Source organism: Neolamprologus brichardi, chromosome 8 (genome assembly GCF_056152115.1).
Source record: "Neolamprologus brichardi isolate AB-2024 chromosome 8, ASM5615211v1, whole genome shotgun sequence".
NCBI lineage: Eukaryota > Metazoa > Chordata > Actinopteri > Cichliformes > Cichlidae > Neolamprologus > Neolamprologus brichardi.
Window position 1 is genome coordinate 16,599,533 of NC_142111.1, and position 286,659 is coordinate 16,886,191.

Here is a 286,659-nt window from a genome sequence, read left to right on the forward strand (position 1 = left end):
CACGAGAACCAGTAAATCTATATTTTTATATTGTAATGTTTTACAGTTCAGTTTATGCATTTCTACACTAAAATATATGCATCAGGCTTATTAGAACATTATTAAGCCATGGACATATATATATATATATATATATAAGTATACATCTTTTCACATTATCCACTGCTATTCAGTGCAACAGTCGTCCTTACAACAGAGATCAAATCTTTGTCTTTCAGGGTCACATTTCATGGCTCCAACTAAATGAACTGAAATTTCTTTAGATCCTCTCTGCTCCCTTGAGACCCACGTCCTCTCAAGTATCCTGCAATAGTAGGTCTTGCCAATTATTATAAAGGGCTTGCACTGAGAATCGCTTTTTGGTACTTGTCCTGATTTCTACTAAATTACTAAAGCATTTTTGAATTTCCCAGATGTGTCATAGAAAACAGATTGATATCTGGCTCTTTTTATTTAAAATTTCATCATCTTTGTGCTACTAAATATTATTGTGGGATTTGTTTTTGTGATGTTGAAATAACACAAAATCAGTTTGTGCAGCTTGTAGAAAAGCATTTATTGTTAACTCGAGTTTAAGCTGTCAGCACGCTATTTATTCTCCATAATAGAAGTCTTTTTCTCAATAAATAAAATATGACATCATGACTGCTGACAATTTAATCTTGTTATCTCTTTGTGATGGCACCTGTTAGTGTGTGGGATATCTTCAAAGTTTCTTAAAGGTCGATGTGTTAAAAGCAGGAAAAATGGGAAAGTGTAGGGATTTGAGCGAGTGTGACAAAGGCCAAACTGTGATGTTTAGGTGACTGAGTGAGCATTCGCAAAACTGCAGCTCTTGTGGGGTGTTCCCAGTCTTTGCCCTCCCAGGAGTGAAGGCTGGCCCATATGGTCTGATCCAACAGACAGAAGATTGCAAGATGATGAGGGGAAACCTCTGGTCCTGCCATACGTGTGGATGTTACTTTGACATGTGTAAGCATTGTTGCAGACAATGTACACCCTTTCGTGGAAATGGTATACCCTGATGGCTGTGGCCTCTTTCAGCAGGATAATGCAACCTGTCACAAAGCAAAAATGGTTCAGGAATGGTTTGAGGATCACAGCAGCAAGTTTGAGGTGTTAACTTGGCCTCCAAATTTTCCAACTTTCAATTCAGTTGAGCATCTGTGGGATGTGCTAGACAAATAAATGGAAACACAGAGGCTTCACCTCACAACTTACAGGACTTAAAGTATGTGTATTGCCAGATACCACTGCACATTTTCAGGGGTCTAGTAGAGTCCATGGCTCGATAGGTCAGGGCTGTTTTGGAAGCAAAAGGGGGACCAGCACAACATTAGGCAAGTGGTCATAAAGTTATGAAGCTTATGCCTAAGTTCAATAAGAAAGAGCAGTGTATATTATATATATGGTTAAACTGTTTTTACTGTTAAGTTATTTAGATTTTTTGTTTGTTTTAATAAAATAACTCACTAAGGCTACCTTTATTCACTTACAGGATGAACTGATTCTAAGAGTTGACTTCATTCTGAGTATTTTGAGGGATTTATTTTAATAATCTTTTTATTATCCAATTATCTGAAAGGTTATTAAAAATGCATCATGCATATATGCAATTTCAAGATGACTGAAAAAGAAGTTTAATAAACCATGAGTCCTATTTAAAATGCCTCATTTAAGCTTATTTTATTCTTATTTAGGCTTATGCATTTAACCAGTGTTCTCTAAATGTGACAGTTTTGATCATGCACTGCTTTTGTCATTGCAAATCTAAATAGGACTGCTTTCCAATTTCCAAAATCTAGCCTCAACATATTTAAGATTAAGTGTTGGATACATTAAATAACTGGGTTGTCCTGTGTGGGGTTTTTCTTTCAGAGAATTTCCTCTCTGTATCACACCCAAACCCTTGTCTTAGTTAACAGAAGTCTCAAATTCAATTTTCAATTCAATTCAATTCAATTTTATTTATATAGCGCCAAATCACAACAAATGTCGCCTCAAATGTGGCCTTCAGGACAGAATTCAGAACAGGTCCTATCTTCTTCTCTGGCCCTTATCTCACTGGAGTGTCCTTCGCAGACCATATAAAAATCAGAGACACACTCTCTTACTTTGTTGTCACTGCCAAAGACAGACATGCTGCCTGCTGTTGTAAAGCTCTGCTGTGGAATTTCCTACCCACATATAAGGAACATAGCAGGTAAACCTTCCACAACCTACAGAAGGACTTTCTCCTTTTTATTCCTATTCATGCAAACAATGCATTCTCAGTAAGTGTCCTAAGCTGTTTTATTTTTCATTCAATCATGCAGGACTTCAACGCACCGCCATGGCATGCATAGGTCAGGAGATCACGCACCTGCAGCAGTGGGGACAAATCCAGAACCACGGGAGACAGCAAACTGGTTTAAATCATAATGGTAAAACATAACTGTGTTATTTTCATTAAATGTTTTAGATTGCATTTGCCAAAATATTACAAACAGCTGTCTTTTGCAGAGGCCAAGCCAAAAGATATAAAACCTGTGCCAGCAAAAGAAGATCAGCTGTACGTACGACATGGACAAGAAGCAATGAGGAAGGCTCTCGGTATTTTGGAGGAGAAAGAAGGATGGAAGTTTGAGGTTGCTGAGGTAACATCTAATTGATAAAAATGCCATTAAAGCACTTTCATCAAAGTTCATCAAAGGTCACCGCTCTCTGGAAAAAAAAACAGTGGATCACAAACCTGTGTTTTTTTCCTCTTTAGAGTAATGGCGATGCGATCTGTAGCAAAGTGATGCCAGGGGGCAGGAAAGTCTTTAGGCTGGAGGCAGTGTTGGATGCCAGTGTGGATGAGCTCTATAACCTCCTGTTTGTCAGAGTTGAAGAAATGCACCAGTGGAACCCAAGCATACAGCAAATCAAAGTGAGCAACTCACCTTTCAACAACTTGGAAACTTGATCAACTGCAAAACTTTAAGCTATAAAAATACCAGAGTTTAAACATACACAAATACTATTTAAGGTATATTCAAAGTTTTCCAACATGTCCTGTCTGCAAATTAGTCTTTATAACCAACCTATAGTTGTCATGCTGCATATTCACATCAACAAATGCATTTTCCGACTGCTACAAAAAATCTATACACACAGGTTTTGCAAACGAAAAGCAAATGCTGTTGGTTTCGTGTGTTGTAGGTTCTAAAACGTATTGGTCTACAAACAGTTGTCATCCACGAAGTTTCAACTGGGACAGCAGGAAATGTGATTGGACAGAGGGATTTCCTGAGTGTCAGACACAGCTGCAAACAAAGGTCCAGCGTTTATCTTGGAGGAGCAGCAATTCAGCTGGAGTCATTCCCCCCTCAGGCAGGCTTAGTAAGGTACGTCTGCAGACGAGGCACTAATCATTCATTGTCATATCTAAAATGATACTCAACAGCTTGATTGAACTTTTTCTTATATAAAGAGTCTGAGTTAATCTTAGTCATCCATGAAGGGAGATAAATTGTCTTGTTGCGCTCTGACGTTTTAATTTTTCCATACAACCTCAGGTAATTTCAGTGGAGAAAAAAATATGAGGAGAGCTAAAGTTAATTTTCATAGCCAATTATATATTAAATGCTGCTGGGATGCGTTTTAGGGAAGCTATGTGGCAGTGATGCCAAACTAAATATTAATACAAGCATGATTACTTGTCTACAGTGATCAGTGATAGAGTGATGTTTAGTAGGTATCGTAACATGTTCCACAAAAATAATAGCTTGGGTTAACTGGGAAAGTCATTAGAGCTGACATCATATATTATGTATTAAGTAGTGAACAGAATTGAAAGTTTGCCTAATGATGGTGCTAATTATAAAATGTAGGAGTCACCAGTAGGTGAATTTCATTTGGAGGAGATCATGGCTATTTGTAGCAAGTTTTATTCCAATTGCTGAGATATTTTATTATGTAATCTTAAATGATCAACAGATGGGTCAAAGTTGGTGGGAAGAGCAAGGTAAATCTTAGTTTAATACATTAAAATACATTTCTGTCTGAGGTCAACCAACTCCTCCAAACCAAACTATGCACATAGATACATCTTAGGCCCCTGAAGGTTGTTATATATATCCAGTGTTGGGGAGTAACGGAATACATGTACCGCCGTTACGTATTTAAAATACAAAATATGAGTAACTGTATTCCGTTACAGTTACCGTTTAAAAAGGTGGTATTTAGAATACAGATACTTTGTTGAAATAAATGGATTACACGGCGGTACTTCCCTGTTTCATATTGTGGCGGGTCAGGACTGTTTGGGGTTTTTTTGACACCTACTTCTGTTGTTCCAGGCGGCAGCGTTACGGTTGCCATGGTTACAGGGTGACGCTCTCTCTGCGTGTTTCCTGGGTGAGAGAGGTCTTTTTGTTGTTGTTGTGCTAAGCTAATAGGCAGAATGCTACAGGTATAGCTCTAAAGAATGTAGCATCATAGGCAGTGTAGTCCGTGCTGCAGGGAGAATGGACTGCCATACCCGTTATGTGTCTGTGAGCGAGGGAGGGAGAAAAAGGAAAAGTAGCCTACGAGCTGTCATCGAGCAAAAACGGGAGCTGGAAGCATGTAAATATAATAATAACCACTGCAGCCAAGAAGAGTGCCTGACGAGCCCAGCTGTAAGTAAGCTATTAAGACTCGACTGTACACTGTGTTTGTGTTTTCCTCCAAAAACAATAAGTTCCGTTGGAGCAGCCTTTCAATGCCTCTCTCTGTCTCTCGCTAGCAAAGTTGACCCAGACAACAAAGTAAAGCTAGTTTTCGGCTACGAGCCCCACACAGAACCCACCGTATTAGTCAGAGGTCCCTTTACTACGGTTCGGAGCCGCGGACCTTCAGTAACAGTAATAAATCACAGCAATAGTACATTCATGTAGTTGTAAACAGCATGATAATATATTAAGTAATCCAAAGTATTCAGAATACGTTACTCTCATTGAGTAACGTAACGGAATACGTTACAGAATACATTTTAGGTCATGTATTCTGTATTCTGTAATGGAATACATTTTAAAAGTAACCTTCCCAACACTGTATATATCATATTTTATCATACTATTGCCAATCAAACCACCTAGCAACAGGCTAGCTAAAGGCTTTTTAGCATTTATGCACCTTTAATAGCTTTTAAAAGAAATTTGAATTCCCTGGCCAACAGCATGAAAAGGCCAAAGAACCACATGCACTGTATGATTACTGATAATTAAAATAAAGACAGGCGAGGCTAAAAGAAATTTGAAAACTAAAACGCATTTTTTTGTGTGAGTACAGAGCTGACAATGGACCAACCTGCATCGTCATACAGGCCCTGGATGAAGATTCAACGAAAAGTCGCTTCACGTGGCTTCTTAATATGGACGTAAAGGTAAATTAATTAATTAATAAATGTAAATCTGCACATGCAAAATAATGCAGGGTTCTATTATACAGTACACGTATACAAACTGCCCATTTCACATTGTATATGTTAAACAACTCATGAACAAAAACAATGTACACATTTCCTCTGTTTCTGTAAAAGTGAACTAAATGAGAAGATTTTTCTTATTGTATTTCTCAGGTTTTCCTTTTTAAATCCTGTCAGTAAATGTAATGCACTGTGTACAAGTCAAAATCTCAGTGTTTGCTTTATCAACTGCATCTCATGGTGTTTTAGAGCTGATCGAGAGTGCTCTTCCCTCATAGAGATGGTTGAGCTAAGAACAGCAAGAAAAGGCCATGAGATGTGGTTCAAAGCTTGGGAAAATAAGTGGACTCTGTGTTAATATTATTCAAAAGCGAACAATATCTACATATGAACAATGCATAATTATTGTACAGCAGCAGACCACCTACCTGCACCTCACTCTCTCTTTTTGTTGTTGACTGACAGTCAACAAATACCATTCAGGCGTCTAATAAATGTGACTTTATTCTCAGGGCTGGCTGCCAAAGTCTGTTGTCAATCAGGCTTTGCCTCGGGCGCAGCTGGATTTCACCAGACACCTCCGCAGACGTCTCAGCCTTGGCTGACTCAGTCACTCAGTCTGTGTGACACCCACACGACAGTACCACCTTGTCATTGCTCACAGAAGAAGATGGGTGGCACAGTGAATGCCTGGTTACTCGGCGAAATGCTACAGTTTTAAGGAGATAGGAAATGCAGCGTCTAATTTTTACACAGCAGAGCTGGCGGAGATCAGTGCCAGCATGGCAGAAGAAGACTGGCTTCTAATAGGAATTATTGTCACATTGTGCCACTCAAACCTCATTAAGATTTGATTAAGAGGCATCACTTGTCTCTTGATACACCCTGTATATGACTGGACGTAGTTAATAAAGTGCTTGAATGTGTTTCAGTGCCTGCGATTTATTTCTAAGAGTTAGATCAGACAGAGTGAATGTGTGAACTGGATGTTTTTGATTGAAACACACTTAGTCATGATGAATGCGCACCACTCAGGGGAGTAAAAAAGATCAAAGTAAAATATAACTGCAGTAAATGGATATGAGCAGAGGAAAGAGCAAAAGCAACATCTTTCAAATGTGTTTTACTTTGTTCACCATACCACTTAAAAATTCAATAAATATTAACATTAAAGCTTTCATTTAGGTACGTATATACAAGAATTATACAATAAAAATAATGACGTTATGAACCGCAATGCAGGACTGGTGTAACAGTACGCCCAACCACAGTGTGTAGACAGCATGGCCTGTATTTTGCAATTGCAACACAACTTTTCATAACTTGAAATTTACACTATATACATTATTATCTGAAAAACATCAGTTACAAAAAAAAAATATATCATAATGCGTTATATTCTGAAAAGCATTTTAAACCATTAATTGACTGACGTCCACAAAAACAGACAGCGGGCATGCTACAGTGGGGTTGGCTTGCAAACGGTCATGATTTTTCCTGTCAGTGAGGATAATCAGAGGTATGTCGGACACCAAAAAAGAGCACCAGGGATAGAGAAGCCACTGAGCTCCCTGCCAGGAGTGATGGCATGAGGTTTGGAGGGTACCTCCAGGATAACTGTAGAATTCAAGAGTGCTTGATTGTGATCAGTTAGAAAGGTAATACGATTATACCATTGTCTTGGATGTATATTTAATAAGCATATTCAATTTGTTAAAAAGCAAACAAACATCAAGCTAGGAGGAAAAACAGCTAGAAATGTAAGAACATCCGATAATCTGACAGTTGTTTAAATAATAATTTGGTGTAATGACTCTCTGAATTTAGCTTCTATCTTTAAATACTTGTTTTTAATCATTTAATTTGCTTTTAGATCATGTCAAGTATTTTAATTACAATTCACTCTTTACCTGAATTACCTGAATGCAGTTTTTACTAGACTGGTTGAGCAAAGATTAGCAGCTCATAACAGATCAAGGGTAAGCGACATGACCACATGGCTAATTAGCATATCTTATATATGCACATTTATCAAGCTATTGCTCTTTTGTTATTAATGAAGCTAAATTGACACTCATACTCTCTGTACCGACAGAAAATGAGTTTTTTAAAGTAAAAAAAAAAGTTCAGTAGATGCTTAGTTGTATTTCCCTGCAACGTTTGACTAGGCCTTTAGCTAGTAACTTAGTCACAACAGTAAAGCAATGAAGCAAAATCTATGCCATGCCTGTTAACTCAACCTCTTGATGTGTTTCTGCGCAGATATTATAAGTGAGAAACATAGCACGGAAAGAATCTTTACTAGAAATCAATGGCTAAATTACCTAAACACGCAGGCAGATGATTGATTTTGTAATTACATTGTTGGAACTGCGACAGCAGGTATTGGGCATTCGGGCAAAAAGAGGAGCTGAGGTGTCAACTGATCATCACCTAGTGGTGAGTTGGATCCTGTGGCAAGGGAGGATGCTTGACAGGCCCGGCATGCCAAGATGTTTAGTGAGGGTGCGCTCAGAATATCTGCTAGAGGCCCTAATATATGACATCTTCCTTTCCCACTCAAACTTTGACAACATTCAAAGGAGGCAGAGGACTTTAGTCCGAACAGACTGTTCCACATCTCCATTGCCAAGGTGGCTTTACAGAGCTGTGGCTGCAAGTCGGTTGGCACCTGTTGTGGCAACAATGGGGATAAAGGGAGCTGTCAATTTCAAGAAGGAGCCCTATCAGGATGGGTTATCATCTGGGACTTCAAATGAGCTCGAGTAGGGGGCCAGGGAGGTTTGTGATTAAACTACTTCTTCTGCAACCCGAACCCGAAGAGTGGAAGAATATGGATGGATACTGTATATATAAATGGAATTAGCATGGTATTTGATAGAATACGCCAGGTTAATACATAAGACTTTTTTTGCCAGGGCTTTTTGAGTTTAGACCAATAACTACAACATAACAGCTAACCTGCCAGTCCTGTAGCTACTTCTTGCATTTCATATGTGGGTAAAACTGTCATAAAATGGCAACTGGCAGAGACAATGACACTACACAGGGATAAGGATTTTTTTTGTCTTTAAAAAATGTAGCTCTATATTATAAATACAGTATAAGGTTTATAATTATTCTGGTGGCACACTCCAGACCCCATAGCTGGCACGTGCACCTCCAAAACCATAGTCTACGACCTCCTTATGTTCACGAGTTTAATAGTAGTTCTAATGCACTTGAAAAAACAACAGGCTTGCACAACTGTACACAGATAAAAACATGAATGTAGCAATGCAGTCATCACATTTTGAAGTCATTTTAGTTTACAGCACCTTTGTTTAAACTTTGTTTTTGTTTTTTTCCATTTCATATTTGAAGCACACACGGCCGAGCGACGCCGTGCGCCAGATCGCTCTGAAGTTTTGATGAGGTAACCACCACTGGGCTGGTCTAAGTTCACTATCATGGACAGAAAAATAATAATAATAATAATAAAAAAAAAAGAAAAACTTTGAGTAAATCACATACTGCAAAGGGTGTGCTGATGTTTGAGACCATTTCACCGAACAGCACATTCACAACATTGTTCACTGTTCATTTCTGAGCCGACAAGTTTCTGTGACTGGAGTCCCTCTCTGATCCTAAAGTGTCCCTTCTTGATCTTGCAGCAGCTGGGCCTAAAGTGCTGTTTGGGCTGTGCTCTTTAGAGGCACCACCACTTGAGTCTGCTGTAGGCCGTGGTGGCCCCGGAGGTAGAACTGGCCCAGCATCTGAATCTCTCTTTCCAGCAGTGAGAAAGGATTCGCTGGTGGGATGCTGGGGCGGAGCAGCATTTGTCTGTGGTGAAGTTTGAGAAGTGGCAGCTGTAGTTGGCACCGGGGTAGTGAAAAGATGCCGTCGAGTGATGGCTTTAGTGGTTTTTGCAGGGGTCTGTGTTGTGGTGACATGAGGTGGCTTGGAAGAGGCAGGATGAGAAAGAGCTGAGATGTCAGGTTCAGCTAAGGCTACTGGGGTGTGAAAGTCAGGAACATGGGTAGTGAGGCTTTCTTTCTTGTCACAAGACTCACAGCAAAGCTTATAATATCCAGGGATGGAACAATACCGGGCAAGGACCTCCATTTGGCAGAAAATCGATTTATCCCCCAGACATGGCTCATCTAGTAATAACAGGACAATGAACATCACTAAAAACTCAGGTGAAATGAACATTTCTACTTCTACTCTGTTTATATTGATTTCAGAAAAAAATTGCATTGTAACTTACTTGAAGAGATTTTTTGGACAGGGTTTTCTGGAACTCTTAGATAGACAGCTTCGTCTTTTATTGTAGAGTTTTCCATTGTTTGTTTGTCAAGAGAAGACCCTGGATGTCCTGAAGAGTGTAACGGCAAAAAAACAAACAAACAAACAAAAAAACTGGGGTTAAAAAGAAGCCATGACAGAAAAAGCTTCTGGGAATCTGTTTCTTTTACAGAAAAACAGAACTTTGTTGTTCACAGGACACGGAGCGCAAACTGGAATTCTTTGTGTGTTTTCAAAGCACATAATTTTCTACTTACTGCCAATGCAAGGAAAAAGAAAAGAACTGAAAGAACTGGAGGCACTCAACTCTTTGAAGAGGAAGCAAACGGAGAAAGGCTGAAGAAGGGCACTGGTGCAGAAATATTTCTGGTCTTAAAGAAGTGTCTTTGTGTGCACAGGATATTTAATACAAAGAGCATTAACAGAAAATGTATTCAGTCCTGAAAAAAAGTGTTTGCCTATGTGGGTCTCAAGGGTCTTATGCAGCAATCTTGTTAGCATTAGTGAGACAAAGTTGTTTTTGGAAGATTTCTGCTCATGTTCACGAGGCAAATCTTGTGTTACACTACACTTCTCTAAAATCTACTGCCAGGATTATGATAACATGTGCAAGACTCATAATGCATTTACTTGTCACAAGTCAGACGCAGAAGCAGTGTCCTTTTAATGGTGTATGTGAGACTAGTAGCAAGGTGGCCAAATCTCTCCTCTATTAGCACGTACATGCATGTGCATCTCACCTGAACATGGTCCCAATTTGCAAATGAGGATTGTTTCCGGTTTCTCGCCCTCGCATTCTCCAATGGTGTTGTCACTGGTCTTGCATACCACCTGCCTCTGCTGAATGCCTTCGCCACAGGTCACCGAGCACTGCGACACACCCAACGCACACAAACACACACACAAATATGTTTTATTTTCATCAGCTTTCACCGAGAACACTGAGAAGGAGAAGAAGAAGAAGAAGAAGAAGAAGAAGAATATCCTGTCTCACCTGAGACCATGCCCCTGTCCTCCACTGGGCAGGACATACAGTATGGTTGCAGGCTTTCCTTATCTCTGGACGTTCATCAGTGCAGTGTTTGCTGTGGACCACTTTGTTGGTACCATTGTGAAGTGCCTGCATGCACTGCACCACCCTGGTTTGGTACCCGAGTTTTCCACAGGTCTTACTGCAAGGACTCCACTCTTCTACCACCCACCTATCAAGAGAGCATTGTGTTTGAATAAAACTATCCCTCTCATTCCAAATTTAAATAACCTTTCTACACTAGTTTTTACATCCTCACTAAAATGGTAAAAGTCATGTCAGAGTGGACATACGGTATGAAAGCAATTTTAAAAGTGCTCATGCTGATAGAGCTGCAGTGCTGTAGTTTAAAGTCACTCACGTGGGCTGGCTGCAGTCTTGGGTGTTGCAGCGTTTTCGGATGGGTTTGGGCTTTTTGCTGGTTTCACAAAAGTTACGATGCACCAAACGGCTGTCACTCTTCCTCCTGCATCCATATTTGGTGTACTGTATGCCTAATGGATATAAAATTACATAAGGAATGTACCAGCAAGACTATAGTTCATATACTATGTGACCTCCATAACTTTGTAAACAATAATTTTATATAGAGTCCCAAATTTTCAGAGATTCAAAAGTAATTGGACAAAGAAATTCAACTTGTAAAAAATCTAATTTGACGTTCTTGTTCTTAAATGTGTAGCCAGTAGTTTGCAGCTTGTTGTAAACCGTCTGCATTGATTTCTTGATTGTAGTCTTTCACAATGATATGCATACCTCCTTAAGGTAGGTAAGGTGCTCTTAATTCTTCTCCTGCAGAGAAATAATTCTGCAATCATGCATTTTTGTTGTTTTCTACAGTCTTTCAAGCCTTTTGGTGATGCTGAGCTGGCTAGTGCATTCATTCTTGCAAACACTAGAGTCTCGATTTAGACAATCCCAAAGTTTTTGCTCTCTGTCTGACGGGTTCATTTTAGTTTTCCAATCTAATGATGACCTCCTTTACTTGCATCAATTTCTCTTTGGACCTCATATTAAGAGTTTCAGCAGCTACTGAAGTTCAACAAGTTCAACACTCAGAATCAACTCCAGATCCAGAACACGGAAACAGGCTTCATCTGGCCATGACGCTTCTTATCAGTCAGTTGTACAATTATCTTAGAGCCTGTGAAAATAGGGGACTGTGTATAAAACTGGTGGTAATAATAAACAGTTATTATTGAATTAAAGCTGAATATCTCCACTTCAATCACATCTTGATCGCTTGATTTAAAATTGCCTGTATGGATGCACAGAGGCAAAAACACAAATAAATAGTAGGGTCAAAATGTCTGAGACTACACAGAAAATCTGTCAAAGCTTAAAATAGTCAAACAATTGGAAGCAAAGTTGAATGATTCTGGACTCTTTGTTGGTAAATATATCATCCCATCAGTGCATTTAGATAACACTTAGGCGTGTTTGATCAGTGCATCAAAAGTAAACCCTCTAGTAGCAGTTTGCTTTTTTGAAATATCAAGTTTTGAGCTTAAAAACCTGGTTATTAAGAGACATTTTGGTGGGAGGAAACATGAAATCAGAGCTAAGTAAAAGCCTCAGAAACTAAAGTCTCAATCTAAGTAAGGTGGGGCTTTCTCACAGTGAAATCTAGGCTTGAAGCAAAGTTTTCTAAGAGAGCACTGCATGACAGTCTACGCCACTTTGAAGAAACTGGATCACTTTATCTAAAGCAAAGGTCAGTCAGACCAAAAGAGATCACAGCACGAAAAAATCAATGCATCCAGCTTTGTGCCCTAAGAAAGAAAAGCAGCTAAAGAAACGAAGACTTCAATCAACTTCAATCAAAGTAGTCTCAAAGGCCAAAGACTGAACTAATCATCTGGAGAGACAATAAATGCTTGGCCTTATATTTCTGTTATTTTTTCATGTCTCCCCCCAAAAATAGATATTCATAATTCATAATTAATTCATTCACAATTGTGTGTTTTAAGTTGGAACATCAGAAGTAAATTAAATGCAAAAATATAAGAAATAAAACTCCGGTGGAACGGGTTTATTATTGTTATATAATTATGGTATATAGTAAGCTATTAAAACCTTGAACTGTTGTAAGTCGTTTTATTTCTTTAACTCATTAATTTCTGTAGTTGCCCAGATTTATCTTTACTTTTGTTTGAGCCTACGCAAAAAACCTGCAGCTTCAGTACATTCACTGACCTCCCCCACAGGGTTTGGAGCACTGAGACCAGCTTTTCAGTGCCCACTCATATGTGTCCAATTCGGCGAGAAGAACATTATTGTTGGTAATAAGTGGTAGCAGGTCCTCATGTATGATGTACTTATATGTTAAGCTAACTTTTGCATCTTCTTCCTGAGGAATGATCTGCAGCAAAGTGAACAAACGTTATTAGAATAAACAGAAGTTTGGAAGGACAAACTGAAGCTCGGAAAATTTACTCGATACACTCACCAGGACTATGATCCCTTCATGCAGAGGGCCAGTTGTTTTCAATGTCTCCCTCTCACCCTCAATGAAATACTCCCACTGTAAACCGTTTTCAATGAAGGTCTTTGATTTGGCATCTTCACTTTTTTCATTCAGTATGAAGTTTCCAGTTACTTGATTCTTCACAGCTGTCAGTAATGAAGAAACAGATATTTTATGGAGGCACAGGGAAGCCCAAGGGAAGGGATGTACAAATTCAAAGTTGGGATCAACCCATTCCCACCACAGAAAGTTTGCTCTAAGCAGAGAATGTGTCAATATGCCATTGTGGCTTTCTGACACCAGTTCTTCCAACTTGTGTTTTGTTTTGTTAGAGGAGAGAAGAGTGGCCCAAAAAGGAAGATGGTTGGCTTGGCTGAAAGCTGTTTGTACCTGACTCATCAGTCACCCCAAGGCTCATACTAGGATGAAAAAATGATCACTCTGTTATTTTGTCTCCATAACTGAAGACATTTCAGAGTGTCCTCCTTTTTCACATACAGCTTCACACTGTAAACTGCACACAAGCAATTTGAAAGTCATTCGCTTTGAAGTAAGGCATAAAAAAACCATCTGCTGTTTTCACATCACTGGAGTTGTACGTACGATGTAACCTGCCAGCTGTGCTAATTGCACTTTATATTTCACTTTAAAAAATACACTTTTTCCTGCCAAAGTTTATCTATAATGTATTGTCTGTATATAATATAGACTTTGGCTTCTCTGGAAACAAGGTAATGATTACTTTCTTCGGACCTTAACAAAAATCCTTTAGCATTCACACATGCAAAAACCTAAGCGTGCTAATTCATTTTCTGCTTTGTTGCTTTCGGGGCGTGATAAAAATGTCATATCTGAAAGAGAACACTGATCCTCCTCTTAACATATATTAATGTCAGTAGAGCTGAGTCTCCTGCCATTCTCTTTAATGTCATATTTAATTTTAAAATTAATTAATTAAATTTCAAACATCAAATGGGCTTTTAAAACTCCAAATTTTGCTCTTCAAAGTTTGAAGTTTGCTCTTTCAAAAATGTGGAGTCAAGATCTTTAATCTCTAAGGCAGTCGATGTCAAAACATTGTTTATAAAAATGTAAAAAAAATAAAAATAAAAACTTTAAAGAGAAACATTTCAAACTCATCCTGAGGTTCACTAAACATAGTCCCTAAAAATGGATAAACATGCTATTTCATGTGGTAGGCTACAGAAGCAGAGGGCAAAACAGAAGCAGGATATTTACAAATGGGGAAACGACACTAAATCCAACTCCCTAACTATGCTCTCATTACGCTTGTGCCACCAAAACATATCTGAGTCACAAGATCACCAGCACATGAACTGTTGTGTCTGGTACCAGGTAGTTGGAAGCAGATGCTAGACAGAGAATCCAAAGAGTCTGAGGCTGGTACAGCATCACTGGCTTCTTATTGTGTTTTCTGAGCAGTTCCTGAGCAATTTGTGGTGGGGTGTGCATGCTATAGGAAGCTATATGAATTATTATTATAACATTTTGTAGTTCCTGATGCATAAGTGTTATTAAACTTGCACAAACAAAAATAAAGTCCTTCTTCTTTTAGGGGTCGCTACGCCAGATCATCTTCCTCCATCTCATCGTAGCATTCTCTTCTGACACATCAACACGTTGCATATCTTCTTTTATTGCATCCATGAATCTTCTTTGTGCTCTTTGCTCTTTTACTCCTGTGTGACAGCTCCATATATTCCCACCCTTCCTCTGCACATGTCCATACCATCTCAGCCTTGCCTCTTTAACTTCACCTCCAACCACTCAACCTGAGCTGTTCCTTTGGTGCACTTATTTCTAATCCCATCAAGTCACTCCCAGTGAAAATTCTCCTATTCTCACACATCACGCCTGACACTCATTTCTACCCAGTCCACCCACCCTACGCTCTTTTTTCCACCTCTCTTGTGTACTGTCCATTGCACTGTATGGTTAAACCCACGTATTTAAACTTATCCACCTTCACTACATCTTTTCCTTGCAGTTTCATTGTTACTCTTGTCCAGCACATACTTCCACCTCTCTAGGCTCATCCACCTGCACACCGCTCTCACTATAGATCGTGAAGTTGTCTGCAAAACCTAGAAAATCCCTATAAAGTTTCTATAAGATGCTATTAGGTCATATTATTGCTAATAATTACCCCCTTATTCACTTAATCACTATTCTGTAAATTTTACTTCCATCAAAGAAACCTCAAATACTTTCTGTGAGCTGACTCTGAAATCTCTTTCTTACTGAGAAAATATGTTGCAATCTGGTTTACAAACCTTGACTTCTAATTTCACAAACCAGCCCTATTATTTTCAGTCAAAAGCATCAGATGTTTCCACACATGACAAAAATGTGGGACGCACTCACCAATTATATGAGGGGAGGTCTCGTTCTCCTCAATGACTATGTGGCGGGCCCCTATTGGGATGTCAAACATTTTCAGCATTCCTAACAAGGCAAAAAGAAAGAGCACAGTTTAGCCCGGCGCTTTAAACAAGTTGTATTTTTGGGGGGCTCTAAAGAAGCCAATTATTTCTAAATCAAGATAATAAGACAGGGTTTTGATTAATGATAAAGGCTGGTACATAGGTAGACTGTGGCTAAAATATAGAAGAACTAGTCATTAAATTCGTTCTTAGCTAAGGGTTTAACATCCATTTCACCACTGTCCTGCCCCTGCAGCTGATAGTTACCGTTCTTTTTAGGGGTCTTGGTGAGTGTCAGCTTCACAGTGCGGCAGTGAGAGTTGTCTCCTTCACAAACTCCACATTTATCCTCTTGTTTGTAAGACCCAACTTCCTTGTCACAGCCTACATGCTGTAAGGAGAAAAGGCACAGCCAGTCAATCACATCAGTGGAACACTGTGACTGACTTTTACAGAGACGCAGATTGTTTTGCTGGGAGAATGATGCCATGGAAGGACAAAGCACGTGTCTGATTTGGGCGGTGCCTTGTAAAATATACTGCATACTGGAAACATGTCTAGACATAACAAAAGAGCAACCAAAACACTGATTGTCTTCTCTACATCGCTGCCACACTGGGCCTAAGGTGAAAATGGAGACAAAATAAAAACCATGTCAAGGGGCAAAAGGTGATGTATTCTATTCAATTCACTTACACTTCAGTAATTAAATATCTATATATAATTTTAAACAACATTGCCATCATTAAAATAGAATCTACTAAAGGTCACAGCAGTATGACCCCTGGTGTAAAGCAATGCATAGATAGTGCATTAATAAGACATGGGATTTATTTTGAGGTGTGAAAACAGAATAAAATTGCTCTTATATATAGCTTTTAATTTCTTTATTTTAAAATTGATAGTGTACTTTAGAAACTATTGTTAAAAAACAGTTATGAATTTCAAAACCTAAGACAAAATCTCTTCCATTTAATTTAAAATGTAAACAGCTTACTGCTTATCACAGTGCAAAATGATATAAATGCAAAGTCTGAAGACTTAAGGTCACTGACTTTTTTGTGTGTTGTAGTAAAAACCACAAGACGTGCCTGATTATCTCATTATGTCTTAAATATGTCAAAGTTTATGTTTTTGAGCAAACGCTTACCAGGCACTCTCCTCGAGCGCAAACACTGAATGGGTCTAAGTAGCTGCATCTTGTCCCATCATGCATCACCTGGTTCATAGATACCACCTCTCCCGTTTCCTTTGACTGACAGCTCAGCTCACATTTACGGGCCTCTGAAAGCACATGAAAACACATTCATACGCACCCTGATTATCAAATGTGATAAAGACATCCGCAAGCTCTGACAGTCTGATAACACCACCATGACTCTTAATGTTCCTGTGAAAAGCTGCTAATGCAAATACCATCTGTCCTCTTGCTGCTGTGCAGAAAACTTTCAAGCTCACCAATGAAGCAGGGAGCCAGCTCTTACCATCTGGGTGCTCATAAGGCAGCCAGGTGTGCTTGATGTTTTTATGGTATTTGTTGCTTCTCTGGACGCACTGCTGAGCACGGAAGTCCTCGTAAGGGCCTGCACACTCCTCTGTGTTGCACATCTGGTAGTCAAACGCAGACCCGGGGCAATCTCTACCACCGTAGGCAGGTCTGATCAAGGACAAAAACATGATGCTGTTGAGCAAACTTCCTTTATAATGTTCCCAAAGATCCAAACGTCATTTTTTGGGCTGTAATTGAACAAGACTAAAATTAGTCTGTAACTGAAGAAGCTTCTTATATGAGAGGTGAAACATCTTCGAGCAACTTAAAGAATTCCAGACGCTTTTCTTTCCAAGCTCCTTAGGCTAAAATCAGTTGTAAGTGTATTACTATTAAATATTTGAAACCTGATCCATCCTCCTAGCTTTAAAAAAGAATATGGATATTTAAAAAAGCCTAAAGAATATGTTTGAATTCTGTAATTTGAATTGTAATACACCAAAGCTGTATGCAAATTTTTGACCTAGAATAGACACTTTGCTTTTGTTTGGTTTTTTTTTCAAGTCAAACAATACAAATAAAATCACTTTAACCAAGAAACATTAAAAGAAACTTGTTGAAATCTTTAAAACACTTAAAAAAATTTTTTTAAATGTTCCAGGCACAAAAGTTTAGGAACCCAAAAGGTGGCTATTTAGCATAACATGCTCTGTCACTGATATCACAGCACACAACTACAGAATGTTATAATAATAATTCATATAGCTTCCTATAGCATGCACACCCCACCACAAATTGCTCAGGAACTGCTCAAAAAAACACAATAAGAAGCCAATGATGCTGTACCATGTTGTTCTGAACACACAACATGCTAAAAATCAATTTTCTGTTTGACTTTCTGGAAGGACTGCAGGAACCTTTCCAGTTTCCAGTGCAATTGGCTGTTGCACATCAGTGGGATTTACTTACAAATCCTCAGCCAGGTCCACAAAGTTAATTTATTTTCATTTCATCTAAACATAATAAGTAATAGTGCACTGACTTTTGATGAAAGACAGATTTTCATGATATAAGTTAACAAGATATTACTTTCTCAAGGGTATCCAGATGTTTGCATACAACTAACCATTAACACTTCAGTGCTATTTGTACAGTTATTGTCTTTTATTGTAAAAATTTAATTTGCCAGAGGTTCGAGTTACTGATGTCAGAACACCTGTAAGAACACCTCCAATTCATTCAATGAGCCCCAATGAGCCAGAACTATATCTAAGGGGTCAATGTCAGAAATCTCTAACTGAAACATCATGCTGTAAATAATGTCACGATTTACACCAGTGCATTTCCTGCAATGGAAAATCAAACTGTCTGCTGTGCTAATCAATCCCATATATCAGCAGACTACAGTATGGCCTACATACTATTTGTCACGGTGTGTTGTTGTGCAGTTCATGCAAGAAATCAATCTGCTTTACTGACAAGCTCTAATTAAAGCACTGAGTGACAACATTTCTACCAGCTGAGTATTAGAAAAAAAGAAAGTAAAATTTTTCAAAGTTGAAGCTGTCATCTGCAGTTTCCTTTAGTTTTTACCTTTTGCTTCTGTATCGTGCGAATCACATGTTGCACTCTCGAAAAAGGATCATCCATGTAAACGTTTTGAGTTTACATGGATGATTTAATTTACTCACAAACTCCAGATTTAAAATTCCAGACTAGTTCCTATGTAATTTACACAAAAGGCCAACACACAGTGCCTTATGCGTGAACAGGTCATCTGATTTTAGCCTTAAAGTTGGTTAGGAATGTGTCTTTATTACAGTTAATGAAAGAACATCAACAAAAGAATCTGCACACTTAAATCTTATGTTCCTAAAATTAGAACACATTGCAGATCAGATCAAATCTGTCCACTGAGAAAAATCCAGCTGGAAAAATCAGTGTTTCTATTGGGTAATGAGTAAATACATTATTTCTAATAACCAGCTGGGGGCAAAGAGCTCTGGCTGCAAAAAGAAATAAGGTGGCAGTGACTGCTACTGTATGTTAGATATACTCTATGGTCTCAGCAAACACTAGTTTGATTTACCGAAAGTTCGATTTTTTTAATATAACATGTTGCGTACAAGCTTTGTTCATTCTGTAAGTCATGATCCCATTTAAATAAAATATACAATAAAATAGGGCACGAGAGCCTGTTTTAGGGTTTGGCTGCCTTTTCTTTTACAAGCTGATACTGCATTAGCATTGAGTATGTGTAATTCCTTTATTTGTTTCTGATTAAAAACAAACAAACAAACAAAGAAAATCCTAAAACGGTAATGGCCAGAATGTAAAAGCTGAGAATTCCAAATTTAACTTCAACAAACAATGCGTAGTATTAGAGATGCAATCATAATTATTGTGACAAAGTTTTTTACTCTAGTTAAATTGACTCACATCCTCCTTAAAATCATTTTCATTATCTTTTGTGTCTCCTTTCCTGTAAAATGCACTACTTAACTTCTGTACTACTTAAAATTACTTACATTATAATTTTTTCTTCTTTCCTGTAAACAGCTGTTATAAGTTACACTGTTAAAATACAATGAAATCACATTTAATTCTATTACACCATCATAACACCTCACTTTGACCTTTCTCTTCATTAATAGTATAAACTCAGTATGAGGTTTTTATAGTTTTATAAATAAATTAATGAAACCAAATCTAAGTCAAGCTTAACAAACCCAGGACTGGATTAAAAAACGTCCCTGAAGCTCTTCATTCACACTTATATAGTACATTAACATCTTTTAGATGAATACTGATGATACCGTGAGATCAAATACTATTTTTTCACTATCTGTATAGCTTTGTTATTTTCTGTTTTTTTCTTAGTTTTGCGACATAGATTCAGCTTCCTTGTTGCTGTAGCACTCACGGAGGATTGTTGCACAGTCTGCTGCGGGAGCGAATTCCACCTCCACATGTTCTGGAGCAAGATCCAAACTTTGACCAGGAACTCCAACTTCCATCATGGCCCTGAGGCTCCTGGCTGGTTCGCCAGATGCAATGACCCTTGAAGCACCACTGAAAATCAGTGTCCATTAAAAATGAGAGACAGGGGGAAAGGAAGAAGAAAAGAAAGGTCAAAAAGTCCAAACTGATGACATTTGGCTTCTCTGAAAATATTGCTCAGAAACTCTATTTCCGCTTCCTATTTTTAGAGAGTTACACAGTTTTACATTGTAAAATTACAGATGATTCAGAGACATTTCCTACCTTTCCTGGTGCACACTCCGTTCCATCCACAGGAGGACCTTTTTTAGTTTTACAAAAGTACTGGTTGTCAGGGTGGCTGCACCACAGCTGCTTGCAGGGGTCATAGGTTCGAAACTAAATGAGCAATTAAAAAGCAAATCTGAGCACTCATTCTTTTTGGAAACATAGATAAGCAAACATAGTTTTTCCCTGCTAAAAACCAGAACTTACTCCTCTGCAGAATTAAAAAATACTGATTAAAAATTGTTGACTATTCTATTTATTTTAATTATGTGGTTATTATATGGTAGAATAAATAAATAATTCAAATGAATAAATATATATATCTTGGGGCCGCAAAGGTTACTTACAGCAGTGCACATTTTATAACCAACACCAAAATCAAAGCGGCACTGTTCATCCATTGAATAATTTATTCCAGGGAGCTCAGGAAGCTTGGGCCACTTATGTTCAAAGGGATCATCCAGCAAGCAGTCATAGGAGCTGAGGAAGACATAATAAGAATAATAAGGACATAAATGTTATGTGCAATGCGAGGTCAGGAGCAGACCACATATGAAAAGAGAAGGAACAAATTAATTTACACAACAGCTGTGCAAAGAGCAAACATACTGGATGTATCTGTTGAGCTCCTGCTTGCTGCAACGTGACCAGTGATAGCGGTGAAAAGCTGCTTGGACAAGTGGTGCCATGATGCTACCCATGCTGGTCTCATCAGCACAACGATTCCCTTGGCCATCATGCTCCATACCCAACCTGAAGGGCAAAAGCACAGAAGAGCATAGATTGTGATCACAGCAAGAGATAAAGTCACAGCAAACACTATATTCTGAATTCTTTCTGTTGTTATGCACTACGAATACAACAGGATTGCGTAGGAGTAAGCAGAGTTGTGTACTGCACCTCTGCACTTTCTGAACACTGATTGAAATTTGGAAACTGTCAGCTATCATAATTTTTTTTAGTTCTTTTCCAAAATTACAAGCTTGTTCGATTTTATCTAAGTCACAGCAGGTTCCCCAGCAACAGCTGTCGGTATAGATGAAGAACAAACACAGAAACATCAATTTCTAAAACATTAACGTCTACAAATTAAACCATTTAAAAAATAACTTCAAGTACTCTTTAATTATTCTTTTTATGGAATAAAATCTGAATTCACGTGTCTATATGCTAATTATGAAGGTACAGGTAGCAGACAGCCAACATAGATTTGCACGGAGAATGGCAAGAGCAACAGGCTCTTTTCCAAAGGGAGAAAAAAAAATCAGCCTACACACACATTACTGGGTCACTACTATCACACTAATGCTACAGCACTTATTAAACTGTTACATACTGTTTACATTTGATAGCATTAAAAACATCTTACTATTTTATCCTAAAAATTGATGGCTTTTCCTAAAAGGAAAATATTAAAAATGTCATAACATACAAGTTATACATGTTTTTGTGAATTGACAATATTATGGGTTAAATTTGACATGAACTGTATCCATTCAGATGGATTTTAGATCTATCACTGTGTGTCTGCTTAAGAACAATTGTGGTTTTAGGAAAAAAACTCCGTGTGGTTTTTTTTTTCTTTTTTTCCCTGTGATTTTTGATGTTTTATTTTGTTTGGTGGAATACTTCAAGGGGAACCTTGACACGGTCTGTATTCCCACAACTACTGCATAGGTCCCCATAGAGGTTATAGTTAGGTTTATTTTATGTTTTCATGTTTTGGGTAAAACAGGACATGATATTTTGTGATAGTAGATGTTTTCCCAACTAAAACAAATGCTGTAAAATCAAAAAAATATGCTCTCCCTGCTGTAAATGAATTCATTAATCATCTGTTTATTAATGTCAGATGGAATATTTATACGTCTAAATAGATTTGCAGTTCAAAATGTGGAACAAACACTTTTTATGAGAGAATTCTTGACCCAGCGCAAAGCTGACTGGGATAATACTGTGAAGAATTAAAATGTGAACAGTATGTAAGAGTTAAATCATACAAGTGTAAAAATGTCACTTTGCTATTTTATTGCACCAGAATCTGGAAACTATAAAACAGCCATATTGTTTATACGCTTTGATTATTGTATAAAGTTATGGAGATGGCTGCCAGTGGTAGATAAAAATTTATCATAAAAACAATCAAAATGTTGTCTTTTAACATAATGCAAAATAGAAAAACAATTTTCTAAAATGTTGAAATATTTCTTTGAGAGATAAGTTAGTGGCTTAACTGATAGAAACCGGACAGATAATGCTTTACAAAAACAGGCATGGTCAGAGCACAATCTTAGCAGGCTAAATGGTGGACAAGTGAGATTAGAGGAGAGTGCATGTGCAGGTGGTTATCAGCATCGGACTTATGATTCCCTTAGACATTTTTATGGAAGCTGTGCTTTTTAAATGTTAACATTTTTTTTTACTGTTGTTTATTTGATATAGAGTAATTGCAAGCCTCATTAAAGCTGCGCTCCAGGAACACCAACCTCCAGTAAGAAAGTACAGAAGCTCGATTAACAGGGGAGGTAAGCTCTAAATTGAACTATCAAGTTGGTTAAGCTTTGTGGACACTGTATTTGAATGCCAACAAAATAATTGCCTTCTTTTCTTCTTTTTCATGAGTTATTCAAACACTGAACTGAACCAAAATGTCATGTGACAATCTCATTGGTTCACGCAGTGATGATGTCATAAGGACACTTTTGGACATGGAGTGAGTGTCAAGAACCATCTGTGAAAGACAGTGGAGGCTCTGTCATGGTTTGGCATTTTAATCTGTGGTGTTGGGGAGTCTCTATCTAAAATTTATGGAATTATGAACACAGAAAAAAATGTATTCACTGTGTTCTTACAAGAGTTTGTCTAAAAGAGTCTGTTTTGAACAATAAAGGTGGTAATGCCAAATACTAATCTTAAAGCTCATTAAAGCTGTACTAACTTGCCATGAGTCTGTGCGTTTTTTCACGTGTTTCAATAAGCCAGTGCACCTATTTTCCATTTTTCCTCCAACATATTATGAGGGGTTACTAAAGACTTTTGTATAGCACTATAATCAGAATCAGAATACTTTATTAATCCCGAAGATTAGGGAACTGTTAATAAGCAGCTCCATACATTTATTGAATACACCAGCCTGTTGCTACAGTAACTTTTAGCCTCTTGCTACCTTAGCAACCATTGACCTTGACAGCAGGAGTAGATGTATTGATAGAATAATGGTTAAAGTATATAATGCTTAACCACAGGTTAGTTTAAGTACAATTAATTCTTCCCGTTCTCATGTTTTGTGTCTACACAAAAGGCACACAAAGCATAATGTTTAAAAAATACTGCTTTCATATCTATGTGTAAAACGCAGCTGGAGATCAGATTAAATGCTTTTTCACAACAACAGATCACTGTTTATGTTCACAAACTACAATCACACAAAAACTATTAACTTAAATGCACACAGAAAGATCTTGTTAGTGGCCCTGCTGGGCATTCATCATGATTCCATTACTCACACATGGCCGGTTTCATGAGCAACCACAAAGGCAGAGGAGAAGCCATCCTCATGGTTCAGAGTGCAGCTCCTCAGTGGGTGGCACATCCCCGTCACTGGGGCATACCCTGAGCGACACAAAAGACCACACAGCCCTGATAATCAAGAATGAAAGTGGTGACATTCTCATGCAGTGCAACGAAGTGGAAAAAGATTTCTAAATATGGAGTAATTGCATTCATTGTGAAGGTTTTAATCTGTTTTTGGTGAGCAGCTGGCTGTCACACTGGCTCTTGAGTGTGTGTGAGTTATAAAGAGAGTGATGGTGATTGCTCAGCTTCTTTCAATGAAAAAAAAGCCCCACATATCTGTGTGTTTACATTGTGATTTATCAGAGTAGGCTACATTCACACAGTGGCACTTTCATTCATTTAAGGTGAACGAACAGAGGTAAAATATTTCTAGCAAATCTCTCAATAGCAGCAGTAGCTGTACACAGCTTGCATATCAAACATAAAGAAACTCCCAAAGCAGTTTCAGAAGCCTGCCATCATTATTACCCAGCAGACACCTGGTTGGTACCACAACATTTCACACAGCCCACGAGGACGACAAACTTTTAAGCAAAGCACAGACATTAAACATAACTCGATCAAGAGGTGTGCAGCAATTCAGCTTAGTGCGAATCAGCTTGGATCAGAAGCACGCTCATTCTGGCCTTCTTTTTTTGCCACAGCTTCCAGATAATTTACATGCTTTCTGACCATCAGAAGACTGTTTTTTTTGGCATGCAGGTAAAAAAGCAGAAAATGCAGCAGGCAGACAGCTGGTGATAAAGCCATGTGTACATGTCAAGTTATTTGAATGTCTGCAGTGGGTTATTTCAGTCACAGCAGAGTGAGCTTTAGCTACAGCATGATGACGATGCCTTTATGAAGAGAATGACTAGAGGCTCTATTCATAAATGAAAACAAGATGGACACATTAACACTGAAAGTGAAGTTGCAAAACATGAAAGCAGATGTGGAGCATGACCCTTTATCTGAAAGGCAGATAAAAGGAATTCAGGAGAATGCTGATTACATTCCCATGAAAGGTCATTTGGAGCTATGCACACTGAAGCAAAAAAGGTGCAGCAATTACTACAGTAATAAAAAAAAAAGTGTTTCTCTATGGCTGATGTGAAGATTGAGGAGAGAGGTGGTGTCCGCCATCTGGTTGATAAACTCAAACACTGAACATCTTGGGAACATCATGTTAAATCTTTTGGTGCCAAGGAGACCAGATCAAAAACGCTTTCAGAGGATTTAATCGGTAACATTTTTAAAACGTGGCAAACTCAATATCACCTAATGACACCATTTAAGACAACTTTCTGCATCTCCTGTTGCTCCATTAACTTACTCTATTTACCCAACAGCCCATTACTTGCTTGGACACAAAATCTACCATCTCACTGCTAAACTTTCACAAGAATGTGTGAGGTCTGCTTGTGACCCTGAGATGCAGCACAGGGTTCAGCCCAACCTAGCTCAAGGTATCATAGAAACTAGGTTTGTTATGAACACAACACAACTGCAGCTATGGTAACACCTAGAGGTGTGACAAGCAAACCAGGTAGCCCCAGGCTGTCCGCGAAACATGACACGTGCTCTATAAAAGTTAAAAATATACACAGGTCAGTGCAAGATATTGAGTGAATGCAAGCACAGAGGTTTGTTCATTCGGGACCCAGTGTTTTCTGCGGGTTTGGCTGTTCACTTCAAATTTTGTTTTGAAGGACTGAAAAGAAGAAACAAATGGTGAGGCATAAAACTAGGAGAACAACATGTATAGCACAAATTTGCTGCAAAATGACTGCATACATGTACAGTAATATTTGGATTGACAATAATCTACTGAAAGCACAGAAAAGTTCAAACTGAACTTTCCAACAGTCACTGAGTAAAAAAAAGAACAATTAGTTTATATAACTGGTAAACTAACAAACATGTTCTGTTTTTTCTCTACATGCCAAAAACCTTCTTCAATATCTCAATTTGTCATTTTTCCAGGGTGGCATCAATGTCAAGTCAGCAAGGTTTTGGAAACAACTCAGCAGTTATTTTCTCATGAGGTTGCCATTTCCGGAATTGGGTTCAAGACCTCAGCTGCAGCCCCCACTTTTATATTTCCATCAACCTTACCTGGGCAAGACTTGAAGCCAACCCCTTTGTGAATGGAAGCAGATATCAGCACTCAGTCTGCACAGGCCTCGATCGAGAAAAATACAGTACCTTGCATACCTGCGGGACCAAAATCTTGCCTTGTGAGGAAGATGGCGTGATCATGGTACTCGGCATGGTCAGGGTCGCGGCGCTGCTGCGTGTTGGCCCATCGGCACACCTGCTCCAGGCTGCGAGATGGGTTGCCACGTTCGATCAGGCTTATAGACTGCAGAATGAACAGGACCAAGAAAAAAACGTTATCAGACTGTAAAAATAAATAGGAGGGTAACCCTGCCCTTCGCCTTAACAAGACTAATCACCCTTTTACCTTTACAACAGTGCAGTAGATGTACTGTCATTTGAAAAACTGTCAAAGAAAATAGCTGAAAATAAGTTATATTTTTTGTGCATTTGAGGACAAAAAGGGACATGTTGGTTAGAAAAACAGGGGAACCTTTAGGATTACAGGTATTAGTTTTACTTTTTGCTAAATTGCCAGTGATTATGAAACAATTAATAGGTTTGTAACTTGTAACGTTCACATGTCCAGCAGACATTTTAATGGTGTAGTATTATAATCTCTGAAGGTGACATTAAAGAGAAAACAACTAAACAGCTAGCTGTAGTGGCTAACAAACCTCTAGTTGATACACAACTTGAGACAGCACAAGCACACAGGCAGGTACACAGCCCGTCTGCTCACTAGCAGCTGAAGTAGCTGAGTCTGCAACACTGAACAACTTATGAGAAATTTCAAGAGATCAGTAGCTGAGAAAAGTCTACCAGCAACTAGACAGAAATAGTAGCAGGCTATACCACCAACTCTATTTGATAGGCTATGAAATATGTCACTAGAAACACAGCACTATTCAAGACAACCTAAATATTGTTGTGTTGCACTAACTATATACTTTTAAAAAGACCTATATACCTTTAAATGAACACATACTGATGTACAACTCTATAAACTGAAGATATGGATGATCATTTGACCAGCTCGCATTGACCAGTTTGCTTTTTTTTTTTTTGCTTGTTTATTCTGTGTTATTAATATGTTACATGAGTATTTACCACATGGTGCAAGAACATTTAAATCATTCATTACACTAAAGAAAGCCTGAGCAAAAGTGAAAGTGACTGAGCTTTTGTACAATATTCATTCGTCGCTTTCTTTCATCAATCATGTTAATATAATATGTACTCATTTATTTCCTCACTATTTATTACATATGTATGGTATGTGCCAGTACTGGGCTTTAATATGTTTTTGCATCAACTTTAGTGTTTTAATGGGGGCTTCTTAAGGTTACCTTTTCTTATAATCAGGCAATCAGTTCTGTATTGCCCAAAATAAATACAAAAAACATCTATTTTAACCAGACAACTGAGCTCAATTAAATGCTAATATCACACCGACTATTTTCGTACACGTTTTGTTAAACTCAGCATCTGAGAAACAGCCTTTCTTTCATCTCAGCCTGACCCCAATTTATTGATCTTAAACTGATATTTTTCTCTTTTTCTCACTGTACGTCTTTTTTTCCTAAGAAGTTGTTAGCTAGAAGAAACAAAAAAGCAGCTGTAAGCTCCAAAACAAAACCTTGCTTAGTTTATAAATTACTGCATATATAAATCTCAACTGTTTTTCATCTTCACTGCTCTTCCTGATTCTCCTGTCACTCAAATACTTGAGAAGATTGTTTTTCTAAAACTGGTTTCTTCTTTTCTCTCCAAAGGAAAGTTGAAGAGAAACAAGTAGGATTAAAAAAAAAATCTGATGAAAAGAACTTTCCTCCCGTGACCACATAAGGTATAATCAATTATTGAATTCTAAACTTCAAGTCGGTTTAGTGGAGCAGTAAAGCTATGAAGTCTCTCTTTTTATGTTAGTTTCATAATTTAACTTCACTTAAATTATGTACTTAATCAGAATTACCCATCATTATTGCTGGGAGAGATTCACGGTCGCTATAAATAAGTTAATAAGCACGTTAACAGGTACTAGAAGGTAGAAGAGCACTCAGAGCTTATTTCAACCATGGCCTTGCTCTATTTAACAGTTGTAAAGAAAACAATTTAAAATAATTTGGATCTGCATTGAAATGTAACAGGTTCTTCTTTTCCCCAAGCTTCATCTATCCACTAAGCTTTTAAAAATACAACCGGGTAGTTTCAAATGCATCATCTAAAACAGACAAAGAGAAATTTTTACAAGCTCTAGCTCTCTCCTTGGTTGAAGTATCAGCTTATTCAGAGAAATCAGATCATATGATACCAAACAGATCCTTTCTTTTAAACTGCAGCATAAAGGCACTGGCTTTGGGGAAGGATCCACTCGCTTAGTGCCATTCTAGTTTTAACCAGTTTATTGTTAGAATACTCTGCACTAAAAATCTGTTTTTTTGTAGTGTGCACAAAAAAAATTAAAAATTGGTGTAAAATAAGGAAGCTGTGCTACATGTAGTGGTGTTTTCTTTTATCCTCATAAATGATATCTTCTTGACAAACCTATACTTTACCCATCTCAATTTTTTTATTGTGTCGAATATGCAGTAATGGCCCAAAACAACTCTTTTTCCAAGTAGAAACCAAGCCACAAGGCATGAAACTCAGCTTTCCATATCATCTTAAAGTTAGCTTGTTACTTTGGTGCCTCTACTGTGAACGTACCACCTGGCTCAGATTTCAATTATTTGTTTGACATTATGGGAAAAATCCTTATTCACCTCACTGCTTGGACTTAGAAAGATAACACCACTCTCATATCTGTACAAAGGACTGATATTTTAGACATCAGTGGATTAACTTCTCTTAGCACCTGCTCTTCTACCTCCCAGTTTTGGGTACAAGGTCGAGTGCTACTGAATACGGTTTCAGGCCATAATGAATAAAAATTGTAAAAGGGTTTGCTGCCTTTCTCTCATTTTCTCTTGAGTCATGGTGGTGAGTTCAGCCCTTCTTGTTTTTATTCCAAATAAAATTGAACACAGTTAAAAATCTTGCTTCCTGTAGGCAGTATTACAAAGGCTGAAATCACAGGTGTATTCACAGACAGCTCAGACAATGAGAATATGCCTTTTACACCAGCCCTGTGGTATAAAAACCTTAAAAGCTCATTTGAAATGCTGCTTGCACAGACACAAATTGTGTGGCATGGCTCACCTGCCGGTACCCCACCATTATCATGCGGACAAGGACAATGTTGATGTTCGTCCCCAAAGATTCATCGTGGTAAATTTCATCAACCTGAAAGGAAATTAACAGCATGTGTCAGTGATCTGAATGACAAAGGGCATAGAGTGCTTTTGATGAAAGTGGCTTGTGATATCAAGTTGAACACCCAAAGGGCAATAATACAATCATGAACATGGTGGTTTTTAAGGCAGAACTTTAATACAAAAACAGTCTGCAGGAATAAAATTACACTCGACTCTAAAAGCTAAAAGTTGTGTGAAAAGGACCTTCGACTGACTGTTACAGAACGATAGCAGAGTTTTCGCTCTAGCTTCAGGAATTTCCAATGGAAACTTCATTGCTCTGCATTACTAATTACTTAATTGTGGCTGCTCTAAGTATGCAAATCAGAGTCTGTCAAGAAAGGAAGTGAAGTGACACTATTTAAATGCATAAACTGATGCTTTCCGCTGAGTTTAATTAAAGCCAGGTAAACAATATAACTTTGATAGAAACAGCCTCCACAACTGCTGCTGCTGCTCCTTTCCAGGCTGCTAAGAAAACACTTAGGAGAAGATTAATGTTTGCATCTAAAATCTTACAAACCAAGAAGAAAACAGTTGTTTTAAACCACTGAACTGCATTAAAACTCTTGATCCAACCAGTTCTCCTTTTTATGTCTGAGGTGCAGGGCGGAGCAGCGAGTCCTCAAACCATTTTTTAATCTCTTACGACAATCTTGGAATCATGATGAAATATGTTATTAAGACTGGCAACTATTTAGTGAAACTAGTGCTGTTATGCAATGGCAAAGGAGCCTGACCCAGAAATATGTGGACTGCTATTTGGCTTCGTAAGAATGCTGTGGTATGTAGATGCATAACCCAGGACCAAGCTAGGATCCCATTCAAACCCAAGTCCAATTTCCACTCGAGTGTGTTTTATTTTCATCAGATGGTCGCTACATGTCAGCACTCATTCCGGGCCTCATAAAGTCAACCATCTGCTTTGCTTTGTGGTGGATAAATTAAGTTTAGAGCAAAACAAGGGGTTGGATATTTATTTTTCCATACATGATTCATTTAAGTTTTGGATTGCAATAAAAAAAATAAGCAATTTGGCTTCTTATTTCTCCATGTGACTTCAGGGAAAAAGCAGTCTAAAACTGGATTTTTAAAGCATGTGGTTGACACAGGCTCATATTAAATTTTGTATTTTATGTTACAAGCTTGCATAACATAGCTTCACTTCCCTCACGTAAGATTTTCCTGAGAATGAGCACTTTCATACTCCTAAAACTTTGAACCGATTTGACCAAAATCACAAAATGCACGTCTATTTTCTAACAAGTCAATCATAACAAGTGCATTCAGTAATCACCATTAATACGAGTTATAATATTCTAAATTGCTACCTTATGAAACCTTTGAAGAAGAGTATCTAAGATATATTTTGGTTTCCTTCTCGAAGTAGGCTCTCTTCTTTGGGAGGTACAAACCTTTTCCTTCCAAGTATTGATACTAAATGTTTTATATGCGACTTCTCTGAGAAGGTCTGTGAGATTATTTGATGAACTGTATTGAAAAGATGAAACCGCATCAACTTCCCGTCTCCCTACACGACTTAATTGAACTTTTTTTTCATTCATCTGTCTCTAATCATCCTGCAACTGTTTTTATATGGTTTCCAGAGCAATTACCAGTTTATATCCTGTTGCTGTTGTTAAGTACCTCTTTGTTTAGCCCATGACAGCTCTACACGTGGTCTAGCTTTATTAATCAACAAGAGGTAGTTACAAAGCAAATATTCCAAAATAGTGAACAATATCTGACAAATTCTCATTTGTTTTTCTGTCAACAGTGCCACGCTTTAACTGCCTTACTTCAAGACACTAATAGTAATTATATGAGTGCAGTATGTGGTTGTCACACCACTGTAATAACACTGAGTCTAAGTATAGCCCCTGATGGTGTCATTTGCACTTGAGAATCAAGGCGCTGTGTGGGCTTGAATGAGACTATTTTCTCTTTTGTTTTTTTAGGTGCAGAAATTTAGGTTTAGGTTTAGCATGATCTCCAACAGCTAGGCATAAGATATAAGGCTTAAGAACCTAACAATACGTGTCTTCATTTTCATAGTTTTATAGCTGTTCCAGAATTACCACACCAGTGTACTAATAGATGAACAATGAAATAGCTTTTTCACTACTATAGAAATTTCAGATTTTCTGTAAATTAATAGAACTTTTTGTTTTATAATTACACAACTGAGTGGGCAGTGAGCTACTGAAACTTTTTCCTCATTTACACATGTAATTCTTATAATTTAAACCCAAAGAGTCTTCCTCTCAAATTTCTTTCACTTAATACAGCAGTATTTCTTGTAGAAAACTGAGACGTACTGTTAAAATTACACTTTTTCGAATATTAAGATATCTCAGGGATTAAATGTGTGATTAAACTTGTTCACACTGACAGAAAGGTGTCTGGACCACTTAAGGCCTAATTTATACTCCTAGGGTGAAACTTTGTAGCCTATGATTTACAGTAACCTACGTAAGAGGCTAATGTCTTTGGTTGTGTCTGGTGCATTATGTGTTAGCTACGGTGTGGTCGTGCTCTGATGTGAACCAGCGGTGTTAGCTATGATAGAAACAAATAAAATGCAGGGGCCACTCGTTATTGTGGTCAGTATTTTTAAAGGGCAAACATACATGATTGGTCTAGTGTTTCTTCTTCTTTGTACAATCTTTTACATCCTTTAATTAATTACAAAAAACTCCCTCCAGGAATTTGTGAGATCTTATATTGATGCTATAAATATTAAACCTTATACTGAGACAATGGTTGTATTTCTGTCATGATATCTCAAAAACTAAGATGAAAAGGATAAATTGGCATGTTGAACAGGCCAATCACAATAGTTGCGTGCTGCGCTCCCACAACATGTAGTGTCATGTCAGGTTACGCCATAAGTTATGTTGTAGGGTTTTAGAGGTTTGCGGTTAAAACATAGCTATGGCATAGAAATCCCACTGAAGCATAAATGTGGCCCATAATGCAAATTGAGTTTAACATCCCTGATCTAGAGCAACTAAATTAAATGGTAAAATGGTAAATAGCCTGTATTTGTATAGCGCTTTACTAGTCCCTAAGGACCCCAAAGCGCTTTACACGTCCAGTCATCCACCCATTCACACACCCATTCACACACACATTCACACACTGGTGATGGCAAGCTACATTGTAGCCACAGCCACCCTGGGGCGCACTGACAGAGGCAGTTAAATTAAAAAACATCTTATTTTTTTTAGAGAGTACCAAAACATCAATACAAAATAGTCTAATAGGTTTACTAAAAGTTAAAAGCCAATGAATACTAAAAGTATTCATTGGCTTGACCAGTGATTTACTCTGAGCCCTGTTTACTGTCCATGCTTCACTGTATCTCCCCATCCCCCCACCAGATGTCCTCAGACTTCCATTCTCTTCTGAGTCACTAGTCTGCCACACCCACCTCACCTGTCCCCCATATACCCACCTCTGCTGTAGTCCAATAAACCAAAAAAGTTACCTCCTAAAAACTTTTCCTAATCACTATTCCTTGACCTGAATAGAAAATGCGACAGGGTCAAGGAAAGGTGCAAAACAGAATTTATAAAGAAGTGTGGCACGCAGAGAATCCACTTACACCAGGTTCCGTAAAAATGTGATTGGATACGTTATTGATGTGGGTCTACTGTGTTGAAAAGACAGTGTCACAGAGATGGACAAGCTACTTCATCCAGCATGTTTTTAACTGTGTTGTTTAATGCAAGTCATGCAAAAAAGAGCCTGTGAAAACAGAAGCATGAAAAATACCAATTCATTACCAAGGCTGTCATTTTAAATTGGAAGAAATATAGTCTATACAGTAAAATGAAATGCTTGTGATAATGTCATCAGTTTGTCATCCTGCCTGCTCATATTAACCCAGTCTATCTTCTGCTTCTATATATGATAACTCTAAACCCTGGCAATACAGCAATGGGCATAGCAAGAGGTGGCAAAAGTACACAGATTCATTGGATAAGTAGAAGTACAGATTTGTACTTGTGTGTGTTGAAGTACTGATTAACCTTGTTTATTCAAGAAAAATTGAAAAGCAAATTGAACTTTATGTCATATTAATATCATAATGAAATAATATAAATACAAGGAAATGGAAACAATTTAACTAAAACTCAAATTGTAATTATCAGATTATCTTGAACACCTGTTATGTAGAATGCATAGAAACACACAAGAGAATTTTAAAAATATGTCTATATCTGCCAACGTAATAGTTGGGTAACAGCACAGATGAGCTCATCTGTACTGTTGCTCTTAGATTCAGCCAACTGAATTCAACCAGATGTAAGCAGATGTTACAATAAGCTATAATACATTAGCTGATTTCCAATACCTGGACAATATAAAAATAGTATAAAGGTGGAATTAAGTGACTGAATCTAATCCACATCATTGGCTCAAATTTAATTTGATGTCTGTTCCTGTAACATTGACCATGAACATCACAGCTGCTCCACCAGTCCAAAACAATGCACCACTGTAAACTTCACAGTACTGCAAACTAACCAGTGTTGCTTTCAGGTTGTTTATGCAACCTTTGCATAACTGAAAAAAATTCTATTTCAATTGGTTGTGCAGGATAATTCACAATATTTAAAAAACCTAACTTCATATACATGACGAATGAATGACGAGATTGCATGTAAGCTTTAAAATGTCCAGTTTATCAAATGACTGAGAAGTCCTTACCTTTAAAAATAATCTCTCTTCTTCTACTTGTGTCCTTCCTGACTTTTATACATTTTTCTCCGTCTCTGAGTTCTTTCCTCTCCCTTAGAAATACAGCAGCTGAACTGTTAGCTAACAAACACATTGTGTGACAAACTGCACAGAAACACTTTGTTATTTGCTGATATTTGTCAAGCTATTAGAAATGTTGCATTTGAGATTACCTGCCACTTCACTGCTTTTGTGCCTGCTGCTCTTCTGTTGCATTAACTATAGAAGCTAAAGTAGCGTGACCACAACTCATTAGCACCTGTACTTTTAAAGCTAAAAAATTAGTTTATTAAGAAAACATAAGAAGTAAAAAGTACATTTGTGTTAAATTTAGGAAGTAAAAATTTGTCAGAAAAGTAAAATAAAAGGTTAAAAGTAAAATAAAGTACAGATACCTGAAAAAAGTTTTTTTTTACTTCCATCTGTAAATAACTAATGCAAACTGAATTAACTGAGAGAGATTTATGTATACATTATGTTGTTGACTTCTTCCAATAACACAACTTCATGAGAAGCAGATTTCATCACCGCAGCATAATAATAATAGTTCAGCAGTGGATTTAACAGCCTGTCATTGAAGTTCCAAAATATATCAACAAGTTTTGGCATGAATAGTGCGTCACTGTGGATTATGAGGTGGCATTATTTGATTTACCTTTATAAAGGATGGGCCTGTGTATCGTAAAGAAGGTAATAAAGGAAGCATTGAAACGCCTTTCCTTTGTATTACCTCACATAGTCTGGAACAGTTCAACCCATGTACTTTTTTAGCTTATCCAGTTCAGGGTCATGGAGAGTCTAGAGCTATCCACCTCTTAAGTCTGACGTCATTAGGCATTTCTGGGTCCAGACTCCTCTTTGGTTCCCAAACTCAAACAAACACTGCGGCATCACTGAGAGTTAAAAACGGCTCAAATTCTTTCATCTCCAAGAAAATGTTCAGTGTGGCTGCTCTCTCAGGGGTTACAATAAAGTCTGACATTCAGGCATCTGTGAAAAAAGCGGATTTATGAAGTTTAGGAGAGTTAGAAGTTAGCAGGAAGTTAGCTTGTTAGTTTCTATTTAAAGCTGACTGAGGAATACCTAAAATAAGAATACTTACAGTTCTGAGGGTCAGAGAAATGCAATCATGTGGCAGAGAACAGTCTTTGAAAAAGGACCAAAATTCAGTCAAGAGATCACCTGATCCTATGCTAACCAATCCTATTCCTGACCCTATGGCCACTTTATATTAAATAACACCAGACACAATGCATTACAACACATTAAAAAGCCACAGCCTTAACTTGTTGTAATGCATTGTATCAGTTGGAGCTCGCACTGGGAAGCAGTGTTGATCCGTCATCACTTAACAAGCAGATTCCAGCTGACACGGAACAAAAGATTGGGACAGGCTGTCAGTCTATCATAGGGCTAACACATACAGACAAATACTCACATTCAGACCTATATCCAGTGTACATCCAATGTAGAATCAATTTAGAAACATTATGAGAGATTCTGGAGGAAGTACCCAGATAAATGAAAAAAACATGCAAACTTCACATGAACAAGTTCAAGAAACTTGTGATTGGTGGAATGGAGTCTTGCTCCATGGTGGACAAGGACCTAAAAAAGGCGTAATGCACTGTGGTACATCATACTTAGTAATCCAATCCACAATGTATTGAAGATACTGTAAGATATCGTTAAGCATTTCATTTCTTTTCTTTGTTAACCCAAGATAACAACAAGCTGTAGCTTAACATTTCCAGGAAGAAAGTCTTTTTATTCCAAGTGAAATATTTGTAGCTTCACATTGACCACCACAACTCATTTAATTTATCTTCAAAAGCACATGTGAGCCTTTGGCAGAAGTATAAGGACAGATTTTACTCTCTAAAAATGAATTTCAGCTTTTTCCATTGCCCACATCACCATACAGTAACATTTTATCAGTTCAGTGGGTTTGTTTCTGGATGCTTTTCTTTAAATATGCCTAAAATTGTGCAATCAGTGTAGTAGCTAAAATACATTGAAACCCAAGATTTTAAAGATATTGTCAAATTAAAGGTGACTAACAAATGAATGAGAATTGTATTAATTCTTTATTTTCTTAATTAGAAAAGTGTCATATAATTTGCAGTTCATTTGCCATTTTACTAACAATGCCTTACCCTGTTCCTACCTCCTAATGTCATACAGCACTAATCTACAAAAGGTCATCAATGATTGGTTTCACTGGACACTGAAGCTTGCAAGAGCCCTGAGGTGAAGTCCAACGATTTAACTGATGCAAAAGCAGCAACCCTCTAAAATAGAACAGTATATGAGCATAGAAAGCTACAAGAACCAGCTACCCAACACAGGATGAACAGGAAACATAGGAAGCAATTAGATGAAAAAGAACTGATAAAAGCTTTCACTGCCAAAGCATCAGCTTTTTTTTTTGCGTTCTTTTGTTTGTTTGTGTTTTTTATGGAGAAGTTTCCTTTCTACATTCAGCTTTAGAGTGTCTTAATTACCATGAGCACTGATGTCCACACTACAAGTAGAACTTTCCACTTTACGGATACTGCAAACAGAACAACAGAGTGCCACTCCTTTGCTAAGAAAAAAAACCCCAACAAGTATGTGTCAGTAAGCTTTGAGCAGGTAAAAATTATGACCATGCACAACAAAAGCTCCGTCAACACAGAAAGGATATCCTCCAAGTCCAAATTTGTTCAGGGACACAGGGTTACACCCAAGAATTTAAGCAAATATTCTATTCACAGAAGTGCATACAGGTCAATAAATGCAGTAAAGAACCCCTGAATGACCCCAAATTCTCTTGGATTCATTACAACAGAACTGAGACTGGTCTGTACTGACCTATATATTGTACTGTATATGTGTTTATAGTAGATCAAACTGAGGACTTATTAAAGTACTGGCACGAAGTTATGACATTTGTGAACACCAAAGCTGGTTTTCATTTATTTATATCTTTTTACTCATATCTATGCAAAAGGGTTTTTTTTCTGCCACAGGGATAATTACAAAGCCATGAGGAGCACAAAGAGGACTGAAACAAGACTCTTATGGCCAAAAATGAGAGTAGCAGCTGTTGGTTAAATGCACTAGGTGTCCCTGGCTTGTGTATAGCATCACATCAACATGGACAAAACCTGGTTCATGGTTAAACAACCCGGCCATTGTGTAGCAGGCACCTCAGCAGTCAAACTTGGCTTTGTGCAGACAGGATGTCCAGTAATCAATCCCTTAGGGAGAGTTTCTCCAGGTGGTACTACACATTCTGCAGCCATGGACCAGGGATTCAGAGGGATTTTAGTGAGCTCTTTCAGACACAGCAAGCTTGTGGCTTACCATTGGAACCAAAGAGTTTTGACCTTCGTTTGTTTAAACTGCTGTTTTCTTGCACATTTCTCTCATCAAATTTTACTCAGTGGGAGATGGAGTATATGGATACTGCATTTAAGACCTTGACTTGATTTCAGTTTAAGGTTCAGTCAATTTTAGCTTTAAGGACTTCCTCAATTTCACTACTCCTGTCTGTGATGTGAAATACCCTTAAGTGCTAATCAGAGAGTACTAGACACCAAGGACTGATAATTACAGAGGGAATTACAGAGTGCATTTGCAGCCACTTCACAGTATAATCACCTAAGGTCATTAAAAGTCAAACATTTCTTTCTGAAGAAGACATTTGGGAACAGAATGTGAATATAATATCCTAATTAAATAAACACATCATTCCATGTAAGCAGAGCTTGGCAGTATGAGTGGACGTCTGGCGCTGGTTTCCATGACTGCCCTGTACAGCTCCCAGTCAACTTTCTAATTGGTCTAGCGCAGCTAATCAGACCACCATGCAGGGTCCAAATGGTAACTGTTACAGAGTGAAACCAGCACCCTGTGAAAATCTGACTTGAGGGATTTGGGCCCAATAAGTAGATTATGGTGGTAGGAGCTGGTGGAACCCATAATGAATGAGCTGAGAGTTTCTCCCTCCCTCCTCTTTTCTTATTAGTAATCCATGAACAGCAAGAGAGTGGGGGTGATGGGGAACAGTGTGGCGAGTTCTGATATCAAAGAGGACATGGGGAAATTATTGCAGACTTAGCATAATTTAATCTCAAGAAATTTGATATTTCTATTGTCATGCTTTTAACAACTATGCCTCTTTTTATGGCTATTTGGCATTTATTTAAAAAAATCTGTTTTGGAATCATTTTTGAACAAAAATGGCAAAATTATAATTTATTTTAAGGTTCTTAATGTTATTTTTTTGTTTATATTGTCTGCTGAGTGACTGCACTAGACCTAGCCAACAACAGTATCCTTACAAATTAGTTACAAATGACCTAATACATAGACACTCTGTGTTCCAGCGCAGGCCAAGAAGTCAAGCTTAAACCCAGTCTCGGTATATCAGCTCAGAACATCTGTGTTTCTGCCCCAGCAAGCTGCTTTGGAACCTACCTCCAAGCCAGTTCCACTTTTTCATGCTGTCTTATTTAATCATTCTCTTTACTAGTCAGTATTCTTGATTTATTTGTCCTCTGTATTTGGGATCCTGCTGCTACTCTTCCCATGCTACGCTTTCCATGCATGCACATGGTTCCCAAACATCTACGCTATGAAATATGAATGACTACAGATTTAAAATAACAATCTGCCAAATTTCTTACTATAGCACAGTATAGTGTTTGTTTTACAACTGTAACTGTAAATTTTATTACAATTTCTGTCTCAGTTTAAAGTGTAAAATTAAACTATACTTTTCACAAATTATTGATATGTATTTTGATTCATAAATATGTATCTGAATTGAATTATGGAATTCTCAGTCCAAATGTTATGCATATTAGTCAATGCTGCATACAATAACACTTACTATGTTCATGAGTGTGAGAACGTAATTTTGGACATGCTCCTTGCCGTGGAAACGGACCACCGAGTCATCAACAGCCAGCAGCACCTCAATGTTGTAGTCATCTTTCTTCGCATGCCTCCTCTTGCGCTCAGACTCAGAAAGTTTATGTTCAACAAGATCCAGAGCTTTGGGGAGGTCTGCAATCCCAATGTCTGCCACTGCAAAATATGACAAGGATGAGCAGTTAATGAAAGCCAATGAACAGATGGTGTCAAAGTGACATAAAGCAAATGCTTTTCTTTGACTCTACGCCAGTGGTTCTTAACCTGGGTTCGATCGAACCCTAGGGGTTCGGTGAGACGGTCTCAGGGGTTCGGCAGAGCCTCCGCCGTGACATGCATGGTTCATTTTGTGCACCAGTAAAAAACATATCTATGTCTTGAATTTGAAAAAAAAAATCATATTTTATTTTTCACTAAAGAGGGGTTCAGTGAATGCGCATATGAAACTGGTGGGGTTCGGTACCTCCAACAAGGTTAAGAACCACTGCTCTAAGCGATGATCAGATGGAGTCCTTTGGGGTTATTGACAGGGGTAAGGGCTCTACATTTTTATGGCACATCTGTAGTTAAACTGGTGATGTCTCAAGCTTTTCAGGTGCAAATGCAGACATTGCATATAATTTAACATAGCAGGAAAGGTATTCATAGGAGAACAATGCATATGACAAACAATCAGTATGCTGCTCTGCAAAGCCTATTTTAACAACTGTCTCCAGGCAAATCTCTTGGAGACACAATTTATTCTAAATTTAAGATAAAGAATTAAATAAATTAACAATAGATGCATCAAGCATGATAATTCATTTCCACCAGATGTAGCTGATTAACTTGAATTAAAATAATTGAATTAAATTGAAAGGCAGACGGCAATAAGATAGGATTTAACAGACCTTTTATTTTTTTGCACTTCAATTTACTACTGCTAGGAGTTGGTTACACCTATATACACCTATTGGCTAGTTGTAAAACCTAGTGTGTTTTGATTGGTTTCACTAAGAAATTCATTCTGCTACCAGGCAGGAAATGATCAGAAATAAGACTCCATTTTGAAACTAAAATAGGAATCTCATAGAGCCTTTTTCCCCATGACAGCTATTGATAGCCTTGAACAGGAAGCTAAATCAGGAGGCAGAGTAATGATGGGAATTTCTCTAAAAATTGTACCTGAGAGAGGTAAAAAGAGCCCCCCTGTCAGAAGTAAAAAAAAAAAAAAAAAAAGTACTTTTAGTGTGAGCTTAGAGAGACCTTTTTATGTCATGATCATGTCTGTGTGTGCGTGTGTGTATAAATACTGCTGTCTTTCCTTTGTCACAGTGTCCACTTATCCTCCCATTGTTTTCCAGTGTTATGCCTGTGTGTGGGTTTAATGCATATATATATATATATATATATATATATATATATATATATATATATATATATATATATGAATAGATAGATAGAGCGAAAGAAGTGGATTTGGACCAGAACCTCTGTTGCCTTTTTTACATGCACTGTAAAAAAAAAGATCCTAAAAAAACAGTGATATTCCGGCAGCTGGGGCGCCAAAATAATACCGGAAAATAACAGAAAATAAAGTTCTCAAAAAAATATGGTTATTTTCAGTAATGACAATACAGTTTGTTGCCCTAATTTTACATGGGATTTTGCCTTTTTCAACTGCTTTTAAACATTAAATTAGGAACATTTTAATGTGATCAAACAATGAAATTACCTATAAACAAGGTCAATGAATGCGGCAATATGAATAATAATACTTAAATGTACAGAAATATACAATTAACAGTTGGTTTAAATAATAATAATAACAATAATAATAATAATAATAATAATAATGGATTGCATTTATATAGCGCTTTTTGAGACTCTCAAAGCGCTTTACAATTCCACTATTCATTCACCCTCACATTCACACACTGGTGGAGGCAAGCTACAGTTGTAGTACAGCTGCCCTGGGGCAGACTGACAGAAGCGAGGCTGCGATATTGCGCCATCGGCCCCTCTGGCCATCACCAGTAGGCGGTACGTGAAGTGTCTTGCCCAAGGACACAACAACCGAGACTGTCCGAGCCGGGGCTCGAACCGGCAACCTTCTGATTACAAGACGAACTGCCAACTCTTGAGCCACGATCGCCCCAAAATGACATTATTTGATGTAAAAAAAAAAAAGTTTATAAGAATCATTGTATATTTTTCAATAGTATTACATTTGAATTTAACAGTTCAATCTTTCAAATAACGGACAAATAATTGTGAAATTATGATACATTTGTGAATGTATTTTAACAATCTAAATATGCATATGTACAGACAAATATATTATTAAATTAAAGTATGTTTTATTACATTTACAGTGATTTTACGTTAATTTACATTTGAAATGTAAAATCACAGTCTATTTATGTAAATTTAATGATATTCTAGAAAAACAGTACAAAACTGTAAAATACACAGTAAAATACTTTTATATTACAATTTTTTTTACAGTGTGTGTTAAAGTACAGATTACAGAATGAATACAGACATCAAATAAAAAAGCATATATTTTAATTTTGGTTTAAGTTAACTTTGACTCTGATCATATGATTATTTTATGTATGTGATAGTATGAAAGGCGTACACATCAGGTGAGGTTAAAGATTATGCTTCTCTCCTCAGGAAATCAACATCAATGACAGATATGCTACTTTATATGAGAATGCATCTACAGTGAAATTCACAATGGCATTTAAAAAAGAGAGGATTGGGACTGTAAATTTGTGACTTGACTACAGTTGTTACAAAGAACATATGCACTAGAGCAGCGGTCCCTAACCCCCGGTCCTCGGACCGGTACCGGTCCGTGAGTCATTTGGTACTGGGCTGCGAGAGTAGAGGCTCAGGTGTGAAATGTATGGTTTTCAGGGTTTTTATCGGTTTTCAGCGTTATTTTGTTATCGTTTTTATCATTAACTCTGTTTTCCTGGGTCTTTTCACGTGTGTTATGAATAAATCTTCTTTTTTTCGGTACCGGTACTAGTTTTATTTTGTTGTATTTATCTGCGACACCTTAAAGGCCGGTCCGTGAAAATATTGTCGGGCATAAACCGGTCCGTGGCGCAAAAAAGGTTGGGGACCGCTGCACTAGAGAGCAACAGATTAAAAGTAAACCATAGAGGCTTATAGCTACAGAAAATTTGTGAGGTTAGTAAGAGTCTCCCACCAGATGCTGAAGCTATTTTTCAGGAAGAAAGGAATAGAGAAGGAATTCATGATGAAATTGAATCATTTGGCTGCAAAGGAAAGGTCACTTCCCACTCTAGCTCTCTTAAATTCCCCAGTCCCCAATAATACCACCAAACCCCAGCTTTCCTCATTTTACCAGCTGGTGTATGGAGCACTGCCTCTGCTGATAGGTCTGTATGGAGGCGCAAGACAAAGTGAAGCAGTTTATGTGAATTTCACTGTGTTGACAGCAACAAATTAGTGATTTTCACAATTCATCACCATTTATCACCAAATTACCACAGAGTGAATCTAATTGAAAGAAAAACTTAAAAAGTTACATACCATTACTACACTGTAGCACACTAAGAAAATCAAATTTAGTTTCAGTCAGTGGACAATAACGTTAATAATGTTCACGTAACAGGAAATAACAGTCAGTGAGTTTCATAATATATTACTACACAGATACAATAGATACAATAATGAATAGAAACTAAAATGATTAAAAGTTCATGTAATAAATAGGTCAAATATGTTGTTTTTTTTGCTCTTTATAATTATAATTATGTATGACGTAGGTACTTTCATTATCCTCTGTTATTCTGTCCATTCTGTGACTAATGCGCCAACCTTCAGGACATCAATTTTGCCGCTCCTGGTATACAGTGATGTATTCAGTTCTGCACTTACTCATATGTCCTTACTTGGCCGGAGCACACAGTTGTTGCACTCAAACCTACATATAGGTTTGGGGTTTTTTTTTTGTTTCCACTTACGTCACACTCCCTCTCCTTGCCTACCTTCATTGTGGAGGTCTTCCCTTCGCTGGCCTGTCTCCTGCTTTATGGCTGATCTGCGGTAGACCACATGGACACGCCCCTTCACTTCCACATCCTGTTGGCCTTTCTCAAGGGGTTCAATGAAAAACTCCCCATTATCAGTCCGGATCAGGCCTGCCTGGAAAAAGAGAGCTCAAAATGAATGTACCACTCCTCCTTGAAAGTACAATTCTTCCACTGGAGCCAGTAATTATGGTGTGCCTGATCAATTGGAAGATTTAGTAAAGTGTTCAATAAGCGGAATGACGCAGGTAGACATAATTTGGGGCCCTTTAAGATTCATTGAATGTCAGTCTTCTTCCACCCTGTGTTAAATGATGAGTGGTGATGTCTCGGTTCAGTGTTATATTTCCATCTGCTTTAAGTTTTTCATAGAGTTTATAGAAATCCTTTCAGCTGGATACTCTTACAAGCGTTGATGCCAGTCTGGGATGCTCACAGAATTCGAAGCCTGTGGTAAAGTTTACAGTTTGCTTTGTGATATACTCGACTGCCTCAACCTGGATTTATAGGTGGAAAATACCAATATTCAATCATCAGCTACCCACGGAGAGGAACTCTGACCTTGCTGTTTACATTCAAAGGTAAGTATAGACCAACAAGAATAGTAGAGCAGTAACTTTGTCCACACCAGCATGGAAATATTGACTTATCATCCTCTTTAATCAACAGTCACCATTTATTTTAGCAGCACTGAATTATAGGTTTGGAAAAACAGTCGTGTTTGTCTCTTCGAAAGTGGATTTCTCCTTGGAGCAATGCTGAACGTCAGTGAAAAAAAAAAAGATCTGATTCAGTGGGTAAGCAAACCTGATATTTATTTGTATAACTAGAGTAGGTCTGTTGCTGTACTGGAAATATTATGTTTAAAACAAACAAAAAACATAGCAATTCTCTCTATTAGCATAATAGTATCTGGATGTGACTCTGAGAAGGGAATAAAGGAGCTTAATTTGCAAGTAGACAACAAGGAATCCAAGACAGGTTTTTGTTTCCACTTTTGTTTGTTTGTTGTATACCTATTGCAACTCAATACATATGCAGATTGAATGCATCACTTCTGTCAGTCATGATAAAAGTAAGAAAACAGAATCAAAGGTGTCTTTTAACTATAGTTTGTGTTTCCATACTGGCTATCTTGTTAAGGTGCATTTCTTAGGAATATTGGCTGGTTCATTATAACAAAATACCATCTGATAGGTTTTTAAACCTTTATTTAATAATGTTTCTGTAATTGATTTCATTTTATGATTTCATGAGCAGTAGCAAACTTTCAATAGTGTATACTGTCACTTCCCAAAAGACAAGTGTTGAGAACAGAGGCTTTTTCTAGGGAAACCTTTAATGAAACCCGCAAAAACTATGCTTTGGCCAAGAACAACCGACACATAAACAGAATGAAACTAGACAGCGCAAATTCTAAAACCAAACCGGAACGAAAAACACTCAGGCACTATGTAATTCTGAAAAATTACATAGTGGCAATCAATGTATTTGTGACTACCAATATGTGGTACTGTCCTAGGCTTTCATTTGTCTCTTTAGTTGCTAAATGGTCGGCTACATTCAAAGCTCAAATGCAAATTCTGAGCTTTTAGCACAGTTTAGCACAGTTTAAACACACCTGCCTGCTGGAGAGGAATGAATCGAAACAGTAAAAGACCTGAAAATCAGAGGAAAGTAGTGTTTGTAGATTTGTATAGATGCAGTCGTGGGGGAAAGAATGAGTTTTCACACAATTCCATACAATGTGCAAAACGACTGTCATCCTGACAGCTAGTATGAGGTATTTGCTGTGCACTGTGGCCAAATATCTCCACTCATCTGTCCTTTATTTGGTTCTAGAAGTCTCGTGGTGTGTTCAGACGCATCATTGTTGCCATGTTGTTTAACAGAGGAGTCTTTCTCCTGGCAACCCTTCCAAATAAGCCATACTTGTTCTGTCTTTTCCTATTGTTATGAAATTTGAAATTTAACATGCTTGGCCTGTTGAGTCTGAGACGTACACCGGCAGTCAAATATTTTAATATCACTAGCAATTTTTTTTTTCCCCAAAGAAAAACAAAATGCAATTCACAAAGAATTTTATCCATTTTACAAACAATTAAAATTAATCAGGTGATTTTTTTTAGAGTGATCTGCCTTTTTGTATATTATCAACAACTGTGATACTTCCATATCAATCTCCTGATATGGATCCATCCATCCATCTGTTCTTTTCCGAGAGGGGGGGGGCTATCCCAGCTGTCTTAGGACGAGAGGGGTATGGGTCCTAATCCAAGTTAATTATTTAACAAGGCTCATTGATTAATAGAAAACAATTTTGCAATTGTTGAAATTGTTAAAGTAATAAGGGAGCAAAAAAAAAGGAAGTATTGCTTTCTTTACGGTTAGATTAGTGTTGGAAGGATAAGCCGTTGTTTGCTTGTTTACAGGCAAAACAAAAGAGTAATTGGCCCTAATACACAACTGTGTAAGAAGACAAACATCTGAGTGTGTCGTTTAAGACCAAGATGCCTCACAGCTGCAACTTCAGGATGCTGGACATCATGGTAGAAATGTCAAGAAAAAGCCAAATCTCAGATGAGCAAAGGAGCGCAGACATTGGACAGTGGCAGAGTGGAAGAAGGTGTTGTGCACGATTGAGTTCAAGTTCTTCGTAACGTCTTCGTATCAAAGAGAAGAACAAATGAATGATGTAACATGTAAGAAGTACTTAACACTATCAGTCAAGCATGGTGGAGGCAGCTAAGCGTGCTGTGGAGATGGTAAAGTTATTGCGCGAGCGGCTTGACCATATATTACAGAAGAAGACTCCATCAAGCCAATCCATTTTGTGGAAGATTATCCAGGAAGCATTGGGTGAAAGATTTGCCAGGCTGGGCAAGGTTTGAAGAACACATTCGTCATTTCCATTAAAATTATTATTTCTAACTCTGACAATGTCTGCATGTCCTATTCGTTTGCTAATTTCTTATTCAGACTAATTTCATGTGTTACTTCTCAGACTATTGAACAATCTGGCCTTGAGGTGAAATTTCTAGAGCATCCAGTCCTGGAACGATTGTGGCACTGTGTAAACACACCCCTTGATGCTCCAGACTAGCAGACTACCAAAACTTTGGCTTTTAAAGAGACTGTCACACTTACTGATCATCAGTTAATGAAATGCATTTGATTAGCAGCTCTTGGTGGCTACTTACCTGCCTAACATTGTACTGAAGTTTTCACAGGACTGCATAAAAACTTTTTTCACACCACTGTAAAATGAATAGCAGAAAAGTGACAGTTCTCAGATGCTGTTATTCAACATCAAAACAGAGGAGAAGTTCATCAGTGTAGTAGGTAATCAAGACCATACTATAGGTATAAGCAATCACCAAACATTCGCATTCTGCATGCATTCACATCTTGTTACTTACAGATGTGCATAGATCACGTCACCCAAGATCCTTGGTCTATACTGAGTGTGCAATCACTTTGGCAATGGTCAGGACCTAACACATATTTGCTTGTTTTACAGCACACATCACAGGCTTTGATTTTAACTGAGACAGTTTATTTGACTGAGTCAGACACTAATGGGACACGCTACTAAATAAAAGCAACTGGAACGCCTCCTTTGTAGAATTGCTGTAATACTTTTCCTTTAAGAGGTGAGTTTAGCTCCATTTTCTCTCCTACCCATTTATTTGTAAATGTACCCCCCATTCTGAACCAGATTCATCTGGCCTGGGGCAGACTGACAGAAGCGAGGCTGCCATGTCGTGCCATCGGCCCCTCTGGCCAACACCAGTAGGCACACACAACGACCAGGAAAGAGAGCCCGGGGCTCGAACCAGCAACCTTCCGGTTACAAATGCGCTTCCCAACCCCCTGACCCACGGTCGCCTTGCTGTGTAAGGTTGCTGTGTCTTTTGGTAGCAAAGAAAAGCAAATATGAAGTTGACACTTTGCTTCTGTCTGATGTCTTGTTTTTATTAAGCCTGTACTCTGTCTGTGTGTGTGTGTGTGTGTGTGTGTGTGTGTGTGTGTGTGTGCACGCTGTATTTTTCATAATTCTGCCCTTAACGAAGAGAATAAAGCTACCCAGCCTATCATTATCCTTCTGAAGAAGGCACACCAACAAGACTTTGGCAAGAATGTGTGTATTTACAGCTGTAAAAAGAAATCTAAATACAGAGCTGTAAATAGAGCAGTGTGCCTACAAAAAAACAGAAAGAAAAGAAGTCACTTAAGACAGATGATACAAAAGTCATGACTCTAAGGGTGGACATGTGACAGTTAAGCCAAAGAGGAGTGAAAGAATCTCTCCAGCCCCTGACCAGGAAATGCCAAGTAAGACATGCTCCAGTACTTCCTCTGTGGTCTCTTATTTCAACAGCGGGTAAAAAGGGAAGTCAGGTCTGTTCGGAAAGAGAGAAGCAGCATCTGGACCTGCCTACAGAGACACACCAGACATAAACATTTGTAAAATCTATGGTCAAGGCTGGTCTAGGCAATGACATAAGTTTTGTTACAACATCTATGAGCTACAGTTGTCATTTAAAGAGCAGTTTTTCAACTGTTCCCGTTGCTTAAATTAAAATATTTGCCGCTAATACTTTTTCATTTATTTCTAAAAAATTATTTTCTCATGACTTGAATGAAGAAGTACACTTAGCAGCGACACTACTAAACAAAACACAAACACAGCTTTTCTATGTCAAGTGATACAGTGGTTTAAAAGCCTGTTCCACATGAATAAGTGTGCATTGACCTCAGTGTGCGGTTTGGCTTGCTATGCCTGCCTAAGTAATGAAAAACACTCTGAACTTGAGACATGCAGCCATGTCACAGAGACCACACAAAACAGGTAAATATTGCTGACCCTTAAGCTCACCAGTGCTCTAAATTCCACACATTGGTTAGAGCAAATTTGAAGATGGATATTTACTGTATGTAATTTCTTAGTAACTGTTCTTGGTGAGTCACTTGCTCAGAATAGCACAGATACCCATGGGAGCAGAAATAATGTTAGTACAAGTGAAAAATCTCCACTCCTGGAAGATGGTCTTGTTTAACAGCAAATGTGTGATTCTACAGCTAATTTGATTGGTTTAAAAACTGTGAGTGCACACAGTGAAGTAAAAAAGTTCAATATTATTAACAACCACAAGCAAACTCCCAAAAACTTGATTTTAACATGACAACTTTGCCTGTGTGCCTGTTTGGTATTTGTTGTTTTCACATGCATCTCTGATATAAAGACACATGTGTTTTACTGAGTGATGGTCAATCTATATCAGTAGAGTCCAGGAACCAATCTTTGAAGCTAAAAATAAGCATAACAATCGTCCTTTCAAAATAAAAAGAAACTTTTTATCCGTGGGACATTTCTACAGCTATCAACAGTATCAGCAGATACTGCAATAATTTCAGTCTGTCTTCAACAACAAGCAGTCAAAGTAAAAAATGACTTTTTGCTGCAGAGTTGCAGAGAAACCCTCATTGAAAATCTCGTTGACTACACTAATAACTAAATGCATAGCACTGGAAAAGATACTTTGGCTACACAACTCATATATGTTTCTGTCTTAATGAGTTACAGCTGTGTATTAATAAATAATCTAATATATTTAATGCTAATTATCTGCCGTCTTATTGAACTTTGGTTCCAACCACTGAAAGAGAGATAAGCAAAAACAAGATCCCGGTCCAGCGAGTGAGACGTGTCCCCTACAATCCTCAGAGAAAATTGGGCCTCACTTAGAGAAATTACAGCCCGGGCTGTTTTTCAGTCAGTGCATTACATATGAATAGAGACATGCATGCTGCACACAAAGGCAGTGTCACAACATGCTTCTGAGATCATTCACAGCGATCTTATCTACTGAGATAATCTGATGGAGGCATCACTTATAGTCCATGAAAGGAAAACGCAATCTAAAAATGGAGCAAGTGCCAAGGGCTGCCGATGCTTGCGCTGCAACGTGTAAGGAAATCAAAATCCAGCTATCATTCCTGTAGCTTAACCTGTAATTAGAGAATGTTTATATAATTTTGGTTTTAGAATCCTTGCCCCCAGTCTCTGAGGGCAAGTTAAGTCCTCTTTTTATCATGAGGTCAGGCGGTTCATTTCATGAACAGGCCAAAGCGAGATGCGTAACCTCAGCATTGTTGATGGATAGAAGAAATGGGACTTCTGACTCAATATTCATAATATACTGGCAGCAACAGCCATGTCAGTTACGCTGGATAAAAGCTTTTGTGGCAAAACCGGGATGATCAGTAAGCCAGCAACTAAATCGTGGCTCAGCAATGCTGGACTCAGCAGAGTCGAGGGTTTGAGATAATCGTATAAGACAGGTTGTGGGAGCTGGGGATTACTACATCATTCCTTTTTATCAACTTTCACATCTCACTGTGCTGAGCCAGAAAGGGCACGCATACCATGTGATCAAGAAGATAACTATGAAGAAAATTAGGGGTATAATCGCCATAAGCCTACATGCTCTATATTTACATGCATGCACAATAATGTAGGAATTAAATAGAAAAATTAAGGAAAAACAGGCTTTTAGAAGCAAACTCATTTGAATCTCCTTAACAATTTACATAATCTATTAATATACTTCTTTTATTAGTATTTTAAATATTCTTAATGGGAGTAGAAGGAGAGGTGAGTAGTAATAACAGCCTTCTTCAAGAATTAGAAGAATAAACTTTGTAGAAGGAACAGTTGTAGAAATAAGCATCAAGGTACAATTGGTACACAAAGAAGTAGCAGCAGCGGTAAACGTAACTGTGTGTGTCCTGGATCCCAGTGTGTGTTTGAATGAGCACCTGTTTATGCAGACATAACACAGCTGCTACAAATAAGGATTATAGTGAGTGGAAATAAATCACGTTATTGGCTGAGATGTTGGGCTTCCACTGATGGAGCTCTTAATTTAGTGACTTTACCTCAGTGCCAGCAAAGTACTGGAACGCCAGAGAATCCTGGAATACTGGAGTGGGAAAAGCTCAGAACAGAGTCCCTGCAAAGATTCATGAATAGAACAATTTATGCAAGCATTTTTCCATTCTCAGTGGATGGAAAACACCCGAACCCCACCACCACCACACCTACCATCCCCAACCCACCACACAAACATACACACACACACAAGTAAGCCAACTCCCAACTCACTGACTGTTGCCGGGTGGCTCACCCTCTTTTTAACTGATGGACACAGAAATAGCGCTTTTCCTCCCGCGGTTATCTGGCACTCGTGTCACTATCACACATGTAATACAATCAGCCCATCATCTTTGTTAATTCCCAACACATGAGCAGGACACAGTATCATCATAGCCACCACTCATCGCTTCGCAACAATAGCTCATGCTCTTCTGGAGCGCACAGCTGTTGCCATCTAGCAGGAGCCACATTCAGAGGATGACATCACAGATTCTGGCAGTCACTAGATGCAAAGCACCTTCAAATGAAACTGAAAGTGTGGATCTGTTTTTGTCAAATACTTATGAAGTTATGTTGAACTTTCTATCTTTGCAAGTTCAGCTAAAAATCTGCAAGACCAAATATATTCAAGATTAACAAGCAGCTTTACTTTGCATATTGTAATGAGATTCAAATGCCATAAATCTTGCACATTTTAACACAGGGTAGGATAGTTGAATCTGTTTGTAGGAGTCATCTTTCTGGGAGCAGCCTCACTGCAGAGGAAAAACTAGAGAGGCTTATCATTGAAATGCAGCTGTAGTAAAGAGAATGAAACCGCTGAAAAATTGTAAGACAAGAATTATGATGACTACTGATGAGTTCCTCACCTTTTAGCACTTTGTTGTTATGAAAATTAAAAAACACACACACACTCTAAAACTGTGCTATCCACTTCCCATAATTCAGGCTACACCCGCATTACTGCAATCTCCATCCAGATAATTATTTAGCACAGTGTGTGTGAGTCACTGCAATTAGGCTGTAGTCAACTACGGGTAAAATACAAAGTGAAATTACAAAATTTTTGGTCTCTATTGAAGTCCATCAAAAAGCTTTTGAAGATTGAGTGCTGGTGGTACATTAAGACTTAGAGTGCATCTTAAAGATTTGGCCCGCATTTAACAATCTAAGCATATGACTCGCATTCTTATCCTTTTCAGACTGGGTCCTTTCATCATACTTGATCTTCATTCTACATAAAGCAGACACATCAGACTAAATAATTTGCCTCCAAGCTGTTTGTGCAACTTCAAAAATGCAGCTTGAAAATCCCTGCATGCACGAACAAGTCCATGTTTATGTTGGCTCTGATGCAAGGAAACACATGTACTATATTGTTAACAGTCTGACAGCAGCCTTTTTAAAGGATAAGTTCACCTAAACGACAAACAAAGCATAGTTTCCCACATGTACTTAGTGGTCTTTAGTGATGCAGATAGTTTTGGTTTCCTTGCTGAGTTTAAGACTTCTGCCAACATGACCGACGATAAAGTGCAATATTGTTCGTGGAGATCTAATCTCGGAGATTAGCAGCAGCATGTTTTTGTTTTGTTTTTGTTTTTTTTCCTGACACAAAGTGACAAAAAAACCCTTTAAATCACATGCAGATTTCAGTCTTAGGATTTTTATTTACTGCGTGATTTGATCACATCAGTCTGTCAAAATGTAAATTTCTACCTCATAACAATTTGCCTTTGAAACAATGAATCAGACATTTGCTTCAGAGTAAGAGCATGCTCAAATCTTACCTAAAAATATATACAAAATGATGTTAATTTGATGTTATCTTTTATTCATATATCATATAGCCTCATATATCATACTGCTTTCCCAATGGTTTATGTTGTGAAGGACACTCCTGTAACAAAATTTTCTTATCTGCTTTTATTATTTTGGGGCAACCTCCAGTTGCTAGGGAATAATGTGTATTTCCTGACCAGTTGGTGAGCGGTTGCAGGAGGTTGCTGACCCCTCATGATTGCTTCAATTGCTAGCAGATTTTTAAGACTTACACTGATATTTGGTGATTTAAATATCCAATCTATTAGTCAATTTTTTTTTCTGTCAGACATAAACAAACTTAAATAGATTTCCCCAACATTTGTTATGTGTAGTTTTTTTTTCAGTAAACCTACATGAGATATTATGAAATATTGTCATAAGTTACTTATTTACCTCCTACCTTACTTGGCTCAGATGAGCTTATTGTGGTGTTCTAAACACTTTTAACCATGTTGTATAGTGCCCTCTGGTGGACAAACTGTCCCTCATCAACACTTGTAAAATGTTTGAAGGGTGTTTCTAATATAGTTTCTACTTTTGGAAAAATTTGTAAAAAAAAACAAAAACAAAAAAACAAACAAAAAAAATGGTTTTAAATTATAAATAGCTGCCTGTAGTTTGCATGGAGGTTGTCAACTTATTTGAAAAGACTCTCCATTTACTCTCTGACCTGTAGAGAAATAATAGATCGCCTTTGACAATTCAAGTAAAATGCAAAAAGTGTGACACAAAACAGAAATGGAGAATATCAACACATTTTCAACACATTTCAAAAGGTTCAACTTTTACTCTGAATGCAAATGGTCTTTTCAAATTGCATTTTTACCAGTTTCACTCTTGCCTGGCGAGGAGCTTGCATGAGTCTGCAGACAAGTTGGCATCTTCTAATAAAACTACCTCTAATAAAACAACCTGTTAGTGAGCAAAGTAACGAAAAGAAGATTTTTGGGTGGTGCACAGCATATCTCTTTGCGACTAGTTTCACCCTAGTGACTGCCAGCAACCTCCATCAACTATTCCCCAACCAGTTGCAAAATACACACATTTATCTAGTAACCAGTGGTTACCAGGGGCCTCTTGCATCCATAGGCCTATGTGAATGCAGTTTTAGCGATTGATTTCACAGCAACTGCCAGCAACCACCAGGAAGCACTCAGGAAATACACATTTTCACCTTGATTTCACTCGGTTGCCAGGTCTCTAGGCCTTTGTGACTGAGGCCTAATATCCGTATAACAAAATATAGCAGGTCTAATGCCTGTAGAACAACTTTAGCTAAAAACTGGTTGGTAGTTCCTCTCTTTCTACTACATACTGTAATCAAGATGGGGACTTTTAAAGCTCACAAATGCAGTGCATTCCTCACTTAACTTGTTTTGTTATTATAAATAGACCATCCAAGGAGCTTCCAGTTTTAAATGTAAGATTTAAGACACAGCAATAGTATCCCATTAACCTTGCGGACCAAGTCAGTTGACTAGCCTTAGGTGACAAGTTAGTGAATTTAATCACTTCTGGCTTACAAAAGCAAAGATGAACACAGCCCAAATGCCAAACTGGAGGCTTCAAAATGAACCACATAAACCATATGCTTGTGTCTACTAGTTTTAAACCCAGGGTACAAAGAGGAGCTTGGAAAACAGAAAACAACAAAAACGTTTCTACCAGAATGGAGTTAGTTCAAGAAAGCTAGTAGAACAAAATTTAACTGAAAAAGCACAACAGAAGCTTTCCGAACACAAAATTAGAAAATAGCTAAGAAAACATGGTTTAAACTAGAAAAAACCACCAGGATTGCTCTCTCTTATACTGTGCTTTATAACAAATCAGACATTTCTACCATGTTTCTAGGTGAATAGGACAGTGTTCTGCATAGGGCCAGTGTGTCACTTGTTGCCACTGAAGGGTACACAGTTGGCTTTCAGAAATAACTTGTGATTTCTATGTGAACACTGCATTTCATTGTCTGTATACCGCTCACTATTATTACATTCAAAAAGAAGAGAGAAGTGTTTCTATCTACTTTTTTCTTAGTTTCAGCACATTTTCCTGTGTTAATAATAACAAATACGTGATGGCGTAGTGATGGCAACCAGTTAAATACATTAGGACCCCTCTATTGTTTCTTCGACTTGTGCGAGACAAAAAGCTCCGCTGTTTTGACAAACAAGTCTGGAAGCAGAGTTGAAATATGGCTTAGAGTCAAAACAGGGTTAATTGCTGTCACCTGCAGACTTGAATCAGTATATAAAGGGTTTGTTTTTGTTTTTTTCAATTGATGCATCTCTTTTTTTTCGTCTTTGCTATTGTAATTAACAGATGATCACTGAAAGGAGAACTGCCCCTCAATGATCTTTCAACTCAAGGTTGGATGAACTATTTAATCAGTGTTTCACAATGTGTAGTCATTTACAAAAGGAATCATAAATTAAACATTACACGCATCTGTCTCCTGTGAAGGATTTCAAAAGCTTCCCGGTGACTTGATCTTCACTCTACTTCCACGCATGCTGTTTTTGTCAAAACATTTCAGGAGCTGCTTCGGTAAAGCTCAAAGGTAGCCTCAATGTGGTCAGCCTGCCATTTCAAATGTCACATGCTTGTTTGGAAATTCACTCTAATTTTCTCAACTGCAAACATCCATTAGTGTCTCACCTCCCATCACTCTGCTCTGTCAGTATAACACAGCTTTATACTGGTGATACCAAGAGACTGTTAGTACAAAATGAGGCACATAATATTGGTAATGGTGGAGTACAATGCTGCGGAAGACAGACAGGCCTCTTGGGAATGTGGTCTTTCATTATGAACTAAGCCAAACCTAAGAATGTTTTAAGCCAGTTTCATTGTTCAACTTTTTTGGTGATGGGGTCCAGTAGCTGTTTCCTTTTAGGACCTGACTTTTAGGATCTGGCAAAGTGGTCAAAAAAGCTCAACCAAGCCTTACTTAAACACTTTTAATTTATATTCCCAAATTTCTTTATTAGCAAAGTACAAAAATATTCAAACTGCATGTTTCAAATATTAAGCCACCATTAATTGTCACCTGTATAAGTTGCAGCTAATTAGCTCTCACTCACAAAAGCTAAGCCACAATTTCATACTGTTAATGAACTAAACAACTACAGCAATGTAAAGCATGGATGCCCACTGAGAATTACCGCCTAAATGTAGTTATCTCGAGCTCTAAGAGGCATTAATACACTTTGGAGATATGTAATATTGGGCAACACTTCACTAAAATAGGTGTGCACAAGACTGAGATGAAAGAGACATTCTGAATATTTATGACTGTTTTCAGTAAGTGTAATTCTTTCAAGTATATAAGCTGAATTTTTTCGTTCTAATTGGATGGCCTATACCATCTCACCTGGCTCCTACGCCTACATATTAAAAGGAGTCGTTGGAACACAGGAGACTTAATTGCTAAGTTAAAAATTAGCTTTATTATCTCAAAATGTCACATGTGGCTGGTTTATAATTAAGTCAAAGCATTAAACAAAACAAGAGATTTCCCACATGTCCTATGCCCTATAAACGTATACTGCATGAGTAAAAGCATGTTAAGTCACAAATATTAAAGTTAAATTAAAGTATATTTAACTAAATATACAGTATATGTTGGAATATTGAGGGGAAAATGCACTTTTACTTGCTTGAAAAATAAATTCTGGCCATTTTTAATCTGGATTCTACAGCGTAGTCATTTACAGATCGAATGGCACAATAAGACCAGTGGGGAAAAGATCCCCAGTTTAATCCTGGAAGGAGATCAATCAATTTTTTCATTGTTTTACACAGTAAATAACCGGTAAACCATTAGTAGAATGCTAACATTTTATGAGCAAGAACCCTACCCTATAAAAAAAGCGGCACCGCTACATATGCAAAAACAAGAATAACATTTTTATTTGTTTGTTTTTGTTTTATCTAGAAGCAGGAGTAAATAATGCTGTATTCTGTACAGATCAATTCACTGCTAATGGAGCATCACCTCAACTCTTCAAGTTAATTACAGTCATTTGTGCTACAATGACTGTTAATAGGGTGTACCAGTGACAGCTGGGAAAAGCTCTAGTACCCCATTAACCTGTACTGGATATTAACAAAATGGATAGCTAGATGGATTAGTGGCTTTAATAGGAAGTAAACAGACCCCTTGTTCTTTAGTTCTCTCTTGATTCAAATTTGTCTTTACAGCTTCCTCTGAACTAGCTTCCTGTACACTTGAATGAATGCTTTATTGGCCATATGCAGGTTGCCCCGCAGAGGAATAGGACTTTACTCTCATAAAGTCCAACTGTGCTGTGTAACGACTACCTATAACTTTTTTTTTTCAACCATTTTACAGAAAATGTAATTACATTTCACCAAACATGTTGGCTTTAGGTATTTGCAATGTTAAAACTACACTACCACTAAATAAAAAATACAATACGAGTCTTAAGAACTGCCTAACAACTTTACCAACTTACCAAAGGTTTAAAACACTCACACTTTTTCCACTACACTATGGAAAAGTTTGACCAAGGCATCATTATAATGTCCTGTGGTTGGTTCAGCTGTTCAGTTATCAGACCTTCTATGTTATGCTTATGAGAGGTTATGTTGTCATGTCAACTCTGCATAAAAACAACATTCAAAAATAAGAAGACATCCCTGAAGCTCTCTGATTTTGACATTTTGAAAGGCTAGGCTAAAGCCTGCTACATGAAGTTACGTCTATGTTATCAACACTCAGATGGTCATCAGCAGAAAGAAATGCAATCAGGCTCATCCTTTATCAATTTTTGAGCACTTGCTCAACCTTTGAGATGTTTGTTCTGTAATTTTCCAAATTGATCTGATCTAGCCTGGCAAAATGAGTCTAATAACAACAACAACAACAACAACAAAAAAAAAACAGCATTCAAACTAGCCCACACAGAGCCTAGTGGGTGGGATGTTTTGGAAAATATATACAGATGGGCAGCATTGTAAAGATGTTGTGAGAGACATTTTGTAAATAACGCTGACATTTCTTTAATACAATGCAAACATGTTATTAAGTATCCATGCTGGCATAATGGCAGCAGCCTTTTAACATCATCAAAGGATTTCAGATGATGTAACACTTTTTATCTAATGTGATGATGTTATGTGGAATCACTAAGTGCCCCGGAAGACTTTCTGGATATGAAAAAATACATGTCAAAGCATATTCTGCCTGACACAGTGTCAAAGAAGTGAAAGCATCATACTACTGTTTCATGCCTGCAGTAGTGGCACTTACCAGTCCATCACAATTGCTGATAGCCACAGAAGCATCTGGCATGTCAGTCACATCTCCACTGAAAACACAGTCTCCTTGGATTCGTTCCTTGGCCTTTTCCTTAAAGTCCTCTTGCCATTCCACAAAAGCCCCTGGGGCCACCAGCCTCCTGTTGGCCCTCAAGCGGAGGTGCAGTTCTTTCCCAAACACAGTAACATTGAAAAATAAGTGCTGAGCCGACGCTGAGGTGACTGAGGGCATCTCAGGGGCACTGCGGGCCACCCTTCTTCTGCTGCCAAAGCCTGAGACAGCATCAACAACAGGAGCAGCAGCACCTTTACTTCCAATTCCAGCTGAGACCACATGAGAAATGTACCGGCCATGGGAGTCTGTGCTGAATGGCACGATAAGACCATATTCACTTAACTTTCCAGAGATTTTTTCTGATGAGACAGACAGTGTCAAGTGAGAATGACAGTAGTGACCTATGCAAAGCACGTTCCAAAGGAAATGACAACTAAGCAGTTTAAACAGAAACTACACATGCACGATTGAGTAAAAAAGTATAGACAAATAATATTTATTATGACATAATGAATTATCTTAGCATTAATACTGTCTTTATGAAACAACTATATATAGCTGACAGTGGATAGTCACAGTGGAAATACAGCAACACCCTACATTGATTGAACAGTAAGGCTGTCAGGTTTAATTATGTATGACCCATCAATAGATGCAGGGCTTCATTTTTATCATTATTCCCCCCCACTTTATAAACTTTACAGTGCATCTCTCTGCACCGTAAAAACATGTGTAAAAAAATAAAGGGAAACGGAATGGATAACTCACCATGCGCTTTTGCTGCGAAAATACACTCCAAAAATACTTGACTGAGTGAAAAGCACATCAATAAATACATACAATCCATAGCGAGGACTATAATGTGAGAGCTGCCACTTCAGCGCTAAGTTTTCCTTCTTGCTGCAAACTGAGAGCAGAGTTCTCCCTCCTGGAAAAGCACAAATGCAGGAGAAAAGTCCTCAGAGTTGAGCTCCAGCGAAGCAGCCGGGCATTTCTGAGCGTTTCCCTCTAGACGCCAAACTGACGGATACTCACAAGTTGTTTCCAATCTTTTGGCCTGCAATGAGCTGCATAGACCAAGACTGCCCTATCCATTCAGGGAGCAAAGGGGGGGACATCTGGGGTACTGATAACGACAACTCCCCGGTAAAAAACCGGGACGGTTTGAAGAGGTTGTCCACTTTTTTCCCCCCCTTCTTCTTTCTCTCTTTCTTCTTAGGTAACTTTTAAATCGCAAGGAGACCAAGTTAACACACGCCTACGCTAAGAAGAAAAAAAAACTCAGAAGGGTTCAGATAATGTGTGCAGAGACAGAGTGTCCCGGTGGTGAAACATCTGCAGTCCAGTCGTGCACCATTACGCACCAATGGCTCGGCTGCGTGAGTCTCAACTGCTCGACTTGAAGCCACAACCAGCCAATAGTGGGAGCGCCATCTCTGCCCTAGACGACCGCATATTTAGCCTTGCGACTTTTAAACTTCTAAAAGTTCTCATTCTGAAGACAAACGCAACCAGAAGCTTTGTCATAACTCCTAAGTGTTTACACACGAGTCCGCAAAAAAAAACAAAAAAAAAAAACGCGTTAGGATAACGACCATGAATGAAGAGGGGCGCTTTAACTGTCGAAACATGGCATGAAAAATTAATTTAAATCTAAAAAACGACGATAAAAGAAAATCAACGCATAAAAGAGTAAAGGTTTGAAAGATGGACGCTCACGTTTTTCACATTTTTGACGGCTACAGTCGTTTCTTGTTTATTTCAAGCAAAAGCTATAAAATGCAACCAAAGCTCTGAAGCTTCAGTTTTTGCCAAGGCAAATAACGTTAATTACCTTATGTGCCCTTTTTACTAACATAAAGAAAACACTGGACATTAAAACTGCTTTTACCATATGTAACATTCTACCTTCGTTTTTTATCTGCCTTCAAAGATCCTTTAAATGTAGAGTCAAAGTACATGTTGGGGTAACGTGCAGGTGTGCCTTTTGAAAACTCAGGCCTATCATTGGCTAGAGGGATAATAAGCGATTTGATATAACTGCACGTTTTCCATGTTCTGGTATCAACAAAATACACACTGCATGATCCGATTTAATGACCTCAAGTGGTTTGCGTTTAAAGTTAAATAATCATGGCGAATCCTGCAGATGTCACTGCGAGCATATTGTTCCATTTTGGAGAAAAGGAACAAATCCAAAGCCATCATTTGAGGCTTAGGATGTGTGAAAACTGTGCAGCAGATTCCATCGGTGGAATGACAGCCTATTAAAATGCTGGATCTGCTCGGGCAACCAGGATTTTGTTGGCCACAGCTCAGTCTGCTGGAGTCCAGACTTAGTCAGACATGACAACCAGCCTGAGACTGAAGCAACAACTCTGCAATCCTTCTCAAAGGAAGAGAAGGGGGCTGGGCTAACATGAGACTGACTTTCAGGTACTTTTTGAGAAAGGGGGGAAAGTGTCTAGACAGAACCTTCTTTTTCCTCCCCAGTTCCTCGACTGCGTCTGGGCCTCAGATAAGAGTACTCTGCCCTTAATTTTGGGCTAATTAAGCTCCCAGGATGGTCAATGCAGAGCAGGTGTGGGTTTAGAGCAGTCATTCCCCCAGGGCAGCAATGAGAGGATTTTGGATGGTGATCCAGACTTGTGCATTAATAAGCAATGGAAACTAACCGCAGCATTAAGAGATGGAAACCATTAACTGCCTTGTGAGAAGATTTTATGCAGTTTTTCCATCCATACTGTTGGAGGATTTTTTTCATGTGTTTCCAAAAGCCAAAATGACATTCCACAATATAACATAGTATTCAATTAGAAGTCTTGTTTTTCCCCTCTAAAATGAATAGCTCCACTTACAGTCTGTGGTTAAGTCCACACACCAGAACAATTTTCTACTACAGAACACTCTGTCCTTTACAACAGGAGTGTAAGATCAAAACTTCGGTATAGGTTTGTCTCCAAATCCGGTTTTCAAGTTCAATTAGACATGTAAGAGTCAGTTTTCCTGAAAAAAAAGGAGAGAAAAAAGATATTAGCTGACAGATTTCCCTCTCATATTTCACATAGATGGGCTTCAAAGCCTAAACCATGCCTAAAATCTGGCGCGTATAATTTCTTTACAGTGCCTGGTTTAATTTTGTCAGGTGGAGCTGCAAAGAATCAAACGTCTTCTCCCACACTGTGTTTTCAGCAGAGGGGAAAAGTTGCAGTATAGAGTGTGGAATTGTGGATGCCTCAATGTGTGCTGTAATGTGGTCTAGCCATGCCAGCGTGCTGAGAAAATATGTGACTTTTCATCTCTGAGATGCAGAGAGATGCAAAGCAGCTGCTAGTCTGCCCGGCAGCTTGCGGGAAGAGGAGCGTCTGAAGTGTTCGGATGGTTAAAAATGAGCACACAAGTTTCACTTCACCTTATTTTAAAAAGATGTGATTAATCTGGGAGTCCTGTGCAGCTCTAACAGAACTAAATTAACCCTCTTTGTTTCTTTATATTTCAAAAACTATTGTTTTTCATTCAGTTTTGTGGAAAATGAATGCAAAAATTACACTACACTTCCTCTTTCTAGCTGTGGGTCCAGGTTAGGTATTAGGGCTTCTTTTAAATGGCAAGTAGGCAGTTGCAAATTCCAGTTCTATAGAAGTGTGCGAGAAAACTGCCCTTCTGCTGATTTGAATTCTAAACACTTTTCTGATTTTCTAGGGTCTGAGGTGTTTGTTTTAAGTCTTATTTATTTTGCTCATTTATTACAATCCCAATTATGCTAAAATAGATGATAAAGAAGGGAATGCTTGTGGCAACTGACCATTCCCTATTGTATAAGTGTGCAACGTTCTTGGCTTCTCACTCCCCCATCAGCTCTCCACTCTTACTGTTTTAAAAAACTAAAAATGAGTGACGCCGTGGGATCTTCATCCTTTTTTTAATACATAATTTATAAGTCTAAAAAACACACTTAAGAATCTGCTACAATGATAAACTACTCCTTCTACCCTTAGATTACCAAAAACATATCTACCTCTACCTTTCAATTACTGTTCATTTACGTCTACATCTTGGGTCTCCGAAGAACATGTTTCAAACTCCATCTATCCATCTCTTTAACTCCTTATGAATCTTAGTGTCACAGGGGTGCTGGAGTCAGTCTCAGCTGCCAGGTGCCGAGAAGCCTTCTGTGCATTTCAGATAGTCTTGCATGTATAATGAGACTCACTGACACTGACAGTGGCAGTAATGTGACATTGCTGTGGCCTGTTCATGTCTGAAACAGAGTTATCTTTTCAACAAAGTCCAAGTTTGTCAGAGCAAGTCTTAAATCTCAAGTTCATGAGGGAAAGCTTAAGTTAAGTCATGAGTCTGTAGATAAGACTGTTATCCAATAAAGCAAAAAGCAACAAAAGAATGTTGCTGATCTGACACCAAGGGTTGGTTTCATGAAAAGTATTTGTGACTATAGAAAGATTGAATGAAATTCTGTGATTGAATGTAAAGTTCACTGTGTTGAATCACTAGCTTTTAAAATATTAAAAGGTTGCCAAACATTTGAGTTATGCTCCAACATACAGAACATATCACTAAACTGAAGCCAGCTTGGAAGAATAGCTGCTAAATCTGGTGCTATGTGAACTTCTATTTGTTCACCCGAAGTGCCAACATAGTTTTAACTCACTGACTTAACAGCTTAAGCTTATTTGACTGATGTTGCACAGCTGAGCCTAAAACAGAGGACAAAAATACAATGACACATGGGATGAGTTATGACTTCTGCCTGTGTTTTACACAGCGCTGCAGTTTTGTGTTCCTTGGCCTCACAACAAATAGAGCATTCTGTTTCAGCTTTGAATCAGCTAATCAAGCTTTGTGTAATTTTAAATACACATTGTTAAGTTAACATTCAGGTATTGTTTGAAATAAAGGTCTAACTTTGCAATGTAGTTTGACTGATTACTATGCAGTATAAATACACTTGCCACCCACTTTGTTAGGTACATTTTGCTAGTATCGATTGGATTCCCTTTTGCTTTCAGTCCTCATTTAAGTCTTCGTAGATTCAACAGTTTAGTGGAAATATTCCTCTACACAGTTCCTGCAGATTTGCCAGGTGTACATTGATAATGCAAATCTGCCATAGTACCACATCCCAAAGGTGCTCTATTAGATTCAGTGGTGTGTGGTGTTGTGGTGTCATGCATGTAGAATGAATAAAGATGGCTAAAAATGCAGATCTGTGGTCCCGCCGTGCCTTATTCACACCACAGTGTCCCATACAGTGGCTTGCAAAAGTATTCGGCCCCCTTGAACTTTTCCACATTTTGTCACATTACAGTCACAAACATGAATCAATTTTATTGGAATTCCACGTGAAAGACCAATACAAAGTGGTGTACACGTGAGAAGTGGAATGAAAATCATACATGATTCCAAACATTTTCTACAAATAAATAACTGCAAAGTGGGGTGTGCGTAATTATTCAACCCCCTGAGTCAATACTTTGTAGAACCACCTTTTGCTGCAATTACAGCTGTCAGTCTTTTAGGGTCTGTCTCTACCAGCTTTGCACATCTACAGACTGAAATCCTTGCCCATTCTTCTTTGCAAAACAGCTCCAGCTCAGTCAGATTAGATGGACAGCGTTTGTGAACAGCAGTTTTCAGATCTTGCCACAGATTCTCAATTGGATTTAGATCTGAACTTTGACTGGGCCATTCTAACACATGCATATGTTTTGTTTTAAATCATTCCATTGTTGCCCTGGCTTTATGTTTAGGGTGGTTGTCCTGCTGGAAGGTGAACCTCCGCCCCAGTCTCAAGTTTTCTTCCAGGATTGCCCTGTATTTGGCTCCATCCATCTTCCCATCAACTTTGACCAGCTTCCCTGTCCCTGCTGAAGAGAAGCACCCCAGAGCATGTTGCTGCCACCACCATATTTGACAGTGGGGATGGTGTGTTCAAAGTGATGTGCAGTGTTAGTTTTCCACCACACATAGCGTTTTGCATTTTGGCCAAAAAGTTCCATTTTGGTCTCATCTGACCAGAGCACCTTCTTCCACATGTTTGCCGTGTCTCCCACATGGCTTGTGGCAAACTGCAAACGGGACTTCTTATGGTTTTCTGTTAACAATGGCTTTCTTCTTGCCACTCTTCCATAAAGGCCAACTTTGTTTAGTGCACGACTAATAGTTGTCCTATGGACAGATTCCCCCACCTGAGCTGTAGATCTCTGCGGCTCGTCCAGAGTCATCATGGGCCTCTTGGCTGCATTTCTGATCAGCGCTCTCCTTATTCAGTGGCCTGTGAGTTTAGGTTCTCAATAACTTTATCCCTGACCTGTGTGGCGTGTTCTTTGGACTTCATGGTGTTGTTGCTCCCAATATTCTCTTAGACAACCTCTGAGGCCGTCACAGAGCTGCTGTATTTGTACTGACATTAGATTACACACAGGTGCACTCTATTTAGTCATTAGCACTCATCAGGCAATGTCTATGGGCAACTGACTGCACTCAGACCAAAGGGGGCTGAATAATTACGCACACCCCCCTTTTCAGTTATTTATTTGTAGAAAATGTTTGGAATCATGTATGATTTCTCACATGTACCCCACTTTGTATTGGTCTTTTCACGTGGAATTCCAATAAAATTGATTCATGTTTGCGGCTGTAATGTGACAAAATGTGGAAAAGTTCAAGGGAGCCAAATACTTTTGCACTGTAAAATATCCCCACACAGCATCGCACTGCTAGCAGTAGCCTCAACTATTGATTCAAGGCAGGATGGATCCAAACGTTCATGTTATTAACGCTATATTCTGAGTCTACCATCTGGATTTTACAGCAGAAACGGAGGCTCATCCAACCTGGCAAAACTTTCGAAACATCTATTGTCCACTTTTGGAGAGCTGGTGCAAATTGTAGCCTTAACGTAGTTTCCTGTTCCTAGCTGACAGAAGTAGTACCGAGTATGGTCTTCTGCTCTTGTAGCCCATCTACTATAGGGTTCAACATGCATTCAGAGACGATCTTCTACATGCCTCATTCAGGGGTACTTGTTGTCTTACTATTAGCTAGAAGCAGTTTGACCATTCCCCTCTGATCTCTAGCATCAATAAAGCATTTTCACCCCAAAAAACCGATGCTCATTTGATATTTTCTCCTTTTCAGACAATTCTCTGTAAACGCTGGCTGTGTGGGAAATCCCAGTAGATTCAGACAAGCCTGTCTGACACCAATAACCATACCATGCTCAAAGTCACTTAAATAACCTTTCTTCCCTTTTCTGATGCTCAGTTTGAACTTCAGCAGGTCGTCTTGGTTACGTCTGAATGCCCTGCAACCTAATGGAGACTTTTACAATAACGAGTGTTACCAGTGGCTCCACTACATTACTTTTATTTCCATGTAGTCTGCTTAAACTCATTCAACAATTCAACAAATCACCCATGCTTTGAACCCCTGCCTCTAAATAAGAAAGCCTTAGTCATGGGGATGTATGTAGCTCACTATCAATCCAATCAGTATTTTTTATCATGCCAGTTGATACTTTACCTGGATCAGTAGTGTGTGTAATAACCTAAGAGGGATTGTGTATTATTGCTCACGGTAAATGAAGGCCCAGCCACGTATTTGCCAGAGAAGATTTAAGAGCAAGGTCTTAACAATCTTATTAATATTGATCAAATCCCTGAGAGGTTTGAGACTTGAGTTCCCGAGGTGTTTTTTAAGGCGGCCTTTATACACACAAGAACAATCAAAGAGGATGGCAATGCACCCATGAACCCCTTACACCGGCATGATGCCTCCTGTCCTCAGCAGCTCTCTCATCTGCAGGGGGAAGCTTTTCACATGAAGTTCATTACATCCCCTCTTTCTGCTCACCTCTGAATGCCACTCTTTGTCTGCTGCAATTTCTGGATCCTTCAGAACCACTAGCTTGAGTTTCACATTGGGGAGTATCTCAATGAGTTTGGAAAGAATTTCAAAGGCGAGGGGCCGCTATATCATCCAAGCATGGTCCTCATGTCCTGGGCTTATCTTGAGCTGGAGTCCAGTTGGCCACATGCTGCAACTGAATAGACCTTCTCCATATCTGCCAATTTTTCTCCATTGGTAAAGAGTAACAGTGTACAATAAGTGTTATGGTGAATTTATCTGTGCGTCAGGGCCTGCCAACCCTCTCACAAAGAGGGATGAATTAGCTCATAAAGTCTCAAACTCTACAGGAAGCCTTTCAATCTGGCTCACTTTGTTTCCATTTACAATAATCCAGGATAGGCTGTGGTGTGATAAAGTCCTAACAACTTCCGTAGTCCCGAAGATAAGCCTGCTATGCACTTACAAGACGGGAAGTGATCTGGGATATCAGACTTTCAAAGCAGGCCAGCGAAGCCAAGTGTGCTTCACTGATGTGCCGGCCGGTGGCTTTTAATCCTCACACAGGCCTCCATTGTTGAAAGACTGACCATATTTTTTTAATTAAGACCTTACCTGTCCACATCAAAACGCAACTCAGATTAGTCTTTTGATCTGCCTAAGCTCTTTATTACTGTGTATGGAATATGTTAAGATTTCAGCCCAACAATGAATCATCTGTTTTGGGTAAATGTACGCTGCTCGATGCTCATAACCTGTCCTGCTCTCCGAGGTTGGCACCGACACAAAACAAAGAGGCCTCGCGGATATACGAGAGGGTTCTCAGCGGTGCGTATCTGCAGCAAAAGATGATGCTGAGATAAGGAGGAAAAAAGAAAGGAAACCGAGGAGGGAAGACAATCATTTGGCTCCATCGCAGGAGACTTCAGAAGCTTCAATAAAACAAGGCACAGAGGACAGTAGTGTGCAAAATAAAATCATAAAACCCTCCTACACACAAAAATCCGAATCCTTGGTGCAGATGGATAAGTTTTAGTTTTCTCCACGTAAAAAAAAAAGATATCAAAAGCAGAAACTCTGTTAGATCTATGTGAAATATTTATTTTAGCTTCCAAACAAGAAAATAATTGGTACATACAGCAAATAAAAGACATTTACTCTGTGAAGAGCGCCTGTTAAAAAAGAAAAAAAAACAATTAAATTAAAAGCCTAGCTAAGATATCAGGATCTCTTAGTATACAACCTGCACATTTGTGCGTTTAATCAAGAATCACAAAGATGGGTATTGGATGTTCCAACACAAACTGTGTATTTTAAATTTCTTCCCATTTTCAATCACCGCAATGTTTTTGATAACTTGAAGTGTGCACTTTCATTATGCAATGCCACAATGAAACAAACAAGAATGACAGGTATCTGGAGGAACGATTGATCATTTTTGATCCTTTGATTTTTGCTTATCTTTCTGGTTTTAAGGCAGGATTCATAATATAGCGGTAACATGCTCAAACAAAGAACATGTCAAGACTTTAAAGAAATCCTGCAGGGTTAAAGCCACTATACAGATCTGGTGTTGTCATGCAAGAGAAAACAATGATGTAAATGTTTGAAAGACAATGCAACTTTAAACTCTTGTTCCAAACAGTGAATCATGCAGCTGTTTCCCTCCACTGAAGAAATGAACATCAGCTGCAGTTATGGAACGGTATATTTATCCACATCAATAAACACTAAGTGTATTTTTAAAAAAAAATCCAAGTCACACCAAATATCTGCAGATGCTGTTTCCATCCATAAATTTTGCAGATGAATAATTTGAATCTGGGATGATGTGAAAGCTCCCCAAGCCATGGTGGTATAAAAGTAACGCCTCCAAATGTACACATCAAAGGTGCTTTAAAGCTTTGCGGACTTCTATTGCATCAAGCTGCAGGTGAGTAGCTTGAGGCTGTGTAGGAAGGCGAATTTGCATTATTGGTAATATGTATGTGGACCATGTTTTGACAAGAAGGAAGAATGGGCAGAATGCAGAATCACATCACATGACAGAAGTAATTTTACAGCTTTAAACAAAGTTTAAAAACAAAAAAACACAGAGCGCTTCAAAGTCAAATGTAACACATAAAAATGTTAGTACCTGTATCATGACAGATATAATCAAATGTAAAAAAAACAACCCAAAAACAAAAATCAGGTACAACAAAAGAACATATAAGTGCTGTCATATTTTAGCATCTTTGCAACGCTCAAAATCCTCTTATCAAATAACTCAACAGCACAGTTATTTAAATACTGACAGCTTCCATATGTACATAGGGACTCTTCTGAAAAAGTGGAACAGATGCACACTGACATAAATTGTTGGAATTTTCTGATCTCCTCCTCCATAACAACATTTAACTCTAGTTCCGGCTGAAGTTTCAAAGAGCTGTCACAAGTGAGCATAATTTTACTGTGATTTAAAGAAAAGAAAAGAATAACCTAAACATGTACAAATTAGTACATTAATAAATTCACTGATGTAAAGGCACAACTTCCAATACAGAAGCAGAATCTTGCTGAGATTTAAAGCTAAAAACTGTTAACATCACAAGTGAGAAAAAAAGGAAAAAAGCAGTAACATTAAACAACAGGTGTTGTGAAGATATACAGAAAATAAGGGTAAATACAGAAGGCATAACTATGTTATTGTAAATGTCTTTTATTCTGAAAAGCACAGTACTGTTTTGGCGTATTCACAGTGATCCCCTCTCAGATGAACTCCCCGCGGAAAGGAAGTGACAGAATGTTTTGCTGTTGCCAGCGGCAGCGCAGCCTGGCCAGTGGCGTGTCCCTCGGGTTTTCAAACTCAGAGAAGCCCAGCTGGTTGAGGATGTCATAAACTCCGGCTCTGGCAGCCACCTACCACAGAAACGCACAAAATATTAATGAACAGGCGATATGGCGTGCCAAGATTTTTTTCTCTTCTTGTCCTTTGTGACCACACAAACACATGGACTTCCACTTTTTCAGCATGGTTTCTGATGGCTGCTAGATGCGCAGCTGCTATAATGAAAGACCAGGGCTCAACTCCAGGTTTGGAGAAGTGGCTGAAAAAGAATTTGGTTGTGTCACTTGGGTAAAAATATTAAGACCGTACTTATTTTCAGCCAAAATCAGAGCAATAAAAAAAATCCTCATTGTCCTCATTGGTTTTGGAGGGAGCTTTAAAAAAATCCTGATGACATTACGATGACATCAAGGTCATCAAGGACTTTTACTAGAAAATAAAGCGTTTAATGAAATTATTGAGAATTACTAACTTTGGATTGTGGGAAATGTAGGAACAAGCATTTTTCCCAGAACATAGCAGGCTCTGCTCCTTTAATTCCAGCATTCTTTTACAGTTACAATACTACTGTAAGTAACGAAAGTAGCCTTTTAGAGAAGCAGAATTGACTTTTTAAGAGTTATATTATAACATATCATCCATCCTCTTCAGTCTCAAATACTCAGATCAATCTCATTTGGCAACCCCATGCAAGTAAGTGAGCAGCCAAAACAAGCTTCCAGATGTTTAAAATGTAAATTATTTTAATTACTTTAAGCTTTACTCTAAAAAAATGTAAATATATACAAAATTTCATGTGGCACTGAGTACAACTAGTTATTCATTTAAGAGTCTTCCTCAGATATAGTTAATTAGCCACACATTTATTGCATTAAACTTCAAATAGTTTGTACAAAAAAAAAAAAAATGAATTGCTATTGAAAGTCGAAATGACTTCAGAGACGAACTGAAAGGTGAATCATCCCCTATCGGGAAGTCATTATAAATAGCTTGTATTTATTTAATTTTAATAAGTGCAAATAGCATTTGTACCTGTAGACTTGAGTATGCCCACGCATGTTCTAGTAATGCTGAAGCAGTGACGGTGGCTCAAAGAATAGAGTGATTTGTCAAATCATCATAACAACAGTGAGTCACCCCTTATGCTTCCTGTCCACATCAGTCATCTCAAAGTTTCCACAATCATAAAAATCAAAAACTTTACCTCTTTCAAGGCCATTTTTAGATAATATGAACACTTGTGGTCTCATTTCCTTTGCAAAAGCGTGACCCCACTGCCAATTTGAGAGCCCAATCTGGGCAGTAAAGGTGATGGCATAAAAAGATTGTCTAGATGTCACAAAAAAACCCTCCTGCCTCCTCGCTCCGCTGAAGCACAATGGCACAAAGGCGCACACCACATTTCGCCGTGGTTTTTAAAGGACACTCTCCCTCAGGGAATTACAGTTAACATCGCGGTAAGAATCTGACTTTGAGTGACAAATTCACAGAATCTCAGCCCTATCCAAAAAAAAAGAAAGAAAGAAAGAAAATGATGTTCTTACTCCACGCTTGAAGTGCTATGTATTACATGTTTCGTTTGTAACTCATTACAAAATGAGTCATGAAATGAAGCTCTGGTAAGTTTGACACAATGTCAATATTTTCTTCCTGAACTCATGAAATTGCACAGTTCACATGCAAGTGGTCAGAACAAGGCTTCCAGGTAGGGCTCTATAAATAGCAGCCATGCTTAAAACTCACAGAAATAATGGAAGTTGTATATAATGTTGTAAATAATGGAGTGTTTTTTCAGGGTCCATTAGCAGGAGATTTTCTTGAAATTTTTAAAGCCAATAACTCGCATGTTAGGTCACCACCAACAGTGTTTGAGTGAATGAAGTCAACAGCAAGAGCAGTCCAATATTTATGTGAGTCTAATTGAGTGCAATGCTTTACTTAATTTACACCAATTACCTCACTTATAAGTACCCAAATCCCTGCTGTAATGGAACAGCCTTGGAACAGCACCACGGGAAGAGTATACGCTCAGTGGACTTTGTCTAAATCTTTCCTGAATGAATGAGAACATATCTGCCTCCTGAGAGTTCGGTGTTAAGCAGTAGGTCATACTGACTCACGGTCTGCTACGACTGATGGGAAACACCACAGACAATCGGAAACCTCTGGCCATAAAGGTAAGCAACATAAACAAATAAAAACAAAACCCAGTCAAAGCCGACTTCCCTGCAAAAGCCTTTAACTGCCCTATGACGAGTGCCCCAGTTTGCCCACTTTACTTTGAAGGAGAAGCCTCAGTGCAATGCACTGGACTGTGAAGTTCAATTCCCACATGTAAAAAAAATATATAGTAAGAAAGAAAAATTGTGCTGGATTCCTTGAAAGGCACAAAGGCATTCAGAGTCATCTCTTCCATTATGCAGGCTGAGACTGAAATCGATACAGGACTCAGCTGAACCTAAATCTGGTCTATATAACCCTAACAGGCATCCAGGGAATGACTCAGTGGAAGTAACGTGGCCTAAAACGCATTGCCAATTTAACCTCTCCCTTTTTCTCCTGAGGCAGTCAAGGAAGCTGCAAATTTTGAAGTAGAGAGAGAGAGAAACTTTTTGAACATCAGGGTAAATAAGGACAGTGTTTGAGGGAGCAAATTTGCATACTAAACAAAAACGAGCAATATAATTGTGGTCATATTCTCGGGGCTACGAGGGAATCCTGTACGTACGTGCTGCTGGAAACCCTTTTAAAAGTAGGCTGTCAGGTAAATGCTGAAGAAGACATATGGGAACAATGAAGAGGAATAATAGCATCAAGATATCCCTTTCACTAACAGTGATTACAGCTTAGCCGGCCAGCTTTGTGCAGAAATAAACACGTGCACCACAAAGTGTGGTCTGGATTATCTACTTGCTTACAATGCAAAATTCAAACCTTAAATACATATCACATAACTTCTGCTTTTGTGCAGTCGGCACTGGCTTGGTTCTTTAAGTTGGAAATGAGTGATCACGTAGCCTCTATTGTCCCGTCTTAATACAGCTTTTTAATAACTAGCTCATGCAGTCATGTACCTCTAATGTTTGTGTGCTATGAGTTCGTGGACAGCTAACAGTTCAAAAGCTGCACGAGTATTTTGATAGGAGAAACTGACTTAGTGCAACGGAACCATTAGTCAGTCGATTTGACGCCCACATGAATCTCTGGATTTGTGCTGTTAACATGCATAGCCTGACTCATCCACCCCAGAGCCTGCCTGTCTAAATAAGTAATGTATGAAACATCAGAAAATGCAAAACGTCAACTTAGGGAGGCCCAAAAGAGCATATTAGGGGGATGACAGTGACTGCATACGGTCTTTGTGGAGTCAAAGCTGTTGGTGTTGATCCAGTTTTCTTCATTATTCTCTTGTTTTACAAAAAAAAGATAAATCCAGTAAAGCTTGTGACTTCACAGTGGATGCCAGCTGCAGTCAGACTAGTTCAGCTGTTGCAGCAGAAGGAATTTCAATGTGACAAACAAAAAAGAATCCACTTACAAAACTCTTACAGCAAAATCCATCTGTCTGTTTTCTTCTGCTTATCCAGTTCAGGGTTGTGGGGGAGGGCGAGGCTTATCCCAGCTGTCATGGGGCAAGAGGAAGGGTACACCCTGGACAGGCTTTAAACTCTTTCACAGTACTCACACATAAAGACAGACAACTATTCACACCTACAGTAGAATCACCAATTAACCAAACGCCATGTGTGTTGCTAAGAATGTGGGAGAAAGCCAGAGTACCAGGAAAGAACCCCCAGACATGTGGAACACAGACATGGAACCTAAACCCAAAAAGACCCCAGACTATACTTGAGCCCAGGGCCCTCTTGCTGTGAGGAAACAGTGCTAAGCACCGTCCGATTCTGACACACTCAGTACTTTTAAAACTGACTTTCTAATCTGAAGGTGTTAACACATAACCACGTTCCTATCATCATCTATAGCCACAAGATGTGGGTAGTGACTGAAAAAGTAAGTCAAGGTAGAAGTGGAAAAAGTGAGTTTCCTGAAGGGTGTGCTTATCATTTGAGATAGGGTAAGGAGCTTGTTGATTTGGGATTGAGGTCAGAGTATGGGTAGTGCAAAGAAAGAGGTTAAAGTGTTGTGGTAATGCATTACATGCCTCCATGTGTTAAGCAAATCCAACCAGGAGAAGACTGCAGGGCAGACCCCAATACCCTGAAGAAACTATGTATTTTGGCTAAGGAGTTAAGCAAGTGTAGGGATGCTTAGTTTACCATCTCCAAAAAACAGTCAGGCTCATTAATATTACAATATACAAATATTACAAACAATTTTGTTAATTATGCGGATGGACGGCAGATTGAATGAATGAAGCTCTTGATGTACGATCACTGGAGAACAAGGGAAAGGGGGAAATCAAGGCTGTGTTGCTGGACTTTTGCTTCCTTTTGCACTGCTCACACCATTCCCTGCCCACACCACCAACATTAAGCAATGCAGAGGGCTGGAGGTCACTGAAAGCTGAGGTCATATAACAGTGTCCGTGTCATAGGAATTAAAGAAATAGATGCAAGTGTGAAACAATAGCAATCCCCTTCTGCAATAAGTAATTCCAGATATTCCAGATGTAATATTTATCTTCTTCAATCTCAGAAAACATTGCACACTGACACTGTGACGGTTTTCTTTTCATCACATCCTTTTCAGTCTCTGTACACCTGGACACAAAAGTGCTTGAAAACAAGTTGTGATACCCTGACAACTTGCTACCACACAAAAATCATTTTGAGCATTACAGTAACTCTTCTTATTTTTGGTGACTATTTTATAACTATAAATAAAATGAACAACTTTAACGTTCTCATGGATTCTTGGGACATTACTGTAACAAAACTAAATTAAGTTCCCCTCCACACTGTACAAAAACAAAACAAAAAATTTAACAATTTAAAATCAGATTTGTTATTTGAGGCTAAACTGTAGCATCATGCCTCCCTCTGGTGCTCTCTGTTTGTAAAGTGGCCTTGAAGTTGTTGGCGTGTGGCGACAAGCTTCCTGGGTAACAGCAAGCAGAGCTGCTGGTGAGATATCTTTCGTGTTTCATTGAAGAGCTCACAAATGGTGCTGTGGAGCGGTGGGGGGCAGGGCAGCGAGGAGGTCTTTCCCACAATCGGCTATCTCAAAGGCTGCACATACCAGCCCGGTGCAGGGGGGGGACAGGGAGGCCTCTGTGCCACACATCAAAACAGCTGGAGTGACTGATAGGGTACTACTTCTGCAGGCATCTGCGGTATGCACTGTACACAAGTCGAGCTATTGTGTAAAGGCCCGCACTTTTGATTAGCAAACATAGATTTCAATTTCAAAATCTAATCTGAAGTTTTCACTCACATCTCAATACGCTGCCATGGCCATTGCCCAATGAAGTACAGTATTTGTCCCAATGTGCCAATTTAACCTCTGGCTCTTCTCCAGTGAGCAACATCTATTTAAAAACTTTGACAAATATGCACGTTTATGTTTTTTATCCGTCACACAATGCATAAATGTCACGGAGGCATCAGATTGCTCCAAAATTTCTTTAGCAGCATCACAATAAACCCAAAAATCCTGACACAGAGAGTCACAAAGAACTATCTTTAGCTAGAAGAAGAACATGGAGTCCTGCACCAAATGTTACGCCTATATCTCAATATCATTGAGCCGGTCTGGATTAACATGAAGTCACAGAAAACTCTGAGATAGTCTAGCTCAGAATAAATTCTCTGCCAAGTACCTTGAAAAACCTGCCTACAAGTGTAACTGTGGAAATAGTGGCTAGTTGTAATATTATATTGTGAAAGCATCCTCATCTTCAGAACATATAGTTATGACAAAAGCAAAAGGGCAAAATATATTAAATATATAAAAGGCAAAGGATGCTACCCTGCATTACTGGGGACACTGTGCTCTTGCTTTTAGTGGCTGTAGAGATCAAATTAGTCCACACACATATCCACGTACATACAGCCAATGTAGGATGCAGGACAGAATGTACCACTCTGAGCTGACAGGTTGTGTAACCATGGCTTCAAACGCGTGACCAGCGATAGCGATGACCCCCCGACTGCTGCCTGTGGCACTGCAGTTTGTCATTAATGGTCCTGCCACGGTCACTGGTGATAGGCTAACGATTATGCCCCGAGGTTGGTTGGGGCCGATTGGCTGGGCTACTGCCAGATTGTGCTCCAAGTAGGCTAGTAAACACATCACAATACTGATGGTGGTGACAGAAATACTGATGTTTTGAGATAATTCTTTAAAAAGAGGATAAAGGAAAAAACTGAGATATTTGGATGTTTGAATGTCTTTGTCACTACTGTCACAGCTGTAGCTGACATCACTGCAATACCTTCAAGCCTTCAAGTCCTTCAACATATCTTTAAGATGACATCTAATTCCCACCTTAATGCCAAATGCTGCTCAGGCCCGAGTCTGACACGTTCAAATCAATATCTGCCTTTTGTATGTATGGGGTGATAAAGGGAGATGCCTGCAAGGAGTGACATCATTTATTTTAATGATATACTTGCACTTCCCAGATATCATCTGTCACTCAAACTATGTCTGGTGCCGCGACAATCATTGTCAAATGTTATCCCACATCTGCATATTATAATACTTTCTCACAGCTTCTGTAAATATACATATAAAATGTAAGTAGGAGAATGAGAAAGGCTAGGAAAAAAAATGCAAAAAAAGTTTGTCAGTGCTGAAAATGCAGAGAAATCATCCACCGTTTGGTGTAATTTGTTAACATGAAGCAAAGGTACTGTCACATTGATTATGCTGTCAGTTCTGGTCATCAGGGAAATTAGATTTATGTGAAGTAGCAGCTCCCAAAAGCGCAGCAGCAAAGAGAACTTTCTTTAAGATGAGTTTCAGTGTGGAGTGATCCGCATATTAACACTGAACTCTGCCCTCTGATGGAAATGTGATAATTTGAAGTACCAATGTATGTAGCACTGATATGAGTTAGCAACAAACAAATTATCAGCTAATTATCAATAACGTGCCACAAGTCTGTAGCTTTTCACTTGTGATCTCCATATCCCCAGTGTGTATGCCTCTATTTTCTCATGGCATAACTGGGCCATTAGAGTCACCCTGATGCACCACATATATTTGCTATTCATAACAGGAAGAATATGCCCCGATTGACCGCGCATATTTCTGTGACAATTGTTTTCACAACGATTGTTCCAGTCTATTTTGGAATTCTCCGTTTTTCCTTTGAGTCTAATCCACCCCAAGAAGGACAAAGAAGGAAGAGATTTTCATTCAGCAATTTTTAAACATTCCAGGGCCCACCTCCAGACTGTCTCCTCATGAAGAAGAATGGGAAATAGCCTTTGAGCTCAATGTTGAACATATCGTGTCCAAACATGACCAAGGCTTGTTTGATTGCTTTTGATCACAAGTTTTAGCGACTTCATTCTTTCACGGTGATTCTAGACATTAAACTTTCATGATTTACCCGGAGGACACAACATATTATGACGTTGACAATGATGCCTGCTCCGTGGAAGGAGGCTGCAGGTTTTTGAAGAGCTTAGTGAAAAGGCGGGCTAAAAACAAAACATCTAACATCTTTAATTAAAACCGAATGCAGGAAAATTATAAATTAAACACAATGTTCCTTTATATTTGAAATCCTCCACCCGTGGGCTGATCACAGTAAAATTGCTTAGTCAGTTTGTGCTTTTCCTGTTATGTGATTTTAACATATTGCAAAATAAATTTTAATTGCTGTGTGTGTGTGTTTTGTGTAACACTTACAGACTACTCATTTGCTTGGAATGCACATAAATTCTCGACTTTTACTGTAGAGGCACAGCTGGCTAAACGATTAATGTGACAACAAAAACGCAGAGCTGAGACAATATGAAGTTGAGTGTGTCAAGAATCAGGCCTCAAAGGAATCAGAACCAGCTTGTAAATTCCTGGAGGAAAACTATTATGAATCTGTGGTAACAAGCTTACAATGTGCAAAAACGGAGCATGCAGAAAAAAACATCTGTTACTGATTTCCTGTTTCCTGCTTTTTCTATATTAGGCTAATGATAAATGTCATTTGCATGTTACTGCGTTATATACCGACAATGCTAAGGTGCATATTAGACTTGAAAACCTGCATGTTTGAAGGCACTGCCAGACTAATACAGTAATGGCTCATTTATACTAGACTAAGAACAGAATGGCAATCTCCTTGTGACTAGGAAAAATTAGTGGTTGCCTGGTCATCAAATTGACTTTTTTTTTGCATTCAGTAATTGATTTCAGGTACTTGCAGGGAAAGCTGGTTGCCAAGAGGGGTACGCATGCAGCATCCATAGCCTCTGAGTGACCACTTTCAATCATTAGGCGATTTCACAAGTCACTTGGTAGGAGCCAATTACGCTCACAAAGATTGGAGAAGTCTTCCAAATGACTGCCATTTATTTATAAACGTAGACATATTGCCAACAAAATGCAGTCAATCTGAGTCAGTTTGCACCTATATTATCACAAATAGATTGCATGCAATTTCTAACTTGACCCCATTCAATCTCAAACTGATCGCAGACTGATAGCAGACTGATTGCTATCAGTCTGCTATGGTTTTATCCCCATCTTGACACACATAATTTGCTGGGAAGACAACAACTGACTGACTGTAAGTGGTCTCTGTCTTCAAAGCAATAATGACAAAAATGACAAGATTGCAAGGTCACTGGTTCTCTGTTAGAACAATATTAATCATGCTCTAACCACTGTTTTTCTTAGTGGGACATTAGCATTAGAAGATCCAGCATTCACAGACTCATGCTTCTGATATTCTGACTGTTTTTAAATGCAGTTGATAGTTGAATGAAGGAAACTATGAAACAAACAAATCTTTTTTTTCCTTGCATCTCACTCACCAAACCTTTTAATCCATTGATGGACCTAAAACGAATCCAATCTCATGTATATAAAATGCTTATGTATAGACGAGGAGACAGTAAAAGCAGGGCAGAAATCTTGTACCTGTTCCATCCAAAGTGTGAAAGAGCGCTGCCACGAGTCCTTCTTCTCTAGATGCAGGTATGTGTTGAAGAGGATGAGGTAAATGTAGCGCTCCAGGTACTGCAGGCTTTTCAGGAGAAGCCGCTGACACTCCTTCTCTGTCTTACCACTTTTGATCTAAAGAAAAAAAAAAAGAGAGTAAACAAAAGCATATTAGGGTAAGTGAGCAAAGGACATGACATTTTACCAATGTGGAAGAAACTGTTGTAAACAGCATCCATTTTTAGATTGGTACTCTGTGTAGTATCAAAAGCTATGCAGGCATATAGACTCTTTCTGTGTGTGTGTGTGTGTACTGTAGCTAGTTCTATGTCTCCAGCAGCCTCCTGCATGTGTCGCTTTGCATAATATTGAGCATTCTTGCCATCAAATCTGCCTTGATAGAGGCACAGTGTTCAAATCACTGAAGGAACATCTTTAATGGAAATATTTACAAAATTTTACCGAACTACAGAAGACAATGACAGAAAACATGATAAGAACAGCAGAGTGATTTCTTGCGTAACTTTTTCAGCTTCATTATCATCCCTGCTCACAAACTTCAGTTCTGCATGACACACCATTGTTTAGTCATAGACTCCATCAAGTTATCACTTTAGAGTTTATATATCCTCTAAACTGCATCGACAGCAGCATAACATTTGTGAAGATTAGTTATCAACAGTTTTCTAATCTTGTTGCAACAGGCACAACATCACTACACAGTAATTTAGTCCAATTTGAACTTTTGCAGTTTTACATTTTAAAAATAAAATAGGTCTCAATTAGTGTCATGCCTAAAATAGCAGATACATTTTGCTAGAAAACTGTCCAAAGGTTTTAAATGCCAGACATTTAATATCTTCAATTCTTTGTGGGTTTCATATCATTTGTTCTGAAAAGTGGCAAGCTGTCATATCACAGTGTTCAGCTTCCCTAATTTAATCACAAATGGAATTAAATGTCAGGTTTCAGCCTGCGGATCACAGGGAAGAGTGGTCTTTCCTCACTCCCACAATTATCAAATCTCAAATGAAGGATTTGTGAGAAAAATACATGCACAAAATGTAATAGAGGTAAGTGGGTGCAGATTAAGGGTGACATTAATATGAAGGCAAAGCAAAAGCAGATTATCATAATAGATAAGGGGTTCATATCAGTATTCCAAAGGGTAATTTTTAACTTCTAAAATTAAATAAGTAAATTTTAAGCCTTTAGTTAAAGTAACTCTAGTCCTAGAAGTCCAGCTTTGGTGAAGTGTTGACAAATAATACGTCATATATGGCCAAGGCCTGCCTATTCATGGTTAGGTATTTGCGGATTTGCCTATTCAATTTTTTCTGTGGAACGTAACTCCAAATTATTCACAGAAAATTTGCCTAATCGCCCATTTTTACATCGTCTTCAAGAAGCCATGAAAATTATACCAGCAGTTTTCAACAGCGATGTACAGGAAGTATATTTCTAAGGCTTTCTGCCAAAGAAGAAGAAACAGGACCACAGTCAACTCCTAAAGGTTTTCAGGTTAGCTTCCACCATTCTAGGAGTGTTCGTGCATAGCTGTGAGATGTATATTTTTAAGGGTAATGTTGTAAGATGACTTTGAAATTATATTTAAGTGTTTAGAATGATAGTTTAACATATATTTGGTTTTGAACTGTTAGAATAGGCATTTATAAGCGTTTTCAGAGGGGGTGTCAAGTATTCGCGGATTTCAGCTATCTGCTTGGTAAACAAAGAACCAGCTGTCAAAAATTATAATAGTCGTGTTGAACGATGCACATTTAACCCTCTCCTGCGGTATAAAAAACTTCAGTGGGATACAAATGTCAGGACACAGTACAGATTAACTAACTAGGGTTTGCACTATTAGTTGTGGAGGGGGTTGTTTTCTTCAGCCATTCTTCTAGAGAATTGCTGCTGCGCTTGGGATCACTGTCCTGTTGTATGACTCAGTTACATCCAAGCTCCCATCGGACAAATGGCCTCACAGTTGACTCAAGAATATTTTGGTATACAGAAGAGTACTCAATGACTGCAAGCTGCCCGAATCTTGTGGCTACAAAACAAGCCCAAAATCAACCCTCCATCACTACGCTTGACGTTTGGTATGAGCTAATTGTGCTGTTATGCTGCGTTTGGTTTTCACCAAACATGGTGCTGAGCTAAACACCTCCACTTTGGTCTCATCTGTTCAAAGGACATTTTTGCAGAAATCTTGTGGTTTGTTTCAATACAAACCGAAGACGTGCTGTGCTGGGTTCTGCTTCCTCCAGTGCATTTGATTAGCAAGCACCTGGCTGCTACTGTCTTAATTCCTATGGAAGCAGTAATAGTGTTTTTAGTTTTTCACAGGACTGTGTTAAATTAAAACACCTACTCTCTGTTTACTTCTGGTTTGGGTCATTCACTTTGTCTGTTTGCCAGTAAGATTTTAATGGCAGCAGATTCAAGCTAAGAAGGCTAAAAGCAGCGCCAAAAACACTGAGGTGAGTTGACTCATTTGATTTTGTGTTAACATGCAGTATTGTAATTATTGTAAGTATTGTAACATCATATACAATGAAACAGACCAAACACCCAAAAATTCAATCTTAAATAGCCTTCAAATACCTTGCAATTAAACAATTTGGGTGACACATAAATTACTTGTGCCTAGACAGCTTCAGGCTGTGTGTGATATACTTTCTCAACAGATACAATACCCAGGGATGTTTTTCCATTTTTTCTTCCCTTTTATCTGCTGAAGAAACTCATTATCAGTTGGCAGTTGATAAGTCATCAGGCGAAACTGCTTAGAACATGCAATTATCAACAGGTACAACCTAATTTTCACAATAGCTGTTTACCCCTGTGTTTTACCCAACTCTTCACCTCCACTCTTTTTAAATAACTACAATAGTTACATGGCTATTCTTGTGATAATTACTTTCATAGCCAAAACATATGGTCTGTACACTAGAGTACTTAGCAATCATCTAAAGTATATGATGCTCCCCTGTTGTTATTCAAGAGACAAGGAAACAGTATTTTCACAAATCCAATTCACTGTCTCGAGGAGGGAAAGCCAAGCAAACGTTTGACATAAAATGTAAAAAACTGAATGTATTAATTAAATTCTTCTTTTGAAAAAAATTATTTGGATTATTATGTTTCTGACTAATCCTCTAAAAGCCCTGCAGTAATTATTGAACAAATTAAAATACAAAATATTGGAGTTAAAGACAAAAACAAAGACACCAAACAAAGGCAGACCTCTGTAGCAGATTTTGAGCTATTACATGTTTTGAGTTGTTTTTTCAATTATAGGCTGGGTGAATGCTGACAGGCTTTCATAAGAGTGCCGAGACAGTGTTAAGGTGCTTTCCCTTTTTGGCTTCTTCCTTCTGATTACTTCAGCCTTTAGCACTGCCAGGAAACAAAGTGACAAGGTCTGCCATCCAGGCACATACTGGATTGAATACCATGTCAGTGGGGGTTAAGAGAAAGTAAGTGCTTGGAGAAGTGCAGTATGGTTTAATGATGCTTTTTCGCAGTGGTCTTTGTTTTTGATGAATGAAGCTGAATTAAAAGGTTATCTGCTCCCGGTGTGCAGCAAAGGCATTTAGGGAGCTGTACAGAGAATATGAGTAGGTGGGCTAAAACTTTGGGTAATTTGAAATGTGCACAGCACACCATAATGCAATCATTCCAGAGCTGAATGACGCAGCAGACAGAAAGGGGGGTGAAAGGGGTTTCCTGTCCATTCCCAAACAGCTGTGGTTGGATCCCGGTTTTCCAAGCATCTGCAGCAGAGTGGTGGAGAAACCAGACCTAGGCAAACAATGGATGTGCTGTCTGTTTATCAACTCCCCCAAACGAAGGGGAAGAAAGACAAAGAATATGCACACCTCATTTTTTTTTCAATATTCCTAAGTTAACACTGACTACAACCAGAGGGCAGGTGAACGTATGTGAACCTGATTACCCTGTGCACCCTGCACCCCCATGGGGCTTTCAGCATGTCCTTTCTTAGCCTGAAAAACTACAATGCCAAAGCCTGGCACCTACCACTGCAACTGACTCTCTCTCTCTCTCTGTCTCTCTCCCTCACTCACACATGCAAACACACACACTTACACACACAAGCTCAGTTTGCAAGGATTACATAATTCACACCTCAACAATCTCCTGAGCTCTAATTTGCTGGCTGCCATCTGTCTGTCCGCATCAACAGTGCCATGTGTGCGGTTCAACGGCATCTTGAGCACAATCAGAAATTCCATCAGAAGACAATGTTGGAAAGGTTGTGGTAAAGAAAGAGAGCTTTTTTGTGGAAACAAGTCAGTCTTGAAGGTTTTAGATTTGCGTATATAACATTTTTAGCTTCTGGGACAATTCTTTACTCTTTGCTCGGCATTTTTCTTTTTTTAAACTAAGAACTACTTCTTGCTCACTTTGTTGAGAAGAAGGTAGTCAGGTTTCTTAAAATTCTCCAGCTATTGCACGTTAAGTAGAAAAATTTCTCCTGAGTTGATGGCATTAGAAAAAAGGGGCGTAACTGAGAATTACATCATTATCTCTGGATTTTAAGAACAAAGGGGGTGACTGGTCAGCCCATTTGGACTATCAGAGGTTAAAGCTATAATTCAACCAGCTGCTGAGGTGCAATAATGAATGTCCTGAGTGCTCCTCAGCCCTGAATGAGAAGGGAGACTGGCCAAACACATACCATTGTTGAGAGAGTCCAGGAATGCTGGTTGGCTCAGCAGACTTCTGAGCGAGGACAATGTGAAAGTGGGAAAGTGTTTAAAAAATGTTATCACTGCACAAACACTCACAAGGGAGACACACAGTTAACTGCATGACTGGAAGTGCCTTATCTAGGTCTTTTCAGCGCTAGTATCCCAGATAATAAGAATTTATTGGGTTATGTCATGTTAGATGGATGTACAGCATGTAAAACACACTATATGCATACCCAAATCCACTGTCACCAAAACATACCTGAAAAAAACAACAACAAAAAACGCATAACACTATGAACCACATAACTTTTATTTCCATGTGTGTTTGCACATATTTCAGTAAATCACTGCACCCGGCTCCTATTGCTCTAGCAAAATGTAAAGAAATGAGGGCTGCAGTTTTGTGTTACTCTGCAGAAAGTTTAAGTATATCAAAGAAAAGTGTAATAAAATAGGAAATGTCCTCAACACTTTTAATAATTGTAATAGCACCCAAAACGTAAACTCTATACCAGAGGACAAAAAATGTCAAATAATAATTACCAACACCATAAGAAAAAATCATAAGACCTGTAATTAAAATCCAAAAGAGAAGCAGATGGTACATTAAAAATGACTCAAACATAGCCACAATATTTATCAAAACATCTACTGCAAACCACTATTCAGTAAGTCATTCACCCTGGATGGGTCAGCAGTCTATCACAGGGTTAACAGGGCTACTACAGCGAGACAGACAACCTCACACTCTCACATCCACTCCTACAAGCAATTCAGAATCACCAGTTTACCTAACCAGTGTGTCTTTGAACTGTGGGAAGAAACCTGGACTCAAGAAGCGAGCATACGCCATAAAAGAACCTTCTCACTGTGAGGCCACTCCACCACTGTGCACGCACAAAGTCTCAGCAAAACAACTCCAAACTTCTCAGGTAATCTGACTGCTGAACAGCGCACACTCTGCTTCTTAAACATTTGAAGTGGATACAAATGCACTGTAACCACACCTGCTTAACATTTTTGAGTCAGATGTCTTACATTTCTTCTTTAAGTGGCACATCAATCAATTTAACAATGTGTTGAATTTTAAAGGAGCATTAAGCAGTTCATAAAAGGAATCCCTGTGTTTTACAGCATTTGTGATTTCAGCGTTTTATTCTTTGTCTCTCTTATTAGCTTTATACTTTAGAAAGATGGTGCCTGCTGTAGGCAGCTTCAGCTCTATGCAGCAATTTCTTTTTGCATTGTCTGAAGTGAAACGTGCACTGATATGTGATTGTGAGTGATTTAATACAACAGCAGACACGTTTTTTCTGTCTCTGTTTTTAATTCTAACACATCAGACGAGGCTCAGACAAAGGTTCACAATAATCCCTGTTTAAGCGTCATAGCCTGCAGCTGTAGTTACGCCACCAACATGTGAAATATGCTGCGGGACCTGTGCCTATGTGTTGTGTAAATAGAAATACTGTGCCTCATAAGGTTTGGTATAAAAGTGTTCCAGATGTTGAGCAATCCCAGGTTCCTGACGAAGGGTCAAATTGTCAATCTGAAAATCTAAACACAACACGAGGCAGCAATGATTGGATCTGTGCTTGCTTAAAGACTAAAATCACAGTGATAATGTGCACCTCCAGTCACACCTACACACAAACACAGGCTGACAGGCAAGTCAATTACTGTGTAGCTAGTGCTATTCATTTATCAAACCACTAACATTTTGCCCGCCAGGGTTTTTCAGGGTGATAGCAATTTCTGTCCATCTCTTGCCGTGAATCTCTCAGGCAAAAACGCACTGACAGTACTGACACCTCACAGGCCAGCGTGCCATACAGTCTCTTAACCCTGACAAAAACATCAAGCAGTTTGAAAATGATTTTTCCCTTTTACTAGAGGATTAGAAAAGCAATTATTGGATATGTCGTCCTGATAGTTGTCTTCCAACGTCCATTTACTGGCCTGAACACACCAAAACGACTGAGTCATCGGCCTCTGTGGGACTGTAGCTAGGATGCTTCATCATCCATGGTTCTTGAAGCGTGACCAACTAATCTAGTCTACTGGCGGCCATTCTACCAGCGGAGCATGTTAAAGGCAAATGATGTCACACATTGAAGTTGTTCAATATCATACAAACAGTAATAAAAACACCTAATATATTTTAGGGGTTTTGTTTCTAGGTTACAGCTGCTTACAAGTCACGATGGTAAGGCTGGTTTGTGAAGAGTGAAACGTTTAAATTTGTGGGTTTTGACCATTTTCAGCAGAAAACAAGCAAAACAAAATATGTAGACTGGTATTTTTTAACTTTTAATGAAGCATGACTTATCTAGTTTGGGAGTCCAGTGCTGAAGGTTGACCTGTCTCTTGACTCATATGGGTAAGGACCAAGCTGAGAAGTGCATATTATGGAGAGGTCTGCCTGTCTGACATATGGTGCCAATTACCAGCTGATGGGGTTGCAGGGGTAAAAAGGCCAATCCATATTGGCCCTCACCACACAAGTTTGCACAAACAGCCATTCATCGGATTCTACAAGAACACCTCCCACTCAAATCCTAAGCCAAACTCCAACTTGTCCAAAGTGGACAGGCAGCCTACACACGGCTTCTCAACTCAATGCACAGACATCTCAAAGTCAAGCAGGCTGCACATGCTGATTTTAAACCAGAGGCGGACAGCAATTTAACAAAACTGCTTTCCATCCAGGTGAATGTTTTAAAAGATAACTTGAAAGTTGTTGGCACAGCTTACTGAAAATGTACGTTAACAGAAATTAAGACAAATTAGTCTTATGTTCTTTTTTTATAGTAGAAGTAGAGCCAGGAAATACATAGGAAACAATATGAGGACACGCAACAAAGCTCCAGCTTTCCAGGATTTACACAATGTTGTGTAACCATGTCCTCTAACAATCAGGGCTGCACTAAACTAGGCTCTTTGTTTATACACACAAACAAATGTGGCGTGTGTGTCGGTGTAGATAAGCACACATACACACAAAAGAGACTGCATTAGAAAGCCATCCCCAGTAAGATCTATTGCTCTTGCCTTTTCTCAGATGCCACCATCTAGAATTCACTAGAGGTTGTTTCATAGTCAAACATGAGCACAAAGCATGTTTTTACACCTAATATGTTAGTTATAATGCTCACAAGGCTACAATGAGTAAGTGAGGTTGGTATGTTAGACCTTGATCTAATAAGAATAACAATTAATATGTCCTATAAGATATCTGAGTTGTAACATTGTAACTACTTAACTCTTTGATCTGCTCTAAGCCTATTGGTTGGTTTAGTTTTTATGATATCTTTCATATATCCTTGTGCATTTAGGGATGCTTTTCTGCAGACCTGGGTTGTTATACATTGGTTATTTGACCTTAATTCTCATGTAGCATTTGAACTTCAAAAGGTTGTCATAACTATGTGTACATACCTAAATGCTTTGATTTACTGAGTTGTGATTGGCTGATTAAAAATTCAGCATTAGCCATCAGCTGAAAAGGTGTACTTAACAAAGTGGTCAGTGGGTATATTTTTTTCAAAAACCAAGCTTATTCATCCTCCAGTAGATGTAAAAATGAGAGACGTATATGAATGCATTTCTTTTATATTCCTCTAGGCTGCTTGAGCCTCAGAACCTTTTTTTAACTTGCACTTTTTTATGAACACCTGAGCATCCATCCAGAAAGCCTCTGCCAGTTTGGCCATGGCAAAACGATCAAAGCTATACATCATTTGGCCTCCAGTCTCAGGACTGGATCAACATAATATGAAAAACTCCTTTTTAAAACAGAAAAGAACCCATGCCGCAGCCAGAGAGAGGAGGAGACGAAGGTGCCTTTATGTTAATGGTTTCTACAGATTCTAATCCTCCTTTTTTCCCAGTCACTCAGAAGTTATAAGCAGTTTCAAGCCACATATTGTACATATATATTGGTATTCAGTCTTTCCATTTAGCCTTTAACAATCCATGAGGATTTTTAATTGTATCCCAATACATATTTTATTTTACTTGACATTTACACTGAACCTATAACAGTTATAGTTAACAATCAAAAAGAATTTAACCCCAAATTACACCTTAAAACAGAATTAATATGATGGAGAACTAAAGAAAAGAATGCAAAATAAACAGGCTTTTGATTAAGCAAGGTCAATCTTTTTGACAATAGAGCAAGCAGAAATGCATGATTCGTCTGGGGAGCAGAGATTATAGAAGCCACAGGAGGAGACAGGGCTCATCAGCAGGGCCTACTCAGAGACTGGAATATCTGCCCACAATAACCACACCCATTATGGTACATTCTGTACGTGCACATGCCTGGCAACACAAGTGGTGACTCCCACACTGATCATTTACTGAGCCACCCAATATCTTATGCATGCAAACCCAATAGTGAGGCATTAAAATGCTATGTCGTTGAGCTAGCTAAACAGACGTTCAATATTTTCAAACTAATTGGAGTTCTTTTAATCAAATTTGTACTTTTAGTTACTAATGACCTTCTACATTGATGTTAGTCAGCAACAGAAAGCAAATGTATTTTGATGTAATTGATGTTTGAGGGTTTTTTTCTCCTTGTTAGGGAGCCACAAAGCTGCTTTAAAGACCACGTTGTTTGCTAACCACACTGCAGAGGGATTAAAAACTCATATCACTATTTAAAATGTGAAAACAGCCACTTTCTTTGGGCCTGAGCGCCCTTAAGATGCACTGAGGGACACAGATCAGAAGCCATAATCTGTGACAGTGTCCTGTTTTTCAGGAAGGTCATACTTATTTCAGTTAAACAAGGAACAACCACATATTTTCCCCTCAACACATCTGAGAGACGCGACTGACAGGTTGCAGTCCAAAAAGTGACCTCCCGTGTCTTTTTCTTCTCACTATTCCTCAACGTTGATGGAAAAGAATTCATGAGAACTGCACTTACACTAAGCTCCTTAATAATACTGTTGAAACTCGGACGACTACAAACTACAAAAATAAAAAAAAAAAAAATAAAAAAAAAAAAATATATATATATATATATATATATATATATACATTTTAGATACTTCCCCTCGTGTGGCTAACTAAAACAGGACAACCAAGTAAATATTATGATATTGCCACCACAACCTTTTTTAAAGGAAATGAAATGTATGCCGCGTTGCTATTAGTTGCTTGTTCTGTCTATTTATATTTTTCTCTTCCTCTTGAAATGATGATCCAGTATAACTCCTGCTTTTATTAAGGCTTTCTCTGACAACCATAAAAGCTGGCAATACTGCAAAGCCCAATATGAGTACATAACTGTCGCAATGACTCATAATCTGTATTTGTCGGGCTTCTTTTTTTGTTCTTTGTGCAAGGTTACAACCTTATTAGAAGCAAATTTTACTACTGCGGTGTAATGTTTATAGTTCACCAGTGGGGTTAATAGCCTATCACTGAATGCTGAAAAAAATTCAGGAGCAGGAATTAACATTTGAATGATACGCATCGTTTACAACTCCTGCTGATTGTTCATTTTCATTGGACACTACAATGCTAGAATACAATGAACTATGAACCATTGTATGCTATTGTAAAGAAGTCAAAAAAGGAAGCACAGGAGTAACTTTTATTGGCTATTATTATGGCTGGCACACAGGTAATTCACTCACTTTGGAACCTTTTTAAGCAAATCTGACTATTACACTGCAACCACAGGATGTCTGCAGCAGCACTACTTAAACTTACTTTTATGTACAACTGCTACAGGAACAAAGGGCCATTATGAGATCAGAGCAGCCGGGTGTAGCTGGCCAGCATACTAAACAAACGTTTTTAAATTAAAAATCACATGAACTGTGCCTTAAACATATTTTATGTCCATACCTTAGGAAATGCATTTGAGTTCAATTGCCAGCATGTATAAAATGCTTGTTACTATGAAGATTGTGACGGCGCTGTGGGAGAAGGTATGCAATTGTTGACATTGCATTCATTTGCTGCACAACTGTCTTCACGTATGAAACATGGCTTCTCAAAGTTTGATTCCCGGAGCAACTCGACCCAGTAACGACTTCTTGCATAATCCACATGGTTGGCATTTAAGTCACTTCAGCAGTGAAATTGCGTTCCCAGTTTGTTCAGTGCCAGTAGCTAGATGGCGCAAATGCCAGAAAGGTGGACTTTTTCCTGCTGAAATGATTTGGGACTGAGCTGGAACTCACACAGACCATGACCACAGCTACTGGGAGCATGCTTAAGCACACTTGCATGGCTTCGGAGGCAGTTATTCCTGGTCTTTTGGCCTGAGGCATCGACAGGTTTAGTGTGTGAGGGGATGTAACCCATCTGTGCGGTGCCCAGGTCTGACGCACTGTCCCCGATTAAGCAGGAGACTGGAGGGACAGTCGGGGCAAAGGGCAGACGAGGGTAGTTCAGTTATTCAGGGTGAAAGCATGCTGAACAGTAATAATCGTTACTGATCAGCATGTAAATTCAGGCAGAGCATAATCTCTGTTAGAGCAAGTGAAATGAGCAGACACAAGATAACTGCAGTGTTTGGTCGAGGTTGCAAGATAAGAAAGGAAAAAAAAATAACACTAACACCACCTTTATTATACAGTAAAGTTAGCAAACTAAAGCATGAATGTTGAGTACAGAGCCATATCTAGCTTACATTTATGACAACAGGCTAGCCCCCATGGAATATTGATCTTATGCGATTAAACAAACCTGTCGCAGTAAAACTGTAGAGGGCATTTAACTGAGCAACAAGGCAATTTATTGCTTGAGCAGTTTTTTATTTGTAAGAGAAAGACTATGTTAAAAGCTGGGCCGTGATAGCAAGATGTGTTTATAAGGTATGCCAACGAAACTAATTAGCTTATCAGTTTTTAATGCTACAGTAGGTTAGTAACAGAATGAAATAACTCCCTTATGGGCGATCCCAGCAGCTGTTTGCAGCTTTCCCTCGGCCGTATGTTTTTGTTAGCCGGACTGACAAAAAAACAGAAGCTGTGCTGGTTCATGTAAATACCACGGTGAGCTGCCTGCTTTCACATCTCACACAGTTCCCACGACACTGCTTAACGCTACCTGCCCAGCGTGAAATGGCAGTTGAAGCAAACAGGTGGCTGACGAGAAAAAATATAAAACATCTGGCGACACAAAGAGACATATATTTTGCTCAGAGATCGGAGAACAAAATAATGATACAATATTGAATTTTGAAATGCAAACAATAGGTGGGAAAAACAAAAAAAGTCACTATAATGTTGTGCATCATCTTACATACTGCCAGTTTACTCCTAATAGATGTAATATCCAATGTGGTAGTTAATTTAGGGAATGTTATCTAATATAAGGCAGCACAGTGGTGTGGCGGTTAGCAATGTTATCTCATAGCAATAAGGTCCTGAGTTTAATTCCACCATCAGGCCAGAAAACTCCAGGTACTCTGGCTTTCACCCACAGTCCAAAAACATGCAGTTAGTGGGGTTAGGTTAACTAGTAACTCTGAATTGGCTACAGGTGTGAGTGTAAATGGTTGTCTGTCTTTAAGTGTATGCAAAGACTGGCAACAAATCCTTTCACAAATGTTTTTCATTTAAGAAGCTCTTTGTTTCAACGTTATGGTCATATTACAGTGCGCTTTCATTGCGCTGAATACTTGATATTTATCAAGACAATTGATATCAGCCTAATGCAATTCAATAATCCTTGCGAACTGCATTTCAGGTAGATGGGCTAATCTAATGGGAGGTCACATGAGCTGTTTTCCCACATGAACTCTGGACACTGTTGGGAGAATCTGGGAAACTATTCCAAGTTCATGCTTCTCATGAGTAAGAAAGAGTAAGTATGCCTCAGAAACACTGTCACTACCAGCAGCAAATTTTGGTTCAGATAAAGGTGGTGCATGAGTAGAGGCAGAACAAATAATCCTAACTCACTGTACATCCTCTTTATAATTAGCTCCTATGTGCTCTTGTGGCTTCAAAAGGACATTAGACAGACTCTATAGTCAGATGCTGGCAGTTGAAAGAATATGAAGGCTTTATGACTAATTTATCAAAATGGCAAAAAACTGAAAGTGCACAGTTCAGAAACTGTGATTACAGAGTCTTATCCGGTTGCAAATAACATTTACAATCACTGCGGGTAGTGTGCCGGAGAACCTGCTGGCTTTGGATTCAAATAAGACGTCTACATAACACAGCAGGGCAGTACAGTACAAAGTAAAGATGTAATTAAACTTTGAACAAATCCAAGTAAGCCGCAAAAGTTATATAAGAATAATATAAGAGCTATAAAAGGTCTGAGAATATAATTCAGGTGGCTGAATCCTTCACTGGAAATACTTATCTGTTTGCTTTTTTCCCCTCGATGACGCACTGCAGCAGGTGATTGTGCTCATTACTTTTTCCTCTATACTAATCAGTGAAGTCACCTGGCACGGTATATGGTGCGAACAAAAACCTGCATATACTCTACACACCATAGTATGTAAGGCTATAAATACCTCAGAATCATAATTTAAAGGGAGTGTAGTCTGCTGAAAGGGAGTGAGACGCGTACAAGAAGATCATTAAAGTCATCAACTCTTTGCTGCCACTCGCAAGGATACGTAAAAATCAGTCTACTCTCTTCAGTTTATAAACGACACGCATAAATCCCTAGTGGCTGTAACATACGAGGTTATATTAAAATTAGTGATGAATGCAGGCCTGGCTGCTAGCTATGCTTTAATAAACACTTTAAACATATAAAGGATTGTAATGCGCAGTTATTTACAACCGTGGGAAATCCTTTAAAAATAAATCAGCTTCTAAATAGCAAGTGAAGGACAGCAGCCGCACATAACTCATCAAACAACTTCAGAAACTCCCCAAACATGCGTTATTTCCCTCAGTGTGTATCTCCACAAATTTACACAGCTATATCTCAACTCTGTAGTTTCTGGAATAAGTGTCTGCACAATAAGGTCACCACATCTGTAATTTTGTGGACAGTCGCTGCTGAATAATATATGTCATTAATCAGGCTGGAAGTTATTAATAAAAACAACCTCCGGACCTCCCACCTCGCGCTGGATCTAAATAGAAGCTTTTTCTCAGTTCTTTAAGCATCTCACTCTGGTGGGCTCCCCACTTTTGTCAAGTGGTAATCCTAATTGGGAAGAAACGTGTGCACAAAGACCCTTGAGCCAAAAGAGTTTAAGAGATAGGTGACGTTGAAGTGCAAACTTGCACAATATTAACTCCAAAGCAAAGAATCTTTGCTTTAACCTTACAGCAGGATTCCTCAGCTCACTAGTTATTTCACTTTCTTTCTTACTAATCCTGTGCTCTTAGTAAAAATTAATCCTCCTGTCAGTGCCTGCGGTGGTCCCTTCAACCTCTGTGAATTTGGAGTATTTAGCCAGTTACTCCCCCTTCTTCTTTCCTAAAGACATTCACTACCTTACCTCAAAAAAAAAATCCTTACAGCAATCTCCTCTCCCTAGAAATATTTTTCCATTGCCCCGTCCAAACCGTGAGGGCCTTTCTTTGAACAGACAAGGAGCCTGATTTGCCACTCATTCAGTCTAGTTCTGTGCATCTCTGTTTTCTCACCACCTGTGTGGGGAAAAAAAATCAATATGGATTAGGGGGTTGGGTTTTTGGACAATCTCCAATTCTGCCACTCAGTCCTCTTTCCCTTTAATACCATCTCGATGGAGTGGGTGGAGTTTAGTGATCCTCGGTGATAACATTTTCTGTGAAGTCGCTCTTTTAAGCTGCTTGGACCTATAAATCAGACAAAGCTATGCAACCTGCAGTCTTGGGTCTGAAAGGTAAAGCATGGCATTGAAGAGCTAACTGATGAACTTGAGACATATAACCGTTGGCAGAAATGGGGTTCATAACCACGATGCAGCCCACAATAGGCAAACAAACAAACAGAGCCAGAGGGTGGACAGAAATTATATCTTGACTATATTAATTAATGATTCTTGAGTCATAAACAAATTGTTAAAAAAAAAAAAAAGCCCCACTAAATCCAAATAACACTGAAGTGTACTCCAGTGTACACAAATTGCCGGAGGTGATTTTCTAATAAAAAACTAAGCTGGACAAATGGTAAATGGACTGATTCTTATATAGCGCTTTTCTACTCTCCCGGAGCACTCAAAGCGCTCTATACAACATGCCACATTCACCCAGTCACACCCATTCTCACAAGCACTTTATCTATACTTAGTGCTTTTTCTAACTACATTCACACACATTCATACTCCGATGGACGCATCGGAGAGCAACTTGGGGTTAGTATCTTGCCCAAGGATACTTGGCATGCAGACTGGAGGAGCCTGGGATCGAACCTCCAACCTTCCGATCAGTAGGTGACCTGCTCTACCTCCTGAGCTACAGCCACCCCACAACAAAAATCAAGGCCACAGCAGCTGATTTCTGTGCAGGAGACGAGACGAGATAAGTAAGAAGAGAAGAAGAAGACAGAGGAAGTGAGGGGGAAACTTCTGGAGTGCGCTGACCCTGATGTTGCAGAATGCATCTGCAACCTGGGGTCAAGTCTGGTCAGCAGAAGCAGTTTTGCAGGCCCTTTGAGAAGAGACATCCCCTTAGCCTTTGCTCCCCCCCAAAGCCTCCACCCACCTTCCTTACCCCTCTTCCCAGGCCCCTCTGTGAGCTGGTGAATGGTTTGTGTCCCAGTGTAAATATAGTTTTTCTCTATCAAAGACATATTTTCCAACCACTGTCAAAAGGAGAGGAGGGTGCTTTAAGAGAGGGGGAGGTGAGGATAGAGAGAGTGTATGTGTGTGTGTGTGTGTGTTTTGGGAATGGGGGCTCCCCCCTCTTTAGTCTGCTGCTGCCTGCCAGTTCTAGCCACATCTGGCACTGTTTATCACCTGGCCTGCTGGTTCAGGCAGAAGGAAAAACGCTGGAACAGGAACACAGTGCCAATCTGAGGTCCACTGTGGCAGCTCTACAGGATAAATCTGATTAACAACATTCTGGTTCTTTTTTCAGACCGGCCATCATTTACTCCTGTGACAATGATACCGTATGATACTACCTGCAGAAAAGTTAAAACCAGTACACTAATCAAAGCATAACAAAACATAAAAGGCTATAATTATATGTAGTGTGCATGAAATGCAAATACCATTTGCTCTTTACTCTTTTATGTAGCTCTGACCATCACTTAGTCAGTTTTGAAGTCTTTTCTCTTTGGTTCATTTCAATAAACCCTTACCTGCTCCAAAACCCCCATTGCCCACTACTCTGCAGGATGTATTAGTATTCAATGCAGGGCTATAAATCCTGCAGCCATTTGTTCAGTTGTTTTTTTCTTCTGAATAAGTTTGGCTAACACAGGACCTTATTTGAAATGTGACTGCAGTTTCTTGCCCCGAGGGACATCTTTTTAGCAGTGTGCCCACATGATCAGCAGCTACAGTTATGATGTAGAGTTTTCAAACCAACTGTGTTTATACGTGAGAGCTAACAAACGTGCCGAACGCATTGTTTTTATTCCTGTTTTTTTTTTATTCTCAAGTTTTATTACCTCACAAATTTAAACTGCAAATTAAATTACAATGAGCACTTTTACTAAGTTCAATCCAAATATACAATTACATTGATCCAAACGATTATAAAGTGAGCTGAAGGGAATCCTTTTTTTTTTTCAGTGGAGCCTGACACCACAGAGTGACAAGCAGGCAGAGAATACACGTGAAAGACAGATTTCATCGGACAACGAGGCCCATTGAAAATGTGGAGACAGGACTGAGTGCAACCAGCATGAAGGGAACAGCTGACAGTGCACAAAGGCACCATGATTTGACTGCATTACAAATAGCTAAAGCGCAGCATGAGGACAGACCCTGAAACCCCTTTTACAAACTGCTTCTGTCTTCTTTATATTTTGCATGGAACACCTTTCATATTGTTTTTTTTTCTGCTTATTTCTTCTTTTTAAAGGGTCTTTTTTTCTTGAAAGGCATTCAATGCAAGTAGCAATTAAAGCAGATTAGAGCCACAGGATATGCAACCTTACACCAAGTGGACCATTACTCTTCATCAAGAGATAAAGAGCTCATAATATTGTCATTTCCTGCCTTTTCTGGTCCCACTCTATTCCGTTAAGACCTGAAAGGAAGTTCACCGAGTTGCACAGTGGATCCCTCTCATTCATCTCTGCGGGGTTTAAGGTGAAGCTATAAAAACTAGTTTGTGCTGCCATCTATGGGACCACATGCAAAACTGCATCGACAATCAATACAGCACACAAATCGACATTTTTGCAGAGTTGTTTCAGCCTCCTAAGAGAAAGAAAAATGTTTCGGATCTATTTCACTAAAAATGGATGCTTTAGGACATGATGATCTTTAGGACAGAGTAATGTGGCGTACCTGTCTGTAAGTGCAGATGATGATCTCTCTCAGATGGTAGTGCATGGGAGTCATGGTCTCGCTGACAGTGTCCAGGGCCATGTCCACCTCCCGCTTCATCCTGTGGCCATCAGGGAGCAGACGCACCAGCTGCATTACAATCTGGAGAGAAGAACAAATAAAAAAGCCTCGTTTTAGAGTATGTTTCCAACCCAGATATTGAAGTTATGATAAGACTGAAATATTTAACCAGACTGGCTAAATCCACACCCGCCTAAGACAGCTATGATTTTTTTTTTTTTTTTTGAATCAGCATGATACTGCAACTACAGTAGAAGCTCCCACAATCACAGTTTGCAGGATGACTTTCTTTTTTTTTTTGTAAGTGGAAAAGCTTTTAAAATCACAGCAATGATATAAAAATGATAGATCTTTGTCTTTAGACACAGAAGTATCAAAAGATCCAATTTTCCAAGCACTCTAGGACCTTTCTGGGGACAGTTTATTCATAATCAAAGAAACAGCTGCACTTTAAACGGTTTCTCTATGAAGTTTCTCTATGATTTGATTCTTTTTAAACAACATTGTAGAAAGCTGTTTAACTCATTCAAATAAAACTGGGATTGGTGTTTTAATACGTTATTTTTGTGTTTTACTCTGCATTTGCGTTTGACATTCAACACTTTGCATCACTGCAATGAAAAAGCATTAAAACAAATACTATGACTAGCTTTTAGTCTTCTTGTTATTTTAAGCAGCAAGAAAACTAACAGCTCTTTTTGCAACACACAGCTTAGTTTTTAGAGCACCGCCTGTCAGTCCTGACCTAAATGAAACGTTGCTGTGAATGTATGTCAGCATGCTGATTTGTGTGTTGACCTAGTGGAAATATGGAATGCTTCCATCACCATGTTTGGATGATGTAAAACTACAGCGCTGTGTAGCAGGTCAGCTAAAAGCCATCTTACTAAACTTTGTTGGTAGCCCTTCTGTGACTTTTATATACTAACAATGATATCAAGATGAATACAAAGTTAAAAATAGGGAGAAAACTTTTTGTCCTATTCAGAGTCATTGGCGAAATACACAAAGAATGCCAGTTTACACCACAAAAAGAGGTGACCTGTTATCAGTCCCATATTAACTAACATGCCTTTTAATTAACTACAGATTGATGGTTTGTTTGCTTAAAGCAAAGTAGGCTTGTCTGTCCTTTTAGGTCAACACGCTAAGTTAATTCCTGTTACATAAAATATGCAAAGATGAAAAACCTTAAGATGATTATTGAGCTCATGTTGATTCAGACGAGCCTTTTAGCTAATACTGACACAGTCTCACTTTTTACCTGATGAAATGATGCTGCCGAGTTAGAGGTTTCATTTGTTTGGAGTTATGTTTGGGTTCAACTAATGGCTCTTCAAATAGTGAAGATACAAAATATTATAGCTTTTTAGCATCTAGATGGATCATTAGGGGCTCCCTCCATAGTGGCTCCAATCAAATCCCTCAAAATTAGTTGATTTTTTTTTTTAATTTAATTAAGGCAAAATTCTACCTTCCTATTAAGAAAGTCTTTTGAGTTATCTTAATATTTCATAAATACAATGGCTTATCACACACGGTCCTGCAAAAAACAGCTGTACCCCTTCTTGATTTCTCAGTTTTTGTCACAATTACATGTTTTATGTTTCATCATGGAACTTATTTTAATTTAAGACAAAGATAACCTGAGCAAATAAAAAATGGAAATATTTAAATGACGATTTCATGTTTTTTAAAGATGAAAGCTAACTAAACCTGCCTGGCAACGTGTGAAACAAGAATTGCATCTCTTGTTAAATCATTAATTAATTGTGATCAATCATATTTTTTGGGAAAACCGATTATAGCTAGAACTGTCGAAACAAAAAATCACTTAGACAGATGATGTCTGATAAAGTGGAGTAGGTTAAAAGAACCCACAAAGCAACACATCATGCCACAATCTAAAGACATGCGGGAACAGCTGAGAAGTCAATGACATCAGCCTGGAAACTGTTACAAAGCCATGATAGGTCATTATCCACACTTGGACAGCATTTGGAATCGTGGCGAACCTTCCCACGAACAGCTGCCCTACCAAAGCTACTCCAAGAGCGCATCGACGACTCATCAAGGAGGTCATAAAAGAACCCAGAATAACATCTTAAGACTTGCTCAACAACAATGGCCAAAAATGGCATCCATGAGAGAGTTCCAAGGAGAAAACCACTGCAACAAATGTTCAACTTTTTGGAACGTTTGAGTCACATCCTTACATCGGGAATAAAACGAACACAGCTTTTCATAAAAAAGAACATCACACCAACAGTCAAACATGGTGGTGGTGTGATCACCTGGTGCTCCATTGCTGCTTCAGGACCTGGACAACTCGCTGTAATTGATGGAACCATTAAATGTGCTCCCTACCAGAAAATCCTGAAGGACAAAGTCTGGCTATCACTTTGTGGCCTAAAGCTCAAGCGCACCCGGGTTATGTAGCCGAACATGATCTGATGACCTTAAACAGGCTTTTTAAGCTTGTAAACCCTTCAAAGTGGAATTAAATTAATTCTACAAAGAAGTGAGGGCTAAAATTCCTCCAAAGCAATGTGAAAGGCTCATTGACAATTATCAAAAACACCTTGTAGCAGTTCTTGTTGATAGTGGTGGCTCAACCAATTACACTGCTTTTTGGATAAACTTTCATGGGGTTTTATCAGTAAGGTGTCATGGTCCTGGGTCGAGCGACCCAGTGTTTGAGTTTTATGTATCTTTTGTATTCATTTGTGCCGTAGTTTAGCTCATCTAGTTTATTTTGAGATTGCTGTTTTCCTTAGTTGTTTATGTCATCTCCCCTTGTACTGAGTCTCCCTGGTTCATGCGTCATGTCTGCGTGGTTATGTTTAGTTCATGTCATGTCTAATCTCCATGTTTCCTGTTTTACTTTGAAAGTCTGTATTCAATGTCAGTGTATTCAGTTTCACTTCTCCTGTCCTGTCGTTAGGTTCATGTGTGTCAGCTGTGCTCCCATGTGTGGCCACTTCCCCTGATCATCCCTCATGTGTATTTAGTCTCTGTGTTTCATACAGTCTGTGTCGCGTCATCTGTGTTCCCACCCTCCATGTTGTCACAGCCAGTCTTTTGTATTCATAGTTTATCCTGGTATCACTTTCCCAGTTTAGTTATAGTTTAGTTTTGTCACTGCGCTTCTGCCTTGTTTGCACTCCTTGTCTTCAGCCACAATAAAGGCTCGCTTTTCGTTCAACCTCAGTTTCGTGTCCACGCCTGTGTCTGCACCTGAGTCCTCCACACACTCTCTACACGGTCTGCCACTGGGACCGTGACATAAGGTGCCCAAGCAAGTCAGGGAAATGTCTCCTCTGTATCATCATTTTGATACCAGGTTCATCTTCTGAATGCACTTCCTTCTCAATTTTACTTTATATGTAATTACCCAATGCTAACCTTTTCTTCATGTCCTTTGGTGCTGAACTGAATGTGTAGAGTGCTTTTTTATGGAATTAATGATGGAATGGAATTTATGGGATTCATTTTTGGAACATTTGCCCTACACACTTGCTATAAAGACCTATGAATAATACCTTATGTATAGCAGTTACAAAATGCTTTACACAAGGCAAACAACAAAAGTGGGGATAAAAAGCAATACAAAAAAAATAAACAGAAGGAACACTTAAAGAGCTTATTCTGCAACTTTAATTGCAATATTTTAGGATCTTCTTTTGCCTCTTTTTCTCCACTTCTCCATCAATTTTCATGAAATCTGGCCTAGTAGTTTTTGCATAATCCTGCAGATAGATAAACAAAGAGTCAGTGTTTCAGTTTACAGGGGCTTTGGGGAACTGTTAAAAAAAAGCCTGCTGAGTGTAAATGTTTTTTAAGGTGCTTCATAGACCTGAGGAGAGGATCAGAGGATTACCAAGCAAGACATCAAACCAGGAGAGGATTATTTAACTCCATGCCAGTTCGTCTGCTGCGTAATGCTTTGGACCTCACAGACGTAGCAGCAACCTTCTTCAGAGGCTAAACTGGAGGCAGACAAGGTTTCCGTGGTGACCAACCAGTGTATCCCAGAAACTCCGGCAGACATGCTGCTGTGATTGGCATGTGGTATTGTGCGCCTGCCGAGTATCGCCTCTTTCTGTGCGTTCATGTTTACAATGCTATGGACTAAGGCAGCAGGTTCCAACCACTGATTCATTGTCACAACTCTGAATCAAGAAAAACAGCCAGAGGCTCCAATTCACAGACACCATTCAGACCAGTAAAGAAAAGCTTCGGCTTTTGGCTATGCTGGGCCAAAGATTTCAATCACATGTGCAGAGAAAAAACTAAAGAGAAGTGTGCAGTACCTCTTGTGAACAGACAGCATGGCATACTGGTGATGTGATTCATTAAAATGGCCACATGGGGGCAGGAGATGTTTACAAAAAGCATTACAATGCCCAACTAGAAACTGCCAGAGCTTTAGCAACAAAAGAAAAACAAGTTTAGACAAAAGAAGATTATCTAAACTCTTTTGACAAATAGACTTTCTTTCAGTAGGACGTTTTGCCAAAATAGGGCAGTTTGTCAAAAGCCAGCGTAAATTTATCCTAGCGGTAGGACGGTTTGCCAAAGTAGGATGGTTTGTCAGAACACCAGCTGTGATTTAACGCTACTCCGTTTTCATATTTGTAAAATAGGTAAGTATTAGCACTTTATTGACGTGGATACTTGATTTTCTAAGCCATTGTGAGTGTTTGTTCATTTTAAAGTGAAATCCTTATCTGCTTTTTGCACAAAACTGTCGAATTTGCAGCTTTGGCTAAGTCTGCTGTCAAGTTTTTGGACAAATTTGATGTTACCGACAAAGTTAGCAAGTTTGCAGTGCATTCTTGCTGAGTGATAAGACTATTACATTCTAATTCGTTAATATCTGTATGGTATGTTAAGTCTATTTAGGTAATGTGGTTATTTAATAGGTTATGTGCATTGTTTGCTGCACATATTGAAGCTCAAAAGAAAATGTCTATTTACATATGGAGAAGAAATGGGAAGAGATTTACTCGTTCATTTCTGCTGACTCCTAACCTTCCGGCTATGACAAGGCTCAGAGGCAAAACCTCGGACAATATGAATTCAGACTAAATGGTCAGAAATTTATTGTTAATACTAACAACTCATATATTTGGTTAAATTCATTTGTAAATATTTTTGATGAAGATGGACAACTCTTTTCTGGAACCAGAAGATTAGTAAAAACTAGGGATGGACCGATCCTGACCTAAATTACTGGATCGGATATCAGGGAGAAATAAAAAATGTGATGTAACTATTACAAAATGCTGCAGGCCCGGATGCACTGTCTACACTGGCTGTCTCTCACCCTTTACCCATCCCTGTTGCTTGTCATGTGTTTCTTTGGTGTATTAAGAGTTTTTTCATGTGCTATGTGCTATGATCAGCTGATCGGCTTTTCTGTCGCAAGTCCCGTCTCTCTTGTTTCTTTATCGCCCACTTTCCACCAGAAAGAGGAAAACAGTGAATGAACAACAGCAGCACGTTTAAGCTTGATCAGCTGTTGCTAGAATTTATTTAATATTACTTTCTAGTATCAGCTGATGTTTGCTGGAGCCACAGGCAGCCGTACAAGCTGCCGGGTCATGATATTGGTTTGGATATGTGGTGCGAGGGAAACATGAAGATGAAATCAGGAGATGTCCTTACTGAATCATCAGAGCATTAAGTTTATTAGATCGGTCAGCATTCCTGAACTATGAAATATTTTGGGTGCAGAGTATTTTTTGCATGAAGGTATAACAGAATAGCTTTAGTGTTTTGTTTTTTAAAACTTGAGTATGAACTTATATAAAATGCAGCAAGATATATTTTTAAAAAACAGTTTTATTGATTATAAAATACACTATATCGAATTCATATCGGTATCGGCAGATATCCAAACTTATAATATCGGTATCGTATTGGACATAAAAAAGTGGTATCTCTAGTAAAAACCAAGGACGATGCCAGGAGGATCTTTCATGAGTTTTATTCGTGTCCAATTGGAGGACACGCTGGCATACACAAAACGCTAAATGCAGTGTGTTCCAGATTTTACTGGTTTAGTATGACAGTTGAAATTAAAAAACGAGTATGTATTAACTGTTTGTATTGTAGTTGAATAGTGTTTAAAATAAGCAAAGGTTTTTTGCTTCGGAGCAGGTAATTTTACGTGTAGGATGATTTTTCAGACGTCGCCGTAAAATTATTCTAGGGGTAGGACAGTTTGCCAAAGTAGGATAATTTTTCAGACGTCGCTGTAAAATGATTCTACGGGTAGGACGGTTTGCCAAATAGGATGGTTTGTCAGAACACCAGTCCAAACTCCGCTTCAGGTCCCAAAGTCAAATGAACACTGCCGCATCACTGAGAGTTACAAACTGATTTAATTCTTTCAGCTGGATCAGTGTGGCTGCTCTACCAGGTGTAAGAATTTAGTTTAACATCCAGGCATCCATGATAAACTGAATTTATTAAACTTAATGGAGTTAGAAGTTAGCAGGAAGTTAGCTTGCTAGTTTCCACCTAAACATCATATACCATGATCTGACTGAGGGATTTCTGAAAAAGACAGAAAACTAAACAGCAGTGACTTTTTTTGTAGGGTTACTGAAGTTGGGGTAGCTGGTATATAATGATGTGCTACATGTACGCTAGCAACACAGCTATGTTAGTGTGATAGATAAACACAGTGAAGCTGGAGGATAAAAGCTAACTTTTTTCACTTGATAAAAGTTAGCGTGAGGCTTCCTGATGGTTAAGGACAAATGCAATCGCATGGCAGGATGCTGTAAACGGACCAAACTTCAGTCAGGAGAACAACTGAGATAATCCATCCACAATACATGGTTAGTCATTAATATACCACTGCATGGGTGAGCTGTAGTTATGGTACATCGTAGGGTTTTAAAACTGAGAGAAGCCAACTTTTTTTAGGGACTTGTTCAGATTAAACAGAACAAGACACAAAGCATTACAACATGTTAAAAACCAGAGCTGTAATAAACACAGAGTAGTTTGGACTCGGACGCAGGGTTCATACATCATCACTTAAAACCCGGATATATAGCTGTTATTTCCCATTGTATTTTGATTCCATTAGTAGCATGCACAACCAAAAACATCTCACCTACAGGTGTTCTAGCTTCATTAACCTGTGTTTAAACAAGTATTCAAGTGTTGCATTTGACTGTCAAAATTTGATTATCTTGTAAATTCAGCACAACAGCAGAACATGTATCAGGTAAGAGTAGGTCTTAGCAAATTCACCCCAAGGTCAGACCACTCAGAGACTGCTCATAACAGTTAACATATTAAATGTTAAAAAAAATAGTTCATGACGACACAATTGGAAAATGACTCGAAATGAGTATGACTAGTTTGGAAGAGTTTCCAGGAGAAAATATCTTCTTCTGAAGTTTGCAATGTCACATTTAAATAAACCACAGGACTCGTAGAGTATTTTTTAACTGGCCTCAGCATACCAGCTCAAACACCTCATCACAACTCAGTTTTGAGTGAATAAATTAGTTAATTTCCAAACAGTTATATTGTTGTAATACAGGTAATTCAAAGGGCTGCTGACTAATCTCAAATTCTCTGTTTTAGTTTATGTAAACTTATGTTCATTATGCAAAGAAATTGAAACTTCAAGATGTTTTTATGCGTTTACAAGCTGGTGAAGATACTGTTTTTTAAAGTGCACATACCTCAAATTCTCCTTTTGTGTACTTAGCATCAGGAACACTCACAATCTCATCTTCAGCAAACTCAGGAAAACCCTGCAGATGGAAGCCAAGTTTTTTATTAGTTGAAGTGGTTTTATACAGAGTGGCTCTCAGTAAACATGCAGACAACTCAAATATTCATCTCACATTAAAGTGCCAGAGAGTCAGAACGGCGATGACCATAGCGGTTGTGGTCCTGCCTTTGCCATTGGAGCAGTTAAAAACAAACGCTGAGTGGGAATCCTCGGCCAAGGAGCTCTTCATGCCCTCCAGTAACTTATCAAAGTCCTGCAGATGATTAAACATACAAATATTACCACAATATGTCTTTATTTATGCAGATTTGTATTGATATCACATGAAGAAAATGAAAAAAATATTAAATATAACACATAAATAGTTTTGACAAATTGAAATCTGGTTCTACGATTATTAACCACTAGAGGGAGCAAAAGTCTTAATCATTCTCAGCTGTCTTTAATCCAAACACCTATCAAATGAACCAGAAGCTGTTTCTGCCTCTTGAGACTGCATGTTTGAAAGGACGCGTGTGTTTGTACACACACGTGTTTACACGCACAGGCTGACACATCATTACCTCCTCTCTGGGTGCGCTGCAGTCTGGCAGAGGGATGCGTTTGCAGACAAGGCCCTGGTGAGAGCTTTTGTGCTGGTTGAAGATCTCCTGAACAGTCAGGCAGGTTTTAAACATCTTCATCTGTTTCTCCTGCTCAAGGATCACCTCCAGCCACTTCTGCGCTTGTAGAATCTCCTCCTTTAGGGATGTTTCCAGTTTCTAAAGGAGGAGGATATAGAAATGTTTTCACTTGTTTTGAAGAACAGACTAAAATCCTTGGGACATTCTTTATTTATTCAACCTAATATAAAAGCCATGAAAAACATTTAAAAAGACAGAAAAAAAAAAGAATTTTCTCTCTACCTCTAGCAGCTCTGGGTCAGATGACGGGATGGAGATGTGTTGGTCCAGACACGTGGGCTCCCTCAAAGCAAAAATCTGGCCATTTCCTTCTAACACCAGCTCTTCCTGTAGGTTGACCCACAGCACGTGGGTGTGCTTCCTCTTTTCATCCGTCAGATGGGCCAAAACAGCTCCAGTAGCCTGCATGCAGCAAGTTAAGACGATTAGGGCAAGAAGCTGGAAGTCCAGTGTGAGCGTCTTGAGGTGGGCGAGTGGGAAGTAATCATGACTCATTCTGCTGAGTCTGTTTGTACTTATGAATAAATCCGACTGCATAAATGCATACTGATGATAACTATTACAAAACTGTCGGCTGAATGTTTAAATGATTTTATTTTGAGACAACTAAAATATCAAAGTGTGTCTTTTAGTAATTAGAGCAAAGATTACAAAAACATTTCTTTCTTTCTGGATCAAATTAAAAAAAATCTCCCATTTTTCTTGCATTCGTTTTGATTAAAGTAGGACATAATCTGCCGCACCTCAGATGTTGGCTGAGCCACTCCATAAACAGGCATCTTGGGCACTCGTCTGAAGTTAACCGCCTTCATCTCTTTTACTGTGCTGAGCACGTCAGGAGCCAAGTACTCATCAGCAACCTGCACACACACAGTCATTCACAGCATGTAATATACGGTGCTTTTAAAGACAGATAATCACAAATACAGATGAGGGATCTTGGATGAATGCATGAAATGTGTTTTCATGCCAGCAGCTAGCATGGTGACTTCTATGTGGAAATGTATTTAGTTTAAAGGGGTAGATCATGATTAGATCATAACAGATTTAGGGAACTTGTTCAGGAATATGTTTACAAAGAAAAAGCTAGCCAAGGAATTTCAGCTTCACACAAAAATATCCAACTCAAAACAAGCAGACTTTTCAATATTTCTATTATTTCTTATTTTATCTGTTTCTTTTAAGCTCAGTCTGCCAACATGTCTCAAAACTATATCTGAAATATGTGTTTTATTTAACAGCTTCTGATGCAAAAACAGGAATTAAATGACGCACTATTGCCCCAAATCCTCATCTGCTCAGCGCAGCCACACAAACCTAGCGACCTGGTCAGTTAGTGTGTCGCCTTAGTGGCACTGGTGACTTTTCTGTCTGTAGCCTGTGGCTAAAGGTTGTATGGATTGTGACTGATTCTTGTAAATGTGTTCTGTGAAACCTCGTGGTGTTTTTATGAGGTTTAATCATTTACCAATGTGCTACAAATGACCATTTACCTATTTGCATTGTTATAAAATCACAATAACTGAAAGAACGGACACAGCTTGACATTTTCAAGTTAAAAGTTTACGGAACACGAACAAAAAGATCTGCGATGAAAAATAGCCTATAAATCAGGCTCTGAATGAAATGCGAGCAAAGAGCACATCATTCCACATCATCAACAATGATATTGTTAAATATAATAATCTGATTTTCCCACCAGCACTCGGGCTCCTTTAGTGACCAGCTCTGCCGGAGCGGACAGCTCTGATAGATCCATGCGGGCCAGTAACCTGTACAGCCAAGCATGGCAGCACATCCACTGGCTGAAGTTCGACACAAAGGCAAGAGGATACTGCAAAAAACAACACATGGTTACGACTTACAATTTCTTTTTCATGGTCCCAGAGAAGACATGTATGCTGAAAAAACTTTTTTACCTGCTCATGAAGGTATGCATTGAATACAATCAAGTAGAAGTATCGCTCCAAGCTCTGCATTGTTCTGTTGAGAAAGTAGTCTTTGGTGCTGCTTCCCTAAGAGAGGAATAAAAGCTTGATTATCTGGTCACAGTAGCAGCTTCTACAAGGTTTTTATAATTTTTCTAGTAAAGCACTTTAACCAAACTTGCTTTAATAATTAAGCTTATTTCTTGAAAGACAGGAAAGAGATCAATTAATGATATCAACTTCTCAAGTCGTCCATCAGCTCGAGAGCTCTCACTGATAAAAGACATTTATCAAGGCTGATTGTGCTCTCACATGTCTTCTATTAAGCAGGACATAAACTGAGCAGTTTATGAGCCATTTATAGTACAAGCTGCTGCTTTTAAAGAGAAGTTCCAAGTTACAAACGTCAAAAATCTATATCATTACTAACCTGAATTTGATAATCTTCACCAATTCCCTCCAGCTTACTCTTGTTCTCATATATTGCTTCTTTTATGTTGTGCATTTCTGAACACAGGGCAATCGCCTGGTCGACCTGTGAAGAAGGAAAAGACAATGAATCACATATATGAACAATTTGTTTTTAAATACCTGTTTGGGTAATAAAATACTTTGTACCTCTCGTTTTTGCATAAAATCTTTATTTTGGACCTACGTGTAATTTATTGAATTTTTTTTGTCTTTCAAATCATTGTTATGTAGACAGACATTATCAGCTTTACCTCTTCCATGACCTGCTGTCCATTAGGCAGCTTGTTGATCAGAGACTGGATCACCTGGAACAGTGGTCTGGGTTCTGAAGCAGCTGGCTCCTCAACTCTGACAAAACAAAACAAATATTTTGCCTTTATAAAAAAAAAAAAAAAAATTAATAAATACTTGTGATTGATTTTCTATTTGATCTAGACTTCTTACTGGGGTGGAGGCTGTGAATCACCCCTGAGGCGATTCATGACAAGCGTGCCCAGGATCATGGCTAGGTTGGTGCGTCCAACGCCCACCTGGCAACTGAACAGCAGAGCAGGCAGCTTCTGGGATGCACCATGGCCCAGAGACAAGCTTGGGCTGTCCTGGAAAACGATGCACATAGATGAGAGTTAAGCTATTTTCACACATGAATTGCAAACAATGTCAGAAGTCCCAAATGCCAAGTTGTGCAACAGATATGCTCTTACTACCAAAAATAGTAGGGTACTTCCTGGATAGGGTGCATTTTTTAACGTAGGACACGAGATGCCCACTTGCCACGTGATAGATAATACATACTTTGCACTGGAAAATGTCAGTTTACAGAGAAATCAAATTCGTTTCCAAGAAGCTCTCCATTAAAATTCTACATCTGGGGCCATCAAACCAATGATATCAGGCTCACCGCATTGAATTGATCACTTTGGAAATATCAGAGTGAGTGTTACTAAAACAAAGCTCTGATCCAAACAGAAAAAATGAATCCACTTTCAAACCAGAGGGAATGGGAACGGCTGCTGCAAGTCACTCCAAAAAAGGTCACAACAAGAATAAAAGAACATCCTGTATGAGTGAAGGGAAGGACGGAAACCAGACAAAGTGGATGAACAAAGAATGGACATGAAGTGAGTCCTTACTGCCTTCTTTTGGGGGACTTATTAATAATTGATTACACATACAGGACAGATAATGGCATACATGTGGATTAAAAAAGCTAGCATTACTTTCTCACTACCTCAGTGAGAAACTCCAGGCGCTCTCCAAAGCTCTGGCCATGAATAACTTTAATGGCGCATCAGAACAAGATCCAAATATAAAAGACAAGCCCAAAAAAGAACTATGTAACAGCTGGGTTTGTAGTGTGATTGGCATTTTTACATCTGCTTACCCTGAGTATGTTAACAAACGCGTCAAAGTCTTCTTCCAATGGTGCTCCCTCTGTGGGCAGCGGCAGTCTGTAGTACCTGCAAAACAACACACTGTCACCCAGAGTTGAGCCCGTGCCTGTGTATGTTGTGTCAATACTGCCCTTATGTAGGTCAGAGCACATAAACATATAACCTTAAGACTTTACAGCCGAGCTCCCTAATGTTGTGTTTCCTAATCTCATCAGATAGAAACTATGCCTTTTCCGGCAAACCGCAAAGGATGATGGGAGAGATCCGAATCACAGGATGAGCCCAAACACCTGCACTTTGACTCTATTTATAATAAAACATCCTATCGTTTACGAAACATAAAGATTAAGAGTAAAGGCTTTAGGGCTCTCCTATGGAAGTAATACATTCTCTTGGCCTGGATACGCAGCGAGCGGTTCACAACATCTCAGCAAAGCCGACACCGCAGATCTGATTGCAAACAGGATGTTTCAATCTCTAGTTTTTACGCCCCCGTTTCTTCTCGTTTCCAAAAAAACGCAGGGCAACCAGTCTTTGCGCAAACAAGCACCACTATTTATAACCTTCCCTGCATGTTCAGCAGCAGGCAGCCACACGCTGCTTCGTGTAAACTTGTGCGTGTGACCCGAGGAGCTCAGGCACAATAAAGGAACAATGTAAACAACCTGTAGGCCGGCATAGTGAACATCGGCCTCTTGTAGACCTCTTCGGTCACATGGATGTCCTCCTCGCACGTGATAGATATCTTCTGCGGCTCGTCTTTAAAGAACTCGATGTCATTGTAGACGTAGAAGATGTTTTCGTTGAGCTTGGCGAAGTCATGGAGCTGTGGAGCGTGGATGAAAGGAGAGTTTTAGCACTGTTGCAAATGACAAAAAACCCCTCAGGGATTAGGCATGAGTTTGTCTCTCACCTCCTTTCTGATGGTGAGCTCCAGGCTTTCCACCCTCTCCTCTTTTTCCAGGTCATGAAGGTTCTCATGTAGATTTTCCTTCCTCCTCGGGGTATATGGCACAAAGTCACTGTCCTTGTGCAGGAAAACAACAGGCTCCTCTCTTACACAGACGAATATAACCTCCTGTAGGAAGAAATATGGGAAAACAGGCCTCCTCCTTAAAACGACGCTACTTTTAAAAATAGCTGGAAACAATTTCTCGTCATATGACACTGAGCACATGAATGCAGAGTTTTAAAAACCCGATGTATAATTTTGTCAATTTCATTTTAATTGCGGCCGGTTTCTAGCTGCTCTAAGTAGAAAGATTCATTTTCCACTGGCGCACATGACCACAACTTTCTGTTTGCTCAGTTCTGCAATCCAGCCACAGCCTCCACTGAGCACTTGACTCCTCAAATATTTACTGACAACACAGAGCGAAAGAGGCCAGGCAGAGCTAAACTGGCACCAGCACAGGAAAATAGGATCTACCAGAGAAACCTATCGAAGGCTTAAGAGGAGCACAGTGAAATTGTGCACATGTTATAGCAGTGACCTCTTGTCCTTGCGCCTGGAGTCTCTGGAGAACCTGCTTGAACCCATTCAAGCTGGGCTGACCCATGCCATACAGGGGGTAGGATCCTTTCACTTGGCGGAAGTTGGGCGCCCCATAACTGCCCGTGGTGTTTAGGACATCAGCCTTGCTGTAGACATCCTGGACCATGAAGTACTCCCCCTGGAAAGAAGAGCACATATAAATCTGAACTGAGCCAAACTGTTCCAACTTCCAGCACAGCCTTCATTGGGAGAGTAGCAAAGTAAACATTACAGTGGTTGACACGGTGTTTACATGTGGAAGTGCTTTGTGTCATCGCTGCAAGATTAAGCTAGATTTTTGTCCTCTGTGTTTGCAAACAACACCAAAAAGATATCGTGCGGTTACTGTGTCGTCTCAGAAAGTTCAATCTATGCCCTGCCGCCCAGATCTTTAGTAGACCTGTTCCCTGCACTGATCCAGAGAGCTTAACGCTCTGAAACAACAAATACAGACACCCTCATGACCACTGGACTTTCCAGGTTTTTCTTATATTTACATTATATACATATTTACGTGTCTTTCCCATTTCTAGTTGGTATTTCAATTTGTTATATCAATAACAGAGGAATAATATCAAATCTACTGTTTTAAAAAGCGCTCTAACTTACTATGTGCACAATATATAAGTATATAAATATATAAAGAAGATTGATTAGTAGTTTTACTACTTTCAATATCAGCATCAGCCCCAGAAATCAAGTTTTAATCAGGTATTAGGCGTTCATAACATTTCAGACAAACATTACTGGTAGAAAGAAAGGAAGTCACTTTTTTAAGGAGATGTTCTCAAGACTAAACTCCTGACCTCTCTACACATATAAAAGGAGCTGTGAGTTAACACTGACAAAACACTGCATGCTTGAACTACCACAGCACAGTTGACAGAGCAGATCAAAGCCTTGAGAGGAGGGTGACAACATTCCCGTTTTAATGGCCGCCTCTGATCATAAAAAAGCGCATGACAATGTTCCTACACCACTCTGCAATTTGGACATGTAAATGTGAAAAAGAAAGAATGGTGAGATGACTCCACAGCTTGCTGTGACGGTGTTGTTCTTTGTCGCAGCTACAAGAAGAGCACGGCACCCTTACCTGCACGAGGTAGTGCTCGGGCAGAGTGTCTGATATCCGACCGACTTTGTAGTTGGTCTTGAGGATGTCGTCGTGAATCTGAAATTCCTGTCTGCAATTATATCTGCAATGCAAAACACAAAACAAGGTGTGGATGGTGCAGAGAGGCCAATTTAATTATCAGCTGCTATTTGCTTGGCCTGGGTTGACAAAAGAGATGATAACGGGGGCAAACACCGTGGCTGGAGGGTGAGGGGGGGTGTCACCTCAGCGATCAAAAAGGTTTCACACCCGACTGTGAGAACGCAGATTCGGGGAGGGACTTACGTGATGACGACAGGTGCAACTTTGTTGGTGATGATGGACTTGGCCTTGTTGTTGTGGATGTTGACTGTCTGGAAGGGGCTCATGCAAAGAGACTGCTTGCTGTCAGCCATCGCGTTGCCATGGACACTCTCAAGCGGCGACGCAACAGAAACGGGCTGTGGTGCGGCACTGGCAGTTGTACCCATGCTCCACAAGCTGCTGTAAATGGCATCGCAGTGGACTTAGAAACAGGAAGCAATCACACACGAACGCACGCACACAGCGGCGGAACATACAATAGTGTGTATTTGGAGAGTGACATCATTTACAAACATACTTAAGGTGTGAAAAGTTATTCAGTGCTAGTCTCATGCTAAAACTAGGAATAGGTTAGAAAAAGGTGTTACTCACCAGCGTATGCTATGTAAATAGAATTTTGAATTACTATGCAGATTTTTTTTATTTTTCACATCATGAAACATTTTTTTCTATGCTAGCATCACGGCTGAGGATTGCCCACTAGTGATGTCATTAAATGTGACACACAGACAGACAGTGAAGTTCCTGTAATACTAAAGAAATACATACATTTAAAAAGTGTGACGAGTTACACTTGAGCAGGCTTTGCTTGCTTGCAGGTAGGCCATATGTGTACAGGGCAAAAGAGGACTGGATTTGCTGAAAAACCGTCTCAAAACCATGCACTTTATTAGATTTTTCAAATGTATCTGAATTAATGAACAATGACGAGGCTAAAAATTCTTAAAACTGATCTGTTATATTGGCCCCCAAAGGCTTAAGTCCTTCTCTGTATCTCTCTTGTGTTTTGATACAGTGCTGCCATGAGGTTATTTAGGGTTTCAGGAAATTAGGTACTGACATTCATGGTCGCCAGAGGATTCGCTATCTTTGTGAGTGCTAAATAAGAAGACCGGTACCATTCTCATATCTGTAGAATATAGAAGAAGTGGAAACACTGTTAAAGGCTATTATGATCTCAAAGGGTCTGTTTGGAAGGTTTTTAATATGGTTAACCAGAGCCACGGTAATCAGTATGTTTGGATGGCACTGCTCTTAACATATAATCAGAACGAAAGAATCTACATGTTGAACTATAATTTTTCTGATTATCATTGCAGTTTTGCAATTCTTACATGGCAAGCATTCAAAGCTGGATATAGAAAAAATCTGCTTTTATTTTAGCGATCTGCTTAACGAAAAAAATAGAAATAAGAATTACTTCTTTATATGATCTCAAATTAATTCCTTTTTCTTTTTATGAGCAAAAAAATAACTCATAAAATCCGCCCTTTTTAGGCTTAACCATTAATTTCATTTCTCTACAGTTTCATCGTGGTCATAGTGGTAGGGGTTCAGAGTCTCCAATGAGAGCCAGCCAGGTTTCAACAAAACCTTTTCTCCTCTGAATAAAAACCAAGCTTTCCAGGGAGCTCTACAGATAAACAAACAAAACTTCTGACAGCCAAGCAGGCCACACCATCAGTGCTCATTAACATCGCTTGTAAGACAAAGCTGGCTGGGAACCTATTACCCCTAACTTAAATGAACAGAATAATACATTGAGTCCCTAAACACAATCAGACAGAATGAATCCAACAAACACAAAATCTACCGAATGTCACACAGTTTAGCCGTATGGAAGCTTAGCCTTCTAGCTGAGCTCAAAGCACCTCTGTGTGATCATCAGTTTTGAATAGAGTGGGCTCTCAAGGTGCAGAGAGGCTGTGGGTGAGAGAAGTGCCGCATGAGTCACAGCTACTGTCTTCTTTGTTGCTTCTGAAGGTAAGAAGGTAGGTCAAGCCTTGTACTCGGAGACTTTTTGATTCAGCAGAAAGATTCTTCTCACAAGCACAACGTGTTTCCTGGTTTGGATTTTTTCTTTATGTACAGTATAAATGGTTTGCAGTTCAAAGAGTTCAAATAATTATATGATTTCAGTAATTATGCTTCTATCAAATAACAGCTGCGGAAAAAGACTGAAGGCAAAAGAGTCAGAAACCCTGCCCGAGTTCAATAGGAGGAAGCCAAGTTTTCAATGCTGTGCTCCAGCAGCTTCACAAATCTATTTAAGTCCCCGTCACATACCAAAAGGTTCTCTGTTAGCATAATTTTGTGGCCACCGCAGGAAACGTAACAAAAAACACTCCACGACGTAACAATTCAGTAAAATATAATATCTTACGCATGAGATGAAGTGCAATCTGTGCTTCCAGAGCCTTTTCTTTGCTGCTTTCTTTCTGCCATGGTCCAAAGGAGTGTGAGAACTTGGCATCACATCCAAAAAAAGAAATCTTCCTTCTTTGAATCCACTCACCCACCCCCAGTCGGAGGGAAACACCCCTTGTGGGAGTTCAAAGTGCCAGCCTGCTTGGCATTCAGGCAAAACTTCAGAAGTTATACTTTTCAGACAACGTCCTCCTCGTCTTTGCTCCGTCTCCTGACTGATGTTGGGGAATAGATTCATGCAGGAGACTGGAGTCTCAACGGAGGAGACCAGGGGAAGTAGCAATACATCTGGCAGCCAGATGGCTAACGCTTAGCTTTCTTTCACATGGGCAGGCTATGCACAAAGATAACACACAGCTGACTCTTTCCAACGGACAACACATGAAATGATAACTTTATTATTCACTTGACAGAAGCGGATCCACAGAAATATTTTCTTTTTTTTTCAAAGCTTTTTAACTTCTGCTTTTATCTCATAATTTTTGCTTATGTTAGCAGGAAATTGCAATATTTCTTCTCTTTCCTTTGAAACTTTTCTTTTTAATGAATAAGGGTGGCATGAACCAATCTATACTTGCAAATTCGACGTGTGGGCTAGATAAATGATACAGAAACAAGCTGTGGTAAACATTGTACGCCCAAGTATACCACAAGATGTAGCAGATGTAAAAGTGTTGCCAGTTTTGGACTATCCATGTAAGATATGCCCATTTTTTTTACAGAGCATTAAAGCTAGGAATACTGTGGCATCATGCCACCTCACTATTCTGTATACAAGCTACGAAGATGGAAAGGGGGGTGGCTTTGTTGCTGCGCATTTAAGCCCTCGGGAGAGATAGTAAAAGAGCCAAATTGACAGTAGTAGAAAGACATAGCCAGCACTGCGAATGCTGATGGTTTGGACATCACATGGATCTGATTCCAAAATGCCGACACACGATGAAAAATGAAGCACATTTTGCAGGCCTGCTGCAGATTAGTGTGAACAAGCAAAGGTGTCATTAAGAGAGGTCTTTTTAACACTTTTAAGGCAAACCGTTCACCTTAACGAGTTTTGCTTTGTTCTTCTCTTAAAGTAACGGGTAGAAACAGACTAATTTCGATCTCTGTCCCTTTAAGGGCATTTAATCAGTAGGTTTCTTTTACCCACCACCACAGTTATGCATGGCTCTGTGTTTAGTGGAAGGCCATAAAACACTGAAAACAGATTCTCACATTATATTCAGCCACGCACTAGAACTTCCTAAATCTTATCGCATATGTGATGTGGTTGTTTGCGAAACATCTGATAATTGAGGATACGTGATACTTTGCTTTGACTTTTCAGCAAAGAAATGGTCACACTGTAGGCTCTGCTCTCTTACTTTGCAGCCTGTCACCAGTGCTGCAAGACCACGGTGCACACACTTTGATACAGACGTTCTTGCTGGACGCAAGAGCAGCTCTTCAACTGCACTAATTTCAGCATGGGCAGACCTGGTCTCCGCCCCCAGGCGGGCAGCTGGGGTGGAGGCCTGTGTAGAAATAGCCCTCAGTCATAAACATCCTACTGGCAAGCCAATCAAGGCAACTCATTAGAGAGGCTGTTTATCCCACACATCAACCAGAGTAGTACTGCACACACACTGAAGCACTGCACTGATGCTGCACTGTGTGCGGGTCCGATGAAAGATAAGTGGGATTCAATGAAATAAGTAAATGCACACACAAACAAAAACAATAATCTTGAATTCAGCTTTCTGTGTTTGTGTAGGAATCTGCCAACAAAGCTGTGATCAGCTGGTGAAAGTTAACCAGCGGCACTAATATTTAAATTCAAAGACAGCATAGTGGGCTTACGACCATGGAAACCAGAAGCTACTGCCAGCCTATCAGTACTGCTCCATTCAGGACAGCCCCATTTAAATTCAGCCGGTGTCCCAACTTTGCTGTAGCAACGTCTTCAGACAAAAGGGTCTGAGCGCAGACAGGAAGGAGCTTGCAGCTGCAGGATGCATCTGTTGGTGGCCCCGAGGAAGGATGCAGAGCACCCTTTATTCATACGAGATGCAGGGGTTTAAGAGAGATGGGTATCACTTTGTAGTGCGCAGGAGATCTTTCGACACAACTTCCCACATTGAGGTTGAGAGGAGAGCCGCCAGCACGTCAACAAAAGCCACATTAAAATTCTAAATTCAATACAAATTGGCATCACCTAATTCATAATCAGGGATCCTGTGTATTTTCTGGTCTCCATGGAGGCCACTCGTTCAGTCTGAAAATGTTTAGGCTGAAAGCATGCTGGGTACACAAAAATAAGCTGATTTAGTGCAATGCAGTCATGTCGTGTCTGGAAATAGCCACACAATATCCCCATCAACCATCTGATCTTCTGTGCACTAACTTAAAGTATGACATCTGAATCCTAATTTTATTTAATAATAACAATGACACATTGTCCCACTCTCTCTCATCACAGGCTAGACCGAGAAAACCCTTCTACCAAACTCAGTCACACCCCCACACAAGCTAAGGAAGTGTAAGCACACCTTGACAGGAAACGCTTACATGTACTCTCTGAAACTTCCTCCCTGCAGCTGTACGCATATTTCACCAACGAGGTTAAGGGTTGCAGGCGTGATTCCACAGGACATTGCTAGTTCCTGCCCTAAAATGTCAGTTCTGCACGGAAATGAGCTCAGTGCTTCCTCTGCAAAAAAATCTTTTTTGTGTTTTCCTTCAACTGTTCCAAAAACCTCATTGTGAATTTGTGTCAACTTGTGACTTTTGCTAATCATTGTACAAAAGAAATGACCCGGTTTACCACAGTGTGCTCAGAAAGAGCACACTGTGGTAAAAAAGAAGCAGCGTGCTGATGCATGGTGAGAGGATGCTATTTTCAAATCTGATCAAATGTGTGAAATAGCATTTCCACTGCAAGAGTTAGCATCCAGAGTGACAGCCGAGGTGCACGCACTGACTGGACGACATCTAAAGGAAATGGCATGTAGCACTAGTAAGAGCTGAAAATCCACTGAGACACAAACAAACTCTGCTTCTGCTACTGCAGTGATACGACATAAATCACGAGTAACCTTTAGCCTTGCGCATTCTTGCTTTCATCACAGCTTGACAGTGAGCTCCAGCTAAAAAGGGTTTACAAATCTATTTTTAAAAACCCTGTCTGTAATTTATTTCATCTCAACATGCCAATAATATCTTCTTATTTCAAGCCTGCAGTGGTGTGGTTTTCACTTTTTGTAAACCTCAGTGTCTGGCCACAATATTCTGGCAGATCTGCCGGTTCAAGTGACAGCAGATAGATTTTACACCGAGTTGTTAACATGTTACATTTCGCTTGCAACTCGAGCTAAAGTGCTAAACTTGTGTAAGTGCAAACAGATCTTGACTGAGCAGCATTTTGTAAGATGGTCAAGGGTGTCTGAATCATTTCAAACAGGTGCTGGTCACTCCGGCACAAGAATGAGAGTGGATAAACATTTAAAAGGAGAGCTTAGGCGTCACATGCCATTAAGAATGCAGTCCATGTAGCTGTGTGAATGTCAGCCATGACTGGTATTATCAAAGAATGTTGTAAACAGATTAAAAAGATATTTTACATCTCTTAAGTCTCATGTAAAATCACAGCGTGCATCTAAAGAACAGCGCATGCCATTTCTTTTGTACCTCTTGAAAACATACTGATGACACGTTTTGCGACCACAAACCAGCAACAGGAGTCAAGTGTCACAACAAAGAAAATGCAAAGTATGACAACTGTACCTGACATTCAGCTGCTCATTCCACCGTCCGAGAGGTGCGCGAGTCTCAGAGAAACACAATCACCAAACAGAAAATAATGGGTTAAAAAGAACCAAAATGACAGCTCTCCGGCAGGCGAGCAGTCTCACTCAGACATCCCCACTGGCATCTCTGTCTGTTCTGTGAGGCAATGTGTCTCTGCCTCCTGATCAAACTACAGCAGGCGGCAGTCTTGCATCATTAACATGTCCTTATAAAGCAAGTCAATGAACATGTCCTTCAGTAAGGACAGATCCCAGACAGCCACTGAGTAGGAAAAGACGGGAGTGTGCAGGGAGGTGGGGGGGGGACGGACTCCACTGTTGGTTTGTTTGTTACTTTTTTGTATGCATCCCCTGCACATGAGGTGCAAGGTTGCTGGGATTTGTGTGTGTATGAAACTGATTGCGCATGTGTGTGTGTGCGTGCGTGTGTGTGTGTTTGGGGGTGGGGAGGGGGGGTGAAGAGGATGTGGAGGCGGACCCAGAGGCTTACTCACCATCCACTTCGCCATCCAATCATAAACCGGAGCCTCCTGCCAGCACAATACCTTCTGAACACACAGACCTTTCAGCAACTGTATCAAACTAAACCGTCACTTCTTACACAAATTACGAGCAGATGCAGCAGTAAACCCTCACTGCAGAATGTAAGGTACACTTGCAACACCGACAACATAAGCCTAATTCACTGCAATGCGCTAATTACTCCATTCATTAGCAGTTAACACATGTCATGTCGAAAGTAAACAGGCTTACAGCTGGGCAAATACTTAGATTTAAGCTTGAGTTTTAGCTGTAAATGCCTGCGTGCTGTACCCTTTGTAGTCATAACAGTGAGGGTATGTCAGTTCAAACAGCAAGCATCCTAAGGTTTGAATAAGGCACGAACACAGCCAACAGCATCTGCTTGCAAAATACCTGTATCGAAATTCTGCCAAACTTACCCGTTCGGGTAAGCACATTTACAGTTAGGACTCCAAATTATTAAACAAAACGGCCAACAACATCGGGCTTATCGTCTGAGTGAACTGCATGTGAGAATATTTTCTTACAAAAGTATGTGCGATCACAAATCTGTCACAAGATAATGTCCACATCAAGCTGATTTGCAAAAGTGGTAAGTGGTTTTTTCGAGATATGGATGTAAAATCTACTGCTGCCACACCTGTTCCTTCCTTCCTGCAGCCGCGCAGGCCAAAGATTCTGACGTTCTTGCAACACCGTGAATGTGAAACCAAACCCTCCCATGGCCCGCAAACCTCAAAACATGAATGAATCCACCCAGGAAGTGAGAAGTAACAAATATTCGTTTGTTTTCCGGGGGGGAGATTTTGTAATAAACTGTCATAAAGCTAATGAGTGACCCACCTAGGCACAGGCTCATGCACCTTCCTTTTTTTTTTAAATCAGAAAAAAAGCATAATTTAGAATAAGAGGATATTTAATGGCAGACTGAAAAAATATTCTCTCTGCTTAATGTCCCCATTGGAAAAGGACTGTACGGCTTTTATCACCTCTCTTGTTCAAATCTTTTCTCAGGCCTGGTGTCTGTCTTATCTCCAGAAAGCCAGTTTGCTAAGAGCCTTGTAAGAGCAATTGTAAGGAAGGGGGAAGTATTTCGCCTGAGACAAGTTCTAAGCTTCCAAAAACATTAGAAATGAAATACATTATTAATGCTTTCAGATAGTCTTTTCATCTTTCTCACAGCACAGGGACACTGTTCCCAAATCAAAATGTTTCCCTAATCAATCACTGTCAAGTTAAAAATACCTCAGCAGCTCAAAGCTCTTGGGAAGATGAAATGATAACTAATTACAAATACACGGGGGCATGTTCTGGGTGGACTTACAGTGCAATATTCTCTTGAGTCCATTGATCAAATATGACACCTTGTGGTAAGAATTAACAACTGCATTTAGATAATTATCTAATTTCCAAAACACTTCTTTTCATTTAGACAACTATTTAATCACAATCAGAAAACAGTGCCCAACTGGGAAATTAATTAATTTACATCAAATGTCCTCTGAGTAACTTTGGATATGAACAAAATTATATTTACTGGAAGGCATGCCTCCAAATATTTTTGATATTATCAAAATTATTTTACATCAAATTTTTCTTAGAATGTAAGAAGATCAAAAACATTTTCAAATGTTTCTTAATGGGTCTTAAAATTATGTAAATACAATTAAAGGAACAACAAGACATTGGAAGCAGTACAGCCTTACTGCTTCCAATGGAATTAAGATGATTAGGAGCAGCCAAATCATCAGCCAAGTGCTTGTAATAAAAAATTAAGTGATAATTAGCAACCTTCTCTCTAAAAGCACTTTTGGCAGTCTGCTGGTGTTCAGCTGTTTGTTAACACAATACAAAAGAGGAAGGAGGGTTATGTAATTTATAAAGATTATGAAAATGTAGAAAACAAGCTGGTGTGCCAATTATCCCAGGAGTGGTCATTGCAACAAATTCACCCCAAGGTCAGACCCTGGAATGCTCAGAGAAATCACAAAATAACCCAAGAGCTACATCTCAGACTCTGGAGGGCTCAGTTAGTATGTTAAATGTTAAAGTTTATGACAGTATGATTAGAAAAAGACTGAATGGATTGTCCAGAGAAAGCCTCCTTTCTCCAAAAGACAATGGCAGCATGGCTTAGGGAGAATCAAGGTGCAATGGCCCAGTCCAAAGCTTAATCCAACTGACATGCTGGACCTTGAGATCGGATGCTTGCAAACATCAATAAACTAATTCAACATTTTAAAGTGTGCCAAAATTGTAAGAGACTGATAAATGGAAACAGAAAACAATTACTTCAAGTTATTGCAGCTAAAGGTGGATCTCTATAACCCACAGAATCATGGGGTGTGCTTAGTTTTCCACACACTGCTTCTGCATTTTGGCTTAGTTTGACACAGTGTAATACATAATTTTTTATTGTTCATATGAGCATGCATTTACCTAATTTGAAGACTTAGCAAGGACCAGATCATGTTTAATTATGTCCTCACTGAAAAGTACACTTTTTTCAGTTCAGATCACTAAGACCTTAGAACTGAAAAAAGTGTACATTCTTTTCCACATAAAAGCATATTATGACTCATTTCACCTGCACTGCATTTTTAATTTATGTAGATAGTAATGGGCTGTATAGCCAAACATGCATATGGTAGATTATAAGTGTTTGATTAAGTCCTAGCAGTTTTATTGCAGTCAGCTGTTATTTATAGTTTCATTATGAACATGGGGAAGGTGAACAGTCACAGCTATTTTATTGCCCAACTTCAGAAAATAAAGAAAAGAGAGTTGGGACCCGCAACACCCCATCCCGAATTTGGTCCCTCTCAGTATTGACTCAGTTGACCTTGACTTGGCACAATACTCTTATAAATGATTGCGAATATGCATCCAAATCAATTTCAACAAGCAGCGCTGGGACTTAAGGAAACTTGAACCTAACTGAACACCTGTTTTACATTTCTCAATCCCTATGAACAGATCTACTATAAATCATTTTGGAAACAAAGTGGGGGGCTTTTCGTGGGGCATGTCCAAACAAACAACTTTTAAAATTACACGTAGGAGTTAAGTTTCTCATCCAGCCCTCTTATCAAGATAAACGGAGAGTAAAAGGCTCACCATTTAGTATTTGGCTGCTCAATCATCCAGGAGTTTCGTTCTATCACTCTTGATTAACTGATACTCGTGGTTTGATCGGGTCAATCAGAGGCAGTTTCAGTGCACCCCCACCGCCACTCCCACCGCCCAACCCCACCCCCCATGACATGAGGTAAAGCGATATAAACCGAAGAGCCTGAAAGGCTAACCAGCTGGAAGGACCAAAGTAAACAAAGACCTTGACACAAAACTGAATAAATCAAAGAACATCATGTGCTTTGTGCGTTTAGACTTTATATCAGGCCTAGTAAAATCTTACGCAGATGCAGCATGACGTCACTATTTGCCTATTATATACTGTATATGCTATAAATGCACATGCAAATACATGACGCGGTTTTAGATTATGTTTCTGTTAGTGGTATTTGTATGTAGAAGTATTTGTTTTGGTTCATTTTCCTGTCTTATGAGCGCTAACATATAAAACACCTATTATTAGTACATATCCAGTTTTTGCATAAGTGATGCAAATGCATTACGCAGAGCATAACACATTGTTTTTCTCAAACCTTTTATCATTTGCATGCATGTACTGTAATGTCATTTTCATGCGCGTGCAATTGTTGCAGTGTAACACATCAGGACATCCTAGAAAATGTTTGTTTTTTATAAGCAAATAAAAACATAAGTTAACGGTTATCCATTTATGCATTGCCATAGTAATGAGCCCCAACTGCCTATCGTGGTTTGCACAACTTGTTTTTATTATTATTATTATTAGTTATCACTGTCAGCGCCCAAAACACCAGATTGAATGCACAAAGCAGTGCAGGCATGGAGAGATGGGGGGTGGGGGTGCCAAGCACATGTATGCCCCATCAGCCACACAAGCACATCATGAAAATATCCTTCACTGCGGAAGTCTAGTCCAAGCAAAAGTCCAAAATCCATATTTGCTGAAGATTGTAATCTAGAGGGATACTGGGGTCCAAAAACGGCACGAGTGCCAACTTTCTTTTTAGCTGCCATGACTCGTGCAAGAAAAGACCCGTAAACTTTAAAGCTACTCACCATTTCAGCACACGGTAGGTGAAAAAGCGACGGGCCAGTTAGGAAAACAGACCTCGGACCTCGGTAATTCCGGTGTAGACGTTGTCGACAAAGTGCACCGCTTTTTAACTATACAGATGGATAAAAAAAATATCCATTAATTTTTATCCTTTCTCGGGAGATTCTCGAGGAAAAGGATTTCATTATGTGAATGGAGACGCATAGCGCATGCGCAGTTAGCTACAACCATCCACAGATGCTCTTTGCAGGAACCAAGATTTTTGACGTGCAAGCTTTGCGAAGATTTAAAAGGTTCATTGCTGTTATGACACTTTGAAATTAAGCATTCTTATAATAGGTGTATACAACTACTATTAATAAAATGAAGGCTTATATATAAACATTACACATAAAATTAATACGCTGTTTAAGGAATTCTAACCAGAAAAACACCAGTGAGTTCAATAAATATTGATTTCTGACCTTAAAGAAGATGTAAAGCTTTATATAATAGTATAGCTTTAAAAGTAAACATCTTAAAGTTAAATATGAGCGAGATAAGACGTGTTTCCTGCTTCATTCTATCTGTGCTGCTTGATAGTGTCCCAGAGGTCTATATTAAGTTTCCAGCGACTTTATCTCAGTTTATGGTAGGCCTGTTTTATCCGACTCCATCTTTTATCGTAATATTCTTGTCACAAAAGGCCATTTGAGGTATAATTAGAAGTTAAATTAGGCCAAATTATTAACAAATGCATAATAAATGTAGTATAAATGTCATGTGCGTTCCCTATATTACTGGTTGCAGTGATGTTTTAACATTAATAGTTCTGTTGCCATTGTTGTTGTTGTACGAAGACATGCCTGATGGGTAATAGAGCCCATTAATTGTCCCTGATGTGCATTTCAAGGGGCCCGTAGTAGACTAAATTAGACTATGGGAAAGCCTAACAATTAGTGCAAACCAAACAGATGAAACAATTAGTCTGAGAATGGGGAGTCAGGCTGCAGAAGCCCAAAGAACATGGTGCAAACAAAACCTGTGCTCCTTGCAAACACCAACCCAGGCGCCTCATTACCAATTGAATAGATGATGAGCTGTCAGGTAGCAAGTCTTGAGGACTCATGTCAATTTCCTTTAATGTTCTCAGCTACTTGTTAAACGTGAAAGGGGGTGGGTGAGAGTATATAAGGCTCCCCTGCTCTTCCAGAGGAGGAATTTGTCATTAACCGACCTAAAACATGCGCTCATGGGGAGCTTTGGGTGTTGCGCTCCATGCATCTTTGCTGGCGCTGCTGGCTCAAGGGATTCATAAATCCAGCGATGGGGTGTTTATGAGGCCGCTGCACCGTTTTGCCGCGATGGACCGAGGAACTGGATATCACCTGCCGAGCTACATGATGCAACTTTACAGGAATTTCAAGTCGAATTTTTCCGGTCTTATGGATACGATGGAGCAAGATGCCGCAAGACAAGCGGACACCGTGAAGAGTATGATGGCTAAAAGTAAGATCTGGCTCATTGCTTCATAAAAAATATTTGGTTTGTTTGTCAGAAACGTGCAGGGAATCGTTTGACATTCGTGTTTTATAGCTTTGGTTCGGGTCAGATGTCTTCTCTACCATTAATAAATCATCTAAGATGTTAAAGGGGTTTAGTTTTTCTGTCAACACTGCGTGCCAGACGACCTCAGAGGTCTTCAATCCACATTCCGCTTAGGGGGTGAATAACCATGCAGGGATCAGCGTGTGAAAAGGCCGGTATTCTCTCTAATTCTCAAAGCAAACCTCTTCTTCGCTAAATAGGTGATGTTGATTAGATACCTCGCCAGACATCCCCCTATACAAATCTCTTGCTTAGTCAAATCAACAACCTCCTTCAGTTCTTTTTCGCACTTGGTTTGATTAAATTAGAGCGCTGGATTTAACGGTGGCACAAGCAGCCAGCACAGGACACCCCCCCCCCCCCCCCCCCCCCCCCCATCCCCGCTGCAGAATCTAATTTCACATCTCCGTAAAGTGTTAGAGTTACTACCTGTTTGTTTGACAAAGGATATGCAGAAGCCGTGAGAAGCAGGGATGTGTTAAGTGATTGGTTTCGGCTACGTGTTTGGTTTGAGTGGATTAATAGCGCGGGTGGTTTGCACTTTTGATCAAGAGTCGAACTGAATAGGCAGCGGACAATACAAAAGTTAAATGTTTTAAAGCCGTTCATCCCTTAGATTAATCGGAACCACACCTGTTTAGAATCACAATGGGTCTCTTTACAGATGTGGGCGCAGAGCAGGGTGTCCATGGGTAGCAGAATGAATGGGTTATGTTGGGAAAAAGCATAAGCAGCTTTGATTACTGAAATCCCCTAATCACGAAGTTCTAGATGACATATATTATTATTTTCTCACCAGATGAGCCTGCATGTTCATTAAAGGTTTCATTTTTTGATTTTATCTGACTTCTGTTATGAGGTAAATAAATTTTCAATTGAACTGGAAAACTCATAAGGTTGAAGCTGTAGGCCTTCTTATTGATTTGCATCTTCTTTAATAAAGCTGTTACAGGCTGCACACTGAAAATGTCATGTCATAGTTAAGATATATGTTGCACTTATACCTTCCATAAGTTTATTTAATTTGGCGAGACCCTACATTATCAGAAAAGTAACCTTCAACAATCCGATGATCACCTTTCAAAAGCACTTGGAGATTTTAAGGAAGGAAAAACGCTTAGAGGAATAGATTTCCAGCAAAACCAGGCTCACAAAGTTGCAGCTATCTACCACCTGTGTGGTGAGGAGGGAAAGACAGCAATCTAATGTTTGGTAATGTAATAATTGTGATGTTTTGGAGGGGGGGGGGGGGGGGGGGCGTTAATTTCCCGCACAGGTGGTTGTTTGTTGGTTTACATGCATCAGTAACACACAATCAGTCATTATAATCTGTGTCATACAAAGTGCTCTTCAATTATGCTAACTCTTCCATTTTTGCTATATCAGATTTGACGTACAGACATAGATCCTGGGTGGCGACATTTGACCTCCATGCGCTGGGAGCTGACAAACAAATCCAGGCAGCAGAGTTGAGAATCAAGCTACCTTGGACAATGAATGTTTCCAACATTAGCGTGGAGGTGTATCACCACCATGACCAGGATCAGCATCTGCTGGCACTGCTCACAGAATCGTCACTAGTCACATCATCGCAGAGCTGGAAAGTATTCAACATGACGAATCCCCTCTTGAGCTGGCTTAAAGAGAAATCAACAACAAGAATTCGACACAAGCGAGTGTCAAGAAGAAGGAAAGTGATAAAGAAAAAGCGAGGCCTGCCTCTTCCCGATGAGCCTGTTTATGAAGCAAATTTGACAAAAGACCAGGATGTGAGTGACCGGGCCTTGCTGGTTGTCTTCTCACACACAGGGTCTGATGAAAACTCAAAGGCTAAAGCGAGCTTACTCCATACAGCTGAACAATCCAAGTTCTTCTCCCCTGCTGAAATCAAAAAGAGGCGAAGGAGCAAACGGGGCCAGAGAGAGCAAACAGCAAGAACCCCACAGCTGTTCAAAAGAGTGAGTGAAAAATCGCTCTGTCGCAAAGTGGACCTGCATGTCGACTTTAATCAGATTGGCTGGGGGTCCTGGATTGTCTTTCCTAAAAAATACAATGCCTACCGCTGTGAAGGCTCCTGCCCTAGTCCTCTGAGAGAAGACTTAAATCCAACCAATCATGCCTACATGCAGGTGAGTGCCTATCTAGAGTTTCTGTTCTTACACATATTCATATTATCATCATAGGAACATGATGTATGATTGTATGCAGACCGTTTAAAAATTCATATGCACACAATCACTGGCAGATATATGCATCAGGGACAATTTGGGATAGCGACTACCTATCTATCTATCTATCTATCTATCTATCTATCTATCTATCTATCTATCTATCTATCTATCTATCTATCTATCTATCTATCTATCTATCTATCTCTTTACAGCAATTCTGCTAATTTTTAAAATACCAATTACTTCACAATGGAAGTGGCTGAACTGTAGCTAAACCACTAAAGTACAACTTATGGAAACAGTACTTCAGACTAATATGTAATAAAATAAACTTTACGTGATCAAAAATGATAACAACTATGAAAAATCTGCAGGCAAGCAAAAATACCACTTAACTCAATTTACCGGAAGTCCTCAGTGGCTCTTGAGTCAAATAATGTTTATCTAATTATGTAATGTAATGTATTATGTAAGTAATAATGTAATAATGTTTTTTGTTCACTAAAAAGAAAAAATTGAGACATTTAGCTACAGTGATGTGTTAGATCAGAGACATATCATTGTGAAAATGCACTACATACTGGTCAAGTGTGTGGTGGTGGCTGTCTGATGGATGTCTTAACAATGTTAACTTGACACCAGTTAGGACTGAAGAAAAAGGGTGGAGGGCCTCTCTAAGGGGGTTCACAAACAGAGAACAGTAATGGTAAACTATATATTACAAAAAGGAAATTATTCCTGTGTTTTTCTACCCAAAAGTGTTGTTAATTACTTTCAAAATGACAAAACAAGTATCTCAAATACTTGAATCACTATGCAAATATGAATCGTAGTTAATAGTTTTTTTGTGTGTGTGTGTTTTTTGTTTTGTTTTTTTTACATTTGTTCATTCATTCATTGGAGCTTATTCCAGCTGTCTTAGGGCGAGAGGCAGGGTACACCCCGGACAGGTTGCCAGTCTGTCGCAGGGCTATAATAATTGTTTTATTATTTTTTGTTTTGCTAATTTAGTAAAATGTGAGGATTTGAAGCTTTTCATCACAACAAATCTGTTATTACTCCTTTTCCACACTATGAAAAAGGGTATAACAAGATATAATTTTTTAATCTCAAATATGACAATTATTTATCAGAATGTCTGTGGTTTAAAGTGGTTCAAAATATTACGTTAAACACAACAAAACATATAACAAAATACAACAATCAACAAAGCAAAACAACTTACTAAATGAAGTGAAAAGCAGATTAGCAAATATCAGATGACAGTAAGTGGGTCAGTATGTCAGTAAGCTAAGATAGGATAACCCTATTACTATATTTCTTTAAAGAACTGCAGTTATCTACAATTGGCCTAAAGCCTCTCTCTTTCTTTTTCCAGAGTCTCCTGAAGCATTTCCACCCTGACAGAGTGGCCTCACCCTGCTGTGCACCAACCAAAATGAGCCCACTGAGCATGTTGTACTATGAAAATGGAGAGATGCTCCTTCGACACCACGAGGATATGATTGTGGATCAGTGCGGGTGCCAGTGAAAGCTAAAACCAGCTGCAGAGCAGGCTTAACACTGTACAGAAATTCTTGACAGAACCAAGTAATTTCTGAAAATAAAATAAAATAAAATAAAATAAAATAAAATAAAATAAAATAAAATAAAATAAAATAAAATAAAATAAGAAGGAAGAAAGCACTGCAAGACTGTGTCGGAGCGTTGTACAGAGACAACATTTTGATGTGTGATGTAGGCTTTGGTTTGTAAGAATAGTTGCATTTTGAGATGTACCAAAATGTGAACTCAAAAATGGGGTTCACCTATTGTCACAAACTAAAGTTCATTCACTTTAAATTATCAATTGTTATAATTGTAAATATTTAATGGTAATGTTGATTAATATTTCAGCACAGTTTTATTGTTGACTACCATTTGTGTATATTGTTATAATGGCTATTTATATTGTTATATTATTGTAAATATTAAAATAAAATTACTTATATGTACATGTTGCACCCTTAATATGTATTTTGTTATGCTGGTTAAAATGTATGTGGTGTATATGGTTTTTAAGATGCTACAGCTTCATGACAAATAGCATGGTGAAGCTTATGTTTAGCAACAGGATTGTGTGTGAACTGTGTTTCACAAAAGCACTCACATTCAAAATAGGTGGACTTTTCTAGCTGTTTCAGTCATCTACAGTAAGTGACTGCCAAATTCCTCTTACATTCAAAATAAAGCATTGTAAAAGGAATATCCAGCCAACACTCTAAAGTTGCAGTTTGTTGTAACAATGCTAAACTAGGTTCTATTCTTCTAAAGCAATAGAGCTCATTGTATTCAAATCCTTTGAAAATATACTGACTAACCAGGAACTTGCCAGATTCATGACTATGGCAGAGGTCAGACTGGCAATAGCTGACCAGGACTCAGAGGTAAGACAACATTTAACTTCGTAATGTCAGTTTCCACTCAGGCAGATGTGGTTAACTATTTAATTATAGTTGAATTAACCAGCAACTATTTAAAAAAATCTTTTATACGTGTTCAATAAATTTTAAAGATGGTTTAAGTTATTTAGTTGTGGTATTTGCGCCTTATTACTTATGGAATTCGTGTATGACGCTATTTTTTTTGTTTTGTATTTTAAATTTTCGTGTTCTGCAATTTCAAAGCGCAGGACTGACGCTCGTGAATATCACGTATGTTAGCTAGCAAGCTAGCCGAAGCTCATGTTTTCCTAACCGAAGCTAAGCATAAACTTGCTTTTGCATTGTTTGATAACTTCTTTGCTTATATGAGGTATTGCTAACGTATCGTACTGACCGGAAAAAATAGCGCAACAGCAAAGAGGTGAGCCAGCCAGCCTCTCCCCTGGTTAAAAATACACACTCATTAAACTTGCCTGGTGGGTTGAGAAGCTGAAGCTAAGTTAGCTAACACCGGCAGCTGCACGTTTTGGTAACACTAGCAGGCTTTTAGTTGAGGTAAATGACTTTTTTGTATAGCTTCAATGACACAGAGTATATCTATATGTCTGTCAACCGGGAATTTATATTAGTCTGGTAGTGTAGGTCTGAAGTAGGTCTAAAGATTTTTATGTTAGCATACATGCTTTATTTACTAGCTTTATGGTTAACCAGAAGTGAAAAGCGATCTTCGTGAAGGCTCAACTGAAGCAGCGTTTCTGGGGTTTTATGTTACTATTTCCACTTTGAGGACTTAATGGGTTTTAATAATGGGCAAAGGCAAAAGTTGAATTTCTCTCAAACACTCTGTAATTCAATGTAACAAATGTTTTATGAGTTGTCTTTAATATTACTTTACCACAAATTACCAGATAGTTTCAAATAATTTTTTTATTTTTATTTTTATTTAAAGAATGGCACTGTGTCTTTTTCTAGATCTGGAGAAAGCATATGAGTGCCAAGAAAGGAACTGTGGTAGTCTTAAAAGGAAGTCAGGAGCGATGGAGAAGTATGTTAGGTTGGTGTAGGACATGTATGAGGACAACAAGACAGTGGTGAGGTGTGACAGAAGTGAGAGATTAAAGGCAGAGGTGTGGTTCATCAGGGATCAGCTCTGAGCCTCATTCTTGTTTACAGTGGCAATGGACAGGTTGACAGGTGACGTCAGGCAGGAGTCTCCCTGGACTTTGATGTTCGCAGATGACATTTTGGTCTGTAGTGAGAGCAGGGAGCAGTTGGAAGGGATTGTTTAGAGGTGGAGATATGCACTAGAGAGAAGAGAAATGAAAGTCAATAGAAGAAAGACAGATTTCACGTGTGAGAGAGAGACGGGTGTAACAGTGAACCTGTAAAGGTAGTAAACATAGATGACTTTAAATACCTGTGGTCAACCAAACAAAGCAACAGAACAGGCAGTGGACAAGAGAGCTGAAAAGCAAGGGCAGCTTGATGGTGTGGGTGGAGACCAGTGTTAGGGGGGATGTGTGACAGAAGGATAGCCGCAAGAGTGAAAGGAAAGGTTTATAAGATGGTAGGGATACCTGAATGTGGAGCTGCCAGGCAGGAGTAAAAGAGAGAGACCACAGAGAAGATTTATGGATGTAGTGGGAAAATGGCATGCAGAGAGTTTGTGTGACAGAGAAGGATGCAAGAAGTAGGGTGAGATAGAGGCAGATGATCCACTGTGTCAACCCATAAAACAGTCAAAAGAAGAAGACAATTCAACTGTTTAACCTGAGCTGTCTTTCGTTTATATTAATTTCTAATCTTGTTCATTCAAAATTGTGAATACTGGAACAAAAAAACAAAAAAAACTCAAATATATTCATCAGTGGAGTACTTGAAAGTACAATATATGAGAAAAGCTATTTTTTTCTGATAATGTTTTTATTTTTTGATTGTTGATAATCATTTTTTTGAGTAGGAATTAGTGCTAAACAAACATAACTAGTTATAAAAACTCAACCAGTTCAGAATGTAGATGTAGATAAGCAAAGAACTAAGACCTTAATATTGTGCCAGTGCTAAGTTTATTAAGCTAGAAAAGAATATGAAGAAGAATATGAATCCATCTGACTTTGTGCTGTTAATACACTTGCAGGTCCAGTCTTTACATTAAATTCTGTTAGAAATTGCCATAATGTAATTAAAACCAAAAGTGCACAAAAATTTGGAGTGTGTCCACGTTAAACAACTAAAGTGTGACATTTATCAGTGCTAGCAATCTTTAATGAGATTTAGCCTTAGAAGGTTCATTTTTAGCCTGTGGCTGAATTTAAAACAGGCATCGACTGTGTTGTGCTGACTTCAGTGGGATGTCAGCATGGGCAGCAGCTTTGACTGATAGTGTAGTTACTATTTTATCATCTTATCATTTATATGTGGAGGTATGTGTAATGTTGCATTATGTCTCTTAGGAAAAGTTAAAGCAGAAAAATGGCTGAGGCTGTTGCAAAAGTGGCCCGGAGGATTAATGCTACTGTAGAGGAGGGAAAAGATAGTGTGGGTAAGAAACACTTTAACATATTCTTTCCTTTGTCTCTCACTTAATCTTTGTTCAGAGCATATAAATGAATTTGTTGTCAGAGATAGTACCAGCAGGTGGCGACATAGGCTTAAATTTAACTGCTTCATAACTTGAAATGCCAGAATGTAATAATAAGAATAGTAAGTAATCATGTGTAATTATCAGAGTAATTATAGATTTACACTGTGTTAATGTCTGATTATTTTATAACTATGTTCTTCTTCTTCTCCGCAGACCTGTCAAAATGCATGCTAGCTTCTTTCCCAGACGGTGTGTTCAAAGTCCTGAGGACTGTCACAGAAAACATCCGAGTTATCACATTGGCTGACAATGAGATGAAGGTTGTTTCTAGCAAGTTCTTTACAACTTTCACTCAGCTCAGAGGTAAATGATGTATTTTTTTTTCATTAATTATTTAAATTTTTAAAAGCTTGTGCTTTAGTATACTGTTAATCTCACATGCTATTCACCTCACAAACGTTGACAGAATGTCTTCATGCTCTGATGGGAAAAACAGCCAAGCGACCCTTCGATTTACTCGTGTCTTGAAATACCTTGCAGAACTGGACCTCCAAGGAAATGTGCTCACCAAACTGCCCGATTCTGTGTCGGAAATGAAGCATCTGACCAGCATCAACCTGGCTAATAACAAGTTCTCCATCTTCCCTGATAAGCTTACTGAAATAGCCACACTGGAGCGTATTGATCTTCAGGGAAATAGCCTTACTGGTAAAAAAAAAAAAGAATTGTTAATGTATCCTCTTTGTGAGAAAGGCACACATTTACACATCTCAGTCTTTTTGTTAATTTTTTCTCTACAGAAGTACCACTGGAGAAGTTGTCTGACATGCCATCGCTGAAGTGGCTGAATGTGAAGTCAAACCCTCTGGACTCAAACACAAAGTCAGCTCTGCAGTCTCCTCGTAAATTTGACATTTTGTCAACAGCAGAGTCCTAAAATGCACGATAAATGTATTTCACCTCCTGTAGCATGGAGCTGTGTGCCTTTAATTGCTTAAATTGAATTAGTTTTGTGTTACAGGCAGGACAAAAATACTTCAGGATATCATTATACTGTACAAGCAACAAAGTTGTGCGGAGACCTCTTTCTTTGACTTTTCAATGCTGCTGGGAATCCTGTAGGCTCTACGTTTGGTATTAAGACTTCTGGAAATTAAATCACTCATTCTTGATACACCATTTGACATTGTTTCAAATTATATATTTATTATGGCTTATTTATTGTTTTTGATAGGGGAAAAAACAAATATACATTGAAAACTAAGCAGTCTCTGTGTATTTGTCCTTTTTTTACCTGGTGACTTTGCTGAGATGGTTATGTTATATACAATACGGAGTTTGTATTAAATGGCACAGAAGTACAAAAGTGTTCAGGATTGTTTTTAAATGTTTTCATGTTTCACAAGTCTCTCTCTCTTTTTTTACCATTTTGGGTGAGTATTTTCTTTTCCAAATCAAGGATCTAAGAACGGATTGTATTGTATTAGTGAAGCACTTGGCTATGCAAATACAACTGACTGGAAGCTAAGATTGGACCTGAAAAATGTTTTGCAAGAAGAAACATTTGGCTAAATATTATACATGCAAAAATAAAATCTAAAGAATTGGACTAGAACATAGATTACAGCTGGAGCAATAATTTAAACAAGCAAGAGAAAAGCAATTGCTAAGATAATAGTCTGTACACACAGAATGTCGTCTGTAGTTCACCCTCTGAGTGCAGGTACTTCTCACACAGGTAGATACAGTATGATGAGCTCACAGAATAACATCCTTTCAAGATGCCTGAAGGTATTGTAGCCACATTCAAAGTTGGATAATTCCAGTTGACTGTAACTGTAATAGAAGCTCCAGAAGATGGAGACAGGTGCTCAGAAGAGCAATTCAAAGTATTTTACTGCTCAAGAACACTTTAAATAGCATCCCTGCTGAGTCTGGATTATTTCACCTGATGTTTGAGCGCAGAGTTTCAAGTCTGCATGTATCATTAGAAAACCAAGAAGATCTGGTGAACGAATAATCCAAATAAACCTTTTCTAGGGTGAAAATGGGTTTGAATACACATAATTTCTGTTGGGAGAAGTCATCAGATACAGTATCTACAAGTCTGCCAAAGAAGAGTGTTCTTTGGACATTTAGCCTGGTGGCAAGCTTTCAGTCCCACGTGACTTGTCTGCTTCCCAGAGTGTGACCTCGCACTCAGCATCACGCTCCTCTTTAATTCACTGTGTTTTAATTACCGTACCTATAGGCAGAGGAGCATTCTTTCTTTAGTGCTATTGTGCAGTTTGACAGGTTATATTAAGCAGTTTTTGGCACATTTTTGCACATTTTAGTTAGGTTTACAGCAGGATTTTTCATATAAATAGCTGAAAGTTAATACTTTATATATGATAAAGAACTGTACAGTTACATGATTTTAATATAGAAATTGCACGACAAAGATATAAGACTACTCCCACACATGTATTTTGTGTTTTTCTTCCTTTTTTCCCATAAGGTGCTTTAATGCACTTTTACTCTGACACTACTTTTTATTTGGATAACAATATATAAATGAAATGCATGATTTAAGTGACATAAAAAAGTTCAGCCAAAACAAAACAAGCAAATGAAAAAAAAAAATTAAACTTTAGTACAAAAGATTAATATAAAAACTTAAAGGCATTCATGTAGAATAGGACTCTGTGCTCAAATGTATTACATAACCATGCAAAAATCTTTTCTCAGTGTTTCCGAAAACAAGCTCATAAGTATGTTATCGAACAGTTAAAGTGAAACTTGAGATGTAAGAAGTCACAACACTGCACACCACCTAATCCTGCCGTGTTAATTGGCTTACAGCTAACACCTGTCAGCTCCATCTGTTTTTCTGTGAAAAGAACTCTCGGGAGCCACAGCTTGTAACGGGGAACTCGAAAACAAATCACTTCGCACACAGAGAAGGCAGAAACTTCACGTCTGTGCTGCAGAATGCATGTGGCAGCCACGGAGAAGTGGTAACAGAAAGGATTAGTTGCTGATTACTATTCTGAGCAACTCTGCTTCACACCGGTTACTTTTGTAAGCTACAGATGCCAGTGCTAGGTGTGATTTGAACACAGCAGCCATACAGGAACAGGCAGAAGCCAGCATGGATCTGTCACCAGGTGTTTACACCTTTCCCACAGCAGCCCCATTGTCAAATACAGGTGTCTGGGTTCTAACCCCATAGGCTTAAGAAGTGCGCATGTCTGCTCCCCTGTCCTACATGACTGCCTGTCTGCCGGGAGCTTCTTAGTCCTGCTGAATTAGTGAACAGACCACACTTGGAGGGGTTTAAACCAACAGCAGACATGAGCTTTACCATCGAGGAGAAGGGCAGGCCGAACACCCAGGAGTACAGGGTGTATTTCAGTAAGCACAGCTCTTTGAATGAACTAGTTTGACTGTTTGTGGGAAATAATTCCTTCATGGATTCTGTATAGTGTAATAGCTGCTTGCATAACATGTATTTGAATAGGGAGATGAAACTGTGTAATTCTTTTCATAGAAAACTCTGAGGGCAAATACATCTCTCCCTTTCACGATGTACCCATCTATGCAAATGAAGCAGAGGTGAGCATCATGTGTGGCTGTTAGTCTTTTGGGATATTAGAGAAGAACTTATATCATTGAAAACCTGCTGATTGTGCCGTATTTTGTCTTGCAGGTTAATTTATTTGCATTTCTTAAATACATATATCTTTATTTTGACTATTTAGACAAATCATTGAATAGATAACAAAAACTGTGGTAGCTGCTGGGTTTCTCTTGAAACTCCTTAGAAATATGTGCAATGATCTGTATCCTACCTTAGATAACCATTATGCCAGTCTATAAGTAGCACAATAAGCCACTAGGAGAATTCATCATCAGGTACGACAGTAACAAGGCTATGTCTCTTACCATTTTTAGAATATTTTTCATGCCATTGTTGAAGTTCCAAGGTGGACAAATGCAAAGATGGAGGTACATAACATATCTTGCAAAAATATGTATTTGTTGCTTTCTAAGATCGCTCCCATATTTGTGGTAATGTAGTGACTACAATCTAAGTCATTGCTTCCTTCTATTTTTATTTTTGTACTTAATGTCTCTGTTTCACAGATTGCCACTAAAGATCCTTTCAATCCACTGAAGCAAGACGTGAAGAAGGGCAATCTTCGTTATGTAGCAAATGTGTTTCCCCACAAAGGTTATATCTGGAATTATGGAGCTATACCGCAGGCGAGTCCCGCTCGGATGATATATGTACAGCAGGAAACTAGGCCATGTCTCTGTTCAGTTAACCCCATACACTTCTCCTTAACAGACATGGGAAGACCCCAACCACAAGGACAGCGACACGGGATGCTGCGGAGACAATGATCCCATCGATATATGTGACATAGGAAATAAGGTACTGGAACAAGTCTGACTGAAGAGACTTACTGAAATGGTGCTTTTTGCAGCTTTTTCAAAACAGTATCTTTAATCCTCAGGTGTGCTCTCGAGGAGAAGTAATCAAAGTGAAGGTTTTGGGAACTCTGGCTTTGATCGATGAGGGTGAAACAGACTGGAAGGTCATAGTGATCAATACTGAGGACCCAGAAGCTGGCAGTTATAACAGTAGGGATAACTTAAAAATTAAAGTTGTTTATGTTGCTGGAAAATACGCGAAGACGAATTTTTTTTTTATTTTTCATTTTCTCCATTTCATGCAGATATTGATGATGTGAAGCGACTTAAGCCCGGCTACCTGGAGGCAACTGTTGATTGGTTTAAAAGATACAAAGTACCAGATGGGAAACCTGAAAATCAGTTTGCTTTTAACGGAGAGTTCAAGGACCGGGTACAGCGTTCAGCATTTTAGTCTAGGTCTTGGTTTGACATCAGACTACACTTCTGATATCATATTTTTAGCTATACTGAATCTGTCCCAATACATATATGATTACATTTTCAGTTTAGAGACATATAGCTTTCTTTTGTATTCTCCAGGACTTTGCCGTTGAAACAGTGAAGAGCACACATGAGTTTTGGAAGGCACTGATTTCTAAGATGACCAATGCCGGCGAGTTAAACTGGTAAACAAGTTGATTAATTTGAAAAAAAAAAAATGCTTTGTGCAAATATAAAGCTCAGCAACATTATGTGACAGATACTATTAGAGGCACTTCCTGCCCTAATTTTCTCCAGCCAATGATTGTGCATTGCATAGATGATAGAGCAGGAAGACAACAGAATATAATGTACTGTGTTGTGAAACAGCATTTGGCCCCCTTCCTGATTTCTTCGTCAAACAAACTTTAATTTGAGTCAAACCGAGGGAATGAAAAATGCATTAAACAATTTCATTTATTAACAGGAATATGCTACCCAATCTATATAAGAAACAAGGAAGGGGGCAAATACTTTTTCACAACACTGTAGCTGCTTTGGTAATGTGTTTCTTGGAGCAAGTAAAACACTAAGTAAACACTATAAATATGTGCACTTTTTGGGGGTGAGAAAGGCATGTGTATAGGCAGATATTTGCTCTATTTAAAAAAGTCTTCCTTTCTTTGATTAGCATGAACACCAGCGTTTCAGATAGTCCGTTCTGCTGCTCTGCTGGGGATGCCGAGGCAGTCGTTAAATCTGTAAGTCCATTTTATTTTTAAATTCATGTTAGCATTCATACCTTCCTATTTGATTAGTGAAGAAACTGGAAACAGAGAAATGCTAAAGGCGGTTTCTTTCATTTTACTCCAGCTGCTCTCTATAAGAGTAATGTTTTTGAGATCAAAAAGAAACCAGCATCTAATGGCTTCCTGTAAAACTGAAAATAGGCCCTGAGAACTTGGCAGCATTTAATTAGTCTATTAATGACATGCACATGTATTCCTCGTGAACTTTAAAGGTGATTAGTTAAGCAAATAAATATATCACCATTTAATCTTTTCACGCTTACAGGCATGTGCTTTTGGAGCTGAAGAACCTATTCCAAGTTCAGGTGGGTGTTTATAGATATTTGCAGCAACTCTGTTTTGTTGCCTCATGGAACTTAAATCCTATGTTTTACTTTTTTCAGTTGACAAATGGTTCTACTATGACAAGTGAGAAGGTAAAGCCTGGGTGGAAACAGGAAATATGTGAAGCCTTCCCACATCCCTCCTCCCTTGATTCCTGTGGATTTGATGTGTCTTGGTTATTTCATATAACATTTACTTGCCTGGTTGTTCAACCTTCATTGGCTGATGTGGTTATTTTTTAATCCAGATCACATGAAAGCTCTCATTATTTTTTGGCATTTAACTTAATGGGAAATTAATGCAATTTGATTTTACTTTGAAAAATAAACACTATATTAAACCATGTCAACTCAATAATTATTTTGTCATTATCATTTATACCTCTGCTTAAAGAATGTGGCTCTAAAGTGAATAACAGCATTTGATAAGACAGACAGAAAGAAACTTCTTTAATATTTGATAAAAGGCATATAACCCATTCCTTTACAGTCTTACATTCAATAATTCATTGGGTTATATGACAATATTGACAATTCTACTACATGATGTATGTACTGTTCCTAAGATGTAATAGCTGTTTAAGATTATAAATGACTTCCTATTAAAGCCTTTAGCTGTAAGTGAAAAGGTCTCATGGTGTTTTTTTCTGCAGTGTGCAATTAAACAGTCAGTTCCAATAAGAACTGAAGGCATTTACATGTGGTTAGAATGTGGTTAGAAACTATACTTTCAAATAAAGGGTGCTCCTAAACGATCAAGTAATAGAGGCCCTAGTGCATAATGTATGTGTAACTTAAATCAGATATGTTGAAACACTAAATATAGTTTATATAATATTATAATATGGTCAAGATATTCAAAGACTACCTCTAGCTGTGTCCTGCTTTTGCTAGAACAAGTGCATATCTGAACCCGGGCGCTCTTGCACCCCAAACGAGAAGCAGACCCCTTAAAAAACGAGCAATGCAATAGATATCACCTTATTGTGAAAGTCTGCAAAACGTTTTTCGTTTTTAAGCCCTGCTTTGGGTTCTTTGAACATACTCCGGGACGAAAGATTAGAGTTTTATTGAGCTATAAATTATTCATTGAGACTGGAGCAAAGCAGACTTTACAAGCACAGTATTTATGGGTAGAGTCTTACTTGTAAAGTCTTACTTTATGAGTAAAGGAACAAGCTGCAACAGCTGCCAAATAAAGGTATTGGAATATAAATACAATAATTTCTTCTCGGTTCAGTATAAGTATAGAACAGAACAAAGTGAAAGTACTGACAAAAACTTCTGAAATTTTAAGAATAGTAACCTCAGAGCGCAGGACACATTAATAGCACATTTTGCAGCGTCGGTTACGTCTGGTCGACGGGAGGGGGCACCAATGCAAGTCATGCGGTAAACTCTAAAGCACGAGGAAGAAGAGGAGGCCCCTGATTGACTGTTTCCAAGGAGACCGGCGATACTAACTGTCAGCTTGTCAGTGCTGCAGGTAAGCGAGGTAAACTCAGAGAGTACTGTCGTTTTTATTTAACAAGTCAATGGGAAACAGCCTGTTCTGGTGTTGCTGTCTCTTATGTTGGGTTTCACTCGCGGTTTTTCGTTTCTTAAACAGTGTCTTGACCCACTTGTGGTTAGATTCTAGAAAGAGCCGGGGCTAACAATGTTAATGCTAACTAGCTGACCAGGGTAATCTTTCACAAGACTCGCCGAAGCAGGAAGCTAAATACTGCGGTGTCCTTTAAAACTGCACCACTGTTTCTGCTTTCAATTCATGGGGAAACATGAAGTCACATCTAACAATTAGTCTTTGTAAATATTTCATTAGGTACAGATGGGTAGCATCGCCGTTAGTTGCCTTGCTACAACTGTAGGTGAAGGAGATAACAGTTTGTTATGTCACAGATATGAAAAAACCCTATCGATACCTCATGTTATGAGCTGTAGACCCATTTCGACCAGTGCCGAAAAGGGATTAGCTGTTGTAAGTGACTTGTTAACCTATAATAATGGTTAAACATATCTCTAATGAATGATATCAAGTAATTTTGAACCAGAAAAAAATCCTGTCACATGGTAGAAGCTGCAATCAGCTTTTGGCAAAGTCACTTTATATGATTTTTTTTTTATTTATCCAGGTAAAAATTCTAATTGACATAAAAAAAAGTATTTTTCAAGGACAATTTGAACAAGAGGACAGCATAAATTGCTAAAATGCTAACAAAAACAGTTGTATACGGATCTTTTAAGTGGCCAAAAAGGTCTGGATTGAGCACAGTGTAGAACACAGAATAGGTATAATAACTCAAAGTCATAAAGACGCTTGCAAAATTTCTTTATTTGAGATATATTTCCTTTGTAAATCCTGTTCACTACCAATATAAGCAAAGATATTAGACTTGGCAGACAATCACTTTTTGGCATGGCTCTTGCAGACATTATTACTTGCCCAATTTTAGGTATGATGACTCAGTTTGACCAGCCAAAATGGCATCTGTTAGAAAGATATGTTTCTTTGCAAATCAGAAATCCGGTAATAAATACTACTTTGCTTAAAACTGTATTGGGAGTTACTTACATAAATGTTGATGTATGTTTATAAAATTTAATTGACGCCATTATTGATTCTGTGTAGGTCAGAATCCTTATAGACTCCCTTATAACTGCTCCACTAGCATTAGTTGTACATCATCTCTTTGCTATGTGGAAACGTTGCTAAAAGAAATCGATAAGCTTGGAGTCTCCAGTCCACTGTAGATAAACAAATCAAACCCACTATGCTCTTAAGAAAATATGTAAACATTGCATCATAATGCTGGCATCTCTATGCTTTTCATATTTTAATTTGTCTAGTAAACTGCTTTGTTTCTTGTTTTAGGTGCACGCTGTCAGGATGTCATTTTTATTTGACTGGATCTACAGGGGGTTTAGTAGTATTTTACAGTTCTTAGGTGAGTACTGTCTGCTGCTCTGAAATGATGTACCCCATTCTAAGTACTCCCATCCTAAGCACTGAAATGTTAATGATCACAGCATATGCATATATGTCTGTTCCCTAACTTCTCCTACATCAGTTAATCAATCTGGTTGAAGCTTATATAAACTGCCTATAGTAGCAAGATTTTCAACATATAGATAGCTTTGGAAATTATTTTTGTATAACACTCAAATCCTTACAAACATGGGCATGCAATTCTTTAAGTGTTCCAGTCTGGGTTAAAAACTCACCACAGCACTATAATCACAAATTCAGGTCTGAAAATGGATCCTACTGTAAAGCTGGTGGTAAAATCCTGCTTTTTACAGTTGAGGCTGCTGTCAAAAATCAAGCCTCTTCTGTCAACTTTGTGCAGCCTTGAAACAGTAATACATGCTTTTTTTAAACATCACATCTTAATAACTACAATATACTTTTTATTCAAATTAGCCAGGCCTCCAATTGTTCGCCTCCAGCTGGTGCAAAATGTAGCCGCTCGATTTTTAACGAGAGCATGTCCACAAATCCATTTTAAGATCCTTTTATGTGTTTTTAAGTCCCTTAATGGTCGTGCTCTTGTTTGAGCTGTTTCACCCACATGTCCCGTCTCATTCTCTGAGGTCAGCAGACCAGCAAACTGAGAGGTGATAGAGCTGCAGCGCAGCGTGAAGTGGAATAAAATAAGAATTCTTCTGAATCCTTTCAGGTCTTTACAAAAAGAGTGGGAAGCTAGTGTTCCTGGGCCTGGACAATGCCGGTAAAACAACGCTCCTACACATGCTGAAAGATGACAGGCTTGGGCAGCACGTTCCAACACTGCATCCAAGTAAGGGGATACTCAGAGTGCATATTACCCATGTGCTGTTTTTCCAGGTGTTGGTTTGGATTTTTCTTTATATTAGGCCACAGGTTGTGATCACGCTGTCTTCTAAAAATACCATGCTCCTAAAACCATGTGATATTGGCCTTGTTATTGTGCTGCTTATACAATCATTATATGGTAAATAGATAATGGCTGATTTATTTTTAAGATGCAAGTATTTCATTAAAGTGTTGATAGTGTACTGTAGTGTTCCTCAACATATACTTTATTACTGTTATACATTCTCTTATAAAGGTGTCACCTGTCATATAGACTGTCTTAAGTGTTGTGTAATAGTAAAAAATTGTGTCTTTATTAGTTAAGCGATTGACACCTTTAAGCCTTATCTTTGCATAAAGTGACCTCGGCTATTACTTTATAGCTGGCAGTCTTCCCACCCTGCTGTATGTCACCATCATTGGAGCTCATTTTAATTTGTGGCCTCAAAGTTGCGATTAGTCTAACATCATCTTTTAGCAGTGCAGGTCTCTGCATGTCATTGACATTCCTCTGTCTGTGCATCTCAAATTTTCTCATGTGCGAAAACATCTCAGGTGTATTTTCTTTCACACAAAGCTTCTGAAGAGCTAACAATCGGTGGCATGACATTTACTACGTTTGATCTCGGAGGACATGTACAAGGTGAGATCTATTTCCATTTTTGCTGGCAGTGAGACGCTATTGAATTTTTTGTATCTATTTTGTTTGTGTTATTTATTTAAGTTATTTAGCACAGGATAGCAATAACACTACATTTCTTCGGGCTTAGAGCATCTGATTGATTCTCAAACCTTTAGCATATGTGTTCACATCGCCCCATTCATTTGGTTTTATTAAATACAGAAAGGAGAGGAAACGGGTTTACTAGATCACAAAATACACTTGTACTATTGTAAGTTGAAAAGTTGAAGATTAGTGACTGCTGCCTATGTTATCTTCAATGGTAGCACCTTCTGTCATCAGAAACATGTATAACCAAACTGACAGGTTGACAAATCAGTGCACATGGCTGCCACATGATGTCTCTGTAGACCCCCGTCACAATGATCTGTTGTTTTTCTTCAATTTTATATTTTTAGCTCATGCATTCACGCTTGAATGCTGAGTGATCTGATTCATTGTACACATGTCAACAGAAAATTTAAAGGCAGGATGTATTGTAATTAGAATTTGTACCAGTGCTATTAAAAATAAAGATAGAGAATACTAACCCTCTATAGTTTCATTTGAAAATCATTATCCAAATGATCTAAATCCGTTGGTAAGACAAAAACCCATATTTGATTTGTTTCCACATCTGTCCATTGCTGTCTAATTAGAGTTTAATATTAGTTAAGTAACACTGTTTATCATTGCTATTAGTGGCAAGCAGCTTAAACTTGACTTGAGGTGTAATTAGCCATATTAGCTGAAAATAGTTCATCTGTATTTGTGTGTATTTAGATGTGAGGATGTGTGAACTACCGCTTCTCTACAGGAGACAGGACACAATTATATTTTCAAAGGTTTATAGTTAGACTGCTGCATTTCAGAGACTCATGTTGAGTTGTTGCAAAGGCAGCTAATTCACAGCCGTTTTCCCTTCTTTACAGCACGAAGAGTTTGGAAGAACTACCTGCCAGCTGTGAATGGAGTCGTCTTTCTTGTAGACTGTGCAGATCATGACAGACTCACAGAATCCAAGACTGAACTTGATGTAAGGTTAAACATTGCTGTTACAAACTGTTTCCACCACACAGGACTGTTTTTGTGTGTTAGCAATGGATTGCTGGTTAGTTTGTCTCTCTTTTATTTTTTCTAGGCTCTCCTGGCAGATGAGACCATAGTCAATGTGCCAGTGTTGGTGTTAGGTAATAAAATTGACCGCCCCGAAGCTATCAGCGAAGGAGGACTTAGAGGAGCTTTTGCACTTGATGGCCAAGTTACCGGGAAGGTAGGCATGTCTTGATGATGCTTTCTTAATTCACAGAAATATGCAGGAGCACATATGATCGTCATTCTAATTGATCCTTGTTGTAACTGACAGGGAAATGTGTCGCTGAAGGAGCTGAATGCTCGACCCCTGGAGATTTTCATGTGCAGCGTGTTGAAAAAACAAGGCTATGGGGAAGGTTTCAGATGGTTATCACAGTATATCGACTGACAAAGAGATGAGCTTAACCAAAAAGGATGTAGAAGTTTGATCCTTAGTAAGTGTCAGCCCAACCAAATTTCAGGTCTTACTACTAAGAATATTTGAATTCCTAAATCCATGTGAACTGTCCTAAATGTGTTATTAATTTGAGAGACAATTGAGTTGCATGAAATATAAATTAGGTCGCGTTATACCAGATTACAGCCATGCATTATGCAGTAATGTAGATATGCACGGTTCAGTGTTGCATTACTTCTGTGTTTATCTTGGAATTTAGTAGTGAGCGAGTGATGAAACAGAAGGGCTCAAGGGGATCGTGAGGGGCTAGCTAATTGCGTTAAGACGGTCTAGTTTAGATTTTTAGATTCTTGTAGATAAATAAGAAAGAACAGAAGATATTTTTTAGTTCATTTTGTCTGTTAGTGCACAGCCTTAGCATTTAAAACATAAAGCCAAAGATGTATGCTAATGACTAGGGATTAGCAGGCCCAGATGTTGGGCTTCAACAAAAAAACATCTTCAATGCTGAGTGCTGAGCCAAAATAACATAAAAATCTCATTTTTGGTCATCAAGAAAGGTGAAAAAATTGTTAAATGAAAAGATGATGGCGTACACTGAGTGAAATTAGACATCATGTTGATAAGTGTGCTGTGATTAATGTGCTGCTTGCTTTCGGCATCTTAATGAAGCTGGCTTGTTGGTTTTTGTGAAATCAACCTGTACGCGTTGAGGATCTGGGTTGAAGGCAGCTAATTTGACAGGAGGACCGACTTATTTATGGGACGTCCAATATAGAATTGAAAGATAAAAAAGCTGTCCTTTGCTTTATTGTATTACAAAGACTGTAAGAAAAAAACATCTCTCATAGAATATAGGTCAGACTAGGAAAGAATATATGTACTTTTGAGTCTTTTCATCTTAGTCTTAACCAGCACCCACTAAAAGAGTGTCTCATCTCTCTGCTCAGTATTTCCTCATGGTCTTACTTGAATCAAGCATAGAAAAAAGTCCAGGTTAAAGCAGCAATATTTGAATAAGAGACTGAAAAAAGGGGTTTATTTATGTATTGATTCATTATATCTAGAGCCTGAGATATAAATTAAATTCAATAACTATCCAGGTTCAAGTGTTGCAGGTACTTTATGACTGTCTGAAAAGATACAAGAGTGCACATGCAAATGTTTACATGCTTAACTAAACAATTAATCCAATCTTATTCAGCATACTTGAAATTTAAGTTTGCTTTTGATTCATTTTTTTGTTTTGTTTTTTCTTAGCATATTTCTATGCATGAAAATATTTTATTGATTTTTATTTATTTATTTTTTACAACACACTGTATACATTTATATCCTCATTACGAGAAACATGAAGTACAAAAACAGGAAGAGAGGCATGTGATCTTTGCACCATATTTTCAGCAGCCCTTGTTTACAGTTTAGATATGTGGTTTATTAATATGTGAAGGAATATTTACAACCCAGATTAAAAGATATGTATAAAAACAGACTTCATACAGGGAGTCTTGTTTGTTTACTAAAACGTAGCATGCATGTTAACAAACTGCTTTTCCTTTCAACAGCGTTGTGTACCACTTACCGAACACATGTAAATTATGTATAATACTGATGTAAATGCTTGTACAGTTACTGCCCTTGAAAAAAACACTATGAAGGACTTATTTGTAACTGTATAGTACTTGATTTGATATTTTCAGCAGTTATCAGTGAATATAGGTTCATGTTAAATAACATCACCCACACAGAACGATGTGAAAGTTCGATCTACTTAATAAGCAGTTGACATGTAATAAAACCTGCTTTTTATAGACCAAACTGGCCCTGTCTCTTTGATTGATTCTTTTTCCACTGGTTTTCACATGTTAGTATTCCTTTTTCCGGTGGAATTGCTATAAATATGGATTTTTGGAGCCAGGATTTAACTTTGCCCCAAGGATTTTTATGAATATGTTTGCTAGGGTGGTATTTTAAGCCTGTACATTATTCATACAAGTTCTTTATAGTATATTATTATCTTAGCATTGTCATTATAAGATGAGTCACACGTCAGAGGTGGAAAGTAACCAGTCTGAAACAACTTTTCTGTTTTGGTTGGAGGAAACTATTCACTCTGTAGCTGCATTTATCATGCCTGTCCAGTATTATTTAATATAAGGCTATGGAGAATATTCACACAATTACGCTTTTGATATTTAACATATTTTTTACCACATTGAATCTCAGTGTATTCATTTTTCTTTTAATTTAATGCCACTGGGAAACCTGATCTTTCCAGATGGAATACAATTACAAAACAGAATTATTAATATAGTTATTACAAGAAGTAATAAACCTCCTTTCCAAACTGTAATGATTAAAAATACATTATTTTACTAATAAAATAAGAATGGGGATAGAATTGCAAGACTCGGGACTGGTGCTACAGATGGTTCCTAAATATTCATTTTGTGTGTGTGTCTAAGTTATCAGCCAAAATGAAGCCCCAAGCTGGTAATCTTGGAGTAATTTTTGATTCAGACCTGTCATTAAATACCCCAAGCAACTCAAGCAGATGCAGTCATGTTTTTTTTTTTTTCTCAGCCGAAGCACATCACGGAAATTTTCCTTTCACTCATCGACGTGTAGAAAGGCTTTAATGCTTTTATCTCCAGGCTTAATTATGGTGATGCACCCCGTAATATCAGCAGACTGCAGCCATTTCAGAGCGCTGCCAGACTTCTAATACTCTCCAAGAGAAGTGACCACATTAACTCAATTCTTTTGGCCATTCACTGGTTGTCTCTTTTCTGAGAAATTACTTTGAATTTTTTAGTCCTGGCTTTGAAATCGCTGCACGTTTGACGCTTGCATTTAGATTTGTCAGACCCTCTTCACGACGAAGTGGTTTGATCCAAGGATTTTAACTGAGCAGGATTGCTAAGTAACGAAGTTCAGATCCATTCATTCCCAATTGCATAATCCGTTTGACCTCAAACAGTGCTGTCTTAAACATTTATCATTCATTTAGCAGCCAGCTGCTGTAATTTGTTCTTCTAGCATGAGGTGGCACCCAAATATCTCTGTAAATATTCCCAGGCTGCATGATGACATTGGTTTTTGTCAGTGCCTTGTTAAACATGATTAAATGTACTGACAGCTTTAGCATGCCTTAGCTGTGACAACCTTCTGTGTTTCATGCACTATTTTGGGGACCCAAAGTTGATAAGAACATAGTTCTATTCATGTTTACACAACCAGCTCATGATTTAGTATAAGCAGAAATGGCTATGTGTGGCAGGCTAAGTTTCAGGTTATTTTCTCCCAGTATAATGAGGACAGTTAATTTAGCTTTATCTTATACAGTAATTTCCCCACAGGCACCTGAGCACAGTTTTCTTTGCATGTCTTGCAGGATCATCTAAAAATACTCACAATCAAAAATAGTGAAAGACAGCGTGTGACTCGGTGCCACCGTCACTACGATTCCTAACACATCCGTCTCTAAGTGATCATTTTAATCTGTGATATGCTGTGTACGAATAAAAGTCAAGATACGACTTGGCTCCATTGCCTTTATTAGTAAAGTGCTCAGCCAAGAATTAAATTCTTATTTACTAACATGCAATACTAAAAACAAACAAATGTGTGGCCTATCGATAGCAAGAATGAGGACATGGCAACAATATTTTCATAGAAAAACAAAATACAGTGTAAATTCAAGTATACACACAGAACTTCAAGTAATGCACACTTCCTTTTAGAAACACAAAATACAGTATTTCAAGTTGCAAAGAAAACAAATATCTGTGGCACATTCTTTGACATGATTTCAGAGTCAGCAGAGGACAGCGACTAGTGGTTTCTACTGTGGGTGACGTTTGGGTCATTAAAGTACATTCTAAAGGTTTTCAATAATCCATCTGGGAATAAAGGTACTGTATATAGTTCTGTGCATCCACTTAAATAGTAAAACATGTACAATTTAAAAACTGCTTTGACCTTCACAAAAATAGTTTGAAACCATAGTGACCTGAAATCCTCTAAGCTTCCGTCACAGTTGATTCACTTGATTTATATACAATAATCAGTTTGGAAATACATAACTACATTGTGCTGAGCTGCTTCGAAGGAAAAGTTTGACATTTTGGAAAGCAAACTTAAAAAGCATTAAATAGGCAAGTTGGAGATCAGAATTACTGTGAAATTGTTTAGCCATCCGAGGCAGAGGAAACAAGCTGTGGGCACAGCTGACATAGTGAACTTATTTACATAACCAATGATAGAATATTAGCGTTTATCACATTCATGACTATCTTCTGGCAAATGTAAATCCAGTATTTACTCTGCTTTAGTAACTGTGTGATTTGATCTACCAACTCCTAAGGGAAATATCTGGTCCTTTAGCTGCTAAATGCTCTACTGTTATCACCAGCTGCTACAGTAAATGTGTATATCTGCTGTTTGGTGCTGATCGGGAGGTAGTGCCTGCTTTTCAGGTGTCTCGGAGACAGAAAATGGTGTCATGAGAGGGGTGAGAAGGAACCAAAACAGATGTAGAGCTACTGGGAGAAGCAGATCTATAATTCTCTTGATGTGATCACTACTGGTCCATTTGTCAGATTGTTTCATCAGCTAGTGTAGCTACTTTTAAAGGTATCCTAACCCAGGCATTTAAGGTAAATAATTATCACATTTTCATTCGTAGACAAAGTGTGAAAAAGAAAATGATGTGTCAGACTGTTTCTTCCCCTAGCGCTTTTTAAAATAAGGTTCAAACAAACTTGATATAAATGTTAACTTTTTTGGTCTTGTGATGTACTGGAGACCCCTTTAGATGGCTGGGATTGAGTCCAGCTCACTGCTAGGCTATTAGGATGAATGTTAAATGTTTGGCTGTTTCTTTTTCTATACAGAAAGATCAAAGCAACTGTCTTCCCCTGGTCTTTATTCCTGTGGTAATGAGCTTCTCATCTAACCTCTGCAAAAAAACCCATAAATAAGCTTATTTCCCAAAATGTCAAACTGTTTGTTTAAATTCTGATCTCTAGTCATTCCAGTGGGACAACAACTCTAATACTCAAGCAACAGTTTACACAATACAAAATTACTGGTAATCTCTATATGCATAGATGGCGCTTGAACAAGATAGGAATTCTGATGGACTTCAGCTACCAATGGTGCAGTAGTCAGTGGGTCCTGGTTTTCAGGACAGCAAAACAAACCAAAAAAGCTCTGTTGCTCAAAAAACAGAGAATAGAATGAAGCAATTACACATATCTAAGACAAAAAAAACTGGTCATCGTTTCATCACTGGACCTGCCAAGCACTACACATCCCACCAGGACAATCCGGTACCTCCCGAGCACGAACCCCATAAATTTTAGCTTTTAGGAGAGAGCCGTCTCTGTAGATTTTCAGGCCAGCAGCCATGCTCTCCGTGTAGGGGGTCACACAGTTCTACCAGATGTATCCTCCATCATCTGCCTCACCTTCCTCCTCTTCCTCCTCTTCTGCCTCCTCCCCGTTGTCCTCCGCCTCCTTCTCCTCTTCATCTTCCCATCCCACTCCACTTCCAAAATCTCCAGAATATCCCATCACTTCATCTGTAAAAAGTGGGTCAGATCAACTTAATTTCAGAAAGAAATGAAAAAAACAAGAACCACACAGACACGGCAACACAAACAGGACTTATTTCCTGAAATAAGAACAATATTTTATGTCGCTAAAGCTTTGATTTTTACTCTCTTGCATACACGAACACAGACAGCTGGAGACTTGATGGCCGAGTAGTCATTCCTGTTATACGCCTCTGAAGTCTGCCGCCTGGGGCATATTCACAATTGGTGCATTGTAATGTAAAGTCTCTGCGGGTAAGTCTGCATGATCACAAAAAATTGGCAAGCATGCAGACACACCAAGGACACTAAAGCTCACCATCTGATGATGAAACATCACTCAGACCAAAGCAGAACCTAGTGGACTCATGTATATGGAAATTATATTCAAGGCCTTACTGTAGGCTTAGTTAAAACCATTTTAGCTATAGTTTTAGAATCGATTAATTGCCACATAAATAACCAGTCATAAATGTTTGGAGTGCACCTGTCTATCATATTGGCTTATTGTGTTTTACTATAAAAGCATAACAAATAATCAGTATAATCTGGAGTAGGGGAAGGATAAAAAATCATCTGTAGACATGCAAAACAAGTTTGAAAGCACATTTGCTTCTGCGTACAACACTGGAGCTACGCAGAATCACCATCATAGAGCTCAGTTCTGATGATCTGGCCCAAATGCCATATTTTAGTCACTGCTTGGTCTGCCAAATAGAATGAGAGAAAATGTTGCTTCTAGTCCTCAGTTGCAGCAGAAATCACTCCACTCTTTTACTACGGCATGATTAAGATGATAAATAAGACTCTCCATACAATGCATATATATCATATTTTCACTCAATAAAAAGGAACTGATGAAAGCACCCCCGCCTGCCAGGATTCAAATATGCTCCTACCATATTTGTTGTTAATAGATTGAATACCAGTGATACATGACTCTATAAGATAGTGTAGTGATAAACAATTCGCCTGTCCAAAGTTTTTCATGTGTCAAGCAGACACTGTTGTATCTGCGGTTCAGTACACATAAATCTGCATTTTGTTTATTTTTCTTATCAAACCTATCCAAGAGAATTTGTTCTAATACTCTGGACAGTGTTCTGGTCCAGCCAATTGACCTGTATTTTTCTGCAGGAAGAGCTGTTTTCCATTAGTGCTGAATTGCCTGTTTTCTTGTCGGTAGCTAATTTTGTTTGGATTTTGACTTTTGATCAAACAAAACAAGCAGTACTGACTGAATCTTGGATACTATTTTTCTTCCTCTGACACAAAACTAATAATTTGGTACAGCTCTTCTGACTCTAAAATCCACAAAGGGATTTAATGAGCGAAGTTTCCTGCACTGCAGAAAATGTAAAAACGTCTCAAGTTTGCAACTGAGAGCTCAGAGCGTGTAAAAACAAATGGAAAACCATAGAAATGTAATGAGAAAATTACAACCTGTCTAATCTTAAATATAAAAAGTAAAATTTCAAGTTTACCAATAATAAAAAGAGATAAAATAAATAACCCTGGCTTGAGAAATCTATTTGAATAAAGCTGATTTTCATTAGAAACTGCCTAAAATCATCTTACTTGCGATAAGTACCAAACTTTAAGGATTTAGACAAAACACGACTTCAAGAGATGGAGATTGAAAGTATTTGTTTGCAATTCTCTTACCACAGTCGAGGTTGCCATGGATTCTGGTGCCCATCATCTCTCCACCGTGCTGGTCCACGCACCAGCACTCCCCTCGGCTCTGGTCGCACTGCACTTTCCTGTAGTAGCCGTCCTCATCGCAGCTGGGAATGTACATCCCTGCAAAGACCCACACATACAAACACGCAGCCATTTCTTGAATATTGATACCCTGAGCACACACAGCTGCCTGATACTGATGCTGGAAATGAGTGCAGCAAACGAGAATGCCAGCACGCCTTAGTGAACCTGTGATAAGACCATCAGTTAGGATAGAGAGGCAGCTTTTTGGCAGAGAATGCCATTGAGACAGTGAAAACGTTCCCTGTTTGTTTTACACAAACACACATATGTTTGGTGGATACGATTTAGTGATGTGGTGTGTTTCCTTCTATTGCCAGAGTAGCATATGAAAATATAGTGACAGCCTCTGTGACAGAGCTCAACTGTTTCAGCATCCCTCGGGACACTTGTCAAACCCAAAGCAAAGCTCTCTAACAAGCTCCACCCCCCCACCCCCCCCACCCCAATTCTGTGAAAAAAAAAAAATCACAATAAGTAAGACGAGTGGGCTTCAGGGATTGGAGAACCAATCTCTAGGTCTGGAGCTGAAGAAAGAAAAGCCGCTGTGTTGTACAGTATGTTGAGCACGCAGTACGTAGAGCCTATGTCGTGGTGTTTCTTCAGCCTTGCTCTCTCCCAAAGCCAAGTGCTGCCCCCTAATCCCCCCCAGCCTGATTAGGGCCTAATCCTAGCCGTGTGCTTGTGATCTCTTTAATGAGCCTTCTACAGCTTCTTGCCTGCTGCTTCCAGTGCTTTGTTACATAAGTTCACCAAGAGACTCAAAGCCAATCTGAGGGCACACACCAGCTTGATGGTAGAGTTCATGGCTGAGCTGTATGACATAGTATGTCTTTGAAAGGATCTGAGTTAAAAGAGCAACAAGATCCTGCTCAACATATGTTCCTATGCAAGCGTAGTGGTTAAAAACCTTCAAATATATATTCAACAGCACAGTATTGTAATGAAAAATGTGTTTACCCGGCTTCTTTTTGGCTGCCTCCTGCACTTGGATCCGCTCCAGCTCAGCAAGGCATGGCGGCTCTGTGAGAATCAAATCAGAAAAGTGATGACAGACAATACCTAAAAGTATTCTGCCTAAACTTTATCTGAATCAATGCTCTTCCTAATTACACTTTTTGTCCGTATCGATTTGTGTAAGAAGTCTTATATTTCATTCCCTTGAGGGTGATCGATTGTCAAGAACTTGCCTGAAAGAACATATGGATGTAGCCCGAGAGTGACAAGAAAGCAAGCTGAACCTCAAGAACAGACAGAAATGGAAACAAAGAAGAAGAAGACACTTTGTATTGACCCCCAATCCGATAAACCTTTCTCTGTACTTCTTCACAGAGTTGCTCTTGTGTTTGCACAAAACTAGGTGCATTATTAGATCTTCTTTACTCTATTATCAAGTCACACCTCAAGGAGAAAATATCTAAATGTGCTGTGCTTTTTAAAAACAGCTTAAAGAGTAATATATTGCAGGTTAAACACTTGATCGATGGGTCAATCAGCCTGCAAATGAGTGTAGTCCCAGAAAAATCCTGTTGCTTAGTAAAGGTCAGATGGGGCATGTGTGGGTAGCTGAAGGTAAGGTTATGTGTGAGATAGCATCTATGAAGATCCACAAGCTCCAAAAAATTTTCTGAGCACACCACCCCATTAATGTCAAACTCTTTTAACCCAGTTTGACCTCAAGCTGGCCAGGCAAAAAAAATTAATGCATATTTACTCATATTAATAAGTGGAATTTTAACAAAAATGTCTCAGTTTTTCCACGTTAATCGAGTCTACTGTGATTACATGTTCATTCAAGCTTACTGATCAGAGCCCAGTGGCTCAAAACCAGTACAGACTGTTTGTGACTAAACAGAAATAGTTAAAAAAAAAAAAAAACCTTGTCCAGCTCTATAAATAATACCTGTGTTATTAATTACTACTGTAGTATAAAGAAGATCGTACTTTACAAACCCATATGGAAAAGATATATATAAATCTTATAAAGTTTGTATCTGTCTTGTGTGAAACTTGTATGAAAAGCATACAAGAGTGAAAACAGATATAAGATCCCTTGAAAAATGATATAAATGAAACTTGTATGTTTTGGATACTTACTAAAACAATATATGAAAGTAATGAGAAAGTGGCCACTTTCATGAGTAAATCATATAAGTTTTTACTATTTCTTTTCCATATGGGAAATAAACATAATGATGTATTCAGTAAGGCTTGAAATTATTAATTGAGGGTTCATTCCCATGAACCCTGTAGAGAATAAAATCAGATCTTTTTACAACAACACGACTCACCCCCTGCTGGCCAATTAAAGAAAATACAGATGTCTATCTTTTAGATACAGTTTGTGTTTTATAGTAGTGACCAGCAGTGAGAGATACTGACAGCTAAAGAAGGCTTTTGAGATTAAACCAAGTGAGGAATACATTTTCTTTAACAAGGTAGAGAGACACAACTCATTTATGGGCAAGCTTTAGGGAGGCATAAAGAATTACCTTCAATTGGTCAAAGACGAAAACACCACATGACAAAAACAGTCCCAAATTGGACAGCAGGAGATATGCCAATCATGATGGGGAGTTTTGTTTTCTTAGATCCGTCTACAGTTTAGTGATGAATAAACAGATTCAAACACATCTTATAAACCGACAAAGTCTAAAGTGAAGAGGACCTTGTGCTTTAAAGTATGTAGATGAGGTTAAAGAACACCATGTTTAATGTTATTGTTTTTTAAGTGCAAAACTATTCAAACTCTGGATTAAGAAAAGCTCTTTGCTTTCCTCCACCACAACATGCTAAGTGTGTCTGTTTTTAGCAGAACACTCTGTAGAGTATTTCCCAGAATAATGTTGGCCATGAGTGTGGATGTGAGTGTGAATGGCTCTTTTCCTCTGTTGGCACAGTGATGAACTAGAAACCTGTTCACGGTGTACGCCACCTCTCGCCCAATGTCACGCATTGAAAGATGATACATTTATTTTACCACCTTCCAATATGTGGCCACATTTCAATGTGTTAATCCTTAATCCTTGACTTAGAATATCACGCTGTTTTTTAACAGATTTTGTGTATCACACTTCATAGCATTCATGAGCAGCCCGTTTCATCACTTCAGTGCATACCCAGTGTTTCCTTTGATTAACCTAGCTTTTATTTCACCCGTTTAGAGCTTTGACTCAAAATAGACTCCGCTCTCTGTGCTTCTTCAGAGAAAATCAATCCACTCACTTTCTCTCCAGAAACAGAGGCACCACTCTGCTGTAGAGACCTTCCCATCCTTGTAGCTGTCACAGGAGTTGAAGAAGGGTCGGATGCAGACCTCATACTTGTCCAGGTTAATAGCCGCCAGCTCAGCGTGGTCAAGATACAGATCGTTGTTGGTGTCCAGCTTTGAGAACATCCAGCCGATGGAGTCCTTGCAGCTGGCCACCAGGCTCTTGTCCAGTGCTGTCGGTTATTAAAGCATTTTACTTTCATTTCTTTCTGTCTGCACAATTGAGTCGTAAGTTTGGAGGATGCAGAGAATAAAGCTGTTTCGTGAGTTTCTAACCTGAAGCGGTGCCAGCTCCAGGCTTGCCAGAGTTATTCTGCTTCGCATTTCCATGAAGGAGTTGGAACCAGTCTCTCAGACGGTCACCCAGGTCTGCCAGGTCCTGCCCAGTGCAGCTCTCTGAAGAAGGAAAAAGGAAATTCCTACATTCAAAATCCTGGCAGACACTTAACAGCAACCTGAGTCACTTTCCCTAAAGGCAAGCACAGACTGAGTACTGCTTTATAATGCCCCTACAGTGAACAGACCTAAAGGGACAGATTTTCCTCACAGGAGAGTGGTTGTTGAGCTGTACAGCTGGGTTTTCACACTGTGATTTATTTAAGTGCGTGATGTGCTAATCAAAGAAAACATTATTTCGCAATTAACTCTGTGGCCGCAAATTGCTGCTATCCAACAGAAATCCACTCTCAGTAGCTAAGCACTCACTCAAGACTACAGACGAAAAGCAGGAGTAACATTTCATTCATTGGATCAATTGGCATTTTCACATGCCCAAGAATCTAGACAATCAATACTGTTTGGCTGCAATCATAGATAGTGTACACTCTAAATAATTAATTAGTACATGATTGAAAGACCAGTTTAACCAGGGGGTTGGGGGGGGGGGGGGGGGGGGATTTCAGCTAACAGTAATCTCTGAAATTGGTGAGTATTGATGCCAAATATTGAGCAAGCATCGGGCTGAGCTATTCTGCGAGGCCTATCCGTAAAGAAGAATGCGTGTGTGGCCAACAGTGCATCATAACTTTCCTTTTTTGAATTATTGACTCATAAAGATTGACAGCGATGATGCTGGCTCCCAAAATTGAAATGCACAAACACGAAGGAGGTGAAGAAAAGACACTTGCCGTGCTTTGTGTCGGCATTCGTTATGGAAACGGAGGCTGTGGAGCAAGGGCAAAATCCGGAGCACATGACGCTCAGGTCTTTGCCTGTGAGGCAAGCCTGCTGCTCCAGCTTGCACTGTAAGGAGAGAAACAGACAGACAGAGCGAGAGAGGAGGATGCAGTTAAAATATTTATGGGGGTGACCGCAGGAAAAGAGATTGGTCATTCAGATGAGACACTGCACTTAGAGAAACACAGCAAAATTGAGTTGTCATTTTTTTGCTGTCTTCTCATGCAAGGTCAAAATTAAAAACTATACATAAATCAATAAAGTTTCCTGGCACTGGCCAGTATACAGTGATGCGCTCAAAGCGACGTCAGTCATTAATCACTTGGCAACATTGTGCCTTTGCACTCATCCTCCTGCTAACAGTGATGAATTGTGCTGCCCTGCTTCACCCACGTATATGTCAGTGTAGCAGGAAACAGTGCTTGACTGGCCTCATCTCATTATTTAAAATGATGTCACGTCCATTTTCCATTTCTTTTCAGGATTTTTATGGTGCATGTTTTTAGTAATAAAGAAAAAAATAAATAAAGCAATTATGTTGAGTGGGTGCTTTTACCTCTGAAGCGTAGTTATGTCCATCAGAGCCACACACAGGTGAGGAGGCAGCCACAGGACAAGGCTTGCAGCTGCCTTCGTGCACCTCCATCTGCCCGGACTGTTTGCCTCTGAAATCCAACGCAAAAATAATAATAATAATAATAATAATAATAATAATAATAATAATAATATATCAGAGGTATCCGTCCATTTCTGACTCTAAGAACACAAGTTGGCAGTAGCCACAGTTCACTAACCGAGTAGTTGGAGCTAAATGTTAGCATGGCACGCTAACATTCTGAGGATCAAATTAAAGTCTTTCTGGAAATCTCACCATCTTGAAACAAATCTGAGCACTTTTTGGGGTAGATATTATAAAGCATTATCTAAATCTACTTTAATTTCATTGGTCAGGACATAAAAATGCACATACACAGAATCAGCAAGCACATCAGATAAAAGAAACATCTTCATGTTTGTCCAAAAGTAAAGCATTAAAAAGCCTTTTCCCTCACTCTGGAAGTAGTGATCTGGGGCAATTCTCTCTTAGATTCCAATTTTGGATTGTTTGACTGCCATGTTGCTCTTAAAAATTTTACATGTACAGCTGAAGCTGATGCCATTACTTTCACAGCTATTCACTTTTTAGTCAATCATAAACTATCACAGAAATTTTGAGGTGAATTCCAGACTTCTGTTTAATAAAGATTTTTTAAGAACTGATCCAATATTTGGTGATTTTAAAATCCAATATTTCTATATGGTAGCCAATACTTTTTTTTCAGACACACAAACTATAAACAGATTTTTAAAAAATGTGTTAGTCTGGTTATTTATCTGGTTTGTCTGGTTATTTATTTACTCATTTATCCTCTACTGGACTGTTGGGACCAGCTGGTTGTTGTATTTGTGGCTTTCTAAACAGGTTGCTAACAAGAGTGCCCTCTGGTGGGCAAACTCATAACAAGGTTGAAGGGTGTTTCTTCTTCTGATTTATCGGCTGCTACAAATGCATATAAAAAAAGATCATCACAGAGGTAGCAGTGGCCAATAAGTTAGTCAGCCTCTACTGTATGATACTTTATCTATCATATAATTACAGCTAAACTAAAAGTTTAGTAGCTTTAAACTCAAAGTATGGCTTTTTCATAGTATTTCACTGGAGGTATTTACTTTTTGAACAAAACATTTCAAGCAACTACATTTTTATCTGATTTAGGTGCTTGATGAAAATTGGAAAAGGATTGTCAGCAACCGCACATTCCTCTTGCTCAGGTCTTATTTCTATTAAGTTTGAATGCATTTAAACTTTCTTGGACAACAGAGTCTTCACAGTGTGTGAAATGTAATGTAGCAGCAGCTGCTGGTGAATGCATTAAGTGGAATTTCTCAAAGTTGTGAGCAACACAAAACAAATTCCATTCCAGAAAGCTCAGGGGCAAACTTCTGAGATTCTTGTTAAAAGAAACAGAAATTTTCTGCATAGCTACATGTTATAAATCTGAAAGAGTGAGTGAATATGTCTCTAATTTGGATGAATTGGCCCTATAATATTTGCCGGCTTGTACAGGTCAAACACATAGCTACAAATCTTCTGTAACAAGCTGTTTTCATTACAACTCTGTCTCATTTAATACATCCTGCAAGCTACAAAACACCACAAGGCGCTTTTGATTATAACCGCTAGAAAGTCATAATGTGCTTGTTAATATTTGGATGCGCCGTTCATGAAATCCCCCTCGGTTGCTTTGCCCTCACACATTGATTGACTTCATGTTTGGTGGGCACAAGCACAGGGCCTGCTGTACGACTTCTGCGGCTGCTACTTAATGATGCTAGGACGGTTTAGTGCGGTTGCGTTCCTGCTTATTACCCATTATTCGACACAGTCTCTCTCGTCTCTGGAGTGACTCTGTAAATGAAGCACTTTATTGAAAAAGATAAATGCCTGTCGCTGCAGATAGACTTTGCAGGTAGTAATAATTCACTCCATTAATTCTTTTCAGCCTGCAACTCTGCTCATTTGTTTTTCAGAGAAAGTGGAATGAATGGGTGAGAGAACAGATAAATGCTTCTCACTGTTTCTCACAGACAACTAAAGGGTCTTTGTGCAGAGGGCAACATTTGAAATCAGAATAACAAGCCCTACTGACACATCACTATATTGGCAAAATTACAAAATTGTCCCTAGGACTGCTTTTGATCAAAGTATTTGGTACAAAAAAAGACTGAAAGCTCTCGTCTTTCAGCTCCATAACGCAATATTACAAATACAAGTGGCTAATGTTTAACCAACTGCAGCTACGTGCTCTGTCAGTCCGATGTGCATGTAAGATAAGTCACGACTATTATTATATGTAGCATATAGCGCTGTGAAATATGTGACAAAAGTATCTCGTACTGATTTAGAAAAGGACAACACGGGTCCATTTAAAAGATCAGCTCTTGCCATTTTTTTCTTTAATATATCTACTAATATCTCTAATTTCAGAGCTTAAGCGCAACCATCTTCCTCCTTTTGCTTCATATTCTGGTATTATCTCCATGGCGACTTTCATAAAGCAGGGACGTCAATCTCATCACACATTGAGGACCACATAGTGCTCACGTTGATCTGGGCCAGTGAAACTCCCCTTTCTGTTATTGTAAAAGACATTTATAACTACACATTTAATCCTTGAGATATCTCAATATGCAATTTCAACATAATGTCTCAGTTTTTCTTCATGATAAAGAAATGCTGCTGTAGTAACTGAAATAATCTATCAGCACAACTTCAACTGTAAGAAATAAATGTGTGAAATTACTTTAAAAGTTCTCATAGCTTATTGCCTAAATAAGCCAAATATTCCATTGCAGGCAGTGTACAAGAAAAAGCAACCCCATAAATTTCTATAATCGATAGTGAAAAACTAACTTTTCCGTCATTTGTTTATCTATTCATTCTATACTGTAGTGAAATTGGCCACGGGGAAGGTCTTTATCAGTAAGAAAAGCTGTAAAAACCTATAAAAACACAGTTAAAATTCCAAAATTTATGCCCGCCTTCCTTTTCCAAAGTCATCCAATTGGCCGGAGTCTTACCAGGCCAGTTTTGACTTCCCTGTTGTAAAGCAGTGCAAAATATAAATGTCATTAAAGCTGTTTGAGACGTAAAAATAAAAACACTTTTGCTAAACAACACAGAGGGTGTTTATTTCCATTTAAAAGTTGTAACTCATAGATTGTTTTCTACATGTCAGTGTTGCAGTGGGGAATGAAAACAACTTTTAAAAGTACCTTCAGTGGGCTTGGGAATTCTTACAAATACCAGCAACACGTGAGTCTCAGCTGAAAACTTGTTTTCTTAACCTGCTCTTATTCATCTCTTCTCCCACTCACCAGCTGCCCAGGTTTTAGTCATTTCCACCAAGAAAGTGTTGACGTTACAAGTATTAATACATATTCTCACTCAACTTTATACACTTCCTGGACATTCTGTCACTTTCTCTTGTGTGAATCTTCCGCCCGAAGTCCTGAGCCATTTCTAACTAGAGCTTGCTCAGCAGGAGAGTTTAAGCTCCACTCATGGCACTTCACAGCCCTCTTAAATTTGTTAGCCAATCAATTAGCCAATAATTAAAGCTTTATTTACATAGCCCTTTTTCAAGACAATAAAATTAAGGTGATAGTGATTTACAAATGACCTATGTACACCGAAACCTACAGAATTTAATCTGAGAACATTGGAAGAAAGTCCAAAAACAACAGCAACAACGCAGAGTAAGACAGCAAAAGATTGGTAGATGGCCTATTTAACTACTTTTTATTCATTAACTCTCCGACTGATAATTCTAGTGCTTTTAACTGCTGACACTATCCTGTCCACTTGGAAATCTACGACACGTTTGAAAAAAAAAGAAAAGCATCGAAGCTCTGCAGCTCCTCCTACCTGTGCTCCAGTTTTTTGCGATTGACACACATGGCCCTCTGGTAGCCCTGAGCAATGCACACCTTATGGCGACTGCACTTCACATTCTGGCACGGATCCTTGGTGGTGTCCAGGGCTGCAAACACAAAAGCACGAAGAGTGAAAATCCAATGGTGTCATTCACACCTAAGGTGTTGCAGTTTCATTCTCTATTTCGGTCACCTACAGCAGACAAATGGAGAGCTACCGGCTGTTTTTGTTACTGCATGCCTTCAGTAGATTTATACCAAACACTGCAACCCCACAAAAAGAGAAAGCTGCTTTAATCAAGTTCTGTGTTCTTGCACCATTTCAAATGATCCATTCTCACAAACCTCTCTGACACAGGCGTATACAATAAATATCATGAAATGTGTATTTAAAAATATTCCACCAGTGTGAACAAATGAGTCCATTGATTATTTAGTCAGAACTGCTGGGCGCCTAGCTGTCATTAGGCAGCCTATCATCAATAGTACTGCCTGCAGTCTCCAACTGCAGGCTGTCTGTGATTGCGAGAAAACCTGACAGCACTGATTGAGCATCTCTTTCTCTCAGCTTGTCACATCTCACTTCCCCCATGTCAACCTATCACTGTCTCTCCCCAGCTTGCCTTTTCTCTCTCACACAGAAATACACACTCCATCTTTGTCTTCCACGTTCCCATTCTTTCTATCCTCTTTCCCCTCCACACGCTGTCTCCCTTAATGTCTCCTTCTATCTTCAGGGAGTTGAATTGTTCGACGCCAGTCTCCTTCCCTCTAATAGACTGTGATGGAAATAGAACTGTGTCCTCCACCTTTCTCAGCCAATGGTCAATGCCATCCGAAAGTGGATGTCACACTGTCCCAGTCCATTTAACGCCTTGCCGGAGCGAGCTGGGAAAACTCAAAGGCACAGATAAATTTAAGAGTGAGTGGCAAGCGGCAGTCGGCAGTCGCTAGGAGAAATTTTAGTTGTGAAATCCTGAGTCAGCTTCAAGCAGCTGCTTTGTAGTCAACACGGTCAACATACAAGGTGGCTGCCAGCCAAATTCCTGCAAATCCCACAACTAGGTAATACTTAGATGCTAGGGAAGTATGAGGGAACATTGTACTTTTATAGAATCAGTGGATGACAAGACAACTCAGAGAGAATCTAGAAATACTGCCTGCCTGTGGTGTTTTTGTACTATAAGACCATGCAGGAGACCAAGTTGCTGACAGTACTTAATAAAAAATAGAGTCTGGCAGCACTTTTGTGCTAGCTTGTCCTCCACAGGCCTTTGTTCCACAATGTACGGTCTGTTACAGAGAAAATGTGTTTGGTCCCATTGGCTTATTATTATTATTATTTTGTTGTTGTTATTTTTCAGGAGATACAGTCATATAAAAGAGTTTTTCACACTGCATAGGGTCCTTTGAAAACCAGGTACATCTCATGATTCCACGTACAACCACCTTTAGCAGCAATAATTTGAAGTAGTGATGTTCTGTATTTATCAGTCTCTCATATCATTGTTGGGGAGTTTTAGGCCCACTCTTCTTTACTATATTGTGTCAATTCATTGAGGTTTGCAGGCACTCGTTTAAGCTCAGCTCTCTTAACGTTCTGCCACTGTGTTTCAATCAGGTTGAGATCTCGATTGCAACTCCTTGACTGTTTTCTTTTTGAGTCATTCTGTTAAATTTGCTGCTGTACGTAGGATCGTTTCCTGCTGCCTAATTTGCACCAAACTTTAGCTGTTGGACAGACAGCCTCACAGAGGAGTTCATGATCGACTCAGTGACTCCAAACGCCATTAAAATGCCACTCCAGTCACAAGATGTGAGAGTAAAAGCTATATCTGAAGCTTTTATATTTAGTGGGATGAATGGGATGTGTAAACCCTGCAAGATATAACCCATTTCAGTAGTATGTAAAAAGCATAATGTCCAAGGTGTCCAGATTCTGTGGCTGTAAAAGAAGCCCAAATCATCACGCCTCCACCACCATGCTTGATATTTGGTGTGAGGTGTTGATTTGCTTGTTTTTGCCTAACAACTGTGCATTATGGCCAAACATCTCCATTTTGGTCTCATATGTCCAAAGAACATTGTTCCAGACGTTTTATGGACATATGATTTGTTCAGATACAGCTTTTTACACGTAAGCACTCCTGGCAACCTTTGAAACAAAACATACATTTTCATGACTGTCTTTCTCTACAGTCATGAACTTTAATATTTAACAGACTAACTTAGATCTGACTGAGGAATCTGCACAGTCCAGCCCTGGGAGGGATTTTTCCTTGCTCCTGGGAAGATTGCAGTATTGCTACATGTGAGGCATTTATATTGGCTTGTGTTTGGTGGGATGAATTTGTTTAAACAATGCAAGATATAAGCCAGATATATATAAAACACAATGTCTAGATTAAAGACCTGGGTCATGCTCCCCCTTTTTAAATAAAAAAACATATTTTTTCTCTGTTTAATTCTAGTTGACAACAAATTAGATGAAGACATTTGATTACTTTTTGGTGTGGCTCTAAGAATTTCTAAAACAGTAATTTGATGTTTTTTTCTGAGATGTTTTTTCAGTGGCCCAAATGAGCTGAAAGGCATTAGTCACTCCATCCCAGCTGGGCATGATCATGTTGTGTTGGTGTCATATTGTACCACACACGGTTTAGAAAAAAAAAGCACTGGCTGTTGCATACATGTGCGACTGAAATGATATGGAGACACTTGCAAAATAAACATTTGTATTCATTAATATGCTTAGGAGTGTGCGGCATATTTTTACAAGTTTAATTTTGAGATTTTCCTAACTGAATGAATGTTTTGTTACATATTATTTTGCATAAAAACAAATTTACTTGCAGGTGCAGTCGAATCTAAAACACGAGGAGAAAAATCCCCCCGGTTCATCTTCACAGGACTCCAGATTACACACTCTGCCATTCTGTAAAACTCCCCCGAGCAACAGAAGTCGATAAAACAAAAACTAACCTCAAAGTAGAGCAGGATTTCAGATGCATTATCATTTCAAAGGGCAACAACTTGTAAATAGCGAAAAAGAAAAGACAATGAATACAAGTGGGATAGGGCTGGTATTATTTTTGCTGTTTGTCTTAACTGAATTACAAACCAATTCGTCCAAACTGTTCTTCTGCTGAGTGGAAATTCATGACATAGCATTTAGATTCAGCCGAGAAGCCCGAAGACAGATAGCAAGACTCTGTCAGCAGCGAAAGCTCATAAACTTTCCGTCATTCCATATAACACCTTTTGTGACCATTTGACTTTTATTCGCTTCATCTGGTCCAACAGGTAGTCTGCTCTGTCATTTTATTTAACCCCAGCAGCTGAATAATAGACAGACTCTACTGCTGATAGTACATTTGTCTCCAACCTCTCTTTTGATTTAGGACACAAAGCCTCAACAAAATTCACCCCAATCGGTCACCCCATATATCATTTTGACTATTTCTTGACAATAAAGAAAAAAAAAGCGAAGCTATCTAATATCTTCAGTATGACTCAATGTGTCACATCAGCTCTCCTTAGCACAAGTCATCATTCAAGTTTTCCCCAGGCTTTGTCTGGTTTGTCTTACATCATCTGTCACTGTGTATTTGCTGAGTGGTTACTATCAGTAAACTTTCATGGAGGCAGGAAGCAGAATTTGGTTTGTTTTACTGGTGTAATATACCATAAACCAGCGGTCCCCCAACCCCCGGGCCACGAGAGTTGAGGCTCAGGTGTGAAATGTATGGTTTTCAGGGTTTTTATCGGTTTTCAGCGTTATTTTGTTATCGTTTTTATCGTTAACTCGGTTTTCCTGGGTCTTTTCACGTGTGTTGTGAATAAATCTTCTTTTTTTTCGGTACCGATACTAGTTTCATTTTGTTGTATTTATCCGTGACACCTTAAAGGCCGGTCCGTGAAAATTATGTCGGGCATAAATCGGTCCGTGGCGCAAAAAAAGGTTGGGGACCGCTGCCATAAACTGTTCCCACTCAGCATCTGAGTACTCACTATGACCTGAAAGCACCTGAAACCACAGCTATGGGCTTTGCAGTGAGCCATGCATTGCACCAGCTAAATGTTTGGTAGGAGATACCAAAAAAACAACAAAAACCACTAGAAAACACACAAATTGTGTGGCGCAAATAGTAGCCCCTTCAGCATCCCTCAGTTGCTATTTGAGTCTGCTCAAACATGTCAGCTCAAAGCAGTCTTGCAGTTCTCCTCTGAATGCATTGATTTGCTGCCATGTTACTGGATGATTCGATATTTACATTAACCAGCAGTTGAACAGGTGCACACAGAATATCTAAATATCTTTCATTTGACCTGCAGTGCAATTTTTGCCATTTACATTGTTTTGTTTTAAGTTATTCAGTTCTGGAAACATGTTCCCTTTCTTTTACAATCTAAATAAGTGGCACATACATTTGGCACCTATGGCTGTTTTTTTTGTTTTGTTTTGTTTTTTTGAGAAATCATGATCAGGATAATAAAAAAACAAAACAAAAAACCCCTAAAACACATCAACAACCAGAAAAAAGAACAATAAAAAAGGTCACCAGCCATGTTATGACCAGTTTTGTGTAGGATCTACTTTCTTTTTACTAAACTACACCTGCAAACCATATAACAGAAGGGGATTTACCCGTAATAAGAGTCTCATGTTTGTGAAAAAGGACAGGATTTATGTTAGCGAAGAGAGGAAGGAATTTTCAAGTTAGATAGTTTTAAAATTATGAAAAAGCTTATGAAAGATATAATAATGTCAAATCTCAAAATGTGTGTTGTTTTTTTATAAATTGTCCCCAGCTGGGACATACCCTGGTCATGCCACACATGGGAAGGAGAGCTTTTCTGCTACACTGCAAGCCCCAAACCAAGCAACAGCTGAATTTTTAGGTCTGGCCACCTAGAGCTCCACTATGGCAAATTTGTCCGCCTCCCATTTGGTGGAAAATAATGTAACGAGGGTTTACAAAGAGCCTTTTTCCTGAGAACAGCTGGCTGCTGTGGCATCTGGTAAACAACATCAGTAACAGCAAAGCAAAACAAGTTTGCAGGCTACAAAACAACATAAAGATCTGATAGATGCTAAAATGCCCCACATACTGATGGAATAGGCGGAAATTTACAATGACAGTGTCACATTTCACAAAATCATTGTTACTATATAAATGCTGACTCTAGCAGTTTTAAAGTAGCTGCTGGATTCATCTTAAACAAGGTTGCCAGGAAACAAATGAACTTGGTGAACAATTTCCATGACCTAAAACTGTGTCACACACTACTTCGCTGCATTTCCTTACAGAAGCACAGCCCGGAAGATAATGGTATTGTTTCAGATAATGATGTGCAACCCGCTCATATGTCAAGTGTCAAGTCCTTATGAAAACCTTTTGTAGTTCTCCTGTTATTTATTGTCATGTCTTTACAAATGGCACTGACCTGAGCAAAATGTGCAAAATTAGCATATATGTAGCTGTGTAACTGCCTCGAAGCAGCAGCTAAAAAAATCACACACATCTGTCATACGGCGCTCATATACAACTCCCACATGTGAAAAATGAAATTTAAACACTAGATTTAATTTGCAGTGAAGATCAAGTAGCTTTTCCAGCTCTACTCGTTTTGTTTAGAATATGCTGCATCGAGAATTCAGTTCAGGGCCAGGATGTGATAGAGCCATTATGGGTTTTAAATCCTCCTATAATCATGTCAACAAAAGCGACGCAACTGCACTGAGCCCCCGTGCAATCTATCAGAGATTATTATTATTATTATTACACCGCAATCAAAACCATTCTAGCTGCTTTCTTATCCACGATTAGCGTCGCCGCCGTTGTCTGCGCTCGCATCTGAATTCTTCACCGAGTATGGCGCCTTGCAGTTGGACAGGCTCATCAATCAAACGCTGTCATCATCCATTACTTTTGCATTTAATAAAGTACCTTAGCGGTTCTGGGGAAAAAATAAAATCTGCAGAGAGTGTGTTACTGGGCTGCCGGACATTTAAAGCATGAAACAGTAAATCATGAGAGAGACTGTCCCGTTAGAGCAATTTGCAGCTACGTTTATTTTCTCACGATTATCACAGGATGCAAACCACAAGCTCACCTCTGTTTTCTTTGACAACACATTATGCTCGAACAGTTTCCTGAGGTTGTACACGCTGACATGTAATCACAGCCACCTTTTTTTCTTTCTTTTTTTTTTCTTAATCTAATTAGTAAAATGCTTCAGTAAAGGGACAAAAGTAGTCTAATTGTTCAGCATAAATAAAGGTTGAATATGAGGCTCCTCTGTTAAATCAATCAGCGAGTGGGCAGCTTATTGTTTCAAAACTGCCCTTGAATAAAGAGCAGTCTGTGGAGCTGAGTTGATGTCTCAATTGGCTCACTTAAAAAGGCACCAGAGGTGTCTAAAGTCTCCGGTTAGGTCCTTTGTTCTACCCAGGGCTTGCAGGTACACCTTCTTGGAGTTCTTTGCTGTCTTGTTGAATTTGCAATGAAGAGAGCTCTGATCAATTAAGTCTGCAGAATTAGTCCCAAAGGGAGTTGTGATGCGGATGAAATCAATGGTATTCAAATAGAAGTCGCCCACACTACAGCAAGCGAGGCGTTTTCTTGAGATTACATTAGTTATTCCCCTTGTTGTAGGCTAAGAACAGATGACTGGGATAACATCTCCAGCTGCTTCTTCTCACATCTTCTTCCTTAGAGGAAGTGTGGGTGTGGCATTACAACCCGACCTCCCACTCTCACCTTGCAGCTAGAACACATTGTTAGGAGCTGCTAATTAGCAAGCGCGTGTATGATTAGTGCACATATACCCTGACCTGTGAAATGATTCATACCGCACTTTATTCCCCTGACCTTCTTAAAGGGATTCCTGCATGCTAAGATGAAAGTGACTGCTTTGTTAAAACAAGCACAGGAACCTAATTTGCTGTGATTTAAACTTAAAGGTCAGGCAGATACAACCTGACATAGCAATGGTTGACTTATGGTTGCCAACGAACAACATTTGGACAAAACATCAATGAATCATAAACCTTGACATATTAATTTCAAGAAATGACCTGTTTACCGAGCAACACTTTAATATTCTTCAAAAATATGACTTAGAAATATGGCCTATATTACACATTTATGTTGTTTATTGCTTAAAAATAATCTCTCTGCCTGTAATTTTTTAGAGAAATCAGATTAATGTTAGTAAAGTTTCAAAACACTTGGATGAATCAGTGCAGCTTTCCCCCCCCCGATTTACATAGTTAATCTCCATATATAACAAAGAGCTTGTAATTAATTATTAACTTGATCCCATCCAATCATGAACTAATAGCAGACAGACTCCATCTTATTGCTTTTTTATTGCTATTTTGACATACCAAAGTCAATTTGAAAAAAGCAAGAGGTTTTAGACTTGGTCCCCTTTAAAGGAACTATTTAAAAGGCAGTGAGATCACAAGTTCATTTCACACGGTTGCAATAATCTTGTACGTACCGTAGTCTCCAACCACTGTTTTCCCTAATGTGCAATTCCCCAATGATCTTATAAAATATCAAAGATTATAACGTCTTTCCGGAGGAAAGGAGTCTTTTATGAGAAAAAAACAAAACAGCATTTAACCGAAACATTACACAACTGAACTTCATGTTCAAATTGTCTATTCCACCTCCACAGCTGAAGTTCTTTTCTCAGCTAGGAACAGACCCCACGGAGAAAAATGGAGCCTGGAGGGAGTTCTGAGTTGAGCCCTCAGCAACAAAAGCAATTACAGCAGGCTTTTCAAACTAATGGATCTGACTGAAGGCTCGGTCTCTCCTTTCCTGAATCACAACTGTGTTCTCACCCTTCACAATCTCTGACACCTCACACCAGCGCTCACCACGAGCTGGATGACCTCAGACAACTGTCGCAGTTAAAAGAGGAAGTTGGCGCTTTGATAACGTGTGCTGCACCATTTCATTGTCTAAAGGAGATGGATAAAGGCAAAGAGCACTTAGCTTTTCATTATTTCAATATGAAGTACTGAGCTGTGAAAATTGTCTCTGAATGCTGTACTTTACCATACACATAAGCTGAAATAGACAATAGGCTTTAAATGAAACCACTCATCAATCCTCAGCTCTTCAAACACAATCCTTTCCAATCAGATAAAATCAGTTTTTATGACTTACTTTCATCAGAACCAACGTTCCCCTCCATGTTTTTGATGTAGTCATCCTGCAAGGAAAAAACATATTTGCATTAATGGCTTTAATAATTTATTCCAGGCAACACAATAAAGGAGATTTGCTCTTGGATTTTTAGAGGCTCAATTAAATTAAAATTCAGAATAATAGAAATAATCAGGGAAGATAAGAGAAATGCATAATTATATGGAAACTCGAATGGCACTTTAAATTAAATACATTCATCTCATTCATGTTAATTGTAATTGAAAAGAGAGAGTAAAGATGCTAAAAGTAAATAATGGTGCCAATAAAACCTTGGGAGCTCCTTAGCCCTGAGTTTAAAAGTAATATAAATAATAATAACTAGAAAGAGTTTGCCTAAGGCCCAAAAACACAGTGGTTTCACCATGAAGTTATTGTTTATTACCACTGCTATTTAAATTGTACTTTTTAGCTGATGATGTTCTTTTATACTCTATATATTATTGCAAGTCAAAAGCACAACATCCAGTCAAATTCTGCATATTTTTATTATCTGGCTCCACATGTTGCACTGCTGTGGTGTCTATTTTATATCCATTTTGCTGTCCCTAGGTACAGGTTTGGTAAAAAACTAAACCCTAACAAATTCAGTAACAAGCTTGCTCTTAATTTAAAAAAATTAAATCAGCTTTTTTTTCAGACTCTGAGATAATAATATATTTGTTTATTTCTCTTGAGAGTTTACGCTTCTCTTATTTCATAATAAAATAAATTTTTAGTCTTATACGAGCCAGCCTGAGATCATCAAGCCAGACTTTCCAGGCTGTTCCCTGTCAGGGATTTGTTCTGGAGTTGACTTTGGCTCTGAAGGTCTCAGATTTAGTGTGAATTCCCCTGGAGAGATCAGGCTGACTGACTGTCTCCTTACAAATCTCCAGATCTAATCGTTAAAAAAAAAAAATTCTTTTGAAAAAGCCAAAATGTGGGTGTGTACAGAAATTTAAGTATTCCCTTCTTCTTCTTTTTTCTTTTTAAACCACAAAATGTTTCAGTGTTTATAAAGAAAATGCAGTACTGGAGAAGCAATACTGTGGTTTTGGAAATAAAACTTGATTAATTTTTCTCACAGAGGATTGTGCGTGACTCATAGTTGGAGTGCTGCTAAGGCTTGGATTAGCATGCAGCTCTCTCTGCTTAATAATCAGTACAGCACAACTATGACAGAAAATATCTGGTTCTTTGATAAAAACGTAGACTTTAGACCTGCCCGTCACGCTGAACTAAAACTAAAACTTAAAGCCATAACATGGACCCACAGGATGAAAAGCATTACAACACAACTTATAAAACTAAAGCATTAAATGTCCTCTCCGTGAGCTAGTAAATTTCAAAGTATTAAAAACGTGCTCCATTAATAGCAAAATATGTATCATCACAAGTTGCACGTAAGATTTTAACAGGATAAAAAAAACCTGTTTCTTTTTCAAAAGCTTTCATATTACTGTCATGAAAAAATGTCAACTTTGTGACATTATATCTATAAGAAGTTAATATGTGACCCTCAAGCCAAATTTGTTTTTCCTTAGCTTTAAGCAAGGTCAGGAAAGAACTGCCAAACTCATCTTCACTGTTGCAGAAGTAGCTTCTAATATAAAGTAAACGGTGCAAGATAAGACTCAGCAAGCTTAAATGTATCTCATAAAAGGACTTGAACTATCTTAGCTGCTGCACTGGTGCAAAGGGAATATTTGCAAACCAACTCTGTTTTTTTTAGAGTGTGTCCCTGGCGGCACTGCGCTGGAACGATAATAAAAACTCTGCGTCCCCAGGCTGTATCCATGCTGGCCCATTTCTCTGTGTGTCAGGACAGAGAGGATCAACTATTAAGCGGTTACAACTCGGCACAAGGCCCAGGGAGGACCCCGAGGATCAGGTCTGTTCAGTTTAGCTCAGTCTTACTCTGCTCAGGGGACACAAAGACTGAGCTCTCAAGTCAAGCTGAACAAGTATAGCTGAAGGCTTAAATACAGTGTACAGAGGGAGGAGGTAAAGGGATAGTGTTAGTGTTTATACCTGTTTTCTACTGTTTTTCTTAAAGAATGCATTTCACTCAAGAAAATGAAATTTCACTAAAACTCTTGGTTTTAAAGAAGCCTCTTTAGTTGGATTTACTGAACAGAGTTATGAAAAGCAGCTGCACCCAACAGAGTCACTTCTAAGTATGCCCACCGTTAAGGTGCAGGAAGCCGCTGCAGTTTTCTCCTGAACTATAGGCGTCAGCATTCAGACTGATATAGGAAGAAAAGAAGTCAAAACCAGAAGCACAGACTTGCAAAAGTTTTTCCAAAAAGTTTTCAAACTGTTGCAACACTTCCCACTTTATATCTGCATATCTCTGAGCTTTATAGTAGAATATCATTCTAGCAAAAACCAACACGATGACTCGTGTCTTCAATGCAGCTGCAGCGGCCGCGGCACAACCTGCCAGGTTACGAAAATCAAGAGGTGCACTAACGCCAGGCCACAGCAGTGTGCGGCCAACATAAAAACATGCTAAGAAACTTAAAAAGCCATTGAGTAAACCTGCCAAAACATAGCATTTTAGTGAAATAACATAAATGACTCAAATAAATGTAAACTGTTTCTTAGGACTTATTTAACATGGTTGTGTAGAACCACTTGACATAACTTTGAAGTAAAGTTGTTCTATTCATGAACCACATTTCAAATTATTTTAATATTATTTATTCAGAGTGTGTTTGACTTTGGCTGTACTCGAATTGGATTTTATATTTTTAAGCCATTTTTTCTAATCATATTTGTGTCACACTAATGGAGCTGGATTGAAAGGGGGGAAAAAAATCACTACTACTAACAGTGATGTGGTATAAGTGCTAAGCTATCATGCAGGTGAAACCAAGGGTGTAAAAAGTGTCAGAGCAAAGACAAACAATGCACAAAAGTACAAAAGAGACACTAACCTCAACTTCCTGTGGCGATTAAAAGCAGCAGCGAGGGAGACAAAAGAGAGACGTTGTTAGAGACAAAAAAAAGACAGTTTTCAGTTTTCATTACAGGCTTCCATTTAACATAGAAAGAGTGGGTAGGTTTATAACAGTTATGGCAGCAGTTAAACTGTCAGCCCTTAATGCATTCTGATTGCAAATACATGCCTTAGTCTCACTCCTCTCCGGGGACAACATAAGACATTCACAAAGGATTATGAGCGCCTATTAACTGAGGATGATCAGCTGCCACTTCTATGAGCTGGCAAGCGTCCTGAACACTAAGGGCCCATTCTCTGGATGTTTACAAGCAAGTGCCAAAAGCTAGCTTCCTGTAGCTCAGAAGTTATGGATAAGCCATGACATATAGTGTCAACCTTGGAAAAATACAGGCAAATTGGTGGAGGAATCTTCAAAGTCAACAGACGGATGTGATTTAGATGGGTTTTTTTTTTATATTTGCAGCACACACACACACACAAACACACACACAGAGAGAACATTTACTAAGTGTAGCAGTGACAACACAGACAGATATAGCTTCTGTAAAGTACAACCTTGACTTAAAAGGGGAGTGACTGCTTTCCTTTCATTCCATTTTACCGTCTTGGCTTCGGTCCAAGGGCATTACACATCAATACCCACCACAGCCTTTCCCCGTGTGTTTCATCATTCAGCGCTCTGCTGCGTTTGAAAGAAATATAGCACTGCATGGTTTATTTCAGCAGCTCAACCCTGTAAAATATACCTAATTCACACACCCACAGCCATACCTGTCTACTTAACAGAGCTGTGACAGCATCTTAATATATCACCACGGACATTTTACAGGCCTCACAAGGACAAGCCAAAAAGCCAGCGAAAAGGCTTTAAAAGACTGAAGTAAGAATTCATCACCGGTCCACAGCAGGACTTTAGATTTCACCTCGGAGACAGTTTCTTTACAGTAAATACTTTCCCACTGGCAGGAAAATGTCCTGGTGCTACATATACGAGAAGCAATATCGCTCTTTGCTATCCTCCAAATGGGCTGAATTTCTGCAGGGAATCATAAGAGGAGAAGAAAAAGAAACTTATAATGTGTCGTGTGAATCGTAAACACCCCCGCTGCTGTATCAAATGACTTTTTTTTTTTCCTTTTTCAGATCTGCATCTTCGCATGACATTTCGAAGGTTATAACTGAATTGTTTAAGTTTCAAGTTGACACTGCGACATAAACCGAGCAGAAATAACTGCTAAGTGTTTAAATTAGGCACGAAATCAAGTTTTGCAAACATGTGGGAAGTGTCCGGGTAGAATATGATTTTAAAAAAAATCTGAAAACAAGTGAACTAAGATTCCGAGACTGTAAAAGCATCACATGTAACAATTAATTAATTATTTTCAAGTCTGCTGCAATTACCCAGCTCACAGTGCTGCCAGGACCAACGGGAGCCCGACATAATGTCCTAAAGGCTGGAGTGCTTATCGTCTCTCAGCAGCAGTGTGACAGCAAGGACACCAAGCTGAGGCTGTCTTTAGTCCTTCACCAAGGTTGAGAGCTAATGCTGTCCCACTGAATCCGAGCCAGGCTGCTGCTACAGTTCAGAGCGAGCTCAGACAAGAGGGAAGGAGGAGGGGAAAGATCAGGGAGCAAGAGGGTGTGATATTCATGGTGGCGATCCCTTGAGTTATGTGATTCATATCACACAAACCACCTCTTCTGCCATTTGTCAACAAGGCTGTAATGCAGCCGGTGTAAAACAGAGCCAGGAGGCTAATGGAGCTTGACTATCCAGATGCTGCGACTGCTCCCCCTGGACTGCTCGCCGGTATTAGGCTGACAGCATTTGGCCACAAGCCTGACTGCGTTCTCCTGAATTAACGTCTACCTCATGTCGCCTGAGCCCGTCTGCTGGGGACATAAATACCACTGCTAACCCTGAACCAGCCAGCCCCAACATCACCAGTGCAAGACAAGTGCACACTCGTGTCCTGAGTAATGACACCAAAATCAGTGTGGCTGCTGCAATGGGTAGCATGCATGCACATCCTTGTCCTGAGCTGTGACGCCAAACCAGAGGGAAGCTCAACTTACTTTGGCAGGATATTGGGGTACAAAAAGCATAAAAAAGTTTGGATGTTTGAAAATGTGATGTGCATGCAACATTTGCAGTATGGCTAGTGTTAGGAAAAGAGTGTCCGTAGTCACCCTACTTTCAACAAATGTGAAATGATAAACAAATATGTGATTTCATGTGATGTAAATAGTCATACGGCACCAAGAAAGTGGCGTCGGGTCATGTGATGACATTACCAGCCACAAGAATGGCATCTGGAGGCTGTATGACAATGGCTGCATCGGCGTTTGTTAAGCTAATGAAGAAAAACAGCTTCAACAAACATCTATCCAGCTTTTTAACCGGTTATAGGTTGCAGTAGGGCTGGAGCCAGTCCCAGATGTACATCCCAGACAGGTCGCCTGTCCATCACAGGGCTGCTTCACCAAACATGATAATCCTAAAATAAAAATGGCACCAAGTGTCGAGGAGAAAGAGCCTGCCAGAATAGAACTTTCAGAAAGTGTGAAAACGAGAGAATCTCTCCCCAAGAAAGCTACGAAGCAAAGCTAACAGACTGCGAAAGTCATAGGATTTATTTAGATAAATGGTTAACTGTACTCCACCTTCATAAAAATAACCTCTTGCACATTGCTAATCCAACACTTTTACTCTGAATTGATCCAGAGTTTTATTGCTGACCTTTAAAGCTCAAACATGTCTGTGATATCTCAGCTTTTTGGGCTTACAGGAATAGGCAGTCACAGCTAGCAAGCTCTGTGTGGTGTGAATCGTTTTGAGTCTTTGCTTATGGGATTAACATGTCTTAAAATGTATACTTCGTGATTTAAGATGGGTATCTTTGGCAAAGTAGATTTCATGGCTCATAGCTGAGGAAGAAAAAAAGGCCACTGGATTACCATCAGACACTCAGTGTTGTGTAATTGATATCGTAAAAAGAGATTTAGAGCCATCTGTAAAGTTTACGCAAGTCGAGTGTCTGAGGTCAAGTGCAATTCAGTGGCAAACCCTACAGCCTTGACACTTTTAACACAGACTTCATACTGCGCAGTAATCCAAAAATGACGAGAGTATTTATGTTCAAATACAAGATTTATTAAAAAGGAAGGCAGGTTTGTGGGCTCTAAGTGAGAGCTGCTGGAGCAAATCCTGACTTCAGCTTAGCAGAAACAATCTTAGCATCTATTCTACACCACTGCAATGATCCATCATGGTGCATGCATATTGCTTGCTCCATCACTGCAGCTCATCTGCATGTAATTGACATTGATGGTACAATCTGGCCAGACTGGAAATCAAGTGGTCCTGCAAAAATCTAAAAATCCCGTCAATCAGCATGTTTATCGCTAACTATATTTACTTTTGATTTATTTAGATCCAGATGCAACACTTTACACATCAACAGTAAATAAGTCTCAGCGCCGCCTTCTGCCGAAGTCTGCCGCCGTTCACTCAGAAACAGACACACAGATAAGGAATTTTTAGTTAGGAAGTTCTGCTTTCCAGATGAAATCCCTCACTCTCAGGGCAATAACTGCATGCTACATCCTCCACAGTATTCCTTATTGGTATTCTGAAGATGATATTTGCAGTGAAGACATCACTTAAGCAGCAGGATATGAGTTAGAGGTTAAATGATGACTTGGACATTTTGCATTTCCCCCACTTGTCATTTATCCAGCTTCATGAAGTCATTTACTCTGCCGGCGACTGGATAAACACAGGCTGATGGATGGACTAGTGATCTGGCTCGTGTCTGTAATGAACGAAGAACTACAAGAGGCTCTCCTCAGCTGATTGCTCCACACTGTGCTGGAGCTGTGTCATCCCATCAGATCACTCAGTCTTGGCCGCCTAGCTGACTGGCAGGACATTGTCGGCTCGTCATTCCTCCAGCTATCATTTGCACGGTAATGTGCTTTGCCTGATTAATGTAGCCGAATTAGCTATGTCTCCTTACCTACTTTAAATTGCAGCAAAAGGGCACTCAGGCGGAGGCTTTCGTAATTTTACATTCCACCCTCCGTCTCTCTGTAGTTACCGGGGAGCAGCGGGAGTGTATCTTGCCATTGCCATGTCATTATGGCGCCTTGAATCAGCATGCTGGGGCCTAAGTGGTGGAGGTAATGTCTCGTTCTGTTTGTACCCTGCCGTCTTTTAGAATGACAGAGAAATGAGCGAGACACTAATGGTGAAGACCCACCACAGATTGAAACACTTAGAAATGCATTAGAGCGTTTAAAAATGACGCTGTGAGCCTTACGGCCCGAACCCATCGACTTTAGAGTGGCAAAACATTCCGTTTTCACTTAAACATGCAGCAGAAATCACAAGGCAACAGCTAAGTACATATCTTCACATCTCCTCTGATCCCACATGCCAACTTATGTAGTTTTAAATGCAACAATTCCTCAAATCACTTTCACTTTGGCAGACCCTCACATGATCTTTGGTTGCATTACAGTTTATTTAGGGTGATTACATATGTCTACTCTATGAAAGAAGCATGAGATTTTTCATCACACTCCAAAGACAAAAATAAGAAATCCACAGAGAAAAATGGGAAGGGGGGGGGGGGGGGGGGGGGGGTCTTGATTGCGGCAAAATACCAGGGCATTATGGGATTAAGTCGCAGCCCAGCAACACAGAGCTGGATCAAATTGATCATCTGAGCCGGAGTGCTCGGGGGCCTGCAGGCGAAGGACGCATATTGTTTCACAAGGTAAGACGCCTGCCTGCAATGCAGTACAGTACAGAGCACAATCTGCAGCCATCTCTACACACTGAAGGGCACGTCTCTTTTCCCGAGCCACAAAAAAAAAGGCAAGTGCCAAGCGTGCATCCATCTGAAACGCTCGCACGGTGCTGCTGAAATGCAGAAGTAATAAGGATGAGTGAGGAGAGGAGATCAGCTCGTGCAGATGAATGCAGATAATTTAACCAACCAGCAAAAACATTTTCTAGTTTATTTATAGCGAAAATAAAGGAGACTTATCTCAACCCTGAAACAAAAGTCTGAAAAACATTAAGAGCTTCTCCCGTCGGCTAATAAGATGAAAATTTCAGGAAGTTGCATCACAGAAATAAACCTTTTCTTCTCAGGAACCCTTTAGCTGTGGTCTCAAATCACTGATGAAGTGACACATCAAACACTGGTCAGGCTCAGTTTTCTGCAGTAGAGGCTCCATGGTTGAATCAAGGCACTGCATGCTCTGAGAGATGCAGTAATTGGAGAGGAGGAGGACAGCACAGATGCAGGAAAATGGATTCTGTTGGGCCCCACTGCTGAGCCAAGCAGAACCCCAGAACAGTCTCTGCATCATCTTATCGCTCCTTCCACCCCATTTGCAAAACAAAGAAGCAGAAAGAGAAGAGGCGAGCCTTCAGGTTGAGCTCCACACACATATGCCCCAGGGAGCTTGCAGCTTATGCAGGGCCGTCTTTCCTGTGCTGAGCTATGCTGCTTCTGCATACAATATTAGCAGAAAAAACCCATAATAAGACGAGCTGAAGCATGCGGCTCCACAGAGACCAAAATATCTAAAGCCAGTGAGCTATTTTCACTTTGTAGTAGGTAGACTCATTGGTATTGATTGGCAAACACAAAAAGTTATCAGCATACATAAACAGACGAATGAGCTTAAATTTTGTTTGATCCTGGCACCCTAACTTTACCATGGGAGCTTAAATCAATATTGGATGTGGGGGAGGCTAAGAAAATAAATTCCATGCCAATAAACTCTGAAAACCCGACTTTTTTGTCTGGAGGAATAAAACATGCCTTGCAGCTTTCACTACTTAAAATACAAGCTTTTCATTGATTTGGACATTTTCAAGGATTAAGCAACAGTTTTGAGGAGGAAATTCAACCCTGCTTCTTTTAGTTTAATCCTCGGAAATTGTATGATATGCATTTCCAGATACAGTATCTCTCTTTATGTCCCAGAAGATTTTTTTTAAAGTGTATTATCAGTAGAAGAATTACTATTCCAAAGACTCCATGACTTTCTCTATCATTTACAGTGTTTTTACAGTAGTTTACTTGAAATACTTTTTTAGTCTTAAGTTAATATATCAAACTGCTTTTTCCTGGCTGTCTAAACATATTCACGCTTGCTTTAGAGGTTAAGGATAATCCAGGGAGGTAAGTGAGCAATGCTGTTTAGCCTTTAAAGAATATGTGAAAAAATGAAAACCCCATAGGAAAAGTAGCCCATCTACAACAACCTCCACAGCTGTGTCTATTCTGTGCATGCATGTGATCATTTTTCATCACTATTAGTACTGGCTGTGGTTTGTTGGCTTGCTGACTACCTTAATCCAACCTGCAGGACCTGAACAACCGTCAGTGACCACAAAGCAGAATAATCTGAATTTAAGCTGGTAACATTAGTGCTGACTCAGAGGTTTTGAGCCAGGTTAACACGCTCACGAGCATGCCAAATGTGTATTGATGTGCAGCTGAAAATAGACTTAAATAAACAGCTGTTACAAGCTACAGCGCTCAGGTGTTTCAGGAGTGAAATGATGGAATGCTATCTTGTTTTAAAAGATGTATGTCTTTAAAACAAACCAGTGGGATTGGAGCTGAGTGAAACAGACTGACTAGGAAAGTCAGAATGTAAGAAGAGGCAAACAAACATTTTTGCACACAGAAAAAAAAAATACCGACATAATTTTCTTTTACTTGGACGGATATGCAGTAGCCAAAAATCTGTGTAAAGCTTTTTTTTATGCTGTACTGAGCAGCTGTGCAATCATTTAAGTGGACTGTAATGCACTGTCAGCATGTGTGTTCTGCAAACCTCTAAGAAAACTGTGATTACAATATACTTTTTATTACCATCTATCTTTGCCTGTGATTATTACTTTATTTGCCGTCTCCGAATTTTTAACAACTGTGCCTTCCGTTTGAAATAATTTGGGTCCGCTGACAAGTATGCTGAAGCTGCAGAACTCTTTTATAACTCTAAGTTTACAAATCAGCAGCATGGTTAAGAGAAGATAATTATGATAAGCATTCCAGTTGAAATGCCACAGGGATCTGCAGGGGTAGCTAAGTTAAATACGCTAGCTGGCTGATTACATTTAATTCCCCCCGTCTGCCATGGCAATGAGAACAAATTGGGTTGTTGGGGCTGCTGATAGGACTAATCTCTGCAATGGCAATGGGATATTACAGTAAAACAGGAAGACACATTGAGATGTTGCGTTATGGCTGTAGGAAGGACTACATCACGCTATAAATGAGATTCTGCTGGGTTCTTTCAACTGAGAAAAAAGCTATTAGTGTTTTAGCTCATTTCTCTATCCCTGCTATACGATTTGCTTGATTAAGGTCATTTCAATATGACTTTGTAGTGTATATCTATTACCCTGCCAACGCAATGAATTAACAGTCTCTGTCTTTCTCACACACACCAACAAATACATCTTCCAAAAGCCACACATACTAAATACAGCTTGAATATAGAAGGGATCTTAGGCCTTGCAAGCATGCCCTTGACACCTCTCTGTGGCTCGGCTCTCTTTGCTCCCCAGTATGGCTCCGGGGCAGTCAACCCCATCTCGTCCAACATGAAAATAAAGCATGCGCAAGACAGCAAAAGAAGCAGATTCTCTCCAGGCAAGAGCATGTCCTCTACGTTTTTGTAGCTGCCTGGCCTAATTGTAAAATACTTGCCCTGCTGTTCCAACAGTGAATGATTTGTGGCCTAAAGCAAAGAATCTATCAATGCCAGGTTGAACCTGAGAACCTTGCATTATTACACCCATTGTTACTGAACATAAGCAATACAGCTGTGTTTGCTTGGAGCATGTGTTTAGTGCAGCATGGACCTAGGTAATTCATAACAATAATGGGGTGGCCCCAAACACACATCTATAAAAATATATTAACAAAATAAAACACTGTAGGCAGACCTAAATATATTCAGGACAACACTTTTCAGTAGCCCTAATGTATTTTTTCCTATCTAATGTATGCACTGTTATTTGTGTAGGATTCTTTTTCCAGGTTTAGTACAATACACAGAAATAACAGGTCCCACCACTGCACTCTTACTGGAAAGTGTTTTCAGCAGGTGAAGCGATCCAAAGTGTTTACGTCGTGTACAATAAGATTTGTTCAGATAAACAGAGAGGGATTTCATTGTAGTTTACTGGCGGATGAACTTCCCGGAGACAAATGCCAACCTCATCATTTATTTTGTCTGCAAGGACATGCATTATATTTTATTTGTCCAGCTTTTATACGGCTAGTTTTTAAAGCTATTATACAATTCAAAGTGAGTGTGTTTTTAAATAGACAGTAAACTGGTTATCATGTGATCTAAAGTACAGACAGTCGTTGGGATATTGGATCTGTGGTATTTTAATCCTTGTTTGTATTATTAACTAGTAATAACTAGTAGCCCGGCTATAATTATTGTAGTTTTACATTTTCACATCTGACACTTGACTCTAGTTGTGGTTGTCAAGATAGGTGGCAGTGAGAAATATAGAAAAGCATGCAAAAGTATCTTATTTCCATTCTCTAGCTATAGGGGAAGAGCTATAAAATGAAATATTAAGTAACACCACTAGAGATTGTACTTACTGAAAACAAAGACATGACAACCACCTGTTAGTACAACTAACTGTAACAAAAACAAATTACTTGCCAGATAATTCCGACAAAAAGGCGTAAACAACCCAAATGCATTCAAGAAGTGTGACTCAAACTACCTAAAGAGCCATTTGGCAGACCTGTATCAGTATACGTCTGTCATTTAAAGCATCAACACCATTAATCCAGCCTTAATACAATTTAAATGAGATTTATACAAAACAAAATAGTCAGCAAAAGAGAAAACAAATGTGTTGCTAAGCTGTAAACCGTTTTCATTTCTGCTTCAAGCTGTGAATTTTAACGTGTGATTCGGAAGCTAGTTTCCAGTGAATATGTGAGGAACTGCCTTTTTTTTCTACCTAAACTGCATTTTTTTCAGCTACTGAGACTCCTGTTTGCTGAAAGTGTAAAATTAATAATACTCATGTCCCTGAAAACATGAGTCAATGGGTTTTAGTGAATTGAGATCTTGCAAAAAGCACTGAAGTGTCAATTATCTTTTGTCCAAACTAAAGATATAACTGAATAAAAATGATCTCTGGGGAGGATCTCACATTAGATACACATACACAAAAACACAGCCATTTCCACCAGAAACAAATTATCTGTTAAAATCATACAGGGTCTAGTTTTGATTTTCTTTTCTTTTTAAATTTGTTTCCCTTTGTTGCTTAATTTTAAGTTTTCCTTTTTGCTTGTGATCCTGGCTACCAGCATAGCTGCAGGGATGGTAATGTTAAGGACTCATAGTTGGTCCACGGCTCAGATATATGGATTCAATTTTTGTGAGCAATTACAGATTCCTGATGATTATTAAACAGATTAAACAGTTTGGAGTAATAATTATTGGATCGATTGCCATTAAATTTAGGAAAAACGTCATTCTCCCCTTGTGAAAAGCAATAGTGACTTTTCATAATCATTATTATTATTAATATAATAATAATTATTATTATTATTAACTCTATGATTTTTCCCAGACTTTCACATTTTGCTATAGACTCAAGAAAAGCAGTGGTATCAGACTTTTTCTTCTTCTTCTTCTTCTCTTGGCTAAAAATTGATCATTGGTTGAATTTTGGGTGTGCCGCCCTGCCTGCCATGAGAGAAGACAGACACACAAGCAGAGTGGCAGCATTCGTCGCTCTGCGAGCAGCAGGCATAGAGGAGCTTCACCAGTACAGAGACAACTCTCAGGCAGATGCCACTATAAATAATGCATGAACAATAGAGCCAGCAGAAGAACCTTGGAACAACTAATTATTCAGCCCGACATTTCAGCAACTCGCAGCGAAGTTAATAGCTAAAAAAGATGAAATTCAGGCCATCATCGCTGCTGATGTGAGTTAACACTGACGTTGTAGGAACATTAATCTACACCTAACACAACAAGTTGCTTTCTCTTGCTCATACTAAAACAAAACTAAAATGCATGTTTGGACTGTTCAGAAGATCTTTATGAAAAAGCAAATGTCTTTCTCTTGCTACCCAGTGATAAGTGCTCCTCCATAAGAGCAACTACAAAAAAAGCACTCTTTCCACTCAATTAAGAATCACCAACGGTGGTGCTCCTCCTACTATGAGTCGAATCTGAGTAGCCCCAAACACTCGCAGCAAACCTCGGCACCGGTAAAAGACATGCATGGTAATCACAAGAGGACAAAAAGGCATCTCATTCCACCACTTCTGCCATTTTGATCTCATTAGTGTGCAACGAGAAAAAAAAACACAGATAGCTGATGTGATAGGCTGATCAGATTCACAGCAAAGGAAATACGGATAACTATTAGCTCGTCTTAATTTTCAACCCTCGCTCTGTCATTCACTTTTAACTGGAAATAGGCCTCATTATCATATTTCCGACAATTGCATACTGTTTTCTTCCTCTAATTTTTCATATCCGTAATTACATTGGCTGTTAGCGCAGGAGCATAAATCCCATGGGGCTAATAAATGGCTGAGGTTGATGACAGGAGCAGAAAAAAACCCACAGCTGGCAGTGTGTCTTTGAGCTAAGTAAAGGAGCTCAGTGTCATGATGAAACAGCATCATGTTTGCCGTTCATATGCAGAAAAAACAGGGTGAGCCCTGGACTTGCATTTATCAGAACCCTCACTTTGGAGCTGTGCTGATGTAGGATCAGCGGCCAGCTCATTGGCTTCGCAGAATGACTTTAATCTGTGAATGAAGCATTAGTTTGTTTGCTGCAGCACAATTAGTAGTCAAACACTGGTTTTCACAAGCCATTAGTGACTCCAGAGGGATTATGCTAGGCAGCACTACCTTAGCTTTGTTGCGGCCTGTCACAAAATAGATGAAGATAAATATGAAGACTTGGCCCATGGCCAGATCCAGCTGCTAAATGGGCAAATCTGGCTCAGTGGACAGTAATGTGTGAGCGCTGATGAGAAGCAAGCATTGTGTCGCAGAACATTATGAGCGTTTTCGCACCTGTGCTGTTTAGTCGGTTTAAATCAAACTCTGTGGATGTGTAATCGCACTTCGAACGTGAACAAACTACAGTTTGGCTGGCTGTCGAGATTTATTCTGACCCCTCACATGTGTTATACTCTGAGTTTGCATTGATAAACTCTGGGAGGAGGTACAGGGTGCCCTTATTCATGTATAACCGCCATAAATATTGTTCTGCTTCTCTGTCAGTTAAACTGATAAATGATCAGCTTGTGACTGAATGACAGAGAAGGGGAGAGGTGTTTGAGGTTAATTGTTTTTTAAAATTATTTATTAATTGTTACTTATTCCAAGGTCTGTGTGTCCATTTAAGGTTTTTGTCTTCATTTGTGTCAATGTTTGAGTTTCTAGATGCTGCAGATGTCGTAGTCCTTCAGTCCTCCTGGTACTCCTGCCAGTTTTTCTCACTCTCCACCTCTCTCTCTCTCTGCTTGTGTGTGTGTGTGTTGTGAATGGTATGGTAGGATAATTGAGAGAATCTCCCACTAAATATCAGGTTGGCATATTTTCTATTTCAATTATTGGATGCTTTTGTGTTTTTGTGTGAGATAGAGGCCACACCTATGTGGGAGTGGAGATTTCACTCTAGTCCAGCTGGCAGCTATTTGGAGTTAGTTGATTAGTGATGATTTCAGCCCTTCTCTATAAAGGGTAGAGAAAACAGGAAGGAACGGTGTGTGTTGTAACACATTACCTTTCAGAAGCAGGATCCTCTTGGTCCCCACTCTCCGACATGGCAACATGACATCAACTCACCTGCTCCTTATCTGGTGACCAGTCAGCTCCCTTCAAATACTGAGGACATGTCATCAGTCGGTGCTGGAGCATTAAACGAATCACAGTCCGTGTGTACGCACCTCTCACCGTTCTCATTCTGTCCAGGAGCCTGCACTGTTTTCCTTGAGGAGGATTTGTGCATTTGAGTTGGAAAGAGAGAAGTCTGTTTTGCTATCGAGTCTAAATATGAAGTGGAATCTATCGGACAGTCGGCTAGGATACTGTACATAGAGACCCTGGATGTTTTCTCTTTTTTAAAATACAATGTAAATAGTTTTTTTTCACATCACGTCAATAAATTGACCGATCTGCATTCTGGGTCTTTGATTGAGTCCTGCCTGCTCTCAGAGTATGACAGCAGCTGCCTGACACAGAATGATTTTCACCTATGGACGACAATAAAGTTATCTTATTTTAAAAAGCTATAAATGTACAAAATCGTCAACTGATTCAGACTAGATTAAACAAAGTTGGGGGGGAAACACCATAAGAGCGGGTCATAAGCTAATTCTTCCTGATCAGGTCTTTGAATCTTAATCACATGGAGTAAGGTAGTTAACCCAAGAAGCTATGCAACAGCTATTTGATTTATTGCAGGAGACTGCTTGAATATGGAATAAAACAAGTATTAGTTTATGCAGTGCAAAAAGTAAAGCTCAGCCACAACCCCAGGAGATTTACTGATCTTATTGCTAACCAGCTGATGGCTCATATCATACCCTTTTAGGCATCCTGTTTGTAAATCTCATATGTGGCAAGCTATTCAAGTTGCTTTGCCTGGTCTACATTTGCTGCCCACCTGCAAACCGCTTTGCAACCCTCCGACTGCAAAACATTTGCCACCATTGCTCCAAAAGGGAAGACGGCATGTATAATGTGCTGATTATTTTTTTCAGTTTGATTAGTTGATTGATTAATTGTTTGGTTTATTAAGTCTCATAAAGGCACTTTTGAAGGACATCAAATGTCAAATGAACAGCTTGAATCAAACTAATTGTGTGGATTAAAACTTGAGCTTATACAAACTTGTAACTAACAAACACTCTGCCAGGTGTGTCAGACGAACCATTGCATGTCTACATCTAAACACACTGAATTTATAAATAATAAACAGATTTTTAATAATAAAAGAAATTATTTTTGCTGCCCTGAAGCTCGAGCTGGTTCGGTTTATAAAACACTGTTGTTCTCCCTTTCTACAGGCATTCCTTAATGAATATTGAAAATGTAGATTTAAGCACGCTGAGAGGCTTGGGTAAAATTGGAGTAGCACTTGCAGTTATCTAATTATTGCTCTTATCACTGTAGTAAATCAAATGAATTCCTAGCCAACAATAAAGCTAATGATCCCTCATATTTTTCTTCACTGTGACCACCTTAATAACCAAAAGAACCGAAGAGCCGTTTACCTAAAAAAATATGTGGCAATTTAGCCTCATTAAAAACAAAGCTGGCAGTAGAGCAGGTGCGAACTTTAAACAGCCCTCTGTGGTTGGCTGAAAGGCTGCATGGCTACTTAATGAGGTCCCTCTCTGCACTGCTCAGAGAGATGTAAGGAATCTGGCTGGGAATGAACAGCGCAGTATTGTTCACGCGAGTGATGGCCTGAGCTCCCACTGAGCGGATTCATCCGAATGCACCAGAATGCAAAGTGAAACTTGTGTTGCGATGAAGAAATACGACAAGTGCTCAAAGACTTCTTTTTTTTTAATCGAAGCTGTGGGCTAATTAAGCTGTGCGCCGTCATTTGCAACCTGTTCTCCTGCTTTGTGTGGCTGAATTTGTGCGAATCTGAGGGCAGGGGAGATTTGATATCTTGACACCAGCAGGATGTCATGATTACAGCTTCGACATTGACGCCTGTCATAAAGGAGCTTGTATAACATCCTGTGTATACCTTCTACATCTGCTGCTCTTATTGTTCTTCCTTTCAACGTTTCCTCATTATATCCCCATGCTGGTCCAATTGAAACACCACCCACCACTTGGTTTATAAAGCCCACATGGTGACCCCCGTCCTCCCCACTCTGTTTCATTTTATTTCGACGCAGGAATGAATATTCCTGTTTGCTGTTTTCACACCTCCTGTTTGCCAAGACAGCTAGTAAACAAATGCAGCCCCTTTGCATTTCAGATGGTACGTCTTAGTGCCCGACAGAGCAGAGAATAGTCTCCTCTGAGTAGAACCAAGCCAACTTGGCTGCTTACAGTATCTCCTCCTGTGCTGTGGTTGAATTTACCTTCATTTTTTTTTTTTTTTGGATGAGGTGCCTCTATACAAATGTATGAAGAGGGTTGAATGAGCAAGGGCTCAAACCATCCCTATGCGATTATGCACACCCCCATCTGCTAAGAGCTTAGCTAAGAAATAGCCATGGTCAGCAACAATAGGAGGGCCCTAAGTGTACCAAGAAAATATCCCCACATCATTACACTACCACCAGCAGCCTGAACTGTGCCATCCAAATGAACTCATCAGACCAAGCAACCTTTTTCCAATTTTCTCCTATTGACCAATTCTGGTGAGCCCATGTGAACTGTCGCCTTCCTCTCAGTTATAGGCAGTCTGGCTATTTTCTTCTAAGCTGTCGCCGCAACAAGAAAACTGCTGCTCATTGGATCTTTTTTTCCCCCTGGATCATTCTCTGTAATCCCCAGAGATTGTTGTGTGGGAAAATCCCAGCAGTGGAAATACTCAGACCAGCCTGTCAGCCACCAACAGCCATGCCACATTTAAAGCTGCTTAAATCACCTTTCTTACCCAGTTTGAACATTTTGGCCACGGTTATTTGCCTAAATGAATTGACTGTTGAGTTGTTGCCATGTGTTTGGATTACTAGATAACTTTATTAACGAGCAGTTGAACATATATACCTAATAAAGTGACCGGTGAATGTGTAAGTGAATGTTGATGAAGACTAGCTGCTTAAACAACTAAATGACTGAATTATTCAGGAATTATTAAGGAAGCATTCCACTAATTTTATTCTGTTTTCTATTTTTCAGTAAGCTCAACATTCTACTTGGATTGTTCCACTGAGGATTTGGCAAAAGGGATGTAGCGGGTTGGTTGTTTGTATATTTAAATAATAATGACAATGAAGTAAAGAAAAAAACAAAACAAAAATAGGATTGAGAATTTCTATCATCGAGTCTTTAATTTAATTACACCCAAATAGTCAAATGAAAGCTTCTCAAATGAAAATAAAGTGTCTCACATCACTGCAACATTAACATCTTTTACTTTTGAGATTAAATTCAATGTTCTGCATGTTTATATTTTGAACTCAAGGAAAGGGGCTTGTGAAAAGTAAATGCAAACTTTCTTCTACAGTGGACTTGCACTTCAGAGTGAGAAATAATAAAACAGCTGTCACTGCTGTGCTGAAAAAAATGTTTCTACACTGAAAAATTCATCAGGAATACATAAAGAATCTGACCTTTAAGCAGAATCAACAATCACACCGATATCAATGAAATCTTATCATTGTCCTTCCCTAAATGTCATAAACCTTTTTCCCAATGGGCTTATGCTAGAGACAATAATAGACACTATATACTCCTTGTAGAGTATACTCTATACCGCTGGTTTTCAAACCTGTTTCTGGAATACCCTATTCACAGCCAAAAAAAGGTTCATGCCCCATATCCCAGAATTTGCACGACTCATTAACCATAAAAAGGATCCAAGTTAAACTGCAGTGAAATAAAGGTCAGCACAGTAGCATCTGCAAACTCCAAACTGTTTTTTTTTCCCTTTGTAAATACTCTCCATTCAACCCAGTTTCAATCGATATTTTTCTCCTCGTGGTCCATTCCCCGCTAGTAGGGCCTGCTCTACGGTTTGAGAACCACTGGAGTGAGCCTTAGCTGTAAGGCATTCACCAATCTTTTACTAAACTAAACTCAAGCTAAACTCAAATGGATTGAAGAAGACTCTCATGTCAAATCTTTTCTGCACACTGTGGCTGGACGTGCTGCTAACTGCCCACAGAGAGGCCCCATATCGCTCTGTTCACCCTATCTGTCACTCAAACGCTGATCCAATCTAACAGGAGAGCCGAACTCCACCAAACACCCGTGGAGATAATATTTAAATCTGCATGAAAGCACAAATTTGCGATTCAATTACAAATTCTCTCCAGTCGGACACATTCCTGCACGTCACCAGACATGGTCAGAGGTGCTGAAGCTTCTCTCTCTGGCAGACTCTGATAAGACTATGTGTCTGAGGTGATATTTCTCAGCAGTGAGATCAAACAGCTGTCCGGTTGTCAAGGTAGAGGCCTGGATCTAAGCGTTGCTAACCAACTCATCCTCAGAGATCTCGTGCATCCTGATTTATGCCATGTGTTCAGTCTTTTGGCAGTGACTATTGTAACCATGTGGCACACCCAGCGTCATAGCCTCCTGACCCTTTATAAGCTAACTGTCTCCCCCAGTGCCCACGTATCCCTCTCTTGGCTGCAGATGTTTTAATATCAACCTTCCTATTTATATCACTGAGGAAGGATTTAATATTAGAAACACATCAGAGTGTAACACAAGACAATTCACAGCAACAACACAAAATGCAGCGATTCAGACCATCCCAGCACTGAATCAATCAATCAACAGCTGTAAAACTGTCTTAACCTTTATAGAGACAGGATTTACTTATTTTTAGCTAGTGATCTGAGTGTTGTGCACATCCTCCCTTCGTTCAACATGTCTGCCCTGATTATATATGCTCTGACCAGTTATTATTGCCAGGGACTGAAATTGAAACCAGGTTCCAGTTGCCAAATTGTTCCACATAGTCCAAACCCTTGGAACTGTACGCCTCCAAGATCAATCAGTTCCAATAGAAATGCTGCCATGTTTTTCTAACACAACAGTACTGCAAAACAATTGCACTGAACTCAAAGAAGTTGAGCCTATGCATACATTTGTGCCTTTTTTCCTATCATCAGAGCTAATAAACCTAAAAAAGGCCTGTAATGGCCTGCTTTTTTCCCAGGCAACAGACAACTGATCAGGAATCAATAGGAGAATCAATAAAGCATCTGACCTATAAGCAGAATCAATATTGGCTTGAGTGTCAGCATTTGTCCTTAATCACCACCTGTCACGGTGGGTGGGATTTGTAATTTGGTGATGAAAGAAAGAACTAATATTGTCAAATGGGTAATCAGTCAATGGGTAATCAATGCTGGTATGTACCAGTTGTGGATACTGGGATGGGATAAAGTTAGATAGAATCCAACTTTCTATTTCAGCTTCAAAAAGCAACACACAAAAATAAAAAATATACATTTGTGAAAGCACCATCATCACTGTCATCATTCCACCCAGTCCTCCTCAGTTAAAATGAGACCTTCATCATTACCCACCAACATTAAAATGACTTTCTCATCCTGAGCTTTCAGATATTTAATGGCACAAAAGATTGAAGAATTTGCCCACTATAAGGATCTGGATTGGTTCACACCTGTCTGCTTTGTGGTTTACAACAAGATAGCTGTTCTTATCATATCTCTTTTTGCATCAGTGTATTATTGGCAGTGGTGGAAATAAATAAGCAGGAATCTGATTTACAGGAAGCTGCACTACTGTGATGAAGAGCCTGCATTTATCAGGTGCATCATTTGTCGATGTTAAAAGGTTTCACAGCAGGATTTCGTGAAAATGTAGGCCTATCCCGTCACAAAAAATATACATGTCAAGATGTACCATTACTGGTGTGGTTGCTTGGACCATATACACAAAATGTATATGGTTGCTGTAACCTTACCCAGTTACCCTGCATTTAGGCCTATGTTCGTGATTAATATTTTAATCTACAAAATTCCAAAACAGTTCTTTGACATTTGTGGAAATCTAAGGCACTATCTTCAAATAGTATTTATTTTGGTCCTTATAAAGCATATTTGTTTAGCTGCAATCTGCAAATGGTGTTTTTGCCTTAAAAAGATTTTTTTTTGCTTTTTGTTTTTAAACCAATCATGGAGTTCCAGCTTTATTAACAATGTGACTAAATTATGGCCTTCAAAATTTAGATATTTTAAATTTCATCACTTATTTTCCAGCTTTAGGGAATGTTACTCTTGAGCATTGGCCATGCTTGTTTTTTTAATATTTGATATTTTCTATTTATGATTTATTGACAACACAGGAGATGGCTTGCTGTGCGTCTTTTCAGTCTGAAAGCCCAGGAAGACTCCTACCTGTGAGCCCTACATTTACAATATGGCAGATCAATGGGAATTCATGAATAGAGATACGGTTCAGAGTATCACAGTTACCCAGAAGGAGCTTGGAAATAGCTTTTGAGACCATATGTCGTAGATTTCCTTTGGGTTTTGCCGTATTCACTTGCATTCACTTGCAAGACGGTCCATAGACGAAAAGTGTCAGTTTTAACCGCAGGTATACGCAATAAAATAGTTGGCATTCCCCCTTTATTAAGAAGCAATAAATGTATTAAATCGAATAAGATAAAAAATGAAAAAGAAGAAGAGTGAAATGAATCTGAATGGTTTCATGATCGATGCACGCACACGGACACGCGCGCATTCATTCGGACCTCAGTCTAAGCTTGAATTCTAGCATCCTGTGTAAATACTTTCATTTTTCAAAGTATTTCTCATGCACAAACTGATAAAACTGGGTATACGTGCACTTCGGGTTGACAGTTAACTGTGCGCAAAAATCACCTGAGAAACCAGCCTGCGCTTTCTCCACAGGGAACACCTCTGAAAGCCCAGTATAGGAAGAGCTAAAGACACGACAACGCATGCTTGTGTTAATTACACCAAATACAGCACTCACGTCTCTGAAGCGATTCCAGTGTTTGATCTTACGGCTGTACTGGGAGATGGTTGACAGCCATTGCTCATCTTCCATGAAATTCCCGGCTTTTCCTGCCTCTTTCCCACTTTTCACGTCCACCTGGAGCGAGACGCCCACCAGCAGACACAGGCAAGCAACGATTCTCACAGCCACCATGGTGCTCGGGCAGTGTGGTCTGGGATGTATCCTCTTGCTACTGCTGCTACTGCTGCTCCTGCCGCTGTCCTCCAGCCAATGAGCCACATACGAGACTGCTGCTGCTGCCTCAACAGACTGAATGGAAATGAGAGAGAGAGAGAGAGGGAGGGAGAGAGGGAGGGAGAAGGAGAGTTAAAGGGGAGATTAGATCCTGCGCTAATCATTTATTTGTGCTCACTTTGAATCATTATTTCAGCGTCTTCTTGTTGTTGTTTGATTTACTTTTTCAGCCCACACACAAACACACACTCAGAAATCCTAACAGTCACACTGTAAATGAATCATACAAGTAGAATAAATGTTTTCTGGAAGAATGCCAGTTAGCCTACGCCTACATCTGGGTTCAGACAGTGAAAAGGAAATGAGAGGAAAATTGCTGCAATTTAGTTGATATCATAGGGAAGTAGTGCCCACAACATGGTTCCCCGGACTACCAGTGGTCACTGAAGAGTCCCAAAAGGCCTCATATCAACTGAGGTTTCATTTATGTTAAAATTAGCACCGGGAGAGGATGCCAATGTCAGAATCATATATTATCTCACTCTAAAATCTGACATCAGATATAAATGGACTCAAAACAATGCTTATTGTATTATATTGGATGTGTCATTACAGAAAATTTCATGATTCGCCACTTGTTCCCTTTTCCCAAAACCTGAATGTGATGTTTTCAAGTTTATTAAATGTTGACTTGTGAAGGTGCTAGTAAGCAGTGCCAGGTATCCCTCTTTTCAGTTAACTGACAGCATGAAGACTGGTGCCATTGTTTTTATCTAACTCTCTGACAAGAAAAAATGAAGGAAGCGATCATCACAGCGTAACACACAGTCAGTTAAACATCAGGGATCTCAGCCTGTCCACCTAGAAAGCTTAAACCTCTGTGAATCCATTTCATCTGCTTTGATGCAAATGAAAGTGACAAGAAGTGTAGTGAACAGGCCTTTGAGTGAAACAGTTTGTCTTGGCTACGCTTTGTTTAAAACTTTCCTCTAACTGGCTGCCCATTGCAGACAGAAGGTTAAAACAGCAAATGGGTGGTGCTTCTGTGCAGAGATGACCATATAAGATACAACCACAATCTCAGACTAAGATGACTCAGATACATGGGCAATGAGCATAAACCAGTTTGCAGACGAGCCTGGGCCTTTGCTAGCTATGGCAGGTTGGTAATACAGTGCACTGGAAATTCAACATTTCTTTGAACTGTATTGAGTAAACGCTCAACTGTTATTGAGTAATGTAACAATTTGTGCTGCCAAAGTGATTTTATGAAGTTATGAGTTAGCGTACTTATATACTTATACCTTCAGCAACACATGGGAAACACTAGCTGCCTCATTATTGTGTTGTGCATATATAGATTTCCTAGTAGCTTAATCTCTAATTATAAATCAACCTTTCTGATGTTAAAATGCTGAGACTTTAATTGGTTTGACTGCCTGCACCAAATGATGTTGTAAAGATGGACTGTGGAATGAAACAAGTTTAAATGTGTTGCGTTGCGGCTTTTATCCCCCATTCTTTATGACCTCGAGTTCTGCTGTAGCTGCACATCATCTTAAGTCTATCCACGTTATTCCTGCTGCTGCCTAAACTCTGCATGCCCTCTCCTCCTTCGCTCCCTCTGCTGTGCATCCCATCCCCATGAAGATAAACCTAATCCAGCCCTCTGCTCAGATTCATTTATGTTTAAGATTACCAATATTGTCCGTGGCTGAGTAGCCAGGGGGCAGGATCACATTTCTGGGATGCTGCTTAGCAGGCCAAACCAACTCTGACATTGCCATCAAAATAGTTGATGTGGCAGTCGCAGGCTTTCCTGACTGTGCAGAGCTCGCGAACTGCGATGCAAGGGCAACAGGAGAAATGTCCCACAGTGCCAGCCTGCTGCGCACATCAGGAATACAAGGTGGTGGACATGATGTATTAATCAAGAGGTCGTCATTACTCTCGTCTGGATGAATGTGCTGCAGATTAATGGTTACACAGCTGATCTGGGTCACCTAGAATTATTTAAAGACTCTATTCTGCTTTGCACCATTAGGTTTTAAATATTTGTTTTTAATTTAAGAGGTTATTTGGAAGCATCTCTTTGGATCCTTGCAAAGGAAGTCTCCTATGGGAATCTTCAATGTGAATGAAAGGGAAAAAAACGAATAGAAAACATGCTGATGAGATGTTCATTGCTTCAGATAACAGGCTTTAGGGAAAAGACTCCAAAGAGCCTTATTTTATTTATTTTAATTGCAGACAGTTCTTAAGAGTGCTGCTCTTCTACATACGAGTAGCAACACGGGGACCGAGTGTTTTTACTTCTCTGATAATCAAATACTTAGAAACATGTCTTACTCAGATGTGAAGAAACACCTCGGATTATCATGTTAGTTAACTCAAGGTGTCAAGAAATATTTATTGCTATTGGATGTTTTATAGTAAATTTTGATGACAACAGGCACTTTAAAATAAATATACCAACCAAGAAGACAATGCTGTATGTATATAAACCCTTTTATGTTATTCAAAGCCATCAACACATGGCCGAATCACATCTATTACAGCCTTTCACAGAACAGAGCTCACAGTAAAGTAGACTACAATGCTCTTTAATGTGCCTAACATGACAATATTCACGTTCATTTAACCAAAACTTGTATAATCACACATATCAAAAAGCACAATGTGAAGCCTCTTGCATCTTAAACATAAAAGCAGCTTCATGCAACTTGTTTAACATCTTCTTCTACACATCAAGAGTCACGCTGTGGAAGAGTGCCTTTAATTGTAAAGGGATTAGCTGATGGCATCGGTTCCTCCTGCTCCTCTCTAGGCAGATAAACCATATCAATCCTCCACCGAGCGTAATCAGTCTACACAAAAGGAGCAGAGGGACGGGAAGCTTCATTTGAATATCAGGCAAGACTCCATGCAGCAAAAAACTTGAAGGCTTCCTTATCTGTTAATATTTCCCATCCACAAATGTAAACAACGTTTCACAAACAGCTTGCGAAGCTCAACAGGAGCTTTGGACCTTATCAGAGATGTACATTGGTTATAAGTGATGTAACTGCTCCGTAAAGATCACTTCAGGAATTTCTGCTACACAACAATTAATTTCAGAAGGCAATGGTTGGATGCAAAAGACATTTGTTTATTCCTGACAAATCAAAACAGAATATACAGCGTGAGAAAACAACCAAAATCCCAATTTTCCAGATGAGTTCAACATAAGATTCAGGAAAGATGCTGTAACGTCGTGTCCGTGTCCAGCTGTCAGGAAAGAACTTCTTCATCAGCGAGCATTTCTTAACATTTCCAATCCTGCTGTCGTGTTCATCAAAGACCTGCAACACATAATCAGAGATAAATTTTGTACTTTAAAGCAGTGGTCCCCAACCCCCGGGCCTCGGACCGGTACCGGTCCGTGAGTTGTTTGATACTAGGCCACGAGAGTTGAGGCTCAGGTGTGAAATGTATGGTTTTCAGGGTTTTTATCGGTTTTCAGCGTTATTTTGTTATCGTTTTTATCGTTAACTCAGTTTTCCTGGGTCTTTTCACGTGTGTTATGAATAAATCTTCTTTTTTTCGGTACCGGTACTAGTTTTATTTTTTTGTATTTATTCGCGACACCTTAAAGGCCGGTCCGTGAAAATATTGTCGGGCATAAACCAGTCCGTGGCGCAAAAAAGGTTGGGGACCGCTGCTTTAAAGCACCCCCAGGGCTGCAACTGACCGTTATGTTCATCTAAAAATTAGTCTGCTGATTTTCTTTCATTACTTGCTTATAAATTCTCAGATGTCTTGAGCCACCTCTTTTTATTTTCCTAAGAAAATGGGAGCAGCGACTTTTTAAAATGTGTCCAAGCGTACATACAATTCGAACAAGCTTGAAAGTCAGTATTTGGTATGATTGTTTGATTAAACTATTTTCTGCATTTATAAATCCATTCATCCGTACAGCCTGACAATGATAGAGCCTCCACTGTGTTTTAAGGATGGCTCTACACGCTCAGTGTTGTACTTCCATATATGGTGATGACGATTTGAAGCAAAATTTTTAAATATGGATGTGTCACTTAACAAGACCTGTTGCCACTGGCAACACAATGGCTTCTTGACAGCCACTTTAACTCCGATGAGATTTTGGCAAACAGGGTCAGATGCATCTCTCAGGCCCTGTGTTAGGTCTTTGCTGGATCTTTTCCAGTTTCTTAAGGACATGAGTTTTTGGATACTGTTCATCTGCTCTAGATTGTTACATAGACCTGCCACTTCTTTTCCACCCTCCACTTGTCCAGTTTCCTTAAATTGCTTAAGGACTCACTGCACATCATGCTGAGATATGGCAGGTTTTCAGTTAATAGCACTTGAGGAGTGACCTTGTTGGTGCAAAAACTGTCTGCCTGTCAAACTGTGTTACCTTTGGCATTTGTTGATTCAATTAAAGAAATTGTGTATTTTTATTACCAAGTTGTCTGTTATGTGTGGACAATACAGGTTCATCCCTTGAATAAATTGCTCTTTTATCCTTGAATGATTCATAGGTGAGCATTAAGTTGCTTAAAAAGCAGCCGATGTCCAAAGAAAAACTTTGAAAGACCTTCCAAGATCCTGGAGAACCCTTGCTCACAACCACTTTTAAAAAAAACAACAACAAGATAGTTCTCCTTGGAAGCAAAATATAAAGAAATGATGGGTGGTTCAAGACTTTTGCACACTACTGTACAGGTGACTTTCTAAGTCAGTTACTTCATGCCCATATGCAATTATGCAATACAAATGTACAGAAAATAGAAATAAAAAGGGACCCTTACAGTACAGTAAAGGGCATTAAGGCATGAAATATTGATAAAGTAATAAAGTACTTGTTTTCTTACAAAGGTCCCCTCTGTGGTTTTTGCTTTTGTGTGTGTGTGAATTGTGTATGTCCAGTTGGAGGTACCCAACGACACGGTGAAGAAGAAAAAAAGCAAATAGCCTGTAAACAGGATCATGGACAGGAAATCCCATCAAAAGAAGATATTTTGAGAGAATAAACCGCACGGGGAGACATTTAATAAGTAATCCTTAGTGACTTACAGCTGTAAGTAGAGCTGCTATAAATGTGTATAGATTTAATTCAATAGGATTCAAACTGGGTCACTCAGCTATTAAAAGTGCAAAGTTAGTTGAGAGCAGTCTGACAGCAGTTTGCCTTTTCCTGGCAAGTACTGAAAGCTGCGGTTTTGCACTGCAGGCAGCTGCTGCAGAGGTGGAAGATAGTATAGCACCTTTTTCAATTAAACGTGCACAATAAACAGAAGATGGCGAATACTCTGAACTGTGACACGCTCGGTCTCAGTACAGAGTTTCATTTTTACTAAGTATTATTAAGCTATTATAAATGACAAATCCCCATCAGCTGCACTTTTATATACTAACAGTAAAAAAAACAATTGAGTGTTAAGTGATGCACTAAGGAATTTCACATTGCGTGATAAACAGATGACACAACATTTATAGCTTTTGTATAAGCATCCTTCACACTTAGTGCTGAAATAAGAGTGTTGACCATCATCTGTGCTTGTGTTATTATATTATTTTGTTCTGTAAAGCAGGACTAGTGATACAGTAACAGCAATCACCCACCTCTGCAGTGCTCTCCGGAACAGTTTAGCAACCTTGAGCTCATTTTTGATTTTATGAAACACCACCTTACAGTTTCCTTTGACTCTTAGTGCTTTCATTGTTCCTTCCTGGTCTAATATGCAGATATATTCATTCAAAAAGCATTCATAAAAATAGACCATGAAGCACTGGGCTGCACATCTTAAAAGAAGAAGAAGGTCACAAGTACTCCAATCACCAGTTAGCCCAGTATTAATACTTTACTGGACCCCCTTCTGCCTTAACAATTGCCTTAATTCTTTGTGGCTAGACTTCAAAAAGTTGCTAAAACATTCCTCAGAGATTTTGGTCAATGTTGACATAATAGCATCACATATTCAAAAATGCTCTATTAGATAGAGATCTGGTAACTGTAGAGGCCATTTGTACACAGATAAGTAACTGTTATGTTCAAGAAACATTGAGATAATTTGAGCCTTGTGGAGTGGTGTGTTATCCTGCTGGAAGTAACATTCAGAAGACACGATGGACACGGTAAGTAGACAAAAGGCACAAAGTGTACCAAGAAAATATCTGGCACACAATTACACCACCACCTCCTCCCCGAACCTTTGATACAAGGTAGGATGGATTCATGCTTTTATGTTGTTTACCCCAAATTTTAACTCTACCATCCAAGCGTCGTAGCAGAAATCGAGACTCATCACACCAGTCAACATTTTTTCCAGTCTTCTGGTGAGCCTGTGTAAATTGTAGCCTCCGCTTCCTGTTTTTAAGTGACAGGAGTGACACCTGGTATGGTCTTCTGTTGGTGTAGCCCACCTGCTTCAAGGCTTGGGGTGTTGTGTATTCTGAGATATTCATCTTTATAGCTTGGTTGTAACAAGTGTTATTTGAGTTACTGTTGCCTTCCTATCGCTTGAAGCAGTAAGTTCATTCTCCTCTGACCTCTGGCATCAACAAGATATTTTTGAGAGCTGCTGCTTGCTAGATACTTCATCTTTTTTTCAAACTATCCTTTGTAAACACTAGTGATGCTTGTGTAGAAGAATCCTAGCAGATCAGCAGTTTCTGAAAAGTAACTTAAAATCACCCTTCTTCCCCATTCTGATGCTCAGTTTGAACTTCAGCAGGTCATCTCGACCGTGTCTGCTGATTGTGTATACACATCTGTCAAACATCTGGTAGACTTAGTCCTTTGCCAAACGTTTTATCATTTATCGTTTACTACACAAAAATGTCAAAACGTTCACTAGCTACTGCTTCTTAAATGTGAGGATTTAATGACTGTTCTCTTTCATATTACTGTAAATGGAACATATCTAGATTTTGAGAGGCAATTTGGGTCCTTATATGCAACATGTTCAACAATTCCTGACAATTCATAGCTTAAAGTATAATTTTTTTTTTAAGTAACAGAATATAACTGGTGATGATAATCTCCTGCAGCCCCATTTAAAAATCTTGTAGTGCTAAGTGTACATAAAGTAAACAGTAGCTCTGAATGACTTCTAACTGTTCAAACACTTTAGGCTTTTTGCCTTTCCTCCCTGTGTGAATGCCTCCAGCAGTAAACAGACGTGGACAGCTGCAGGCAGCCTCCAGACTCAGCACTCTGAATGATAAAGAGCTGGTGCAGGGATCACCTGCCTTTTTGCTAGAGACACATATTAGACATTTCAAATACTCTAGTCTTGGCTCTCCATCAAGGCCCCGTTTACATCTATTAATGACAGAGTGATCAGTGTGAAATTCAGTCGGTGGTGACACACGACTGGAGAGTCAAACATAAGAGAGTTTAAAAAGGGCACGCTGTCATATTTCACCCTTAATGATATCCAGTTTCAAAATTTCAGTTTTGTCTAGCAGGATTGTTTATAGAGCCCCTTTCTACTTCCTGTGGACACAAGTGAATAAGTTCATACAACTGGATTCAAGTGTGTTAGAGGAATACACGGCACAAAAAGGCCCAGACTACCTTTCGATATGTCATATTTGATTTAAAATATTCTTTGTATCAGTCTGAGTGTACACTGAGCAAACCTTACTGTGACCTTAAAAAGTAATTAGGCACTTAATTGATTTGATGCATGTCATTAGTTACTCCAAGCATGCAAATCAAACATATCTACTGTATTAAAGGTCATGTCTGTCAGCCAAAATCTATTTTTTCCCCAGCAGACGCTAACGCTTTCCATATGGAAAGAAAGCTTAATTTCTAATTACCCTATGAAAAATTCCAAAGTGTGGCTCTGAATATCAAAATCTGTAATGTACTAAAAAGAAAAGAACAAAAAAAACCCCAAACTGACACTGATCAAGTAAAACCCATTTAAAAACTGGCTTTTGCATTTAAAAAGGCTACTTTGAACATTGCCATGAAATTAACTATGCAAATCTGGTTGGGGGAGCGGGGGGTACAATACTTGGTCAAGATAACAAGACTTCAGTTACCAAATGTGATATGAATTTCTTATTACTGAACAGTTCAGTGCAAGTTCTAAAAGTGTTGCAGTCTCAACGAAATGATTGCTTTTGCTTTCAATCCTTTTAAAAATCACAAAAACAAATTGGCTGGAAAATAAGGTTTTATCAGCTTGTTTTATACTGCAAAGGCACATTTTCAGTGGGTGTCGTTTACCGCCCTTCTAAATGCTTATCAGTGCATGTAAACAAGCACATGCACACATGCCTGCATAAACAGCTAAAATGTGTAACGTTTTAATTAAAATCCCAACTCCTCTGTCTCTTTAGATCGTTAGAAATAGAGACGCAGATCCACAAAGGGAAAGAGGTCGCTGGTAACGCCAACAGACGCAGGGGTCTCATTTATCAGTCTTATTTAAATTGGCTCATGCTAGTTTTGAAATCTTAAGGGTCTAGTTGGATGTTCTCACTGCAGGGACTGCGGAGATGACTAATTAGGTAGAGGGATGTGGCAGAGACAGAAAAAACTATGTATGTCGGGCAGTGCGTAAGCAAGCTCACCCACACGGACATGCAAAGCCACATTTAACTATGTTTACAGATAAGCCGTGACATTCTGACCACTCACAGATGAAACGTAAAATTGCCTACGCTGTGACAACAGGGTGTCATGGTGTAGGAAATATGACATGTGGTTTCATAGCCAAAATAAAGTTTTTTCTTTTTTCTGACTAGGACTTCATGGGGCATTACTAGGAATGTTAGCAGTACAATAAAGGCTGTTTTTGAAAAATGTGTAACTGTGTCCAGTCAAGAAACAATTGTTTCAGATATTTCTGTTTAATATGTTTGTCTGCGTGTGTAGACAACAGCTTTGCAAAAAATTGTAACCGATTTGCTATTTTTGCAGATTTATCCATTTAAAATATGCAAACATGCAACATTTAATTAGAAACTCTTAGCAGACTGATTTTGTGTTATTGCTGTTTTATCGCCAACCTAATGTACCAAAGGTTCTTTGAAGAGAACAACTGACTGCGAGTGGTTGGAGATTTGGTCACCATCGCAGGCTGAGTAGTCATGATCATGCCACGATCTTCAACTACTGTTTTTCCTAGTTTGATTGGAGCATTAGGCCCGTGTCACACAGTCCCAGAGACCTATTGGCAAACATCTGGCAAGCACTGGTGGTTAGGGTCAAATGTATATTCTTTGGCTGGTGGCAAGTGCTTCCTGGAGGTTGTTGGCAGACACAAGGTGAAATTGGTCACAGTTTTCACTGCTTGTAACCAGTTTTAACGAGCAACTGTCTCCAACCTTGACTTGGTCGATATACATTTTTCCCTAAAGAGTGACGGTTGCAGGGGATTTACTGACCGGTCTTCTAGGCCTTTTTGGGACTTTAGCCTTACAGAAATCAAGTGATTTTAAGACAGACTGTAGTAATAATTTTTTCAGCAACTTTTTATATTATGTCCTTTCTATATAAATAACAGACATAAAGAACATTTGCTAAATGATCTATACAATGTAGCAATCTATCAATCTTTTTGTGAGCAAATTCTTACTTGGACACATTTATAGCTGAAAACAGACTGAAAATTTATTAAATATTAAACACGAAGCTTTTAACTCAATTAAAACTAAATTACAGTTTAAAAAACCATTTACTAAATGTTTGCTTCCAACTTATCAATGTTAAATCTGGCATTAAATGTTACCCATGTTTCCAAATTTCCTGACATTTCATAGATAATTAACCAATTTATCAAGACAATATGAATGTCTGATAGTGAGAAATGATTCCTTCATTGCAGCCATAATCCAATATGCTCCCGATCTATACAACTAAGAAGACATATGGCCATTTAAATAAACAGTCAGTCTGAATGCGTTATATTAAGTCTCAGGACAAATTGTATCTGTCTTCAGAGTCCGTGTCTACGGATGACGTATGTTTCCTCATGTGTTTTCGGTACAATCATTAATGCGGACATCTGTGCAAAACATCCTCAATCATGTCCCTGCCAAAAGAAAAACAGAGGCATAGTCTCAATGAATTCAATCAAATTTCAATTGCCTTGTGATGCTTTCTTTTTGTGCTTAGGAGCAATAGTATTGGCAAGTGTCAGAATTCTGTTATTAGCTGGAGTGCTGTTATGTTGGATGCAATCCTGATCCACTAAAAAGCATGCTGTCAAGAGCTCTGGGCATGATTAATTAGGTCCCAGGTCCTAGGTCGGAAAAGATTCCACTCCAAGACAATGAAATAGTTAGGGTATGGGCAGTTCAGCTGGCTAGTCTATATCCAATAACAAAATTTGCATGGGAATCTGTGCAAGCAGCTTCAAGAAAAAAGAGAAGAAAAGAAAATCATGCCACTGCTGGGATAGGAGGGTGGATAGGACAGGGTTGCAAAGCTGACAAACAAAAAGACCCCTTTGTTTTTATCAGTGTAACTTTTGGCTGCCTGGCAATCACCCTCCTGCATTCCAAACAGAGAGCATTGCCAGCTGAGGGGAAAGCGAAAATGAAAAAAAGCTGTGATGGCAAAAGCAAGTGTCTGTATTCACTGACACTGTTGACAGTCGGGAGTGAAGACAAGGTTCATGTGGGAAAGGCAAAGATTTAAAGAAAAGGGAAAAGAAAAAAAAGCTGGAGGGGAAAAAAAGGTCTGAAATATCATATTGGTGATGCATTCATACTTTCATGAGGCAGTGCGTTGAAAAGATGAAAGGAAAGGTGTAAATCATGGCTATGACGTAGAGTACTGCAAGCAAGAGATTAGAGCAGCATGAAATTCAACCAGTGTTTGGACAGCTATAGAAGCCAGTTTGGCAGAAGATCTGCATTTGAATCTATTGGGATGCCGTGTAAAGTGTAAACATGAACAAGATGCAAAGATTGTAAATTAAGCCAAATATTTAGATGAAATTGTTACTGTGCTGCTGGAAACATTCCTCAAAGATTATGGTCCACATTGACTTGACAGCATCAGGCAGGTGATACAGACTGCATATACTTGATGCCAATCTTCCTTTCCATCACATCCCAGAGGTCCTCTATTAGACTGAGATCTGGTGACTGTGGTCACTGTTTGAGAACAGTGAACTCGCTGTCATGTTTAAGAAACCACTAAGATGTTTTGAGCTTTGTGGCATGGCACAATTTGGTATTTATATTTCTGTGTAAAATCAACACCATAGGTATTTTGTAACAACAAACCCTTCTCTAACCCTACGCCGTAACCTGATATGCACCTCCCTAGGATTATAACTACACATCCCCGTCGACAAAGCCAATGCAGATAGAAATGTTGGCAACAGCACTGGCCACTTCCATAGGGTACGTCACTGGCTCTATGTATATTCACTACAGCAGTATAAACTATGCACTATCCTGCTGACAGCAGCCATAATGGATGCACTTGGTCAGCAACAATACTCAAGTAAGCTGTGGTATTTAAATTAAGCTTAGTTAGTAAGGGGTCCAAAGAGAATACTGCAGTTTGAACATCAGTAGGCCATTTTGACCATATCTACATGTCTAAATATAATAAGATGCTGCCATGTGATTGGTTGATTAAACATTTGTGTTAACGAGCAGTTGAACAGATGTACCTAACTAAGCGGCCAGTGAATGTAATGATATAAGGTCCTCTATTATGTTTTTCCTAACAACTTCTATATGTGTTCCTGTTAGAGGTAATTTTACAATAATGGGTTTACTGTTGTAGCTACTTTGGCCATTACAGAAATAGCTGAAGTAACTGCAAATTGCCTATTAATTTTCATAAACTATTAATTTTTACGATGATCAGGATTATAAGATTTTCATTTTCCTGCAACTCTCTGTTTCATTTGATATAAATATAAAAGTTATTAAAATGTTATACATTTTATGAGCTTTTTAGTCCTTAGGAATACATGAAAGAGCAAATGTTTTAATGTAAAATCTTATCTTTAAATACTTGTCAGATAAATATACCAGGCCAAAAAAATGTGGAATAAAACAAGTATCTGAAAATTCCATTTAACTAGATTTCTATGTTTCATTTGGGCACTGTGGTTTAAAAAGTACATCTAATATTTTTTATTCTTCTCTATTAAAGGGATAACCATGACCCAATCTCCACCTCTCTGTTAACAGCCAAATGACTCAATCTATGCTGCCACCTACTGGACAGAACTATCAAGAATGCTGCAGTGCTCTCAAAGCTATAAACCTTATTAATTTTCCCACCTCAGTATATGCTCACTCTTGCATGAGCTCAAGACAAGCTGATGCTCCCTGCAGAGCTGTAGTATCCAGTGCAGTCTGTTGAATATCTCTGGGACAGCTGGACAGTATTCAGCTCAAACTCTCCAAAACAGTAAGCACCAAATTTCTGTAATGAAAACACATTAAATTCATAAACCTGTTAAAAAAAAAAAAAATACAATAAATACAAATATATATATATATATATACACATACATTCAAGACTATTTCAGACAACCGTGTGCTACAACAAAGCAGGACAACTTGTGTTGACTTCAAACAGTCAGCACTGTGTTAGAAAGTTAAAAACTGCTTGTCAAATTCAATTGTGAAAACAAGGTAAGCTGTCGCAAACATGGTATTATCATATTTATAGGTGGCTGAGTGTTTGCCTGCTACCTCTGTGTCACTTTCAGAGAAAAAAAAAACAGCAGCAACAATGTTGTTATTCAAACAAAGACCTTCTCTGTAGAGGAGGGGAAGGTGAATGTCAGAGCTTTTCATCTCCAGTGTCGCATTTCAGTTGTCAAAACTCCACCAGGAAGATTTTGCAACCTGACTCTGACAAGTGTTTTTTTTTTTTAAACAACACAAACAACCAAGAGTCTTTGAGCTGTACTGGTGCGTTATTTTTATTTTTTATTTTTTTACCAAAAATAACAACTGCTAATAAAGTACATTCTTAAGTAGTGTTCCCTAATATTTCTGCCAAAATAGCAGGTTTTCAGTAGTCAGTCAGCACAGACTGTATATAAATGATAGACACAGAAACACCCATTAATTTGTGGGCTCGCTTTGAAGCCTCAACTTTAGAATTTTTGTTAGAATTTTGTTTTGAAAAGTGTCACTTTCATGTAGTGTTCAGTGTCTGCTGCAGACACTTTTTAGGCCTGTCACGTCTTATATTGTTCACTTCACTTCGTTTTCTTAAGTTTTTTAAGGACACACTACTTACCAGGCAGAGATATGCTAGGTTTTTGGCTAGTACCTAATTCGGAATCGCCTTGTTGGTACAAAATATTATTTTATGCCTGTCAAACTGTAGACTCTAGACTGAAGTTAAGAAATTGGAACAAATAATATGTTTTTACTACTTTTCAATTTCTAACAAAGTGCCTAAAGACACAATTGAATATTGGTTGTTGAGGCTCACTCCTCTTTTAATATAAAAGGTCTACAGCTGTGACACAAAAAATAGGTGGGGGGAGGCGGGGGGGGCAATTTTGACATATCACACTAGGAGAAGCACATGAGGAAATTGTTATTACTGGTTCAGTTTCAGGGTGGCAAAACAAGAGTGCATCAGTGTTTCCCAACTGGACATGAAGTCATAACTATACACAATTTGAGCTTGGACTGCCGTGAAGCAGATCAGGTGGTTTAACGTTAAATTAGATAGCTCGTATCACAACTAATGTGAGAACATAATCGATTTGTCCCAGGTGAAATGAAAACACCTTTTCCCTAAAGAAGATAAATGTAAATCAGAACCAAAAATCAATACAATACTCTCAATTTTCATGTTTTTTTTTCACTAAAAGAGCAAAGAAGCAATTAACTGACAAGATCATATGGGACGAGCTGTGGACAAGTCAACCACAGCTGGAAAATCTATACATAATATACTTTAAACAAAAACAATGTTGCATCAATTGGATGGTGTAATATTGCTGCAGGCTCCTGAACATAGCAATTAAGACGCATTTGTATTCATTTATTTATGCATTTTAGAGTTTTTATACATTTTCCCAATTAGTATATACACAAAATTCTAACACTGTATTTTATTTTTTCACCAATTGAAACTATGTGTATTGTGCCAAAACAGTAAAACGTTTTTTGAATGGACTGGCTTTTATATAGCACTTATCTAGGCTTTTTGACCACCCAAAACAATCTTTACTGTGGGAGGAAGCCAAAGACCCCAGAGAAAAGCACAAGGAGAACATGCATATGCCACAAGGAAGCCCCAGGAGTCAAGGAGACTCAAGTTGGCACTCGTCTTACTGTGGCGTTGGCACTACTAACCACTGCACCTCCATCCCGCCCAGTGCTGTTGCCTACCATATTATTATTAACTGCAGACAAGAAGTGAGTATGTGTCTCAATCCAACAGTAGTAAATTTCAGCTAACCTTTAGTATGTTTTTGGCATCAAAAGCCTCTCTTTCATTGACGGTTTGACGTCCTGCTGCGCCCGTATCTTCCACTGTAAAAACACGAGAGTGTAAAGAACAAGCTGACCAATAAAGCACAGAACACACAGATACAGATATGTTATCTCAGTGATAAACTAACATGTTTACTTGAACCTGTCAGTGGCTTTACAACAGTAAGAGCAAAATCAAGGATATTTAGTTAGTAAAATTAGTTTGTGAAATAGGGACTAAGAAGATGAAAAAAACTGAATTTTAATAGGGCTTATCCACAAGGCGGTAAACATGGTCAGCAGTGGCACAGTCTCTGTGTTGTGTTCCTGGTAAGCCCAGTACAAATTTGAGAACTGCTCCTGGACTTGATCCATGTCCAAAATGAATGAAGCTTTTGTCAGAGTACTTGGAAAACATGCAGCTCAGTGCACGTAAACAGAACTGTGGCCAAACAGAGAACTGCCTCCCCGATTCCTCTCTGCACAATTTTGTTGTCAGAATTGGTCAAGACTCTGCTTTGTCGTCACTGCAGCTACACTCCAAGCCAAAAGATATGAGGGGAAATCGGCAAACATTCACTGGGCGGCAGCAATCAATACGATCCCAGCAGTTCAATAACTTCTCTACTATGCCTTTGTGCGAGTCAGGCTGGCATGTGTGTGTTTATGTCTTTACCTGTGGAGTCTTTTCTGAACAGAGTGTTCATCACAGTACCATGTAGCTTCACTCTGTCCCACTCTCGGACCATCAGCCCTGCAGAGACAAAATGCTCTACCAGTCTGTCTGCAATCACCTGCAACCTATAATGTGATGCCATTAAAATAGAACAGAGATTAAAGAAATAAAGTTAAAACAGTAAAATGTTGGATTTTTGTAATGTTGTTATTTAACTATTCACTGATGTACTAACCTGTCAGATCCATCTGGAACATTGACCTTAGCGTACAAAACATCCACCATTGCTGGGTCATCATTCATGTACTCTATGCCTGTCACCTCCAGTGGGAGAGGTTTTCCTTCAGTGATGTCTCTAATGAAAAATCAGACAAAGAAAATCATTGTGGTGTAACACAAACTGTATTTTTTTTAAATAAATGTTACAGTAAAACTGTCTGGATATGTAAACAGCTAATCAAGGTAGTAACGTACAATGACACAGGTTCTCCTATTCAGAAATAAGGCTGGAGGTGGTCAGAAAGTTAACAACGATGCAACAATTCAGTCCACACACTGCATTCATAACTCACTGCATTTAGATAAAGATTTCCTGTCAATACCTGAGGTCAGAGGAGAATGGCCAGATTGCTACAAGCTGACAGCAAGGAAACAGTAACTTAAATAACCACTAGTTACAACCAAGCAATGCCGAGAGCATGTCTGAATGCACAACCGCATTCACACATGGTGCCACTCCTGTCAGCTAAGAGCGAGAAATTGAGGCCACAATTCGCATGTGCTCAACAAAATGTTAAAAATGTTGACTGGTCTGAGGAGTCCAGCGACATTCAAATCAGAGTAAATAAAATGAAAGCATGGACCAATTTTGCTTTGTATACAGTGGCTGGTGATGGTGTAGTGGTTTGGCTACTGTTTTCTTGGCACATATTGGGTCCATTAGTACCAATCTGAGAATTGCTACTGACCATGTCCATTCCTTTATTAGACAGTGTACCAATCTTCTGCTGACTGTTTCCAGCAGGATAATGAATCATGTCACAAAGCTTGATCATCTCAAACTGGTTTCAGGAAGTTGAGTTCACTGTATTCCACTGGCCTCCAAAGTCAATAGAACCCAATTCAATAAAACTCTTTTGCCTCGCCTCTGTCAGTGCGCCCCAGGGCAGTTGTGGCTACAATGTAGCTTGCCATCACCAGTGTGTGAATGTGTGTGTGAATGGGTGGATGACTGAATGTGTAAAGCGCTTTGGGGTCCTTAGGGACTAGTAAAGCGCTATACAAATACAGGCCATTTACCATTTTGGGTAGAATGATGGATTCTCATAAATGTGCAGCTGACAAATCTGCAACAACTGGACCACAATGTCAGAGGAATGTTGTCAACACCTTGTTGAATCAACGTCATGAAGAAGGCCACTTTTTTGCTTTCAGAGGCCACTCTGAAAACAAAAAAGGATGCTTGAAAGGTGTAACTAATAACTGATGTATAAGCATACACCAATGAACAAAAACATTTTTACCAACCCATAAGACTGACAGTTACAGATGATTTTTAAATTATTTTTCTCCTTTTTTAAAGCACCACATAAGTTTTGAAAATATGAACCAATATGAACAAATAGATTATTGAGCAGGATTCTGCTAGTCGATCCTAAGTGCACAGCAAAAGCTTTAAGGAAGGCAGCTTTATCTTTTTTGCGATGAGCGGATGGAACAGCAGCTGGAAGTGTTGAAATCTTTAAACGCAGTGTACTTCTTTACCCTGGATTTTCATTAGGAAGGTTAAACATTACTTTGCTCTTTAAATCTATGAATTAATTTCGCCTAGTGTGACATTTTTTTATTAGGATTATTTTACTGATTGTTGTATAATTTATAATTTTGTGTTTCATTTTATAATGTTAGTATTTTTCAGTCAGTGATTGTTTTACATATACATTTTTTTTTACTGCTCTTATTTTATTTACTTATTTTTAGATCGCTTATGTTTAACATTTCATTCTGTTTCAAAGTGCAATTTCTTTTGTAGTCATACACCAAAATCATTAAGTGCTTTGTATAATGCAATAACCTTGTTCGGGCCTTACCTGATGAAGTTTTGACACTCTTGGAGATGTTCACATGCTTTTCTCACTTCCATTTCATTTAACAGAGCCAAGGTGCCGATGGTCAAGTGGAGCTTTGCAGGGTTCTGAAATATGCTTTCCTCTACTCCATGATCCTACAGAACATGGAATTTGTTAATGATGTAAAATGCTCTCCTTAAGCAATACATTGCCATAACTGCCCCTCACTGTCACCAGTTATATTTTGGATCCTTTTTACAGAAGATACCTGTGAACATTGCTTCAAAACCTCGTCTTTAAATCTCAGGAATCCCTCTTGAACTTTTGAGTCGTTTAAAGGGAATGACAAAAAGTGTGTGAAGGGCTGCTTCCTCCGGAAACTCTCAACAAGGACCTCGACCCGAGTGACAGCAGATGAAACTGCAGTTTTGGTGGAACCTGTAATGACTGTTACACAATGAGGGAGGGAAATTAGTGAAGGGAAATATCTTTTGCTCTCTGTTCAGTTTTTACGTAACATTTGCCCTTAGTCCCCACCAATCTGCCCTTCCACTCCTTGTTTTGGGATGTTAATAGACGTCTTTGTGTCAAACTCCAGACGTTTACGCGTTTCTCCTTTTTTCCCAATGATGTATCTACAGAACACAAAGAAAACAGAGAAACACAGACAGACGTTATGCTGCTTACAGAATCTTGTATTATTTTCAGAAAGTGAAAGGTTAAGGACAACCAAAGCATGGGTCTACTTATGATCTGTTGATGACACACTTGTAAAGAACACTTGGGACATCGATGGCACAGCGATATCCTTTATCACTCTGTTCAATTAAGTGGGTATCACAGGTTTCATCTTCTCCAAGCTCTTCATCATCTAGAAACACAGAAATATACTCACATTTTTAAAAAGAAACTGTGCTTAAATCTGAAAGCATTATCTGGAGCTTCTTACAAACATGTATTTTACCTGTTAGCGGATAGTTCTCGACTTACCTGGTGGTCCCATGTAAGAAAACTCTTCCTCTTCCTCATAATGATCTTCCTTAATTATATTCCTGCGGTATATTCTTCCATTTATATTTATAAGAGGTGGACGTAAGACATCCATACTGGTAAACTAGCTAGTGTTAGCAAACCTGTGCAAATCTGACAACAGAAACGACGGTTTGGGCGATACTGAGGTGACTTTTGGTGACGTCAAAAACACTTAATAGATAATATACTAGCTTGTCAGCTAAGTGAAAATTGTATAAAATTGTCTGTCTTTCAAAACTTATTTAGCTAGCTAGTTGGAACTGTCCTGGTTAGTGACGTTTTAAATATGTCGGAAAATGTGTTAACAGATCTACAAAAGTCATTGAACGACCTTTTAGCGACAGACGACTGAGACGAGCCATCCCTATGATTGTAAAATCTGCGATAGCAGCAACCCCTGTCGCGACGAACGTAAAATGCGGTCTCTGTCGTAAACTACTGGTATACGTCTGAAAAACAACAAAAACTGGCTGGATTTTAAGTTGTTATATTTGCTGTGACATCGACGGTAAGTTGTACTTTTAAATAAAAATGGAGACTTCTTGCCATATTATATTTGTTAATATTTCTGCTGGGTGGTTATCATCAACATTAGTATAAGCAGAATAGTTAGCTTTATTGCTAGCAATGTTGTATCATTAAAACTAGTGAAACAGTCCCTCCAAGCTAACCCCTACCGGTTGGTTTGGATGTTTAAAAGCCTTTGTGATTACTAGAACATGAACCACCTTGCTTTATCTGTGTTTGACACATTAAACTGGTAGTAACAACAGTCGTTGTTGTGTGTGTTGTTTAAAGTTTATCGAGGCAATGGCCGCGTCTTCTTCGTCCTCTTCTGCGGGAGGAGTGAGCGGCAGCTCCGTGACTGGCTCCGGGTTCAGTGCTTCCGAGCTCATCCCACCAAGGAAAGTCCTCTATACGTATCCAAAAGGCGCAGGGGAAATGATGGAAGGTACGATGAAGGAAAAACGGATAAAAGTACTTGTATAAAAGCTGCCCAAATGCTCCCAAATAGCCAGGAGGTAGAAATCATATGAAAAGCATATATAATGGTAGGAGGTTTGCAACATAATACCTTAATATTATAATATCTGCCAACTTTAGTATAACACTGAGAACATATGTGCCTGTGTTTCTAAAGTATTTAAGAAAGATATGTTACTACAAAGCAGAGTCTGCCTCTCTTCTTCACAATCAAGTGCTTTCTCTTGCACATGGTAGACACATTAAGATAAAGCGAAACCCTTAAGCCTTTTAAGCCTTTTATGCTGTGTGGGGCATGGCATAGATTCAACAAAGGTGCTGGAAACATTCTTACCAGTTTCTGGTCCATATTGACATGATGTTATTAAACAGTTGCTGCACATCCATGATGCAAATCTCTTGTTCCACCTGGTGACTGTGGAGGCAGTTTGAATACAGTGAACTCATTGTCATGTTCAAAAAGCCTGTTTGAGATCATTTGAGTCGTGTGATATGGTGTGTTATCCTGCTGGAAGCAGCCATCAGAAAATGGGTACACCGTTCTCATAATGGGGTGGACATTATCAACATCAATACTCAGGTAATATGTGGCATTTAAATCATGCTCAAGAAAGAAAATATCTCCCACACAATTAGACCACCATCAATAGCGAGATCCAGTGATACAAGGCAGGAAGGATCCATACTTTCATATTGGTCCCGCCAAATTCTGACCCTAAAAATGTGGCAGCAGAAATCGAGACTCATCTGACCATGCAGCATTTCTTTTGTCTATTGTCCAGTCATAATTTCCTGTTCTTAGTTCATAGGAGCGGCACACGGTGGGGTCTTCTGCTGCAGTAGCCCAGCTGCTTCAAGATTTGTTGTGTTGTGCATTCAAAAATGCTCTTCTTACTTTGGTTTTAACAAGTGGTTGTTTGCATTGATTCTTGCTTCGCTATCAGCCTGAAGCATTTTGGATATTCTTCTCTGACCTCTGAGATCACCGAGGTATTTTCACCCAGAGAACTGCTGCTCACTGGATATTTTATCTTTTTCGTACGATTCTCTGGAAACCTTCGAAAACCTCGGTTGTTTGGGAAAATCCCAGTACATCAGCAGTTTCTGAAATGCCAACAACTTTGCCACATTCAGAGTCACTTGACTCACTTTCTTCCCCATTCTGACACTCGGTTTGAACTTCAGGAGGTTGTCTTGACCATTGAGTTGCCCTGTGATTCACTGATTGCATGTTTGCGTTATCAAGCCGCTAAACAGGTGTGCCTAATAAGATGGTGGTTGAGTGTATACTAATGGATGATGTCTCTTAGGCTTTGACATTGTAATGTTTTTTAAAAACCCAAAACTATTTTAGCTGTATTTTACTGTTGTTGTACTTCTTATGTCATAAATATATGAAATATTTTAAGATCTCTTTCTGATGTAGCTTGAAATCTACGTTTTGGCTTTTATTACCCTGGAGACCAAAGCTTGAATAAGAATTCTTTATTTGACTGAACTTTTTTTTTCATTTTACGTTTCTTTTTAGATGGCTCTGACAGATTTTTATGCGAGTCTGTATTCAGCTACCAAGTGGCCTCAACACTGAAACAGGTTAAACATGGTAAGTCTAACTATATTTGCATAGCCTCACATTAGTCTTGGTTGATCTAACACGGGTGCCAAACTCATTTTACATTATAGGCCACATATAGCCTACCTTCATCATAAATGGGCTGGATGAGTGAAACTCCCATTTCTCACAGTGTAACTAAAATTTTATCCCTGCGAGATATATAGACGGTGAAAAAACAAACATTTTTTGTTTTGATCCATTACTTAATCACGTTGGCATCATATAAATGGTTATCATTATTTAACTGTATTTTTATGAAAATACAGTTAAATTTATGCCCACCTTCAGTTGTTCTAAAGCCATGTGGGCCGAATTAAAATCTTTAGTTCTGGCTCCCAGGCTTTACATTTGACACCCCTGATCTAATAGAAACAGGTATACTAATGAGTAATGTCCATTCTTACAGATCAGCAAGTGTCTCGAATGGAGAAACTCGCGAGCTTGGTGGAGGAGCTAGAAGCAGACGAGTGGCGGTATAAACCTATTGAACAGCTATTGGGATTCACACCATCTTAAATAAAGAGATTCAGATGTCTTTTGCTTATTTAATCAGCCAAATAGAAGGAAAATGTAACCTTTTTTTTCAAGTTACAAATGATATTCCTGCTGTATTCTGTATCATAAGTTTAAAAGTGTTATCTGGAGATCCCAAATGTGAGATGTGTTATTTTATCACTTCTATATGATTGTTTTATTTTTAAACCACTTATTACATTAAACCCAGCATACTAAATAAAATCTTGTCAACAACATTCTTATAAATTAGTAACTACACAATTCACAAGGTAACAGATTTTCCATCTGCTTTAGGCTGTTCAAGATGATTCTCTCATTGGAATTAGCCTTCATGTTAATGTAAATTCTACATTTGGTATTAAATCCCTGGAAGAGAAGCATTGTGTTTCCAAATGGCTCCAATGTAACTTATAAACGTAAAGCCTGCTGCACTGTTGGTCTCTTCTCCTTTCTGTGTATGTCCTTATTCCACCAGCAATTGGAACAAAACAAAGAGAGCTTGTAAATAAAATCAGACTTGGGACATTCTTCACATTGGTTGCTGTTTGTTTTGCCTGGTGCTGTGTATTTTGTCCAACTCCACCTCACCGTGTTAAGTTTTGTTAAATCCAAGGATAGAAAAGTCTCAATGCTGCTTTTTTTGTGGTATGTATTTTGATATTGCTGTTGTTCATTCTGTTCTTTGAACGAGCTGAAGTCTGAAACCCATCAGTGCAGTTTTCCGTGCCACTTTTGTCTTGTGGTGACAGTGAGTAAACGTGCAAATCTTGGTGTTTTCCTCAGTGAATGATTGTCTTCAAGCAAGTGAAGGGTGGGAGTGTACAGAGTGTACTGTACTGTACTGTACAGTGTTTCAGGACAGCCCTGAACACAACAGGACACACCTCTGGCTGGAGCCTAAATTTGTTTTTCTAGTTTGTTTCTGGCCACACTTTCTGAGAATCCAATTAAAAAGTTATTTCTCATAGTTTTTGTTGTTTTTACTCAAGCTACTAAATCTTCTTAATCCACGTCCCAGCTAAAGCTTTCTGATAACTTTTTTATAGCATCCACCTCAGAACATAGTGTTCGTACACGTGTTTATGTATTTCAGTTCCTGTCTAACATAGTACAGTGTATTCCACGCCTACTCACGTGCAGAAATGCAGCATAGCCTCTGGCTGCTTTCCAACATACAGCTGTGAGCAAAATGTGTACTATGTAGCCTATGGCCCCGACACAAATAACTTGCTTTTGTATTCTAACAAATCCGCTATATGTTTTTACTCTCATACACAGTTTGTGTTATGCTTTAAAACACTTTGCTAACACCAGAGCATCTTTTGTGATGAAGTAATAAATGGTGCAAAGATGCTACAATAACAACCCCCCGGCGCATTTCTGCGTACAACGTTGCTAAATAACTCATATAATAATAATAATGATGATAACATATGTAATTTATGTGCAGTCTTTTTGTTTGTAACTCAAGGGTAAATGTAGAAAGAGGTGTCCCGTAGCCGTTTTTATTATCTGTTTTGCCTTGTGCACAGCGCACTGAGTGTTCTCTGCATCTCTGTGTGCCAGATAAAAAATTCTGATGTAATGGTTTAGCAAAACAGGTGACGTAATGTGCACTGCAACACTGAACCTGCTCATCCAGGCCTACATTCTGTTAAAATGTAGGTGCACATACAGCAAAACGGTTTACCAAATACCCACATAAGATATCAAACAAAGAAACAACAAGATCATTTTCAAGCCCACTCAAGTCCCCTGAAACATATCCATAACACTAAGGTCTGCTATTCATCCCCCACCACCCCCCTTCCTCCTCCTCCTCCTGTTTGTCTTTCTTCTCTGCTGGCATGTTACCAGGCAAGAAGCAGCGCTGGTGTCGTGCCTCTCTTTTTGATTGGCTGGGTAGGGAGAGACAGGCGTGGCCTCGCAGCCCACATATATAAACATTGTTGCAGGACAGACTGCAGAGCTTGGCAGCTGGTGAGAGAAAGAGAGGAAGAGCAGAAGAAAGAAGTTTCCAGATAGAAATTGCAGACAATAACGGTTAAACCTACGCATCTTAAACATCCACAGCGACCTTGAACCACGCAGAATTTAAATAACGAGTAAGTACAATAAATTTATTTGCCAGTTTTGCTAGTTTACAGCTAATTTTGACAGTGAAACAGCTTCTAGCTGCAGTCAAATTAAAAAGCTGTTCTTTTAAAAAATGTTTATTGTTCATATCTTTAGCAGAAAGCTATACCTCAAAAGCCTGATATGTATGTTTAATTAAGTCGTTAAACGTGGAATTAACGGCAGTAGTTGGGTGCTCATCTGTTGCCTTTGTTTCTCCTGTGACAGTTGACCACATAAGCAGCTGATACTGCAGAAAGGACAACCATGCCTGAACTCTTTGCATATACTGACATCGGCAGCTCACCTCCTTCTCCAGTGGACAGCAGCGACAGAAGGCTGTCCTGGGGCAAACTGGTTCAAAGACTGACTGATTTCAGCACACCTGCCAGCAGCAGGAGTATGGAGTCAGGGTCCAACAATAGCAGCAGGAGTGATCTCTCAGACTCAGGTAAGCAATGCTGCATTGGCATCTCACATCTCATGATTCTTTTCTTCTGTATGCAAGTTTCAGGTTCTAACCCATTCTTGTCTTTTACACAGGTTCAGATGTTTCAAGTGACTTGTGTGCCTTCAATGAGGACCTGTTTTACGATCCAATGGAGGAGACACTCTTAAAAGAAGTAGTGGACCTGATTGCACGAAGTCTGAGAGAAGCCAAAGACACAGATTGCGCCTTAAGATGTACAAAACTGCTCATTCCAGACAAACTTCTGGAGCACATTGGACAGGAGCTCCTTCATCTGGCAGCTAGTGAGCCCTGCGGTTTAAGAGGGGCTCTCATTGACCTCTGCGTTGAGCAAGGGGATGTTTGTGAGAGCATGGGACAGTTATCTGTGGACCCATACCTTGTCCCTACATTTCAGCTCGCTCTGGTGTTGAGGCTAGAGTCGGGCGGCCTTTGGCCTAAAATTCAAGGACTTTTTAGCACAAAGTCTCCTTCTACTCCAGTAGTGAGACAAGCTATTAAACTTAGCACTGGTTTCCGTGTGATCAAGAAGAAGCTGTATAGTTCTGAAGATCTTCTAATTGAGGAATGTTAAGTAATACAAACACTGATGTGCTTTGATGCTGACAAGAGGACAATAAAAGCTCACAAAGGGGCCTATTACTGTAATTACATGTATATGAAGCATTCTGAAGTGTATCAGATGGACTTTGTCATGATGTAGTCTACTGTTCCCACTGTAAAGGGGCTAAACTTTATGGTACCTGGAGCAGGCAGTGCTTCTAATACTCACTCACTGACATTCAGATTTTAAAATGACAACATGTAACCATCATATTATATCTGGTGACATGGCATTTACAAGTATTGGAAGTGCATACCTCAGTTTCTATTGAAACTAAACAACGGCAGCTAGCTATATTGTTATAGTTATTATTCAAGTTCATTGTGTTCTTTTTCTTTTTATACATGACAGTTAATTGAATTGGACAAAGCCTGATGAAGTGGTACACCAAGAGAACATTTGGTAACCTTTGTGAACTGTGAAAGGTCTACCCTTGCTTGCCTAGTGCATTGTTTGTGCAAGCCGCAGCTAAGATTACAAATGTAACTTGATCTTGTGTTGTGCAGCCCTGTCCTGCTTCGGTTGATATTCAAATACTCAGTGAACTTTTTTTTTGTACCTTTATTGAATGCAAATAAATTATTGTTTTCTAACATTTTGTTTTTTCTTATTATTATTTATTCAATCTTTCATATCCAAATGATCCATAGTTGACTTCGCTGACAGAGTTAGGAGAGATCTAAGAATGAGAGAAAGCGAATGAACATCATCAAGTCTTCAAATGTGCGTGCATGTGTGAACCCAGTCTGCAAAATCTACAAACGCAAACTACACTAGAGCACACCAGCTGGTGCGGTGAGGTACAGTGTTTAACGGTATTCCGATGCAGAACAGCTGACAGGAATATGTAGCAGCCATTAAAGCCACATCATGTACGATGACGCAAAAGTTTAAAAACCTAAAAAAAAAAAAGCTAGTGTGAAATTTGAAGAAGTCAAAGTCATGAATCAGAGGTGCAGCATCTGCAGTCTGCAAAAAAAAAACAGCTGAGTGTGTTTGTGCTGAAAGAATGTGACGCTGCACATCCTGCCAGGCACATTTTGCACGTCACTGAAGAGCTGAACGTGCATGCAGCCATGTCTCTAGTTCCCTGTCTCTGTAAGCCGGCCGGCACACTGTACGTGCCAAATGCGCTGACTGAGCTTTTGTCTCCCATACTGTGCCTGTTCTGTTCAAAGCAGAGAGTCACACTTAGCACGTTTGAGCAACCATGTTTATTTTCATCTAGAATTAAAAACATGGTGGAAAAACAAAGTGAACAAGATCTGTATGGTTTTCTTATCCTCTCTTTATAATCTATTTCTCCAAGAAATAATACAAAGAATAAGTAGCATACTATAAACTTAAAAACGGAGACAAAAAATGGCTTTTTCCGACAGATTGAGCAGAGACGTGACAGTTCCCAACTTGAACTGGTTAAAGTCTCATTTTGTGGATCACCACGTCTCATTCTCATGGCATTTATTGTGAAGTTGTACTACATGTTTGCCCTTAATACATTTAAAGGAGGTAAAGTGACAGGGACATGTCCTAGTGGCTATCTCACACACACAGCAGAAGAAGACAAATTTCAGGTGTTCAAGTGTCTAAAAAGCCTAGACATTTGACATATTAGATTACTACTGCATAGTCTGAGAATGTGCATCTAAAATCAAAACCCCTCAAACTTTTCTCCATTGAATTACAGCATAAAATCAAGGAGATGGCATTCAATGTGGCATCTGTTATATTGCTACATAAATAACATCCATATGACTACATATAACTTAAGTATGGTCAGTTTTCATACTGCATTCCCCCCAAAACAAATATAAAGTGTTCTTTATGTTCTTTCTTTAGTGCTTGGAGGTTCTCATTCTTAGAATTTGTTTTGACGTTTAGACATGGAATGCGCCTCCCTGTGTACTCAGCACCATTATGCCAATCCTAATTGATTGGTGATCACATTATCATCAAATTAGCATATTCTAAACATGTTTTCATGACCACAAATCACTATGATTTTTATTTCCACAATAATTTGTCAACACAACTTCCAGTTTTTCATGTATTTCATGTAACAGGGTTTTTGGAAGATCTGGAGTGTATATGTGCCTATCTCTTAAGTACTTCGGGTCAACTTCTGTTGTTTAAATGTGCTATAGGCTATAAATAAAATAGATGTAACAGTCCCCACAAAAAAATAGTTTCGTTTTTATACTATGGTATTTTTTGTAATGGAAAAATACACAAACAAAAGAATTCATTTAACACAATTCAGTGGGATACATACCAAACTTAGAGGATAGAAACAAAGTATGAATCCCATCATACTAGTATCGATCCAATACCACAGTGCTGATATCGATACATTCGATATTTGTATCATTCACCTCTACTATGCAGTCTCTCAACCTGCAATACAGGCTAGCCAGTTTTACTGTCCACAGACAGGAATGTTAGCTAACTGGGTGCTAGCTGCCTAGCTCATCTTGAATAAAGATAGCTTATTTGTGCAAGCTACTTAAGGGTGGTTGGTTCTGAATGACATGTTTCTTACGATCATCAGCCAATCAGGATTGGCATAATGAAATAAATATTTCTGAGGAATACCCAGAGAGGAGCATCGCATAGTGAGCCATCGAAACAAATGCTTTTTTGAGAACCAGAGTTGCGCAAGTGACCTAAAGTTTTTCAAACCCACATTTTTTGAGGATAGCAAGCTATTTTAAGTACCATTTCCATTCTAATACACTATATTAACGCTATATCTTTTTACCACATACTAGACTTCCACAGAAATTGTTTGAGTTAGTTTGTGTGATCTGTTTGGTGACGAGTGGTGCTGGTCTGCTCCTTGTTGAGTCATCTTCAGCCTCCAGATTGTAGAAATGCATCTTAATAAATTACTGGTAATCTTTTGTAGTGATTCTGGAAACCTGGAGACAAGAAAAAAAGAAAGCCTTTTTCAAAACGTCTTCACAGCAAGCTGGTTGACTTTTGTTGACTTTACCACCATTCTTTTTAGAAGTTCAAGTGTCATGAAGCTGTGATTCTGGTAAGTAAAATTGGCCTGATGTGCTTGCATGATACAAGTATTGACATACTGAAGCCAAATATGGTATTGAGAAAACAGAGGATAACCAAGCAGAAAGCCTTCTGATGGGCTGTCTGTCTGGTTGTGTATTAAGTCTTTAGCCCCATGCAAGCTGAGATAGGCTTCAGCCCTCCTGCAATCCCAAGTTAATCAAGGGGAATCAATGCTATATATTGGAATGTCAATATCTTGCCCCATCCCTGGTGCCAAAATGAGAAAATATTCAAAGTTTGAAGAACTTGCTTTGAATCATGAAAGCATTTTCATCCATGTAAAGAAGCTGTGATCTCGGACAACTTGGCGCAGCTTGGTGTGCGAGCCCTCTGTGCTCTTTGGTATAGATCGCTGTCCCCAAAATAGCGAGCTCTGTATAGCATTCCTTCCTCTGTATAAAACAAACACACACACACACAATTAAAAAACGATCTCAGCACTGATAATGACACTGACAACCACGCCAATACTCATGCTTAAACTCAGATATAAGAATCATTTATTGTCATACTTTGCTGTTTCTCTTTCCAGCAGTTGTTGCGAAGGTTGGAAATATAATCATCCTCCACCGTCCGCTCCAGATTTTTCAGATTCACACCAGTGAATTCTTTGGAGAAATGCTCCCCCACATAATATGGCACCTTCAAGTTCTCAGTCAGCCTCTTCTGTGAGTAACCTGCTGACCTACGTGACAACAGGCCAGAGTGTGGGAGTGTTATCATATGACAGAATGCAGCACAGATCTTGCACCATCTGTCTGTCTTAACACGAGTCACTGCTGACAATGGTTTAAAGCAGGGCCCGAAACTGCAGGCGTATATCTGAACACACAAAGGCAGTGTACTGGGAACGGGACAAGACACATGACAGCAGCACAAACAAGAGGAGCTCTGTGATTAATTGGAACTAACAGAGGTAGCAGCAAATTTATACGAGGAGAAACAACAGCAAATACTGCGAAGGCAAATCTAACACGACCACCAAGCTTATGCAAAGATCGACTGAAAGCAGAAGTACCGTGAAAAAAACCTGGGTTGGACTCTGCTAACGTAGAGATAATCTTTTGTCTAAGTCCCTCGCAGTTTTGCAGAACAGTTAGTTGTGTTACTTTAGATTTTTGTGTTACAAGGATCACACTCACGGCCTGAAGCTGAGGCTGTAGGAGGGGCTGTTGACCATTATTTGACTGAGAGCTGACACAATAACCAGGATGAGGATGGGCATGACTTGCACAAAGAGGGCGAGACCTCCCTGTGGAAAAACACATTACAAACAAACACACACAATCTCTGAGAGAAGCCTCAGCTTGTAAAACGACAGATGACTAAATGTCTCCCCCTGCTGGCAAAACATAAACAACTCTATACATTTACAGTTTAGCTTTTTAAGTATCAAACTTACATCTTGCTGTCGCTCTCTTCTCTCCCGCCTTTGGTAACGCATCCGTCCATTATTGTATACGTGAGCATGGCCTAGATTGATTTAACACATTTAGCACATGAAAAACGCACTACAGAAATATATATATTTGCAATTAAAATACTCCGTCTCACATGCATTATATGGAAACACCAAACTATGAGACTAACTTGATGGATAGCCTCCTCCAAAGAACATATTAAAGAGCTCTTCAGGTGAAATATCCGGCTCAAAGTTTCCATTGTCTGGGCCGTGTCTGGAAGGATGTCTTCTCTCTTCCTCACACTGATCGTACTGTCTCCTTTTGTTAACATTGCTCAGAACAGCGTACGCATTGCCAATAGCTGTTGGAAAGTTATAACATGAAGCTGCTATAAGTTGCTTTCTGTAAGTGCTATATTAACCTTGGATGAGTTTAATCGCCGTCTTACCTTTAAACGCCTCTGTTGCCCCAGGAGCGCTGTTCTTATCTGGATGGAATTTCAAAGCAAGTTTTCTGTACGATCTCTTCAGTTCATCCTCTGAGGCATCTTTTGACACCCCGAGAATTTCGTAAAAGTCTTTACATTGTTTTATCCTGTGCAGAGAGCACATGATTACAAATTTCAATCACAATTGCAGTCAATATACCCATCAAGGAGTTTATTTTAACCAACAGTATGTTTATGTAATCAGCAGTCTTACGTACCTCCTCACAGCTTCTAGCTGATCAGCCATGTAGGATTTTGAAGACTCTGCAGGCTTTTCTTCAGGTCTGGCGTTCTCCTTTATGTTCTGCCGTTGTCGAGGCTCCGACACCCCGCTGAAGTCTGAATGGATATCTTGTCTGGGTGTAAATCCATTCTTTGCTATTACATCCAGCAATACTAGAAGATATGTTCAAAGATATTCTATCAAGTACTCAACAGCAGTTAAAAACACAAAATTTTCGATAGTGGGACTATCCATGTCATTAATCAGATGTAAAGCAACCAAGCAATCAAGTTCAACGGTATTATAAGAGCTTATTGGGGGCAGAGAATAAAACTGTAGCTATGTTTGAAAATCATTAAACTAAATATAGTTTTTGTTGGAGGATCTGTCTGCTTGCGCCATTGTTTTTCTGCTTGCACAAATCTGAAATAACTAAAACAAAGTGGCTTGAACCGTTATAACTAAAATCAAAAACAAAAACCAGCTTTATTTCTTTTATTTTATTTTCAGATATGCTGTGGTTGCAGTTTTAACAGGTTTTATATTTATATGTGAGGTGGGTCATGGTCTAAGGCGTATCTGGTGTGGAATCTAAGAAGAGGTACAGTTGGGCACAAGCACATGCCACCATGTACAGTGGTGCGAAAAAGTATTTGCATCCTTCCTAATGTCATATTTGTTTTGCACATTTGTCCCACTTCTATGTTTGAGAATCAAAGAAAACTTAATGGTAGACATGGATAACTCAAATGTAATACAAAGTGCAGTTTTTATATCAGGATTTCATTTATTAAGTGAAAAAACTAACCAACCTACCTGCCCCGTGTGAAAAAGGTATTGCCCCTTAAACCTAATAACTGGTTGTGCCATCCACGGCAGCAAGAACTGGCATCAAGCATTTGGGATAACTCACAATGAATCTTTCACGTCACTCTGGAGGAATTTTTGGCAGAATTTTTGGCAGAATTGTTTCAGTATGAATGGTCTGTTTAAGGTCATCCTAAAGTATCTGAATAGAATTTAACTCCAGACTTTGACTAGGCCAACCCAAAACCTTCATTTGGTTTTTATTTAGAGGTGGACTTGCTGGTTGCTTTCAGATTAAGTTTCTGCGATTGAGCTTCAACGCAGAAACCAATCGCTGGTCTGATGTTCTTTTTATGAAATGCTGTGTGTTTTATGCCAGATGCAAAGGCACTCAACCTTTCTAAAAAGGTCAGCTTTTGTCTCATCAGTCCACATAATTTTGTGAGCTTCTGGATGAGCCATTGATGTGCTCTTGGAGTACTATTGGTAGGTCAGGTACTCCTGGGAAGGTTCACCACTGTAAATAATGGCTCTCACTTTGGTTCGCTGGTGTCCAAAAGCCTTAGAAATGGCTTTCTAACCCCTTCCATACTGATAGATGCCAATGACTGTTTCTCTGCACGTGGCATAATGTGTTGCTTTTTGAGATCTTTTAGCCCACTTCACTTTGTCAGAGATTCTATTAAAGTGACTGATCGATTCAAAATGAATCCAAGATGATCTCCGTGTAGTACTGAATTTTGTTTGATGATCTGAAGCATGTAAGTGGCACAAATGTACAAAAAAATACAAAAACAAGAAAAAGACAATCTTTTTCACAGCAATAAATATAGTACATTTGTTTGCACGTGTGGCTATATTGATCACCTTTCTGTTTTTATTCAGCTGAATGTTGTATTTCTGTATTTATTTATTTATTATTGAGCTAGATTGGCGAGCTTAGAAGGATAATACCTGTGTTGTCAAAAATAATTTTTGAAATAATCACGTGAAAGTAACATGTAGTAATCTTGGACATCTAGGACTTATTTTGCCTTTCTCCCAGTCCACTCCTGTTCACCTAAATTAAAGGCTTAGCTTTCTGTTAGAAAAGCAAATTAAAGCACAGCAGACACTGATGGGACAGCTTCATTTTAAAGTGAAATTCGTACAAAAAAAAAAAGAATAATAAGAAAAAACGCAGAAGCTGCATAAATGAACCAGCTAGCTTAAGTGCTATCAAAGGCCCTGGCTACATTCGCTGCTCATGAGAAGTGCAGGTGATGCTGCAGGCTGTGGAGGTGATGATGCGCATCTTCGCAGCTGAATGTGCGCCCCCCTCCCCCTTTCCCCCCATATTGACTTACCTTTGGCTTTCTCTGTCGGGAAGAGCCTCTGCGCCTTCTCCAGGAACCTCTGCGCCTTGTCCGGCTGTTGGTTGGTTAAGGCGGCCGCTGCAATGTCAATGCAGCGCTCCGCTTCGTCCCTGTTTACTTCCATCGCAGCAGGCATCAGCAGCAACTAACTGGACCAGAAGTAAATACGGGCGCCTGATGATGACGCCAGATAGATGCTGCAGGAAAAAAATATATGTATCAGTCAGTCGGTGATATGCATTTATCAATGTGGTGCTAATTTTTTTGTCTGCTGCTGGAGCATGGGGATTGGAGATTTTAGTAATAGGTGAGCCCTGTTTGCAGAAAATCAACAGTATCGGCTGCGTGCGCTGCCCCATTTCACCATTAGATGGCGACAGATTGTCATTTTTTTTCAAATGTAGGTCAAGAGGGTGAACACCCATTGGTGTGTTCATCCATCCATCCAACCATCCATCCATTTTCTGCTGCTCGCCCGGGTAAATATGGGCCGTGTGATCCTTAATTTGGTCATGCAGTGTGTATCTGTTTCTATTTTGCAGCAGAGTCAAAGCTCTTCTTCACATGGTGACGTAAACAGCCTATTCGATCTGTTTTGCAGGGTTTATGGAGACTCAGTTGTTTTTTCCCGTCATGCCTAAAATACTTTTTCTGGTGTTCAGCAGCTTATGCTATTTTTAGGCACATTGAAAGTTTTTATTTCTATAGACGGAGAATGAGGATGACGTAACAGATGAAGCATCCTATTTTCCTACGTGGGTGGAGGACAGGGGGGAGGGGGCTCTACTGCCGGGGTTTGGGTACAGTAACTTGTTTTGTTCCACTTGCATCGTTAACACAGTGCTTGTGTTTCAGTCCACGCGTGATTTCAAAAGGAAAACGGTTACACGGTTCAATTTTTGTGCGTGTCTAGACAGCAACAAGATCGGCTAGTCTCCAGGGGTGGCAAATATACATCTGGCAACCCGGAGAATGAATAAAAGGTGAACAGCAGATAAACAAACAGCCAATCAGAGCCCGAGCTAGAGGCGACAGGCGAGCGCTCATTGGTCGGCCACACCACGAGTTCCAGTTCTCATTGCGGAGCTATCACTCTCCCTTTTCTGGGTTACTGTAATTTTGGGTCAAGCAGACTGTCCTCCGTTTATCTCGTTTCTGCCCTTCTGCCTATCTTCGGTGAGTTATTGAGTAAAATTTTTCCCTCCCACAGGTGTTTCATCAGTTTTTTTTTTTGGCGCGTTGGAGCGTCGCGTTACCGCTTTATAAGTCAGCATCATCGCTACCGTCTTCCTCTTCATCCTCCGACAGCGCCAGCCAGCAAGCAGCTAGCCTACCGGGGCTAGTCAGCACAAAAATTAATTACCATATTGACAAAACAGCCTCCATTACACACAAAAAGCGCCGAGGCGACTGACTTCTCTCCTCTGTTTGCCGCTCACAGCATCACAGCACCGCTGCCACAATGACGGAGGCGGAGGCGTTAGAGAACAAGCAGCAGCAGCGCAAGTCCAGCAACGGGGATGTTCTTCCAGAGAGCGCCAGAGAAGACGCGTTTGATCACACGTACAAAGAGAAAGAGGGCCCAAAACCTCCCCGGATCATCGTATGGAAAAATGTCATACTGATGACTCTGTTGCACATAGGAGCCTTGTACGGCGTGTTCGTCGTACCTTCAGCATCTCGTTTGACCTTGCTGTGGTGTAAGTGCGAAAAGAAAATTGCCTGTTACGTCCCCCTTTCTCCCTTTTTTGCATGTTGGTTTTGTTTACTTATTTAGTGGAAATCATATTTTATCAAATCAACAGCTGTTATGTCAGCAGCACGTCCTGCTTTTCTCGCCGGTGGTGAATGCAAATAGGCGGCTGCATATATCTGTGATCCTCCCAGCATCCTTCATGGAGGTGGAGGATTATAGATCAGGAATAAAGTCATCAGAGATTACATGTCACAGCACGTACTTTTAAGCTTGGCTGTCAGTAAAAAAAACTGGCCTCCTTAATGTCATGTTTTTAAAAATAAAGATCAAGTAGACAAATCAAGAATAGCTGGATAATTAGCATAAACTGCACTTTATTTATACAGTTTCTTCACTGCTGTGTCACAACTCTTTTAGCTTTTAGTCTTTCATGAACTCAACCATGAAATGTTTTTATTATTAGATTTGGCTTCTTTTAAAGGACACAGCTTTACACTGTAATCTCCTTGTGAAACAGACAGGCCAGTGCTAACCAGGTGACCTGAGGGAAATTTGCAATTTCCGCTGGAAATTGTGCACAAAATCTAATCAAATTCTCAAGAGCCTTTTGGATCAAATTGATAAAGATTGTGGTAAACAAATACTCTAGTGCTTTAACAATTTATGCTATTTGGGGGGAAAAACAGAAGCGCGGCTGTCACGATGTATGTGTCTCGTGATTTGTCACTTGTTGCTGGATGTTCTTCCCAGCCCTAACAATAACAGTGCAATTGTGCAGAAAATAATGCACAAACACTGCAGTGTGCAGCATCTGTGCAACAAAGTGCTTTTGACATGAGCACAAAAGTAGGTCAAACTAATTTGCCCATGTGTTTCTTTCCACAGCTGTACTTTGTTTTTTGATAAGTGCATTAGGAGTCACTGCAGGAGCGCATCGCCTGTGGAGTCACAGATCCTACAAGGCTACATTACCTTTAAGGATTTTTCTCGGTGTAGCTAACTCCATGGCATTTCAGGCAAGCAAAAATGACTGTTCTGCTGACACATCTTTTTAGTATACAAACACACACTTATGACCTGGAGCCAAGATAATAGCAGCTTTTGTTTCACTATAAGTACCGTGCTTTGTCAACAGTGTGCATAATCTTGGTCTTAATTCCAAACCACAGAATGATATCTTTGAATGGGCTCGAGACCACAGGGTTCACCACAAATACTCGGAAACAGACGCCGACCCTCACAATGCCGTCCGCGGCTTTTTCTTTTCTCATATCGGCTGGCTGTTGGTGCGCAAACACCCTGACGTGATTGAGAAAGGACGCAAGCTGGAGCTCACCGACCTGCTAACAGACAAAGTTGTCATGTTTCAGAGGAAGTAAGTGGCATGATTAAGGTTCAGACTTCACACTGCATCTAGTTGCTAAAAAAACAAAGTGCAATGGGTGCAAATAGCAAGACAGTAATGTTGCAGTTTCTATAAATATAAATAAATGTTAGCGTACTGCTGTGGAGATGTTTTCATAATGGCAAGCTGTGTTAGTCATTCTGGTTTAACAAGATGACAATTACTAACATAAGATTCACGGAGAGCAGGCCTGAATGGAAAGTAGGTCAAGTGGGAAAAAAATGAGCATTTTCTTATCTGGCAAACAGAGTTTTTGTATTTAAATAATTATTCCTTAACAGTTAGCAGCATTTTGTTTCTTTTTTGTTGTTGTTTTTTGCTGATACCTACTCTCGCTATCTCCTCAACAGGTATTACAAGCTCTCCGTGCTGGTCACGTGCTTTATTATCCCAACAATCGTGCCTTGGTACCTGTGGGGGGAGTCTCTGTGGGTGGCCTACTTCGTCCCAACTCTGCTTAGGTACACCTTGGTGCTGAACGCTACCTGGCTGGTCAACAGCGCTGCCCACATGTGGGGAAACAGGCCCTATGACAAGAACATCAACCCCAGAGAGAACAAGTTTGTCACTTTCAGTGCTATAGGTATGAACAACACCCCCACACATGCTCATGGCAGAAATTACACACCAGAATGTACAGCACAGGGATAGGGATATTTTAAAGTATTTTTTAAGTAAAATTGAAGAAGAAAAGCCAGATTTTTAATGTAAGTTTGTTACTTTGGTATAGCGTCACCTTCAGAGTAAATGTAATTACATTGTACAGGATACATGTCCTCGTTTTACTTTTATTTGACTGCACAGTTGCGTCAAGCTTTCAGTGCAGTAAAAGTCAAATCATCCAATTATGCTTAAACAAATTTGCTAACCAGTGATTATCATCTCTCTCCCTATAGTTTCTGTTTTGCCCTGTCTTCCTATGCTCTCTCTTTTTTCTTTTCTCTGTCCCCTCACCTCGCAAACGGTCGTGGCACGTGGCTCCCCGTTCCCGCGCTTGGTTCTTCCGGAGGTTTCCTGTTAAAAGCGAGTTTTTCCTTCCCACCGTCGCCGAGAGCTTGCTAATAGGGAATCTTCTGATTGTTGGGAATGCCTCCTTAATACTGCAGGGTCGTTACCTTGCAGTATAAAGTGCCGTGAGGCGGCTGTTGCTGTGATTTCGCGCTATATAAACGAACTTGAATTGGACTGAATTGAACTAAAACAAAAGGAACGACTTTTACAGGCCCATGTAAACATTTTATTTACCAGATGTGCTAAAGGGTGGATAAAATGTTTAAAAACAAAAAGTGCATACTTGATTTGAACCTATTTTATTAACGATTTTTACCTGATTACCACTTTGTCCACCTCCTCCCCTCACTATGCATGCACCTTGTTCAACCAGTAGGAGTCAGCAGTGCAGTGACAAAGAGCACCCGATAGATATATCAAAAGAGCTGGATATTCTAAGATGGCACCCAGCTATTCAACCCATAGCAAGTTAAGTCTAGTTTTAGAAGAGGCACAATTTAGCAGCTGTATCTTTGGTAATGATTATGCAGGGAAGAAAGTCGTCTTTTGTTAGGGAGCATCACACGATGTCACCAATATACCACCACAGTCTGTCATTGTTCCTGCAGTTGCTTCTGAATTGTTTATTTTAGGGATGCAACTGCTGTGCAATTCTCGGATGATATTAACATTTAAAGCAATTTAGTCAATTCCAATATTTTTTTGTAGTTTTGCTTTTCCTTTAAATAACTGAACAGTTTTAAAAGCTGTCAGCTCGTCACATGAGGTTTAAACAATTAGTCAGTGCAAAACTGAATAATGCAGCAGTTAGCTGTCCAACACTGACTATCATTTTATATTGGCGAACAAGGCCAATGCCAAGCTCTTGATCAGTTTTTCATAAAGAATTTATCAGAATTTAAATGTAGAATTTATGTGCATAAAACCGTATAAACTCCCAACAGTCAGAGCCTGGAAGACACAAAATCACTACAAAGCTATGTGGTTGCAAAATAAGTTTTTCTTCAGGGGGAAAAATGTTTCACAAGGTTGTAGAACAAGACGTGTTTATTGGTAGACAAGGTCCACATGGCCAAGCTTTAGTTGCATTAGCTGACTGGACACACGCTAAAATAGGATAAGATAAAGATAAAGGGTACAAAAAACTCTGTTATCAACTTTTTTGGGTAACCCAGTCTTTCTTCATCAGGCTTTGTGCATACAGCTATAAAAGGAAGGTTATCTAGCTAATCAAGGACTACCTACTAAACTCGAGCCAAAAAGGTCATGGAGGAATAAAAATAGAGCACTGCTGGCTGAAACATTTCTTTCGCTGTCTCTCAGTGTGTACCGTTGGCAGCAGCACATGAGAGCTTTCCAACTTTCAGCTTGAGATAACATGATGATGAAGATGTGCTTTTAGGTATAGTTTTAGTATAGTATAGGCCAAGTCTAGTTATTTACTAAGATAATATGACAACGGAAATAAAAGTAATGGTAAATTTCTTGTTTTTACACTCAGCTCTGTAACCAACAGGGAAATTGAGTTTCAGGTGGACAAACTATGTAAGATCACCACTCATGATTGAAGGGTTTTTCCTCTTGTCTCTTCTTTTTCCTTATCAGCCAAATAGCAAATATTGGCTGATAGATCGGCGGTTGATATATTGGTCGGGCTCTTCAATAGATCAATACGTTTTCAAAGCTCAGAATTGCTGGCTGCAGTATTAGTTAAAAAAGGACTTATGTGCTACTGCGTCTTTACTCTCTAGTTGTGTGGCATTGCCATGGTTTGGCTGAAGCAGGTTTGCATCTAGGGCAGCGGTCCCCAACCCCCGGGCCTCGGACCTGTACCGGTCCATGAGTCGTTTGGTACCGGGCCACGAGAGTTGAGGCTCAGGTGTGAAATGTATAGTTTTCAGGGTTTTTATCGGTTTTCAGCTTTATTTTGTTATCGTTTTTATCGTTTACTCGGTTTTCCTGGGTCTTTTCATGTGTATTATGAATAAATTTTCTTTTTTTCGGTACCGGTACTAGTTTTATTTTGTTGTATTTATCCGCGACACCTTAAAGGCTGGTCCATGAAAATATTGTCGGGCATAAACCGGTCCGTGGCGCAAAAAAGGTTGGGGACCGCTGATCTAGGGAATATCATCAGGAAAAGAATGAAACCGAACTTATAAACATTAGAATTCTGGTTTGACAGCCTTTTTTTTTTCTTTTATTTCGGTTTGTAGTACACCTCATGAGCAGGCAAACACCCGACAAAGCTCAGAGACGATCTGAAAAGTGGATGAGGTGGGATTATAAATACTGCAGGGAATGATTAGAGAATGGAAAGGAGGGAAGTGCGGCTCAGGTGACTTTACAGGTGGGAAAAGCAGACAGGTGGGAGCAGCAGTAATGACATCACAGCCAGTGGTATCGAACCACCCAAAACCTGTGACAACACCACAGGCTACACTGCAAACACAGATCCCAGCAGTGAAACGGTTGAAGAATCTTCTTTTTCTTTTAAAGACTGAAAACTGAAAACATGGGACGCGTTGCAAAGACGGCTTTTGACTGAAATCCAGTTTTACATGTTTTTTTAACGAATCGTTCATTCCTGTTTCCTGTGCTTTGCAGGCGAGGGATTTCACAACTATCACCACACGTTCCCATATGACTATGCAACCAGCGAGTTTGGCTGCAAGTTGAACCTTACCACTTGTTTCATCGACTTCATGTGTTTCTTGGGCCTGGCCAAAGACCGCAAGAAGGTGTCCCGTGAGCTAGTCCTGGCCCGGATACAGCGCACCGGAGACCGCAGTGGCTAAGATCGCTAAACTGTGGTCAGCTTCGAGGCAAAACAACCGATAAGAAGAATTTCCACAGTCCTTTGACAGCTATACATTTCTCATTCTCTGAGGATTAAAGTCAGCTTTATAAGGGCCTTGACCACATTTTTGCTTGTTTTTGTGGTTTTTGTAGCTGTAACTAAACAAATTATTCAAGATGGGAAAAAAAAGATGTTTCAGATTTGAATTAGATGCATTTTAAAAGTCACCTCCATTTTCCGCTGTTTTGCCACTTTTGGTGTGCATTCTTCATGCAAGATCAGTTATGTAGCCGATCATTTTTATGTAAGTATGAATTAATTATTCTTCAAAACTGACAAGGAGTGGAGCACTTAAATATGGAGTAACATTTTAACTGTTAAGGTACATTACTGATTCAAGAGTGTTGCCTTTATTGTAGTTTACAACAAGTTTTCAACTGTTCTCATAAATAGATTTAATTTCTGAGCAGTTTAGATTTGAAATGAAGAGGTGAGAGGTCATGTTTGTTTTGCTTTTTGCAAAAAAAAAAAAAAAGATTAAATAAATAAAATGCTTGCTTTAATGAAATATGAGAGAATACTGAGGGAACCCAGACCTTCTTATTAGCCTGAGCATTCTGACAACCAGTAGGCCAAAGCTTTACACAACCTGCAGGGTGCAACACTGGTTGCCTTTAGCAGAAATCTACACTGGATATCTATTGAGAAACGTTCAAGCACTTTGAAAAAGATTAGCTGTGCAATAATTGGACGGAGTTTTCTCGCGATAATATAGGGAACTGGTTTAACATTAGAATGAAACTGCCGCTTAGCGTAAGCAGTTAATGAGAATTGTAACTTTACCTTAGAAAGATAAAAACATTTCACTGAGTTTTTGGGTGCTGGATGAATATATCATTAGTGCCAAGAGCGTGTCAAATGACAACATTTTTACAACCATCTCTGTGGTCCACTAGAGCACACTAAGTCGCCTCTTTGCATAACATGATTGTTGGAGTTGTTTTTTTTTTAACATTGTGGCATGAGCGGCTTTTTGCTTAACTGATTTTATCCAACTCGCGTGACTATTTTGTCCTTAAACATCTGCAGCATGGAGCTCCCTGATAGGTGTAGCAGCCAGTCATGTGGCAGTTCTGGTGTTACAAAACAACATGTCACCCATGCATGGCGATATACTGTAGTAGGTGTTGTAGTGAGGTGTTGTGTCGGTGACTGTGAAGGCAGAACTGCGTCTATTTTTGTAACGTACCGTGGAGCTGCATCGCTTTGGATCATCAGAACCGTTGGCGCCGCGTTGATTTCCGAGCAGGGTCTGGTTTCCCTTTGATGTGCTACAAAGGTCGTTATTTCAGAATTTTAGGTGCATCAGTGTTCATGTTAATCTTTGATTCTGATGTGTGGAATGCGTAGATTATTTATGTGTTTAATTGTTTTTTCTTTCTTATCGACTTTCCAAAAAAAAAAAGCAAAAGAAAATATTGTTCGAACCTGATAAATATATTTCTGCATTCCAATATTTGGCTGACGGCCTTGTAAAAATATATCTTTAAAAAAAAAAATCTGAAAACTGGAGCAATTGTTCATTTGTTCTTAAGAGTCAGGATCAACCTAATGCCTTATGACTTGCATCCATTCCTTCGCTTCCTGTCAGTTGAGTCAAAAATGCTCGAGTACCGCAAAACAAATTTGACTTCTGAGTTCCGTGTTTACACTGAGTGGAACATTGTTTTTCTCCTAAAATCATGTTTAATTTTAGGCAAACGTAGCATGGCAACACTGAGGAATTGTACACGCAAACGGAGGATAGGATTTAAGCGTAAAAGAGTCCGGTACAAAATGAAAAGCTGGCGAGAATGTTACATCGTGAGGTTTAAAGCTGCAGTGCGAAACTTTTGCTTCCCTTTCATGGCCGTGAGAGCAGTTGTGGCGATCGGTGTTGCCCTAGCCGTTGATCACTTCTTCCTTTTTTTGAGATTGTGATCCTTCCCATGAACGCATCGGCTTTCATAGGGTTTCCCACCATTGCTTTGTCTTTGTAGCTATGCCATGGGCGGTGAAAGCCGAAAGCAGGCAGAGCAGCAGCAAGACTCCCAGTATAAAACGGAGCACCCATCAATTGCAAAAGTATGAAAAAGGAGCTGGGTGGAAGTAGGTTGCTTGTTGTAGAGACAGCAACTGAAAACTGGCTTTAAGATCCATGTATTTGTAAGTTAGATGTATATCAGTGGATCATCTTGTTTGGGCTTCCTGAGCTAATGCTATATTTGATATTTAATGCTTTAATTTAACTAAACAGATTTATCCATTAGGCTTACCCAGCTCCGTGAATGTAAATTAATTACTATCCAAAGGTCTCGCACTTTAGCTTTAACTTGGGCCCTGATAGATGGATGGTGCCAGCTTCTCTCAACTCATCACAGCATCTCGGCATAAAAACTTAAAACAAAGGTGCTGTCGTGAGGACATCATTAGAGCACTTACCAAAACAGATGGCATTATATACTATTACAACAACGCCGGCTGGCCAGAGCACCTAAAGCAGCGTTTTCCTAATGAGGAGAGAGAGGGGTCGAGCTGTTTTCAGTCTGATAATGTCTACTGTATTAAAAATCTGAAATAAATTCACAATATTTTCAATACACTTGTAATTCCATTAACAGTTGTTGCTCATTTATTTCTGTTTTCACTCTCTGTGTCTTTGGGTTTTATGATTCTAAATAAATTTGCGCTGTGCATGCCAAACATTTAGAGTAGTTCCATGAGACATTTTGGTTTACACATACTTAGTTCTCGCTTTCAGAATGGTTTTGTAGTTGGCGTCAGGAACAGAGCTAAATACGCCTGTGATTTCTAAACATTTCCTGGATATTTTAAGTTGGCTTTCAAGATTTTAACTCCAATTTTAACTCCATAAGGACGTCTTATGGAGTTAAAATGCTTCTCGTTGTTGTTACTGCTGTCTTCTATCTTGAAATCCTTCACTAAAGTAACAGAGAAATAATAAGTAACACTTTCTTAAGCACTCATTAAAGAGATTTAGTCTCAGCGATATAGATTTAACCTCGAAAGTGAGTAATTGGTGATTTCCTCTCTTTCACGTCATGGTAAAATTTTGGGTTTTGTAAGATTACCAGAAGCCACTGGGCTTTCTGATCTTCATTTAATAGTCAATAAAATAAAATCTGATTTATGAGAGGGGGCTACGCCCCAAATGTATAATCTATATATCTTATAATTTATGTTCAAATCTTAAATCTGTCCATTAACTCTTGGAAATGAAGGACTACATTTAAATGCCTTGTCTGTGTCTACAGTTGTGGTCAGAGTTTTACATACACTGATCACAGATATGAATGTCATTATAATTTGGGGCTTTTAATAATCTCTTTTGAATGATTTCATTTTCCAGGGTGGAATTATTGTACGGCATATATTTTAGTAACTTTTCAAATTTGAATTTATTTAGGATTTTCTTTAATCCACATAGTGTTAAAAAATATACATACAACTATGTACATACACTCATTTAAATCTTAATAAGTGCTGCTAAAGGTGCTTCGGTGTTGCTTAACTTGACAAGGCCAGGGTTTATTGCTTTCTCATTAGTAGTTTCTCTTAAAAAATATTTGTTTGACAGCACTCATTGGATCGACTAACAATCAGAACAATGAAAGCCCAAGACTGTCAGGATCTAAGAAGTAGAACTGAACATTTACACAAGTTGGAAAGTTGTCTTCAAGCAACTATATGCAAATACAAGTTATTCACATGTGTCACCACTTGCAAGGTGTAAACCAGGGGTGGGTGCCTCAAGGGTCAGTGTCCTGCAGGTTTTAGATGTGTCCTTGATCCAACACAGCTGATTTAAATGACTAAATTACCTCCTCAGTGTGTCCTGAAGTTCTCTAGAGGCCTGGTAATGAACTAATCATGTGTGCTGACCCAGGGTGAGATCTAAAACCTGCAATACACTCCAGGCCCTCGAGATGCGCTCAGATGAAAGAAAATTGGGTAGGATGTTCAGGGACAATCTAGGAACCACCAAGGCTCAAGCCTGCTGTGAGATGGAAACTGCTTTAACATCAGTGCGACTGTCACAGTAAAGCCAGTTTTATATGGCCATGAACTTCAAGAGTGCTGACCAAAAAGGAAGTCTCTCTTTCAAAATTGAGAGGTTCAAGCTCAACTGAAATTTGCAGATGCCCACATGAACGAGCAAAATGCCTTATGGAGAAAGGTTTTATGGTCAGACAAGACAAAAATTAAGCTATTTAGCCATAGCGACAAGAGATATGTTTGGATGAGTAAACGTGAGGCTTTCACACCTAAGACCAGTGTACCAGCTGTTAAGCATGGTGGTGGTAGCATCACGCTCTGGGCTGTTTTGCTGTAAAGGTACATCGCACAAAGTGGAGAGAATAATGACAAGACGACTTAAAATTTATTAACGTCGCCTCAAATTAACAGCTAGATAGTTGAAACTTGGACATAGTTGGGTGTTCCAGCGGGACAATGAGACCAAACACAAATCAAAACTGATTTTGGCAAGCATGCTAACTTTAATCTTCTGGAATGGCCTTCCCAAAGCTCCGACCTTGTGGTCTACACTTAAAAGCCAGATCTGTTGAAGAAAACCAACGAATTTAAAAGACCACTACCAATTCTGCCAAGACATTTAGTCAAATATGCAGCTAGGATTATATAAGAAACTGGTAGAGGGCTACCAAAAGTGTCTGGTTAAGGTGCAGTTTGCAGACATTTAGCCAGATCCTAGTGGGGTGTATGTATACTTTTGACCCTGTGGATTAGAGAAAATCCAAAGGAAATTCAAACTTGTTCACCCAATTATTGTTTTTTAAGTCAATAAAGATATATGCTATACAACCACTACACCTTAGAAAATTAACTGTTCAAATAAACATTTAAAAGCCCAAATACAAGGACATTCATGCCCATTATGAGTGTATTGACCCTTCTGTCCACATCTGTACATCAACTTCATTTTGAGTTTAAAATATGTCAAAATGAAGGTTTTTGACATCGCAGTGTTAAATTGTCTCAGTGATATCGTACTCCATAACCCTAACCAAGTTCGAGTGTCTGTGAAGAAGCCAGCTGGAATGGTTTGGGGGATGGCATGTTCCTGGTTGCCTTTGGGCTTCTGTGGCAAAGAACTCATCCAGTGTGCTGCTGGCATAAGTGGTCAAGTCAAATATAACCTCTGCCTGGTTTCCACAGTCCAGAGAGGAATGTAGGACCAGTGTGGTCACAAGAGACCAGTTTAATATGTCAGACGGTACGAGGTTAAGGAGTATGTGTCTCAAAAGAGTGATTCCAAAATCTAATCATGCAATTTTATGCATTTTTTTTGTCTTTGTTCTTTATTTGCTCTGTAAGTGAAGGGTTGGAACCTCTTAAGTGTCATTATGTTGTTTGTGTATTAATGCCACATGACATTATGGAAAAAGTCTAATAAAATGTTGAAGTTTTACAGTCTTTATTTGATTATTTGTTTTTTTCCACCATCTTCCATTCCTGATTTAGAAGCATGAATTGCAAACCAGCCCCTGCTCATTTCGATCCTCAGAAGGAGCAGCCAAAGGGACACGAGTAAAAGACCTGCATTTCCAACTTTGCCCATAATTTTTTCTTATCATCACAGCGTGGACAGACAGGAGGCAGACTGGGTGAATAAAAAGCAATCTGTTTATTCTGGCTATTGTACAAAAAGTCTAAAGCAAAGTTCATAAATGAAGTGGTGAAATCCAATGACACAAGTGCACACAACCAGAAACACACAAGGGAGGTTAACAGACACAAAGGCAAACACTGATGGGAAGACAACGCTTAGTCACATTATGCTTGTGTTTAGTTTGGCTTCCCTACTGCCTCATTTGTCTTCAATTACTGTCACCCGCAACCACTTCTGCTAATTACCCTCATGTGTATGAAAACAAAGTCACTAGAGACGAGTAACTACCAAAATAAGACAGGAATAAATACAAATACAGACACTAGCTTCAAACTAAAGGGAAGCAAAACAAAACACAAGGAATTAGACAGGACTGACTGAAAACTAACAGAGACTTGAAAGAAACTAGGAACAAAAACTAAAAGCTAAATCAAAAGAATGGTCACAGCGACAAACTAACAAACACTAGATATATATTTATATATATGTGTGTGTTTAAAATAACAAATAGCTATTTAATTCAGATGATATAATGAAAATGCAAATGCATTTACCTCTTACATATAAAAAGAGAGACAATGCATTGTCACAGACACTGGAAATACTGAACATTGTTGTGCCATATACTTAATACTGTCTGATTACATTTTCTATTAATGTGTCTCTGTAACATAACAATAGTTAAGAAAAACAGAGTAAAATAAAAGCATATTTTTCCTATGAAAAGCACTATAACAGAATTATAATTGTACATATAGATATATATAAGACAATACTTAAGACATACATTTGAACATAAAAACAGTCTACATTAATACTAGCATCAAAATGTACTACTAAAAGTACTCACAGATAAGTACTTTAGATTGTTGGTAGACAGGGTTTGAACTAGTTTGTAGATAGGGATTATGTGTTTTTTCTTCTTAACAATATGCAGAGAATATTTTTTTAAATGGGACTGGGAGAGGACTATAGTAGTATAACTTCGAAATCTGGAGTCTAGAGGCATCATAATTTTATTAACTAGGAATCCATGTCATCTTCCTGCATGACTGCATCCATTCGAGTCAGCCCATTGCAGCTCTACTAAAATCTGAACCTAAGTTACCAGCGAAGGCTCAGCACATCATGACTCAGCACGCTTCTGTGGTGTGATGTGGGGTGGTTTAAATTGCACGATATTACTGTCACACTATCCTGACATGACCGAGGTTACTCCAGTTCAAATTCCCAAAACATTCACACCACGCAGCTCCCGCAGCATCTGACTGAGAGCGACCAATCAGAGGGCGAGGTCCTGACTTCTGATCCCTGTGGCCCCATAGAGGAAGGGCGGGTGAAACACCTGTGCCAACTTGCAAACTTACTGACACTGAACACTCGCGGATTGCAGTGAATTTTTAATGAGTTGTGTAACGCTCCTCTAAGTGTGCAGATTGGGTCAGAAAACAAACAAACAGGAAAAAAAAAAAATCGTTAAGTGCAGACTTTGATGCATTCAAGTGCTTTGTTGCAAACAGGGAAACGGATCAACATCTAAAATAGTTTACCTGAGGGCACTGATGCAAGAAGCACCATGATAAACACCCATATTTACCTTCAGTAGAGCAGCTTGACTACGCTACACAGAGCCCTCTGCTGTTCATAGTGAAAATTGCTTAGATAACCAAGATAACAATAGCAGTGTGAAAACAACTGCTTCTAAGATGTAAAAGCAACAAACTTTTAAATATTTACTCTTCCAAAGTGGGATAATATATATTGAAATAGTGAATAACACTTTGAACTGTTTAGTTTTTGTGTAAATGTTGGTATGACAACACATTTTGATGGTTGTTTTCTATTTAACAGTGAGCATCAGAGGAAGAGCCAGTTTTTAACTTTAAAAGTCATGTATACACAATACACAACATGACTTAATACATGAAGCAATACAAGTGGCTGTGGAGCACCTTTTTATTTATTTTTTAATAAAAAAAAAATGTGTTTTTTTATTGCATGGGTAAAGGACTCAGACACTGTATTGGCAGCACTACTCCCTCACACTAAGTAGTCTTTTGGTTTGAATTCGGTCTCTGGTTTCCTTGTGGGGTTTGCATATTCTCTTTCTCTGTGGGCTCAGTCTGGTTACTCTGGCATCCTACTATTGTGCAAAGACATTCATGAGGTGAGGTTAATTGATTTTAAATTGGCTGTAGTTGTGAATGTGAGCGTGAGTAGCTGTCTGTCCCTGTAAGTGTTAGCCCTGCAATGGATTGGTGACCTGTCCAAGGTGAACCCTGCTTTTTGTCCAATGACAGCTGGGATAGGTTTCAGCCGGCCTGTGACTGTGGATACTTTGAATAAGATAGATGGAGTGAGGAGATCACCGATTAAAGAGATCAGAGTGCAACTGTTTTGCTAAACCACAATGTCATTGCCTTATTATATGTTGGTACCAGTGACATTGTGATCTCTAGTGACAGTATGGAAGAGAGGTTTATATACTTAGCATCAACCCTCCAAAGCAATGAAGTGTGTGCAAGAGAATGCAGACAAGGTGGACTGGGTGGAGATGAGTATTAAAGGTAATTTGCAGCAGAAGGACAGCAGCAGGAGTGAAAGGAAAGCTTTACAAGATAGTAGAATGACGAGCTATGGAGAATGGTTTGGAGACAGGAGGCAGAGCTGAAGATGTTAAAGATGTTCACTGGGGGTGATGAGGAGAGACAGCTCCGGTTTAAGAGTTTGGAGATAAAGAGGGATAGTGGATATACTGGATAAAGGATGTTGAAGCGGGAGCTGCCAGACAATAAGGGAAAAAGAAGACCACATAAGTTCTTGGATGTAGTGAAGGAAGCCATGCAGAGGGTTGGTGCAACAGGCAAATGACCTCCCTTCCAGGGATCACTAGAAAAAGGACAAAAAAATTGTATTGAATATGAACAAGGAGACAGTTAATGTTTAGAAACGTGCAACCTTTTAAGTGAAATTTTATTTGCAAAAAGGATACCGAAATGAATAAAGTAAGCAACATGGATTGTATAAATATCTGTGCAACCACAATGGGCACACTGAGGCACTTCACTGCCTTCTGCTGCCACAACACACCAAACTCTTACTCTACACAACTCTTAAGATCTTTGTTTTGTCAAATCCTTTAAGTCATATCATTATTATGATCTAATCTAAAACTTGTATGATTTAAAAATGGGAACTTTAGGTTATGAAAGGATAAGATGTGGCCTGGATAAAGAGGAATAGTGTATCTTTAACAGAAGGAGTGGCTAACACAGAGGGGATGTTAGTTCATGTTCAGTTTAACATAAAATTGTGTACTTTTGTTTTACAAGCTGCCCCGTGAGCAATAGGGGAAGTAGTTAACATGCATACTGAAGCAAGTCTGAGGAAAAAAAAAAAACAAAACAAAAAAACTTCAGTCGTTCACACAAGCTATCAGGAAATATTGTACCAGTGCTAATAAAGTGTGGAAGAGGAAATAAAACAGCAAAACTTGACAATCACTCTATGACATTCTTCTGCAGTACTTTGGCCCAAAAACACACATGGCACAATGAACTGGAAACAATCAATTACAGCAAGTGTAGAGAACAGTAAGATCTATGTTACAGTGTTTAAACGTGTTGATGCTTGTTGTTGTTGTTGTAAAATTATGCACACTGAGTAAAGCGTGTCAGCCTGTTCCTCCCTCACACAAAGAACACCGACAGGGTGGATAGTAAGTGCAACCCAGATTTTATTTTCATGATTTTTAGTCTCACCTTTGGAGATGAGAGTTCATAGTCAAAGATGTTTGTTTCTAATGCTGAACTGGACTTATATATGCACTGGTGTGCAGTGTAATATGGAATATGAAAATGCACCACTTTGTAAACTACCTCAATTCAGACTTTGCACCACTTGCTTTGTATATTACATAAACTTTTGAATGTACACAGAATCACAAATTTTGGAATACATTCAACTTTTTTTTCTCTTTCTTGTTTTGTTTTGTAAAATTATCACAGCAACATCGACAACTCTCTACAAAAACCAACCCCACTGCCCAAATCAGGCAAGTCTTCTGGCAAGGAAACTGTACGGAGTGATGAAGACCACGATCTGTAATATTATCAGCCATTATTCTCATTATTGACGCAAGTCATCAGGCCAAAAAGAAATAAATACATATACAACAATATGGTAACACTGAAGTCTGGTTGGTGGTGAACCAGGAGGTTACACGCCCAGCTTGTTGGCGATAGTCATGACCACTTTGAGGATCGGCATGAAGGCGGAGATCTCGCTGAAGTTGCTGCTGCTGACCACCTGAGTGTGGACCTCCAAACCCCGCTGGTAGTTCTGGCTGGCCACACAGCGACTGATCTCATGGAGTCCGCTCAGGATGTTGTGAGAGAGCTGAGAGGCAGCAGGGAAATGATATTATGTTTACAGTTTTTACTGTACTATGTGAGAAAATTGTAAAAAATCAAATTTACTGTTGCAGTTTAAGTCACAAAAAATGACAAATCTCAAGATCTATATTTTCTTTTTTCTCCCACTTCTTCAGCATGGTAAACACAGTAGTTCTTAAACTGTGAAGTGATTCAAGTAGAGCATGTCCTGAGTCCTACAGTGTTTTTTTTTTTTAAGTCATAACAAGTAAAAATATCAGGTTTACAACTTCATCCTGATGTCTGACATGCACTCTAGCTATTAGATCTGTTGTAAAAAAATTTGTACTTTAAAAATTCAAGGTAACGTTAAGCACTTGGCAGGTTAGCAGGTTAACACAATTACCTGCTGAGATGGATTAAACAGATCCTGGTACGTTTCATATTGTCAGTGTAGTGAGTATACGATGGTTTAAACATTTTCTTTGGTCTTTAAATAGGTGACCTTAAGTGTGTGGCATGTTCATTTAACTCAAACCTTTTAAAGACCTAATGTTTTATTGTATATACCCATAAACATTTATTCTTAAATTGACAAAAGCGCTTTTTTATTTCAGGTAATGCAGTGCACCTCCACTGTACAGCGCTGACTTAGAATTATAAAGAAAGCATTGCTATGACAGTGGTTGCCCTTGACAAGGCTTAGCTCATCATGCAGGTTTTATGTCTTTTTTTCTGAGGTTGAGTGTGTGATATCTATTAATGCAACAAGAGTCAGCTGAATTTTATTTGTGGTGGTCAAAACGGAAATGGTGCAAACATGTCACCCATAGAAACACACCTGCTTTTTGTTTTTGTGGTTTTGGCAGGTTAATATGTAAACAGAATTTGATCTTTTTAAGTCATTGCTACATAGTGAGAAGAAACTCAGTGTTTTTACCCTCACAACAAAATTTTAAGCAGACAAAAAGGGAATATCAAGAAAGTGATATTGAGATTTATCAACTTTTACCTCAAATTCTGTACACAATGCATTTCTAACCGCACTGTATCATTTAAAAGCAGCTTTTTAAAGTAAAGTTTTTCTGTCAGTTTTTTTAAAAATAATTTCTGAATCTGATCACTTCTGATCCTTACCGACTGCTCTCTCAGCTTATCATACAGGTGCCCCAAGCGCTTGGCAGCATCATCAAGTTTTCTTTTAGTTTGCTGAAAGAGAAACACTTCTTGTCACTTTGTATCCAATAACAAAATCATTTTGTTTCAATCAATTTAAACATTTGCACCAGAAAAACTGTGAAACCTAGACGCAGCTACAGACTTACTGGGTCTCCTGCAGCTAGCTGGCAGCGCTGCACCAGGCTGTCAAAGGTGGACTTGAGAACCATGTGCTCAGGAGGGATTTCTTTCTGCTGCACCTTCTCTGATGGCAGCTGCTGGAGGAGCTGAATAACACAAGCACAGAAATATAAGGTGACAAGGTGTTACTGTTGAGAATTTACAAAACAGCCCCCTCGTTAGACACCAACCTGTACGCTGGGCTCTTGAGGGGCTCCAGGGGGTACCTGGGTGTTGTCAAGGGGCTGAGCAGCCTCCACTGGGAATCTCATCACAGGTGCTGTGATGGGGGCTGGTGGAGTATAGTTATCAGGAACCTGAATATACAACAAAGTATATTATAATGAGTGAGGAAAAAAAAACAATGAACCAAGCTGTTTAGTTTTGGTATATCAATAAATGACACATTTGTTACATTTTTGCTAAACTGTTGGTGTAACATAAATTCATCTGCCTTTTTTGCCTGCAAGAAAGAAGAAGTGCTTAATGTGAATGTGCTTGAGTTTTCAATAAGGGTGAACTAAACTAAGCTAGTTTCGTTTAGTGAGCTCTCGAGAGAATAACAATGCTCTCCTCAAAGGAACGTGGTGCCGCACAACAATATAGCTGCTTTTACTACATTTGCAAGCATACAGCAGAACAGTTTTTTGACAGTAAGAAATGCAGGCTTACCTTCTTCTTCCTGGGGCCACCTCGCACTGTAGGTGGGTCATTCCAGCCTTCTTGAGGTCCTGAATCAGAAGAATAATGACAATTATTAAGGAACTACTAACATTCGTTGTTTAGATACACTCAAGCAACCAAGGATTGTCTACAAGAGACAATCTCTTTGGGCCCAGGTGGTAAAAAACACTGCAAGTCAAGCCATACAGATTTGGCAGTTTGTGCAGAAACAAACAAGCAAATTTTCAGGCAGCATCATTCACTCAAAGGCAAAAACACAGAAAGAAAAATTCTATGAATATCATACTGAGTCTATTTCAGGTTAATTATGTAGCAGCTGCAAGTGTTTAAAAATGTCCTACTTATGCTTTAATTTCAAATAGCAATGTATATGCTATTGTCATCAATATGCGCGTCATCTTTAATTGCCTGACACAGAATCATCTACAGTCTTGTCTGAGTCTGGAAAATTCATTTAGAGCTCACATATAAAAAATACACCAGGTAAGTCTTTACATTTCCCTTCAATATAGGGTAACACAAACAATCATCAAGAAACCAGACAAATGGAGAAGATCTGCATGGATTGCAAACCAACGCATATTAATTTTGAGGTTAATTTAGGGATACTATATTATTTTGCACAGATATTTTTTTTCTGGTTCTTGAATGGATTGTTTGATCCTCCCTTATTCCATATCCAGCCCTAACCCTGTCACCTTGGTTGTCACACTGGGAATTCAGCCAGGGAAAGTATCCTGCAAGTCAAAAAGGAGTGACAGCGGAACAGATGTAAATCACCACGAGCAATACATTCCTGCTGACCTCTGTAATTTCTTTCTTTAAATTCATGACTAAAAAAATGTGGAACGGTGTCAGGAAACAATGTAGCTGTGATCTCATACCAGTAGGAGGAGGAGCCACCACTGGAGCTGGGAAGGGCTTTGCAGCAGGAGCTCCAGGTCCACCCTGTGGATATCCAGATCCGGGAGGAGCATAGGGAACAGACGGAGGTGCAGTACCCTGGTTGTGAAGGCTTCCTGGGTACACTGGAACCGGGGCTCCAGGCTGGGAGCCAGGTGGTGCAAAGCCTGAGGAGGTAGGTGGCATGAAGCTTGTTGGTGGCACCCCGGGGCTGGGCATGGGGGGTAGGCCTCCAGCAGCTGACGATGAAGGTGGCAGTTGAGGCCCTGATAAGGTAGCAGCTGGCATAGAAGGACCTGGAGGTGGAAACGCTGGAGGTCCAGCAGTGGACGGTGACTGAGGCTGGAATGGCTGGTGAGGAAGAAAACCTGGGAAAAGCCACAAATGATTGTCATAATATCAAGAAACAAAAAAGGGTAAAAAATACAAATAAATTCAAATATTCTACAAATGGTCAAACCTGAAGCCACAGCAGGATGTTGGGGGTAGGAGGGTCTCAGGGCAGGGCGGGTCGTACTGGGTGGCAGTACATGAGAAGAAGGTGGTAGACCAGGCCCAGGGTTGGTTGGAGGAGTTTGAGGGGTAAAAACCGATGGCAAAGGAGGCTGCTGTTGTGCAGTCATCTGAGCAGCAGGAGAGGGCTGGTAGTGACTCTAAATAAAATACAAATGAATACAAATTAAATACAAATTCATTTTGGAAAATGTATTTATTATTCATTGTGTTGCTAACAAACTGATACCGTAAACTGTGCTTTTGATGCAGGAGTTGGAGCAGCAGGAGTGGGCTTTGCAGTGGACACACTGACTCTGTTGAAGGTGTTTGGAGGTTGCTGTTGGACAGGAGCCTCTCCCTGAGCGTGAAACAGCCTGTTTCTTAGCATCACGATCCCAGCCTGACAAGACAAAATTGGACAAACATGCAGATGCAGTTATTACAAATCAAACAAAGCAAAGAAAAATGAATTGTGCCATTAATAATTAAATCATTTATAGCTATTTTACTTGGTCTGAGTTCTCAGGCAGGTAGCTCAGGGCAGTGGTCAAGCTACCCTCTGCAGCCAGTATGCCAGCATAACAGGTTAGCTTCTCAGCCAGGACTGGGCTTTGGACCGCCACCTCACAGTTACGGAGACGTTCAATGGACTTTCGCAGCATCATGACTTTCTCAACCAAATCCTGAAACACAAATAAATGCCTTAAGACTAATAGATTCTTCGCTGGCAGGTAACTGTAACTATTTTTCACCCCCGAATCATCCCAGTAAGTGCACAGCGACTCATTAAAACTTTGCTCAAATAAGCAGAAGAGTTTGTTCATCATTGCTAAAGGCAGATTAGAACAAATATTAAGATTATACCTCTAGACCAAGAGGAGAAGAGCAGTCTCTATGCAAGGCCCAGCATTCCACTAGCTTCTCAATGTTTCCAGAGCAGATGTAACACAGACATGCCTGCAGGCAACGCTTCTCTGTACCCTCACACTCCAACCGGCTTCCCAGTGTATCTACCATGATGAATAAAAGAAAATTAATTTTTTTTTGAATAGAGGGACTGAAATTAGAACAGATACCATGAGCACAGGTAGATTTGGTATGAATAAGGTGGATACTCACCGCACAGGCGAGCAAAGTCTTCAGGGTGAGCATAGGTCAGGAGAGCAGCGAGAGCTTCCTTCCAGTTGTCCAGCTCACAGCTTTGGACTATGTCTTTCCAGTTTTGGGTCACCACTGATGATATAAGCTGCAGTTGGAACAAACACATTAGGTATACATTCAGGAAAAACATTTATTTCATTGTGGTTGTATGAGCTGGACCACTATTAATCATAATCTTACCATTGAGATGCTATTCTTTTGTTTGCTTAGGTATTTCTGTTGAGTTTTCTTCAGCAGTTCTTCTCCTCCGCTTATAGAAAGCAGGATTGCTTCAGCGAAGCGACCATCATTCAGACACAGATCCACAGCTCCCTCAAAGTTACCAACCAATAGCGCCTGACTTATCAAACCATCGGTGTCTTAAAAACAGAAGGAGATAATCAATGCGATCATAAAATCACAAGTAAATATCAGATAACAGTAGATTTTCAGAGGAGAAATTTTACCACATGACACTGGGATCTGAAAGTTAGAGTTTTCCTTTGGGGTCTGGCTGAAAAAATCTGCTGGTGACACAGAACCTGAAGTTCTAGCTTCAGCTGCTTCATCAGACCTCTGGAAATAACAAAGAGTGTTTTAAATGGAACAGGAGACACACAGCTTGAAAACAGATACCGTATATTTGCAGAAGTGCTGACCTCAGTGGAGAGTCGCTGCATCTTTTCTGCCAGATCTTTGGCATCCACTCCATGTCCATTGGGTTGGAAATTCTTCCCCAGACATTTTGAAATCTGAATAAGCACAACAGGAAGTATGTGATATGATTTAGAGATCCAGTGCATTCACAGAAATTTTAAAGTTAATGTTAAATATCAGTGACTAGCTACAGTCAAGTAAGAGCCATGATACCTTTCTTTCCAATTCATCCTTGCTAAACCCCAAAAGTTTAAGGAATTTAATACGGGCTTCATCCTCAAAATTAACCTGTAAATTAAAAGAGTGAATCAGCATACAGGATAATAACACCCAAAACTGACTGACAGATTTAACATTAGGTCTTAGTAGCTGGATGGCGAACCAGAAGGAACTTCCATATGTCCTGTTCAGCATCTGACTTGGCGCTCTGAATCTTAGCCTGGCAGTAACTGTTGAAGGAACCTGACTGCAGCGCTGTCTGCAGCTCCCTAGAGCGCTGTAGGAACTCTGTCTCTGTGGTTACTTGGCTCACAAACACTTGTCTAGGGACGGGTTGGGGGCTCTGGACTGGAGGCAGCTTGGGATTCTCAAATGTGATCAGCTTTCCACCAAACTAAGAAACAAAAACAGATCATATATAAAGATAATTCTTCTGTTGTTTTTAATGGAAGAAAATTGCTACAAAAACATTAAATGCTGCACTTACAGCAAAGGAAGCTCCCACTGGCCTGCGCACCCACTTGGGTGGCTTCTTGAGAGGAGGAACTATGGTGTCCTGCACTTGAGGCTGAGGAACTTGCAAAGGAGGCAGCACCTGCCCCGTACCAAAGGGATCCATTGTGTCAAATGAGGAGGATATCTGTTAAATAAAACATAAAAAATGTTGAAACAAATATGCTGAAACAATTAACTGACTGCAGCTATTTTGATAAATAGTTCATAGACCAAGCAGACAAACAAGACATTTAAACATGTCAATATTTCTGTTGTGAAACTGATTAATATTTGTAGCAATTTTTAACAGCTGATGATTGAATAAATATAATTAGCTGTGACCCTGCTTCATGTGATAGCTTTCAACTATGATATAGCCATCTTTCAGACCTAATGTACAACATGTGTTTATAAGTCAATATTAAGTGCTTTACATGGGCACCATCTTGTGGACAAACAATGGAGGTCAGACACGGTTTAAACAAATAAAACCGTAAATACACACACAGTTAAATTCAAAATCTTTTAAAGACAGAGAAAACATTACTCTTTCAGCTGTGCTCTGCTGCTGAGCCTTCAAGCTCCCTCCCATCACAGAGTAAACAGTGATTCTCCCATCAAATGATGCCGTTGAAAGCAGCGCTGGATTCCTGGGGCACCACTCCACATCAAAGCACCACTGGTTAGTTGTTGGAAGCTCATAGATTACCTGAATAGAAGACACAGCTTTCATGATTGGAGGAACAAATATAGGTAACAACAATGAGGGCTTATTCACTCATAATACACAGGATTCTTGCCACAAAGTTACCAGAGCAGCTCCAACTAGCTTGAGGGTGAGGTAGGTTGGGGAGTTGTATATTAGGTACTTAGCTAATTATGTGTCACAGATGCAACAGTGGTGCTGTATTGCTGCAGCTCTGCAGTCAGTGAGAAAGGAAAGACAGACTCTAGGGAGCTTCATTCCTGCTTCAAGGTTATATCAGGGTAAAGCATGAAATGAAGGTTAACCTTTTCACACACAGCAGTCATTTAGCCTACCAACTAAGGATCAAGTGTAGTTTATCCCATAAGTGGATGGATGCCAGCTTAAAAGGCAAAATGATATTACGTCATAATATTTGCCTGGGGTTTTTTTTTTTTTTAACTTTGAAAATTATAGTCTTTAACAGCTGGTTTATATGTGTAAAACCTCTAAGGGAAACATTAACCTAATAAAGTGGAATAGCTCAGTAGCTTAGAGGCTTGCCAAACACTTGCAGAATCCCTGATACATGAGCAGTAATTAAGATCATGTACCTCTCCTGTGTTTGGATTCCAGCAAAGGATCCGATTGTCTTTAGCACTACTAAGCAGGAGCTCAGAGTCAGCCTGGCTCCAGGATATAGACAAAATTCCCCTTGTATGGTTCTCCAGTACTTTAAGAGGTGATGTGGCAAAGCGGAGGTCCCACATCTGGATCACTGGCAGTCGGTCATCTTCAGAGGCCAAGACCAACTGAGTGGCCACATCAGGGTGCCAGAGCATTCCTGAACAGTGCATCTGAAATCACATAAAAGTAAAGAGTTAAAAATATGAGAGTTCATTTCTACAGGATGCAACATTAAAATCTGCATTTTTGCCTAACAAATGAGTCAAATTACTGAGCATCCAGAGCAAAACAGGATAAAAGTGGGATTTTGCATTCTACAAATAGTCTTGTCTCAGACAACACGTGTTGCTTTAAAATGATGGATGAGCCTTTTTGACTTGTTCACATGATTTCATTACTTTTACAGAAGGAACTCTGGACTTTTTTTAAGCCACCAACCCTGTTGCTATGATCACTGATCTTGATGATGGGCTCGTTCTTTCTCAGGTCCCAGACGACTGCTTTCCCGCTGGGGTTAGCAGAGGCCAGGATGTGCTGAACCTGCCGGTTCCATGAGACTACACTGATATCTTCAGCAGGCTGAAAAAGAAAAGAAAAAACAAGAATTGTTAGTCTAAAACAAAAACAAGTCTACCTGTGAGTCTTACTACAACAGATCCCTCATGATTATATGCATATAGGGACGGTTTGACATATGAGCAAAACATAAGTACTGGGTGACACTAGTCATGTTGATTGCCATAGACTTGGAATGCTTCCAGTGGTAAAAGTGCTATGTGAAAAACATCAGTATTAGCCAGAACTTCACAATCATTACACCCAGGAATGCAAATGCCATGCAAACACTGTTTGTTTCTGTTATGGAAATATCATGTAACCATGGCTTATTCTAACAGCAAGGACTCCCATGAAATATAGACAGCCTGTGCAGACATGTTTTTATTCAGCTATCTTGATATTGAGGAGAACAAGGTTATACCCAAATGTTGGTAAGAAGTATAGACACCAAGGCTTAAATTTACTCCTTAGCAAGCAAGTATTATATAACTATACAACCACAAATAAAATATTATTGTGATTTCATTGTTTCTCACCGATATTAAAACTATAAAGGCAAAAAAAAAGGGGAAAAAAAGTCAAAACCTACTTACTGGGGAATTGTGGTTTGACTCATTATATAAACACATTGGTTTAGAAGAGAATAAGATTTCAACACCATGACAAACCACGTGATCCCATCATGTACTCACCTGTGTCTTTGCTCCTGGAGTCATAGGACTGCTGAAGTTGTTTAGATCCCAGATGTATATCTCTGAATCATTTGCTCCTGACGCAAGGAGGTTACTCTAAAAATTAATAAATTAAAACGTCAATCAGAAACACAGAGGGACGTCTGTACCGACTGTCTTTGAATGACAAAGGAAATCACCAGCAGGTTTCTATTTACCTGAAAATGGTTGAAATCTAATGCTCGGACAGGTCCTGTATGTTTGTCAGATTGTCCCACTACAGCCTCCCCACTGGAGTTCATTATTGCCTCTGGATCATAGACAGTCAGTGTTCCATTTTCACTACCACCAACCAGCCTTCCTCCAGTACCATCTTCTCCACTTCCAAAATTTACCCACACTATACTATGCAACCTATAAATGACATAGCAAGTTATTAGCACCCAGTGATAGACTGCATACTACAAAGGTTATATGCTTTATTTCTTTAACATGCTGTCTTCTGAACAAATAACTACACTAAATATCTCAAAAAATTAAAAAAAAAATGGAAGAATGAGTCTAAAGCAAGATGTGAGAACAATTAAAAAGATAGCAAATGAGCTACATTAATTTAATAATGTAGACTAAAAATAAAATAAAAGTTTATTTTAAGATTGCACTAGTTTTATCTATGTGGTATCAAATTAACTGGCAGGCCTGAATTTACTTGTTGATACAACCATTTGAAAACATTCAGTTTTATCAGTGTAAGGAATTTATGGGCAAGTCACAACATGAAGTGTCCCTTCTGTGACAGTCACTGTCTGCAGGTTGTGATAAAACTAACTTAAACAATCAGGGAGCCAAGAATCATATCAAACTGGCATAACGTGGTATAACTTTTCCATGGTTGCTGATATGGGCTGTGTGAAAACAATCAGTGGCTTATACTCTTGCCATGAATGTGTGGTCTTGTGTGGTCATCATTTATCTCTTCTTTACGTTACCTGTTTGTAGTTGCCAACGACCCTTTGAGCTGCATGTCCAGAGAGGGGTCAGAAAAATCCATCTCAAATATCTCTATAGCAGCTGTGGTGTTGAAAGAAGCATCAAGCTGTTGTGCTGCTGTTCCCAAGGCCAAGTATATAGGATGGTGCCCGGCAGGACTCCACGCCTGGTGGGCAGTCCTCTGGATCTCTTTCAGCCTCATCTTCCTCTACAGGTGTTCAAATTCCAAATCCTGGACAGCAGAACAGACTCCACTAAACCAATCACATTATATCCCAGTCCCTAAAATATATAATGTTGGCTTATTAATAACCCAAAATTCGCATTTATATCTCGAATATTCTTACTTTCCAGAGTGCCTCAGGCTATTGGCAGTAACTTAATCGTCTATACATAAATCTAGCTTTCGAATACGGTTGTGCAGAGTTATATGTTAATTATCACAATGAAATGAATGTAGTTATCCTCTAAATTAAACTATCGTTAAGCCCCTTTTAGGCAAGCTAACATAACATGTAGTTAGCTTTTATTAGCATTTAGCAATCATGTGTCAGAAACCGTAGCGTTAGCTTTTGTCGGTTAATAACTTTGTAAGAGCAGACTCTTCTACTGGTCATGATCTCAATCTATTTGTTTTAATGCTAAATTAACCTCTCATACACGCTGCTACTCGTTTTTAAATCCCGAGCTAACGCCGGGCTATTTAATTCTGGTGCACAAATGGACCAGATTGCAAGCTAGCAAACAGCCACCACCCCAGTTAGCATGTTTTAACAAAAAGGACCGCTGGGCGCCTTAAAACTCATCCCAAAAAAGATAAATATGGCCTTGAGAGAAACTTACGTCAATTTATTTGTCAGAACTTGACTGCCCGCATCTACTACAAACTCGAGAGCTACTTTACAGCCAAGCTAGCAGCTCAACCACAGCCGGAGTCGGACCAAAGTGCTTTGCCGTGTTGTCACTACGGTACGGTAGCTGACAAGGACATTCCTCACAGTAACCTGAAGTTAACCCAGTAATACTAAACCAGAGAAAGTGTATAGACCATGTTCATTGCAAAGAGTACATTTCATTTGAAAATTATTCTGCTTTATCAAAAGTCGAAAATTAACATTTAACAAAACAGCAAGAAGGCAAGTTAACATTCTTTACAGACATAAATAATAACAAATCACTGCAAATACAAACTTTTAACTTTGAACATAAGTCTTTATTCTTGACAGAAATATATATACACACACAGGTAGAATCACATTTTAGTGATTATAATTCATAATGTTTGACTTCTTCAGGCTGTTTTTCAGGATCTCCTCCTTTCTCTAAGTACAGGTCATTGAAGGGATATTGCTTCGATGCCTGGAAAAAAACAAAAGACAATTCCTTTAATGAAACTTTGTACACCAACAGTGTTACTGTACAGAAAAGGTGATTCTAACTTTAACATACACTGTTATATAATTACTGAAAATAAAATATTTAGTAAATATAATTATGGAGATCACGTGTTTTGCCACATGTTTAGTATCTTCCTCTGTATCAACAATCATCTGCATATGCCTTTATTAATCCTTAATTTTTAGGAATTAATAAAGAATTCTGATTCTGAAGGTCACTCATGAAAATGAAAATCGGCCACTAGATTGCAAAAGAACCTAGCGTTAATAAGAAATCTTTATTAACTAGGGTTAGTTTAGGGGTATTGCCTTGATCCATGCTCAACCATCCAGATAAGACTGAGGTCAAACTGAAGAAGTCGCTTGGTTAAGTGATGCAATGTTTTTCTCACTGATAACAGAACGTCTAGATGAACAGAAATAGCTTTCTGGGGGTTTAGAGGGGTCCATCCTTCTAACTCTGTATCTGGCTCTGACACCATGTCAATGTCAGAGACATTTCGATTTTTTTTTTAAAAAAAGAAGAAGAATAAGAAAAAAAAGAAGGAAACCATAAAGAGTAAGTTATAGTGACTAAACTAAACTATAAAATTAAAAGAATGATGATCCAGCCATTTTGAAGCTGCTGAAAATTGTAACAGTGAGGAAAAAACACCAACAAAAAAACAAAGAAAACAGAATTCTTGCATTAAGGTGTGTACTTACAACAGGTTGGTATGCTGGAAATTTCTCTCCAACATAAAACATAAACAGCATGAACCCAATGAAACCAAACAGTTGCTTGCACATTGTGGACCATGACACAGGGCTGGGAGATGTATCCACACGGTTCCTGATGTACATATCAAAATCCCAGTGCATCTAAGAGGTAGAACAATCACAGATTAACTCTCAAACGCAATCTTAAATTGCTTATTTTATAATTCTAGTCAATTTGTGACAGCTCAGAAAACTGCATTCTGCAAAGAGAGCTGGGTCTCAGCCAGGCTAAACTGAACACAGTTCCTTGGTTAATGGTGCCGACCTCATTTTAGTTGCATTTTAGCCTGGGCCCTATCACAGGAAACGGGTTTCACTAAAACAGAGGGTTTTTAAAAAAACAAACACAGAGATCTGTGCAAATCTAGGTTTTCTGTTCCTGAAAGAGAATTAACTTAAACTCTGATTCAATTACCATGGTAACATACTCTTTAAACCTATCCTGCTCACTGGCAGATTTTCTTCATTCCCTCCTGCTGTACCTGAATCAGCTGAATGACACTTGGTTTCATTTCATTATTGAAATATGTTTAAGACTACATGTATTTGACTGACTTTTTAAAATGCAGGCTTCAGATATTCTGTGTTAAATGGTAAACAAACTGGTTCTTATATAGTGCTTTTCTACTTTAGCTGAGCACTCAAAGCACTTATACAGCATGCCTCATTCACCCATTTACACAAGCAGCTTTTTTTTAATGCTCAATTGCTTTCTAGGTTAGTATTTTGCCCAAGGATATCTGGCAAGCAGACTGGAGCAGCCAGAGATCTATCCACCTTCTAATTAGTAGATGACCTGCTCTACCTCCTGAGCTACAGTCAACCATGAACATTATATTGTGAAATGTGTTGACAGGTTCAGTTATTAAATGATATCAAACAACATTTTTTAAATGTCTATCTGAAATTCAGAGTCTGAACCTTAAAACATTTTCCACTTAAAATCCTCTCTATCACTCTAAGTGGGTTATGTAGAAGTGACTCTGAATCCAAGTGCATTTGTATGGCTGAACAGTAGGGCTGGGCGATATGGCCTAAAATCCATATCACGGTATAATTTGAAGCATGTAGGGTAACGATATACATCGCGATATATTCTTTTCTACAAATAAATAACATTGTGGAAGAGACATAAATGTCCTAAATGCATTTAGAATTTATTTAGAACTACAAATTAAATTTCTTTTAGGAATTAATGTTTTTTAAATCACAATTCCAACCCTGCTCCTTTATCCGGGCTTGGACTGGCAAAAGTGACCCGAAATTGGCACTCTGGTGGAGCTACTTTGTGTGTGGGTGTGTGTTTATTAGTAGTTTTAAACCTTGTGATCCACAAAACAGCATAACAGTAAAAGAAGAACTGACTGCGTTACAGTCAGTGCGGGAGCAGCGGCTTTGCTTATCCGCGATTCATTTGCAGTTTGAACGCATAGGTTTGAACGTCTCCTGTCCTGATAGCAGCTGGGGGAGGACTATCCTCCGCCTGTGAGCGCTTTGGCACGGGTGAGGTGCCCACGGCAAACTTCAGTCAGGAGAACAACTGAGATAATCCATCCACAATACGAAGTTAGTCATCAATATACTGCAACAACATGGGAATAGAGCAGCTGCGAGAGAATTCAACATTAACGAATCAATGGTAGGGAAGTGGAGGAAGCGCAGTTTTTGGCTTTCCCCATATTCCAAAAGTGCTTTGTCTCTTTGCTATTACTGTCGCTCGGCATAATTTGCAGATGATATTGTTTGCAGCTGCTGCAATGCTTTCGACCAAAACAGGCGCAGCTTGATGACACCATCAACATGTGCTATCACGGTAGAACGGTATAGTCAAAATCTCTACCGTTGGCTAAATTTATATCGTTTCTACCATATAACGTTTATACTGCCCACCCCTACTGGACAGATTGAAATGAATAAGGATGACAAATTCAGACAGGATTAGGCCTGGATCCACTGTAGATCCAGTCATTTCCCCAGCTCATCCTGTCCTGATCCATTATGATAGCCATTGATAGTAGCCAACCACGACCTGTATACCATATTTAAATGGCTCATCATTGCAAAAATCATACTGAAATGTCTAAAATCTAACTGACCAACATATATAGCTCTATAAAATCTTAGATATTTCTCATAAAATGTTTGCGTTTACTGATAAAACGTAACATTCTTTATGGACTCGTAAAGTTGCCCTCCATATTTTGAGTTGAATGTAAAACAGCTAGCATTACTTTTAAACTATAAATCAGTAAATGTCTGCTATGGGTATAAGAGAGTTATCATTTATCAGTGAAGGCTGCTATTAGATTAGACCATAAATGATGGAACTGGGGGACATTAAAGCAGATATGCTCTTTATTTACTTGTTGCTCAGGTGAATCCTGATATCAGAGCTACACCGATGATGTCTTTCTTTCTTTGCCTACTCATACACATGCTAAACTCAGAATTAGTTGACTGAACTAAGTCTGATCAGCTGTTCTGGAACTGAAAACCCAGACCTGTCAATCTCAAAGTTAATCACCAGAGACTAGACTAGAGTTTGTTTAACCTGCTTCCTGGAATAAGGCCTATGGTGGGCATAAACTAAGACTTTTAGACATAATGAGAGAGACACCCACATCTATTACCTCACTCAATTATATTTTATTTTAGTATTAACAAAAAAAAAATCTGAACTCATGCTAGAAAATATTAGTGTGATTGGAGCCTAAATATCTGAAAGAAATATTCTATATGGACAAGTTTGTTAAATCTTACATTTAATGGATATATAGTTTTAATTTTAAAAACAATATAATTCAGTAATGACAACATCATAAATAAAAGACAGGGTTTTTTCTGTTTTGAAATGTGTTTTGGGGGCTTGACTACACATGCAAGCACTATTGGTGCATAAATACCTAAAGCAACATACTTGTGTCCATTTGATAAACAAAACCGTAATAGGAAAACCTGTAAAAAGGTTCCACTCAGACAACCTAGACACAATTATTCAGGTAAAACTGCATAATTACTACTGCAATGCATTTCAAATAATCAACTGCTGTATGAACCATCATCATTATACTCATGATTTATTCAGAAAAAAAACAACAATAGCTTTTAATGTCAGTCGGTATCTTACCGGCTCTCCCCAGTTTCTCCTCAGGTCAGGGTGGTCCCATTGGTACCAGGGGTCTCTCTCTTGCTGAGATCTATCTGGCAGTTTTGGATAATCACCAAAGCTACAAAAACACAGTAATTGCTCATTATTTTCTTTGCAATCTTACAGTTTGTTTGTGACTTAACGTTATAAGAATGAATGGACTGGACAGTCATTTTCGCCGTCTATATTAGCAGTACCGGCAAAAGCAGTTAGAATTACAACAACAATCATCAGACTTGTTAAAATTAAAGCTCACCCCTCTCCATTGTCGGGATATGGTTCATAGTCCTCAACCCTCATGTTGTACTTCTTTGCAGCTGCAGCTCTTTCCTCGGGGGTCTTCGGATATGGCCCAGGCAGGCTGTCCTTTGACAAGCCGGAGGCTGAAAGAGCAATAAATGCATACGTGAAATCGCGGCAGTCAAAGCTCGCTGGCTCAAAAAAGGAAAACATGAGAATTTTATTTTGTCTGCCTGCACCCTCATAGAAGAGCAGCCGCCAAGCTAGCCTAAGCCAACCTTAGCATGTCAAGGTTACGTCCATAGGAGGCTAAAAACGTTAAACCCTGATATACACCTCCTGAGAAATTCATTGTACAGCACTACCAGACTAAGACACAACTAACCTGCTCTACATCCCGACAAAAGGGCTGAAATACCAGACCCCTTTCCCTTAGACAGAGCTTGGGCCCACCGTCGGAAACCAACACCAGCCATGTTTACTGGCTGCTGCTGTTCGACATACTCTAAAGTGCGCATGCGCAAGATTTCAAGTACGGTTCGGCAGAAGGAAAAACTCCGTACTCACAATTTGTAAATAAAGGTAAATAACCATTAAATACTCCCAGTGCACTTGAAAAGTAACACACTAATACCACTGATGCAAAGTGCTTCAGCACATATATTAAAACACTATATTTATACACAGTTTTAAGTATTTTAATTTTATGTTAGTTTATTATTCTACACCAATGATAAAGAATATTGTTGTCTCTGGTCATTACCAGATTAAAACTGTTTTATACATAAAAACATATATGAAGATTTAATACAATTTAAAACGTACTAAGCTAGATTCAAACTATTTGTTTTTAGACCTCCCAAAACCAGTGTAGTTTTTGAGTATTAGAAGTTCCATCAAATAAAAAAGTGGGGGAGTCATAACAACAAAGAACAAAACTCCATCCATTTATCCATTTCCATTTTCCAGCAGTCATAGGGTGAAAAGTGGGTACCACCTGGACAAGTCGCTTATCTATCACAGTTTTAATAAATTCTATACAGTGATTCATCTGTATTGACAGTCTAGTAATGTAATATATGTTAAATGTAGAAATAATACTGAAATTCTATTGGCAAACTAAAGTAACAATAACCATGTGCATATTTTTCATATAGTGTTTTATTTACATCTGTTTTTTTAACAGCAGACACCATTACGTTAAAGAATAACGTGGCAGTGACATGAAAACGCATTAAGTGGCAGAAGGGAACTTGTTCTCAAAGTGAATGCACTGAAGCTCCAAGACACGTTCCTCTTCCCATCAGATCCAGCTCAGGTGCACTTGTGCATTTACTGGGGGATCGTCACTCTGCCACCAGCGACATATTGAAAAAATCCATCAGAGAAGTTCTGCTATGTCTTTTTCCACTTGCACAATGGGACAGTGAAGTTCATACCTGTAGCAAAGGGAAAATGCTGAACTTAGTAAAATTGAAATCACATGAAGGGTTTAACTCATGGTCTATGGCTTTACCTTTTGAAGGGCATGCCATTTGCAGTTATGAGAAACTTCTCAAAATTCCAGCGAATGTCATTGACTTTGATCGGAGACCAGTAGAATTTCTTTATGTCTCCAATAACAGGGTTGACAAATGGCAAAGATTCCTGTGGTGAAACAGGGAATGACATGGTATCTGAGTTTTTCAGGGTTAAGCACCTGCAGCGCTGATAGGAAAAAAATAAACTATATGGGTAATAAATCCATTCAGTGAACTTATATCTTTCAGCCTTCAATAAAACGTAATGTACCTTCAGAAAGGTGAAAAGAGGATCTTCGTTTAAACCATTCACCTCAACCTTGCTGAAGACAGGAAACTTTGGCATAAAGCCCCCACCAGGTCTGACATACTTCAAAATATTGAGCATTTCATGATTCACCTCTGCACAGACAAGCGTAAAAAAAAAAGTTAATACTTCTGTTTTTTGCACGTGTGTATTCAAAACCTTGTCTTTAAAATAACTTGTTAATTAAAGTATCCACAGTGCATCTAATAGAGCTTGTATATGGTGGAAAGAGTTTTTAGATTCCTTAAGTACAAGTAGATTAATGTATTATAAGCAGACTTTTAACTTCTATATCGTTACAATGATGGATAATAGTAGTAGTATGGTTGCTCATTGCTTCAAGTTAATATGGCCGTTGTTTTAAATAAAACTTTTACGAAGTTTTTTTTATTCTATTGTGTGCTCTGTATCATATGAAAGACAGGGAATGTCCTTAATATGGTCATTTCAAGAACAAGCTCTGCAGAGTCTCATGCAGTTCAAACCTTCTGTTTGCGAGGGGCAATCAATCAGAAATTAAAGATAAAAAAAATCTGGTTTGTTTTGAAGTGTGGCATGCAAAGCTCCCATAACAGAACAATACAGGTCCCTATTATCCACCTTACCAGGTGATTGGAGACCAAACTGGTTGCAGGGGAATCCTAAGACAGTGAAATTGAGGTGGCCAAACATTTCCATGAGTGCATTCAGTCGGTGGTACTGGGAGAACAAGGCATAAAATCAATCGCCTTCAATATAAAGAGTCAATGTGGTCTGACAGTAATCAGTCAACTCTTGCAGAATATTACCTCCTCTATTGTTGACCCTCAGAATGTTGCAACGTTGACGATGAGAAGCAGTTTACCTCTGTAGTTACTGAGTGGAACCGGCTGTCCATCCAGGGTCTCAGCAGAGAAATCATAGACTGATTTATTTGCCATGCTTGTTCTTTAGCTTGTCTATGTGACTGCAGTCGGTCAAGAGTGAGTATTCACTCAACTAGCCTGTTGGCTCGTCTCCTCCACTGAAACACAACTCATGGGTCAGCAATTGTTCAGCATGACTGACTTCATTGTTCTTCTGGCCAGAGGTGAGCAGGCAACATGGCTAATTGTTCAACACTTGTATACCAAACATGTGGTTGTAAAAAGTAATAGGCAGCCAACTGCAACCAGGAAAGTACATATTAAACATAAATATGGATCTTTGCTTTTAGCAGTAATTATCTGAAAATTTTTGCTTAAAAACAGCATGCATATGATATTTCAAACAACAACAAAGCTAATAAAGTAAGCCCTTGTGGGCTAACAAAACAATTTTTGATTATTGTATGATATGGTAACAGGGTTAAAATTAACAGGGGTGTGCAAGTTCTCATGGCTGAATTGATCTATTACTTTTATTTGTACCTTTTCAACAACTTTTTCAACAACTAGTTCTACATTCTGTGCCGGGACAGGTTTTAGTTATAGTTTTTTGTGCATGGATTTGTTTCAAATTCAAATTTGTATAGAGTTGTACAATTACAAGATGGAAGTTATTTATTTTGTGTTTAAAGTGAGTACATTATTTGTCTTTTGTTGATAATCTCTTCATAAATGTTACTTTGTAACTTACTTCGAGGTACTGTATTAAACTGGGGAAAAAAAAATCAATATAATGTTTTTAAGAAATGCGCATGAAATAAGCTAAATATTTGATTGTAAGAAGATCCAGAGATCTTTAAAAATCAATAACAAGTTTTCATTTATTACAGTTATGGCAAATCAATTTATAAATTGTTTTGAATATTACCATTGACGTCAACCCGGAAAATTACAACTGCTGAGTTCAAGTTCTCCCTGTAAACCACAAAGCCACGACTATATCAAAGCTACGATGTTAATTCTCGGGCATTCTAGTGCAGCACACTGTAAATACGTTTAAAAAATACAGTCTCTGATAGGATGGTGTTTTAGTTGTTACTTTAGTTAACAACACAGCGCAACCGTGCAGAACTGGGTCTCTTTAGATTCATTAAACGAATGTATTAAAAATCAAATAGAAATTCATAGAAAAGCAATAGCTCTAAGTTGCTATAAGAGTTTGAATGTTTACCCCGTAAGTTACTACTTCCTTCTTTGACGTGTAAATTTACATCACACGGCGACACGAGCCTCTTGTTATTTTGATCTATATCCTTCTGACTGTCCGTTAATGCACCATCAGGCTTAGGTTACACCTTGATTGCTTTAGAAGATGCTAAAGGAAACTATTTTATTTTGTCATCCATGGGAAGAATGATATGTTCGTGGAAACGTACTGTAACATAACGGGTTCATAATGGATGAAGAAGCTAAGATGCGAACGTAAGTGCTTTTCAGAGGGGATTTTTTTTTGCGTATAAAAGCGTCTGGATTCGTGGCCCCGGCATGCTAGCTTCGCGGCTAACAGCGATAGCTTCCAAGTCGCTGAAATGTAGATGGCTGCTCCCATTTATTGATTGCTGCTAACTTTCTTTAAACTACCCATCTCCTTGACAAAGCTGCCATATCGTTGCTAATGTTAATTCCTGTTGTTCTGTCTCCCCGTCAAAGCGCTTGCTGAAATGTAACGGTGTTTATAATTCCGCACGCCGAAGTATCAAAGTTCATCTGTAACAAGGTTTGCTCCTCAGCAGATGCCATCTTTTGGACTTGCCCTGGGAGGATGTACTTGTTCCACATATTTTGTGCTATTTACCGCTGCAACACCTTGTCAGCCTCCAGAGGGTCAGCAAGCAGTTCCACAACCTCATTAAGGTGTACCTATCCAACTGCAGGACCTTTCATCTGTCCCCGGTAAGTGCTGATAAGAAATGACATGATTTCCAGCTGCATTACATGCTCATAAAGGAGGCTGCCCTCTTTCTTTTTATGTCATATTTACAGACCTCACCATGCATTCCCAGGGAAGCATTTTGCTCGATGTTAAAGGACAATAAAGTTCTGCAGAACTTGTCACTGCAGAATTGTTCAGACTGGGTGTCAGATAAGGAACTGCTGCCAGTTATTGGCCAGAACCAACATCTGCAAAGGGTGGACATGAGCGGGTGTGCATGTCTCACCCGCCACTCCCTGGTGGCTGTGTCCTTGAGCTGCATGCACCTGCAACACCTTGGCCTGGCACACTGCGAATGGGTGGACAGCCTGTCCCTGCGCAGCCTGGCTGACCACTGCGGGGGGCTGCAGTCGATCGACCTTACTGCCTGTCGCCAGCTGAAGGACGATGCCATCTGCTACCTGGCCAAGAAGTGTTCAAATTTGAGGTCTCTATCGCTGGCAGTCAATGCCAACATCACCGATGAGTCAGTGGAGGAGGTGGCCAAGAACTGCAGGGGTCTGGAGCAGCTGGACCTGACAGGTTGCCTGCGGGTCAGGAACCAGTCCATCAGGTATGCGATATCTTATTTTAAAGAGTAGTCTAACTGACTTTGAGCTGTTCCTTCCCACGCTTTGTTATCAACTAGCTCACTTGTTCACCCTTCCATAAAATCTTCTGCATGCTGTGCTCACAGGACTCTTGCAGAGTATTGCCCAAAGCTGCAGTCGCTGAAGGTGAATCACTGCCACAATGTGACAGAGTCTAGCCTCGATCCTTTACGGAAGCGCAATGTAGTGATTGATGTTGAGCCGCCCTTACAGAGGGCACTTGTACTTCTGCAGGATGTGCTAGGATTTGCACCATTCATCAATCTCCAGATATAACAAGTTGATAGAAGGTAGATACAATCGGCCTTATATACACAATTATATATATACCTTCCAATCATCTTTATATAACTTATATAAATATAATAACAACAGATAAGACTGACTGATTTCAACCTGTTATTGTGTTACAGGTGTCTTCATATCTCGCTTTCATCTGCATCACATGGGCATGTGTTGCTCTGAGAAAGTTAAAGAACACACGAATGTGTTGCACTCAAGCTTTTGTGGAATGTGATTAATGATACATGTTTAAGAAGGACTTGAAAATATCATCAGTAAAGTAAGCCATGTACTTTTAAGAACTGCTGCCTCGTGTACAAAAGAAATCACTGCACTATTACTTAATCATTTGGTGTGATGGGTATAATGTATAAACAAGGTACAGTGGAATTTTTCTTTTTTTTTAACAACCTGTCACCTTATGTTTCATTTGGAAACATTTAAAAAAATGTTTGAGTTTAATTAAACATCTCATTTTGCATGTGTGTGCCAGCTTAAAGGCTCATTTCAACCAAATCGCACAAAAAGCATACTCGCACTTACCACTTAATTGTGTAAATATTTGTTTTGTTTATTCCGATTTTATTATCTCCACTTCTGCGTCTTCTGCTGCCACCAACAAACAAGGAAGGTGGATGCAGTTTTGTTTCCGGTGCTTACTTAACGTCTTCCAGAAATGATCCCGGCTCCTCAGGATCATCTGTAAAATCTCACTGCTGTCAACAGTTTCCCTGTGAAAGCTGAGATGAATTGCATGGTTACATGTACAGTGTAATGAGTAGATTTTTTTTTCCGTGATGTGGGTGAAGTTCCCCTTTAATTCATAATATTAATAAATACATAGCTTTTGAATAAGTATAAGAATTTATTATGACTATTTCCCATTAAGTCCCTTAAATGGCTTTTGTAAAAATGACCTGTTGACATGTTGTTGGTCTATGAATTATGGAAATACTATTAAATTGTGAAATACTGCCAAAAATGACACTTGACTTTGCTGTGATGGAGTTGTCTGTTTACACCCTTACCGCCTCCTATAAATTTGAAAATACCTGTTTGGTGCAAGTGCTTCTTTTTATGAAAAAAGAAAAGAAATCAGGATAGTACTAGGATAGTTTAGTTTTTTCCTTCGTTAAGTGTAGGGAAAAAGTGCTGCTTTCCTGCCACTGATGTGAATAATTTATAATTATATTAAATAAAGTGAGCTGAAAGTATCTGAATTACATTTTGTGGGATCAGATGCTAAAATAACAAAGAAATCTTGTTTAAGATAAAGGGGAAATGCCCAGGCCCACATTTTATTTATGTATGTTTTTCAAATCAGTGTAGATGAGCTCATATATGTTATTCCGTACTGTGAATGGCACCACTACAAAATTTTATGACTGCAAAGTGGCTTGGATAAACCGGGGCTTTGCCTCTTCCCTTCACCGGCACAAGGTGGCAGCAGTGAGTCAGGATTTTTGTCAGTTTAATCCTCTTTGCTTGACTTTTACACTACAGAACATGAAATGACAGAAAAAGCGCATGGTGTTAAATTTCCCACTACAGCACCAATAGTACAGGAAAAACACCAGTTCTATCTTTTTCAGATTTAGCAGAAACGGTGTTTGACAGGTAAGTCTGTCTTAAACAGAAACAGGCTCTTTGACTCAGTGAATATAAAGTTAAGAATAAAGGCTTCATATTGTTTCTACTGCTACTTGTTAAAAATCCCCCTTACAGTTTCCTCTGGTGGTCCAATTGGCAGACTGCTGTATCTTGTATCTTGTCTCCGTGACAACACAACAGGTCTATTTTCCACTTGATGGCATGGTTTACCCCATCTGCTGTGTGCTGTCCACAAGCTGAATTTGCACCAAGAGAGTTGCTTTTGAAGGGCTTCAGGGATCGACCGGCATCCTTCTGTTGGCTGTGCTGATCATCATATTGTATCGCTGTCCCTCAGCGGAGGCTTCACTGTGTCATTAGTTATAAGGTAAATCTTGAAATTTCAATTCATGTTGCATATGGTGGTGTAAGCATCCAGATTTAGGCAAACAGAGTGAGAATTTATTTCAGCAAGATTTTGAGTTAAGACTACTTCTCCTGCAGAACAGATGAAGTATCCTGATATATGCAAATAGGACAAAATACCCACCTTCAGCCTTAACTTAGCCCGGCAGTTGCTTATGTTTGTTGCTGCTCAGCAGTCAGTGGGTTAAAAACATTTCAGACTACATTCATCATGTAGGACCTCAATTAGCATTGATCTGCAGGGGGGGAAAGAAACATTGCTGCGATATCATATACCGCGGAGCAATTTCAGTTCTAATGATTGAGTGTGTGGGGGGATTTTTCAAACATAGGCAGCCAAACATATTTTGTCTTCCTGTCAATAATCTGGCACTTGTCTAAATTATTGATCAATAGCAACTGATCATTTTATACCAAGGCACAGGAGTGAAGTTGGTTCATTCTGCTGCAGTTTTAGCCCTTGGCATTGGCTAATATATTGTACTTATTAATACAAAGACTAAATCCATCTTTAATCTCTGGCTGCTTTTAAAGTCCTCGCTGACATAATAACTTACCTGTTACTAGAATACCAGAGTTTCATTTATATTTGCTGTGGCAGCTGATTAACTAACAAGGATTAAACAGAGGCCGTCCTCACAGCAGACATTATTAAATGCTATTGCAGAAAACATAGATGTACAGATATTATTGATGGCTTGGTTCTCAGAATCTCTAGTTATGGTTTATTTCGTTTTCCAAAACAAAAGCATGTCTAGATGGCCAGTGTCAGTTTAGATAGTTATTAAAAGTTTTAATAGCCACATAATAAAAACACTTGGGCCCAGGAGATAGATTTGAGTCTGTCAGACTGAGCACTGCAATCTTTTCACCCTAAATCTGATTCTAAATATTCAAATTGATCACTAATATTGCCAGGGACTAACTAATTAAGCCAAATTTTGAAGTCACACCTGCTTTTGCGTATTTGAAATGCACTTTCAGGACTTCTCTGTTTCCATTATTTGATCTTGACTTTGTCGCAAGCCGCCATACAAAATCCCTTTAACCTGAAAGTGAAGCAGCTAAACGCAATCCAGTCACCATTAATTGTATTATTTACACCTGTGCCGTGTCAAGATGTTTTCACTGGAACAGACCAATTAAAGCTGTCATCTTCTCTTATATTTGACTCTGATTTTTCTGTGTAAGGGAAATCTGGAAACACAAACTAATCTCGCTTTCATACTAGTATAATCAGGAATTACTTTCATCCTTATGTTTTCTCTGACACTGACAGAAATGATAGGAACCATTCATTTACAATAATCCAGATTCTTATTATTTGCTTCCTTCTGCAAACAGACAAATTAGCCACAGTACACAATTTTTATTGATTGTCTTGTTTTTACAGTGCATTAAAATGACAAAGATCCCGTCTTTGTTTTCCTTTTGCTGAAGGATCTGGAGACAATCATATCCTTGGCGCAAACGATTTCCTGGTAAGGAAGTATCACTCAGAAAAAATAAAAAAAGAATTCACTACTGTAGCAACACACATCCATCCTTCTACACATACATCTAGCGGCATGAACATTACCCAAATTCTAAATGCTCACTGTAAGGAGTGATTAAAAACAAGTAAATATGTATACAAATCAGCAATCCTAGAAAGTAAAACAAGTTTTAAAACAACAGATTATGTCTGTAAAAAGATGAGTTAATTAATTGTTCTTTAAATTAATGTTTGTAAAAGAAACAATATCACTGTTATTGCAATTTGAGCCTCATTAGCCTGTAACAGACATTTACTTTACTCTATGAATTCACAATGTTTTACACTGTACTTTTATGTATGCGTCTGTTGACTAATGTTTCCCATTTGTGCTCTATCCCCAAAGCATTGAGTTAAATACTTAAGCTAAATCACGTATGAATTGGGAAGAACAAGTGAAAAAAATCCACTCACAGCATCAGTCAACTGAGTAATAAAAGTTCATTTAAATGTTTCCAGAAATATTTGTAGTTATTTACTTGAATGCAGAATATTATTTTCATCTGCAGCGTGAAAGAAAACCAGATCCTGCTCAAGAAATCAGAAATTGGTTTAGGATACTTTTCAGCCCTCTGTTAATTAAATGAAGTTCATATGAGGTGAAGAGAGAATTACTGTAGCTGTTCAGATGGGACCAATACTGTGTCAGAGATTTTGTTCATTTTCATATTTTTAATTAACAGGCCTTTTCCCTTCGTCTTCTTTCATTTATTTGATGTAGTTTATCTCCTCCAACCATTCATATACAACCTTATTGGATCCTGGGACTTAAGGATCCATCTTTTGGCCACCAGAGAAGCATAACTAATGACAACATTAAAGTGCCTTTGTGAGCGTAGCCATCAAAATGTCGATCAACCAAGCAGGAAATAATGTTGGATTTAAAAATTCAGCATGAATAAACATGTATGTTAGAATCTGCGCGGCTCATTTTAGGAAGAGTTTGAAGGTGTTGATGTACTTGTGAAACATCCCGATAAAATCACCAGGTCTTCAGAGTTCATATGTGTGGCATGGATGTGAGACTAGTGAAAAAAAAAAGACTGTAGTGTGGAGAATCAAGCTAGGCACTGTTGAATTTTCAGCCTTTGAGTGGAGTGAATGACGGTGCCACACAAGACGTCTTCAGTGCACCATCCAATTGAAGCGACATTTGAAGCTTTCCTTGGACTCAGACCTGTCAGACCCATTAGCATCTTCTTAATTACTGCACTCCTTGCTGCAGACTGGACAGGAAGCACATGGTCAGCTAGTTAGAACTCACATAGTTTATCTCTTCATTAAGACATTTTTGCCATTTTCTTCAATGAATAGAGCATCCCGGCGAGCGTGACTCACAGCGATTTACTACTTGCCTGGAGAATGTGGGCTGTTAGTGTTTGGGATTAGATTTATACAGTCAGCAATGGCGTCACTTTGTGGTACTGTGTTGTAAAATTAGTGATTGTGGCAAACTATATATAGTTGTAAATTTTTTCGTATAACACACAAAAAGCTTGTTTTCTTTTTTCATTCTGTCTTTCTTCAGGAGTTTTTTCTGACAATTTTTCCATATAATGTTATTTTGTGCTGAATTGGTTGGCCTATTAGTAAATAAAGTAGATTGGATGCGAAGAAATTTTAAGGACAACAGTTTTGCACTAGATTAATTATATTTGGTATAGTCCAGCTAAAAAAATGTGCAAATTGTTTTGCTTCATACAATGCAAATGTAAAGTTTTTTGTTGTGTGGTTGGAGAAACTAATCAAACATGGGAACTACTATTAACACTGAAACAGTAAATAAATAGTAAATGAGTATAAAATCTAAATCTAACAGATAATGAGAATAAATATTAGTTGTATCAGTGACCTCTGCTGTAACTAAATACTGTAAATGTTGTAAGGGGTCTTTGTTGCAGGCTTTGTCTTTCTGATTGGTAATTTGTCCAACCTACCAGTCAAGTTCATGTGACTTAACCCAACAACTCTTCCATCTGAGCTCAAATTCAGCTTTATAACCACTCATCAAAGCCCACATGTGCTCAGAAACAGTGAACCTGACATTGTCAGTATGTTTGTTCTTTCTTCTTCTTCTTCTTTATTTATATATATGAAGTTCACTGCACACTATCAGCTAAATCAAACCGATAAGAAAGCCACTTCATGGGCTTTACATGTGATATTCATCCCACCTATCCCTCTCTTTGGACTGAGGCCTTTTTTTTAAAGCTTTGCTCAATTTGGCTGCACTATAAACACACCGATTTACCTAATAGAGAATACAGTATGCATGATGAGGATTCATCTTGGCAGGAGCATTTTGCCCTCTGACTAATCTGGGCTGCTAAATTGTAAGTAACTGTGTTGAACTTGTGTCCTTCAGGCAACAGAGATCAGAGTTCAGCATTCTGGCGTAATCACAGGTCACATCTTGTTAATCCTAGTGGACACTGAAAGATGCTGGAGGCTCGCTCATCTTTTCTTGTGGGGGGAGACAAAGATCTGACTTTAAAAAGGTAACTTTAATACACTTCACAAAGGTTAGAGATTTGAATTGTGCAGACCACCAGCGTGTGTGTAATTTGTACAGAATTGAGTGAATATGATAATTTGTAGCTTGATATTGTCAACACGTTGGAAGGAATAATTAGATTAATGCTACATGGACTATTTTTTAAAAAAAGAGAGCAAAATATCACCATGGCATCTCACAGTGCTTGCATCCTCTGTCTCATTTCTCTTGCCTTGCTTCATTCTCTATAAAGGAGGCTCTTAGCATTATTTGACAAATGGAGCACAAACAGCAAAATATGTGTTTAGTACATGCCTCGGCCCGTAGATTAATGACATTAACGAAGTTTCCATTAGCACAGCGATCAGGGGAGACAGAGGCGTCCATGCGTAAATCCACATGACTGAATCACTGATAAAAGAAAATGAAACACATCTCTATGGGCCAAGAGGGGCCAAGAAACGCCACTCCAAATTAGTGTGCGGCCCAATTTGTTGTTACTTCATTAACCAACCAGCATCTGTAGGAGTAGGGGAGGGAAGTTGTGACCCATCTCTTGCCTAAAAATTCCCTTTGTCGGGCCTCTTAGATTAAAAAAAAAAAATCCAAGAGTAGGAATGAAGGAAATGTATGCTAGAAAGGAGATTAGGTTTTCATATCTCTGTCCTTAAAGTATCAAATTTAAGATGAGGAGATATTGTTGTCATCTAGGATTGACGAAAACAATTACTCTTGGACAAGGCAATAAATTACTTTAACACAAAATTATCTAGTTGATATGATTATAAACACCAATATATATTTTTTAATAGTTTTAAAGTATTAAAGTTTAGCTGTAAAAATCTCTTTAGCAACTGAATTTGAACATAAAATACTTAAACTTTTCTAGTCTAATATTTAAGTGAAGACATCGTGTCATTAATAAATGAAAGAATATGGCTTCAAGTAGTAAAAGAGGATAGGAAAAATTGTTATATAAACACTATTAATAGATTGATTTGCAAACAATATTCATAATGAGCTGCTAAGAAAATACTGGATGAATGCTGTAAGATTAAAGTCACAGCACACCAGGCCTGTAGTGCATCAGTGGAGGTTCAGCTCTTATCTGCTGATGGAAACTGGCTGTCTGGGATGGGTAGTTCCTTATCTTCCATGGCCCAATAATATCCACGGGGGACCAACACTGTTTGGCACCCTGAAATCCTTTTTTCTACACCGGATGGGAAATCAGCCTGGGTGGATCATGGGGGCTTGAGACATGGAGGCCATATGGCTCAGTTTTATTCTCAGTGGAGTACAGGAGTTTGGGGTTCCCAGCTTCTAAATGTACACAGGAGACTTTGACAATATGTGCGGCGACAAAGACATTGTGACATTTTCTGTTTGTCGTTTAGCCATTACTGGCATATCACTGTGGTTGCAGTTTTCAGAACTGTTGAGGTCTATTTAACTCCATCTGTTGATGTGAATGTTTAATACGTATAAGCAGACTAAAAATATCAGTGCGTGTTTTGAACTTTTAAACTGCCATTCTTGCTAAGGTAAATTAAATTTTCAAGAAAGCCCAGAGAACAAAGGAAGACATCAGTCAGACATTAAATGAAACCACTCACTCAACCTGTCTACAATAAAAAATAACCATACTTATTAAATTCCAAGGCAGACAACCAGCAATTAACACAACCAATTACAATGAAACCTCATGGAGAAAACCTTCCACAACTATACTATTAAAAGGACGATACCCATGTCGACTTTATCTCATAATATTTCAGTGCATAAATATGGATTGTTTAGGTTTAGGTAAATACTGTATTATGTACTGTACTTATGAGATTGTAGTTTAATGATGAATCTTTTTTATAACCTATATTTCACCAGGAAAGCATCACTGAGATTTAAAAATGTATTTTTTTATGACTGATCCTGACCAAATAGGCGGCAAAAACAGTGAATCAAAGAGACACAACTAATATTTTACAAGTAATAAATAATAAGACTGTAAGATAATACCAAGAAGCAAGTAAATAATTAAGTAATAATAATAATTAAGTTAATTAAGTAAGTACTGTACCTTTTAAGAATAATGTTTCATCCCTTAAAAGTCAATTTTCGTACTATGAAATTAATTTATTTAGAAGTGCAAGACTTATGTCTTTGCCGGATGTTTTTTATGTTCATTTTGAAGAATAATAAGTTTCCTCCCCCAAAATTCCCAACAAAATAGCTCAGAAATTGCTTGACCTTTTAGTATAAGTTGAAAGTTAAATATGAAAACAAAGCTAAAGAACAGCTCCATCCTTAAGGCTTGACTGACAGATCTAAAAAAGGCAAAGGGTGCACTACTGTTTCTGGCCAGCTGAGGACATGCTTTCCTTAGACTGGAAAAAGGGGAACATTTAGCTTCAAGTATTCTCATACATCCACTGTAATCCAGCATTTAGTTGCAGTAAGAAGTAGCTTTACACAACCATCCAACAAAATGTTGTTTAGCATCCACAAAGTGCAAGTAATAACAAAAACAAATAATGCTGACTAAAACGTCTTGGGATGCTAAAGTAGGATGGGACGATACAAACTAAAACAAAGCAAAGTATAGCTTAGACAGTTTGAATTTATGTGGCAAAAGTAGCTATAACATGACATATACAGTTGAATGAATCTGGTTATGTAGTAAACATGCATGTAATAGAGTAAAAAGGATTTTTAAAAATGTGGATGTTTAGAATAAGAATAGACAATCGCTGCCACTGTTGGTCACTTTATAATTAAAAAATTGACTTTTACGTGCTTTTTAATATTTTGCCCCCAAGCCCATTAGTGGAGTACATGCAGACAGGAATTTGACCCCACTTTCTGAAGCAACCAAGTTTTCCCACGCAGGTGTAAGCCACAGTGAGGTGAACCTACCACAGCACAATATGTTTAGGACGCAGCCTGAGAGACCTCCATCGAACATCTTTATGAAGTAGATTGAGGACAATTTTCCTGCTGAAAGGTGGTCTACCTGGACGGCCAGGACTGCCTGCCAGCTGCATGTCATTTCTATCAAATGTGGCCTGGGTCTGTCAATTAAGAAAACACAGGGCAATCTGTGGCTGCTGAAAGAGATCCCCTTGGCCTGCTCCCAGGCTGAGAGACGGCCTTTTGTTCCCAGGCATGTCTCACATACTTTTAGAGCCCAGATAAGCTCAGGCTTCATGAAGCCCTGCTTTATATTTGCCCACTGTAATGTCTCTGTGGGGTCAGGGAATATGGGGAAGCACTGTCTGCGAAACGGTAATATCCCCCCTCCCACACACACATTATAGGGTCAGGAATAGAAGCCACAGGTTAGGTGGTCCAGAGGCCTGGCCAGGGGACTTTTTTTGCTGAATGATCCCCTCCACTCATGTGCCCACCCTTGATCCGTTCCTACCTCATACCAGAGACATAAACTGCACAACAAGCAGGCAGCTTTAGCCGTTTCCTGAAATCGGATAAACAGGTACTCTATGCTAAGATCTGCCAGCGTGGGGGGAAGGGAATTTGTTTTAGTACCAGCCGGACCACCCACAGACAAGAAAACAGGTACATCAAGGTGGCTTGAAATATAAGAAGAGGGCAAAGGGAGGTTTGAGCCAGCAGGTTGAAGGTTGAGAGGGGGCCTGGACTGCTCGATGACTTAGTGTTGCTGTGGTTTATCAAAAAGTAAATCCTTAAAAAAAAGGAAGCAAAATACTAAATATTCTTCTTTGACAATATGCTCACACATGAATCACATTGACCAGGCCTGCGTCGAACAAAAGTTTAGATCATGTGTGAATTTCGTCAACTGAGCTCTATCTGTGGACAAGATGATTTTAATTTTCAAGGTTTTATTTGATGGTTTTATTTAAGCTGGGATTATTTCTGACTCTAACTTGATTGTATTAGCTTTGTTTTTGCCTGTAACTGTAGCGACATACATCCATATTTGGAGTGACCAGCAGAATTGAACCTTCATTTTCACTGTTCAGGGCTTTTCTTTTCTTCATTTTTTCGGTGGGGGTGAGGTGGGCTTGTGGGTAATAGGGTTGTCTCTCAGTAAGCTTTGTATATATCTAGAAATGAATAGAACTCGATTCAGAAACAAGCTGCTTTTTGCAATCACTCTAAAAATACTTTTTTGAGTAAAATACAAGACATAATAAGATGCAATAACCACTTCATGTATCCTAATATATATGAAAAACAATCTAACATGATAACCCTCTTTGGTTAAATCACATTAGGATGTTGTATTAGAGCCTTAAGTAGCCAGTGAAGTCCCATCATGGAGCTTCAAGCTGAGTGTTTTGGGCTTTTTAGTCTGGGTGTTTCGAAACTGGACAAACGATGGGTGGATCTGACTGAGAAACTGAGAAACAGGGTGGGCTCATATAGTAGCCACTTATTTATCATAACCTGCTTTGTAATTCTTTCTGACTCAGATAAAGAGCAAAAGTTACAAAACTGACACTATGTTGTGTTAGATAGTGTAAAACCAGAGACTGAGATGATAAATTCAAAATGGTAAGCGTCAAAAGACCTCAATCTTATTCAGCATCTTCAGGCTGAACTGGGACATTGACTAAGAGCCAGACATCAGTAACAGACCTTGCTTGAAACCCTTGTAGCTTAGTAAGAGAAAACATCTGCAGCCTGTTTCCAAAATCTTCTTAATCCAAGTTTAACAAGTTTACCAATCACATATGGGTTTAATATCAGCCCTCTTTCACACTGGTGACCTGTCCAGGGTGCACCATGTCCCTCCCCGAGTGACAGCTAGGATAAGCTCTAGACCACCACAATCATGAATTGGATAAGCAGAGGAAAAGGAATGGATGGATCTCAGTGTAATATTAAGATGTCCACATACTTTTGGTCATGTAGCATTTGTTAGAGGTGTTAAAATAGACACTGTTATTTGCATTGCTTCTTATGTTTTTTTCTTTTAAATGTTAATAGTCGACATGGTGATTTCCTTCATCATTGTCAGCAAATTGTCCATGCAGGAGTGAAGTATTTAACGTCCAGTAGGGGTGTGGTTCCATTAGATAGCTTTAAGACCATGCTGAGTGCTCTTGAAAATTAGTTTTTTGGCAACTTCCTAGGATGCACAGCCTCCCAGCAAGCCACCAAGGCTTTGTCAAGACTGTGCTGGTTTAAGCTTGCAGCTTTTCAAGGCTCCCATTATGCCTGACTCAGTCGGGCAGAAAGCGAAAGAGCCTTTTCTGCAGTCATGTGGGCATACTGGCATTATACACAGTTCAGTATTAGATATTTGTGAGTCATATAAACAGAAGGGAGGGCACTGAGGCTTCGTAAAGAAAAAAAAAACTTTATAATTGGGGAGTTATATAAGTGCCTAAATCCTCCTCCAGGGATTTAATTTTTCCCCCATTGTGTGTTTTCAAAAGCAGGAAGACCTCACAGCAGCGGTGACAAATCCTCTGACACAGAAATCACTGTGGTACAGTTTAAGGACTGTAAATGAAGTCTTTGAGTCTTCAGGTGAGGGATATTTAACTGTCTCATAGTCTTCATTTAAAATGTTGCAGTATATACCTATAACTAGTTACTTTTGCTACTTTTTTCTTTGTATGACAATTAAGAAAATGGAATTATAACAAGCTGAGAAGCAATGCCAAGAAAAAAAAGTCCTGGAGACAATGTAAGTGTCACATTTGATGGATTGGATATATTTAGATCATTTTGATAACCCACCTTCAAATATATATTTACCCGCTCCTGAAATCACTCCAGTTTTTGAGTCTACTTTTAGACATTCAAGTCTATTTAGCCTCATGCACCCTTGTGTAGATTTGTTATGGTTCTTTTCTTCCTTCTGTAGCCTCCCCCAATTATAAGCTGTATAGATTTCCCAATGGTGAGTCCCTGTCCTCTCTACACGTCTACAGTCTGCATGTGTATCAGTGTGTTGGGTCCGTGTGTGTGTGCGCCCGCCCGCGCGCGCGTGCATGCGCAGCTCCCTGTTGGCCCAGATGCTGGGGTGTGTACAGTGTGTAAATCTGGGGCTAGTCGGGTCACTCAGGCATGACCTGGACTATGTCGAGCCTTGTCTTCTGAGTGCCTCCAGCAGTGTTCCCCTCCTCAGTTCTGACCAGCCAGCCTCACAAACAAGGATTTAGGTCATCTTGACCCCCCTTGCATCACCCGTGAGTTTGTTAACGTGGCTGGGAGTCACGGCCTCTGATGGTCTGTGGTTGCAGAGTTCAAGATACAAAAAGCGTTTGCCTTGTGCTTTCTACACCAGAGCATATGCATTAGGTGGTTTCAGGTTTTTTTTTTTTGCTCAGCTGCCTTATTTTTTCTTCAGGAAATCCAAAAATTTGGTACAGCGCCAACAAAATGTGTTACATGTGACGTCTCTTGCTGTAACAGAATCGGGCTGTTTGTAAGACAACACATACTCTGTGATCTGAAATCACCTAGTGTGTGCCTAGTGTGTTACTGACATAATCTCTTATGAGCCCTAATAACAGACAAAGTTACAGTGCTTAACGATTTTATTAGACCACCTGCAACAAGAAGCATAAATATTCTAGAAATAAAAAACCTGTTGATAACTAAAGTAATATTGGTATTTATTAGGCAAAAATAATATAAATTCACTTTTTTTTTTTTTTCACCAAAATTTGAACTGTATACATATAGATAGATAGAAGTAAATAACTAACTAATTTGGCATCCTGATCAGAAAATAATAATGCATTTTACTATTTTTTCTACTTTTTGGTCAGAAAGCAATTTTTAGCATTAAAAATATCATTTTGTCTAAAGATATTACTGGTGGCTTAACCATTACAGAAACATAAGTTATTCTGGTAATTACCAATACTGTTTATTCAGGGCAGCTGTGGCATAAAACTTACATTTTTTGGTGGTCTAATAAATTTGTTAAGCACTGTATTTTTGCAATGATCCTTTTTCTGGACTGACTGCTGATGTTATCTTAGATTATATGGGAGAAGCAGCCTCTTTCTTATGCTGGTCCTGGCTGGTCTGTAGCACTGTTAGCAGTGCCCCCCCCCCCCCTTCACAGTAGCAGAAGTGAATAAAAAAGTTCTTGTGTTTTATCACTTGTGTGCTGCTTTGTGCTAGGATACCATTATTATATGGTAGCAACACATGTTATACTTTGTGTGGATTTTGGTCTTCTTTTCACCCCCTCACTCCTACAAATACCAACACACCACTTCACTTAAGGGAGTGCAAAGGCCTGTCCTGGAACAGGCGTATCACTAACATTTACATGGTGCCTCTGAAATCAGATTATGTATGGGTTCAATTGACTTAATGGATTTGAAGAGACTAGATCCTATTAATGAATAGGCTGCCCTACGGCACTGCCCCAACCAATAGCAAGCTAATCTGGCATGCAAATTAAATCCTGCCTCAATATGCCTGCCTGTTTAATGCGATCCATTACACAGTTTCACTTATTTATATATACTATTATAAAAGAATAGGCTCATAAACAAACCGAGGGAGGGGTTTGTTCTATAAATGGTGCTGTGCTGTTTCCCCATGCAGAGCCCCTGGGGCTGGTGGAGGCAGCAGTGATATCATCCATTGACAGTCAGTGAGGCTGTGGCTGTCAGTGTTGTAGAAAATATGGAATTACACCCACAGCTACCTTAACCTGTAAATGATCAGTCCACCTTTAACCACCAGTTCATTTCATTTCACAATATGTTTTTCCTTTCAGTACAGTCTTTTATTACTGAATTTGCTGTGATTTACACAGCAGGACGTGGAGCTTTTTTCTTATTGGGCTTATATAACACATCATGAGAATATGTTTAGGGTGAGATCTGATCTGTTTCATATTTGATTATATTTGAAGCATTTAACCCCCTGCGTCTTCTTTTCAGTTTAAATTCCCACTTTCAGTCTTTCAGCTGCTGCACTCGGGTAAATGATTTGACGGCTGCGGTGTGTATTCAGAGTCGTAATCTGGCACATGATCACACTGATGGCTGAGCAGGACATCTGCTAAGGAACTCCAGCATTTCTAGCCTCTTTGCTTGGCTTTTCATGCCTGGTTACCTTAAAGCCCACTTTGTTAGTGTTGGAGGGAATAGGGGTCAGGGGGAGGCCAGATATAACCTGACCCTTACTGAAATATTACAGCCATGTTTACTTCAGTCTCCAGCCGGGAAAAGAGCCTCTAAAGCTGAAAGGCATTGGGAGGAAAGACAAGGGAGAAAGTGACAAACTAATGAGGCTGTTTTCCTCTGATGATGTTAAATCATTACTCTGCTGGTATTATTTCGGTCAATCCCTGCATCGTATTGCTTAAACATGTTCCACAGCACATATGTAACTCTGGCCTTATTGAGGATCAAAGTCTGATTCAATCTGGTTCAACCACTTTCCGAGCATACTTCAGCACAACTGGCTTTTTGAGCAAAATTGAATAAGACGTGAATTGAATATTTGCTGTTTTTCTGACACGTGTTCCTTCACAAATATAAATAAATAAAGCCTTCCCAATGCAGGTATGCTCGAGTGTGTGCACCTCATTTCAAGCACAATTAACTTGAAATGGAGTGCTGCAGGATCAATAGTCCCCATTTGATCCAGGGGGGTCTGTCACTCCATGGAAATGGCACACATATGGTAATACAGCCAGCTTAACAACAACTTGGAGGATTTACTGTTGCCGTTTTCAGGCCAACATGAATAACAAACAGTGGGCCACTCTTGGGACCCATCTTCTTTTATTCCAGCTTCAATTAATCTTAAAGAGAGATACGATTTAAAGCTAATGAACAGGGGTAAAACTAATGCATTTTGATAACAAGAGGTGAAAGCATCAGATTGTCCGTAATATTCAGAACCAAAGGAGTCATGGTGCACAATTCACTGCTATAGGCAGCCTGGCTTTAGTAGTTTGCCTCAGAACACAGCATATAAAGATAAATGAAGACTGAATGACCCTGATGTAGCCCTGTTCCTTCATCATATAAATAACAAAAAGCAAAGCGAATAAAGCAGACTGTGCTGGGACCAATTCCCCAATGGGTGCTTATATGAAATGCAACTTTGAGGCGATCTCCCTGCTCAGAATGTAGCATTTATTTGCAGGACTCTGTTTCAATTTAAAGGGAATGGCAGCTGAAGGAGGCACAGGGGACAGTGTCTCATCACCGCCACTTACCTCTCTTATAGGCCTGCAGCCGAGGAGGAAAACCTCAGCAGGCAGCTCCACTTAAACAGTGAAGACCTCCACCAGTCAATGTAATGTGTACAGCTCTGATAGCCCCCGTATTCTCAATCCTGCTTCACTGTGTGGGTGTTTGTGTTTTGTAATGCTTAATAGAGCTAATTATTTTATATATTTGGTCTTTGACCACACCAAGAACCTAATATTTTACTTTCACTTTTACTATTCTGTAACAGATATTTGCTTTAATGTCACACATTAAATAAGAGGACTGTTAAATACTATTAGGATACAGTCAGCAGCTAATTATCTTAGCTAAGCACAAACAATGAATACAGGGTGAAATAGTGTGCCTAGCTCCTTCTAACAGCCTACCAGTAGCTTTATAGCCCACTGATTAACATTTTATATGTGGTTGTTATACTCTAAACAGAGCCAGCTAGCATTTTCCCCCAGTTCTCACTGTGTGACACTAAGCTAACTATACTTCTTATTATATACTAATACAAAATTACAATAACCCAAGTGTATTGCCGGAATAAAACACTAATAAAATGACTAAGTATGCAAATTTAGTCCTATTCAGACTCCTTGGGTTTGCGGTTAGGATCTTAAATGTTAAAGTGAAATTTTAAAGTTCACATCTGACCAAACCACAAGACTTCTGGAACAATGATCAAACTGAAGATGTTTGGTATAATGCACGGCATCATGTTTGGTGAAAACTAAACACAGCATATCAGCACGAGAACCTCATAGCTTGTTCTGTGGTCTTGTTCAGTGCTGCCTTTAGGTATTGGACAGGCACATCTTTAATGTTTCTCATGCTATACCACTAGGAAGAAATCAGTGTTTTCAGTATTTTCATTCATTATCATCAGCTTTATTGTTCTTTTGAAACAATAAAAAGTGGGGCTTGGCTACAACCTATCCTTCTTCTAACACGAATAAAGAAGATCAGCACATTGTAGTGCTATGGTGTAATGTGATTATATGACCTTAAAATGTCATCTAATGGCAAGGCATTTTTTTTTCACAGAGCTATAACACAAGTTCCATACTATAGGTCACATATTCCGATACTGAAAACACAATTAATTATCTTGTATTTTCACCGCAGGAATCACTGAGGAACCAGACTAACGAAAACAGTGTGACTTCCTGCCCAAGGACGTTCCTGGGCCTGCTCTTGAAAAGACAGCATACGGACGTTACTTGCCCAAAGGGTTAATGTTGATGAAAAACAAGCAAACATGTCCATAAATAGGTGCTTTCCCTGGAAGAAAGACTTTATATGCTACAAGCTCATTTTAAAATCAGCTGAATGTTTCACACAATGGTCGAACATACAGCGCTGACGACGGGGGGTAAATTAGAGCTCGGAGATGAATTATCAAACAATTTAAAAAAAAAAGTGAAGCTGAGCCAAAGGGAAACAGAGCACAGATGATATTGGCAATAGATGGAGATGCGCTTGTCTTTCTGGGTTAAGTCAGTTTATCTTCTGATTTGTTTTATTCTCTAGTTTTTTTTTTTTAGGGAGGAGGGTGGGGGGGGGGGCTGCTATAACAAACCATATCATGGCATGTTAAAAGTCCAAACCATGGGAAAATCAAAGCTTACTTCATAATCTATTTTTTTGCAATCAGCAAATCAAATATAAAGTCACATGAGCTGACAGCGAGACCAGTAAAATGGCAAAGGATGTGTCCATCCCCACCCCCATTCGTGCTCCAGCCTGCCCTCTGTGTTCCAGCGATACTCATTTTGATTTCAATTAAAGATCCTGAGTGTGACTCTCGGAGAGAAATTGCCTGCCTTTAATTAGGTAGTCTAAGTTCATGGAAGCAATTGTTGTTTCTCCACCACTTTCAATTTGATGAGCCAAGGACTTCCATTTTATAGCTATGAATGAATATAGTTTCATACCCCTCAGGTTCCTTGTCCTGCTAACTGTTTTGCAACCAAACAGCGAATATTACTTGTGTGTTTGTCATTAGTCGCTGGGGGTATGGTGCTGTGGGAATCAATGTGTGTGCGTTGTGCGTCTGCATGCTCTGGACTGCAGGTGGGCTGCTCCATCTGTGATGAAGAGGTCAGTAGCTGGCTAGGACCACATGGTGCTGCCAGGCCGCTGCCCGCTGGTCAATAATCTATTACAGGACATCCCTCCTCCTCCTCTATGTGACTAATGCACTTCGCAGAGATGGTCTCCCAGAGGTTAATGCTGCTCGGCTGACCCTGGTCCCCTCTGACAAACACTGTCAATGCTTGATTCAGAAAAGCTCTTTCTCAACCGAATATCAGATTGGCCTCTTGTGGAGGTGGCATGAATATGTTTAAGGATTCACGTTTGAGCTCTCAAGTCTAGTGTGGGTTTTTGAGCACTTTTTATATAAAGTGCAGTACAGTGTAATTTTCTTCACATACATAAAGTGGATATTTGATTATGAACCTTAATTCTTTCTGCTTAAGTTCTGTTGGTGTGATTGGCATGTTCATGAGCTAATGTAAGGCATGAGAAATGAAGATTAGCTCTAACTTTATAGAAGAAATTCTTCCAGTTTTCCAGAGGTGAACTAAGTCTTTGGCTCTTGTGTTGGCTCTGTAAACCTGCGCATTTGATCCTAAGTCAAACTGATTATCATATCATTTAAAAATACACGTTTTGAGACCATTGGGTGAAGGATTGCAGATTCCTGAAACTCCACAAACACATGGCTAAAATATTCACCCTGCGTGAATTTGTCAAAGTGATGTAGCTGCTTTATAAATAAGAATCAATAATGATTATAATAATAATAAGAAACTGTAGTTATCATTGCGTTAACTCTTACATACATGTGCACATGTTTCTCAGCTGAAGGAAAAAATAATGAGTAGAGTTAACATGAACGTAAAAATGTCTTTTAGTTTAATATGTGCTGTAAGACCTTTTCATTTTTGTGTAAGGTTTTCAGCACATGCACGTCAGCAGATGTTTAACGTGGGTGATGGTTGTCTTCACTCTGTGATCTTGTGAAGCTGAACCACTGATCAGCTGGACCGAGTCATGTGAGTTGGCGTGGTAACAATTTGCTCTTTCACCACAATAACTCCTTGGGCGAGACCACAACCCCTACAGCATATGCAACACATGTAAATCCACTGAAACTGTAGCTAAAAGTCAGCGCTTTAACCTCACGGTTTGTGTGTCATTTCAAATGTAGCATGCTGGTATATGGAGGCGACACAAGGAAAATGATATCACTGTCCTGATTTCACTGTAACTGTCAAGTATTACGTTACTGCACTCAGCTGTGACTGTGGTTTGGGGTTGCAAGGGTGAAAGTATCTCAGCAGAAGATGAGATAGGCAGATCTCTTTATAGGATCCTGATTGGTAAGAAGATCATGTTATTCTCACACCCCTCAGTTCCAACCAATTTGCCACAAATTTTATCTTGCAGGCACTCAAGCATTGCTGGTGGCTTTGTTCCTACTTTTTCTTTTCCCCTTGTCAGCTCCTTTAGTATTTTTTTTCTCTGGCTCTGAAAAAGATTAAATGTTTATCACTTGTGAATACTTTTTCACAAATTTCCACCCAAATCTATCCTTTTTTTTTTAAACAAACGGGCAAAAAAAAGTTACAGTTTGTTCTTCCATCTCATTTGCATAGAGTGATATTTGAGCTGCCATTATGAGGCTCATAAATGAATTGGATTGTGAACACTGTGGAGTCACAGTGTATTCACTGTTAATCCATAACATTATGGTGATGTCTCTTTGTTTCACTGTTCTGTTTTAATAAATCACCTGCTGCCTCTCCAAGATGCTGTCATTTGAAATTCTAGCAGCGGGTCTCGTCTGAGTCCGATGAGGACTACAGGCAGACCTCATGTCTGCGTGTGGAGCAGAAGGAAATTAGCCGCACCTGAATGACAAGGCAAAGGCTCCCACCCCCAGAGGGACTGTGATCTACACACAAACTCCCTTTTAATAGACTTACACCTCATTTGGCCTCTAAAGCTTGTTGAAGGGTCCCAGAGGACAGGGAGGTGGGGGGGAGGCCCCTCAGAGGTCAGCCTACTGCTCGCTGTAAACCAGCTGCAGTGAAAGGGAGAGCTTGATTAGATGGCCATTCACACCCAGAAGGGGACCGCCATCCGGAGACAATGCCACATTTTCCCTTGCAAAACAACAGGGACATTTTGTCTGGGCTGTCGCGAGCAATATCTGTTACGTGGAGGATGTAGAGACAACTGGCTGTTCAAACTATAGCCACTTCTGTTTAAAGAAAAACCACTTTTCCCAGTGGGTTTGGAGGAAGCTGATGTTGCCTATTTATCTAGGTTTTACTTATTTAGCTAATATGCTGTATTCAACATGTCATCCTGGTGGTAATATGTTACAATCTCTCTCTACTTAGCTCTTTAGTCAAGTTTAATTTAAGATTTAGCGAAGGTATAAAATAAGATATAAAGTAATCATATTAAATTATTTAATAAAAAGGAAGATTAATATCACCTTCATGTCTCACACTACTGCTAGCTAAATTTGGTTAGCGCAGAGACAGAAAACAGCTAGCCTGGTTCCATACATCTCTTATGAAATCTAGGGGCACTTCTCAAGCACAGAGATTAACACATCAATATCTCCCTTTTCCCTTTTAATTGTCATAGTTGATAATGGATTTTGTTTCAGATGAACATACCAGACACGCAGTTTCTCCCTGTTCAGCCTTTATCTTAAGCTAATTTACTTTTCTAATCTTTCAGGTTCTGTTCTTTATCAACCACAAATGTTTTAGTGTTTCTCTCTCCATGATGCTGCAGCCTGCTACGATAGGCTACTATGACAAATAGCCATCCCTTTCATATGTTCAAGCAATAACACTTTAACATTTTTCCCCAACATAGAGGAACATCCTACTGATTTGAGTATGCACTCTTTTACCTTCATAACTGCCTTAAGTCTTTATGACATAGATTCAACAAGATGCTGAAAACATTCCAGTCCATGCTAACATGACAGCATCATGCAGTTGCTGCAGATTGATCTCCCCTTCCACCACATCCCAAAGGTGCTCTACTGCATTGAGATCTGGTGACAGTGGAGCCATTTGGGCACAGTTAACTCTCTGTCATGTTCAAGAAACCAGTTTGAGATGATTTGAGTTTTGTCATAAGGCACATTATCTTGCTTGAAGCAGCTATCAGAGGATAGACTGGTACACTGTGGTCATGAAGGGATGGGCATGGTCAGCAACTATACTCAGGTAAGTTATGGCATTTTATCAATGATTAGTTGGTGCTAAGGAGCACAAAGGTGTGGCAATGTCCTTGACACTATTACAACAGCTGTTGATGCAAGGTAGAACAGATCCATGCTTTCTGATTTATGCCAAATTCTAGTCTTGCAATCCAAAAGTCACAGCAGAAATTGAGATTCATCTGACCAGGCAATGTTTTTCCAATCTGCTTTTGTCCAATGATGCTTAGCTAGTGTGAATTATAGTCTCAGTTTCCCATTCTAAGCTGACAGTTGCTGTAGCTCACTTGCGTCAAGGCTCTGTGTCTTTAGAGATGCTGTTCTGCATATCTTGGTTAATATGAGCGGTTCTTTGAGTAACTGCTGCCTTCTTATCACCTTGAAATGGCCTGGTCACTCTCCTCTGACCTGTGGCATCTACAAGGCATTTTTTCAGAGAGAACTGCTGCTTCCTTGATATTTTGTCTTTTAAAGATGATTCTCTGTAAACCTTAAAGATGGTTGTTAGTGAACAGCAGATCAGGTGTACCTAACAAAGTTGCTATTTTTGTCAGTCCCTTAATGTCAGAAATTTTGAAATTGTAGCCCAAACTATTGTCATCCCCTAATTCTGAGTAGCATTGCTAGTTTAACCAAACAGTGACTGAAAAACATCCTTCCGGATACAGCAGTCCTAAATGATGTATATAATGTCATTGGTTTTTCGGACTACTAATTTAAAGCCTTGTACCACCGTCTAAAAATCTTCTCATCTTCAAAAAGAAAGCATGTTGCCCCTACCAGAGAAACTAAACAGCAAATTAAAGTGCAACCAACCATTCAGAAAGACAAAACGACGCACAGCTACCACTAACAGCAGGCACACCCTTATTAAGCTTAAGTTTAATCCTTAGTAGTATTATTTTAAACTAGTCATATACTTTATAGTTCACCACATGTACAGTTGGGATAAACACGGCAAAATAGATCTCAAAATTGGTGGCATTTCTTCTCTGGCTTAATTTTTCATACCTGGAATGAATGACTTGTGATTTATGAAACCACCACATCTCCAGACTTTTGCAGGAGTTTATACTTTTTAAATATGACAAATGGGTAAATCTGACAAATAAAGCAACAACAAGAGGTTCTAACCAGCCATCAGTACAGTTTGCAACTAGCTGGAAGGAAGAATGTGTGTGTGAAACAGAGAGCAGACTATCCAGCTGATAATGTAACCAAAATGTGTTACATATCTTTAAAGACTACAGGAAGTCAAAGAATTCTTTGTTCTTCAAAAATGAATGTTCACGTTGACTACAAAGTGTTAAGACTCATTTGTTTTGATTAAGAGACTTTTGGGAATACGTTCATCAGATTTATTTGAAATGTATGGTACAAATCTCACATCTAAATGTCAGCCAGTTGGGATGGATTCAACCTTGATGCATATTTAAAGAAAAACACATTACATGTGTAAGACATTTGAAATAAATTATTATTCAGTGGCTGAAAGATTTTAAATAAATGTCATGTCAGCAATTTTTCTTTCCTGAAAAAAATGCCTCAGATAAAATACATTTAAAAGAAATCAGATATATCTATATTTCACTGCCTCTCAGGCTGGTGCCTTTACAATGGTCGGTTTGATCACATAAAAAGTCCCACATTATATACTAATATTGTCTCTCAAAGCAAAGGTTTGTAGTGTCAGACATGACATCAATTCACTTTAGATGTATTTGAGCATCAAAAGCCTGAATCCAATGGTGTGGACAGTTGAAAAATGATAAGAACTAAAGTATTTTCAAAGTGAATATTGTATTTAAATGCTTTTTAGGGCTTTTATTTTGATAGCACATGTCAGTAGACTAGAGCTATCCTACTCCTGCATATTTAATTTTTCTTTTACAGTGTTTAAGCAAAAGCTGCACTAAAAACTGAATTAGTATTCGTGAGCATAGGATGGGATGTATGTCATCAATTTTAACAAAAAACATCTTTTTAGATAAAAAATATACAAACCTTTGAAGATGTTTCACAGCTGTGGAATATTTTCCTCAGGTTGTTACTTTTGACAGTATGGTTACATGGGTTACTAAACAATAGATCCCAGTTCTTTTATTGTTAACCAGTGAATATATTTCAGGTGAGATGCGGCGATAAACCGGCAACTCGTTGTGTTTGTGTGCCTCTCTGGATGCTCTCACTGTCAGTGTTTTCTTTGCACATCATTCAGTGACATCCAAAAACATTGATGGTTAATTATTTCAGAGCAGGCTTTCTGCATAGCTCCTGTATCCCCGGGTTAATTCAGAAGCATCCCCTTATCTTCCCCAGGGTATAGAGTTTGCATTTTAAGTGAGGCACAGCACAGACACTCAGCAGCATTTTAACTTCCTAAGTTGAAGTGCGGCTGGGGTTAAGTGGTCCCTGTGCTCACAGCACCTATCTCAGCCCAAACATGACAGCTGGGGACTTGACTGTTGCTATGGAAATCCCTCCCTCCTCCTCCTGCCTGCCTGTCCACCCCTCAGTGTGCGTGAAAATGCCCCAGACTGCTCATTTGAGACCATACAAGTCCTCCTCCTTTTCCCAGTGTTAACAAGTCAACTTTTCTGTTGTTCTGCCCTGTTTCAAATGGTGTTTATTGCAAATGGAAAATGGCTCGGGGTGCGCTCGGGTGCTTAACAGTGCTCAGCTCGGCTTTGCAACTGGAAAATTTCCTAGAATGGGCTCCTATAAGCTGGCTAGAAATGGAGTATGAGAAATTGTTTGCTTCACAGTCTCGCGATATCATTTTTAAACAACTAAAAAGTGCATTGCAAATAAATGTATTGATGAAGTGATATTTCCTAAGATTGTTAGTAATAAATATCAATACAAAATTGATTGACAGGAAAAAGAAGAACAACAAGCAGTATGACATTAAGCTACTGTGCCTGAAGAATATTTTCTGTCTTTAAACAATGTGTTGACAAACCAAAGATTGAAAAATGGTCATGTGTTATTTATCAAGTGATTGTTACTGAATTCAAAATTCTTTTCAGTTATTTTACACTAGATATTATAAGTCCTTTATTTAAGCAAGTTGCTTGTTGCTTTGCATTTCAACCCTGTAGAGAATTCTCTAACGGATGCATATATAGTCTTTGTATAATTAGAGGCCATAATTATGCATAAATAAACATGCACATCTTTATAGTTTTACTAATTTTTATACTTTTAATGGCTGTTATTGCTGCTGCAAACACTTATCACTGGACCTATCACATTTTGGATCAGTCAACATCTTTTGTGCTGAAAAAATAGCTGAACTTTGGTACGATCCAGTGAGGCTAAGGAAAAGACTTCTAATAATAATAAGAATAATGATAAAGGAGTAATAATTTTAAAAAGAGGCAGGCAGATTTTGAATGTTTTGGTAGTGCACAGGATAGCAAAGCTAAAAAAACAACAACTCCCCTTCAAAAAACATCACTTCAGCCATTTAAAAAATTGTATGCATTCGTCAAACATCTCTATCTGTTGTGATGTCAAGACAAACTTTCTTTTAGAATAAAGAGGGGCTGCGAGTTAACACAAGTCACAAAAAAAAGTTTTTCAAACTTATGGTGTAAACAATGTTTATTCCTCAACAAGCTGCGTGGAAAAAAATCGCCAGGAGGAGCTTCATACAGCCACCATAAATAATTATCTGCTATACATTTCATCACTCCCACTCCTTTCCTGTCTCAATCAATCCTCAGCCGAGGAGCCTTGCATGCTGCTGTAAAATGACTAGAAGCTGATGGATACAGTCCCCAGCAGAGCACGTGACCTGTCTCCATTGGCGCCTTTGGCACCACATTTAATCTAAATGTAGTCCTTGACAACAGGAGGATCCTCACTTGCAGTTAGAAATGTTTTATGTATGCTTTCTTTGTAGTGGTGTTTAAGCTGAAAATGGACAGATTGCACCATCTGTTTTTCTATCTCTTTTTAATTTAAGCATTGTAAAAGGAAAAACAAAAATAAATCCATTCATGCTTCTTCCACTCTTATGGTTGTAGTAAAAGGTGTGAAAGTTGTTAGCTTTTAGGATGCAGGTGGGAGCTGGCTATTCTCTTGCCAGCTCTTCTCCACTCAGCTTCTTTCTCCAGGGCAAAGCGCTAGCCCTGCTGAGAGCACACATGAGTGGTCCACGGAAGGGCCGAGTTCCCGACAGCTCTAACCCCCCGCCGACATCTCATCCGTCTTGCAGTGTGTTGGCACTGTGAAGGGTAAACTGGGCTGATCTGTGGGACAGGCGGGGAGGGCACAGGAGAGAAGCCTTCCCACTGGAGCTCTAGACCAGCACATTCAGATTAGAGGAAATTTGTTCCACAATATTGTGGCCTCCTGCCTTCCAAGGCTGGGCCCGCACAGAAGGCAGAGGCAGAGATTTGGGCGGTGGCCAAGCCTTTTTGTCGGGCTCCTCGTTCGCGCCACATGTGCAGAGCTCGACTCCCCACTGATCCTTCTAGCTTTATAGCCTCCCTGCCTGATGGAACAAATGCTACATTGCAGAAAATAAACTTATCTCATTTGGATGACAACACATTCCCCCAGGTTATAATGTTGCACCATTTTGAAAAAGGCAGACAGGGTCAATTGTACATTTCCAGCTCAACCAGGGAGTCTTTTGCTTTGAAATGCCTGTCTCACCACATGCCTGACAGTGAATTTGGAACGTTTTGCCTTATTGACTCCCTTGGTGTTTAGTGTGTTGTATTCCCTTTTGAATGTTGTACATGTTTTTACAGAAAATTCACAGGGACATGCATCCTCTTTTTGTAAAGAAAAGAAGGAGGAAGGTATGTTTAAGCACATTACACCAGACAGTCTTTTTTCGTCTTCTTTCTTTTTTCCAGAGAAGGGCACATGGGATGATTGATGACCTTTCTAGATTATCCCCCAATACAAAAGCCATCATTGAACAGCAGGGCTGCCATTGTGTGTGGGATGTCTCCCATTGATTTAAGTAGTATATTTTCATGATCTATAAAGAGGCCAGCTGGAGAGAAAATTGTTTGCTCTCAAACGTTTAGTATCTATAAGGCATCATACTCGTGATTAGAAGATGATTATCTCTCTTTGAACTCCTTTACACTTTTTTCCCCAGAAAAACAGCGCTTCAGTTACAGCTTTGTGCATAGTAAAATAATTATAACCAAAAAGAATTAGAAGGACAGATAGTACAAAATACAAAATAAACAAGCTATTTTTATTTGTTTTAAGGTATGTTGCTTAGATTATCTTCTCACTAACATAATGGAGAGAAATGGGATTTAATTTGTAGCACTTTGCACATTTACCCAGCCCATCTATTTTGAAATATGGCTATGTAACAATAATTTATCTTACCAAACAAGTTTTGAGGCAATATGATTACTACTGTGATTCATACTGGTCATACTGGATGAAGTCTCATGAAGCACAGCCCAGTGATTGGCTGATACCTGATGCTTGCTGTTTGCATACCCCATGCATTGTTTCGTTAGCTTTAATTTAACTTAGGAACAGATGAAACTGAGAAATACAGTTTGCAGTGAACATTTGCATATCAGTGATAACATTTTGCACTGCTGTGAACACTGCAGAGTTGCTCAGAGTAAGTATTTCCCTTTTATGCTGATTAAAAACTGTAACGAGGACGACTTGTATTTGCTCTCGCAAATTAATTGTGTGTATGTTATTTGAACCAAGTCAGTACTCCAAACTTTGGCAAACATTTGTGATGCTGCAGAGTTCATCATAATGCATAATATTGTAATAAGACCAAATGTAATGTCTGAGGGTGTTTTATAAATGTATGAGTATATACTAAATTAATAATAAAAAAACACATAGAAAGATGTTGTTTAGGTCTAAATGATGCGTTGATAATTAGAATTTCATTAAAAGTATAGTTTATAGTTTCCTCACAATGTAACTTCCTTATATCTCTGTATATTTTAAGGAAATAAAAATATACTATATAGGCAGCGTGAACATGAAATATATGTTATGCACCTGATCCTTTGATAATGCTTTGCTAATGAGGATTAGCTGGCTCTTTCACTACATGGATTCACTAATCAAGATCAGCTGACTCACTGTGAGAGTTATAAAACCTCCATGATGCATCACACAGCACACATGGCTGTGCTGCAAAGGTCAAAGGCATGTAAGTTCAAAGGTAAACAAAAGAAGTCAAATTAAATAATCTTTAAAAGAGCATTAAAGATATAGTAAATCTAAGAGAAAGCTCCAAGCATAAATAAACAACCCCCAAACCACTGTTGCAAAGACAGCATACTTTCCCTTTGAAGCCATATGGTTGTATTTGGCTAATAAGATGGGAAGCATAAACAGTGTTAACTGAAGGTTGCGTTTCAACCTTCTCAAATCCCTGACTCCTCTCCATTGAGTTTGACTGTCCGATGTAAAAAGAAATCCTTAAAAAAATGGAAAATGTGCTGGTAATTTCCTGCCAGTGTTAACACTGATTTCTCTATCTGAATGGCATTTCCACTCTTATCCTGTTTGTTTATCACCAACAGTTTCAGCAGCAGATAGCTACTTGGTAAGCTAAAAGCCTTTCCACCACCTGTTTTAGCTGTGCTACTCAAGTAATAGTTTTCTGGGGGAGATTTTGCTCTCTTGGCAAACAGAACTGCACTGTGGAAGTAAAACCAACCAAAATGTTTATTGCTCTGTAGTCACTACACTATGCAATCTGTATTTACTTTATAATGATAAGCTAAAGTGAAGAAGTAACTATACTGTGTTTGACTATACGGTTACTTAAAACCCAGTACAAGCATGAATAGGATTTAGTTTCAAAGATACTGTGTATGTATAGAATCAAAATATATCAAATCATATTAATTGCTTAACAAAATGAAATTGCAGTTGCCTGCTGACTGGGAAAAACTAATTTCCAGTTGCTATGTGCACTAAGGGCCGAAGGGTCCCAAATTAGGTGTTTTCCCAAAGCATTTTTAACTGGATGTTTTTTGGCCAATCAGCTGATAATTTGCCTGGAGAAGTATAGCCCGCGGTGGCATTATACTGTGATGTCTCTTAATCCTCAGATGAGTGCAGACAGCTGTGCTGTGTCAAAGTCAGTTTCCAAACTGGCTTGCAGTGGGCACACAAACAGTCAGCACCAATGTTTAATTTTGGCCTTTCATCACATTACATCAAGGACAGCTGCTAGTCAAGGACAGCTGTTTGTCCAGTGAAAAGCATCAAGCGGCCATGTCAATACAAGAGCTGGTGTATCAACATCATCATTCACAGGATTTTCAATCACTTAAACCGAATTTTTGTTTTTGGTGCACGAGAATAGACTATCAGCCTCAGAGGGGGTTTCTATGATAAACAGTAAACAGATAAACATGAAATAGAAATGGAACTAAACTGGAATTAAATGATTGAAATCCTCAATCAGAAGTCTAAACCCGGTCATTGCTTGTTTAAATCTTTTCTCCTGGTGTCTTCAGCCAGTCCCATTCATTCCTCTAATAGACCTCTTCTGTCCACAGTGGACCTATTAAGCACAGATTTGTTTTCATCTCCCTGACATGCAAAGAGAGGCGTGCACTCCCCACACAAAAGAGCCCAGAAGAGCCATGAAACAAAATGTGAATAAAAAGACTGGATGATATCATTATATACAAATTAATTCTCTCTTGAGTCATTGGTGCCCCATCTTTTGGCTAAGAATTGGAGTCCCTTAATTGCTTTCACTTAGCCCTGTGCTTCCCAGCAATCAAGTTGCTTCCATTTAATTCAAGTGCCACAAGATGGGGAGAAAGTGGCCGCTTCCCGTCCCTGGAGCATAATAGACGGTGGAGAGTGAGGATACACCCACAAAATTGGAAAACACTGGGATATAGATTAACAGAAATGAACGCCATTAGCCTGGCAATGAGGAAATCATTTTCCCCCTCAGGTGTTTTGAAAGACAGAGACAGGCTGTGAATTGGGTGACAACTCTGGTTGATCAAGTTCATTTTGGGTGACCCTTGTGAGTATTCAAGAGCTGGGGGATTTGAAGCAATGTTAAATTTCAATTTACAGCTTTAAGAAAAGTCAAAAGGCAATGATATTTGTGAAAACAAGTCCAGTTTGCATAAAAATGTAGATAAACCCACATTTAGACATACCAAACTTTTATGAAGGATTATTACTTAGCTGTTTCTGTGTTCATGGGGTGAAATATGTTTGACTTTTGCATTTACTTAGAAAAAGGAATAAAATAATAAAATAATGTGTAAAATCACCACAGGCATCAGTGCTAATGTTAGGAAGGTTAGCTCATTAGTTTCAACTAGAACCCATCTATGGAGAGTCCATTCACTTGTGAGTATTTCCACTGTACCAAAAATGGGCTCACAAGATTACCTTCAATTAGTTGAAGTAAAGGGCTATTTTTTTTTAAATCTAAGAGGCACTGCTAGATCTTCGACCACGCACTCAATAACCAAGCGAACATTTTCAATTGAGTACAGCAGAATATCCTGGCATGTTGGCACTCTTTTCCCAAACAGCAGGGCATCATTTCTTTGTATGTTTCCCAAAGTTTACGTCACAGTTGTTTATGGATTATTTACTGTGGTTGCAAATGTTCAGAAATTTTCCAGTTTCCCTTAAATGCCTAGCTTGGTGTCTTTAGCTCCAGAACAAAATCTTAAATATTTTAGATATGTGTCTTAAACCTCTGGTGATTTTTTAAAATGAATTTAGTTGGCTCTCCCGGGCTTCTTTATGCAATAACAGGCACTTCTGAGATGTCAGTCGTGCACATTTTCCAATAATAACACAACAGACATCTGCAGACATGAGACTGTTCACTGATCTTGATCAGCAAGGGCTGTTCTCGCACTTCTGCGGCTCACAAAATGGAAGTGAATGACAGGTGGATGATACCAAATCCATCATCTGCGAGAGCTTGCATTTTATTTTTAGCTGTAGCGACTGATGAATGCGTTTAGCTGGATTTTATTTTTCCTTTGTGCAAAGCTTTGCCAGTAGACTTCAGGAAAGTTGACAGGATTTGCGGTGAACCAACTGCATGTTTCTTTTCAGCCTGTCCAAGTCCACCAAACTCCTCTTCCTCCTTACTTCAGGTTAATCAGGTGTAATTTAAAATCCAAAATTCCTGACAGTACATTTTCTGATGGTATTGCCTGTATGTTCTGCATGGCTGTTTGGATCAAAGACTGGTTATCTCTTCTATTGAGCTGTTCTAACCTCTGTCCACTCTCATTACAGGAAGGCAGTGGTGAATTTCCTAAGCAATCAGGACTAACGCTTCCTGGCAGGTATAGACTACCACAGTCTAACAAGTAAAAATGCAAAGCCAAGTAGAATATTAAATAAGAGTGATATCAGTAGTGACATCGCTGTATATGCATACAATAGGGGAGTGAATGCAGCACAATTCTAAATTGTCCATGAACATCTGATCCACATTGCTCGAAATTCAACTAATCAAATCAATATATTTTTCATGACCACTGTATTTCTCTCAGCCCAATCAAGTTTAAACTTACAATTTAGTAAAATTTCCTTCT

At 39.1% G+C, this 286,659-nt stretch overlaps 17 protein-coding genes across 30 annotated transcripts; 9 read left to right on the top strand and 8 right to left on the bottom strand.

The window, feature by feature from the left end:
* Nucleotides 1-2,120: 2,120 nt before the first annotated feature.
* On the top strand, nucleotides 2,121-6,357 carry star2 (steroidogenic acute regulatory protein 2). Its single transcript, XM_006791110.2, has 7 exons — nucleotides 2,121-2,203; nucleotides 2,316-2,423; nucleotides 2,503-2,636; nucleotides 2,753-2,911; nucleotides 3,184-3,368; nucleotides 5,296-5,389; nucleotides 5,944-6,357. The coding sequence occupies exons 1-7, from the start codon at nucleotides 2,140-2,142 to the stop codon at nucleotides 6,034-6,036; spliced, it is 837 nt and encodes a 278-aa protein (XP_006791173.2). The 5' UTR covers nucleotides 2,121-2,139; the 3' UTR covers nucleotides 6,037-6,357.
* A 193-nt stretch (nucleotides 6,358-6,550) lies between these two features.
* On the bottom strand, nucleotides 6,551-58,487 carry adamts14 (ADAM metallopeptidase with thrombospondin type 1 motif, 14). Of its 2 annotated transcripts, none has more exons than XM_006791109.3 (22): nucleotides 57,946-58,487; nucleotides 57,115-57,536; nucleotides 43,037-43,193; nucleotides 38,989-39,185; nucleotides 29,269-29,352; nucleotides 26,185-26,332; nucleotides 23,922-24,027; nucleotides 21,025-21,168; nucleotides 20,763-20,895; nucleotides 20,413-20,526; nucleotides 20,072-20,220; nucleotides 17,144-17,316; nucleotides 16,810-16,943; nucleotides 15,927-16,050; nucleotides 15,601-15,681; nucleotides 13,198-13,361; nucleotides 12,945-13,110; nucleotides 11,110-11,242; nucleotides 10,713-10,920; nucleotides 10,459-10,588; nucleotides 9,681-9,788; nucleotides 6,551-9,573 (listed from the first exon to the last, which is right to left on the bottom strand). In XM_006791109.3, exons 1-22 carry the CDS (start codon nucleotides 58,022-58,024, stop codon nucleotides 9,011-9,013), a joined length of 3,717 nt encoding a protein of 1,238 aa, XP_006791172.2. In that variant the 5' UTR covers nucleotides 58,025-58,487; the 3' UTR covers nucleotides 6,551-9,010. The 2 variants fall into 2 exon arrangements, with proteins under 2 accessions (XP_006791172.2, XP_035763809.2); XM_035907916.2 differs by having other exon boundaries at nucleotides 26,176-26,332.
* A 7,649-nt stretch (nucleotides 58,488-66,136) lies between these two features.
* On the bottom strand, nucleotides 66,137-120,193 carry pald1a (phosphatase domain containing paladin 1a). Of its 6 annotated transcripts, none has more exons than XM_006791108.3 (20): nucleotides 120,001-120,193; nucleotides 109,301-109,495; nucleotides 108,995-109,097; nucleotides 107,861-108,040; nucleotides 107,281-107,445; nucleotides 107,033-107,193; nucleotides 106,358-106,433; nucleotides 105,418-105,572; nucleotides 105,225-105,321; nucleotides 104,933-105,037; nucleotides 104,494-104,589; nucleotides 104,274-104,408; nucleotides 103,318-103,434; nucleotides 102,797-102,976; nucleotides 102,455-102,652; nucleotides 102,004-102,144; nucleotides 101,839-101,910; nucleotides 94,067-94,207; nucleotides 76,925-77,080; nucleotides 66,137-67,944 (listed from the first exon to the last, which is right to left on the bottom strand). In XM_006791108.3, exons 2-20 carry the CDS (start codon nucleotides 109,483-109,485, stop codon nucleotides 67,795-67,797), a joined length of 2,613 nt encoding a protein of 870 aa, XP_006791171.2. In that variant the 5' UTR covers nucleotides 109,486-109,495; nucleotides 120,001-120,193; the 3' UTR covers nucleotides 66,137-67,794. The 6 variants fall into 6 exon arrangements, with proteins under 6 accessions (XP_006791171.2, XP_006791169.2, XP_006791170.2 ...); XM_006791106.3 differs by having other exon boundaries at nucleotides 109,301-109,498; XM_006791107.3 differs by lacking the exon at nucleotides 120,001-120,193 and adding an exon at nucleotides 115,289-115,576.
* Nucleotides 120,194-121,221: 1,028 nt separating this feature from the next.
* ndr2 (nodal-related 2) lies at nucleotides 121,222-125,287 on the top strand. The gene is made up of 3 exons (XM_006791103.2): nucleotides 121,222-121,486; nucleotides 122,972-123,714; nucleotides 125,135-125,287. Exons 1-3 carry the CDS (start codon nucleotides 121,222-121,224, stop codon nucleotides 125,285-125,287), a joined length of 1,161 nt encoding a protein of 386 aa, XP_006791166.1.
* Nucleotides 125,288-126,116: 829 nt separating this feature from the next.
* On the top strand, nucleotides 126,117-130,030 carry lrrc20 (leucine rich repeat containing 20). 3 transcript variants are annotated; one of them, XM_035907882.2, is made up of 5 exons: nucleotides 126,117-126,182; nucleotides 128,633-128,721; nucleotides 128,977-129,126; nucleotides 129,304-129,471; nucleotides 129,564-130,030. In XM_035907882.2, exons 2-5 carry the CDS (start codon nucleotides 128,652-128,654, stop codon nucleotides 129,698-129,700), a joined length of 525 nt encoding a protein of 174 aa, XP_035763775.1. In that variant the 5' UTR covers nucleotides 126,117-126,182; nucleotides 128,633-128,651; the 3' UTR covers nucleotides 129,701-130,030. The 3 variants fall into 3 exon arrangements, with proteins under 3 accessions (XP_035763775.1, XP_006791164.1, XP_006791165.1); XM_006791101.2 differs by lacking the exon at nucleotides 126,117-126,182 and adding an exon at nucleotides 126,445-126,600; XM_006791102.3 differs by lacking the exon at nucleotides 126,117-126,182 and adding an exon at nucleotides 126,599-126,734.
* Nucleotides 130,031-132,063: 2,033 nt separating this feature from the next.
* On the top strand, nucleotides 132,064-135,404 carry ppa1a (inorganic pyrophosphatase 1a). Its single transcript, XM_006791100.2, has 11 exons — nucleotides 132,064-132,159; nucleotides 132,296-132,360; nucleotides 132,700-132,753; nucleotides 132,892-133,011; nucleotides 133,097-133,183; nucleotides 133,266-133,392; nucleotides 133,488-133,615; nucleotides 133,765-133,850; nucleotides 134,336-134,405; nucleotides 134,719-134,758; nucleotides 134,837-135,404. Exons 1-11 carry the CDS (start codon nucleotides 132,099-132,101, stop codon nucleotides 134,863-134,865), a joined length of 867 nt encoding a protein of 288 aa, XP_006791163.2. The 5' UTR covers nucleotides 132,064-132,098; the 3' UTR covers nucleotides 134,866-135,404.
* Nucleotides 135,405-136,188: 784 nt separating this feature from the next.
* On the top strand, nucleotides 136,189-144,288 carry sar1aa (secretion associated, Ras related GTPase 1Aa). 4 transcript variants are annotated; one of them, XM_087844714.1, is made up of 7 exons: nucleotides 136,189-136,262; nucleotides 137,649-137,721; nucleotides 138,454-138,573; nucleotides 139,186-139,251; nucleotides 140,202-140,305; nucleotides 140,411-140,542; nucleotides 144,156-144,288. In XM_087844714.1, exons 2-7 carry the CDS (start codon nucleotides 137,664-137,666, stop codon nucleotides 144,231-144,233), a joined length of 558 nt encoding a protein of 185 aa, XP_087700840.1. In that variant the 5' UTR covers nucleotides 136,189-136,262; nucleotides 137,649-137,663; the 3' UTR covers nucleotides 144,234-144,288. The 4 variants fall into 4 exon arrangements, with proteins under 4 accessions (XP_087700840.1, XP_006791161.1, XP_035763717.1 ...); XM_006791098.2 differs by lacking the exon at nucleotides 144,156-144,288 and adding an exon at nucleotides 140,636-142,579; XM_035907824.2 differs by lacking the exon at nucleotides 144,156-144,288 and adding an exon at nucleotides 140,636-142,579 and having other exon boundaries at nucleotides 136,235-136,271.
* A 13-nt stretch (nucleotides 144,289-144,301) lies between these two features.
* Nucleotides 144,302-165,319, bottom strand: LOC102783791 (testican-2). The gene is made up of 9 exons (XM_006791099.3): nucleotides 165,232-165,319; nucleotides 157,038-157,152; nucleotides 153,126-153,234; nucleotides 152,521-152,635; nucleotides 151,670-151,789; nucleotides 151,348-151,566; nucleotides 149,083-149,145; nucleotides 148,024-148,161; nucleotides 144,302-146,346 (listed from the first exon to the last, which is right to left on the bottom strand). Exons 1-9 carry the CDS (start codon nucleotides 165,257-165,259, stop codon nucleotides 146,201-146,203), a joined length of 1,053 nt encoding a protein of 350 aa, XP_006791162.2. The 5' UTR covers nucleotides 165,260-165,319; the 3' UTR covers nucleotides 144,302-146,200.
* A 24,832-nt stretch (nucleotides 165,320-190,151) lies between these two features.
* On the bottom strand, nucleotides 190,152-205,821 carry ascc1 (activating signal cointegrator 1 complex subunit 1). 2 transcript variants are annotated; one of them, XM_006791095.3, is made up of 10 exons: nucleotides 205,339-205,817; nucleotides 205,117-205,219; nucleotides 204,886-204,983; nucleotides 204,617-204,795; nucleotides 204,370-204,503; nucleotides 202,515-202,634; nucleotides 202,280-202,404; nucleotides 201,590-201,663; nucleotides 199,438-199,582; nucleotides 190,152-190,505 (listed from the first exon to the last, which is right to left on the bottom strand). In XM_006791095.3, the coding sequence occupies exons 1-9, from the start codon at nucleotides 205,451-205,453 to the stop codon at nucleotides 199,466-199,468; spliced, it is 1,065 nt and encodes a 354-aa protein (XP_006791158.2). In that variant the 5' UTR covers nucleotides 205,454-205,817; the 3' UTR covers nucleotides 190,152-190,505; nucleotides 199,438-199,465. The 2 variants fall into 2 exon arrangements, with proteins under 2 accessions (XP_006791158.2, XP_006791159.2); XM_006791096.3 differs by lacking the exon at nucleotides 190,152-190,505 and adding an exon at nucleotides 190,512-197,219 and having other exon boundaries at nucleotides 205,339-205,821.
* Nucleotides 205,746-209,034, top strand: anapc16 (anaphase promoting complex subunit 16). Its single transcript, XM_006791097.3, has 4 exons — nucleotides 205,746-205,888; nucleotides 206,179-206,332; nucleotides 207,893-207,967; nucleotides 208,386-209,034. Exons 2-4 carry the CDS (start codon nucleotides 206,191-206,193, stop codon nucleotides 208,493-208,495), a joined length of 327 nt encoding a protein of 108 aa, XP_006791160.1. The 5' UTR covers nucleotides 205,746-205,888; nucleotides 206,179-206,190; the 3' UTR covers nucleotides 208,496-209,034.
* A 1,413-nt stretch (nucleotides 209,035-210,447) lies between these two features.
* Nucleotides 210,448-212,274, top strand: ddit4 (DNA-damage-inducible transcript 4). Its single transcript, XM_006791094.2, has 3 exons — nucleotides 210,448-210,600; nucleotides 210,839-211,061; nucleotides 211,154-212,274. The coding sequence occupies exons 2-3, from the start codon at nucleotides 210,878-210,880 to the stop codon at nucleotides 211,651-211,653; spliced, it is 684 nt and encodes a 227-aa protein (XP_006791157.1). The 5' UTR covers nucleotides 210,448-210,600; nucleotides 210,839-210,877; the 3' UTR covers nucleotides 211,654-212,274.
* Nucleotides 212,275-212,882: 608 nt separating this feature from the next.
* dnajb12b (DnaJ heat shock protein family (Hsp40) member B12b) lies at nucleotides 212,883-219,371 on the bottom strand. Its single transcript, XM_006791093.3, has 9 exons — nucleotides 219,019-219,371; nucleotides 216,861-217,038; nucleotides 216,604-216,749; nucleotides 216,343-216,516; nucleotides 216,155-216,225; nucleotides 215,895-216,004; nucleotides 215,265-215,437; nucleotides 215,003-215,144; nucleotides 212,883-214,601 (listed from the first exon to the last, which is right to left on the bottom strand). The coding sequence occupies exons 1-8, from the start codon at nucleotides 219,161-219,163 to the stop codon at nucleotides 215,023-215,025; spliced, it is 1,119 nt and encodes a 372-aa protein (XP_006791156.1). The 5' UTR covers nucleotides 219,164-219,371; the 3' UTR covers nucleotides 212,883-214,601; nucleotides 215,003-215,022.
* Nucleotides 219,372-220,071: 700 nt separating this feature from the next.
* Nucleotides 220,072-231,428, top strand: scd (stearoyl-CoA desaturase (delta-9-desaturase)). The gene is made up of 6 exons (XM_006791091.3): nucleotides 220,072-220,203; nucleotides 220,469-220,727; nucleotides 221,609-221,739; nucleotides 221,893-222,098; nucleotides 222,479-222,711; nucleotides 225,747-231,428. The coding sequence occupies exons 2-6, from the start codon at nucleotides 220,490-220,492 to the stop codon at nucleotides 225,935-225,937; spliced, it is 999 nt and encodes a 332-aa protein (XP_006791154.1). The 5' UTR covers nucleotides 220,072-220,203; nucleotides 220,469-220,489; the 3' UTR covers nucleotides 225,938-231,428.
* Nucleotides 231,429-235,349: 3,921 nt separating this feature from the next.
* On the bottom strand, nucleotides 235,350-246,668 carry sec31b (SEC31 homolog B, COPII coat complex component). 2 transcript variants are annotated; one of them, XM_035907831.2, is made up of 25 exons: nucleotides 246,370-246,668; nucleotides 245,526-245,758; nucleotides 244,755-244,950; nucleotides 244,558-244,653; nucleotides 243,746-243,886; nucleotides 243,235-243,477; nucleotides 242,483-242,644; nucleotides 241,928-242,080; nucleotides 241,604-241,834; nucleotides 241,435-241,509; nucleotides 241,224-241,316; nucleotides 241,032-241,140; nucleotides 240,766-240,944; nucleotides 240,544-240,670; nucleotides 240,289-240,434; nucleotides 239,934-240,107; nucleotides 239,672-239,824; nucleotides 239,390-239,582; nucleotides 238,911-239,297; nucleotides 238,725-238,763; nucleotides 238,015-238,073; nucleotides 237,534-237,659; nucleotides 237,330-237,449; nucleotides 237,142-237,213; nucleotides 235,350-236,029 (listed from the first exon to the last, which is right to left on the bottom strand). In XM_035907831.2, exons 2-25 carry the CDS (start codon nucleotides 245,726-245,728, stop codon nucleotides 235,850-235,852), a joined length of 3,657 nt encoding a protein of 1,218 aa, XP_035763724.1. In that variant the 5' UTR covers nucleotides 245,729-245,758; nucleotides 246,370-246,668; the 3' UTR covers nucleotides 235,350-235,849. The 2 variants fall into 2 exon arrangements, with proteins under 2 accessions (XP_035763724.1, XP_035763725.1); XM_035907832.2 differs by lacking the exon at nucleotides 238,725-238,763.
* A 49-nt stretch (nucleotides 246,669-246,717) lies between these two features.
* On the bottom strand, nucleotides 246,718-251,588 carry ndufb8 (NADH:ubiquinone oxidoreductase subunit B8). The gene is made up of 5 exons (XM_006791090.2): nucleotides 251,456-251,588; nucleotides 251,087-251,213; nucleotides 250,810-250,909; nucleotides 247,629-247,784; nucleotides 246,718-246,885 (listed from the first exon to the last, which is right to left on the bottom strand). Exons 1-5 carry the CDS (start codon nucleotides 251,586-251,588, stop codon nucleotides 246,793-246,795), a joined length of 609 nt encoding a protein of 202 aa, XP_006791153.2. The 3' UTR covers nucleotides 246,718-246,792.
* A 627-nt stretch (nucleotides 251,589-252,215) lies between these two features.
* Nucleotides 252,216-253,859, bottom strand: gpx9 (glutathione peroxidase 9). The gene is made up of 5 exons (XM_035907884.1): nucleotides 253,686-253,859; nucleotides 253,503-253,596; nucleotides 252,862-252,992; nucleotides 252,587-252,717; nucleotides 252,216-252,509 (listed from the first exon to the last, which is right to left on the bottom strand). Exons 1-5 carry the CDS (start codon nucleotides 253,815-253,817, stop codon nucleotides 252,452-252,454), a joined length of 546 nt encoding a protein of 181 aa, XP_035763777.2. The 5' UTR covers nucleotides 253,818-253,859; the 3' UTR covers nucleotides 252,216-252,451.
* Nucleotides 253,860-255,080: 1,221 nt separating this feature from the next.
* fbxl15 (F-box and leucine-rich repeat protein 15) lies at nucleotides 255,081-257,599 on the top strand. The gene is made up of 5 exons (XM_006791088.2): nucleotides 255,081-255,224; nucleotides 255,536-255,695; nucleotides 255,786-256,288; nucleotides 256,412-256,615; nucleotides 256,739-257,599. The coding sequence occupies exons 1-4, from the start codon at nucleotides 255,199-255,201 to the stop codon at nucleotides 256,599-256,601; spliced, it is 879 nt and encodes a 292-aa protein (XP_006791151.1). The 5' UTR covers nucleotides 255,081-255,198; the 3' UTR covers nucleotides 256,602-256,615; nucleotides 256,739-257,599.
* Nucleotides 257,600-286,659: the final 29,060 nt, after the last annotated feature.

Excerpts from the sequence above, each read along its gene's own strand:
- adamts14 (XM_035907916.2), bottom strand. The coding sequence starts at position 58,024 with ATGGATTGTATGTATTTATTGATGTGCTTTTCACTCAGTCAAGTATTT. Across the intron at positions 24,028-26,175 it reads TGGTCCCGCAGGTATGCAAG|GGTATGCCCCAGTGACGGGG; the intron begins GTACTGTATTTT and ends TGTGTCGCTCAG. Across the intron at positions 13,111-13,197 it reads ATGAAGGGATCATAGTCCTG|ATCATTCCTCAGGAAGAAGA; the intron begins GTGAGTGTATCG and ends ACTTTGCTGCAG.
- star2 (XM_006791110.2), top strand. The coding sequence starts at position 2,140 with ATGCTGCCTGCTGTTGTAAAGCTCTGCTGTGGAATTTCCTACCCACAT. Across the intron at positions 2,637-2,752 it reads GGAAGTTTGAGGTTGCTGAG|AGTAATGGCGATGCGATCTG; the intron begins GTAACATCTAAT and ends TTTCCTCTTTAG. Across the intron at positions 3,369-5,295 it reads CCTCAGGCAGGCTTAGTAAG|AGCTGACAATGGACCAACCT; the intron begins GTACGTCTGCAG and ends GTGTGAGTACAG.
- ppa1a (XM_006791100.2), top strand. The coding sequence starts at position 132,099 with ATGAGCTTTACCATCGAGGAGAAGGGCAGGCCGAACACCCAGGAGTAC. Across the intron at positions 132,160-132,295 it reads GGAGTACAGGGTGTATTTCA|AAAACTCTGAGGGCAAATAC; the intron begins GTAAGCACAGCT and ends TTCTTTTCATAG. Across the intron at positions 133,616-133,764 it reads ACGGAGAGTTCAAGGACCGG|GACTTTGCCGTTGAAACAGT; the intron begins GTACAGCGTTCA and ends TGTATTCTCCAG.
- sar1aa (XM_006791098.2), top strand. The coding sequence starts at position 137,664 with ATGTCATTTTTATTTGACTGGATCTACAGGGGGTTTAGTAGTATTTTA. Across the intron at positions 137,722-138,453 it reads TAGTATTTTACAGTTCTTAG|GTCTTTACAAAAAGAGTGGG; the intron begins GTGAGTACTGTC and ends GAATCCTTTCAG. Across the intron at positions 140,306-140,410 it reads AATCCAAGACTGAACTTGAT|GCTCTCCTGGCAGATGAGAC; the intron begins GTAAGGTTAAAC and ends TATTTTTTCTAG.
- scd (XM_006791091.3), top strand. The coding sequence starts at position 220,490 with ATGACGGAGGCGGAGGCGTTAGAGAACAAGCAGCAGCAGCGCAAGTCC. Across the intron at positions 221,740-221,892 it reads CTAACTCCATGGCATTTCAG|AATGATATCTTTGAATGGGC; the intron begins GCAAGCAAAAAT and ends TCCAAACCACAG. Across the intron at positions 222,712-225,746 it reads TGTCACTTTCAGTGCTATAG|GCGAGGGATTTCACAACTAT; the intron begins GTATGAACAACA and ends TGTGCTTTGCAG.
- LOC102783791 (XM_006791099.3), bottom strand. The coding sequence starts at position 165,259 with ATGGAGGGGAACGTTGGTTCTGATGAAA. Across the intron at positions 151,790-152,520 it reads GAATGCCGACACAAAGCACG|AGAGCTGCACTGGGCAGGAC; the intron begins GCAAGTGTCTTT and ends TTCCTTCTTCAG. Across the intron at positions 149,146-151,347 it reads CCTCTGTTTCTGGAGAGAAA|AGCCGCCATGCCTTGCTGAG; the intron begins GTGAGTGGATTG and ends TGATTCTCACAG.
- ascc1 (XM_006791095.3), bottom strand. The coding sequence starts at position 205,453 with ATGGATGTCTTACGTCCACCTCTTATAAATATAAATGGAAGAATATAC. Across the intron at positions 204,984-205,116 it reads GTCCCAAGTGTTCTTTACAA|ATACATCATTGGGAAAAAAG; the intron begins GTGTGTCATCAA and ends TGTGTTCTGTAG. Across the intron at positions 204,796-204,885 it reads AGGAGTGGAAGGGCAGATTG|TCATTACAGGTTCCACCAAA; the intron begins GTGGGGACTAAG and ends ATTGTGTAACAG.
- ndufb8 (XM_006791090.2), bottom strand. The coding sequence starts at position 251,588 with ATGCGCACTTTAGAGTATGTCGAACAGCAGCAGCCAGTAAACATGGCT. Across the intron at positions 250,910-251,086 it reads TATCCCGACAATGGAGAGGG|CTTTGGTGATTATCCAAAAC; the intron begins GTGAGCTTTAAT and ends GTGTTTTTGTAG. Across the intron at positions 246,886-247,628 it reads TTCCAGCATACCAACCTGTT|GCATCGAAGCAATATCCCTT; the intron begins GTAAGTACACAC and ends GTTTTTTTCCAG.
- sec31b (XM_035907831.2), bottom strand. The coding sequence starts at position 245,728 with ATGAGGCTGAAAGAGATCCAGAGGACTGCCCACCAGGCGTGGAGTCCT. Across the intron at positions 240,671-240,765 it reads AAAAGAATAGCATCTCAATG|CTTATATCATCAGTGGTGAC; the intron begins GTAAGATTATGA and ends TTCCAACTGCAG. Across the intron at positions 239,825-239,933 it reads TGCCTGAGAACTCAGACCAA|GCTGGGATCGTGATGCTAAG; the intron begins GTAAAATAGCTA and ends TTGTCTTGTCAG.
- lrrc20 (XM_035907882.2), top strand. The coding sequence starts at position 128,652 with ATGGCTGAGGCTGTTGCAAAAGTGGCCCGGAGGATTAATGCTACTGTA. Across the intron at positions 129,127-129,303 it reads AACTTTCACTCAGCTCAGAG|AACTGGACCTCCAAGGAAAT; the intron begins GTAAATGATGTA and ends AATACCTTGCAG. Across the intron at positions 129,472-129,563 it reads TCAGGGAAATAGCCTTACTG|AAGTACCACTGGAGAAGTTG; the intron begins GTAAAAAAAAAA and ends TTTTCTCTACAG.
- ndr2 (XM_006791103.2), top strand. The coding sequence starts at position 121,222 with ATGCGCTCATGGGGAGCTTTGGGTGTTGCGCTCCATGCATCTTTGCTG. Across the intron at positions 121,487-122,971 it reads GAAGAGTATGATGGCTAAAA|ATTTGACGTACAGACATAGA; the intron begins GTAAGATCTGGC and ends TTGCTATATCAG. Across the intron at positions 123,715-125,134 it reads CCAATCATGCCTACATGCAG|AGTCTCCTGAAGCATTTCCA; the intron begins GTGAGTGCCTAT and ends TTCTTTTTCCAG.
- pald1a (XM_006791104.3), bottom strand. The coding sequence starts at position 111,544 with ATGGCAGAAAGAAAGCAGCAAAGAAAAGGCTCTGGAAGCACAGATTGC. Across the intron at positions 109,098-109,300 it reads GTTGCACCTGTCGTCATCAC|ATATAATTGCAGACAGGAAT; the intron begins GTAAGTCCCTCC and ends TTTGCATTGCAG. Across the intron at positions 94,208-101,838 it reads ACACAAAAGGAGAATTTGAG|ATTGTAATGCAGCTGGTGCG; the intron begins GTATGTGCACTT and ends TCTTCTCTCCAG.
- fbxl15 (XM_006791088.2), top strand. The coding sequence starts at position 255,199 with ATGGATGAAGAAGCTAAGATGCGAAC. Across the intron at positions 255,696-255,785 it reads GGACCTTTCATCTGTCCCCG|ACCTCACCATGCATTCCCAG; the intron begins GTAAGTGCTGAT and ends TCATATTTACAG. Across the intron at positions 256,289-256,411 it reads GTCAGGAACCAGTCCATCAG|GACTCTTGCAGAGTATTGCC; the intron begins GTATGCGATATC and ends CTGTGCTCACAG.
- dnajb12b (XM_006791093.3), bottom strand. The coding sequence starts at position 219,163 with ATGCCTGCTGCGATGGAAGTAAACAGGGACGAAGCGGAGCGCTGCATT. Across the intron at positions 216,226-216,342 it reads TGGAGGAGGCTATCCATCAA|GCCATGCTCACGTATACAAT; the intron begins GTTAGTCTCATA and ends AAATCAATCTAG. Across the intron at positions 215,438-215,894 it reads TACAGCCTCAGCTTCAGGCC|GTCAGCAGGTTACTCACAGA; the intron begins GTGAGTGTGATC and ends GTTGTCACGTAG.
- anapc16 (XM_006791097.3), top strand. The coding sequence starts at position 206,191 with ATGGCCGCGTCTTCTTCGTCCTCTTCTGCGGGAGGAGTGAGCGGCAGC. Across the intron at positions 206,333-207,892 it reads CGCAGGGGAAATGATGGAAG|ATGGCTCTGACAGATTTTTA; the intron begins GTACGATGAAGG and ends GTTTCTTTTTAG. Across the intron at positions 207,968-208,385 it reads ACTGAAACAGGTTAAACATG|ATCAGCAAGTGTCTCGAATG; the intron begins GTAAGTCTAACT and ends CCATTCTTACAG.
- ddit4 (XM_006791094.2), top strand. The coding sequence starts at position 210,878 with ATGCCTGAACTCTTTGCATATACTGACATCGGCAGCTCACCTCCTTCT. Across the intron at positions 211,062-211,153 it reads GAGTGATCTCTCAGACTCAG|GTTCAGATGTTTCAAGTGAC; the intron begins GTAAGCAATGCT and ends TCTTTTACACAG.